General features: G+C 40.7%; 8 protein-coding genes, 4 long non-coding RNA genes and 4 other non-coding genes across 20 annotated transcripts; 9 read left to right on the top strand and 7 right to left on the bottom strand.

Moving 5' to 3' along the window:
- The first annotated feature begins 924 nt into the window (after positions 1-924).
- Positions 925-996, top strand: Trnap-agg. Its single transcript has one exon. It is a non-coding gene; the product is annotated as a tRNA-Pro (tRNA).
- A 1,658-nt stretch (positions 997-2,654) lies between these two features.
- On the top strand, positions 2,655-3,920 carry LOC111064710. Of its 3 annotated transcripts, none has more exons than XM_022352465.2 (4): positions 2,655-3,051; positions 3,111-3,498; positions 3,558-3,700; positions 3,783-3,920. In XM_022352465.2, exons 1-3 carry the CDS (start codon positions 2,681-2,683, stop codon positions 3,696-3,698), a joined length of 900 nt encoding a protein of 299 aa, XP_022208157.1. In that variant the 5' UTR covers positions 2,655-2,680; the 3' UTR covers positions 3,699-3,700; positions 3,783-3,920. The 3 variants fall into 3 exon arrangements, with proteins under 3 accessions (XP_022208157.1, XP_022208158.1, XP_022208156.1); XM_022352466.2 differs by having other exon boundaries at positions 3,755-3,920; XM_022352464.2 differs by lacking the exon at positions 3,783-3,920 and having other exon boundaries at positions 3,558-3,747.
- A 16,594-nt stretch (positions 3,921-20,514) lies between these two features.
- LOC111064709 (aladin-like) lies at positions 20,515-21,910 on the bottom strand. The gene is made up of 2 exons (XM_022352463.2): positions 20,655-21,910; positions 20,515-20,594 (listed from the first exon to the last, which is right to left on the bottom strand). The coding sequence occupies exons 1-2, from the start codon at positions 21,857-21,859 to the stop codon at positions 20,588-20,590; spliced, it is 1,212 nt and encodes a 403-aa protein (XP_022208155.2). The 5' UTR covers positions 21,860-21,910; the 3' UTR covers positions 20,515-20,587.
- Positions 21,911-25,511: 3,601 nt separating this feature from the next.
- LOC111064720 lies at positions 25,512-26,083 on the bottom strand. Its single transcript, XM_022352481.2, has 2 exons — positions 25,933-26,083; positions 25,512-25,868 (listed from the first exon to the last, which is right to left on the bottom strand). The coding sequence occupies exons 1-2, from the start codon at positions 26,011-26,013 to the stop codon at positions 25,524-25,526; spliced, it is 426 nt and encodes a 141-aa protein (XP_022208173.2). The 5' UTR covers positions 26,014-26,083; the 3' UTR covers positions 25,512-25,523.
- Positions 26,084-55,593: 29,510 nt separating this feature from the next.
- On the top strand, positions 55,594-56,574 carry LOC111064725. The gene is made up of 3 exons (XR_002606893.2): positions 55,594-55,703; positions 55,802-56,172; positions 56,230-56,574. It is a non-coding gene; the product is annotated as an uncharacterized LOC111064725 (long non-coding RNA).
- Positions 56,575-75,643: 19,069 nt separating this feature from the next.
- LOC111064711 lies at positions 75,644-76,844 on the bottom strand. The gene is given in 3 exon segments (XM_022352467.2): positions 75,644-75,916; positions 76,004-76,090; positions 76,092-76,844. Coding segments are annotated over 3 exon segments (837 nt in total). The 5' UTR covers positions 76,705-76,844; the 3' UTR covers positions 75,644-75,779.
- Positions 76,845-112,698: 35,854 nt separating this feature from the next.
- On the top strand, positions 112,699-130,931 carry LOC111064721 (male-specific sperm protein Mst84Dd-like). 3 transcript variants are annotated; one of them, XM_022352485.2, is made up of 3 exons: positions 112,699-112,731; positions 130,504-130,578; positions 130,645-130,931. In XM_022352485.2, the coding sequence occupies exons 1-3, from the start codon at positions 112,714-112,716 to the stop codon at positions 130,825-130,827; spliced, it is 276 nt and encodes a 91-aa protein (XP_022208177.2). In that variant the 5' UTR covers positions 112,699-112,713; the 3' UTR covers positions 130,828-130,931. The 3 variants fall into 3 exon arrangements, with proteins under 3 accessions (XP_022208177.2, XP_022208174.2, XP_022208175.2); XM_022352482.2 differs by lacking the exon at positions 112,699-112,731 and adding an exon at positions 129,616-129,698; XM_022352483.2 differs by lacking the exon at positions 112,699-112,731 and adding an exon at positions 130,352-130,424.
- On the bottom strand, positions 129,866-130,670 carry LOC111064724. Its single transcript, XR_002606892.2, has 2 exons — positions 130,243-130,670; positions 129,866-130,171 (listed from the first exon to the last, which is right to left on the bottom strand). It is a non-coding gene; the product is annotated as an uncharacterized LOC111064724 (long non-coding RNA).
- A 1,837-nt stretch (positions 130,932-132,768) lies between the features above and the next one.
- Positions 132,769-133,440, bottom strand: LOC121403950. Its single transcript, XR_005967579.1, has 2 exons — positions 133,122-133,440; positions 132,769-133,055 (listed from the first exon to the last, which is right to left on the bottom strand). It is a non-coding gene; the product is annotated as an uncharacterized LOC121403950 (long non-coding RNA).
- LOC111082910 lies at positions 133,030-133,837 on the top strand. Its single transcript, XR_002608746.2, has 2 exons — positions 133,030-133,457; positions 133,529-133,837. It is a non-coding gene; the product is annotated as an uncharacterized LOC111082910 (long non-coding RNA).
- Positions 133,838-147,627: 13,790 nt separating this feature from the next.
- On the top strand, positions 147,628-147,699 carry Trnap-agg. Its single transcript has one exon. It is a non-coding gene; the product is annotated as a tRNA-Pro (tRNA).
- A 290-nt stretch (positions 147,700-147,989) lies between these two features.
- Positions 147,990-148,061, bottom strand: Trnap-agg. Its single transcript has one exon. It is a non-coding gene; the product is annotated as a tRNA-Pro (tRNA).
- Positions 148,062-148,279: 218 nt separating this feature from the next.
- Trnap-agg lies at positions 148,280-148,351 on the top strand. Its single transcript has one exon. It is a non-coding gene; the product is annotated as a tRNA-Pro (tRNA).
- Positions 148,352-149,394: 1,043 nt separating this feature from the next.
- Positions 149,395-257,232, bottom strand: LOC111081068 (protein outspread). Its single transcript, XM_041592223.1, has 11 exons — positions 256,887-257,232; positions 198,128-198,208; positions 164,125-164,190; positions 162,837-163,416; positions 152,829-155,653; positions 152,610-152,744; positions 152,402-152,541; positions 150,933-151,082; positions 150,737-150,854; positions 150,058-150,520; positions 149,395-149,687 (listed from the first exon to the last, which is right to left on the bottom strand). The coding sequence occupies exons 1-11, from the start codon at positions 257,058-257,060 to the stop codon at positions 149,479-149,481; spliced, it is 4,941 nt and encodes a 1,646-aa protein (XP_041448157.1). The 5' UTR covers positions 257,061-257,232; the 3' UTR covers positions 149,395-149,478.
- LOC111081491 (alcohol dehydrogenase) lies at positions 168,767-170,970 on the top strand. Its single transcript, XM_022377573.2, has 4 exons — positions 168,767-168,867; positions 169,797-169,922; positions 170,012-170,416; positions 170,503-170,970. The coding sequence occupies exons 2-4, from the start codon at positions 169,830-169,832 to the stop codon at positions 170,767-170,769; spliced, it is 765 nt and encodes a 254-aa protein (XP_022233265.2). The 5' UTR covers positions 168,767-168,867; positions 169,797-169,829; the 3' UTR covers positions 170,770-170,970.
- LOC111081067 (alcohol dehydrogenase-related 31 kDa protein) lies at positions 171,064-172,415 on the top strand. The gene is made up of 3 exons (XM_022376995.2): positions 171,064-171,244; positions 171,563-171,967; positions 172,037-172,415. The coding sequence occupies exons 1-3, from the start codon at positions 171,149-171,151 to the stop codon at positions 172,379-172,381; spliced, it is 846 nt and encodes a 281-aa protein (XP_022232687.1). The 5' UTR covers positions 171,064-171,148; the 3' UTR covers positions 172,382-172,415.
- Positions 257,233-288,358: the final 31,126 nt, after the last annotated feature.

Below are 288,358 nucleotides of genomic sequence, written 5' to 3'. Positions count from 1 at the left end.
AACAATCAGTGCTCGCTCTGTGGCAAATGAAGTGCTCTGCCCGCCGTTGCTGCCTGCCAGCGTGCCCCAAGTGCGAAGGGAAGATGTGAAGTCGTTTTGGGGGATTTATATTGAGTGTTATAGTGGAGTTTGGGAAGAGTATTCGATATATGGTTGGTTATGGATATGCCTGGAGTTCAATTTAATACCATAATTATTTTTCGCAGTCATAAAATTTCATTATTCATTCATTCTTCGCGCACTACGTGTCGCTCTCTCTCACAGCGTTGCTTAGCACTAGAAGCTCTCTCCATATCGTTCGCTATTGGGGTTTCTGTATAAATTTATTTAAATTTATTTCCTATTAAATCTTTTAAGGGCATTACAAATTCCTGCTAAATGGTAAAGTTTTTTTTTTGTCGCCCCTCTTGACATTTTGATGATTATTAATAATTTTTTTATTTCCCCCTCCCAATTCCGTTGAAAGATCTGCTTTGTATGGCGCTCTGATTGTCCAACTCTTGTGTGTAGTTTTTTTTTTATATTATTTTGTGGCTGTGGCTCTCTGTTGTTCCAAATTAAATTTATTTACAGGCATCATATTTCTTTGTTTTGCTGTGTGTTTTTTTTCATGTTAAACAATTTGTTTTCGATGTCAACACTGGCACGTCGTCGAGTCTCAGTCCCCTCCCCACCGCCATCCAGAAGCCACAACAACAACAAAAAGTAAAAGCAAAAGCCAGCAGAAACCAAAACCGAATCAACTTTTTCTGTTGTTGTTAAAAATAGGCCACGAAAGAGGGCAAAAGAGAGGCAAAAAGACGATACGATACGAGAGTTTTGGGGCCACACTCCCAACTATACTCCAATGATTTGTTTGGGTCTTTAGAGATCTCGCTGGGGAGTCTGCACTAAAGTTTAGTGATGGCAGGCCCCATGCCAATCGGCTCGTTGGTCTAGGGGTATGATTTCCGCTTAGGGTGCGGGAGGTCCCGGGTTCAAATCCCGGACGAGCCCAAGTAAAGTACAATTTTTTTTGGTCTTTTTTTAACATTTTTTGTGCAATAAAAAGCAATAATCCCCCTATATAAAAAAAGTTTATTAATTCGATTTATGGGTATTATTTGAGCCAGTCATATGGGTTGGCTGGTTGACTCATGATCATTTAATGCCAGGCAATAATCACACTCTTGAAATGTTGTAAATATTAAATATAAGTACGCGTAGTTTTTGGTATATGACTATATTTATATGCCTTGCAATACTTTTATTATGGTAACCTGTGTGACTTTGGGGCTAGTCCCCGCTATAATCTTGGATGTTTTATGGCCTCATCAAAATTAAGTCTAATCATCGGTTGTGATTTTTTTTTTTTATAAAGATTTTCCAATATTATGGTGGATACCTCGTAGTTGTTGTCCAAAGAGTTTTATGCTTGGAGACGATGAAAGACACTTTCCACTTGACAAAAACAACACAAAGATCGCGTGATATCTGGAATTGATATAAAAGCTATGCAGTTTCATTCTTTAAGCTCATATCAATCACAGAAATTGGGTCATAGGCAAAGTTCTTATCAAATAAAACGCAGATGATTTGCAAACAAATATTCCTTACCCAGAAATATTCCGATTTCGTGGCAAGATAAGACGACAGAATATATTTCGACAGCTGATCTAAGATTTAATTTGATTAAATTTTTAATGCTGAATGGCTTCTCTGACATTTTCTTATAAAATTAAAATTCTACAAATTATTTAACCATTAAAAATGATTAGTGGGTACCCAATAATCCAGAGATCCGCCTTTTCCTTTTCACATACTAGTATTTATATATCTTTTCCTACTTTCAATGATTTTTTTCTTTATTTATTTAAGGTTTTTTTTTTTTTGTGCTTCCCCTTATTTATGAGGCACCTTAACATTGACAACTTGTCGTATGGTTATTGCTATATAGTCATAAAAACCAATTTTATTGTCCGTGTCGTATATAGAGATGTTAACGATTAAGCGACGCGAAGAACTTGTCTACAGATTTATGATCCAAATAAAAGGAAATGGAAAAATGTCTGGCATTTAACCTCAAGGTAGAAAAATGAAAGTGTTTTTTTTTCCTTGTCTGGTAGAGCCAACATTCCTCTAAGATATATCTTTGGTGGGGTATTATCTTCAAGTTTCTTGTATGTTGACGTGCCATCCCATGCAGAGGTGCGCTGCTGCACGTACTCTGCCTAAGACCCCGTAGACTGGTAGACTGTTTGGTTTTTTTCCTTTGCTTCGGTCGTCGGGGGCAATCGACCCATAAATAATATTTAGAAATCGGCAACTGAGATTGCATGAAGCTTAATTTGTGGGGGCCCTATATACAACAAAACAGTCGGACAGCTGGGCGCGCGGGTCTCTCGGGTCTCTGTTGTGCCGTGATTTCGCTTGGCGAATTGATATAGCAATGTGGCACTGACAAGTTGACGTTTTAGATTTGATGATTTATTTGCGGACCTGAGACACGATCGATGATTTATGAGGTGTCCGTCCAGAGATTAGCAAGCCAGCAAATGAATGGAATGGCTCTTTGGGGTTATATAAGCTGATAATGCCTCGACTCGACTCGACTCACTCGCTCTGCCCATTAAATAGACATTAACGAAATGTTCTATAAAGGCGGCAAGCAACGACAGAAGTGCAGTTAGTAACAAAAAAAATGATATCTCCACTTGTTGCCCTCTGTCTGATCGTTGGGCTCTCGTCCTCCGGTGCTCGCAAACCAGCAAAGTATACCCTCTGCACCTTCGATTCGGTCAGCTCGGACAAGTGTTTGGCTGTGGTAAAGGCATCCAGGGATGCCAATCGAGCATCTCCATTGCAATGCGTTTCGCGAAGGAGTCGCACTGACTGCCTGCAGACGGTGAAAAACGAAGATAATCATTATGTGGTGCTCGATCAGCATGATTATATGGCAGCGCGTGAGGCGGGTCTTAGTCCGATTATATTTGCACGCGAAGAGCGAGAGAATTTCATTATAGCCGTGACAGCAAGGAATATCAGTCTCATCGAGTACAATGAGGCTACACTGTAACTATTTCAGCTTCTACTTTGTGTTTCTCCTAATATTTTGCATCATTTCCATATAGCAATTTGGACACTAGCGATGAGAGAGCCTTCCATTCCGCGCTGGCATTCAATGCGCTACGCGGACGCAATATCTGCCCGGATAGCCCGTCCATAGCTCAGCGTAGATCCATACGAATTTTGAACTCAGATCAGTATAAACCCTTGAACAGCTCGGAGGATATATTGCTGTGTCCGTTTGCTACCTATGCGGAGACAAATGCCTTTGCCTCGTGCAACTATGATGCGGGTCTACAGAATGCCGTTTTTGTTTACCAGAAGCGAGGATTTAAGCCACGCAAAGTGAAGGAATTGAGACGACAATTGCTTGATTTACTGCACAACTTTAATGGCTATCAGTTTTTCAATTTCTTTGATACATTCCAGAGCGTAAACGATGTGATATTCAAGGTGAGCGTTCGCCATGCCGCTCAATATTCAAGCTGACTTTTCTCTATTTTAATATTCAGAACAACACAATTGGATTTGATCTGCGGCCGAGCTATGTGAATGGCATCGATGAGAGTGTCTTCAGCGAATTGCATTGCAATGAATCTGATCACAAGGACCATCCTGGACAATTGGGTGATGATTTGGAGACCACAAAATGATTGTAATTTATAAATAGAAATTTATTTTCTTGCTGCTGAGCATTCCAAACCTAAAGAGTTTTTCCCTTGCGATCCTCGTAATAGGTGTCGTGAACCGATCCGCTTGTCGCACATAAATTAAACAGAAAAGCATCAGCAGAAGCAACAAAACATCAGCAGCAGCAGCTGACTGATGTCGTCGCAGCTAATTAACAGTTTTGTTATAAATTACACTTAAAGTCATTTCAATTTACGTTTCGTTTCGGGGGGTGCGTCAATCATGCGTGAACCGACAACCTACACACACACACACACACATCCAGTGACATCCAGCGGATACATTTGTATCTTTTAGGTTGTCTACTCTACGAGTGCTTATGTGCGCCTGTCTGTCTGAGTGCGGTGTGTGTGTGTGTGTGTGTGTGTGCCCCCTTGTGTCAGTTGTCAACTCCTTAATAATTTTCCATTTCTCGTGTATTATTTTCTTTTTTTTTTTTCTGTGAATTTTACGCCCCCGCTGTGAGTCCGAGATCCCGGGGTCTCGCCTCCTCCCTCTGCATCCCATCCATCCATCCATCCATTCCATATCCCATGCTGTGTTGTGACATTGTTAATATTTATGGCTTCCTCGTGTCATTTTCATAATGTTGCGTTTGACACTTTCCCTCTGGGCCCCCACCATTACGAACACTCGCGGGGTACACAAGAGCAGCGGCAGGAAGGGGAATGTTTGAATTTCGAAGATCGAAGTTTTGGATACTCTTGTGAGCAACATTTTGGCTGTGGAAGTTACTTTAAAAATAAATCATAATTATAATTTTTATTTTTAATATTTTAAAAATTATTTTTAATTATTTATTTTTTATTTAAAAAAAATGTTTATTATACAAATCATAATCCTTATGATAGCCGCTTTAAAGACTCGTATATATTTAGAGTTCTTCAGACCTATTCTCATAGTCCCAATACCCTCTGGAAGAGTATCCCATGAAATGAAACAAAACACATCCCCATTCACATTCCATGTTATCTTACATTATATGGGCGGTGGTCGGAGCTCGCCCCGCCTTGGTCTTTGCATATTTTTCTTCACTTTTCTCTTCTTTTTTAATTTTTTTTTTTTTCCTTTTTTGAAAATGACATTTGTTGCTGACACAACGACAACTGTCAACAGGCACTCGGTAGCCATTTATTTTCGGTTTATGTTGGTCAAACCAGGGGGGGGGGGGATACGAGCATCTGTAGTATTAGGGAGGAACATGATTCAGGTTAAGAGTTGCCTTGAGATATACACGAATCGCTGGAGTTAGAGGTGTTGAGGGAATCACAATGACGAGGATCTTGGGGGGTTCTCCGTGTGTCTCCACACTTGAGTTCCTCGTTAATTAGTCGAATCTGTATCCTTTTCGTGTCGTGCGGCATGCATCGGCAACCTTGGGTCGGGGTACTGGGATCATGGGAACCCCCACCCTCTCCTGTAGCGTACTCCCTCATAAATTCTACCTTCAAATACCACGAATAAAATAAATAAAATATGAAGAATAAAGCAACAAAAAATCTATATTAAATCGCATTGAGAATTTATGGCCCTGCAAGGCCTTCAGCTGTGGGCCGCCGCGGCATAAATACTTCAGCTGTGATTATTATTGCACCCAGGTAGCCACCCAGTGGTTCCAAAAAAAAAAAAACCAAAAAAAAATGGAACTCCACATGGAGCCCCTGCCCCAACGGAAACAACTGGAAAGCGACCAAACAGAAATACCTTGAGCCGGTGGCACTTCAAAGGCCAGGCCGCCGGCACTAGAGTGTTTTTGTTTTGTTTTGTTTTTTTTTTTGGCGCTAATATATTATTGATAGATAAATCAGTGATATATGTATGTGACAGTGGTCAGTGCGGGGGCCTTTGCTTTCCTCCGCCTCCACCTCCTTTGGATTGTAAATTACCCCACAAACAATGAACATTTCGAAAGGGTGTGCACTTTGCATAGAGAGTGTGGGTTTCCCCTCACAGATAAATCGGGTCACTGAATGGCATCGAAATGTCACCAGCAATCAGGCTACAGATATCGGAAATTGTCGCTGACAGAGCTGTTAATGTATTTCCTGCTTTTGTACTTTTTTTGTATGTTCGCTTTTCATATTTAATTTTTAATTAATAATGTCAAGTTGTCAGATTAAAAATTGTGGCGGGATCGTAGCTCAAGAAGCGACTAGGGAATGCTCTGGAGATGTTTTCAGAGATGTTTACTCGGGGATGTTATATAATTTTCGTTGATTAATGATGATTACATGATTAATTAAAGTAGATATATAAAGTCTATTTATTTATTTATTAATTTTTTGTAAATGTTTCTTATCATTCAATAAGTTTCTTTAAAGAACTTCCTATTTTTATTAGATATTAGTGGAGTTTAAGGAGTACTCTGGTATCTCCATGAAAAACTTATATTCCGAAGATAATAATATAATCTTTAGCAGCACTTCTTAGACTTTCATTCTACCCAATCTATTCCACTTTTCTCTGTCTATAGTTTTCCCTAAATAGCCCCAACATACCCTTTATAAAATGGCAGTGCTCTTATGTATTTAATGCTGAAGTAAACTCTATGGTGAATGCCGCTACAGGGCATAAATATTTCATGCAATGTCAAGATAACCGATAGCTAAAGCCGGGCTGGTCTGGCCTGGCCTGGTCTGGTCTGGCTGGATGTTGAGTGTGATATAGTCAGAAGTTGCTAAATATGGGCTTGACCTGCCGCTGCTGCTTCTGCTGCTGCTGCTGTTGCTGCTGTTTGTGGATGTTTTTGTGGCTGCTTCTGTGGTTCTTTGTGGTTCGTGTTGCTGCTGTGGTTGTCCGATGGCCACATTATTAAGCCAATTCAACGGCAGCAGATAAATAAATAAAATTTGAAACATTGCCGCAACAATAAAAGGCGACAGTACACGATTTATTAAACGAAGCTGTGGAGACCAAATGAAGAGGCGAAACAGCGCCAAAAAAAAAGAAAAAAAAACACCAAGGAAAGAGTGAGAGGCAGGAGCGGACCCGAACAGCAGCTGCCACCGTGCTGTTGCTCACATTACTCTTTTTTTGGCGTGGCCCGAACAGACAGACAGACAGACAGACAGCTACTCGCACAGAAGATACAGATACATTTGCTGTATAGAAAACACACACAATACTTGAGGTTGAGTCCAAAATGACTAATGACCAGCGATTATCAAGCGATAAAAGGCAAAAGAGAGCCCAACAACAGCAGCAGCAGCACCAGCACCAGATAATTTATTATTGTTTTAAACATTTGTGTTTTGCGCTCAAACGAGATACATTTGTCTCCTCTCGAAAACAGAAACCTTTTCTGTGCCTTTTTGTTCATTAAGACAATATAATACTCGTAAAAGTTGAAGAAGGGTCGTGTCGGCCCCCCATACATATTTATATGTGTATATAAATACATTGATGGAGACACACAGACATACATACATATGTATAAATCCATATGTAAATTTTCCCCTTCTGTCTCTCTGGGGGCAACTGCTGCACCTCTGCACCTTTTGTAATTAGTTGGCCTTTTATAACCCTTTTCTGCGGCTACCGAGTGTTGAATTTTTGTTGTTGTTTTTTTTTTTTTTGTCTGCAGAGGCTAGTAGAGCCGACAGCAATAATAAACTTGAAGATTCATGAAAGCGGCAAAAAGGAAAAAAAAATAAAATAAACAGTCAACAGCGACGCGTAAATTTCAGTCTTTCAGTATTTCATTTCTTTTGTTGCCAGCCCCCTAGTCAAAACACGGCAAAAACTATCAAGAAAATACCAACACAAACACAACAAAATACAAACAAAAACTCAAAGAATATGTTAGAGGTAAAGAACTTTTGGTGCCCTATACGGTATTTACATTCGCATATTGATTGCTGCATTTAAAGAATTAATTTGATTTTTAATTTTGATATATATTTAAAAATTTTTTTTCTTTTTTCTTGTTATTATTAGATCATATTTGATTTGATATTATAATCGTTTTCCAACTCTTATTTTTACTGCCCCAACTCCCTCACCCTACCAAAAAAAAAAAAAAAAAAAAATAGCGCATACCCCATTCGAAATGATCGCATCAACACTGAAAGGGGGGGTATCCCAGATGCTTGGGCTGATTGTTGGGCTCTGCTGTAAATGTGAATTGGCCGAAATTAAAAATATATTTATGACTTAAGTGGCAATAAATTATGTTTCTTGTTAAAATTCTATTGTTTCTGTTTCGGTTTCTGTTTCTTCTTTTTTTTTTTTTTTATCTCTCCCTTCATTTTGGCTTTCTTTTTTGTTCCTCTTCTTATTTATTTATTTTGGTTACTGTTTTTGTATTTTTTGTGGTTGTTGGTTTTCAAAATTATTCACATAAATTTCGCCCAAAAATTGTGTGCTTCTGACATTATTTACGACTTGCTAATGAAGTTGGTTGGCTGCTGGATTGCTGGATAGTTTTCAATATGTTTATGTCCCACCCTTGTGGTGGTCGTGTTAAATGAATATTCGTGTATCTTTTATGGTTTGCTGCTCGTTGATTGCAATTACTTGTAAATCTGTCGCACAGTCACATCGGGGGAATGGGAATAACGCGACTGATAAGGCGATCGATCGACCACTTGACTTGTATACCGTCCCCATGCTGCCACTTGAGAACAGATCCCAGTCACATAAATACTACATATTATACACCATAGGCGCTATAGTGCCTAGCATTTCCATTTAATTTGTTGTTATTTCTAGGCTTTTTGTTTATTACTAAATACTTGAGCTGTTGCTGTTTTTTTGTGTTTTTGTTTTGTTCTGTGTCTGGGGGTCAATCTGGGTGATTTGTTATTTATTAAACACTTTTGACACGGGTTTTGTGGGTTTTTTTGTTGTTAACAATTTGATAATTGTGTTGTCTCATGATTGGGGATTTATTCTTACGTAATGTTTAGAGTTGTTTAAATAAGAATTTCAATTGGTTTTAGTTGAGATTTGAATAGAAATAAAATATTTTTAATATTATCAGGAAATGAGTTCTTAAAGAGTTCTTGTTATATGCTATTTCGGAGTCTTTGCAGAGTCTTTTTCAGTCAGTCAATGTACAATAAATATTCATTATATACAAATATTTTATTTTCATAAATTTACCTAAAGCCAGGTGTTCAAAGAGCCAAACGACAGTTGCGCTTCTGCTTATTTCCCTTCATTCTAGCTCTGAAAGTTGTCCAATCGCCAATCTAGTAGATATTTAATGCTCTTTTCCAAACCATCAACTTATAGAGTATTTTCTTCTTCGTATTAGACCCCAAAATCAAAGAGCTCCAAATATGATTGTCACCTATCTATCGGGTAGTTTGTACAGTCGACACTTAAGTCGCGCCACAATCCAAAAAAAAAAAAAACAAAACAATTAAAAACTGACAACTAGAACAAACAATGAATAATATTATTTAGTTTTTGAGCTTTCAGTTTATTTCCGTTGATATTTTTGATGTTTTCTAAGACTCGAAAGTTGAATTGATTTCAAAAACGACACAATTATGGCGATCTAATCTCGAGAGCAATTAAAATGAAAATTTATGGCCCTTATGTGCCACATACTCTCGCAAGAGCACTCGCCAGGGTTCAAGAGCTGTCATCAGCTTATTATATTTTATACAATTTTACGAGTTTGAACAGATTCGAGTGATAATTTCTTCTAGATGGGCAATTAAAAATTTGTTTAACCAACGATTTTCTCTGCTCCAAAAAGGCACTTGAAAATCTAATTTTGTTGTTGTTGTTGTTTGTTAAAAATAACTTGAAGGCGTCTCTACTTTGTGGCATTTTCTAGATAAACATTAGACGGTCCCCGCATTGCCGCTGTCAGCGTGTGGGGCGCTGTGTGTTTTCTTTTAAAACATGACAAAAAAAAAAACCATCCAACAGCTCCGGGGGCAATATTACTGGCATTTAAGCTACTTTACTTGGCTTCCAAAGTCAAAGATAATAAACAGAAATTTGTGATGGAATTTAGTAGAGAAAACGTCGCAGGAAAACAAGATAAAGTCAAAGTCTGTTTTTTTGGGGTCTCGTGTCGTGCAGCAGCACCCGTGACAAGGCCCTGTGTGCTTCTATCTAAATATAGTAGTAGTCATTTGGTTAGTTTAACTCTTGATCTTCAGCCAGCTGTCGTCGCATTTAGATAAGCGGGCGAACTCTGTACCATTTGTGGATTGTGAGAGATTTGTCAGAGATTTTGCAAGATTTGTTGGAGCGGGAGGGACTGCAGCATTATATATCACTGCTCTCGACAGATTATTGTTTGCAGATCTACTCGGGGTTTATCACGAATTATATGACACCCTTAACTGATTGTCTGTTGTGTGTGTGTTTCTTCTTGTGATTTATGGTAATCTCTATACTAGTCTGTGGTCCCAAGTCGAAAGTTTAAGTGCCATAATTGCAGAAAAAAAATACACTGAGAATGCATGGGTTGGATTTTAGCTACTGTGTCATATATATATACATACATATACATATATTTTTTTTTTTAGTGGATTTTTTATGGATATTGGATGGTACGATCAATGAAAAGCCTCTATTGTGGCAGACATGTAGACAGGTAGTACATGCTCTTGGTTGTTGCAAGTTCCCAAAAGTTATCCCAAGTACATTAAATTTCCGTTTCGTTATATCAATGTCAGTGGCATATCAATATCTCATCAAAATACGTAAATTGAATGGCAGCCACCATCAAAATCACTCTCTTGAAACGCTCAAAATAACAGACAAGACAAGACACATGGCCAACACATACTTACACATAAAAGTTGGCATGACAAAGCCTTATAGTTAGGCCCAGACTCGAGACGAGACTTGAGACGAGACGAGACGAGACGAGACTCGAGACCGGAGACTGCAGAGTCGCTCTGCAGCGCTCTCTTCTCAAAAACTGTCAGACATTTAAGCCGCCCACCATTTTGGCCAGCCACCATCTGTATCTGTCCATCGCCCTGACAGTGGCACTCTCTACTCTTGGCCATTTAATCACAGTATTAACTCTTTTTGCTGAGCCGCCTGTCACTCATGTCTCATGGTGAGCGGGTGTGGTGCAGAGGCAGACAGCGGGGTTGTCGATGTTATAAACACTACTGTCTTCCAACTGTCAAGTTGGTCTAAGTTTTTGAGCGCAAAATAAAAGCCAACTTGACAGCTGAACGGTCTCCCTTCCGTCTGTTGGCGGCGTTCAAACTGATGTTATTGTTGTCGTTTCTGCTGCTGCTGCTTGTGCTGATGATGATGATGATTATTATGTATTTTGTATTTTTATTTTTGTTTTTTTTTTTGCCGTTGCCAGACCTCGACTTGGACACATCGGACACACTCGGACTCTTTCGCCCATGGCACATTCGTTTAGGCTTTTAAACGCTTAGGCCCGTCTTATGTGGGACTTAACGCGCTGACCGATGCTGATGCCAAAAGCCAACAGTTGGACAGTCTGAAGACGCCTCGATGGCAACGGCAAACGGCAACAGGCAACCGGCAACGGCGGTGGCGGCAAAACTTGAAATGAATTTCGAACGCGCTTCGGATAATGAAAACGAAACGAGGCGCGCGCGCGCGCTCTCTCTTCGCTTCACAAAACGGTCAGCGGGGGACAGTGGGGGGAAAAGAGGTAACAAAATTAAATAAAAAACCGAAAAACGAAGTCAAGTAAAATCCCAGCCGACACAAAGAATAAAAACGTCAAAAGTGATTTTGCGACAGCCGCAAAGTAAAATGACAAACGAAAAAAATTCCAACGCTGCCGCCGTCAGCACATCCACGGCCCTACTCCCCTATCCACCCCGCCTGAATCGTGCATGGCCAGTGTCCACTGTTAAATGTTTTGTGCAAGCTGAGGAGGTGTATTTTTTTCTTCTTTTTTTTTTTAATAATTTCTTGAGTTTATTTTTTCTGTAAACGTATACTTTATAAGGCAGTGCTGGAATTGGCAGTGTAACCCTTTAGTAAAGAGATTATTCTACGTTTGGTTCCTCTTTTATTATTTAGTTTCTCACTCTAACATTGCTGACCGTTATTCTTGGCATTTTCGTATTCTATTGCTTTGCTCATGAAAAGAGAAACGAATGGATGCAATATAAATGAGAATCATATAGAGTAAAATTCGTAAATACTTTATTCAATACAATTGTTAAGATAAGAATACGCAATAGAATAAGGATGGCACGTTTTATCGCTAATATTGGTAGTGCATAAATCTTCACAGTATGCTTCACAGTAGTCCTCTCTGATATTTTGCAAAAACTTTTCAGCATAAAACGAATTTATTTCCAAGAGTATCAGAAATATCCAAAATATATTCCACGACATTTTTTCGATGCGAACTGTGTCCGAGTTTGATTTGTACCAAATAGGCCATCGAAATATTTTAGAGTTAAGATGCCAAAAATCGGTTATCCGTAGGGAATCCACACAAATAAAAAAACAAAATAAAAAAAATTTAAAATGAGTTTTTTTTTATATTGCTCCCAAGAGAGCTGTTAACAATCCACTCGAATTAAAAGCTGCAGAAAAGAGAGAAAAATGTGAACATTTTTCTCTAGATTATGTTGATAAAATAAAATGCTTTAACACAACGAATTGTTCCACCGATTCAACTGGATCCATTCAAATAAATAAAGAACCAACTGCAATTTTACTACATGGCTATCTGCTAATTAACAAAGAGAAAAGTGGGCTTAATATAATTTTCAGCATGTGCATTTTCTGAATTTTTGTATCATCTTTGATTTATCAGAGAAAAACGCCTAAATATTACAGCTTTTATTTATTTGAACGCGTCCCGAGTGGAATTGCAGGAACCAAATAAAATAATAAAATAGAATATAATAGAAATATAATATAATAATAAATAAAATAAAGGCCATCGAAATATATCTTTTCTTTAAGGACTCCCCCGTTTTGCTTTGAGTCAATTATAATTATCAACTTGCCATCATGACGATAAACGATTGACCACTCGCACACCACACATAATCGATAATTGCCCAACAGCAACAATAACAACGAATTTCACAGCTGAGAAATTTCAATTAGTTTCCCATACAACGAATTCGGGTTAAGGCCTCCATTGTCATTTCCTACACACGCAAAAAAATAAAAACCAAAAAAACACTGCAGACCTTCGACTGTTTCTGCTCTCCCTCTCGTGTAAAGAAGAGAAGAAATATTGTTTATAAATTATTGATTAAATGACAATGCGATGTCAGAATTTGATTTATGGCCTGGCAGAGTGCCGTGCCCGTGCCCCCGCGAGTTGTCGACAACACGCAACGGCGAGTGCATTGAAAAATTATTAAGCAAACAATAAAAGATGGCCGCGTCGTGCCACTACGAACGATTTATGGCAGCAAATTATATATGAAAGGGAGCTCCTTCACAGAGCTCCACGAAGAGAATCAACAGAGTTGCCTTTTTGTTGTTGTTTTTTTGTTTTTTTTTTTTTTGTATTAATTTATCATTGGAGGAACGCGCGAAACAAAAGTGACATCTTGCGTCGTTCAGTAATCAATCACGAAATTACGAAATGACTTAGAGAAAACTTTTGGCAATAAATTAACGATAAAATGGAGCCCAGGTCCCAGTCTACCCCTCATTGCCAGCTGGGGTTTCACTCAATTAACGCCCCATGGGCAGAATAAAACCAACCCCCAAAACGAATGGTCTCAAGAGCCCAAATTGCGACTCTTGACTTGGGTTCTGACTTTAAATCGGTCTCTGTCAAACGAAAAATAAAAAATCTTTCATTTAATTAATCTTTCATTTCCTTTTTAAAGCAAAAAAAATCCGCTCAAAGGCATATGTATCCCCCCATATAGACAATCTTATCTGTTAAGAACTTTTAAGCACTCGCTAAATTGAATTTGTTTCGATAAGAAGAGAGCAGAGCTCTTAATGCTATGGGTATTTGTCCCTGTTTGATGGTGTCCCATCTGAATTGGGGTGGAGGGTGCCGACGAGTATATCCCAAAAGTTTAAATTTTAAGCAGGCCCAAGAGATTGTAAGCGAACGCACTTATACTGTGACACTCCATCAAGCAGCCATAGCCTACATTTATAGCATTAGGTACTTCCCATGGTCTTAATAATATTAAAACAATTTTTTTGTATTCCATTTTCAGGCAAGTGCCTCGTTTATGCCTTGATATACGATCGTAAGTTGAAATTACCAGATCATATATTATAAAATAGATTTACAACATTGCACACATCATCTGTCAACTGTCAACCGTCATCTGGTGTGGTGTGGTGTGGTATTGTATGAAAGGTGTAAATACGGGGGATTATGCTACTGGTTCTGGGCAAGTACATACGACCACGAGCACTCATCATAATCACAGGAAACCACTTGGCCACTTTCGAAACCCCTAACGTAACCCCTTTTTTTTTATTTCTCATCTGCTGAAACAACTGTGCAAATATTTGACGAGCATTCAACGGCTCTTGGTGCGATATGATATGGAGAGTTCAGCTCAGTTCTCTACTCTGCTGCTGCCGCAGCCTTTTTTCCGTGTTTATCAAGTGTAACACGCTATGGCCTTATTTGTTTTCCAATACTCTGTGGGCCCCCAGAGAGAGAACGGGAGGGAGGGCGAATGAGCAGCAAACACAAATATTCATCGTCTCATGAAAGAGATTTACAATCGCTGATGGGTGGTGTTCTGCTTTCTGTTCTCTGTCTTCCTATCTCTTGTAATTTTCAGTTTTCTGGCTTAAATAAATGGAAATAAATCTGCGTTGATTTACACCAAATAATGCGCACGTTTTTTTCCCATGTTTAACAGACATTAAGTCTATTTTATAAGAGAGCACCCAGCACCTCTCTCTGGGTGTTGTCATGCTATAAAAAAAATATATATATATTAAACCAACTGATTTATTGCATTTTGATAACCTCTCACTGGGTCGAAGTCGAAGTCGGAGTCTGCCTTCTGGCCGTCTCTACCATTGAAATGCTCCAGGAACTGGAACTGTCATCGTCGAGCACCGAGAATTGTGTTGCAAAATGAATGCCCAGCAGAGGAGAGGGAGAGACAGCAGGCGCTTTATAATTGCGTTCATAATTTATGATCTGTGCTTGTGCATATGTATTTCCAGATTTATAGATGTTTGCATATATATATACATTGCATATTACGGGCAGACGACACACTGTCTTTAATGATTCTGTTTACAAAACGTATGGGATTTATAAGCTATTTTTTTTCTGCTCTAAAAAATTATGGCAGAGGCGTCGAAAATAAACGATAAAATATGAAAATAAATCACAGAATATTATACTCAAATAAAGATTAACTCAGGTATCTGCAGTGCAATACATTCAAAAGGAATTAATTAATGACGTAAATTTCTACGAAAATTTATGAGAGATTTTTAAACGGCATTTGAATATTTTTTAAAAATATTTCCTCAAGTTCAAAGTTCTCATTAAAAATTGTCATAGAATTTAATTTTGATTTTTCTGTTTTATTTTTTTTTTTCTGTCTCATTTTGTACTGACATTTTTGTGTCAAAATATTTGTCCACACAAGCACATGTTTTTTTTTGTTTTTTTTTTCGTAGAACGATAGATAATCCCCAGTAGTCGGACATTTGACGCAATCTGCAAAGTTTGTTCACGTGTGACAAGGTTAATTTTTATTCATAAACGTACTGATAATGCGCCCTCGTATACAGTGATATGTACATTAAAAATAGTATTCCTTCAGATTGAAAATGATAGACAGACAGGCAGGCAGGCAGGCACGCAGGCAGTCAGACAGTCAGACAGTTGTCAGAGGTAGATTTAGACATGTATTTGATGGGTTGATGGGCTGATATGGAGGGGAAAGAGCTCAACAGAGTTTGACATTGATTTGCGCTAGAAAAAAAAAACAAACTATTTATGAGAGAAGGAAATATAAATGGCTAAAGGGTTTAACAAGTAGTTTGATGAATACTTTATCATCTTCTAGAAGCAGGGATTTTTAGCCCAAGGATTCTGCACAAACGACCGATGGGAGCTGCTGCATGTGCACTTAATTTTCATACAAAATTCAATAATTCTGCTGTGCATTTAAACATTAAATACGTGATAATACCATGTAATAATCTTGTGCAAACCACGCTCTAAAATATGTACCATATCTCGCACTAAAAACCCCTTTCATCATACAAATTCCACACAAAACAAGAAAAAGAAAAAGAAAAAAAAAGAACAAGTAAAACAAGAGGACCCAGGCATCCACCTTCTGTTGGCTTTCAGTCATTAAGTCATTTACATATTTGCCAACAAAATGTCAGCCATAAAATATAAACTAAAGCAACTGTGAGGAGTGGCAGGCACCAGCAACAGCAACAACACCCAGAGCTGAGCTGAGATGAGATGAGAGAAGGAAAAAGAACAGAGAAACAGAGAGTCAAGAAGATAAATGGAGACGCAGCTGCTGCGGCTACATCAACGCTAATTGCTCTGTGCATCTTACAGATACATGAGCAGAGAGGGCAAAGCGAGAGGGACACAAAAACACAGAGTGAGTGAGAGGAAGAGAGTGAGAGAGTGGTCGCTCCAAAGATATATATATATATATATACAGAATCATAATTCATATTTGCCGCGCGTGTGTTGATCCGTGCGATGCGTTGGTTGCGGTGGAGAGGGGAAGAAACCGCTGCGACAGCAGAAATGTCAAAATGCATTAACATTTAATTGAGGCTAATTTAAGGCGAAATATTTCGCCAGCCACTCATACATACATACAAACGTACATACAAACGTACATACATATATGCAAATTTATGCGTCTCATTTCGGTCAACAAAAAAAATATTCTTCACGGTACTTCTGTTCCTCTTTACTGCCGACGACTGCGTATCTCTGTCCTGTGTGCCTGTCAGTCTGTCCGTCCGTCTGTCAGAGAGCTCTCCGCTCCGGATATGTTTGAGAAATGAGTGCATTTTGTAAAAATGTCACATTACATTTAATTTATGCAACGCCAACGCTGAAAGCCATTCGGTATTTGTAGATTTGTATCTGCTGCGTGGTATATCGCTCTGTAGATTTGTATCTGCTGCATGTTGTATCTGTAGATGTATCTGCTGTATGGTGTTTCGCTCTGTAGATGTATCTCTGGCTCTGAAGTGTTGCATGAAATTGTTTTGCTGATGTTAATAATTTTTTTTTTATTTATTTATTTAATTTTTTTTTTTTGTGACATTATTTTTTTTTTTAATGTTTTGTCACGGCTTTTCCCAATGAAAAAATTTGTATTTTAATTAAATCTTAGAGTGAAAGTATCGCAGTATTTATTCTGACTAAATGAAACCATCAATCATTGAATGCAGGGTATTCGCAAACCGACAACAATTGCCGCCAAAAGGTCCTACTGGCCAGTGACAATTTTGACAAGCAGCTTGGCAGGCGGTCTCCAGCACTCCACTTACTCCACTTACTCCACTTACTCCTCACTTACACAGTCATTCAACTGTGAGGAGCAGGACCCCGACCCCGACCCGGACAACGGACCACCAGCTGTTGCCAGGATCGAGCGGCTGGCTGGCTGGCTGGCTGCTGTCAAGCTTTTTAACCCAAAAACGTTGTGGACGAATTGATTTGGCTGCTGCTTCCCAAGACACACAGCAGGATAGAGAGAGAGAGAGAGAGAGAGGGGGGAGGGAGAGAACTGACACTGGCAGGCGGTCCAACCATCCTCCAGCCTCCATCCTTCGACTTGTCACTGATACGAGGCAGCAGGCAGCTCTGGAAGTATCCTACGAATTGCTCTACGCCCAACAGCTAAACAACACAGGGTGTGGTGTGGTGTGGTGTGGTGGGGTGGGGATTGACTTTGTGTGCGGCTCAAGTGGCACAACCGAGTACTCTTCTATGTGTGGCATGGGGCATGCGGCATGAGGCATGCTGTGAAATCTGCAAATTGCCATGTCATTATTTGTTAGCATCAAACCAAAAACCGAAAACCCAACGAACCAACGAGTATGTTGACGCCCCCTTTTTTTTTTTTTTTTGTGCCCAATCTTAACCCCAAATAACGAACCCCCGGAACGCCTTCCCACTGCCAGTGGCCCTGCCACACGGCGTCAAAAAGTGTAATTGGCAAAACCCGCCCGTCCGGGGTCCTTTATCGAATACGAGTATACGAATACGAATATAACCCACTGTCGGCTTACACACTCAAGTCAAGCGTCCAACCGAACTGAAACTTCCACTCCATGGCACTCCACTCCACCACTCTCCTCTCCACTCTCCAGTCATCTCTGCTGAAGCGAACCTGAACCCAAAATCCCAAAGCAAAAGAGAGCACGAACCGAACCGTCAGGCAGAGAGGCAGACAGACAGACAGACACACAGAGAGACAGACAGAGACAGTTGGTAACTGTCAGTGGGCATGTTCGACTTGACAGCATAATATTACAAATCCCTGCCGAAAGCAGACAGTAACGATGACAAGCAGGCGGCTCGGCTCGGCCCAGCCTGGCCCGGCCAGTTCTGTCCCGGGCAAAAGGCAAAAAGGACAACCGCAAAACACAGACACAGAAGGAGAACAGGGAAAAAGAATACACACACACACACACAGGGGAAGCGGGGGAAAAGGGCTACTAAAAAGGCATATTTTATTCTTCAGGTAAAATGTCCAGCAAACAACAAACAAAATTATTTGAGGTTAGCCCAAAAGCATTCAACGCTATGGGTGGGAGTTGGTTTCAATGGGGGTGGGGAGGGGAGGGGACTATGATTGAAATGGAATCCCTACCAAATAAGTAACCTCACTTATTTAGATCCCTTGTGACATTTCAATCAATCAAAAATCAAAGCAAATGGTACGAGATTTTTGTCTAACAAGTTCGCTTAAAGGGGGACAAGTTGGGTCAAATCAGGGTTGGGTATGTCAGAGTTTTGATGTTGTTTAACGGGCGAAACGGACGCCCTTCAGCTTAAACAGAAGGAATTATATAGAGATTGAAGCAATAATAAAAAGAAGGAAGGAATAAAATATAGAATATTATAAAGATAGAAGGAATAATGTAAAGAATAAAGGAATAAAATAAAGATTGAAGGAATAAAATAAAGATTGAAGGAATAAAATAAAGATTGAAGGAATAAAATAAATAATGAAGGAATATTATAGATTTAGAAGGAATAATATAAAGATTGAAGGAATATTATAGATTTAGAAGGAAAATTAAAAAAAAAAAAATAATAATAATAAAAAATAATTTAGATTAAAATAATAAAATAAAGATAGAAGGAATAAAATTAAGATTAAAGGAATAATACAAATTTAAAAAGAATTTTATAAAGATTAAAAAATAATAAATTAAAGAAGGAAGGAATAATATAAAGAAAGAAGGAATAATTTAAACATTAAAAGAATCAAATAAGAATTGAAGGAATCATATAAATATACAAGAAATAATCAAAAGATCAAAGGATTAATATAAAGAATGAAGGACAAATTAAAAAATGTAATTTAAAAAGTGATTTAACAAATCTTCTGGCACCAAGCGGCAGTGCAGTAGTCTTAGACATTAATATTGATCGGCACGATCGGCACTGACTATACCTGATTTTCTCTGGACGGTTGATATGCAGTGACTGCAGCATCAAGTAGCCCATGCGACACCAAGTCGAAGCCTGTTATGCGCGGAGCCCAGGCAGAAACGTCAGCCCTCCTTCCAGCCAACCGACCGTGGGGCGCTGCCGCATGTCGCGTGTAACCGAACTGATCGCGAGCAGGCAGGAAATAAACACAACTAAAAGAGCTAAACATCAAAGATAGCTAAGAAATAATACTAATTAAGGGAAAGGTATGTTAGTAATAAGAAGAAGGGAAGAAGAAGGGAATAAAGGGAATTATAATCCGAACATAAGACCCTAAATGGTTCATGCTAAAAATAATTCGATCTGCAAAGTGTAAGGATACATAGAAAATACTCTACAGCAAAAATAACTGACTGCTTACTTCATAGATAGCCCCACTTGTTGTTGGCTTTAAAGCTAATCAACTTTGAGTTACACTCGAAACTACCAAGACAATCTCGTTGTTCAATTGCAAACACACTTAAGTCGTATATTTTTGGGGCTACCAACCAGTCAACGACTCAATAAACACAAACACAGATAGCCCAAAGACTTGCCGTTTCCTCAATAGCATCCGTGTGGATGGATGCTTATAATCAATTAAAGTTGTTGCAGAGGAAATCACATAAATTTGCGTAACATTAAACGGATCGTCGTAGTCGTCGTCGCGGTCCTATTTCGATATGGTCAACATTTCACAAATTTTACGAGACGCACTTCAAATTGATAGAAACATTTACGAGGCACTCTGCAGGCCGGCTCTGATCTGCGGTCTTTGGTTGGGGTTTTTTCTGTGCCTGGTAGCAAATTGGTAAACAAGTTTATGGCGAGTCTCCCATCGCAACGCCAATTTCCAGCACCGATCTCCGGCAGCGCACATTTTCGCTGTCTCTTGATTCGCCGACATTGCCCGTAAATTTATTGCACTTCCTTTTGCATATAATTTTCAAATTAAGTGTTGCTTCATGTAAATTGATACATTTACTGAATGTGCAACCAGGCCGGCAGGAACAAACGGGTTCATCTCTGTTCATAGCAGAAAAGTTGTGCCATAAAATGTTTTGAATTAATCTGGAATTTGGCATCTATTTTTTTTTTTTTTGTGGGAAGTGTGGAAAATAGATTGAAATGTTGGCGGTGTTTAATGGAAGTTTTATTTGAGAACAGCAAACAGCAACAAGTGTACAATATATATCGTATAATGTGTGTTTTTTTTTTTTTACCTTTTTCTTTTATTTTGATAATGCGCCTTGATAGAGTATTTATTCTCCGCCTTTAGATGCTGAAAAAAAAAAGAATTAATCTATAAATAAGAGTCACTTCTGTGCCTGTGCCTGCTCACCATCGTTTATAGTTGTCCGTCTTAAGCCACTCCACCTGATAGTATCCCGTATTCCAGCCAATTGTCAGGGTGCGTCGTCGACCATTCTCCTTGGCATGGCCAAAGCACATGCATGTGGCATAGGCACATTGGCCACGCGCCTGTTCATCATCGCAGTGTATGTATTCCCATGGTATAATACGCAGTTTTGCATGCTTCTTCATCGACAGTTTGCAGAGCAGCACAAAGGGCTGCCGCTTATAGATGACCGCCAGATAGATGTTCAGCGGATCCACGGCAATGGCCTGGGCCTGGCCGTGATGCTTTTGCTTGCCCAAAACGAATATTTCATGGAGATCTGCCACCAGCTCAAATGTCCAGAAGAGCTGAGGCTTTAGAAAAACGCCCAAGTCTGCATAGCGGGTAATCGAGTACAGATGTGTGTCGTCCTTCTGGACAAACAGCAAATATGTGCTGCCGGCTGTCCAGGCAGCCGTCTGTATGGGTCGCTCCGCCAGGATATGCTCCAGCTGCCAGCACCTGCGCTCCACATAACAGACGTCGGCACCCGCATCGCTGCTGGCGCCGAACAGCAACTGAAAGTCGGGACTGTACAGCAGGAAGCTAATCGAAGCGGAGAGCATACGAATCGTTTGGGCACTGTCCGTATTCCAGACGATGATCTGACGACTACCCATGGCCACACTGACCAAGGTAGTGCCGGGCTGGTTCCACTGCACGGACGTCACATGGATGTGCGCCTTGTGGCTCAGCAGTCGCTTGCCCCACAGCTGACTCGAGACATTCCGCCAGATGTAGATGCCGGCGGCACAGCCCACCGCCAGCTCGCGGTTCGTGCACGGTCGGTAGGCCACACAGTAGAGATCCACTTGTTCCGGCGCCTGCAGCTGTGCCGCAGGATCAACCCAATTGACAAACAGATGGACAATGTCCTCGCTGGTGATCAGTGCCTGGTGTCTGCTGGTCGGATGAATGGCAATGCAACGAATACACGCCTCATCCCAGTTAACCATCTGGCGATAAGTCGCCAGGCTATGGGCCAATGGAGTCGTACGTACATTCTGTAGACTCTGGAGGAGCAGCAGCAGCCAGTGCTTGCCGGCACTAAAACCATTGCAGAGAGTGCTCCAAATGCTGGCAACTGCATCCTCATTCGGACATGGATCACACACGGCTCGTTGAGGCGGCACTTCAGCTTGTTCCATCTTTGAATCTGTTGTAGAACCTTTTTCCTCACTGAAAATGAATGTGACAGGGTGATCTCAGGGCTATATTGATTATATTTTTGTTTTATCTACGATAAATACGACTCGCTTTATACTGCGGCTGTGTCATCTAAAATTCTTGATTGTTTCCATCCATTAGTTTGGACACTTCATCGCTCTACATGCCACATGGGAGGTGGTTGATGCCACAAAAGCGCGACTTGGCGTTCCTTTCATTCGGCTGACAGTCACTTCCTGTCAGTGCATGGGGCCTCACTGCCCACCTTCCCCCCACCCTATCACTCTGGGCACCACTGACGGCTCATTAGCATGTGTGCGTGGCCTCCTCTCTCTCTCTCTCTCTCTCTGTCTCTGTGTCCCTTTCCACTGCTTCCTTCTTCGCCTGTCAGCTGCTTTGGCCTGCCATTAATTTCGCCAACTCCTCTCTGTCTCTCTCCCGTGTTCTCTCCTGCTCCGTCATGGGGTGTACGTATAAAACTAACCTAACCTGCAGTGTAATGCCTTTGTATTGTTCACGCAAAATTTATTTCCGCTGCGTCATGAACATCCTGCTGTCGTCGTCGTCGTCGTCGTCGTCGTCTCTCGCTGTAGTCGTCCTCCCAACCATTCTACTTGGGCCTTTAGTACTCTCCTCCTCATCCTGGTTATACGCTCTCTGAAGGTATTTTGTTTTTCTTTTTGAGTGGTGTAAAGGCTGAAAAAGGGGAAAATTAAGCTTGAATCATTATTACTCATCTAATTTATTTATTATTTATTTATTTAATTTATCATTTAAATAATAATTATATTTACGCTCAAAGATCACACATTTAAATATCTACTTGTTGGCATTTTTTTCTCATAATCAGAATTAATTTAAATTTAATTTAATTTTGGCTCCTTGAACACCTGGTCTTAGTGCCAGAGCAGCGAGCTTTTGCCTGCATGCGCAGATCAAGTATCTTGTGCCTGCTTTTTCTTTTACATTTTGTATAATATTTTGCTAGTGTATCTTTCTTTTCGGTTCTCTGGGCACTTTGCTGCCTTTGCTTGCTGTTAATTTACGTAATAAATACGCTTGAAAATGTTGCACGCACATGCAAAATGAATTACGTTGCCGGGGAAGCAACAGCAGAGGCATCAGCAGCAGCAGTGGCAGTGGCAGCAGCAGCAGCAGCAGCAGAGGCAACATCAACTTAACTGTCACTTGTCACTGGGACGTTTCATGGGCCTTTCTGTCTCTCTCTTTCTGGTTCTCCCCATCTACCCGTCTACCTTTTGGCCCCCTCTCTGTCTCCTTCTCACTCTTTCTTTTGCTGTGCTGGCAGCATGTCCTGGCAGTGCGCTGCCGCCCCGCCTGCCTCATCGTCCGTTGTCGTCGTCTCTCACATGTCAACGGGCGTCGCTTTGCTTGGCATTTTTGTGATGTGAAATGAAGCAACGAGGTGACAGCAGCAACAGCAGTGGCAGTGGCAGCAGGAGCAGGAGGCAGCAGGAGCAGGAGGCAGGAGCAGGCAGGAGCCACCAAGCTCTGTGTGGAGATGTGCCGCCACACCAGCGGCAGCATAAAATGAATTACTCGCGTGAACAACAAAAACTGTCAGAAGGCTGTCAGCTGTGTGTGGGGGCGTGGTGGTGGTACCAGTGGGCGGGACGAAACGGTACCGGTAGGAGGACACCCATGTGTATATGTATGTATGTATGTCTGCTGTTGCCGTTCCTGTGGCTGTTTGCGCTGCGAGGTGTCAGCGCATCGCATTTGAAATGCTTTAAAAAAAAAAAAAAAACACAGTTGACAGTCAACAGTCAGTCCAGCGACAAAGTATTGCTCCTGACACTCAACGACCAGCAGCAACAGTGCCACATGAAGCGTGCAGCAAGAGCAGTGGCAGCAGCAGCGGCAACAGCAGCAGCAGCGGCAGTAACAACAACAGCAACATGTTGCCATTGCTCGTGTCACTGCACCATGTCCCCATGTTTTTTGCACTTGGAAAAACAAATTAAAGTTCCATAAGTACAACCAACATGTTTTAAAAATAAGATTTAATCCTTTGTTTGTTTGTTTGTTTAGGTTTAATCCTTTGTTCGATAGGGACAACTTCGATCATAACATCAGGCCTGAATAATTTATCGGTGCTAGCAACGATTTTTCGATACTCGCTGCTACACTTCTGTGAATTTTATTATTTTCATTTTATTTTTTTGTCTAAACTGAAATATTTTATTATATCTTGTTTTTCATAATTTTTTGAATAGTTTTATGTTTTATCATATAAGGATTATATAAGTTAACAACAATTAAGCTGACCAAGCAGACGGCTGACATACGCCACGCTTGGCTCGAGTCGCAGCCCACAGCTAGCCTACCTTAAGTAAGAACATAATTCTGTATTGTACTTCAGTCTAAAAAGCTTACTAAAAGAAAAAGACCGATAAAAAAATTAAATTTCTCAAAATAACATCTCGAAACTTAATTTATATATATCTGATCTCAATAGCTATATAATTTTTTATATAGTTTCAGCCATATTTTGTTCCTTTTTTTGTTGAGTAAATAAGGAACTGTTTTCATAAGCAAAAAGTTTAGGTATAGCAAAATAATAGAATATGAAAATAATATTCTAAAAATTAAATCATTTTGGATAGGCTAATATAATATAATATAATATAATATAATATAATATAATATAATATAATATAATATAATATAATATAATATAATATAATATAATATAATATAATATAATATAATATAATATAATATAATATAATATAATATAATATAATATAATATAATATAATATGATATATAATTAACTTATATTATAATTATAATATAATTATATTAATTCTTTTTTTGGCGAGTGTGCATTGGAAATGTGAGAGCGCACATTCTTTTGTGGGGTAGCCCCATGATTATCTTACCTCAAATTGCTTGCAGCAATCATGAAAAGAGCTTCCCCACTCTCTTTCTCTCGCTCTCTCTCTCCCACTCTCTCTCGTTTCTTTGGTTTTTGGTTGCAGCAATTTTCATTTTCGCACTCCATTATAAAGTAATTTTTTTGCATTACTTATGCCTGTCAACCCAACGTCTGTGCGCGCTTTCTTCTTCCTGTTTCCGCGGCAACGCCTCTCACTCTCTCTCTCTCGCAAGGTTTTTTTCAGGGTGCACAAGTAGTGGGTGGATTTGGGGAGGGGTCTCCTTCTTCTTGTTGGCAAAGATTAATATGTTGCCGCTGTGCTGTTTCCGGTGTGAGCGCGGAACGGGACTCGGAACGGCATGTGTGACAGTTTGCAAATGTGATTGACAACTGACACTGGCATATAAATTCAAAGCTTTCGCAAACACACACAGACACACACACAGCGAGCCGTTGACAGTCTGCCAGGACAGCAGCCAGCCCTGAAGGCATGACAGACTGAATGAATGAATGAGGGACATGCAGCAGATCTGACTGACTCACTGACTGACTGACTGACTGATGGCCCAGCCCTGACAGCTGGGATGTTGGTCCCAACTTGTGCGTGGGGAATGAATCTTTCTTGGGATTTGCCATTTATTTTGTTTCTTGTGCCAGATCCGCAAGAAGAAATATTTACGGCAGATAAGGAATCGATAGGCAAATATTTTTTTTTTTTTACATTTTTTCGGTTTTTTTAAATTTTATTTTTCTATATTCGATATTTTCCCCACTATAGAATGCAGTTTGTACATCTTGTAGCCTAACTCAACTTTGAGTTGGTTCACAGCTTCGATGGCCTGTCTCAGCGTGTTGTTTTGGCCACAAGAGCCCTTCCCTGCTGTCGACCGTTGGTTGAATTCGTTGAGTGCATCCAGCGCACTCTTCCATTTGATCAGCTCCACATCCTGGTCGCGGACTCTGTCCTTCAGTTTGGCCAGCTGCTTGTCCTTGTTGTGGCATGATCCAACATATCGAAGCAGCGGCTTGACAGTGGGATAGCAAACGGCACCGCATCGTTCTTCCAGCTCGTTTGATATCAGGCAGTGCTACGAAAGAAAAACGAGACTTAAATCCATTCTAAGCCAAGGAAATTAACGTTGACATTCTCACATCTTGCTCAAAGTCTGAAGCGCCCACAATAATTAACGAGAAGTGTAGACAAATCAAGATAAGAATCGGGGTGTTCAACATTTTCTGTGATTTCTGTGCTGAATATTTGTGTAGATTTCGACTGAGACTGAATTGCAACTGAATTATTGGAAAGGTTTTTCGTTTCTGTTGTACATGGCCAATCGCTTTCGGAGTTCAAAGGCGAATCCCACGCTTATCAAATGTAATGGAACGCTCACAGCTGGCAGGCAGATGATAAGAAAATATGCAAATGTACAACCAAAAATTATTATTTTTGTATTATATAAAAAAAAAACGTTTAATTTAATCTAACTGAAAATAATAAACAAATAAATAATTTAAATAATAATTATAAATACTAAAATTAGAATATAATAATATAAATATTAAATTAATAATAAATATATAAAAAATGTATAAATAAAATTTTGAATATTTATTTTATTTATTAAAAGCCAAAAACAGTTTACAACAGTTAAAAAAAAATTAAATCTAATATAAAAAAAAATACAAAAATTAATAAAATCATACAAAATAATTATAATTATATTATATAATTATAATTAAACTATAATATAATAATTATAAAATAAAATTATTATTTACAAGCATTAAAAAAAATTAAAGCCATAAAAATATTATATATATATTATATTTAATATATATTATTATTATTATACTATATATTATTATATATAACTATTGTATTTCACATACAAATCTATGAAAAATATTTTTATATTCTAAAGTTGTGTATGTGAAAAAAAAACCAATGGCGGCAAATGATCTCTAATAAAGTGATTAAAAATGCATTACGAATACCTTTTCAATCCATTTTAGAGAGCGAATAGAAACAACGATTAAACGAACACTCTGACAAGTCATTTCCCCAATGTCCGTAGTCTGCAGCGGCGTTTCCTGTTTCTTTCAATTATTCGGCCAAGAAAGTAATTCCAATTATCATGACAACTTCCGTTCCGCGAGAGCCTAGACTCAAATTACGGTCTAATTGCTATTTAGGGGTTCCTTTAGCCCGGCAGCAGCAACAGCAGCAGCAGCAGCAGGCAACGTTCGGGCCGCGTAATATCCAATTATTCAAACAAGAGAGGCCCATAAATGCTGACACAACGGGGACTGGGGACCGGGGACTGGGCACTGGGAACTGGCTTGATAATAGACTCATCAGACATCGGTGCTCGTCATCATCAGGCAATAGCCAGACCACAGCAGGTAGCCCAGTACAGTACAGTCCAGAGAGCAAAGGAAGCCCGAACCCCTAACCCCGAACCTGTCGCCGCGTGCTCGTGACGACAAAAGTGTCTTCAACGGAAGTGACACAACAAAAATCCAACAAAAAAACAGAAAAACATACTTGATTATAAATGCTGCCTGATGCCGCGAAGAAAATAAAACTAATAAATTGATGTTGATCTGTTGGCGATGCTGCTGGCTGGCTGGGCAAACAAAACCGATGGAGCCCAGGAGACGGCAACAAGCAATGACAATGACAAAATCAACGAAGAGACAGAGCGAGAGAGAGCGACAGAGAGAGCTGACAATGATGACAAAGTGACAGCAACAATGGCGCTGCTGACTGACTGACAGGAGGATGTGCGGCAGTATGGGTTGGTGGTGAGGGGTTATGGGGCACCCAGGACCAGCTGTTCGCTAACTCGACACTCTTGGCGTGACTTGTCAACGGTGGCATCATTCAACAGAAGGTCTCTGAGGTTTAATGGAGCTCCCAGACGCAGGCGATCATTCATGACGATAATGTGGTCCGTCTGTCTGCCTGTCTTTTGTTTATCCAAATTTCAAGGCTACGGAAATATATGCAAACAATAATGAAAGATTTCTAAAATGTGCCTGGATTTTATTCTAATTTATTTAGGTAATATTTGTAAAGATATTTCCCACTGTTACTTGTACCAGAGAGAGTGAGGGAGGGCGAGAGCGCCTTAGGAGAGTCAAATCCATTTAGTGTACAGGAGGCGCAAGACAAGCCATTGACAGACACAGTACCAATGACAGTAGCAGTACCGAGTCCCCCAGTGCCGGAGTCATCGATCCATCAGCCATTCAATCATTCAGTCATTTCGACTGTTGTCACTCACTCACACTCAAGTTGCATGCGGCAGGCAGACAAGGCAGACGAGACGAGGCACCTCCAACCATCCATCCATCCATCCATCCACATGCTGCACGATTCCGTGGTACGCTTCAATGAAAACAAACTGATATTTGCCTGACACTTGAGATTGATTGTCATCCATCAAGTGAGCTGCTGCTGTCGTTGCTGCTGCTGCTGCTGCTGCTGTGTGTTTGTGTGTGTGAGTGAGTGATTGAATGGCACAAGGATGCGCTGTTTGCATTTCGAATTTACATGCCATGCCATGCCATGCCACATCCCTGCCTGCCTTCATTCCTGTTGTCTCAAAACATTTTTTTTTTCGTTTTGGGCGTTGGCCTGAATTTATATTCAATTACGACTCTGAAGCTTTATTTCTTCAAGCTGTCACTCGTCTCGTCTCGTCTCTTCTCGTCCCCTCCTGAAGAGCTTGACCACAGAAGTGCTTGGCTATCCCTTTTGGCTGGCTTTCACACTCCCCACTCCCCAAGTGATGCCTGAATGAGGCAGGCAACACGTCTCCATTACCTTGGCAACACAGACAGCTGTATGACGCTGTAATATGTAGTGGATACTCGCAGTCAGTCCAGAGATCATGTTTGCTTTTGGCATGTGTGTGGTGTTTGCTGCAGAACCGCAGAAGAGCCGAGCCGTCAATTTCGATTTCGATGCTCAAGAGCTGCCCCCCAGAGCCGCAGCAGCAGCAGCAGCAGCTGTTGCGTTGCCATATGCCAAAGAAAAATTACTCGCAATCGAGGCTTAAATCTGTAATATTATATTCTTCTGTTGCCCAGTTGCAGATTGATTTTGTAGGTGAACAAAGTAGACCGCGCAGCTCTCACAATTTTTCTTCCTTTACTTTTCGGAGCGAGCGAGCGTAAGCGCTTCTTGCAGTGCCTTTTTTTGCTCTTTTATTATTTATTAATTATGCAAAATATATTTTATTATTTTTTTTATTTTATTTATTTTATTTTATCTTCCGTTCCTCCCCCTATTTATTAAGATGAGTATTTATATTTTATTTATTTATTTATTTTTATTTATATTTTATTTATATTTATTTTTTATTTAAATAATATATTTTTTTTATTTTATTTTATATTCTTAACTTTATATCGTTCTCCCTTTCTCCCTGCCTGCTGCAACCTTCATTATGTTTTCCATTTCAATCTTGTTGCCATTTATTATGCATATCCTTCTTGGCCCCTACCCTGAAACGGAGAACACCCAACATTCGAGACCCCCAGACACAGAGAAGCGCACAAATACACATTTTTCATTTCGGTCTCTCTCTCTCTGTCTCTCTCTTTGTCTGTCTCTGTGGCAAATCGTCCAAGTAGCGCATAAAGAAATTGAATTCATTAAACATTAGCTTCCTGACACGATCGTCGGTTGTCGGTTGCCGGTTGCCGCAGCAGCCGCCGCCGCCGCCAAGAGCTCTCCGACAGAGAAGAGACCTTAAAACATTTAGTGTCGCAATATGCAAATCCATAAATTTTGTGCCCCAGACAGACACAGGGAGACAGCAATGTGGCTGCCACAGCGATGGAGATGGAGAGGGAGACGGAGACGGGGTGGGGCAGTTGCTCCTCAGCTGCAGGAGAGACAAGACATACACACGCGATAAAGAAATTCGATTAGGCATCAATTTTAAATGAGACGCATTTTCCCCCCAGCCTCCTCCTGCCTCCTCCTGCCTACCACTCACTCTGCTCCTGCTGCTTGGGGCAGTTGATCGGCTTGGCTGCCTGCTGTGTGTGGATGCCACGTAACCTGATATGGTGACACTCGTCCATGTCGTTTACGTCGTCGTCGCGGTTGCAATCTAATTTATGACTTAATTATCGGGCCATATTTAATGTGTCCAATAAACTAGTCTACAAAATTATACCAACACATCGTTGTTTAGGCTTTGCCCACGATCCGCCCAAAGCCACACTGGGGAATATATTTTGTTGCTTTGTTGCGGCTTAAGTTGATATTTTTGTATACTCTGCTTATAATTATGGGCAGGATTTAGGCTGTATTTAGTATTTAATTTATATTTATTCAATTATATTTATTTGTTTTTATTTATTTATTTTCATTTAATTTGTTTACATTTATTTATTAATATTTTATTGTGCCATCTTTTATTTGTATTATTTTATTTATTTAAATTGAAATTTTATTTATTTAATTTAATTTAATTTAATTTTATACCGCATTGGCAAAGAATCTTTTATTTGTATTATTTATTTAATTAAAATTTTATTTATTTATTTTTAACAACTCTTAATTTAATCTTATACCATAGGCAAAGAATTTTTTATTTGTATTATTTAGTTAATTAAATTTGTATTTATTTATTTTTAATAAGTTTTAATTTTATTTCATTTTTCAGATACATTTTTTCTGTTAAGAGCCCAACGTGGGTAGCAAACAATTTTTTTAAGCATACATTTCTCTCAGTGTACTCTCCATTGGGGTAAGCTTTTGGTTTATGCGTGGACCGGGTGGGGGGCAAACTTGAATTTCAGCCACTCGCCAACTGTCCCATGGTGGCCTCCTTTAGTTCTGCGGCCATCAATTTGCTTTTAAATGCAACAATTTGGTTGCCATTGCGGCGCGGCAGCCACCACACCGCACCGCACTGCCAGAGTCGAGTCCACCGCGTCATCGTCACCACAGCATGCAGCATTTTGTTGTTGTTGTTGTTGTTGCTGGTTTTTTGTTTTTTTTTTTGTTTTTGGCGGGCATGGTCGGTCGTCTCTGGCCTGGCTGACTCGCTCAGCAATAAAAATTTCGTGAAGTGGCAATAAAATTCCATTTAAAATGGCAGCGATTATGTCTCAACAGACCATTAAAGTCACTCAAATGACAACTACTACTTAGGCCACAACTCCACACAGCCCCAGCCCCAGCCAGTCAGCCAGCCAGCCAGCCACTCGGCACTATGCCACACCACGCCACACGGACAGTGCAACACTCGGAACCACTTTCAGCAACGCATATATATATATATATATATATATATATAGCTCCTTCTGTCTTGGATCATGGATTGCGCGGATCGCGACATTTGATGACGGGCGCCGGGGTCTTCGGGCATCGAACGAACGTTGTGTGTTGTGTGCTGTGTGTGTGTATGTCGCATGGCACAGTGGGGCACATTTTATTGCCACCGGGTGGTGGTGGTGTTGCCTTGCTTGGAAGTGAGCGAAAGTGTCGCTCCCGCTTGAGTGGGTGTCATCATCAATGTAGCTCAGTGTGCGGGGCTGTGAGTGGCTTTCGAAAGTAAGATCTTCAAATTGATCATTAAATTTGTTAACGGATTTTCGCTGCATTTAAACTGATATTCAGGGAATTCCTTTTACATTTGTTTTTAGTGCTTTTGCTCAGGCATGTGGTGTCATAAATTATACATAGAACACTAGTACCATTAAAGCTTGATATGATTTAGAATTTAAGCTAGTTGCTGGTTGGTATTTTAGTCTCTTGGGATTCTGCATGCAAAGGTGCCTCTCAGTCACTCCAAAAAAAAATATTTCGTTTGGTTCATTATGTCTTTTCTTTATTTTTTCACAATAGCCACTTTTCGATTATTCCTTTAATATTTTGTGTTGTGTTAAAGCATAATTTTTTTAATTAAATCTGATAATTTTTTAATTTAATTTTTTTACCAGAACGAGCTTTATTGAAGCTTGATATGATATAGAATTTAAGCTAGTTGCTGGTTGGTATTTTAGTCTCTTGGGATTCTGTAATTTTATTCAACAGAAAGCAGATTTTTTCATTAGATCCTGTGTGCATAAAAAAACATGCATAAAAAAATATAAAACTCGAAAAAACATTCCTTTTGGTTCCTTATATCTTTTCATTTTTTTCTTCACAATAGTCATGGAAGTAATTATTTTCTTCGATTGTTCTTATAAATATTTTGTGTTGTGTAAAAGCATAATTTTTTATTTTTTTAATTAAATCTGTTAATTTTTAAATTTAATTTTAAACTAGAACTAGTTCCATTGAAGGTTGATATGATTCTGTACTTATATTATTTTTCTTATATCCTGTATGCATAAGGTGCCTCTCAAGTGACTCCAAGAAAAACATTTGGTTTGGTTCTTTATATCTTTTCATTTTTTTTTTTTTTACAATAGTCATGTAAGTAATTATTTTCTTCGATTATTCTTATAAATATTTTGTGTTTTATTGAAGCATAATTTTTTATTTTTTAAATTAAATCTGCTAGTTTTTTAATATTTTTTTTAATATTTTAATCACGCACCACTTTTGTTGCTGCTTTTTGGGTGTTTCTGGGCTATTTCAAAACGTCTTACCTTTAAGCCACTTGCGATAATATGATGCTCATCCTTTATGGGCATTAATTTATGGCTCATATCTTTCTGATTTGTGCGCAACCCCCCAACCCCTCGCAGATATGTCTGTCTGCCCTAGCTCGAAATTCAATTACCCTTAGACGACCCTGTAGCCTCCAAGCCACCAAGCCTCCAAGCCTCATCAAGGGCTCTAAAACCTCTAACCAAATTGCGTTTTTATTTTATATTTTCTTTTGCTGGTTTTCTTATTTTTTTTTTGTTAGCTGTGGAAACTACCCCAGGAATGCGAATTTCCTGCTGAGTTTGCATTTTATTATTTGATGGCAGTCGTCTGATGTCCTACCTCTGGCTGGGCTGGGCTGGCTGGCTGCTCTCGACTGCCACGTTTCGCTCGTTTTGGCAAACGACTTTTGCCTGCTTATGGCCGACTTCCTGACCATTTTTGGCAAACCCAGCAACCCAGCATTGCACTTGGGTGTGTGTGGAGGCCATGACATCGTCGTCGTTGTCGTCTCGTGCATCGTTTAGATAAGAGTGCCACACCACGCCACACCACACACAATGGTTAGCATAATTCCTGATGATGGGCATAAATTCTATAATACGGTTTATGCTTCCTGCCTAATTGCGGGTGCGTCACCGTACAGAGAGAGAGAGAGAGACAAAGTGAGAAATTTAATACAGAAAGGATGTTTGTTGCGCGCGCCCCCCAAAAAGAAAATCGAAATCGAAATTCAATGCCATAATTTGACTTTCAAGTGGCATGAAACAAAAAATGAGCGGGTAGGGGAGTGGAGAGAGAGGTGGAGAGGTGGAGTGTCAACCCCTGGGTGCCCATTTTCAACTCCAGTTGATCCTCATTAGTGGTCACATGTCAGGCTGACGCGCATTTGCTGTATAATTTTGTCATTCATCATTTTTCGCCCATTTCACATTTCGTTGTCAACGTTGCTGCTGCTGCTGCTGCTGCTGCTACATGCCAAAGGACTCGTATTTCACGCTCGCTCTCCTCTCTCTTTCTGTCTCTCCATCGCAGGGCCGTGTCATCTTTTTCTGCGTCGGATGACATGTGACAACAATGTGGAACCGTTGTCATTGTCGCTGGTTCTGTCGCTTGGTAGCCTGCTGCTGTTTTGCTGTGACACATTTCAGTGCCCCTCCAGCCGCAAGAAAAAAACAAAAAAAAAACCAAGAGAGGACTAAAGAGCCGCCCCGACTACGAGGTGTGATTTTCAACGAGTTTGTTCATCTTTCTGCTTCAGTTTTTCCCCATACTTTCTGCTCTCTGCTTTCTGCTTTTTCTTCTGCTTCATGTTTTTCCCAACGCATTCCTTGGAGCGTGAACGAACCCACTCCATGATGATGTATCACCCATTCAGCCCATTCCCATCCCAGTCCGAAATTCAACACAGTAAATGAGTGAGTGATGACTGACCGAATCCGAATACGAATCCAAATGGGTGGCACTAATGAGAGAAATGAACGCTGGTCAGCGCATCAGCAGCTGTCACGTGGGCATGAAAATGTACGAGTACGAGTACGAGGAACTGACACTTTTACCAGTTGGAGGTGTCTTTTGTTCCGTGTGTACTATGGTGACAAAAATGTGTGAGAGTATTTCGAAAAGTATTATTGTGAGGGGTTGATAGAAAGGCATAAAATTGTTGGGAATTTTTGGAATTTTATATGAAAATCGAATTATGGATGTTTGCATAAAGCTGAAATAATAATCAAAAAGGGCTTCCGAAAGAAGCAAATAGAAAGGCAAGACAAAAGAAAGAGACAAAAGGCATGCCAGAAGTGCAAGAGAAGTCGAAGGATGCAAGAGGAGAATTACAGAGAAGACAATAAGATAGGATAGTAGGCCAATGGATCAAATGATCGGTATTTAAATTATTTATTTATTTATTTCTCTTAACTAAAAAATATTCGTAAATATAATGTACGAGCTTGTGATTCCTTTGTGCTGAGCCGATAGAATGAAAAAAATAAACTATAAAGAAATTGCTTACAGTACTATCTGTGACGTAAATTATTGTGTAGCTCTTTCAGAGAATTACTAAATTCAGTATTTAGCCTCCTTACAAAAAAAATGCAAAAGCTGTACATAATGTACATATTTTCAAATTCCTAGAAAACTCTGAACAATAATTCTAGAATAAATTATAAATAAATTTCGTAGAGTAGGGAGGGCCTGAGTTATTGTGTTACTCCATCACATAATTAATAAATTCTTTCTTAAATAATTTAAAAGCAGTACATAATCTGTTTCTAAATTCCAGGAAAGCTCTTTTCAATATGTGTATGAAAATGCTTTAAAATAGTTGATTCCTTTGGAATTATATTCCGTTCAATTCAATAATTTTTAAAACAATTTCTTATAATTTCCGACTATATTTATAACAAATTTTTTATATATTTTTTAAATTTATTTTTTTTATTTTATTATTAAATTCATTTTATTTATTTTTAATTATTATTATTTATTTATTTTTAGTTTCCAAAACCATTTAAACAAAGAAAAAGATATTTTTAAAAACATATAGCACATTTTTTATTTATTATTATTATTATTATTTTGTATATCTTATTTATTAATTTAGTTATCAAAGCCATTTAAACATAGTAAAATATATTTTTTAAAACATATACCACACTCAAAGTAACCCCAAACTGTGAAAATTCGACTACCCTGAGAGAATATTTTTGAGTTGTATATTCTTTCCCCCCTGCCATCAAAATGAACCGAAATTATGAAAGATGAGCCACTTGTGACAGCCGTCTATTAACTTTTGTGCACTCCAAACATCACAACTGAAGCAGGGCCTATTAGCAACCGGAGCTCAACTATTCAGGGGCACAATTCAGAAGAGACCCACAAAAACAAACAAACTTCCCAGGTCCGTGCTTTACTTTTAGGCCAGGAAACCAGGCAAAATGTCCGTAATTAAGGTAACCCGAGCTAATTTTCCACGCACACCAAACCACACCACACCGCAGCGACACAGACAACAATTGTCGCCAGATTTCCAGGGGCCATCCATCCATCCATCCGTCTATCCATTCATTCATTTTTTCATTCTTTACCCTTCTTCCCAAGAGCCAACCCAACCCAAACCAAGCGAACCCCTTGACAGAACCAAGGCAGGATGTCCATCATGAGACGAGGCCAAAGGACAACCCTTTTTTTGTGGGCCCTGACAGGCGTTGAAAAATATCAAATTTCATGCAATTTAATTGTGAAGTGGCAGCAGCGGTTCAGGGTACCTTGAAAAGGAAAGGTTTCGGGAGGGGAGTGGGGAAAATATGACGATGACTGACAGCAGCAGCAGCAGCAGCAGCGGCGGTGGCGGTGTCGTCGGGCAACACCTAATTCAATTTAACAATTCATTTATCATAATCAGGCATCAAGCCGTTGTCACTCACAATTACGATCAGGCCGAGGCAAAAAAAAAAAAGGCCAAACCCAAACTCAAACCCAACAAAAGGATGCGACGACGAAACGTCTTCGGTGTCGCCTGATTGCCTTGCCAGTGCCACTGCCACTGCTACTCGTCTTACTCGTCTTTCATTCTTTTACTCTTCTCCGCATTGTCTCTCGGGGTAGTCGTAGTGCCCGTGTTTCAGTCGCTGTCTCTGTTGCTTCCTGTTGCCTTGTGCCTGGGATTGTCTATCTGTCACTTGGCTGCCAGCGGCTCACAGCACGCAGCCCCGAAGCGGAGTCAGCGGAGAACCAACAGCCAGGCCAGCCAGCCCAGCGACTCATTGTCAGTTAAAATGTGGAGAGCCACTCTCACATTTTAAATGAGACAGCGGCGAAACAGCTGCGAAAAACCTACCGATGATTGCCTCAAGACAAGATCCGCGCAAAAGCCAAATAAGAAGCGCTCAGAATGGTGGCATTTTTATTTTTATTTTTTTATTTATTTATTTATTTTTTATCTACTAATATGAACTATGACTAAAATTAAATGAAAAAAGGATATTTTAGAATTAATTAAAAACTAGAGGAATGTAGGTCTACAGGTATATCTTACTGGCTATAATTTTAAGGGAATTATTCAGGGCATTTGGGTATGATAAATATTATTACAATTAGAGTGATAATTGTGAGCATAATTATTGTTTGATTTGTTGGCATAACAGGCACTACGAGGACTTACTCTATAAGTTAAAATTCCAATTGTATTTTTTCGTTTTATCTTCTGCAAAAAGATTCCTTATATATCTCCCATTCAAGTTGTAACTTATGCTCCTTAGTCCCTGTCTATATGTTAGACTTTCAGCTCTCATCTGTGGCACCTTCAGCCCTCATCTGTGTTGCATTTTCATCTGCTGCCATTCTAGCCCCGACATTTACCCCATTGCCGCCACCCCATTTCTTGGCATGTTTTCAGTTTGTATTACAAACCATTTATGACAGTTGCCAAGATGATAAACTGCATAATCCCCATACATGCAGGGGGGCATGCAGCTGCCAGAGCCAGCAGCCAGGAGCCAGCAGCCAGGAGCCAGCAGCCAGGAGCCAGAGCACAGGACATATGTACTGGGCAAAATGCAAACAATTGATGGCTATAGGTGGCGCCTCTGCGGCAGGCAACAACACTCTGCAGGAATCCCCTCAACGATACATTAGAAAGACAGATGACACAGGGAGTACACAAGACACAGAGGGGTACAGAGAGGGGCACAAAGAGGGGTATACAGAGTGGTGCAGAGAGGGGGCACACAGAGTGGTGCAGAGAGGGGCACAGAGAGCGAAGCGAGCTCAAGGTTCAAGGCAGATGACAACTGGCAGGTCATGTCACACTGCGGAGAGTGACAGCAGAGCAACAGAGTTGCCAAGCGGCGCCCCAAAATGCGAAAATGTCAAATATATGTATATATGTGGATACCCTCTACAAGGAGTGCGAGAAGGGGCATGCACACAGAATGAAGATTTCTACTAGTATATAATACTATAATTATTCCCTGCACAGCAATTCTGATTTAATTCTAATTTAATTCTGATTTAATTATAATTTAATTCTGATTTAATTCTAATTTAATTTAATTGACCAAATACATGCCCTAAAAATACTAAAGCACCTAGAGTAGAGCTCTTTAAACTTGCTACACTGCTGCATATAGCTATTATCTATCACGATACCTGTGCAATCTGTTATACTTTCCACTCCACTTGCTGCTGCTGGGCATCCCTTAGTCGCAACACTTCAGTATATATATTTTCGTGTGGCATTTCTCTTTGCTCAGCTGCCACTTGCCACTGGCCATTAATTTTAAGGCCAACAACAGTCACAGAAAGGAACAGAACAGAACAGAACACAACACCCATATGCATTGCCCAGCCCAGCCCATTACGTTGCGTTACGTTACGTTATTTGCTGGCTATCTCTCTCTCTCTCTCCCACACACTCTTACTATATGCTTTCGCTATTGTCCTTGTCTCTTTCTCTTGCTGGCTGGCTGTCCGTCGTTGTCCCTCTACCCTTTTCGAGCTGTCAGCCAACAATGCTTTCACTGTCAGAAACAGAGCAGAGTTGTAGCTGTTGCTGCTGCTGCTGCTGCTCTTGCTGTGCAATTTGTTATACGTTGCAATCCTCTTCTCTTCTCTGCTCTGCTCTTCTCTTCTTGCTGCCGTTGCTGCCTCTTCTGTGTGGATTTTTATAACAATTTCTGCCATGTTGCTGCAGCATTATAAAGGAGGAGGAGCAGCAGGAGGAGCAACAGCAACAGCAGCAGCAGGAGATGGGTTGGGTTGGGATGTGGGGTTGTGGGGGGGGCGACGGTCACATGTCAGCAACAACGATGCATTCTGACAGCCCAATGACATTTTCTACATTTTCGTAAATTGCTTCGATTTGTTTGGTGTGTTGTCGCTGTCGTCGTCGTCGTCGTCGTCGTTGCTGTCATTGTTGTTGCTGCTGTTGTTGCTGTTGCTGTTGTTGTTGCTGTTGCGGGTGTGTTATATGACCGAAAGGAGAAATGGGTTTTCCCCCATTCCGTTGTGCAATGATTATGCATAGAGGATGAGTATCTGCAGTCCCCCCACAGTATCTGTATCTGTGTGTCTGTGGGGAAGCTCATGCATATTTTTTAAGAGTACGCAGAGTACTTAATAAAAATATGTATATGACATTGTAGGTGGAAAGGTTTTTAAAGACTTGAAGCTTTCAGGCAGTAGATGATTATTTTTATTTTATTTTTATATATAAGCTATCATTAAATAATAATATCACTAAAAGCTGAATAGCATACCGAGTAACGTGACCTTAAACCCATACATATATAAATACAATGATTGATTTATGGCATATATTTGTTTGATACATGAACAGATGCATGTACGGATATAGAATATTGAAGAGATGTCTCTTTAAATTTAAATTATAAATGTAAATTATTGAATTATTTTTTTATTTAAATTATTTAATGTAAATTAAACATTTACAGAATTATCTTCATAAATTTAAAATATATTTACGAATACATTTTTCAATGGCTTTTACATAATGCCTTAATATATGGCTTAAAGGTATACCCTTGGATAAGGGTATTTTGTTATTGGATTAATTACACCAAAAAATTACATTTAATAAATTAAATTTAAATTTTTAATTTTTAAATTATTATTTTTTATTAATATTTTTGTATAATTAATATTTTTTTAAATTATAATTTTTTGGTCTATTCCTATGCCGAGTTGCTACTTTTTTGTCTATCTTTATTAAAAAAAAAAGCATATATGCATAAACCTTTTCTCTGACAGAGTTTCTGTTAGTGACAGAATCCTTAAAATTAGATAAAAACTTTCAGATACTCTGAAAGACGAAAACCCACCGTTCACAATTTAATACCTTAATTTTAAAACTTTTAAAAATAGTTTCCCTTACATGTACATTACTTTTTACTTTTAATTTAAATAGCAAATACTTAAATGATTTTGGTTTATACATAAAAGCATTTAATTGATTTTTATTGCACATTGCAATGTCTGCTGGAAAACAACCCCCCCATTTACTAGTGCGCTCCACACCGCTCCCCTTCCCAACCCACCAATTCGACTCTTTCATCTGCCTTTTAATGTCAACAACTTCCTCTCAATTTAAGTTGTTTTTTTATGACAGCCATAAATATTCATTAAATGTGTACGCGTATATTTTGTGCATTTGCCACACATTTGCTTTCATGTTAATTAGATTTGATGGCTCTATTTCTAATTCTATGTATATATACATACTGTACGAGTAGTAGTATTTTTTTCTCTGTTGATTTTCTATAATTTTCTACACGCGCGCCCCACACATTAACCCCATTCTGCATTCGTTGGTTTCTTGGCCTGTATGTAAAATATGAAGCCAACACGGCACTTAATTCCCAACGAAGCATTCTTTAGCCGCCGCCACCACCACCACCGACAACATGCAACAATGTTGTTGCATGCAATTGTGAACAGCAGTCGAATGTGCATTCGAGATGGAGCTTGTGCCGAATTGAATGGCCCATAAAGCAAAGACACAATAAACGCAAAACGCACGATTAGCCACAGAAAATACTGGGCTGTGGGATGTCCGAGACCGACCAGGGGGGACTGGAAGGGGAACTGTACCTTGACTTGGACATGGGATCCTCAAATCTTGAATCTCTATTTAATAATAATATTTATGCATGGCCCGGCAGTCAGACTAATTGACTCATAAATTAGCCAAAGGACAGGCACAGTGCCTATGCCCCCTTGAAAATGATTTTCTCTTTCATGAAATCTTGACAAATTCACCCGCATGTCTGTGACACTTACTACACATCACGCAGCGTGGCATAAGGCAGGGAGGGGGGGTGCTCGGATTCGGGGTCTCAGAAATCATCGTGATGGGAACTGCGACAGACAGACAGTGACACAAAGTGCATTTGACAAATGACATTTCACAGACTGCCAGACACAGACACACAGATCTGCATGGTGCGGGGTGCAGTACGGCGAGGGGTGTGCGGTGCGGTTTTTGTGGCACAGAAGACACAGAACATTCTCGAGGCCCATCAAAACCAAAGTGTTTTTAAGTGAATTAGTTTCTTTTGATTTTTTTTTCTTTCTTGCTTTTTTTTTTTTTTTGCCAATACACTGTCTTTTGTGTTATGATCAAAATGCTGTGAAAATAAGCTTGCAGTTTTAATATAAATTCCCTTTTCCTTTTGTGGATTCAGAAATAAATCTAGAATTAAACCTCACGCTTTTAATAACTAGAAAATATGACATGCTCACACGCACATTCTTTGCCATCTGCGTTACACAATCTGCACTGAGATTCGCTTGCAGACGTAGCATCGTTAGCGCCCAAAGAGCATTCCGTATTCGTTTGATTATATTTCCTTGCCTTTCCTTATTATTTATGGCTGCTTATAAGTGCCCTGTGTGTGTGCCTTGCCTGTCTGTCTGGTCGTGCCACCCCTCAAATGAATATTTCTCATTTTTATGAAGTTTTGCGTTTGTATTTTATTCGCTTTTCGTCGTTGAGCAGCGGTTCCCCCAGCATTCCCTTCGCCTTACCTCCCCCCCACCAAAAAGAAGATCTCAATTTCCACTTCAATTTGTCTGCTGTCACTGGTAATTGAGTTCAATTTACAATAATATGCTCTGACGTTGGTGCGGCTGAGGCTCAGGGCCCAGTCGACAGCGACAGCGACAACAACAGCAACAGAAACAGCGACAGCGACAGCGCCAGCTGAGAGACATCGTTGGAGTGTAGAGAAGATATCCACACAGTGAATGGGGACAGCGGGGTGCCAAGCGCCCGGGGTGTGGCAAGTGTACAAATGTCTTGCGCTTGCAATTTGTATTCGCCGACTCCCAGAGAGAGTCCAAGAGTCTCTCCCCTTTTGGATTCAGGAATCATCGCTGCAGCAGTATCTGCTGGCATTTTGGGGGTCAGCTGCTGCTGCTGCTGCTGCAGCCATGGGGTTGGTTGCTTGGTGGGTTCAATTGTGGGGGCGTGACTGCCACAGGGCTGTAGTGGGGGCACAGAGGGAAAATTGTAATTGATGTGCCTGGATATTGATGGGTACTAAGTGGATTTGAAGTTTTCCATTCTATAATGCAGTGGGCAGAGGCGAACGATAATGTTTTGGCTGAATGATAGAGGAGATGCTTTCCCTACCCTCATAACTAAAAGAATATTAATCGAAGTAATACCCACTACCCACTTCCCCCTAGAGTAGAAAATATGAAATTCCAGCACTCAAGCAGCAATAAAAAGCCTTTGTTTAAAATAGTTAGTCTGTGCCACTAAGTGAGAATATTTGTGCAAACTTTTCAAATAAAGTTCAAGGGAACAAACGAACATCGGAACATCTCTGAACATCCGGTAGACGGTGGCATGAGCTGAGGGAGGGGAGAGCATAATAAATCTTTTTAACGAAAACAATAAATCGCATTTCACGCATACTATTACGCCCAGGGCTGCACCAAGAGAGAGAGCCAAAAATAATAAAGGCAAGCACAAGAACTAGAGAATAAGTAGGGTTGTGGGGGGTTGGAAAGGCTAACCCTTTTGGAACCCCCCGCCACACCAAGAAAACTCTTGAATTTATGCATTGGCCCAAAAGCGAGCCAAGGAGAGACAGTGGAAAACCCATGGGCCAAGTAATTTCTCAGCGTCTCGTGGAGCTGCTTCCAAAGGCAAAAAAAAAACACTTAGTGCTATTTTTCGTTGCCTTTTTTCTTCAGAGATTCCATGCCATACAACGTGTGTGTGAGTGTGATTACACCTACTTGAAGTCATATATCTTTCACTTTGCGCTTTCAACAGTTTGTGACGTCGTCGTCGTCTTCGTCTACACATTTATCCTCCACTCTACTCGAGGGGGCGGTTAACAAAAGCTCTTTGATATACCGCCAAACGACTCGACTTGACTCGACTTTCAAGACATGCGCTACCAGCACTTGAGCCCTATACTCCTTTCCTCTGAGAGCCCCTGCCCCTGCCACTACCCCTACCACTGGCACTGGCCCTGCTGCCAACGCTTCACCTCATTTGCTTTCGTGCCTTTGGCTGGGCTGGCTTCGCTTCTCTTCTGCCCAAAAAGCACAGAAGTGGGCATGTCAGCGAAAATCACCGTAAATTTTCCGCATTGTTTAAAATTTATTACACTTTCAGATTTACCAAACGAAACGAACAGAACAGCAGAACAGAAACCCCCCCCACCCACCGAACCACGTCTCGTCTGACTCCCAGGGTGTGTCTCGTGAGGTGGGAGGGTGAGGGTTGAGGGTGCTGGTGGTGTTGGTTCGTTGATGAGGAGGAAGTCGTTCAGTGGCACGCCCTTTGTTTGGCCCGCTATCTCTGACATGTTGCTGTCTAATAAGTGTAACCAGTAATTTTCTTATCACTTAACCTGACTCATGTTGTTTTCGCCTCCCCCACCACCACACTTCAAGGGGGCTACTGGAGTTCAAACGGCGGCTTACATTTTGCATACAGGAAAAATGTAGGGAAAATTCTTTTAAGCAGAGAATAAACCTAAAACGTGAAGCGTAAATCCTGCCAGAATTAAATATTTGTAATGGGTTTTATTTAATGATACGTACAGTAAAGCCTATATGGCATGGTTCAGAACTCAGGCATAATTATTATATTAAAGTTCTGAGCCGAAGGCCCAGAATAATATATATTTATATATATTAATATATATATTATTTCATAATGTATTAAGGCTAATCTTAATAAATAATAATAATATTAAAGCTCTAATCTTTTTTCAAATATAAATCAATATAAATAATATTTTTAGATATTTTTTGGTAGTTCGTAAGAAATGTTGAGGTCTACTAAAATATGCCCAGTCTTCTTCCACAGTGTTAAAATATTAAATTAAATGGTATATTTCGATCTACAGCTGTAAAAAAAAACAATAGAGTCAGACGTAGTTCAAAAGGCGCTAGAAATTCTTACTGAGAATAAATGTGCCACGCATGCAGTCTCAGTCTCAGTCGTCGGCTGCTCCGCATGACTTACATACGAGAGAGTGGCCAAGCTGTGAGTGGATTTTGTCATTTTCCTGTACCTATTTCTCAATTAAAAAAATATTAAAATTATAGGTAAATATAATTATATAAATATTATATATATATATTTTATTAATTTATTATTTATTATTATTATATAATATATATAAATATTAAAATTTTAGCCAAACTTAATTGCATAAAAAGAAAATAAGCAAAGACCAAATTTCGCTTCAAAAATAATGACTGACTAAACGAATTTTAAAATATGCATAAAATATTAAAAAATTAAAAAAGAAATGACACAAAATGAATGTTATACCCCTCCAAAAGCCAACAGACAGACGGAGCATAATTTATGCATAATTTTCGCCTAAACCATATTTCATGTTGGCCAACAGCAGTGCCAGTGCCGCTTCCCTGTGGCACTATCAAAAACATCCTGTTTTTGTGTGTGTGTAGAAAAACCATTTATAAATAAATGCATATACATATATAATGGATAGATAGGATGGGATAGAGATAGGGATAGGGATAGCACAGGTCCTCGGATACCTAAAACCAAAAAGGCGCAGCTCTAAGCTCTGACTGCATCCGCTTGTAAATCATATTAAAATATTTATGCTGCCGCTCAATGTTTTTCCCCTCCCCCCACACACACACACCCACACTCCACGCTTCAGTGCTATTTTATTTAGTCTTTTTCGGGCTATGCCGCCGATAAATTCAGAACAAATGGCATTACGCTGCACACACACACATGTGTCCCTGGGTATCTGCTGCTGTATCTGCTGCAGTATCTGCAACTGGGCTGCTCGTGTGTATGTGTGTGTGTGTGTGGTTTATTTAGTGCATTTAGATAAAGCGAGCGAAAATGTCAACTTTTGTGAGTCTTTTTTTTTGTTGTTGTGTTGTGTTGCTTTGTTTTGTTTTGTTGCTGTTGGCGTCCGTTGTTGTTTGTGGCAGACACTGGCTGGCAGTTGGCTGTTGGCAGTGGCTGCAATTATCGTGCAACAAATCATGGCAACATAGTTTATGGCATTAGTTGTGTTAATTTATGTCCCATTTATGAAATATTTACACATTTTTAAGCTATTATTGCAGTAGCAGATTTTTCTTGCCGCCGCCTGCCCCCCCCATGTAAACCTAAACCATTTTTCATACGAATTCAGTTGGGAGATTCGCTGTTCGATTCGGTTTTTCGGGTTATTTATGGGCATTGTGCACCTCCGCCGGATGTTTTGTTGCAGTTTTTAATATTTATTAAAATTATTATGCATACGATTTTGGCATTTAATTTATGTAATGGGCAGCGATAGAGTAAGTAATCTGCAGTAGTGTGGTTGGCAGAGACGGGTAACCAAAATAATTGATGGCATTTTGGCTTAAATTTTAAGTTCTGGTTAATTGTTCAACAAAAGGCAATTATTAAGAGCAAATGGGGCAGTGCACTCAGCTGGTGTTACATTTAAAATTTGTTTTGATCTTTAAGGAAGATTAATCCTCGTGCAAGTGTTGTTCTGAAAGCTTAGATTATTGCAAAGTAATTTTAGTTTAAAACAAATTATGCTTAAGTGCCAAGAAATAAGTTATTGTGGCATTTTTAATAAATAAATAAAAAAATAAAAAAATAAATAAAATAAATAAATGTATACAAATTAAAATGGAAATATTTAAATTTGTTTTTAAGCGAAGTTGCTGCTGATTTATTTCCATACATTTCACTGAATGTTTTACTGCCATTTTATTGCCCATACTTCCAAAACTACAATGATAATTTTTTGACTAGAATTAATTACTTAAATGCATTCTTAACAGCTTCTAAGTTATAAATGCCCACCAAACGACGTATTTAAGCGCGAATGCGATGCCTCACAGTTCCTCCTTTAATATCAGCTCTCATATATAAAAGTCCACGTGTGGTAAAAAAAAGTTCTGTTCATTTTTAGAGACTTAAAATTATTCCAGACTATTTTATTTATGCCTCTTTCTACTCGTCTGCCCGAAGCCCTCTAGATTTATTTTATTTGCAGTTCCCATTTATTCAGTTTATGCTTTTTCTTTTGTAATAAAAATGCCCCGCCCCCCAGAATGCCCCGCCGAATGTCACAACACAATCTTCAATCGATTTCCAGCACACAATTGCAGTTGATTAAGATGCTGCTGTTGCCTCTGCTGCTGCTTCCATGGGGCAGGGGCAGGGGCAGGGGTTGTAGCATGTTGCATGTTGTGTAAATGTTTGTGTTATTGATTAATTACATTTACAACAATCAAAGTTCATTGAGTGATACCAATCACAACAACGCTGGCCGCTGCAGCAATGCAATGAATCTTCTTCGAGTTGAAGTGGGAGCCCGCAGAGCCCGCGGAGCAGTCCCCCCTCCAATGGCAAATGGATGTGAGGCGATCGGAATGACTGGCTGACTGAGTGACGGACTGAGTGAATGAATGAAAGACTGAAGAACATGTCTAATGGCTGATTGCTTGCATGTTTTTCAGGCCTCTGCTCTGCTGTCGCCGCTGCTTGTATGGCATTTGTCTGTTTTGTTGCCTTTGATCTTATTTTCTCTATTTTTTTCTCTCTCTTTCTTTTTTTTTTTTGATCTTCAATCGCTTTGATTGATCAATTAAATTCATTTGTAAGCAACTTGGGGCCTACGATGACGCGGCATTAACAGCAAAGCGACGGGAAAATACATCACGAGTACAGGCAGCCGGGCACAGGGCAGGGACGGCGTCCTCAAAGCGGCTTTCCTCAGATATACACAGAGAGAGCGAGGGAAAGATTTATTTGGTTTTCTATTTTTAGGCGGCGAGTTTTGGGTTAAAACCACACCAACCACAACCCGCTGATAATAATTAACAGATGATAGGGAAGAACATTGGAAATTTTGGATTTGATTAGCGAAAGAAATAGCTGGGTTCTGCATAGATAAAGCGCAAAATTTGGGCTTAGGCTAGCGTAAATATTAGAGAGAATCTAGCAGGATATAGCTGTGTGAGGAAGCCATCACTCAATGTGTAGAGTTTTCTCAAGGATACAAGCAGCTTTAGGCTACTCTTGGAAACTCGCACAGTGGTTCAGGTATTTTCCCAGCTTATAATCTAAACTCTTAATAAATATCTTAATTTAGAATAATTTAGTTTAATTTTCATTCTATTTATATTTGTTCCATTTATTTAGCTTTAAAATTATATTTAAAATCTATAAATATTTGTTCAATTTATTTACGATTTAAATATCATTTCATACTTTATTTAATTTTGCTATGATTATTTATTTTTTTTAATTCTAAATTAAAATTTCTTCAATTTATTTAGCTTTAAAATACTTTGAATTTTCTATTATTTATTTTTCTTTTCTATCATTTCTATTATATATAATATAATTTTAATTTAAATTCTAAATAAATATTTGTTCAATTATTTTATTTAGCTTTAAAATACTTTTACATTTAATTTTCTTTGATTTCTTTATCATTTCTATTTTATATTATATATATAATATAATTATAATTTAAATTATAAATAAATATTTGTTCAATTTATTTAGTTTTAAAATACTTTAATTCTTTATTTAATTTTCTATGATTTATTTATCATTTCTATTATATATTATTTATATAATATAATTTAAAATTTAAATTCTAATTTAATATTTGTTCAATTTATTTAGCTTTAAAATACTTAATTTAATTTTCTATGATTTATTTATCATTTCTATTTTTTATATTTTTTGTTGTACATTTTCGTGCCACTGTGCACCACGGTGCGGCATGTACGAGCACACAGTTTATCGTACATTTTTATAGCTGTCAGTGCGTTGGCTGTCAAGTGTCAAAAACATTTGCAACGCGCACAGCGAGCGCGCACAAAATGCAAAATGCAAATGCACTTACGAACGTCTCTCGCCAAATGCCTGACAATGACAAGCCCCAACAACAAAAGGAACATACTGTACATATATATACATATATATATAAAAGAGAGAGAGGAGAGAGAGAGATAGAGATATATGTATTACACAAGTCAGTGGGGTATTTTTTTGTACAATAGTTTCAAATAAGTGGGAACGGGTATGGGGTACGGACACGGGGGACTATCTGACAGATGGACTGATGGACGAGCAGAGGGCATGACTGAACCGTGTAATGCAATGATTATGTGTATAATGTCTGATGATGCTCTGACATTGTACTGACGCCTTGATTAAACTGTCATTTAACTTCATTTATTTTGACATAAAACTGACACGAGACCCCCAACTCAACCCATGCCCAATCCGAAGCCAAACTAGCCCCCAACTGGCGGGATATATATTCAATTTCAGCGAATAAAAAAATATATATTTGCGAGTGTTTGATTATTTTAAAGTCCCATGAGGTCATTTCTGTATTTCGTATTGAAAGTTCAATTTATAGATCAAAGCACGAATAAAATTATTTATTCAATAGTTTATCTGATTAAGTAACAAATCAATTGCACAAGTCATTCGATACGATACGACTCGATACGAGGAGGCAACACACACTCATTTAATGCTAAATAACAAGTGATTAAAATTCGCCTTGCGCCGCAGCCGATATAAAGCTGTCACTAGACATAAATTACAATATGTCAGGTCTCAAGAACCTTTGACTTTTATTAATGTAAACATGGAAGGCAACACGCATGCAACAGACGAGAGAGACAGCCACAGCCACAGCCACAGCCGCAGCTACAACATGCTGACACTGAAAGCCGAGATAAGTTACCCACAAGAGTCGGGTGCCGAGCCCCAAAAGACTCGAAGACCCAAAGACAGGCTCGAAACTCAGAGTCAGAGCCAGAGTCAGAGTCAGAGCCAGAGTCAGGCCTCAGACCACTTGCGAGGCAGCCAGCGCTGACAGGCAAAGAGACACCGAGAAGAAGATGCAACACTTGAGGTTCGCTGGGGCCCTTGATTATGGTATAATTCTTACTACCCCAGAGCCACAGAGCCGCAGAGCCCCAGCTACAGCCTCAGCCTCAGCCTCATTTCGCATGCTCCACTCTGCCCGCTCTTCGCTCTCCACTCTCCACTCTCTTCTCTCGCTGGTTTGTGTCTGTTTGCGCGCTCACTTAGCGATCATATCATTTTGACATGCTCGTGTGTTTAAGCTGTCAAATTGCCTGCTGTCTACGGATGCTGTGTTCCGTTCCGTTCGGTTCCATTCCTCTAGGAGAGTCTTAACTATCTTTTTTTTCGTACTGCTCTGTAGAGGCCTCTGTAGAGCCCCCCGCGCTTCGGGGGCTTGTCTTGTCTATTTGTATCTGGACAGGCACTTCTCGGCCTCATGCCTCCTTAAGTTGACGTGTTACGCTGTCAGCATGGAGAAAACCTCAATTTCAAACTGTCAGTTTATATGTCAGCTTCAACTGACAGTTCTCCATGTTGGCGCTGTCTCTCTTTTTCTTCGTTTGCCTGGCATGCGCTTTGGCTATGGCTTTAGCTTGACTTTGGCTTGGCTTGGCTTGGCTTGGTTTGGCTTTTCCACAGTTACAAATACACACACACACAAGGATAGATACCTTGTAGAGAGACAGCCAGACAGACAGACAGGGGAGATACTTAGATGGGCATTTGAATAATGCGCACACAACTCTCTGGCTTCGTTTCGTTTCGTTTCACTCTTGGTTATGGTGTGGGTATGGGGGTATGGTAGATACTCGTACTTGCTGTTCATTTGGCCATGATCCTAACTCTATTCATGGTGTGTGCTTCAAACACGGGGGGGAGAAACAACTCATTCGTGGCTGCTGTCTACAAGGTGAATGTGCAAAGAGAGATACGACCAAGAGCCACACCATTACCAGTGCCCCGTATCCAGTATGCGGAATCCGTTGATGATTTCTTTCCAACTGATACTAGATAAAGCCAAACAGGCGACTTTTTTCTGGGAATTGTGTTGTTGCGGGGGCAACAAAACAATGTTAAGTGTTGTAACTGCCACTGGAAATAATTATTGGTATGCACTTTAAGTAGAATTACAATTTACTTGCAACTAAATATATTCCTGGAAATATTATAGTCATTTTTTTCTTATTTCAGGTTAATCATTTCAACCAGAATGATAATATGGTAAGTTTGTCATGATAATTCATTTATTATTCATTCATTATTTATTTTATTTTTATTCCATTTTATTTTATTTCATTTATTTATTATTCATTATTTATTTTATTTTTATTCCATTTTATTTTATTTCATTTATTTATTATTCATTATTTATTTTAATTTTAAATTTACAAAATGTATCATTAATATAAATAAATATAATATTATATAATTTATATAATATAAATAAATAAATAAGAAAGCAGGAAAAGCAGGTCTGGAAGATATCTTAATAATAGATTCTACGATTAGATTTAGATTTCTAGTTCAATGCTATTTTCTTCCCTATAGGGATTGATTCTTTCATTACTATGCGCAGAACTGCTTGCATCACTATGGTTTGATTTACTTGACTGCTTTACCATGTGGATTACGCATTTCATTTAGGAAGGAAGATTTAACAAATTTACTGTTACTGTTACTTAGTTAAAAGGTGGACTTTTTTTTAGTGCTGTTACTTAATTGAAAGAGAAAGGTCTCTAGAAAAATTATGGGTTTTATTTTTTATTATGGAGTGTGGCAGTAACTTGTTCTTTTAAGAGTCTTGCTAAATAAATACTGGTATTTTCAATCAATATTACGAAATTTATTTCTTGACTGTTGCCTTGAATTTCTAGCTAAAAGAATGATTTCTGATTTTTGAAATATTTCAAATTAAATTTCAAAAATTAAAATTAAAAAATTATGAATTTTATTAAATTTTTTATTCAGGAGAGTAGCAGTCACTTGTTCTTTAGAGAGTCTTGCTAAATAAATACTGGTATAACCCTTGCCTCTTCATTGAATTTCTAGCTAAAAGAAGGCATTGATTTTTGAAAGTTAAAAATTAAATTAAAATTAAATTATTAAATTATGTTAATAATTCCTGATTAAGTTGGATGAGCTTTTTGCCATGGAATATACTATTTATAAGAGGGGTTGACATATCCTTTAGTTCTTGGTACTCTCCTGGCATGTTCCATAAGTTCCAAAAGTTAATTTATTTGTCAATTTTTGTGTGTGTGTGTGTTTGATATGTACAGTGTACAGTCTTATGTATCTATCTTATAAATAGTATTTGATTGACAAGCTATAATATATTTAACTTAATTAATTTTACATGTGTTGCCCTTGTGCATATTTTGCTTTTCCAGGTTTCGTTTAGGTTTTTGATTTGTATATTGTGTATATTTCAGATATATTTAATGGTTTGGTTTTAATTGATTTGTGTAATATTTGTGTAATTTTTGTATTTTATAGGAAAAAAATATATATAATATATATCGGATATATGTACTTTTCTCTAGTGCCAAGTGCACCCTGCTCACAGTCACTGCTCCCTGCTCTCAGTCACTGCTCCTGCTCTCAGTCACTGTTCCCTGCTCTCAGTCACTGCTCCCTGCTCTCAGTCACTGTTCCCTGCTCTCAGTCACTGTTCCCTGCTCTCATTTACAGTGCTTCCCAGCCACAAATACTCTGCCACTCATCGCACTTCTTGCGGCAGACAGAGGGACAGACAGACAGACAGACGGACGAGAGTTCCTTTTGGACTGTTCTCAAGCGATAAATAAAGTTGTGAACATTGGCTCGATTTGTTTGGTAGGTGCACGGTGCTCGGTCCAGGGTGCTCGGTTGTACGGGGTGTACGGGGTGTGTGGTTCGGTGGTGCTTTATAACTGCCGCCGCCGCAGCTTGCCGCTGCCGCCTCGCGCACACCGGACAGATCCGATTCGATCCATGGCCTGGTCATGTCGTTCGTTGCACTGCGTCGGACACAAAAGATTTACGATTATGGCGCGACTATTAAAAAGTTTCGCCTCTCGCACACCTCCTCCTCCCCCTGCTGCTGCTCCCAGCCACAGCTACAGCGTGGCCCGCCCCGCCCCTCTCTGCCTCTTCATCTCTCACTCAAGCCCACATTCAAAGTCAAAATATTGTGTAAAAAAAAAAAAAAGAGAAAAAAGAGTCGCCGGGCAAAAGGCTTTTGCAGCCGGCTTCGGCATCGGCATCGGCTTCGGTTTGGCTCTCTGGATCGATTAATTATGTGCGGAATTTGGTTTATTGAGTACGAACCGCCTTTAAATTGTCTAAAAGACCCAGAGAGCTGTCAGGGCATGTTCATTCGTTGGCCCGTTCGCTCCTCCATGGGGTTTGGCGATCGGATCGGCTCGGCTCGTATCGTATCGTATCGGATACAAACGGGTTTCAACGGCTGACTACGGTTTGTTATTTATGAGTTTAACTATAATTTTGAACATTTACGCTGCGCCTGCGTGCGCTTGCAATATGACAATTTTACTCTGAATATACGAGCATAAATACTCTATCCAAAAACGGGGGACACACAGACAGGCAGGACAGACAGGACAGGCAGGGGACAGAGTACTGTACAGAAGGGTGTGCAGCAGCAGCAGGGAGTCCCAAAGAGAGCCAGAGAACAGGTCACCAGACGGGTGGTGGTGGCGAGTGTATTTGGACTTTATGCGGACAGCTGGTCAATTGAGTTGGTCTGGTCCCCAATGTGCCCGTCCCCCGTGCCCGTCCCATTCCGTGCCCGTCCCGTCGTTGTCGTTGTCGGCGGCTTGGACTTGGGCTTGTTGTCGTGTGTGTTGGCGGGGCAACCATTTTGTTGTTTTCGATTAGACTGTTAAGTTGTCAAGTTTGAAATTGATTTGTAGCCACTGCCGCCACACAGCCCCCCAGTTGGGTGCTCCCCCAGGCGGCAGGGCGGCAGGGGGGGGGGACTGGCATTTTAAATTGGTTTAAATTAATGTTACACAAGGTGTTGCTCTCGATGTGGCCATAAACGCTCGCTCGGTCAAGCTCCTCCATCCAAGCTGGATTGCTAATGCCTGATGCCTGATGCCTGATGCTGATCGTAAATCGATCTACGGCTAACCATGTGTTAGCCTCTGTTCACCCTCCCCGCCGTCTCTCTGCCCCAGATGCCAATCCCGGGAGGTGTTATGACTGCTGTTAGATGCCGCGGATTAGCCACAGCTTTTTGTACAAATGTCAAATGGCTTTTAATCGGATCTTATTGGCTGGATTGCGGATCTTTGTTGTGTATTTTGCATTGTGTAAATTATATATTAAATAAATATTGCAGATTTTTATATTGGGGGTGTATCAAACTTTATGAAACCGAGGGACTTGCCTACGGGTTTCTGCTAGGATCAAAGTGAGGTGCAAACAAAGTTTTTCCTTTTTAAATTTCAATCAATTTATTTTTATTTATTTTCTTAAATTTCGCATAGAAAATATCCCTTCAAAGCATTATAAGTGCCACTTAAACAATCAAAAGAAACCAAAATAGGCAAGTTATCCTTTTTCCTTTTTAAATTTAAACCAATTTATTTTTATTTATTTTCTTAATTTTCCCATAGAAAATCTCCTTCAAACCATTCTAAATGCCACTTAAACAAGCGAAAAAAAAAACAAAATAAGCAAAGTTATCATTTTTGAATTTAAACTAATTTATTTTCTTAATTTTCGTATAGAAAATCTCAACCAGTTTAAATACATTTATCTTTTGTAAATTTAAACCTATTTATTTTCTTAGTTTTCCCATAGAAAATCTCCCTTCAAACCATTCTAAATGCCACTTAAACAATCAAAATAGGCCAGTAAAAATACATATTTTATAATTGTTATTATATTATCATTATTATTATTATAATTATACATAATTATTTGCAGTTTAAAAAGTAACAAACGTAAAACTTTATAGATCCAAATAAAGGCAGTAGCAGCAGCAGCAGCCACTGTCTGCCAGTTCCACGTTTTGTTCTAGCCCTAAGACGATGAGCTATAACGTTGCTCCTGCAGCTGCTGCAAGTGTAGACCCAGTCGATAACGATTCAGTGGCGCTGCCTCGTCGTAGCTGCGCGTAGTGATGAAGCTCTCCAATTGTCCTGCCTTTGGCAGTGGAATCCTTTCGGCGGCACTTGTAAAATTCTTAAAGACTTTTCGCAGTGCCAGGCCATAGACGAAGCCAACTATTACGGCCAGCACAAAGAATACTCTCAGCCAATGCATTTTGTTAGCCCAAAAAATGAGACTCTTTTTCTTTCTGCAGCTTTGTGACTTTTTACTTTTATTTTTGTTTGCATATTTTTTTTTGACAGCTAACACTTGGCTGGACTGACACTTGGCTTTAATCATTTCGGACTGCATCAGATCGAACATGAACCAAGTGCTTAATCGCCCTAATGAGCAGCCAGCCATGAGTGGCAGGTGGGGGCATGAGATTTGTGGAGTGAAGTGAAGTGCTGCTCTTAAGCACCGCAAAAGCCCGCTACTAAGTGTCATTGTCTTATCAAATATTTCGATGCGATTCGATTCGATTCGTTTCGGGGGTTTCTATTTCGAGTAATCGCGATTGCGACATTCATCGGACATCCAACTGACTAATCATTTTTCAAAATCCATTCCGATTACACACAAGCACACACACACACACACACATAGACACAGTCCAACGTCATCATCATCGTCTAATCCACTAACATTTCCAGCTCACTGAGCTGCAGATTTGCCACGAAGCAGCAAGGAAAAGGAGCAGGCGGCGGCTGGTATTTGGATGCGTCTCTCCCGCTCTCCCTCTCCTCTCCCTCTGTCTCTTTCTGTCTGTGTGGATTGGCGTTCCAATCGGCGCTTCAAAGGAGCGTGCGACATCTTTGACGGCAACGGATTTGTGCCTGTGCCACACCCCGCTACAAAAACGAAGGGGCACGAAACCAGGGGGTACATGTGTGTGTCGGCCGCGACTATAATCTGACATTTAATTAATAATAAAGTTGACAGTTTGTTTTGAGTGACTGTGACAGTTTTAATTGAGATTTGTATTCGTAATGAATGCCCTGCCCTGCCCTGTCCCTGCCTTGCCCTGCCATGCACCATCAACCAAGTGAAGTGGAGCTTATGGATTTCAGCATGTCTCTTAGGGATCTTTCAGCCTGGCTGTCTGTCTGTCTGTCATTTATCGAAGCTACTGTATGCAGAATGGAAAGATTTTTCTATTGATGTGCCCCCTCCCCTTTGTGGAATTTTGAAGTTTGAAAAGAGTTGAGCTGACAACTAAAGGGGGATGAAGGTAATTTCAGGGAAAAGATATACAAAAATTTAAGAAGGAATTTAAGATATTTCTTTATAAAATTATATCTGAGAAATTTGAAATAAATTAACTGGCAAGCAATTGGAATTCAATGAACCAATGAACCAATTCGGTTGGAACTAGTTCCCCCCATAGAATGTTGAACTATTGAAGAAAGAACTAGTAAGTTTATTATTATTTGTATTAATATTTGTATTATTATTTTTATTATAATTTTTATAATTATTTATATTATTATTTGTATTATTATTTGTATTATTATTTTTATTATTATTTGTATTAAATTTTGTATTCTAATTTGTATTATAATTTGAATTATTATTTGTATAATTATTTATATTATTATTTGTTAAATGTTGAACTATTGAAGAAAGAACTAGGAAGTTTATTATTATTATTATTTGTATTAATATTTGTTTTATTATTTGTATTAATATTTGTATTATTATTTGTATTATTATTTGTATAATTATTTATATTATTGTATTATTTGTGATTATAATTTATTTATTATTATAATAATTTATATTATTTTTATATTATTTGCATTAATTTGTATTATTATTTGTATTATTATTTATATTATTATTTGTTGAATGTTTTATACTATTGTTATTAAGGAGTTATTTTTATTATTATTTGTATAATTATTTATATTATTATTTGTATTAATTTATTATATATTATTATTTGTATTAATAATTTGTATTATAATTTGTATTATTATTTGTATTAATTATTTTATATTATTATTTGTATTATTATTTGTATTATTATTTCGTTATTATTTATTTTATAATTTGTATTATTGTACTGTGTTCTTTGAAACCGATTTTTGGCAGAGAACTAGCAATAGCAACAATTTTTTTTTTTTTTTAGCCTAATAATATTACAGAGAAAAAAAACGAAAACACAACATATGTAGCATGCTGTTACTTAGGGGAAGCAACTTATACTATGTTTGGCACATAGAGTGCTTTTTTTTCTACCTGTCTAGTTCATAACAGGATATTCCTGAGTGTTCACAGTTCGTCGCGCGCTGCCCGAGATACAACACGGAAACAAAATTTCAGGTAAATTAATTAAAAAAAAAAAAATAAATAAAAATTTTAATTTAAATTTCACCACTTTTGCTGGGCGATGTCCCGCAACTCCATCCACTCGAGCGTAGCCGGAGGGAGGCATCTGCTCGAATATGCCGTACAGTCGCCGCTGGCTGATGCACGCGCTCAGTTGGCTCATGTAGCTATTGCGGATCTCTCTGTCGAGCACCGTGTGGCACTGCATAGCGACCATGTTTGTCTAGCCACAGCATGGCCAGGCGGTACTCCTGCGAGCCAGTATCGAAGGCCTCTTCCGGTTGCGGCGAGTCCTCCACTATATTTAAGAAATCTCTGAACAGCATATTCGTCTTATCTTCGGTGCAAGTGCGACTGCGAGATGCTACTCCATATTTGTAAACTATAAAATGTATTCTATTGGCCACACAAAATAGAAAGCAAGTTCCAGCTAGACTCACGTTAATTGGAATCAAAGATATGTGTACGTATAGCTATATTTCTCTGAATTAATTACTAATTTCCCATGAACCCATTTCAGCACAAAAAAAAATAAAAAATCCTGCTCACACTCCCACACGTACATATCTACGTTTCTCAACCACTTGATGCGTGATTCGGTCAGCGATAAATGACCATCGCTAACGCTATACCCCCAGCTTTGATCTTCAAGTGCTCTCACACCCTGGGCTGCCTTTCACAGGCAGAGAGTCAGCCGGCAGGGCATTCAAAATAACTGGAATATCGGAAACGAAATTTCAAGAGAGTCAAAGAGGCAGGAGGGCACCCACCAACACCCACCAGCACGTCAACGACATGCCACTCAAAAAAGTCAAACCACTTAAGTGCCTTCCAGCCGACAAAAATAAAATGAAGTGAAATGAAATGAAATGAGCTTTTCGGGTTGCCCGTTTGAGAGGCGATTAGCGCACAACACACACAGAAGTGTCATGTTTGGATGATCATCCACTGGGGGGGGGGGCTGTTGGGGTCTTATTGCCGGCAATCAAATGTTTGTACAAAGCCAAAGCCGGGGCGGGGGCACTTGCGATAGACACGCGTAAAAACGCTCCGCCAAATGGCATTTCAATTGAGTCATTAAGCTGAGCAGCTACCCAGCTACCCAGCTCTCCAAGCCCCCCACCCGTTACGAATCGCTGATCTGCCGATAATTGAGTTTTATGATTGACACGACAACTTTGCTTTTTAAATTGACATAAATTTCAATGAGAGGCGATTGGGGAAAGGGAAAAACACACAACGCGCGAGTTAAACGAACCAAAATGCGAATTGTCTGGCTGTTGTCTCTTTTCCGACTATCTCTATCTGTGTATCTGTGTATCTCTCTATCTCGCTGTGTCTCTGCATCTGCTGTCCCTGCGATAAATTGTGCAATAAATTTCAATTACAGTTATTTTGCCGGCAAAACTCACATAGAAATTCGCCACATACTCGTACAAGCCCCCCCGACCGGCGACCCCCCAAACACCAAGTCCACATAAACTATTTAAGTGAACAAAAAAAAAACCAGGAAGATTATTTTATAGTATACGAAGTTAAAGATACCCTGGAGGATTTTTGTACGGGGTATTAAATATTTTAGACTGTTTTAATAATGGCTAATGGAATTATGGATATTCCCATGTCTAGCCTAAGGCTTCCTTCCAGTCAGTCAGCCCCTTAGCCACCCTCCTTCACATAAAGGGTATGCAACAGAAATGAATGTTGGCGGGGAGGGGCAAAAAAAAAAACGAAGGCGAAACAAGAAATATGCGCGACACACAAATTGTGATAAATTTTATGTTAAAGTGCATGAAATTATATGGCGACACATTTGGGCACTCATAAATTTTATTTAAACAATTTACAATTGTCATTCGAGAATTGCTTGTCGCAATTGTTGCTGTTGTTGCCCCATTGCCTGCCCCATTGCCGCTGCCGCTGCTGCTGTGGCAGGCAGTCACGGAATGGACTGGACTGGACTGGACTGAACTGCTGGACTCTGACTATGAATAGTGGTTATTGGTGTGGCTTTCTGGCTCTGGTTCTCTGGCTCTCTCTCTGGCCTGCACATTATTTATGTTTTATTGTCAGATGGAGGTTATTATATGGCCATATTGAAGCACGTTAGCACCATAAATATAAAGCTCAATGATATGGAAGCTTGCATCGAATGCAATGAAAAACTACAACAAAACAAATGAATGACTGATATTTTTGATTGAAAATTGAAGGTTGAGGCGGTTAGGCAAATGCAGATGTAGCGTCATTTAGGGAGGGCTGGGCTATACAGGAGTGGCTAGAATTGTTGTAGATTTATTAGAGATGGATTTTTGAAGGTTTTCTGGCGCTGTTGGGCAGGTTGATGACTGCACTAAGTCGAAGATTTTTACGCGCGAATTTCAAGTTGAAATGAAGCCCAGCCCGAGGGCTGCTGCTGCATGATTTATTTAGTGATGATTTAGGGATGGATTTTTGAAGGTTTTCTGGAGCTGTTGGGCAGGTTGATGATATTTTTTTTAGACTGCACTAAGCCGAAGATTTTTACGCGCGAATTTCAAGTAGAAACGAAGCCCAGGCCGAGTGCTGCTGCTGCATGACGCGTGACACGATATTCTATGATTTTTATTTCGAATTTTAACTGATGAGTTATGATTCCATGTTAACATTTTGGGCACACTGAAATATTCTGTGTGTGAATTTTGCAAATTTTATTTTATTTAGCTTTGCCAAAAAAAAAATATAAATATTCAAAAACTAGTTATTTGTGGGAATCCAATTCCATCCATGCTGATTCCAATCTGTAATATGAATAATTGATTTGGCAAACAAAGGCAAACCAAAAACCAAAACCAAAAATTGATTTGATGCAACTGCAAAACAGTTCACATAAAATAACAAAAAATATTCAATAATCAAAAATACAAAATTTTCATCCAGACAAAAACCAAATATCTACCTTTTTGTGCAGTTCACTGTAGGAGCGGTGGGGTGGTGAGTGGAGGGGAGTGGAGTGTGGCCATAACAGAAAAACCTTTCAAATTTTGCAACGCAATATGTCAATTACTTTCAACAAGGCTGCCAACTGTGTCCAGCGCAGACACACACACACACAGCACACACACACAGCAGACACACTTACACACACACAGCACACACACAACACACACTTACAGCACACACACTCACGAGTCTTTCTGTCGGTCTGAAATGAATGAAAAATGAATTTAATTGCCCTATGTTGGGTGTCAACAATTTTTTGAAATGGGTTCTCGGCCCGCTCGCATTTTGTTGTTTGTATCTCGCCGACATGGGGCAAAAGCACAATCCATACCGCCCCCGGGGGGAGAGTCGCTCGTCGTCGGTTGGCAGCCGCTTTTATGACAGTAACAGCAGTAAAAACTTTGACCTCCGCTCCGACCAGACCAGACCCAACATTTGACCCACATCATCATCATCATCGGACGAACGGACGGACGCAGGCTTCATCGAACGAAACGAAACGTAAAGTAAAGTATATATTCGTATGATTTTCGTATGAATGCTCAAATAACATTTCACATTCCTCTTTGTTCGAATCGGTCAATTTCAAAAAAGGCAAACATTCTGCCGCATCGTCTGGTTCTGGCACTGGCACTGGCCCTGGAACTGGGATTCCAAACTCAGAGACGGACTAAAAAGCAACCGCCCCAGCCCACCCCACACCCCATTTGTCCGTTGCAGGCGCAACCGCAAAGAGCAACATAATGAAAAGTGTTTGGTCATTTATTGTTTAAATGTCTGACAGCATGTTGACAGCCAAATGCCAAAGTAAGTTGTCAGTGGCACTGCCAGTACCCATGGCAGCAGCAGCAGCAGCAGGCGATATTCCAGACCACGAGATGGGGCCATGCCATTGCCATGTCTGGCAATGTCAGTTGGACTGGCAGCAGCCAGAGGAGCGAGTAAAAGAGAGAGAGAGAGAGAACTTTGAGTGGGTCTACACTACGTCAAACCATTCCATGCGCTCCACCAACCCACTCCAACTTTTGATTGCAGAAAACTTTCGCAGCAGCAGCAGCAGCGAGTTGCGGGGTTTTCGCCTTCATCTTCTGCTTCTGCGGGGCCCCCAGTGCCAAAGTGCAGGCGACATTTGCTTTGATGTTCTCATTTGATTGACTTGCGGGTCGGCGTCTGCCCCATTTGCCGCTCTGCCCCTTTGCCCGGCTGCAGCGGAGTTTTGAAATGTGAAATGAACGACGGGGCCCCGACGAAGGGTTAATTAAGTTGCCAAATCAAATGCATATTACGAACGCCAGCCAATGGAAAATCATTTTGCAACAAGAGTGGAGCATGCCCCCCCCCCCAATCCCTTAAGTTTTGCTAAAGTTGCTGGAAGATTCTGTTGAAGAAAGTTGAGTGTAGATAAAATATTTAATATTTATTAACAGTTATAAAAGTAGAGCCGCGGCAACTGCAGCGGCTCACAACGTGCCCGCCCGCTCGTTAATGTTTATTTTAATATCTCTTTTGGCCTATGCTTGCCATTAACATTGATCACTTTCCCAGCTATTTGTAGTTGCTTTAATTACCTTTGTTAATTTCTGGCATTTACAACTGCCAAACTAAATGTTTAATTTATGTACAATGTTCCCCGCTCTATTTTAAAAACTTTCCCCCAGAATGGAAAACATTTGGCTTATTGTCTCACTCACCGCATCCATAAATATCTATATCCATGGCATCGCATCGATTTATCGCCCTTGTGGCACTGTCAGTGTCAGTTCCCGTCCTTGGGGCATTAAGTGCGTTTGCGAGGCCCATTAATGGACTCTAAACACGTTGTTGGAATTCTTTTTCTTTCCGAACCGTACAAATTGCTTCACACACATTAAGGAAACATTTTGGAATGGCTTTCTCTTTTTCTCTTTTTCGGGGAAACGAAGATCCATCCCTATGGCACGCCCGCCCTTAGCACACAGTGGACAGGAGAGACGAGACGAGTGTCGCCCACGACTGACTCTGGGGTCCTCTGCCAGGCACCCACTCACCCTCTCCCTCTCTCTCTCTCTCTCTCTGTGTGTGTGTTGCCGGGACTCCTCGTTGGCCATAAATTCTGTTTTATTTATGAGCATTTAATTTTTGTAACATTAATTTAAACATAACTGCCAAAACATAAATTAGCTTCCGTTTCAACTAATTATGCCACTCCGCTCCGGCTTCGGCTTCGGCTCCGCTCCAGCACCGCTCCGGCTCCCTTCCCTTGGTCCCTTCGCTTGGGTATTCGTGGCAATCGCTCAAGCATGAAAATTGTTGACTGCACAAAAGGCAACATCACACAGCCCCCCGCCCACACAGCCACAGGCCCATGGCCCATAAACCGCATAAATTTAAATGTATCCCCGAGTACCTCTCTCTCGCCCTCTCTATTACATTCTCTTTCCCTCTCATTTGTGGGGGGCTTGTGTGAGCGCCACGTTTTATCTTTGCCTTTTCTGGGTGGATGGAGGGAGGGATCGCTGGATAGTTTTGTCCGTTGGTGTGGGGTGCGGGCGGGGAGTTCTTTAAGTGCCGTTACACATGCAGCTCCAGCTCCATATCCATCGCATGCATATAAATTTTGATCTGTTGTGCCGGCTGCCCTTTTGAACTGCCTTCAAATTAGTTGTTCATTCAAGCAATTAACCAAAAAATGGGGAAGCAGCCGCAGACCCCAGGGCTGGCTGGCTGGCTAGCAGGAATGTGCCCAGAAATGTGGCTACAAAATATGTTATCTGTTTTTTATTTATTTCTAAAATCCTTTCAAGTTATTTAAACCATCAGAATTAGAACCACAAAGCACATAAATTAAATCAAACATAAAAACATTAATAAGCCCATAAAAACTTTTGAGTTTGGCCTTTTTTGGCCGAAACTTTTCACCGGTAGCTCTTAACTCTTTTCGAAAGAGTTCCACTCGGCTGCTTCGGTAGCCCTGGTAGCCGCATCGTAAAACAAGAAAACAAGAATAAAGAATTGTGGCAAAAGACACGGCACCGCGGCACGGCACCGGCACCGGCAAGGCACAAAACATAATAATCATAAATATATCAGGCAGCTAACTTTCGGCCTGGCATAATAAAATCCAATTAAAAACCAAAGAAAGCAAATGTTTACGACCTGACACTGGCAAAAGGGGTGACGGGGTTGGCGTGGGGGAGTGGCAGTGGCCGAGGCAGTGGCAGTTTGGGGCAAGCTGAAAAGGGCTGTTGTCCAGCTGTCCGTCTGTCTCTCTGTGTGTCTGTCGACGAACGCATTGAGTTATGCTAATGGGAGGCACTGTGTCTGCGCCCACACACACAAACAGAGGAATCCATGTGGATGTTGTTTTTTTTGTTTGTGCTGCAGGGGAATATCAGTCTGATTTGAGGATCCAAATGAGGATCAAAAATAGGGGCAAGGAAACCAAGGGAATGCGTACTACTAAGTGCTTGTGGCGAAATCATTTAAAAAGGGAAAGACATTCCACAACAGCTGTTCGAGGAAGGTATTCCATAGCATCCACATCAGCTGATGGGCAGGAAGAACTACCCAAAAGCAAATGCTAGACAAATAAAATTATTGAATGGCAAAAGCAGGAAGAACATTCATTATATCCCAGAGTTTCTTGCATAAATAAATACACAAATTCCCTTTCAGCTCTAAAATACCTTCCACATCAGCTGATAATCAGCTGATGGTTCAATCTCCAACGTAAATGCAATCCACAGTGTGGAGTAAAACCATTCTAAACCGAATTACTTTCGACTGTAATGCATTTCACAATCCAACTAACAATAACTGAGAGCTAAAACCCAAACAGAAATCTTATCGCAACTGAAGTTTTACCCTCTCTCCACAGCCCCGTTGCTCCGTAGTCCCCCCTTCTTTCAGCCATATTTAGTCAGAGACAAAACGGTAGTCAACAAGCAATAGCAGCAGCAACAACAATTTCCAACTAACACCACATAATTCACAGAAAATGACAAACAGCTGAGCTCCAGCCGCCGCCCGCTCCACCCACCATAACTTCTTCCAAGCCGACGACTCCCTGCCCCTTGTCAAGTGTCAGCGTAAATCTTAAAATTCGCCGAGCAGAAAGTGTTGCCTTTGTGGAAATTGACTTGGCCCGGACCAAGCAGCAGCAGCAGCAGCAGCCACGTCTGACCAAAGCCTTCAACTGAGGAGTTTCAGTGGGTGGGTTGAGGTGGGTGGTGTGGGGTGGGGCGTTGCTTTGCACTTTATTATTTATGGCTGTCGGTTTGAGTACGAATTCATTTTATTTATGAAGCAAGTCAGGCCAAGCCAAGCGACCAGCCAAAAACAGCGCAAAAGAAGCAAAAATTCAGCCAAAAAGAAAGGCAAACCCAAAACACCAAATGGCCAACGGACCACAGTCGACAGTGGGATATTTTCAGCTAACAAAATACAGAGACAGAATACTAGAGCATAAGTCGCTCCTGGTTTGCTGCTGCAACTGGGGGGTTTTCCGGGGGCTTAAACTGTGGATGGTCAATGGTTCCTGCGATTTACATTTCAATGTTGCGGCTTCGTATATCCTTCTTTTAACTTATTTAAGCATGAAAATAGTTTTAGTTATATTTGACAATTATTTGATCACTCCGTCAGCCAACACAGCCCACTGTCCAACCCCAAAATATGCAACACGATGCCCAAACACTTGCACTTTGGCTCCCTGAAACAAAGATCTCCCCCAATGCCTTTGAGTCTCTCTCTATCTCTCTTCTTCGCCATCAGCTCCAACTCCAACTGTATGTCTGTGTCGCTCTCCCCTTTTGGCCACGTTCTCGTAGCAATTTTCGTGTCGGCTAATTAGCTTTGGGTGTATTGTTTATAAATTTATGACGCATGTTAAATGGGTTTAATTTATTTATGGCACTTTGACCGCACAAGAGAGTTGCAGGGTCCCAGGGTCCGAGAGCAGAACCTCGACTCGAGTCGAGTCGAGTCGAGTCGAGTGCTTAAGCTTTGGGCCAATTGAATTTTCGTTTGTGAATTATGTTTACGAGTCTGTCTCTCCCGCTCTCCAGCTTTTGTTCACTGCTCTGCTCTCTCTCTCTCTCTGTCTCTCTCTCTCTCTCGACGAGTGTGCTTCTGTGGCGCTGGTATGACGGTGGATATTGTGGCAGTGTTCTACATATTTGTGTGGTTAATTAGAGTCCCCTAGTGACAGGGCGCCAAAACAAGAAGAAGAAGAATAACCACCGCACCCTGCCACTGGTTCCCCTGCTGTCGCCAGACAAGAGAGACCCAATTAAAACTTCAAATTGTTGTCAGCTATCAGCCACTCCGCCCGCCCCCGCTGTGCCAGACAGCTCAATTATAACGAAAGTCGTTGGGGAAAGGAAAAGGGAAAGGAAAAGGCAACCAACTCGCGCGATAATGGAAATTAGAATGAAAAATTCGGATGATTATCGTAATGATTATGATGATTATTCAAAATGCACAAAACTCTTCGATATGGTCAAGGCAAAATGACTTAATTGAATATTCTTCTTTGAGCAGTGACAAAATGTTGAGCACATTAGCTAGGGGTTTGCGTTTGCTAGAGCTCGTTATTTCAAATTGTACCAGCGCCCATGGTAGGTTTTATTTCGTTGCTTATTACGTGAGCGAGGCATATGATCTCTGGAAGCTTCTCTCGAACGTACATCACACATATGTATGTATGCATGTAGTCTGGCGTGGGTGTGAAAGGTATAGGAATCGCATGCAGAGCAGCAGATCAGAGAGAGCACAAAAGGGCAGCTTCACTCACAAGCGCGTTTGCATGCTGATGTCATCAGAGCGGCAGAGAGAGGTAAAAACTTCCAAAATTGTGCTTGCATGCAGAGAGTCAGATCAAAGAGATGACAGTTAGGGCTACTCACAACTGTGCTTACATGTGTTAGTGACTGGCTGAAAAGAAAGGTAAAAGCTTCCCAAATTGTGCTTGCATGCAGAGAGTCAGATCAGAGAGTGAGCACAAGAGGGAAGCTCTCTCTCACAAGTGCTTTTGCATAATATTCTTGCATGTGTTAGTAACTACCTGAAAAGAGCTGCGTAGTTGGATTATTCAAGTTTAAAGCGATGACCACGCGGCTGAAGAAAATGTATTCTAAGCGGCAGCCAAAAAGGAAGAAAAATATGTCTCTAAATTTAAGAGTCTTAAATATCACTCAATGGAGCAGTATTGGATAAGTGAGGTATGTGGATTATGTGCTGTTAAATAACCGTAAACTTTGCTAGAAACTTCTTCAAATTTGGATAAAAGTCCATGGAAAACACGAGTTAAATATGCAATTATTATTTTGTCTACATATCCAGGATTTTCTTTGCCCCTTTGTTAGTGTATTCTTCAAGTCGTCATGTGCTCTACCCACTCTTTCGCTCGCACTCTGCCACGAAATTCGGTTGTCACACCCAGGCGCCAAGCCAGAATGATCAATGGCCGCTAATTAGTGTGTCCTCTCTTTTGGAAACTTTACACATGCTCTCCGCTGGTCCGGGCTGTGCCCTGTTGTGTTGTTGCGTTGTTGCACGATGAGTATCTGCTGCTGCTGCTCCCTGCGACCCGAACCCGAGGGGTTTTCAGTTACAAGTGCTGATTACGGCTGCGGGGTGCGGTGCGCGCTTCAGAGCCCTTCTGGCTCTTCGCATGGCTTTCCTTGCCTTGCCTTTGCTTTCCTCTTTCCTCTTCTTTCTTTTGGATTTCCCCGCTGTGACCACAGGTCATTTATTATTTTGCTGCCGTTGGTTTCCCCACGCCGCCCCCCCGCCCTCGTGTCTGTGTGACTCTTGAATTTCAATCATTTTTGTTGTTGGAGGAGCCTGGTGCTTCGATGGTGCCATGCCTGAGCCTTCGATTAGAAATGGCGATAATGTCCGATGGCGACAAAGTTTTCGAGGCGCCCAGTGAGAGAGAGAGAGAGAGAGCGAGCGAGAGAGTGGACAGCCGCCCATGGGCGCCCTGTCTGCAGTTTGTCAACGGCGACGGGCAGCCACCAGCCAGCCAGGCTTATCTGCACTTGTCTGCCACTAAATTATGTTTTATCTGCATCTGTGGGTCATCGTGTTGCGCAGTTACCCTCCCCCCCCCCCTCCCCTGATGTGTACTCCCCCCCCCCAAACTCGTGGTATGTGTATTCCGGGTACTCTGTTGCGGTCAGTTTGATTGATGAGCCCAGAGCGCTAATGAGCAGCAATTAATAAAGTCATGGACTTTGTTGACCGCAGCGAGATATACTCGGTATATACAGTATAGAGAGGGAATAGACATATTTGAGGGGGAGTACTGAAGGGCAGGCAGCGACTTGTCGGTGTCCAGCTGATTAATGCCCCCCCAGCACGATAATGAGGTTCGCATTGGGCCATGTCTGGGCTCTAGAATTGGGGGATGGGGTTTGGAATATGTTTGAAAACGGCCTCTTTGATTGATGCCCCTGTCGAGTGCAAAATATTTAATGTACAGCTAGGGGATAACATCACATAATACATAATACTCCGGAATATATTGATCAAGAGTTGGGATAGAAGAAGAAGCTATCTAGAATTTCTGAGAAATATGCATAATTATTTTTTAAAAAATTCCCTCCAAAATTAAACGTTAAATAAACACCCATTTAATGCATCTCTCTCTCTACTCTCTAAAGCTGACCTCGTACATAATTTATGCTCAAACTTTTGCCAGGAAATATATTTATGTTAGACATCTTTTAGCCCCTTTTCCTTTCTCTGCGCCCGTTGGATAAACGAACGCCCTTGGCCGGAGACAGCTGCAACTATTACCACGAAAAAAAAAATAAAGGAAAAATAAATATGTATATCGCAAGTTATGTAAATGAAATGCGCTTTGCAATTGCTTTCGGCATTCCGCATTCGGCTTTTCGTAGCACCTCCATCCACCTACCCAGCCCAGTAGTGGATGGGATGTGGGGTTGTACACTGCGCAAAATATATGTGTATGTATGTATTTTATTTTTGGCGCAGTAGTTTGAAGGCGAAACGCGTGCAAATATAATTTATGGAGGCCATCAACAACCCTTAGAGCTGAAATGATAGATGGCGTGCCGGAATGTCTGCCATCCCAGAGCCAGAGCCACAGTCAGAGGCAGACTCTCAGACTCAGAGTCAGAGTCAGAAGAGCTCCCATAGTCGTCCAGGGGCCAAAGTCAGAGTCAGAGTCGAAGGCAAAGGCAAAGGCGCAAGTTAACCCAAAATCCAAAATATGCTGCGGGCGCAATATTTCTCGCACTCACTGTCAGCTGGAATGAGAGAGGGTGGAGAGAGAGAGAGAGAGAGAGTGTCGAGCACTTTCTCGAATTGAAATGTCGTTTTGGCTGGCGCTAGAATTTTTCATTGCCAATTTCTGCACGGCGGAGCACGAAGAGAGAGAGAGAGGAGCTGCCAGAGAGCTGCCATAATTCTCGAGGGGGCCCAACACAAATGTCACATCAATCTTATGTCCAGCGTTGCGTAAGAAGTAACGAAAATATTCATTTTGTTTTTTTTTCTTTCTGTTTCTGTTTCAAGGGGCGAAAAAAAATTGAATCAAGTCTTGCGACTTGGCTGCTTGTGAAAATGATTAATGGGGGCCTGCCATGTTGTGCGAATTTTAAATGCAAGACAGCGGCAGGCGTTGAGGAGGCGGGGTAGCGGGGGTGTTGGACAAGCATTTTGATTGAATGAACTTGCCAGAGGCCAGAGGGGGCGCTTGCACCCAACAAGCCACTCGACTGCATGACGATGCTGAATGGTAGTTGGATGGGGGTGCTGGCGGGTCTAGGGGGATTAACTAGGGCTGCAATTTATTTATTTTAGCTTTTTTTTTATTTCTATTTATTTTAGTTTATTTCTATTTATTTTAATTTATATTCTATTTATTTATTATTTATTTATTTATTATTTATTTATTTACTATTTAATTTAGGCCCAAATATAATTTAAAATTGTGTCAAGGATGGGTGAGCTAAGAATTAAGTGCAGCAGGGTTTGGCCTAAAACTGTTTCGATATTTTACCGAATTTAAACATTTCTTGCTTATTATTTAACTGCTAAAATCATGGGGTATCCAACCCTTTTCAAAGTCAAAGAACAATAACAAAAAAAAACCCAAATAAACCGCAGAAATACGAGTGTAAATACAGCTACATATTTTACCATATACAACAATAATCAACTGCTAATCCCTACCATAATCCACAAAAGTTGCACACCCACAAAAAAAGGGATACAAACAAAAAAAAGAAAAAGAATCTCAACAATGCAATTAAACAGGTACTCCCACTCAGCATCCTTTTCTACTCCAGTGTCGTTTTCCTCTCCTCGAACACAACACACAGACAAGTTATCAAGTCATCAAGTGAGGTTAGGACTACACCCCCTAAAGCCCCTTCCCTTACTCGTCCCAAAGGACTCGTCGTCTCACCTCTAACATGGCCGCAACGTCATTTGCGCTGCTTAAAAGTTGATTCGAAAAGTTTTGCACCGCAACTGAAACGAAGAGTGTGAGAGAAGGGGAGACGGAGACTCTGGCAAGCAGGCAGAGGCAGAGAGGGAGAGAAAGAGACGTAGCTAGGAAGCAGTGAGGGTCCTTGAACATGCCGACGTCGACGCCTTCGTTTTTGGCCCTGACATACACACAATTAAGCATAATCACCTACACACACAATTAAGCAGGCACTCCGCACTCGCACTCGCACTCGCATAGATACAAAAACCCACACACACACACACATGGTTGGGGCATGGGGCATAACCTGCTTGCAGCGTCGTCGTCGTCGTCGCCATACAATTTCCGCAAGTCGTAAAAGTCGGTAATTTATACCTTTTGGCCCATATGCTATGGCATGGTAATTTGTTAAGTAGAGTTAAAATAATTGCTCGTATTTATAATTTACACATTTTGGCTGGGAAATTTATCGTCGCGCTGAAAGTGCGCTAGATATCGCCCCAGCACACACACACGTAGAACAGGCCCCAAAGGAGGACTCCTCTTTAGCTGCTCTCTCTCTCCCTCTCTCCTGTTTTATAAAACTGTAAAACCAGAGGCAGGCGGTAGTGGGGCAGGAGGCGGCTTCAGCGGCTGACTTGCCGACGCTTTTGGCCTTTTTGCAATTTTTCGGTGTTGTATTTTTCCCCCCCACTTTGGCACTCGTGCACAAATTTATGGCCACAAGTTGCCCCTTTGCTAAACTGAATGAATGAGTAAGTGGGGCCTGCTCTCCAGCGCCTCTACAGCCTCTGGTCCTGGCTGCTGCTGATGCTCCTGCTGTTGCAGTACCATCCTCCCTCTGGCCAAGTTGAAAGTTTTAGCCGCTATTAATTTCTCTTGGTACACTGTTTTTCGGTGGCGCAGAGCGAGAAAGATACAGCGCAAAAAACCTCTCGCTCTCTGTGGGGGGGAATATGAATTGCAGCTGAAGAGATTTACTTGGGCGAAACAATTTGATTGGAATTGATAAATGTTAAATTCAAATTAAGCGAAAGAAAGCAGCGACAGGCGATAAAGATATCAATGGAAGAGCCCAAAGGAGAGACTGAATAATAAAATAAATAAATAATAAATGTAATTTTAAACCACTTAATAAAACAACAAATATTCAGGATATTGCCATAGTTTCACTCCTTCTACAGGCACTCAATCGATTTATCTATTTTAAAACCAGATGAAATTCACATAAAACTCTTCTCTTAGATGTTGTTTATTTTTCTGAATAATAAAATAAATAAATAAATAAAGAATAAATGTAATTTTAAACCATTTAATAAAACAAGAAATATTCAGGATTTCACTCTTTCTGCAGGCACTCAATCCATTTATCTATTTTAAAACCAGATAAAATTGATATAAAACTCTTCTCTTGGGTGTTGTATATTTTTCCATATACCTTTTCCCCTTTTTTCTTCATTTAATTGTATTAAAAGAAATAAAAACCATTGCCACAAAGACAGACAGACTCTCGTTAATCATATATAGAGATATGGAAGAGCCAAAAGGAGAGAGTGAATTATAAAATAAATAAATGAATAATATATTTAATTTTAAACCAACAAATATTCAGGATATTGCTATAGTTTCACTCCTTCTGCAGGCACTCAATCGATTTATCTATTTTAAAACCAGATGAAATTCACATAAAACTCTTCTCTTAGATTTTTTTTATTTTTCTTTTAACTTTTGCCTTATTCATTTTATTTAATTTAATTAAAAGAAATAGAAACCATTGCCACAAAGACAGACAGACAGACTCTTGTTAATCATAGTAGAGATATGGAAGAACCACAAGGAGAGAATGACTAACAAAATAATTAACTAAAAAATAAATGTAATTTGAAACCAACAAATATTCAGGATATTGCTAAGGTTTCACTCCATCTTCAGGCACTCAATCGGTACATCTATTTTTAAAAACAGATAAAATTCACATACAACTCTTCTCTTAGATGTTGTTTATTTTTCTGAATAATTAAATAAGTAAATGAATAATAAATGTAATTTTAAACCTGTTAATAAAAAAGCAAATATTCAGAATATTGCTATAGTTTCACTCCTTCTGCAGGCACTCAATCCATTTATCTATTTTAAAACCAGATAAAATTCACATACAACTCTTCTCTTGGATGTTGTTTATTTTTAATATAACTTTTCCCCTTTTTTCTTTATTTAATTTAATTAAAAGAAATAAAAACCATTGCCACAAAGACAGACAGACAGACAGAGGCTCGTTAATCATATGTAGCAGAGACTCGACTTGCCCTCTGGTGGGGGAAATATTTAGAGACAAAGTAGCAGTTTATATGGAACCCCAATGGCTGGGCTGGGCTGACTGGGCTACATTCATTTTGCTACCAAATTACCGAGTAACTCCATTTTGCACGAAATTTCAAGAACCATAAAACATTGTGAACGATAAATTTCATTTTAATGGCTCGAGAAACGGTTGGCAATGGAGCAGGAGCCGGAGCAGGAGACGGAGCCGGAGACCAGGGCATGAAACTGGAGCCCCTCCACACCCCCAGCAGTTACTTTGTGTGCTGGAAACATTTTATAAAACATTTATTTGCTTGATTCCTAGCCTCATTTCCGCCAGACATTTCGCACCCATTTCGCTAAAGCCTCCTGCCCCCCCCATACGGCACCTCCTACCCCTCCACGATTCCGGAGAATTGCGGCAAAGATATATTTTGTCTGCTCGGTCCCGGTCTCGGTCCCGGCACCCGCCCCGTATGGCCCATAATGAGGCCATAAAAGGGGTTAAATAAAATGTGCAGCAATTGCTTTGTGAAGCCAACACGACGGGGTAAGAGTACGGACGGGGCTCCACCGCCCCCTCCATTAGATCCGACCACTGACAGCGAAAATTTGCCCGATTTTCGCGCCGTTGCCTTAAGAATTATCGACGTCTTTTTTATTTGGTCGGGTGGAATGTCAGAAGAGGCGTTGGCCCAGCAGCGACGGGAACGGCGGGGTCTGGTTTGGTTGGAAATTACAGCTTGTAGCTACAAATTGCTTCCGTTGCAGGCAGCCAGGCAGGCAGGCAGGCAGGCACTTGGAGGAGGCTCTTTAGAGCTCTAAAGAGGAAGAGAGCACGCGGGAGAGAGTGTTGGGTGGGGTTGGGGGAGTGCAGCCGAAAATAGACACATCAATGAAATTTATTAGTTTGCATGTGCAAGTGCAGCTGGCTGGCTGGCGGTTAGCAGCGGTTGGCAGTGGTCGGGATTTTCCATTTCCCGCCGGACTAAGGTCTAATTCCTTGCTGCCTCGTAAATCCCATAGATTCTCCGTCAGTTGCTCCAACGCCCCCCCACTCTCTCTCCCCCTCTCTCTCTCTCGTTAGCGGATGTAAATTGCCGCTAATTTGCTTGCTACACCGAAATTAATACAAGGAAACTCAAATAAAAGTCAGCCCTAGGGGAAAGGCCCCCTTTTTGATGAATGATGAATACGGAAAGAGTGTGGATTGCATTTTTTAAATTTTCGTAATTTAAAAGGAATGGTAAAAGTGTGCTGGAAAATGCATTACTTAATGGATTACGCTTAATTATAAATATCGATTTATCGATATATTCGATATACATATAAAATTCTTTTTAAAATATTTAAAATAAATACCTGAATTTAAAACGAAATGCAATAGAATTTAACACGAATTTAATGCATTTTATTTGCAATTTTCTTGGTTCAAAAAGTGTCGAACCTTAACGATAACTCTCTCTTCAATCGATAATTAATTTAAGCACTTTCGATAGGCCATTCTATATTTACTACAATCTATTCTGTGGATTCTTTGCTCGTGTTCCTGAGTAGATTTATGTTATGTCATATTCGGCGCTTCCTTTGTAGATCGGCGCAATTTTCCATGAAAACGTAATTCTAATTAATTCCCCATGGAACTACTCATACTCGTGTACTCGTACGCCGTAGCCTTTTCTTGTCGGTCCGTTGATTGCATATGTAAATATAACACATCGTTTCATTCGCTTCAATTTAGCGGAGTATAATGCCCGATGCATACGATTCGCTTTGATGTGCCCCGCTCGCGCCATCCTTTCACACTTTTATGGGTTTATGATGCGCCCCATCTGAGCGACAAATGCAACGAAACGAAACGGAATGGAATGGAACATCAAGTTACGTTTCACGTTTCATTCCTAGGGTATGCGGTAGAGAGAGACCGCCACATGCAGTCTGCAGTTTGTCCGCCGCCCTCTCATTACCTTTTCGGTGCAGTGTGTGTCTCGTCTCGCTTTTACGATGCCTCAAATAGTGTGATAATTAGGTGAACAGACGTCTGCCAACGTGCGTGTCCGTCCGTCGGTGCAACATCAAAGTGAACACACAACACACAAACGACTCGACTCGACTCGACTCCGACCCCTGCCCCATGGTGGCACTGTCCAAAATAATGTGGGCGTGTGCTTCGTGTTTCAGCCTCTGATGGGATGGTGGGATGGTGGGACTCGAGGAAACTACTCGCACAAGTATGACGAATTCCCAGAACTATTTGTTATGTCAGTTTACAATTGTTGGAACATATTCCGCGGAACCATAACAATCTGCTCTCTGCTCGTGTGTTTAGTATTTGACTAGGCGTCGACAACTCGGATGTGTGCACACTGATTGCGTCCGCTCGTCCATGTGTGCACACTAGCGCACAAGTCTACAAATGTTTGATTATTCTGTTTGGATTTATCTTTAATTTCAAGGCGATTCAGACGAAGAAAGCGGTGGATAAAGGTTGCAAGTCCCCCCAGTACCAATCATTCAAAGGGAAAATATTTTCTTATGTTAAATACCAAAAATAAATAATTAAATAGAAAATTAAATTTTAGGGAATGTTTAAATAAAAATAAATAAGAAAATTTGTTTTTAGGGAATTTAAAAACAAAAAATTAACTATAATATTTTGTTATTTAATTTACAATAATATTTATTTTTTAAGGAATGTTTAAATTCAAAATAAATAAGAACATTTATTTTTAGGGAATTTAAAAACTAAAAATAAATAATAATATTAATTACTTTTAGGGAGTACTTAAATTCAAAATAAATAATTAAATTGATTTTTAGGGAAATTTTTATTCGATATTTTTTCTTTTAACTGTGATCTATTTTTATTTATTTTTAATTTATTTTTAGGGAATTTAAAAACTAAAAATAAATAATAATATTTATTTTATATATAATTTTTTTTAATAATATTTATTTTTAGGGAGTGTTTAAATTCAAAATAAATAATAAAATTGATTTTTAGGCAAGTTTATTCAATATATATATTAAATTGTGATCTATATTTTATCCTAGAGACTGTAGACTGTAGACTGTAGACTTCATCCATACCAAATCTCCAAATATCGCTTATCAAAGTTTGGGTAGTTCCATATCCGTTAAGGCCTGTTCTTTATGCATTTTTCCCAGCCAGCACTCAATCTCAACCTCAACCTTAACCATTTACAGACGTATTTAATGTACGATTTTGAATGGGATTTCTCCAGCTAAAGTTCATCCTTCAGCTGAAACCACTTGAGCAGGGAGTAGGTCAAAGAATGAAGAGAAGGTCTGGGGCCATATTTGGTGGGTCTCGACTCCTCCACCTGTTGCTAGTTGCCACCGTTTTGTGCAAAAACCACAAAAAAAAACACACACAAAATGTTGCAGGTCAAAGCGATTCCAAGCGCCAACGGGGTGGGGGAACGGGGGAACGGCGGGGATACGTGACAGCTAATGGCGATGCCCGGCAACAGTTTGCAACTTGTTTGTTTCCCCCTCCCACTGACTGTGCCCCTTGCAACTTGCGATCTCGACGGGATCTCTGTGTGGCGCTGCGGACACATGTTGCATGGGTCGTCCGTCTATGTCTCTGTCTCTGGCTCTGTCTCTGGCTGGTTGCATGCGGCGGCTTGTCGCTGATTAGCATCGGCATCTCGCCATCGTTGCCATCGTTGCCATCGCCACTCGTGTCAGAGCTCTGTGCAGATAAGCTCCTCCACCGGAGATTCGACTTGCCCCCTCGACTCGAATCTCGCATCTCGCATCGATGCCACAAATCATTGCCAAACATGATTTCTTATTATGCCACAACTCGCATCGAATCGAATCGAAGGTGTGGCTGTGGCTGGTGTGGAATGTGTGTTTTTCATTTCGGTATAAACTTGTTATTTCTGATTTAAATGCATGTAATTTTAATTATAATTAATTAGCTATTTATTTATTGTGATTTATTTAGCAGGATGCTTGCTCCATTGCCAGCTGTACTTGCAGTTATTTAGCCAAAAGATTTATGGCATAAAAGTTTAACCAAGAGGTACCAGCAGGTGTCTGTCTGTTAGGAAATGGAAACACCAATATAATTTATATGATTGGCATTAAAATGGCTTTATATTTATATTTATATTATTTATATTATTATTATATATTTTTTATTTATTTTCTTATTTTTTTTTTTATATATTTTTTATTTTTATTGTATTCTTTTATAATGCCGGAAATATTTTATATATCTATTCTTACTTTTTTTCACGCAACATTTATGTAGCTTCTAAATCGAATTCCAAATGTTCAAAAAGCCATTTAAATATCTTTACAAGCAATTAATATTTTTTTTTGTGGGTTATGTGAAAGTTTCTACACAAAAACGAAGATCTTAACAAATCAGAGATCCCCTCAGAGATCTCCTCAGAGATATTTCCCCCCAGACAGACAGACAGACGGAGACACGCACTTAAGTAAATATATCAATTTCGTTGATAAACCCAAAACGAGAGAATAAAAAAGCTTCCTGCTGCGATCTGCCCCCACTAATCCCCTATCTATCTGTGCACCCCTCTGTCCCTGCGCTGCCCCTGTCCTTGTCCCTGCCCCTCTCTGCCCATTTGACCGACAGCGCAGAGGCGTCTCATTAGCTGCTGCATTCGATGAGGCCGAACAAGCCACTTAATTTAAATTTAAATGTTTACTTCTCGCTTTGCGTGTCCGCCAGTTATTTCTGTGTGTGTGTGTGTGTGTGTGTGGGGGCCAAAGTATTTTGTCTTCGTTGCGTTTTTGGTCCCCATACCCCACACTCCTTTCGTATCCCCTCCCCCGCCCAGAACCTGTCTGCTGTGTCACGGAGATGGCAAGAGATTTATTTTCGGTATTTCCATGGGCGACTAAAATGCGCTGTCAGCGCAGCAGTTGCGGCCATACGTTGTGCCACAGCCACAGTCCCAGCCAGCGAGCCAGCCAGCCAGCCAGCCTGCCACACAGAGCCGAGCGACGGCTACATTAGCATCGGGGGCAACAGTGATGGTGGTCTCCTTGGAGACCCACAGCGAGAAAGAGAGAGAGAGACAGGGGTGGGGTGGGGGGGAGAGCAGCACTTGACACCCCAAATTGATGCACAACTTGCCGCCCCGAGACCGTGCCACATTAATTAGGCAAAATATTGACATGCTGATGTGTGGTGTTGGCTATTGATTTATGCATTTGCATCTCTCTGTCTCTGGCTATGGAGAATTTTATTGGATTATTTTCAATGGGATTTTCAATGGGATTTTCAATGGGATTATTTCGTGTGTGTGTGTGTGTGGCATGTGCGGTGGGTAGGGGGCGATCTATGGGTTTGTCTTGAGCAGCATTATGGATGAACTGCTGCTGGCTGATAGCTTTTTGCACTTGCCCCTCTTGCCGCAAGTGTTGAACGGACTCAGGCGCAGCATCATCTGCAGCAGAGCACCCCAACGGGCGCGTCCTAGAAATCAGATAAAGCTTCGGTTTAGGCTACATTAAGAACTGTTCCCCCGACACACAGACGCATGCCCCAATTTTGTATTCTTACCATACTTTTGCTTGCTGCAATTCCTTTGCGTATTTACCACTTCCAAAAGTTGCTCAGCATCAAACTGCGAATCATTGGAGGCGGGTACCTTTAAGGCCGAATCGCTGGACCCCTTTGAGGCCGAATCGCTGGACACCTTTGAGGCCGAATCGCTGGACACCTTTGAAAGCCGAATCATTGAACACCTTGGAAGCCGAATCATTGATCCCCTTTGAGGTCGAATCGCTGGACTCCTTGGAGCTCTGTTTGCTCACCATGGACAGCTTTTCGCACTCGGTTAGATCCGCAGAACTTGCCGTGGACTGCTTCAGACGGAACCACGACTGCTGCAGCACATTGGCCTCTTCGATGAACTTTTCATAGCGCTTGAGCAGTCGCCGCACATCCACATTCATCAGCTCCTCGGGCACCTCGGGCACCTCATGCACACTGCTCAACTGCTGCGATGTGGCGATCTTGCGCAGATCCTCGAAGCGTTGTATTAGCCTTTTGATATTAACGTGGCCCGAATTCGTGCTGGAAGTGCCTTGCCTGGGTGGACCCAGGAAGGCCTCACCCACAGCCGTGGAGCTCATACGGATGAGCATGTCGGCGGTGTGCTCCATGAAGGCGGCCTGACGCTCGCGCAACTCGCGCAGTCGCGTCTTCAGCTCGGCCAGGTACGCCAGCTCGCTGGCTGTTGGCGGCTGCTTGCTAGCCATTTTCTCAGTGTGTGGTGGGTGTTGGTTAAGGGGCAGGGCACCAATCAGCAGCACCTGGTTCCAGCAACATATATAATAGAGAATTTGTTTGGGTTTGGGTTTTTATATTTGTTGAGTTTGAAGGGAAAAGAAAGGCAAACGTTTGCTCACTGACTGGAAGTGCCTTTTGCTGTGAGGGTATCTGCTGTTCGTTGCAAATAATCCGCCTGTCGTTTTTGGCCTATTACTCGTTATTTTTATGAGCCTCAAATTGAGATATCGCATGCGGCTCCAGCGGGTTCCTAACTAAGTTGTAACCCTCCCGCCGCAGCTCTTTGGGTGGGGGGCGCAAACAATGGTTAGGAGAGGGGTACGACGACTTACCCACCTCTATATATATATATATATATATCTTTAGTTTAGCCTTTTATTCGTTTGGGTGTGGGGTGTGTGGAGGGGGGGTTTGGGGGATTTGGTTTGGAATTTCACGAGCTAAAACGTGCCGCTGCCAACGGCTGACGCCTACAATGAGGAAAAGATGGGCGTGACTGCTGTTGATTTCACCTGAAGGGGTACTACAGTACTCCCTCCCTCCCTCCCTCCTCTGCTGCTGCTGCTGCTCCTCCATCAGTTGCAGATCTGCAATCCCACCTCCTTTCGATCCCACCTCCTCCTTCTGGACTCGATGTGTGCAATGCAATTGTTGTTTTCATATTTTTAATGCCTTTTTGAGTTGGTAGGCGTGCTACGACACGATTCTTTGCCCCGATAAGCTGTTATTTTTATGGCCCCGCCGAATCGGATCGACGCGGATCGGCGGAGTGCCTGGCCACTTGGCAGGGGTGTGGTGTGTGTGGGGGGGAGCACCTCGGTGTGGTGTGGGCTGGCTGCCGACTTAAAGAAGTTGAAATTATTACACCGCAATTGTCTTGATCGTTGATTTATGTGCGCTTTTGTTGTCGGGGCTCTTTGGCTGGCTTGGCTGGCTTGGCTGTTTGGCTTTCGGCTCTCGGCACTCTCAGATCTGCTGCATACATATATTTCTTGGTAGTTGAGTTTTGGGCCAAGAGGCAAATTTGTGTGGCTGTTGATATTTATTAGGCACACGGCTCTCGGGCCCCCAGTCCCAGTCCCAGCCCCAGCTCCGGTCCGGTCCGGGAACCACTGGCATCAATTGTGCATGCAATATGGGAAGTTGATTATGCCTCTCATTAGCCACCGCTTTTTTTCAGCCTTTTTTTCCCCAGCTTCGCTTTGTTTTTTTTCGGGATTTTTTGCATAAAAAGTGAAGACGATTCCCATGGGTTTTCTGGGCTGAGGGGAGTGTCGATTTTTTGTTTGGAATAATTAAAAAATAATAAAATATATATAAATAGAAATAATAGAATAAAAAAATTAAAATAAATTTTAAAAATATGTGGCAGATACAGAGAATTGCATACAGATTGTTTATCTTTTTTTAAAATAATTATTTTTATTATTGGAACTAAAATAAATAGAAATAGAAATAATAGAACAAAATAATAAAAATAAATTTTTTAAATATGTGGGAGATAGAGAGATTATATAAGGGGTTTTATTTTTTTTTTTCCTATAATTAGAACTAAAACTAAAATAAATAGAAATAATAGAATAAATTAATAAACATAAAAAAATACAAAAATAAATAAAATAAAATTATTAAATATGTGTCAGATTCAAAAAATTGTGTACAGGTTTTTTCTCTTCTTTTTAATAATTATTTTTATTATTAGAAATAATATTTGAAAGAATTTCATCCTGTCAGTAATTAATGTGCGGTGCAGTAGCAATTATTTGTATTTTGTATTTTATTTCATGCTCTATCCTAACGGTACAAGTAGAGACTTATTTTTATTGCGCTAGTCACTCGGTAGCAATTTTCTATAGAGACATTTCTTAGACTCTTGAATTTAGCTAATACATCAGAAATTTCTTTACTTTTAAATTATTTTCCACTGCTTAAATATTTATCATTATTTTCTCTCCGAATTCCCCCTGCGTTTTGTTGCTAATTGAGTTCTTATTTGCCGGCCTGGGACTTACCGCCTTTCCTCAGTTGTTCAGTGAATGTCATAACAGAGCCAGCCACAGCAAATCTCATCTCACCTCGACCCAACCCCGAAACTCAGACCCAATTCCAATACAAAAATTCGCAGACCATTGTGCGGTGCGGCTTGGACACGATTAAAGGCTGGCACTGGCACTGGCACAGGCACAGGCAAAGGCCTTTTCCGTTTCCCAGCCGATTGCCTGAAAACTTAATGATTTCATCTTTCATTGAATTCAAATTTGTTGCCCCCCCTGCGCACCCTCCCATTTGGGGGGACCCCAAGTGCGAGACTTGCAGCTGTGCAGAGAGCACGATGTTGGATGTTGGTCTGTTGGATTGTTGAATGCTGAATGTGGGCGTGCCTTCATCATACGCCCCTAGAGTTATTGTCGCTGGGGCATGGGAATGGGGCAGACAGAGACAGGGCTGTTGATAGCCAACGCCGCTGCCGCCGCTGCCGCGGAGAGAGACTCTGAATATAACGAATTTATTATTTATTTCACCTGACAGCATGGGCAACAGACTCTATAAATTTCCCTAGCCACTCGATGGCCACTCTGTTGGCTCTGACTGTGGCTCTGACTCTGGCTGTGTGCCTGCCTGCCTGCTCCCTACCCTCCCCCTCCACTGGCTCTGACTCTGGAGTCAGTCCGGGAATCATATTTATGGGGCCCCATCTGTATCTCTCTCTGTCTCTCTCTCTCTCTGGCGCTGCGCATATGAAAATGAAATTATTGATAAGGCAGCTATGAGGCTATACACACCATATATATCCCATACTGTATATCCCATACATATATCCCTTATATTTTATATGTATATTCGCTTTATTTTTTGTTGCAGCTCTGATTGAAATACCGCTTTCGTCTGGCACACGGCCAACAGCTTCATTTCGACAGCAGAGAAAATCCGACGCGATGCAACGCGGCGGCAACAAAGTTTATTGGCAACACACACAGCCAACACACAGCAGAGCCAACACACAGCGAAGGTAAGTGGAAGGTAAAACCTTAACCCAATATCCTGCTTATGGTCATAATTTTTGTGCTGCTTTCAAAGAACAAAAAAAAAAAATGAACAAAAAAGACCGCCTGGGCGCGCAACTTATTGCAGTTGTTGCCTCTGCCACATCCTCAACCATTCTCAGTGCCCAGCTCTACCATGCTCCCATCCTCCATCTCCTGCGAGCGATCCACACAGCCTCGGAGCTCGCAGCTTGCAGCTCGCAGCTCGGAGGAGCGTATTTCATTATGAATTGCTCTTAACGATGTTCCATTTTTCATGTGCGCATTCATAAACCTTTTTGCTTATTTTCGACTTGAAAGCGGATTGCTTGCTGGCTGTTTGTGTGTTTGCATTTTGTTGTTTTCCTTTTTTTCTTGTTGCCTGTTTCTGCGGTGGCCAGCAGAAGATTCTCCGCTGTCTGTCTGCCCCGACGTTCCGGCTTGCAAGTGAATGAATAATTGCACCAAGGTGTTGTAAGGGGAACTCTACTCTCTGCTTGCTGCTAGTCCCCCCTCGCCCACCTAGTTCTGCACACAGTGGACAGCAGGCAATTTCTTATGAATATTTTCAAAATTATTTCTACACTATTAATGCACTAAAAAATGCTAAGAAAATATTGTGCTAAATTTTAGAACACAGAAAATATTATTTAAATCAAATCATAGAATTTATTTAATTTTCTTTAAATTTAAAAACAAATTAATATTTAAATTAATTTCTTGTATTTTTATTTATTTTATGGACAGCAGGCAATATCTTATGAGTATTTTAAAATTATTTCCACACTTTTAATGCAGTACAAAATGCTAAGAAAATGGTGAGTAAAATTCTAGAAATATTTAAAGCACAGAAAATATTATTTAAATCGAATCACAAAAATTATTTAATTTTCTTTACATTTAAAAACAATTTAATATTTTCTATTATGATAAATATTATTTTAGGAAATATTTTTATTTATTTTATGGACAGCAGGCAATTTCTTATGAATATTTTAAAAATTAGTTCTACACTATTAATGCACCAAAAAATGCCAAGAAAATGGTCTGCAAAATTCTAGAAATATTTATAATACAGAAAATATATTTTATAAATCGAATCAGCATTTATTTAATTTTCTTTTCGCTTAAAAACAAATTAATATATTTAAATTAATCTTTCGATGATGATAAATATTATTATGGGAAATATTTTAACTAGTTTTTGGCTAAAGGTAATCTTTTAAATGCCAGTTAGAGGGCCCCTAGGGAGGTGGTCCTTTGCCTTTCCCCGCACCGTTGCAGAGGAAGTAAAAGGGTTTCCTTTTCGGATCGCTTCGGTGGTTCGGTACGGAGTTCGGTGGCTGTCAAAGGCACAGCGGGCCGTCGTAAAATCGCGGCAAACACAATTGAAAAACGGCCAACTACCAGTGTGACAGAGATGGCTATATGTGGCTATGGAAGGAGTAGAAGAGAGTGGTGAGGGTGATGGTGAGGGGCATCGTGAGTGAAGGAGTGCGGCGGCAAACACTCCACACTTGTCAGCAGGCCCCTCTCGTTTTATTCGTTTCGTTTCGTTTCGTTTCGTTTTGGCCATGGCCAAGTGGTGCACCACGTCCTATACGTATTGCTATTGCCCCTCCCCCACCCCTGCCGCTGTAGTGCTCTGGCGACCCCACTGGATGCCCGACTCACGGTCTCTTATGCTCACAAATCATAAATTGCCGCCTTAAAATTTATCTTCAATTTTCGAGACCCCATGTGGTGCTTAGCGAATGGTGTTTTGAAATTTATTGCTGCATTTGCAATAAATATTGTCAGTGGAGAGAGAGGGAGGGAGAGGTACCAGTACACAGCGCAAGAGGTAGAAGAGAGAGAGAGAGAGAGTGAGAGCGAAAGAGAGAGGGAATGGCGCGGCGTTTGCTTGCTTTTTGCATGATTGCCGCTGTAACGCCTCTGCCTACACTTTGGGACTGTCTCTCTCTCTCTCTCTCTCTCTCTCTCTCTGTCTGCCTGCCTTCTCTCGTGGCTCGCCTCTCGTGTCTCTGCCCCTTGGAATCCTGCTCCTGCTCCTCTTCCTGCGCCTCCTTCTTCGCCTTCTTCGATGGTTTATTGTTTTCGTGCATATTAATGTACGTTGATTGCGCGCGGTGGCGGTGCGGGAGGGGGTTGTGTTGCTGCAGGATGATGGCTATACGGATATGGTCGAATATTCCACACCCCCCCCTGCCCACCCAGCCAACCAACGCTTTGGCAGTTAGCAGCTGCCGTGCCGTGTACTCCCTCTTTCTCCAGTCTCCTGTCTTGTGTCTCTTTCCCCACAATGATTGTTAATTTACAGCGCGAGAAATTGATTGCCATTTTGTAGAGTGTAGTGTCGAGGGGGTCGGGTGGGGGGTAGTACTCTTGGTAGAGGTGTTCAACAGGGACAGGAGGGGTGGGCTGTGTGTGGGTGTGTCCTTCAATATTTGCCAGTTAATTGTGGTTTCTTTTGGAACTAAACCAAATTATTTATTGCCTTCGGCTTAGCACTGAATGAGGGTTGGTTGGAGAGAGGGGATGGAGAGGGGAAGGAGATGGGATGGAGAGGGGAAGGAGAGGGAATGGAGACCGCCTCTAATTGGGGTTGGCTGGCTGGCTTTAATGAAATCATCAAGATGAAAAGATTTCCAGCACAGATTTTTAGCTTATTTTGGGGGAATGATTTATAGACACTAGAACTGGGTGGGGAGGGGAGAGACAGGAAATTACATTAAATGTGGAAAAAAAAGGAAATGTATTTTATACACTGCCATTTCAACCCATTCCCCCGCCCTCTGTTGCACTCTGCTACCCTGTAAACACACTCAATGCCAATTCGAAGTAAGCTTAAAATATGCCTCAACCTTAACCACTCGTTGGACGTCAGCGGGCATTGGCAGAGCCATCCATCAATTGCCCGGATCGATCGAACGCCCAGACACTCGAGCGAGCCTCGTAAGCCTCGTAACTTCATTCGAGACCAGGCCAAAAAGAACGTAGCGTAACAACTTTCCCTGGCAGCACACACACACACAGAAAACACTTCCTGTCACCACAATTTGTTTGCACTGCTGTCAGGGCAGCGATACGATAGGCAGGCAGCCAGCAGCCCCCACATTTTTTTTTTGCCGAGTGTAAAAAAGCCTAGACAGAGGCAGAGCCAGAGACAGAGACAGACAGCAAAAGACACGACAGCAGCAACGACAGAGACGACGACGATACCGACACCCATGCACAAAACCCATCGATTCGGTTTGGGGCATGTGACAGGCATCAGGCAGAGAGCTCATCAATCTCCTGTCGGGCCAAACAAAATATGCAATATGTTCACATTGCGGTGCGAGAGACACACACACACACACAAAGAGGGGAAACGAGTGTAACGAGTGGAACGAGGGGAAAAGTGAGATATACGACAACACAAACAAAAAAATTAGAACTCGAATAGAAGCAGAAGAGCAGCAGAGCAGAGGAGCAGCAGAGCAGCAGAGTAGAGGAGCAGCAGAGTAGAGGGTAAAACCCTTCCTCGTACCTCGCACCTAACCACAGTCAGTAAATATATTTTGTACTATGTGCAACATTGAACCAAAAAATTAGAAAATATGTGTTGACAGCAGTCATCAATCAAGTGACACAACTTTTGACATGTCAAATGAACGAGTGCGAGCATAAATTACAACACCACAACAACAACAGCAGCAGAGACACAGCAGAGACACTGACACGCAGGCCATTTATATGGCAACCGATGCGACCCCCAGAGCCCCCAGAGTAAAAGAGATAGCGCGATTGTGTGGTGTGATGTGATGGACTCCCGACAAAAGCCCACAGCAGGGGCAGAGGCAGAGGCAGAGGCAGTGTGGGAAGGAGTGGGAGGTAGAACCCAGCAAGTAGTCGAGGTAAACATGTCACACGGAGGCAGGCGGCGGCAATTGGAAAATCAATTTCATGAGATAGAGCTGCGCTGGACTGGCCTGAGCTGAGGTGTGGTGTGGTGGTGGGAAAACACAGCCAGAAAGCAATGGAGGGTGTGGTGTGGGGTGTGTTATATGGTAGATGCGGCGGCCGTGTTAAATGTCATTACATTCATTGATAAGATTGATAAGAGTAAACGGTTTTGCGTGTTGTTGTGTTGCGGGGCTCTGTCGTGCCCAAATGAGTCATGTGCTACGCATCGCTGCACAACAGAAGCGCCGCAATTTAATCACTACACACAGGCACACACAGACACACATACAGAGACAGACACACACAGAGACACAGACAGTACGTCAGTATGTCAGTTCATCAGTGCATCAGTCAGTCTTCGCTACGCTCAGACAATCTGTCAAACAGTCACGCTGACAGGCATTTCCACTTAAAACAATGCCAAACAGGCAAAACAGGCAACAGCTGCTGCTGCTGCTGCGGAAAAACCTCTTCATTTTGCAGCTCTCCAGCACTCTCCACACTCTCCACCTCTCCACTCTGTAATTTATCCGCGGCTATTCGATTTGTGATTTGTGGGAAAGTTTTTTGAGCGAGTTTCCTGGCACTACTTAAAAGATTTTATTGCACTTGAATTTTCATTTATTTCTGTCATTTATTCCTCACTAATTCCCAACACAAATTTGTTTCAAAATTTCCAAATTCATGTAAAATGTTTTCCAAAAATCTCTTAATAATCTCTTTATATTTTTGGTACTGCCAAAAACAAACAAAATGTTGCCTTAAAGCCACAAAACTTGGACGCATTTTAAAGTTTTGTTTTTCCCATTTTTATTTTTCCATTTTTTTTTGTGAGCTTTTGGCTCTGACAGATTTTCTATATTTTTGTTTTGGCATAGAATGTGTGAGTGTGTATAGCCATAGAACGTGTGTGTGTGTGGTGTGTGTGTGTGCTTGGCAGTGACAAATCCTTTACCGTTATTTGCGCATGTCGACAGTTTGACAGGCGTCGACACATGCGAGAGTCGAGTCGAGTCGCTGCCTCTGCTGCCACTGCTGCCTCTGCTGCCTGTGCTGCTCCACGTACGCAGTCGGACAAAGCCCCTATCATATTTCTTTCGGTCTCAGTGGATTCTCTTTGTTGGTGTCGCTTCCTGCCGCCTGCCAGGCTTGCGGCAAAGTTTTTAATAAATTTTTCTGGTTTTATTTTCGTTTTGTTTCGTGTGTGCAAAAACATTTATTTCAATTTTCGCCTCATGTCAGTCGTCGAGCGAAGGGGAAACGGGAGCGTGCAACATGAGATGGGAAAATTGTTGCTGCCAGTACTTTACAAATTTGTTTCCGTCTCAGGCGAAGCGGCGTGGAGCGCTGACAGCTGTCACTTGAGTTGTGGAGCCAAACAAAAACACACACACAAAAAATTGACAGTTATCGTACGTCAGATGCAAATCAACTTCGGTCACACTGCAAACACACACAAACAGACAGGCAGACAGGCCAGTCGCTTTTGGCTCTGCTTCGATTGTTGTTCAGTGGCAAATACCAAAAATATATGCAAATAAATTGGCAAAACGACAAGGAAAATTCACTTCACTTCGCGGGCCAAGAAAAAAGCAGCCCAGCGAAATGAGAAACAAAAATCCTTTGCAATTAAGAACTGTCAACGGTCTTTTGTACACACAACATTCCTGAGATTTCTGGCAAATTCCTTGGCGCTCATTTGATTTACGATGCCAGCCAGCCATCCATCCCAGCCATCTCCACTGCATAGCATTGTGTTGAAAGTAATTTGGCGCTTGATTTTCACTCTCTATATCCCCTCTCTGGTACCGCTCTGTACATCCAATTCGCCTTGACTGACTGACTGACTGACTGACTGAGTGTCTGGCTGTTTGCCGGCTGGCTGTCTGCTGTCTGCTGTCTGTTGTCTGTTGTCTGACATGTTGGCATCTCTTTGTAATTGATTAGCCAGCGGGGTTATTCACTGACACTGCATGTCAAATCCCAATGAGAACAATCTCCGCCGCCAAAGTGAGCGCACAGCCCCCAAGATCACTTTGTATTGAGTATTTTTTTCAGGGCGTGTGTACGTTCGTTTCTTTGTTGTTGTTGTTGTTGTTGTGTGATTGATGGGATGTATCGCTAAATTCAATTGATCAAGCAGCCACCGAGTCCCCTCAGTTTTTATGAACTCGATGAGATGAGATCATGAATCATACATGTGTACATATATGATGAAAGGCAGGGAGCTCGTGTACTCTGGCAGGAGATTTGAATCTACGTACGTGTATATTCTATGGTAAGTTTTTGCCTTCAAGGGGTTGGCAGTGGGCAGCTCAAGCCCGCTGATTAAGGGGCTTAAGGGATTAAGTGCAGATATTAAGGAGTAAAATGTGGCATTAAGAGAGGAAAATAGCTGTAGAAGAGGGATAATTATTTTTATTTATATTTTTTATTATCTATTTATTTATATTATATTTATTTTTATATATATTTATTTTATATGTTTGTATTTATTCAATAATGATTATATCAGGGGAACTTTATGTTGGGGCACTCGCTTCAGTAATTGTCGTATTTTCATTCTCACCCCCCCTGCCTAAATAAAATCTTGGGGGGGGGGGGGGGCGGGGTCTACCGGGAGATCATGATTTATAGGGGAACCTTTATGATTGGAAGGAACTTTTCGCTGGAAAATAGCTTTTAAAGTTTATTTGTCGCTTTATTTTCATTCTCTAAACTCTGCCCACTGCTACCCTCTAAATAAAATTACTATATGCTGGTCATGTGTGGGGCATTGGGCGGCGGTTGACTTAATATCTTAACATTAAAATCTCTCTCGCCAGTTGAACTGAACAATTGCCTTGTTTATATGGGACTTAGGTGCGCAGACGTGGAACAACCCCCCTGCCCAATGGCATATGTGTGGAAGTATCTGTATCTCTGTATCTCCGGGCGTCTTATCTCGCGCGGCAACTGTTGATTGTTGATGTTAGATTGGTTGCATTTTCGCTCAGCGCCGAATGATCGATGAGCGGCCATAAAGCTGTCAAAGTGTAATTCCAGTAGGCGCCTACATGGCCTAGCAGGGGAGCAGGGTAGGGCAGGGCAGAACCACAATAACTATAAATCCTACGAGAGACGGTAGTTACTGTATATATATATATCTATATATTATATCTTATGGATATTGTGGACAGATAAGCGCTGAGTAAACCCAAAGTGATATACGATGGAATGGGCTGGACTGGAGTGGAGTGGAGTGGAGTGCAGTTCGTTTTGTCATCAATCAAAACCGGAAATGTCAGATCGTCGCCTTAAATTATGATCTCTCATATTCTCTCTCTCTCTCTCTGTCTCTCACTGTGGCACTCAGCTGTCATGCTGCTTTGGGGTGCTCTTCGATCAATAACTCGCCGCTTATCGTGAATGCAATTTATAATACAAAATGGCAGACGAAAGGCAAAAAGGGTTCCTTACCCAACAACTCCACTCGTGGGGCATAATTAATATTTAAGAGGCTGCTCCAGCAGATCCCCGCCCTTCTCCGCCTCTGTTGCTCTCTGGCTCTCTGGCTCTCTCCCCTGTTGCTTCATCAGCGATTCCAATCAGATAACATTAGCACGTCACATCACACAGCGTGCAAAAATTATTATTCATTGAATTTGTGATAAATGTGACAGGCCCAACACAGCACTACGAGGGGTCGTCTCAACAATGCCGACCAGATCCCAGACCCCAGAGCAGAGCAGACTGCCTGCCTGCCTGCCTCCCTCCTGCCTGCCTGCCTGCCTCCCTGCCTGCCTGCCTGCCTTCTGCTGCTCGTGTGGTTGCATCCTCCAACACAGCTACAGGTCGGTTCGGACCCGGTCCACATCCACATCCACATCGAAGCTGTCAAAAATTTGTTGCAAAAAGATATTATCTGGGATGGATGGCAAGCACTGACGATGGCTGCTCTCTGCACACCGCTCTCCCTGTTGCTGTTGCTCTTGCTCTGTGTGTGTGTGCCCTGGGCTCATCAATAATGAGGCGACGAGGATGTGGCCTCAGCACAATGTCCGGGGCTAAGACAGCGGACAGCAAACTGCGGACTGCGGACTGGGTTCTGCCGCTGCCGCTGCTGCTGCTGATGATGATGATGCTGCTGCTGCTGCTGCTGATGACCATGATCGATGATTGACCTGTTTTTGTTTTGCTGTGTGCCCATCTTTAGAGTGACGATTGCTCTGGACGGGACTGGACGGGACTGGACTGAAGACTCTTGACCACACCCAACGACAGACATGTGGCTGCAATCTGCAATTATTTGCAGAGAGCAACAACAACAACAACAACTGACGGACGGGTAGGGAGTGGAGTGGTAGTGCTAGTGCTACTCAAATGGAATTGCCACATTGATTGATGTGCTCAATAAATTGCACGATGCGAGCATGGGCAGGGGCATGGGCAGGGGCATGGGCAGGGGCATGGGCATGGGCATGGGCATTGGGATCGGCTGCACTCGGGGGTACGGGGTATGTGGCAAGTGATAAGGCCACAGCAAGGTGACAAGGCGACAACAGAGCCATGCAATGACTCCAAGGAGACTTCAGAGACACATTGAAGTGCCACAGTGGAAGGGGCACATGAAAGTGGAACGAGCGAGTGTCCTGTTCAGGCTTTGATGTTGATTCTTGGAGTTGGAAAATAATTCCAATAGCAGCTAATAATACGTAGAAGAAATACAAAAAATTCCAATCCCTTCTACGCTCCAAAAAACAAAACCAAAAAATGTGATTCAAATCTGATTAAATTGTAGATATTATTCAGCATTGCCAAAAGGAATTCTTTAGCCCATGAATCACTCTGCCCAGCACTGGCACTGGCACTGGCACTTTGTTCATGCAACATTTTAATTATGGTTTTTAATTTCACGCCCCATATGCCGAGCTGTCAGGTGATTTCCACTGAAATATGCACACACACAGCATAAACATCTATCATGAGCTCCAAGGAGGGGGGCAGCGAGTGTGGTAGAGTGGGGAAGAGTGAGGAAGAGTGAGGAAGAGTGGGGAAGAGTGGGGAAGAGTGAGCAAGAGTGAGGAAGAGTGAGCCAGAGTGAGCAATGAAATATTTCACTCTATTTCTGTTTGTTGTGTTTGAGTTCGTTCAGAATGAAATTAAGTGTTAATCTCATTTGATTTGTCATTTTCACATGATGTGATTTCTTGGCCTTCCCATTCGGGCCACATTCGCCTCATTTGTGGGATCCCCATTCCCGCCTTTTGTGTGCAATGTGAATGTGATGTATGGGAAACAAATGTTTCTCTGACACATTTATTTGTTTAATGAGACGTTGAATAATTAGTTGGATATGGCACACAGGCCCACAGGCCCACAGGCACAAGAAAAACCCCGCAACGGAAAGTGTAGCTCAAATAGATGTAGTTCCTACGATTCCCCCACTCCCCCCCTGCCCAACACACCCTCACATTGGCCGGCACAGCAATTTATAAATTATGATTGACGACTCCTCTCCTCTGTGTGTGTGCGGAATTGTGTGACCCATCGCTGTGCTGCCCTCCCTCCCCCTCTGCCATCCTCGGGGGCTCTATCATGTGAGAGACGAGACCAGCCGCCGCTGACATTTTTCTATATGGTTTTTTTTTTTTTTGCTCTGGCCTCGGTCATTATGGCTGACAGCGCGCCTTCAAAATGATGAGTTTAGATTGATGGCCGCACATCACTCAGCGAGATGGCGAACCAACCAACCAACCAACACACCGAACAGCAAAGAAAATTGCACGCGAGCTGAAAGCGATTTATGGATACTCTTACGCAGAGGTTGCTTAAATTGTGGCTGGAAATATTTTAAAATTAATCGAAAACAGTTCTAAAATTATGTAATAAATGTTCATTAAAAAATATCCACCAGGAGTTTCGGTGAATGTTACTGTGAATAATTTCCAAGAAATATATAATATATAATAATTTCTGTGATCCATACGATAGTTCTAAATATTTATTTTATCCAAAATCAGTTTATTATCAATTTTATAATAATTATTTTTAAATAATTTGTTTCATTAAATATAATATATTTATTTATCATTTATTTATTATTTGTTTATTGCTTATTTATCATTTATTTATTTATTATTTACTTATTATTTCTTCATATATTTATTATATATATTATATTTATTTTATATTATATTTATATATTCTAAATATTTTTTTTCCCTTTATCCAAAATGAGTTTATTATAAATATTATATTATTTTTAAATAATTTATTTAATTAAATATATTTATATATTAAATATTAATATTAAATATAATATATTTATTTATCATATATCTATTATTTTCTTTTTCATTTATTTACTATTTATTTTATTATTTACTTATCATTTATTCATTATTTATTTACTTATTATATTAACGATAATTCTCAATATATTTCTTTATCCACAATCAGTTAAGTATTCTCAATTTTCTGATAATTATATATACGAAATATATATTATTATATTAATAATGCTATAAGCGTAATATAATAAGGGTAATATTGTCCAGATTCTCCCTATCCAATTTCGAAATCAACACAAAACCAACGCAGAAAACATTTTCCTGTGATCTTCTAGGCGTTCATCCATTCTATTTAATCTTATTTGCCTTCCGCCTTTGCTGTCTAAACCCTGACACACTTCTCGTGCAACTCGTAATACCCTCAGCTCTGTTATAGAGTACCCTTCGAGCCCAATGCGTTTTGCAGATTCTCGCTGTGGTTTTAGAGGCTCAAACCCATCCGCCTGCTCTGCCTCTCCTGCCGCTCGTTGCCTGTTGACATGTCACTAATTTCGAGTTCTGTAAGCTGTTTTTGTTGGAAATTTGATTTTCGCCATGGGCTGTGGCACAGCCCTCGTGTTTGTGCCCTTAGCCAAAAACTCCAGCCAACGATGATTGATGTGTTTGGCATATGAAAAGCCCGAAAACAAAAACCCTTTTTCGAAACATATTTTATGTCATTTTGTGTGCCGTAGGAGAAATGTATTAATCATCCAAAGGGGGGGATGAGAGACGTCGACGATGGAGGAATATCCGAGCAAAGCAGAGCCGAAGTGATAAATTAAGTTTGAAGATGATTGGGAAATGTCTGTGGAGTAATTAGTGAACAGAGAGAGAGAGAGAGAGACTGATACCTAGAAGAAGGAGGAGTAGGAGCTGGAGCAGGGAGCAGGCAGGCCTAAGAGAGCAATAATGATGTGCATGACAGAAGAAATGCAAGAGACCGAAATTAAATATGATAAAAGACCGACACAGTCTGTTGCCATAATTAAGTATGACATGCAAAAGTATGAATTATCACTGAAATGTCAAAATGTCACAGCTGCCATCAGACGAAGATACTGACTGGGATTGGGATTTGTTGGAGAAGCCTGGCGGAAGGCATAAATAAAAGGCAGGGGCAGAGGCAGGGGCAGAGGCAGAGGCAGAAGGGGCTGGTGCCGTGGCATGGGGGCAACAACGAACGCCGCCGCGTGTGGGATTAACTGACTTGAAAATTTATGATATGAAAAATTACTTTAGCTCAACGTACAAACAGCAAATGAAAGATGCAGATGCAGACTCTGGACACACAAAACAGATACAAAAATACACAGAGACAGCAGAGACAGCAGAGACAGCAGAAGACAAAGAGAGAGCGTGTGAGAGTGAGAGTGAGAAAGAGAGATATTTATTTTGTATTTTACGAGTATTTGAATGCTCCCAGCCGAGTCGCCGCCGAACAAATTTCCCAAAGAGACAGGGAGAGAGGGGCGGCGAGTCGAGTCGAGTCGCTCGTCCTGTGTTGTGTGTTGAAAAATTAATGTGCACAACTGTCATTGCAGTGACAGAGATGCGAGGCGATGGGATTGTGAATGGGGGTCTGGTCTCGGTCTCGTCTCGTCTCTGCTCGTCTCTCATATTTGTAGCAACGGATTTGGCTGGCATAGGGATTGGGGGGGGAGGCGTGAGGGGTGAGGGTTGCTGTTGTGAAAGCTTTTGATAAATGATTTTGAAATGTGACAAAATGCTTACGAGTGGGATTAAACAGACGACGACGCAACGACAACGATCATGAGGATGATGACGATGGGGTAAAAAAAAGGAGCGAGAACTCGTCCAAGGATTTGTTCAATTGTTTGTTCTGGCTGCGACGAAAGAGTTATTTGCTGTCCGAGGTACCCAAGCAGTTTAGTTTGTTTTGTGCCATCCCAAATTGGATGGGATTATGGGGATTTGCACAAATGAAGTTGTTAGTGGAGTGGAATGCTTGGAGGACTGCAGTGTTGCAGGATGCTTGTGTACATGCCATAAATTGAAATAAAATTATGGAAAATTCTTTATTTATTATTATTATTTATTTATTATTTTATTTATTATTTATTTATATTAATTATTTTTTTTTTTTTCTTTTATTTATTATTTTTTTACTATTACTATTATTTTTATTATTTATTTTATTTATATTTATTTATTATTATTTATAAGTTTTTTATGCAGGATGCTTGTGTACAAGCCATAAATGGAAATAAAATTAAGGAACATTTTTTATTTATTTTTAATATTTATTTATTTATTATGTTATTATTATTTATTTTAATTATTATTTATTTATTTCTTTCTTTTATTTATTATTTTTTTATTATTACTATTATTTTTATTTTATTACTTATTTTATTTTTATTTATTTAGTATTATTTATAATGTTTTTATACGTCCCAAAAAAATCTGTTTCTGATTCGTAATTCTATGGCATACTTTTGGGGGAGAACGAAAGTTTTTAGCTGAAGAAATTGAAAGAAAGTTCCCCCCAGTGCATAGGAATTATCCATCAGTCACACCTTTTTTTTGATGCCCAACGATCATTATTTCCCCGACTTATATATATTTCATATTGGTTTAACCTTTCCAAGGGGCATCCATCAAACGCTGTCGCGACAATCGTTGAATCGTTGGATCGACGCCTTTTGGCATTTCCATTTCATTTCCATTTAATTCCATCAATCTTGCGGTTCGGCTGTGACGCATCTGTAAGTAGCGACAAAAGGCAGGAAGGAAAGCAAAGCCATTCCCCCCACGGAGATCGATGGATTCGAGCCAAAGATATCATCAGTCAAGTGGCGCGACAGCGCGTCCCATGGTCTCGGGGTCAATTCGCTGTGACAGCAGCAGCTCTCTTGTGTGATTTATAAACGCGGCGTGGCGCGGCGCGGCGGGGCACTCGAGAGGGCGCAGAGCAGAGCCCTATAGATAATCGCTGTGGCGCACACGATTTATCATATAATTAAGCATATCGATAATGTTATTACGCTGTCCATGAAACGGCACTCTAGATGGATCGCATCGGATCGGATCGTGGCAGGTGCTGGCTGGCACTGGCTGGCTGACTGGCTGGTGCCACTGACACGTTGGTAAACAAAGATTACGAGACCCCAAAGGGGCACGAGGGCAAATCCCCGAGAGAGTCAGTCGTCCATAGAGATCGGGAATGCCATTGGGGGGTTGGGTTGGTTTGGTTAATTGAAAGTGCGTAAAAGCGCCACTGGGCCACTCCCTAAACTCCACTCTCCTCCACTCTCCTCCACTCACTCGACTCTTCTCGCGACCCCCGCGATATAAATCAATTAATTTAAACTGTCAGGCAGCTGTCAAATTGTGTTGCTACCGGGAGCGTTTTTCTCGTTTCGTTTCGTTTCGTTTCGCTTTGACTCGAGTCGGGTTTCGCTTTCGGTTCTACACGGCAGAGAGCAGGAAGGAGGGACTGGACGGGACAGAACGGAGACTCAGTCTCGACTTTGGGGTACGTACTACGTACTGCGGGGCGACATGTCCAGATTTACCGAGTGATTGACGACTTTATGTGTCATTAAATACCGTTAGCACAGTCGACTCTCCCGGCTGGCGTTTGTTCGTTCGTTCGTGTGCCTTTTGTGTGTGTGTGGGGAGCAGCCTGGACTCGAGTCATTTTTCATGCCACATTGCCCCCGCGCTCAGTGCCCCCCAGTGCCCATTCGGTGTTTAGTGAAAGTCGTTTCGAACCCATATTTGTTGCTCTTTATTGTATGTCTGTGTCTGTGTCAGTGCCTGTATCTTGCGTGTATCTTTGTGTGATTAGCGGCAATTAGACACCCCACTGCGGGGGCGACAATTACTCGCCAAAGTGAATTGGTTTTAGGCCGCGTACAAGCGACCAGGCTGAGAGCTGATGAAGGTGAACAGTAGGATATATTTATTTATTTATTTATTTAGTTAGAGGTAATTGATCAGACGCGTAATTAGTCCCAAGAGTTCATTATTCAAGGCACTGCTTAGCAGCAAAGACAATATAAATATATATTTATAAATATAAATATAATAAATAAATAAAAATAAATAATAAATAATAATAAATAAATAAATATAAAATATTATAAAATAAATCAAAATAGTTAAGACAATTTTAAAAATAGTTCATATAAATATAAAAATAGTTAATAATAAATAATAAAAAAAGTAATAATAAATAAATATTAAAATAATTAATATAAATATAAAAACATAAATAAATCAAAATAAATAATATTGCTTCTAGAATAGCATTTTTTTTTTTACCCATCTGATTAGTTAATGCCTTGCCGCTTTTAGCCCTGGATCTTAAGGCAAATGTTGTTTTCCACTTTAAAAAAATTGTTTAAAAATTAAAGGAATTATAGGAAAAGAATGTTGGGAAATCTTGTGGGTGGATTATTATTTGCCATGTGCATTAAGCTACCCTATGAATCTCTGTGGATTACTTAACTGAATTACCCATCAGATGCTTAGCTAAAAAGTTCATTTAAATTCGTAAATGTCTACTCCTATTTAAGGCTCAGAAAACGTAGCATAGTAAACATATATTCGCCTGCTCTTTTATTTAATTATTATTGTTTTATTTTATTTTATTTTTAACCCCACTTATGCCCGACTTAGCCCATCCCTTCGATTAGTCAAATGATTTCCAAGCAAAGTGCGAATCAAACGTTCAATTCCCATACATTTGCAATTATCCTTGTTCCGATTCCGTTTCGAACTGAATTGAAATAGATTTCCGCAATCAGCAAGCGTTCCCCCAGCCCCGCCCAGCCATCCAGCTTGACAACAATAAAACTGAACACTCCCCACCCCCAGGGGGGACACCAGGACCAATAGTGCAATCCTCGAAATCCGAGGCAAAGCCGGGTTGGAACGTGAACTGGCGATGTTAACTGGCACTCAACTAGCAGCTTATTAGCAAACTTTCCCATTGGATTATATAGTTGAATATTATAATAATCGAGTTAGGTCTCCGTGTAAGTGGGTGCTCTGGCAATGGCTTGTGGGGGGCTGAGGCTGCGGCTGCGGCTGGCAGGCAGCTTTCATGCACAATTTCCGTTTTCATGGCTCTGGGCATGAAAATAAGCCCCCAGTTTACGAGACGAGGCAGCGAGGAGCAAGCAGGACGAGAACCAGGAATGACGAGGAGCAGCAGGAGCAGGAGGAGCAGCAGGAGGAGAGTGGCGGCGTCTCATGTTAGTGTAACAAAAAGTGGGCAACTTTTTAGAGCGACGAGGAAATACTTTGCTAAATTGCCAGGGCGGTGGCAATGGCATTACGAACTGCTGCCCTGTCCCGGCCCCTGAGCCTTGGGACTGGCAACAAAACCAATAACAGGACGTACATTCATGTGAGTGGAGTGCAGAGAGAGAGAGACGGGAACGGGAGGGGGACCGAAGAAGGATTCAACTTTTACAAATCGTTAGCATTTCGCACGTTTATTGAGTTGTTTTTGTATGTAAATTGGTTGCATAACTTTTGCCATGGAAAGTGTCGAGTGGCCGGAATGGCAACACTAACCCAAAACCCCCCCACACACACACACACACACACACTTAACCCTTTCTGGTATTTGGGTATAGAACAAAGGGTATATTGGAGCTACGAGTGGGCATGTGACAGGCAGCTGAAGGAAGCAATTTTGTTGCATTTCTGTAGGTACCACGGAATAAAATAATAAAGAAATATGGTAAATAAATAATAATAAATAAATAAAAAATAAAATAAATAAATAATAATAATAATAAATAAATTTGGAAATAATTCTTTGATTGTAATTTGTTGTTTTTATAACTTATAACAGTAAGGAAAAGAGTTACCCGATCTGTGATTCGGCAACCTACATGACCCTTTATGAAGTTAAAATTTTAAACAGAAATCTATAAGCATTATCTTCCCATAAAAATATACATTACATAGAGCGCTGCTATTTGCTGGTATTATATATATTTATGGTTCAAATAGTTCTTAGAGAGAAAAAAACTGACAGAGAAGGAAATGCCAAATTAAATTAAATTAAATAATAATATAATAATAAATTAAATAATAATAAAATTAAATAAATAATAAATAAATTAAATTAAATCTATAAGCATTATCTTCCCATAAAAATATACAATACATAGAGCGCTGCTATTTGCTGGTATTATATATATTCTATGGTTCAAATAGTTCTTAGAAAGAAAAAAACTGACAGAGAAGAGAAATGCAAATTAAATTAAATATAATATAATATTAAAAAATAAATAAAATTAAATTAGCTCTATGCAGTAATGCTAAATCTTTTTCTCTCCCATAAGAATGAATTCATAAAGAGATAAATATAACTATAAAATATAGGGGTATTTATTTATTTATGCTTATTTAAATTTAAATAAATAAAAATATTTTTATTTTATTTTATTTATTTATTTATTTATTTATATTTATTTCTCTATATTTATTAATTTCAATTTATTTATTTATTTGCATTAATTTATTTATATTTATTTATTTATATATTTTTATTTATTTATTTATATTAATTTATCTATATTTATTTATTATGTTTATTTATCTATATATTTATATATTTTGATTTATTTATTTATATTTAAATTTATATTTATATACCTTTATCTTCCCAGTGGGTATTTATTAGTCTTATTGGCGCCCCTCATATCGATTCTACTGCTGTTTTTTTTTTGTGGCCCCACCACTACACACTGGATTATTGTCTGTAGATTTTCAGATAACCAAAGCGAGTCTCTGTCCCTCTGTCCCTGTGTCCCTCTGTCTCTGTCTCTGCCTCTCTGTGCGTTTGTTTGTGTATTAACTTTGATTCCACTTTGAGTGCGCCAATCTCCCTCCAACGCATTCTAAAAAGTTAAAGCTATTTGCGTATCTCGTAAGCGTTGGGGCCACGGCTCTAGAGGGCTGCACTATGTGGCTGGTTGGGGAGATGTGAGGGGAAGAAGGTCGTTTTGTCTGCGGTTGTTGTTGGTTTTGGCTTTGGGTATGGCTTTGGCTTTGGGTTTGGGTTCGTTTCGTTTCGGTTTGGTGGTGCATATTTGTCGTTTGCGGTTCTCAGCTGCAAATATTATAGCAAATTGAACTGTAAATAGTTTTTATTGGCCTTTAGGCCACAGAGCCCAGTGTCGAAGAGGCAAAGCCAGAGAGCCAGAGCCAGAGAACCAGCCAGAGAGTCGTTGCAAGCAAAACCCCGAGAATATGCCAAGCTGAAGTGCAGGCATAACTCTGTTTTTGTTTTGCAACAATGTGCATTGGGGGGCATGTGGCATGGGGCATGTGGCATGGCATCCCACCACAGTTCGTTCGGCACTCGCCACAAAATGAAGTTGTTGAAATGCACACACAGAGATTAACTCTGAGGAATGTCGTGGTTGGGCACTGGCAAAAGCGTAGGGCAGAGTCGAGTCTCGTCTCTCGGCAAATGTTTTTCTGACTAAATGGCCGAGAGGGCACAGAATTTTAACACTTACGAATATATATATATAAATATTCAACCAATAGAATGAAAGGAAGTTTCGATTAGAGAAGGGCAATTCTGATAGCCTAAGGAAAGAACTGAAAAATGCACAAGCAACACACAGAAAATAAATATTATTTTATTGTTAAAAATATGTGCGAGAAAACTAGCCACAATGTACCCCCCATTTTCGAATAGAAGGAGAATAATAATTATAATATAATAATAATAAAACTGACTATCATCACTAAGCATAGTGCTATCATACCACTTGTACTAGTACTAATTGTACTAGTACTTGTACCCATTCTGAGTCTTATTATTCATTTAAAGCCATGGCCAGTGGAATTTCTATTTATTTATTTGATTTATTTACTAAATTGTAGAATTACTACTACATTGCAATTAATGTTTATAGCCAGAGCAACAAGGCATTGAGGCTGAAAAGTTACTCTATTAAAATGTGTTAAAATGACCAACTAATTTGGAACTGTAGTACTACCACTTGTACTAGAACTTGTACTAGTACTTGTACCCATTATGACTCTTATAATTCATTAAAAGCCATGGCCAGTAGATTCTCTATTTATTTGTAGGAATATTCATTCATGTCTTTGAGGATAGATTTTTCTGAGGATGGATGTCTCTGAGGAGGGATATAATTTCTAGCCATTTCTATTTATTGCGGCTCTGTTTGAAGTCCATCTATGCGAATCTCTTTGTGCCGTCTCCCCCTTTCTTGTTCCACGTTTTCTTGTGGTATATTTTTTCTGGTTATATTTTCATTGGTGTGCCAGTTTGTGCCATTGTTTAAATTATTGAAATTAGGCAGCACAAATTCACTTCAAGTCCACCAGCTGCCGGCCACACCCCAAGCAGCGGGGGCTACCTTTGACACCTACATACCCAAAAAAAAAAAAAAAAAAAAAAAAAAGAAATCAAACAACGTCTGACAACAACGCCCCCAACTTGAATGATTAATGATTGGCAAATTAATATAAAAATTCTGCCTGCCTGCCCGTCATCGTCATCGTCGACATCCTCCTCCAGTCCACAATCCACAAATGTTGCTGCCTCGCCGAACATGAAACTAATAATTTGTGTGCCGTAATTTGCATAGATATATCATTATTATTATTATTATTATATATATATTTTTTCTGCTCTTTCTTTTTCCTCTTCTTCGTCGCTTTTTTGCCGTACACGCCTCGCATTTTCATCAATCAATCGGAGTGCAGGCAGTGTGAGGCAGGAGGTGGCGGAAGGGGCGGGTACATGACATGAAAAATATGTTTGCCAGTCGATGGAAGGAATTATAATTTATAAAAAATTTAAGAGCAACTGCAACGTGCGCCACTCGACATCAATCAAAAAATCTCAGTGGACATTGCAGACCGTCGGGCGGGGTGGCGGGGTGGCAGGGGGCACAGTGGGACAGCGGGATGGATGGACGTCTGTCTCGGATACGACGATTACGACGGTAGCAGTAGCAGTCGCTACTCCGACTCCACTGACCGACCCAAGACCGTTCCACCATTCGTTTGGAATCTACTCTGAATCTGAATCTACTGTGCCTTGGTTGGTGTCACAAATGCTGTCTTACCCTGTACAGAGGGTGTGCTTTTTGTGCCCGAAGTTTGTAATACTCAAGAGCAAGCAAGAAGAAGCATTTAAATATATATCTATTTATTTCTGATAAATATTCTTGATAAATATGAACTGGTTAGTAGATTTGGGCATGCTTTTTCGGTAGTTCTGTTCTATAACAAAAATATTCTCATAGCAAGAAGAGGCCCTTTTAGGCCCAGCTCTTAGTCATCAAACCCTTTCAATTTTCCAAGTTATTGTACTGGCAATATATTATTTTATTTATAAGTATTTTAATTCTCTATTAAATTCATATATTTTAGTAATTTTAAATCTGTTCTTAAATCAGTTGCTGCCTACAATTATTTCCAAATGTCTTTCTATAAATATTATACGAATTTCTAAGGCATATTCTGCCACACATACTCATATCTAATTTCCCTTCAATTTCCCGTCTCTTCCCTGAGGGTTAACTCAGCTTTTTCTAGGGTATTAAACTATTCGCAATGCCAAAGCTTTGGTCTTTCCTTCTTGTTATAAATGACTCGAGTCATGGAACCGACAACAGACGACGACGACGACGACGACGACCATGACGATGCCGCTGCTGATGCCGCTGCCTCTGATGATGATGATGATGATGTTTGGTGGTCCCCTCTCGCTGCCACTACCTCTGCCTCTGCCGCCTTTGCTGCTGTTACGAGTATTGTTGTTGCCCTGCCTGCCTGTCTGCCTGCCTGCCTGCCTGCCTGGACGGATGTTGAAAAATGTGGAAATTGTGAAAAATTCTATAACAATTCATAATAACAAATGCTCCAAAACGGAAATGCCGGAAAAAGCGAAGTTTATTAGATTTGTGCCAGGCAGCGTGAGCCGAGACCGGCTCGCACATCACCCTTCGCTGCTCTGCTCTGGACTCTCTTTCAACTTCAATTTGTTCGCTCTCAAATGAGATTAATGATGGTGCACACACACACACACAGTCAGTCTTGCAATGCGGCATGGCACTGGGCACAGGGCACACATTTGACTCGCATTAAATGCCACCTAATTAATGATGAAAACTGTTGCAAGAGGATATGCCCTGCCACGCCCACATAACGCACGATTTGAGCTGTAGAAAAGTGAGTGACAGGCGGACTGACACATTCACACTCTCTCGCTCTCTCTCTATATGGATGATGATTGCTCTTCTCAGTCACTCAATACACAGAGCCCAGACCCAGAGCCCAAACCCTGAACCCAAACTCAATCCCAATCCCAATTTTACTGTGGTGTGTCCCATGATTAATGTTCTTATTATGTACTCTCTCTCTCTCAGTGCCTCTCCCTCCCCCCTCCCTCTCTCTCTGCTGTAGTTGAAGTCTTTTCTTTTTCGGCACAGGCCTCATTATTCTTCATTGTTCAGTTTGGCATGGTGTGGCAAAAAAAGATTTATTACGATGCCACCAAATGGGCAGGGAAATACAGAGAGAGAGAGATGGGAAGGCAAGGCACGGCAAGGGATGGGAGAGCAGCTTGAAGTTTATTATTTAGCACAACGAATGCTGCAAGTTGCACTCAATCTTTGGGCCAAAAAGGGCATTCATTCGTGTACTACTTCAGGCAGTTGCTTCAATGCGGCTCCTCTTTGGCGCTGACTTGATGAAATCCGCGACAAAAACCAAACTATTTGTGCCACTGCCGCCTCAGCCTGTCATTCCCTTTGCAAGTGGATTAAAATGTTGCACGGCTGCTGAGCTCAGCAATTTGCAACAGCATCAGCAGCAGCAACAGCAACAGCAGCAGCAGCAACAACATCCAGCGGCAAAACAGCAAACGAGCTGCGCGTTGCGTCGCGCGTTGACAGCTGTCAACATGTCGTATGATTAATGTTGGCCAAATGCGGTTGCATTTTTGTGCGTTTCACGCGCTCTAAATGAAATGAAATGAAATGATAAATTGGGTGTGCAAACATTTTGCTACGACCCAACAAAAAAAAGAGCTGACCAATAACGAATTAATAACGAATTGGAATGAAACCAGATCAGAGTCTCTCGCGCAGCCACACAGAGCCACAGAGCCAAAGAAGTTACTCAATTAAATTGCCTTTCACCTGCAGAATGCCATTCAGGAAACTTTTGCTGCATATATCCAACCAGCCAGCCATCCATCCATCCGTTCGTTCGCTGCTTGATTCGTTTCAATGCCAACTTGGAGCTGGAGCTGGAGTTGGAGCTGCAGTTGGAGTACTTGAAGTTGTTTTTGCTGTGATGTAGTGCCACGCCTTTGTTGACACCTTCAGGCACTGCTCTCCCTCGCCTGCTCCCCTGTGTGTGTGTGTGTGTGAAGTGGCATGTCCACATCCGTTTTGGCTCGCGTTTGATTGATTGAAACTGCAGTTGCAACTTGGTGGCAGCAAAGGCGACGACAGGCACTCACAGGTGGTGTTTGCTGGGTCGCTATTTGCTGGTGGGTTGCTGGGTCGCTATTTGCTGCGTTGCTGGGGCATGGGGCACAAATCAACGCCACTAATGTGCGACCTTTTGGCCGCGTGTCAGTGGTGCCCGCGACTCGACACGATGGAAATTTTGTCGACAGGGGAAATCATAGAAATGTTTCAGCGTGATTTGCCCCAAGTGGCAAGCAATCAAATGCCTAGCCGAATCGGTGGCAGGTATCTGTGCTAGAGAGGAAGGGGGATGCACATGCGGGAATGGAAATGGCGGGAGAATTCCTTATGGAAAAATATAAAGAAACATTTATTGGATAGCAAATAATATCGAAATTGTTTTTCGTTTACTTTCAGAATGGACCCTGGAAGCCCTCCACTCTCTACTTAAATATGCTCTGAGGTAAGAATTTAATGCATTGAATTTTATACAAATAAAAACTCAAAGCAGCTACTCACCTTAAGGTAGCCTCCTGTAATGTATTCCCCTCTTGGAATAAGCCTAAATCCAACCCACATTTATTGCCAGATGAATCCTCTCAAATGCCTCCCTCCCTGCCCCTGCAGCAGCTTCAATCTGCCGCCTAAAATTCCAGGCATAAATCTAACATTATTGTGGGCGCTGCCCAACTCCCTCTTAACGTGTACAAATTGGCCATTTATGTACAATCTTTGAATGGGTAAAATAATCAAGCTATCAACCCAAAGGGGGCTGCCCACTTGCCAGCTGCCAGCTGCCAAATGGCAGCTTCAACTTCGTCTTTAACTTCATCTTTAGCTGCATCTTTAGCTCCATCTTTAGCTCCATCTTCAGCGCCAATCTCAATGCCGCTGTGGCTGTGCTCCGTTCCGTACCGTTCGTTTCGTTTCGAGTCAATTTCCTGTTGCGGCTTCAAATGCAAAACTAATAACATGACAAGGCAGCCCAAACGTCTTGACTTGACTGACTCTCGACAAACATTATAAATGCAGCCATAAATGCGTCATAAACCAGGCAGAAACATGGCAAGAGTGGAGCGGGGACTTGCATTACCAGCTGGGAGGGGGGTTGTTGGGCAGGGGGTCTGCTGTGGCTGCAACGAGGAGCCAGCCATGACGACGATGACGATGATGGCAACGTCGCAGAAATATGGCCAAAGGCTGCAAGCGGCAACAACATAATAAATTAATTATATGCAACATCAGCATCGGGGGCCCCCAAGTAAGGCAAGTAAGGTGCCTGCCCCCCACAGCCCCTCCCCCTGCCCCTGCCCCTGCCCCTGCCACAACCCTGTTTTGAATGATGTGTGGCATAAAGTCGTGAGCGTGAGCGTCTATTAGCAGTCAACGTTGACGACGTACAACAGAGCCCGGCAACGATCCCTGATTCTGCACAGTCGCCTCCCCCCGTGCCCCGTGTCCCGTGCTCCCTGCCTAGTGGCTGCCACTCTTGACAAGGCGCACACGAGCGCGAACAAACAAGAGGCGTGCCACGGAGCGACGGCAGAGAGAGAGAGAGAAGGAGAGAGAGAGATAGTTTAGCATGTGTGGCATCGCGGAAAGGCGAGCCAAGAGTCAAGTCAAGTCGCGGGGCGAGTCAAGTCAACTCGTGGTACGGTGGAGGGGGGGGGAGCTACACAGGCCGAGGAGAGCCAGTCAAACAGGCAATCCATCCATCAGCCGCTGGCAGCACCGCACAGCACAGCCCAGCAATTGCAAGTTGCATGTTGTGTGTTGTGTGGCACGTTTGATGTTGCTACCCTAACGGCACCGAGCAAGTTATTACTGCAACAACATGGCTCATGGCTCATGGCTCATGGCTCATGGCTTGTGGCTCATGGCTGGGCTGGACTGGGCTGGAGTGTTCGTGTGTGGTTTGGTACTTCGCTCTGCTCACAGATCTCTAAACATAATGGATGGGTTTCAGATTAGAAGTAGAAAGAGTCTCAGATGGAAATTAGAAATTAAAATGCAGTTGCAGCTTACAGCCTGCCAGCTTCTGATTCAGCTGCGGATGCACCATTCCCAGGGGAGCGACTCGTATGCACAAGCTGCACGAGTACTCAATTATGGTGTGAATTTCTTTTTTTTTCTACATATAAGCGAATAATGATGGAGAAAAATGAGACAGCCACTCAACCATCATTCATAGCTGGAGATCCTTTTTGTGTGTGTTCTGGACCATTTCATCTACTTGTAGGGTTTAATATTCATTCGCGAATGTTTATATTATATTTCTATAATCCCATTACAGATCCTCAGTGTGTTCTGCATCTTTTTTTATAATATTCTCTCCATAATCTTTCTTTATTTGCTGAATTTTCTCTCACCTACTTGTAAGGTTATCCCATCCTTTATCATTTATTTATCTTTCATAATTTATTTATTATTTTTTATTTATTATTCTTATTTATTTATTTATCTATCATTTATCATAATTTATTTATTATTTATTTATTATATTTACTATTATTATTTATTTATTATTATCATTATTTATCTATAATTTATCATAATTTATTTATTCCTTTTTTTAGTATTATTTATTAGATTTTATTTATTATTTTGTATTTATTTATTTATTAAATTTTATTTATTATTTATTTACTATTAATTATTATTATTATTTTTTATTTATTATTATAATTATTTATTTATTATTTTTATTTATTTTTTTTTTTATTATTATTAATTATTATTATTATTATTTATTTATCATAATCTAAACTTCTTAACTTTTCGCTGCCTTTGCATATAGTACATTCCGTATTCGTCTTGGCTTTGGTGACTTTGGTGCACCATAATTCTTGCCATTGTTGTTGCAACGCCACGCAAAAGACGTTGCCACAAATGTTGCTGACGTTGCCGACGTTGCTGACTAGCCAACTTCGGGCAGACGAGACGAGACGCTCACTTTAGATTGCAACGTATGGGGCGGGGGGTCAATGGGGTGGAGTAAGGGATAATGGCTGATGGGAGTGTGATGGGGCGGGGTAGGGGAGGGTAGAGTGTTCTGATTGGAAAATCAAGTGTGTGCATCAGTTGAGCTCTGAACGGAGCCCGTCCCGGGCATGTTTGCCTGCTTTTAATGGGTGTCCGCCCCCCCACCCGACCCCAGCCCGGGGGCTGACTGGGGGGCTGCAGCTCCGCTAATTGCGAATGCTTGACGCATGTTGCAGCCACTCGGGCCAGGGACCGAGACCGAGACCGGGCCAGACATGGACACGGTGTGGATAGATGAGGGGGGGCATGGGTGCATGGGGGCGCCGGGGCAGCGTCAAGTCTTTTGCTTAGACAGCTCAGCCAAGTCGGATCCACTCCTCCATCAAGTTTGCTTGGCGCGCTGCGTGATTTTTAATTAGTTTTCTTAGAAATTAAATTGTTAATTTGATCGACGCATTTTCTGCACTCTACGCTGCTGTCCTACCCTCTCTCCCCGCCTGACTGCCTGCCGTGCCACATCTCTGCCACGTCTATCCATCTGAGCCGCTAAGTGGCCTGTTGCTTTGACTTCATTATGGTCGTTGCAGCAGCAGCAGCAGCAGCAGCAGCAGCAGTTGTTGCATTTTGCTGCCTGGTTGCCTGTTGGCCTGTTCGCCTGTTGGCCTGTTCGCTTGTTTGAGCTCTTTGTCTGCTCATTAATGCCAATTCTGGCGCGCCAGAGTTGACGCCTGTCCCGTAGTATCTTCCCCTCCTGTATGGCCGCTCTTTTTAGTAGACTTCTCCACTTTGGTCACGGCCATCAGCCAAGACAAGTTGCACTCGTGACTGACTGAGGGAGAGAGTGTTGGTTGTTGTTTATGGGTTCCACACATACACCACCAGGAAGGGAGTTGCAGCCAACAAAAAAAACCGAAAGGAACGCAAGGAGTGTGGACTGTCAGAGCAGGGGGGTGAGGTGATTGGTATACGACAACATATGTACGTTTGTGGCAGTTGCAAGGAAATGCCTTCCTGCTGAATTGAATTGCCTGGTGACATGCAACAAGGAATAATTTCTGGAAAAAAATGTAAACATTTGAATCATTTATGGTATTCCATAGAAGCAACAAAACCAACAGGCGAAGCTCAGACATTTATTTCATACGTAAATGGAACAGTGAACACACCTACGGATGAACCCTTGGGACAGCTATGGAAAGCGAGTGGAAATAAACGTCCTGAAAGCTTTGAATATTCAATTGGGATTTTAATTTTTAATTTTAATCTGTTTCCATTCGAAAAATAATCTAATTTTCGGAGAGTTAATAATAGTAATAATAATAATAATAATAATAATAATAATAATAATAATAATATTAATAATAATAATAATAACAATAATATTAATAATAATAATAATATTAATAATATTAATAAAAATAATAATAATAATAATTCTAATAATAATAGCCACAGAATCTACAAAAGTTCAACTTATTTCGATTTGTTATCGATACCAGATAATTGATTGTAGCAACTAGAAGCAGCGTCAGCCAGCACAGATATTGTCTGGCTACTAAATATTTCACTTTGTCTCTCTCCTTGAGGTTTACTCCCATTATTTACATTAATAAACCACAATTTATTTTATTTATTTAATAACTTACTATAAAGTTTAAGCCTTGTAGTAAATGATGATAAACTAGAAATGCTAATAAATTTGTATCGGCGGATTTTATTATCTTAATTTAATTATTTTTTAATTAGTATTAATTTATTTACTACGTGTCTTTGCCGCTGCTTAGTTTCAACTATGCTCCCTTTTCTTTTCGATCTTGTCCTCTACACCAATCGATACCAAAAATACGATGCAACACTGCCATCGATATTATTAATGCTACATTATGTTTAATATTTAAACTAGGGTTATAATAATGTTAACACTAGATTATTCTCATTTTTACACTTTTAATATTGCATACAATAAGTCTAAAAAAAATAAACAAAAATCGAAGGAACTTTCAGCAGTCAGCCCTTGCTGTAATTTCTGCTTGGAGAAGTTTTCCTCTGAATTATTCGTGACACTTTCCCACCCCACCCTTGCCCAACTGACGCAACCCCTTAACGAAAACTGGCCCGGCAATCAAACAACTTTCGCCTGCAATCAGTCGATCAATCAATCAATCAATCAATCAATCAATCAATCACACCAACAACTGACAATTTCAATCTCACTCTCCTTGACTGTGTCTCTGCCTCCTTGCTAGCTGTCACGCCCCTGCCCCTGGTGGTGCTGCACAGTGGTGCAGCGAGCCAGAATGGTGGTGGGTTGGGCAATGCATGTGGTGTAGGGTGCACGTTGCACGGTGCATGGTGCATGCTGCATGATGCATGTGCCACTCAATGGCAATTAAGGCCGAAATAAAATAATACACAAAAATGCCAATTAACCTTTGAATGCCATGCATGACCACGTAGCCAGGAGGAGGAATTGGCACTGGCACTGGCACTGGAGCTGGGATCTGAAGGAGCAGTAGCAGCAGCAGCAGGAGGGGGGAGTGCACGGGCGGGCCGAAAGATAAAATAATTACCCAGACGCATAACTCGAAAGTAAAATATAAATTTAATTTATGCATGCACACAGGCAACGGAACAACAACAAGGAGAGGCCATACCCCTACCCATACCCCTACCCATACCACCCTATTCCCGGATCCGGACCACTGCAGTTTATCTCACGCGGATCGCAGTACGTTGATATATGTATCTATCCCCCCCGCGCACTCCACCACCCCCTCTGTAGAGACCCCTTTCCGGGTAGAGTCCTAAATATGAAATAATTTATGATGCGACATTTTCATCAGCAATTCGTTAAAATTCATGCATGCATGCATTTTTTAGCAGTGCCCCGGCCCCGGCCCCGGCCCCCAACCCCTCCCCGCCCCTTGCCCCTTTTTGCACCAACTGAAACTGCGTCCCTGAAACGTAAGGCCGCCCCTTTTGGCGCTGTTTTTATTATAAATTTATTAAGCCGCATATTGCATTCGAGCGAAATGAAGAAGGGGTAGGGTAGGACCAGGGGCAGAGGCAGAAGCATCGGATTGGGAGCGCTCCTTGCCCCTGAGGCGTGTGTGTGGTGGTGTGGTGGAGTGGCAGGCAGACAAAGCCAGGCGACGACAACACGAATCGCATGTAAAATTCTTATTTTAATCGATGCAAATGCTGATGACGCCGATGGTGGCACCACTGCATGCCCCAGCCACAGTTCCATATGACAGGCGAAAAGGCAGGCAGGCAGGCTGTCAGGCTGAAAAGAGGCAGGGGGACCAGTGTATGGGGAGGCCTGAAAACGAAAACGAAAAAAAATAACGCGGCCATCGTGATAATAAATCAATTTTCACAATAAACAGTTGTGTGTGCCGTGTGGCGGCAGCAGACGTTGACGCAACAGTGGGACAAAATATCAATAGACACGGGCAAGCTGCTCCTTGGAGGATTTTGAACTATAAAATAATTGGACTAATAATTATTTTAATAGCCTTAAATTAATAAATAATATTAAAATTATTGCATTTATTTATTTATTTTATTTATTTAATCTCTTTGAAATTTATTAGGGTGGGGACCCTTTTCCCGATAAAAAAAAATTTTTACTTATATCTTTCACAGCATATTTATTCTGTTTTAATTGCATACAAAAATGTTCTCTAGTTAATATTTCGTTTATAAAATTGTAAAGAATTGAACACATATATTTTCTTATTTCTTTATTATTTATTATTTATATTACCTTATTATTTACATTTATCTTATTTCTTTTCTTTAAATTATTTTCAATATGAAGAGTATGTGTAGGCGGACCTGTAGGATACGCAAAATGTATTCTGAAAGAGTTTGAGAGCTGTTATATGTGAACTATTATTTTTTAGATCTAATGATAATATCTCTGATGCTATTCCAAACACCTCAAATACTCATATTAAAAATGTTAGAATTCCTCGAATATAATGTTTTAATTAAGGCAAATTACAGCTCACATAACTTGCCCCACTGTGTTGCCGAATGCCTTCACGACTTTTAGTCGGTTTGGGTTAACGTTAACGTCGAGGGGTTAACACATCTCGCACCACTCCACACCGCTTCACACCGCTCCAGTTCATGTCTTGGCAGCGACATAATAAATTAACTGCACTGCAATTATTTTCGCATTTTCGCAAAGTGAATAAAAATTATAAAATTATGTGGAAACCATGGAACGAGCCCCACGAATTGAGAACGCCAAGGAGCGTCGTGAGAGCAGGGGGGGGGGGGCGGTACAACATGGTGGCAAGTGTCGTTTCCGTAGCCGCGAAAGTGAGAGCTTATATAAGGGATTAGCTGATGCCTGACGACTGACGCCTGACCCTTGCTCCCTGTTCGCACTCACCTTGAGTTGAGGAGAGGCATTCAGCAGTGGCAGTCCCCGGAGTACCCCCCTTAAACCGGATAGCTGGCAGCAGTACGGACTGCAGTTAATCAAAATATCAAATTAACTGTCGTGTCTGTGGAAAATAAATCAAAATAAAAGCCGGTCCCCGGTACCCCGGTGGTGGGGCAGACAAAACCAGGCAGACCAGGACCAGGCAGACCAGGGACAGGGACGGGTACGTGTACCTCCTCAATCAAGCCAACTGATGACGCTCCCTTATGAAAATTTCATATATGCAGAGGCAGAGCCAGAGTCAGAGACTGCTGCCTGCCTGCCTGCCTGCCTGCCTGCCTGATGAGTGAGAGCTGAATTTATTATAGGCGCAGAAATGTACGCGATTTTATGAATGAGCATCAGCCATGTGATGCCCAAGCAGAGGGGAGAGAGAGAGAGCCCATGTGTGTGTGTCGTCAACGCCTTTGGCGGTGATTATTCAATGTCAAAACTTAATGTCCCCAAATTGCAGTTGTTGTCAGCGGTCAGCCATGAAATTGAATGGCAGATGAGGCTGGGCAACAGCAGCAGAGGCAACACTTTGGTAATGCTGTGGCAGCTGTTGCATAGTTTCAGGCGTAGCATTTCCCCCCCACACCCCATCCCCTTGAATTCAATCCGAATCCAAGCCAGACTTTCCTTGGGGTTATCCCAAAATGCAGCCGGCAATTTGTACAGTCAAAAAAAAAAAAGAAGAGGAATCCCAAAAACTCAACCCCAAAACTCGACTCGGAACTCCACTCATTTGGCCAGCAGCTGCCATGGGGCATGTCCAGTTAGGAGGGGGTGCTGGTAGGGGAGGGGGGGTGCTGCTTGTTACCATAAAATTGGTGTAAACGAATTGCAGTCATCGTCGGCGTCAGCGTCGTCGTCGTGTTGTTGTTGCCGCCGCCGCTCTGTCGACATTGCAACAGTCCAAAATCGTTTGGGGGGCACCCAGAAAGAGAGACCAAGCGACTGACCGACCGACTGGTGGTAGGGGGTAGATGACGGGGTAGACGTTACCCCCATCCCCCCTCACTCGCGTCATTGTGAAATGTCTGTAATTTGGACAATTTGATGAATGGTTATTTGCCACGAGATGGCAAAGTGGTCATTATTCTTTATCTCTCTTCCACTCTTCCACTCTGCGCGCTGCTCGCTGCTCCTCCCCTCTCCTACCCTCTTTCTTACCCTCCTTCTTACCCTTTTATGTGATGCATTTTTGTGCTGCCTTTTTTTTTGTGTGCTGCTTTTTTTTGCAACGTTTTAGTTACTTTTTCATTGCACATTTGGTGCAGGTTTTTAGCCATTTTTTTGGGGTCACTTATGGAGCAGGAGGAGCAGGAGCTATAGCAGTGTCGGCAGGGGAACACCCCGCAAGTGGTGGTTGGGGGCAGTATGCACAGGGGGCATATGTGGCATTGAAAAAGGGTCGTCTCATCAGTGTGTTGGTCATTAGGCTTGATGGTTAGGAAGCCAGCCGAAGGAACTCCGAAAGAGTGCGATGAAAACTTCATCGAATTCGCACTTTGAGTGCACTCCATGAAGAAATCAACCGCGCCTAAAGGTTTATCAGCATATAAAAATAATTAATTATAATATATAATAATAATAAATAATAATAAAAAATATATAAAAATATAGAAAATAATATAGAAAATAAAACAATAAAAAAATAATATTTAAAATAATAAATAATAATAAAATAAATAAAATAAAATAAAATAATATAAAAAATATAAATAAAAAAAATTATATTGAAAATAAATAAATAATACTAAAAATAAAATAATATAAAAAATATAAAATAAAAAAAATCATATTGAAAATAATAATAATAATAAATAATAATAATAAATAAATCAAATAATATAAAAAATATTAAAATATTATATAAACAAATAAACTTAAAAATAATAATAATAAATAATAATAATAAATAAATTAAAATAAATAAAATAATATAAAAGCAAGTTCCAAAGGTTTATTGGTGTTTGCCTTAATGAGAGCAGAGAGCGGAGAGCAGAGCGCAGATTCATGGCTTTAATTTATATTCCCTTTCTCGTATTGCCTTTTACCTACAGGGTATTTCTTAAGCTGCTCATCTCTGCGTACTCTGAGTCCCCCCACCCCTCTTGTTTGTGGCATATTTTAATGACTTGCTTTATGGCCATATAAATAGCCATTGCTGGGCAATGGCCGCGCTGCTCGTTTCATAATTCAATAAATTTGAGAGGCGTTCCACCTGGCGGATCCCCGAGCGTGCTGTAATATTGTCATTATGCCCCCCCTCCCCATCCACAGAGTACGGAAAAGAGAGAGAGGGGCAGAGTGGCGTGGTTTCGTGCGCCGTTATCATTTGGAGACTAAAGATTGCAGTCCACACAATAATTCCACGCGAGTTGGCAGCCTGCCACTTGAACTGGGTACTGGGCGACTGGAGACGGGGAACTGGGTGCTGGAGACTGGGAACTGGGGGACTGGGCACTGGGGGAACTGTGTGTGCGGTCGCGGTCAACTGGAAGCCATCTGTTAGTCCACCCCGCTCCCCAGCCCAGACCACACTGCAAGCAAGCACCCACAGTCGCAGTCGCAGTCGCCGTCGCCGTCGCAGTGCCTCGAGATCGCCTTTGGGCAGGCAGGCCAGGCCAGGCCAGAGAGAATGCGTTCCACATGGCGGCAGGCCTAATTACATTTCTCGGCAAATGGCAAATGGAGAATGGCGTGATTGCACACGCAAATGTTCTCCGCTCTCCGTTCTCCGCCTCTCCACTCATCGCTCTCCCTGCTCTGCACGTTCTCTGCTGCTGCTGCTGCTCGAAGCTGTGCTGTGTGTTGGGTTGTTTATATGCGTAGCAAATAGATTTATGCGCTCGTATTTTACACGCTTAATCCCCTTTAGCAGCAGCAACAGCAGCGGCAGCAGAGCGAGAGCGGCGGCGGCAGCTGAAACACTTGCTGCAGTCGCTCTCCCTCGCCATCGCTCTTTTCTAGCTCTCTTCCTGCTCCGCTGCTGATGCTCTGGGCACTCACTTCCTGTGCAAGTGCAGGGGTCTCCTCTCGCCCTCTCTGTCTCTATCGCTCGGGGCGTACGTGAGACCCGCGCCGACTCGTGCAAGTACTTAAATTACCAAATGAGTTATGCCCTCGCAAATATTTAACAAATGTCCAAAGAAAAAGTGGCAAAGCAGCAACAGAGAAGTGGCGAAACGAAGGAGTCAGCTAAATGGGGGGATATATCTACATATACTCGTATTCGTATGGGTGGAATGTGGTGGGGGGGCATGCAAGATGTGGCAAGTAAATTATATGGAAATCATACGGAATACGGCAGACATTTCAGTTGGTTAAGCGATTGCCCATTTGATTGGATCATCAGCAGTAATTACGAATATGCACATAAATATATATTTAATATTTAACTTTTAATAATTAATAATTATGTAAACCATCGATGATAAATGAACAAAAAAAACTGGGAAGGCTTCCTTTTGCGTACCCACTCAGCGGGAGATTTTTGTTTGCGATTTTTTCTTGTATTTTATTTTAATTGCTTTTAATTGTATGTAAAATTAAGCCCTCAATTAGTTCGTAGGTTTTATGTATATATGTATGTATATTTTGAAACTATTTTTCATAATGAAAATGCATAATAATTGTTGCCGAAATCATAGTTAGGTCTGCCCTAAATATATGCCAATTTTATATATATTTTACATGCCTAAAAACTTTTAATCTATTCCTATATATGTATTTATTGTTTTGCAGCTGCAAGTTCTGGGACTACTACACTTATGGTTAATTTTCTAAGGTTTGGAAGCCAATTTCTAATGGAATGGAGAATGGAGTTCTTGTAAGTATTAAATTGAAATTAAATTCCACTCCCTGCTTTGCTACTCCACACAATTTTCTATTCCATTTATTGTACCCTCTGCATGAGCCTTAAATTATTAAGTAGAATTGCTTTTAGCCCCTTTTTGTTGTAGTCAGAGAGAGATAATTATAAGCGCTTTTCCCCTGCCCCCCTAGTACCATATACTGCTGCTCATATGCAACTGCAATGTCGGGTATGAGACGGTATTATCCTCTCAAATATATTGCATTTCCCTCTCCCAAGTGCCACCCCACTCCCCCCCATCCATCTGTGCACTTGCCCATACTCTATGTTGAATTTTCCAAGAGAACTCTTGGAGTATGAATTTTTGATCTGCTATGGATCTGGGTCTGGGCGTCTGCTGCCACCCCATTGGAAGGAACAGCCCACTCGGTTGAGTGTTTCCCTGCCACACTGCCACTTCTGCCGCTTCTGCCGCTTTGCCGCTCTGCCACACTGCCTCTTCTGCCACTTCTGTCGCTCTGCCGCTTTGCTGTTTAATTTTCAGGCCCGCTCATTAATCAAATGTTGCCTTATTTGCATTTGCTCCATCCACCCATCCACCCATGCGGATTCCCGAGTTTTATAAATGGTCTACGAAATGGCCCAGGCATGCCCCGTGCCCCGCGCCCCGCGTGCCCCGCGTGCCCCTCTTTGGCATGCCACTCTTTGGGTCGCTTAATTTATTTGTAAATATTAACACATAAATTGCTCATGAAGAGCGTTTCGCGTGTTCCGGGGGATTTGTGTGTTGTGCAGCTCTCGGGGGGCATTTATCAATATTTTATTGGCCCCATAAGCGTATTAATTGTCAGGGTTACCTTTCTGTCTGTCTGCATGTGTGTGTGTGTGTGTGTGTGTAGTAGGCAGGGAATTAATTAGTCGGTACTGGGCACTATGTAATTGCATTGTCCCCTCCCCCCGTTCAATCTGTCTCCATGGAGACGTGAAAAAGTCTCCACATGCGAAATGCAAAATTCATACGCAACAACAAAACGGGACCACAAAACCAAACTGAAATGACAATGATGATGGCAGGGAAAGGGAATGGGGCAGGGGGTATGGGGCAGGGGGTACGGGTCAGGCACTGCTCATGACAAGTGCACACGAATGAGTTTCATGAGCTGAAGTCTTCCGGACAGAGTGAAAGAGGGAGACTGACCCGGGCCACATCATCAAAGGGAGTGGACACGGAATTCGGTTTGGAATTTCTTTTGTTGACTTTACAGATGCCCTTCTGCATTAATGCAGGGAAATATGCACACAATAAGTGGCTGAAAAAGATGCCCAAAGAAAGAAGAAAGGCGCTCTGAAAATATATGTATATAGAGAAATATCTCTTCATAGTTTACAGTATATTAAACCAGACTTGAGCTGCTGCCTCTGCCCTGTCCCAGCTTCATCGCCCAGTCAGCCAGTCCACCGAATAGCTGCAATTTCTGCCCGAAAAATGTTAGAGTATTCAAAGCATACTTCTTCCGGGTAGTAGCGTTTGAGTGACAGCTGCTTGCCAGTCGGACATTTGGTGTGTGGTTTTTGAGCTAACCATTCGCTCAGCTTCCCCCAGTCCCAGACCCAGCTCAGAGCCATCCTCCCAGTCCTAGACACATGAAAATGACATGATGCTCTCTCCTGCTGCTGCTGCTGCTACTGCTCCCTGCTCATGCTCCTGCTCCCTGCTCCCTGCTCTGTGTGTGGATCCCACACTGATGATGGCCCTGCAGTCCGGCAGCCAACTCATGCTGAAAAATCCTGTTGACGAGGATAAAATGCAAAAACAGTTTGAGAAGTAGAAGAAGGAGACTGCTGCTCAGTAAAGGGCAGAGACAGGACAGGGGCTGAGCAGAGTCAGGACAGAGCAGTGGCAGGGGCAGAACAGGGGTAGAGAAGAGGCAGAGCAGTGGCAGGACCAGGGGCAGAGAACGCAGGGGAAAGTTAAGTGAAGTGTAGACACACTGTCAGGCTTTGCATCTTGTGGCTGGGGCTGCCGGTCGAGTCGGAATCCGAGAGTCCCGGGATAAGTTTATTGTTGTATGTGCCACACGAATTGTTTTCTGGTCAAATCTGTCACTCGGCCTGTCCAACTGTCACGGGCCAAAAAACGAAACAAAACAAAAGGCAAAGGCAAAGACAGAGACAAAGTTAAGCAACGGAAAGGCAAGGGAAAGGCAAGGAAAGGACATGACAGCAGAGGCCTACCTAGAACCAGTTGAACTTTAACCCAGAACAAAATCCACAGAAGTAGATTGATGATTGTATTGTCTGGAGGGGGGGGAGAGACGAACGGGGAGAGAGAGCAGCGAGCTTTAAATTGAAATTAGTTTGGCGGCAGGGCGTGGGCCACTCAACTCACCTGATGAATGAACGCTGCTGCGGCCGATGAGGGCATTTCTCTTCAACCCCCCACCCCACCCCACCGATGAGGGATTTCTCTTCACCCCCCACCACCCCTTTTTAGGTGTAATCTACACTGCCCTCCGGCCCTGCGCTCTCTTTGTAAATGAAACCACTTGGCTTTGGCTTTGGCTGTGGATTACGTGGCGTAGAAATAAAGCTTACGAGCTGGAGGGTTACGTGATGCGGCTGGATCCCCCACCCCCCACGGGGCCAGTGCTTATGGCCGATTACACACAAAGACATTTCGCCGACGGGCGCTCTACGGGATCGGTTCAACAGCTAACTCTCCATCTCCCTCCTGGCTCTGGATCTGACTCTCTTGCTCTCTGGCTATCCCTCCTGGCTCTCTGGCCTGGCCTGGCCTCATGCTGATTTCAATTTCTCGCAGCGCGCAACATGAAACGCTACAAAATAATGAAATAATGATGACGATTGCGCTGCTTGTGGGCTTAGGCTTGGGCATTACTTTTTCAGTCAAGTATCTTCGGGGCCTTTGCGCATTTTGTTTGATTTCTCAATGGATAGAGGGAGAGAGGAAGACAAAGAGAGAGAGAGTGAGTCTCGGCGGCTTCTTTCTTTCTTTCTTTCTTTTGGGTGGATTTCTTTATTATTGTGCGTTGAGGTACGACTTGCAGTCCAACTGGGACTACGACCGCATGTGGTGGCCAGCTCAAAGTACGAGTATTCCCAGCCCAAGGAAATAAATGAAGGAGAAACAAAAAACGAAAACCAAGCCACACCACACCGAAACCATTCCAATTCCATTCCCATTCCATTCAATTCCGTTCAATTCATTCATGAAAAAGCGTCGACTAATTCAAGTTGAAATGTGTGAACCAACAAGCAAAGCAAAAGAAAAAGCAAAAGCAAGAGGAAGGAAGAGAGTTTCGGCCGCGGCCTCAGCCTCAGCAACGCTAATGATTAATGTATGAGCACACTGAAAAGAGTCGCGCTCTCACTCCTCACGCTCTCACTCTCCTCCTCACGCTCTCACTCCTCTCTCTCTGGCACAGTAGCTTGCAGTGGCCATGCTGCGCTGTCGATCGCACTGAGTGTCATTAAGGTTGACTTGAGCGCAGCTGGAAGCGCCTGAGAGAGAGAGAGAGACTCTCTGCGGGCTTTAGCTGCAGGCTAAAGCTCCCTAACTAGAACTCAACTGCACTCCACGCCACGCCACTCCACTCCACTCAACTGTCGACTGTCAACTGGCAATGTCAAATCGTTTTTAGCGCAAAATGCAATTTGGTGTAACTCAATACGCGGCAAAACAGACACAGACACAGCCACAGACAACAGCATCCACAGCTCCAGTTCCTGCTCCAGTTCCCCCCCTCCAGCTTTAACTTCAGCTCGGGTAATTGCCAGCCAAGTGAGTTCATTTGAACTTACGGTTCATGCATCATGCATCATGCATGATCATCAGCTCAAAACGGGAACGGGAATGGCTATAGGAATGGGCTAGCAGCATGGGTTGCCAGTATGGGGAGCATGGATCATTAGGAGGGGTAGATCTATGCTGACGGGGCGTAAATAAATCCAATTTGTTGCGCGCGTGAGCGGTTTGACTCTTTTTGTTGTGTGTGTGTGTTTTTTTTTTTTTTTTTTTTTTTTTTTTTTTTTATTGTGTTGTGTGTCGATCGATCGATCGATCAGTTGGGTCGTTGTGCCTCTTCTCTATGCCATTCGTTTGCTACCTCGTACTCTCGTATATATCATCGTCTTTTGCTTTCCGGTTGCCACAACATGTCAATCATTGGCTGGCTGGCTCCCCCTGGCATATCAAACGCATTGCAGCTACTTCTATTGTTTCTTTGTTTTTTTCTTTCTTTTCGATCGCGGCTTTTGCTTGGTTTTCGTTTGCCATTTATTTATGATTGTGATCGGCTTCGTTTTGCAGCTTTGGCTCTGATGATTTTATAATGGGATTTGAGTTAATGCTTTCGGTTCGGTTCAGTTCAGTTTTGGTCTGGTTATGACTGGGGCCTGCCTGCCAGGTGTAAGCCAACAAACGAGATGAGATGACTGCCAGATAAAGCGTAACGAAACGCGGATCATGATTGTGATTGTGATTGTTTGCTCTGAAACATTTCTTCGGGGCTAGTACCTGCTCGTAATTTCCCCCTATTAAGATCTCTTGAGACTGCCCATCCCGTTGGCTTTTTCTTTGATCTGGCCACAGATTTAAGCTTAATTTCCCCCTCTCCACTCCAAATAAATTTCTCTTTGTGTGACTTATAGCCTGCAATTAATAAAAAAAAAAATAAATAAAATAATTACTTCCCTAATGAGAATAAAGTAAAGCAACAAATCCAAAAATATAAATACAATATATGGGTAGATCCTTCCCCCCCCCCCTGCCCTGCATATATCATAAATAACCAAAAATTCTGGAAAGCACAGTGCAAAAAGGAAACTGCGAAATGAATGGAAATGGTAGCTGGAAAAATGTCTGGGCATAATAGAAAATTGTACGTTAAACGCCAGACGCAAAGGCAAATGTTTTGGGTGGGCAGGCGTTAGGGCATGGGAGGGGGGATCATTGGGGCGCTATCCACAATGAGAAAATCCAGAGACAGACACCCAACGAGGAGCAACCACTTGTTTTATAGCTGGCTATATTTTTGCATGCAGACATGGCCAAGAACGGGGGGCCGCCACATCCCCCCACAGCCCAGCCCCAGTGGCAGTACTTGGCTGTGGCTGTGGCTGTGGCCGTGCCAGCGCCTGAGAGCGACAAAAAGACGTTAATCACGTTGAGTTATGTGACATTCTTATATCTCTGCGCCACCAAAGTGTCACGTACGCATTTGTTCCAAGCCAACAACTGCTACTCCTCCTCGACAAAAGGGGTGGGGGGGAGTGTAGGGTGAAGAGTGTAGGGTGGAGAGTGCAGGGTGGAGAGTGGAGTGTGCAGAGTGGAGTGTGCAGAGTGGAGTGTGTGTGGGAGTTGGAGCAGCAAAGGGTATGGGCTCCAATGGGTATGGGATTGGGTACTAGCTGTTGCTGTTGCTCTTGCTGTTGCTGCTGTCAGTTGTCCATTGTTATAGTTGTTGCTGGCAGCGAGGGTACTTCGTTTTTCAGGCAGAGCTAGGGAGCAGCTTGGATGCTCTTTGAGCACTGGATAACTCTCTGCTATAGAATATTCATTAGGCTGGGCCCAAATTTGACCAAAAAATTAATTTTTTTATTATTTCAAGGGGACACCCCCCAATTCGATTCTTTGTTGTTCAATAAAATTATACAATTTTTTTTTAATTTTTAGTTTGCTACCACGAAAATAAAATACAAATTTTTGGATAAATATACAATAAAAAAAATTTAATTCGTCGAAAATAAATACAAATTTTGGTATCTGGTAAATATACAATAAAAAAAATTTAATTCGTCGGTTTTTTTAAATATTATTGAAACTTAGAAACTAGTTCATATTGTGATAATAAGGTATTTTTATTTTTTTTTTTTAGTTACTGTTAAAAATTTAACGATTGGTGAAAATCAAGATCAATTCAGCTTAGGTTGATATATTTATATATATTATATATAACAGATAACAAATATATTACATAACAAATATATTATATTTATTTAACTAGTTCGGAAAAACTTGTGCAGGTTTCTTACTGCCAATAACTGATTAAGGACGATATGAATGGTATCAATATATGTATGCAATAGATTTCACCAATTATCCAACTCATTCAGCAAAAAAAATTTTTTTTAATTTTCTTGATTAAAATTTTTTGTAAAATTCGGTAGCAACCTCTAAAAAATAAAAAAAAAATAAAAGTAAAATCATGTAAATAACTATTAAATCCAAGGGAACGAAACTACGGGGGTGTCCCGTTTGAATTTCGAAAAAAATATTTCCTGGCCCAGCCTAATATTCATAGATCATATTTATTATCAAAGCTGCTGTTGGCCATGATCCTTAGAACTTTACTGCCGTAAGGGCATCCCACAGCCTTGAGGTTCGTGCCTGCCTTTGATTTCTTGCACTTTCGTGTCGTTTCTTTTTGCGCCAGTCTGTTTGGGTTTTTATCGCCTGGATACAGCAACAGAATACCCCATACCCCCCAAACCGATACAGAGCCCTGCACCCGCGCGCTGCCTCAACTACTCTTCGGGCGGAGGCTGCTGCCCGGCCCCATCTTCAACTCTTTCAGCCGTGTGGCATATGCCACACACTCCAATGATTCGAGTCGTTCGCAAAGGTTTTTCTGTTCTGTACTGTTTTTCTGCCCTTCCCCTCCCTTCGCCGCCTTTTTATTTGTTTGCAAAGTTTTTCTTGCGTTTCGTGATTTTCTTTTTTATGCTTGCATTAAAAAAAAAACAAAACGCAGCAGCAGCAACACGAAGGAGACAAAAGAGGATTTTTTCTTTGCTTTTGCTTTTGTCATATATGTAAGTACATATGTATATGCATGTGTGTATATACATATGTACACACACATGTGTATTTTTGTGTGAGCTTTCTTTTGTTCTTGCCCTTTATTCTATACGGTTTTTGCCATTGTCAACACTCGGGACACGGCACTCTCTCACTCTCTCTCTCTGGGTCTGTCTCTTACATCTTCCATTCGCAGTATCCAACATTCAACATTCAACATCCTTGTTTGCGGCTGTTTTGGGTGCAAATTGCACTTTTGTTTGGAACAAATGCGAGGCACATCAACAATGCCACAAGGCAACAACATTTTGCCACTCTCTCTCTCTCCCTCCCTGCCACATGTGAAAAGAACCAAAGAAACGTTGGGCAGTGCAGGGAAAACCCAACCCAACCCAACCCCATCCAACCTTGCTTTTCATTTCGCTTAACTTTTCACTTTTTTTCCACTCATTTCGCAGACAACACAACAGAAACTTTCCCCCATCGTCGTCGTCGTTGTCTGTGTCATTTCTGTTGTCTGTTGTCTCTGCCACTGCCGTTGACAGTTTGACTTATGCGACTTATGCAATCCTGAAATTAGTGCTTTATCCGCTGCAGCAGCAGGGACACTTTGTAACCCCCACCACCCCTTTGGTTATGGATGAGCATGTGCCGTGTGACAGTTGGATAATCAACTGATGCAGGCGGTAGAAGGCATCTACTAAGTATGCACAGCGGAAGGTTCTTTGTGGCCTGCTGCCATTCATATTTGCACGAGGGGAAAAAATGCAATGAAAAGTGGAAGAATTTGCAAGATGATTTTAGTTTTGGAAAGCAAACAATGCAATATGATGTTTTATACGAGGGCGGGCAGATAAATGGTGGGCCTAGCAAAGAAAATGATTTTTTTTTTGTGAATTTTTCTTTTTTATCTGTCAGCATAATCTCACGGCCGAATTTACCGTCCCGACGCGATGCTTAATAGATGCGTAACCAAACATACTATACATATATCAAATGAAAGGCTTTGAACTGTAGATCATATATGTATATATTTATTTTCAATAGAGACCTCCCTGGTCAAAAGATATTTGCATTCAATTTTTATTTTTAATTTTATTTTTATTTTTTTTAAATAAAAATCAAAAATAAGTCTTATTTTTAATTTGTATTATAAAAATTGGTAATACAAGTTTATCTTGCTACGAGATTCCTCTTCTTCAAAAAACTTAGCTGTATTTTTTGCACACACCTAGGACACTTTTTTCGACTTTGATTTTTTTAAGCTCATACGTCTTATTTGTGATCCCTGTTTTTTTATAGCATTTCTACAATTTTTGTATGCCCTACAAGAAATAGGATTTGTCAGGGTGCTCAAAATAGGCAAATATTGTGAGATGATATTCAGCATTGGACTCAAATCTCTTGCCACTGAGCCCATCTTGGTTGGAACAAATCAAGGCTGGGTTGGGTGAGGGAGCAATTCGTAATTAATTCTAATTAATTTAATAAACCATCCCTGAAATAACTGAAATACCAGAAATTTCTCAGGCAGCATTTTTGCTGTTTTATTCATACACGAATAAACCAAATGAATGCCTCCAAGAATGTTGTTTTCCAATGCAACGTTCGGAACTATTATGTGCTCGAAAAGTTTTGAATAATTTTCATATAGTATTTCCGGCAGCAGTTTTAACTCGGCAAGTTTTCAATCGCTGTTCAAACTACTTTCAGTGCCAGAGTTCAGAGTTTAATCCGCAGGAGAAGCCGAACTGTCTGATGCCGAGCAGCTCTACTCATTCATGATTATTATTTCCTGTCTCGACGAAAGTTTTGCTGCCTGCCCGCCACCACATCAAAGCGAGCCGAGTGGAGCCGCTCTTATATTTCGTTAATTTTGACAAATTGCGGCTCATCAGCAGCCGGGGGGAACTGTCCCAAATGGTTTAGAAAAATGCTCGAGGGGGGACGAAAAACAAAAATAAATTAATTACGCATTTCAATCATTTTGAAATGTATCTTTTCCGTGGCCCAAATTGGGCGCATCATTTGTCAGAGGCGAGCGCACTCACTCCATGCTGTACTCGTCCCTCTCTCTCTCTCTGCTGCCAAGTGGAAAAGGCGTCAATGGATTGTTGGGAGTGGGAGTGGCAGTGGGCATAGGCTGTGGGGGGAGGTAAACTGAAACCCATCAATTGAAAGACTTTGTCGGCAGCAGCAATAATCAAAAGTTGTAATTATGTATTATTTATTTTGTATTTATTGTGCATTATTCACAGCGAGAGAGCAGAGCTCGGCCATCGGCCATCCTCGTGGTATTGAGGGACGGAGACACGGGACGGGCCAATTCCGCGTCTGATTTATGGTTGATAAATTTATGAAAATCTTTCATGCCGCGAAAGACCCTTTGGGGGACTGCTCTCTACGGTTCTGACTGGCTGCCTGGCTGGCTGACTGCCTGGCTATGGGTTGGTAACTCATCAATATCATTAATCATAAAATTAAGTATCATTTATATTAATTTATTATTGTGCCACAGAAATTTCAACAGAGCATTCGTTGGCCGTTCCCCACTACCCATTCCCCCCTCCGCAACTCCACTGATTTATCATATATAATGCTCATTATCAACATTATATATCTCATGATGATGTTGTGCTCATTTTCGTCTGTCTTTCACGTCTCACGTCTCTCTCTCTTGCGCTGTATCTCTCTCTCTTTCTCTGTCTCATTCACAGCCCATCATTAATCAGCTGCTTCTGCCGCTGCTTCTGCCTGCCTGGGCATCGTTTCTCATCGTTCCTCTCCTCTCTCGCTTGCATTGTCATTAGCTCTCGCTCTCGCTCTCACTCACTCGCTCCATCTCCGCTTCGTGCTCAGCTCGGGGCCGTGTAATTAATTATGCTCTTTTGTATTCTACCGACAATTTTCAGTGCTCTCTGCTCTGCTCTGCTCTCTGTCTCTGTCTCTGCTCTCTTCTGTGCTTATGAAATATCGCATATAAATTGGAAACACTTAATCATTTCGATTTACATTTTAATTAAAATATTGTATATCAAAATGAGTCCCCGATGATCAGTTGGCTGGCTGGCTGGCTCTCTGGCTGGCACTCCATAATAACTGGACGCCGGGGGGCGCTTATCCCAAAAATAAACATGTGGATCGGATTTTTTGTCGGTTTGTTTTGTCGGTTTGGGGAATCCCTAAATATGTGTGGCCCGGCCAGTGGGTGGCCGTCCCCCAAACTCCAATTAGGAGCGGAATAAAGCTGCAGCAAGGCAAGGCAACCTTCTGGTGGAATTTATGGCACTCTTACGGCACTCTATTAAATTCCTCTGACTGGTTCCAGTATGCCATTCATCCGGAATCCATTCATTGGGCGACATTTTAATCTACAGCCATTGGGTGTCACAGTGCATGCCAATGAAAAATAATAATGAAATCCTTTGGCCCCCCCAGCTCGAACAAAGAGCCAAGAGAGAGAGTGAGGGCAGAGGACAGTGGGCAGTGGGCAGGGGAGGGGGAGAGTGGGCAGAGCAGTGAGGAGAGCCAAGAGCCATTCAAACAGGAATCATTATCAAACAAACAATGGACCGGGTCGGGTGGGGTCGTGTCGGGTCGGTTGGGGTCAGAGTAGAAGCCATAACCAGACGTGGAGAATCAGGAAAGGAGTCGCAGTCGCAGTCAGAGCCAGAAACAGAGCCAGAAACAGAAGCAAAGACAGAAACAGAACCAGAACCAGAACCAGAGCCAAAGCCAAAGGCACACAAGCAGCTAAAAAATTAATACTGAATCGAGAGCCCCGGAACCCAGAACCCCGAACCCAAAGGCACACAAATCGAATGGCAAACAGGCAACGTGGAATAAGGAAACACAGCGACGAATGTGCAGAGAAGGTGCAGCAGGCCAGCAAAGAGCTCCAGCTCCTGCTTCAGCTCCTGCTTCAGCTCCTGCTTCAGCTCCTTCTTCAGCTCCTGCTTCAGCTCCACTTCCTTGGCCAATTCACAATTCACAATTTAACAAACTAATAAATATTTTGCTTTCGGTGCCTTGCCTTCCGGTGCTGCTCCGAAACGGACATGGATATGCCCTCCCCACACACCCCGGAAAATAGAGCAATTCCTTTGGCAGCTGCGTGGGAGCGAGCAAGAGAGAGAGAGAGAGAGAGAACGAATGAAAGGCAAGAAAAATATAAATCAAAGGTTGCACTAAACTTTGGCCTGCTCGATGTCGTTGCCAGGATAACAGCAAGAACGATGAGTATTGCCCCTGGAAGGGCGGTTCGGCTGCTCCTAGAGATGGCAGCGTGAGTGAGGCGTGAAAAGGGATTAAAGAAACACTCACGAGTGAGGGAGCAGCTGCCAGAAACACTCACGAGTGAGGGCAAGCTACTGCTGGCCAATGCTGCTGCAACAGCTGGCAGCTTGAGGCGTGGTTAGTGGGTTCAAAAGTGCTCGCGTAGCCTGCCACATGCAACCTACAACGCTCCACCCCCCCAAATTCCCAATTAAACATCCCAAAAGCCACGTGTCACGCTGCCATCTCGCTGGGTATCTGCAGTGGGAAGCCATCTTTTGTCGGCTTGATAACTTGATAGGTGCAGGCTGCATTGTTGTTAGCATAGTTGTTGCTGCTGCTGCTGCTTCTGCTGCTGCCAACAAGGACACTTTGGTGTTGGATTTAAGGAGGACACACAGAGTGGCAGAGAGACGCAGAGAGAGAGAGAGATGATACTGACTGGGGGGATCCGCACATGGCTTGCAACTGCCAGGCTGTCGGATATGCACTGACATAAATTGCTTCAACTGACAACGGCAGAGGGTCGGAGGAGGAGGAGCAGCAGAAGGAGCTGCAGCAGGAGGCAGAAGCAGGAGCAGAAGCAAGAGTACTGGGGATGGATGCTGCAGGACCTTGCCCCATGATTACTGCCTGCGTCTACGTCTCAGCTCTCAGCTCGCAGCTCTCGGATCTCTCTGTGCTCTGCTCTGCTCTGTACTCTGTGCTGGGCTCTGCTCGGCTCTGCTCTACTCTGGATTGTGCCTCTGCCCGGGCAATAACTTTTCTCTGTCCGGGGCCCCGTCTGCTGCTTTGGGGTAAAATTAATATTAAAATGGAAGCATCGCCTTCGTCCAATGTCCGACGTGGCACGACGCATTGCACACTGCACGGAAGGACCTTGCCTGCCCCTGCCCCTACCCCCTGCACCCAGCACACAGTGGAGCGGAGCGGAGCGGAGCTGCTAGGGCTGGGCCATGGGGCATGGGCATGGCAGGACAGGGCAACGCCAGTCAGTGCCAGGGCAAAGGACATTTCCAATTTATTTACGCTCAGAGGCACTTTGTCTGCTCCTTGTAGAGGGACACGACGACGACGACGTCGAGCATGGGGCACGGGGCACGGACTACGGTTTGGGCTCTTGGACCATTTCTTTTTTTAACCTCCCTCCTTCCCCCCCCCCACTGCATATGACAGTATTTGTGTTGCCTGTCAGGGGGGGGGGGCCCAGAGACAGAGAACGAGAGGAGTTTCCACTCTCCCTCTCCCTGCCACTCTCCCTCTCTCTTTCTCTCTCTCCTTGTCCCTTTTTTGCCAGCTTCCTTTCTATTTTTGACAGCAAAATGTTCCTTCTGGTTGTGTTAGCGTGAAAAGTGTTGAAAGGTGTGAAAATGAAAATTTACTACTTGCCGCCAAGATTTATGCTGGCCAATATTTTTGTGCACTCCTCCTCCTTTTCTGTGCTGCCCCAAAAAAAGTGGGCAGAAGTGGGTGGCAGGCGGGCAGGCAGGCAGGAGGAACGAGGTCTCGGGTCAAGGGCCCTGACATGGCCAGGGACTCCGCCACCGACTCTGACGACAAGTTATGCAGCTCTAAATAAAGTGAAAAGGTTTTCTGTGGATCATCTGCTGCTGGCTGATGAATGGCCACGGATGGGATGATGATTATCTGCACTTGTTTTGGGTGATATTTTAGGGAATTTATGCCTAGGATTTCGCTGCAATATTTGGCTGCTTGGCTCGCTCCCAGTATGCTGGGCATTTTCTAGCACTTCTAGCTGCCATTTCTGCCAGCGAAATCATAATTAATTACCAGTTAGATTAGCCAGCAGCCACAGCACTCGAGTATCAATATCCGCTTTCCGCTTGCGGCTGAGATTTGTGTACATAAATGTGCCACTGATTGCCCCACTGATTGCCAACAATCTTGGTTCAATACTTGACGCCTGAGCCTCAGCCTGTCTGCCTGTCTTCCTGCCTGCCTGTCTGCCTCCCTGCCTGTCTGCTTGGCCTGTCCTGTCATGCCCATTGTCATCGATTGGCATCCTAACTTGACATGCGCCCAGCAACAGCAACAACAACAGCAAATCCTGTGTCAAGCATCCCCGACACGCACATGATAAATTATTATCTGCAGACTATGCTGATGAGGGGCCTGGCCAGGAGGAGGAGCAGCAGCAGCAGCAGCATAAGGATGTGCCTCCCTCCCTCTGGCTTTGCTGCACTGCACTCGGTGTGGCCCTCCTCCGTGCACTTTGCACTTTGGCACAATTTATATTTAAAAGGCAGAGGGACAGGAACCGGAACAGATTCTGGATGCAGGATCGAAAGGATTGCCAGCCAGCAAGGGGGGCGGGGTCAAGGCAGTGATAGATGGAGCAGGGGGTTGGGCTATGGGCTATGAGGCTGGGTGTGGGGGCCAGGAAATGTGTCCGGCAGCGCTCCTCTCGAGTGCGACGCGTAAGTGGAGCGGTAAACAAGTGACCCAACCAGCCACGCCCACTACGGGTCCCACCCATATGGCAGAGAAGAGAGGAAACGGAAGATGCAAGATGCCAGGGACAGGGATGGGACTTGTGACTGGAGACTGGAGGATGGAGACTGGAGGATGAGAGCTAAATGTTGGCTGCAGTCGCTCAGCGGGCGGGCGCCATTTACCAAGTGTCAGAAGCAAAGCTAAAGCTATTGTCGACATGACTTTGGACAACAACAACCAGATGACAACCCCCCAACCACCACCCCCTTCCCAACTGAATCGAAAAAGTGAAATGCTTTGTTGGCAATTGCCGAGGAGTTTCCCCAAGAGAGGCTCGAGAACTCGTAGAACCCTGATGCCTGCCCGCCCCCCAGCATGTGTCAACTGTGGAGGGATTTTACGTTGCGGCGGTGGCGGCGGCGACGGCGACGGGTCAGACTCCAAGTCCAAGTGGAAGTCCAACTTCAAGTCCAAGTCCAAGTCATGGCGATGGCAGTAGCGGGAGGGCGGTATGGGCGATAGAAAAGTGGGTGACAAGTAACCGGAAAATGTATTTTATTGTTTGCATCCGGACATTTTCGTTTTTCCGACCTCTGCTCTCCAGAGTTTTCCTCTCCTTCACTCAGCTTCCGACGACGACACCAATACTGCTGCCCTACCCGTGCCACTGCCACTGCCCCTTGTTCCTTGTCCCCTGCTGCTGCTGCTGCCCCTTGTCCCCTGCTGCTACTCCTGCCCCTTGTCCCCTGCTGCTGCTGCTGCCATTGCCATCTTGTGGCACTAAATTTGTCGAGTAATTGATGATATTGCACTTTTTCACCCGAAAATCCATTCGAGCAGCAGCGCTGCAGATGCTCACCAAGCTGTGGGCGTTATTGCGGTAATGTTCCGGCCAACTGGGAGGGGAGAGTGGGAATATCCAAGGAGTAAGCCGAATAAATACTGCCCCTGACAGGCTGAAAATGAACTGAGCAACGCATATCGGAACTAGTTCGTTCTGCAGTAGATAAAAACGGGGCTAAAATAAATCAAAGACTTGTGCTGGGGATATCAATTTTAGGGCTAAATGGTTACAATTTCTGTTTAAAAGATTTACTGCTTTCTCTCTCTCTCTCTCTCTCTCTGTCTCTCCCTCCCTCTCTCTCTCTCTCTCCCCGTGTAGCTTAGCTTTCTTTCGTTAGACATAATCCTTCATATCAACTTAGATACTTATGGCCTATGCTCTACGCCCTTGCAGCTCTACTGCCTAGTCCTGTGACCCCCCCCCCCATTCGAGCCCAGGCCAACTTGATAGATTGCCGAAATGTGCTGCGTATGAATGAATGAATGGAATGAATGAGGGGAATGTGTATCTATGCCTCGGTCCACCCACAGCGTCTGCTCTGGCTCTGCGCTGCCTGATGCGATGCTTCCCCGAGATTGATGGCCAAAATGGCTGTTGAAACAACGTCGAGGCAGGCAGCAAGGCAGCGAGGCACAGACAGCGAGGCACAGGCAGCCCGCTCAATGAAGAAAAATAATCACCAACATCATTTATTTTCCGTTTTGCCTGCCGCCGTACAGCACACATCAATCTTTTGCAACAGCAAAAGCAACAGCCAACTATCGACCATGACCATGCCTGGACTGGACTGGACTCCACTCCACTCCACCACGGACTACGCCTCGAACGCTGGCTGTTGCCTCCAACTGTAGCTGAGAGACTGGGACTGAGACTGAGACTGGGGGGCTGCAACTGGGGGCCTCGTGATGTATACTTTTGTGAGCTTGACAGCTTCTGACATGGACTGGACGGGCGATGTGAATGTGAACGTGGAGCGGAGCTGAAGTCTGTTGCTTGATGCTTCCTGCTTGATGCTTTGGCGCAGCTGACAGACGACTTTTGACGTTTGTCTGCAATTAACGATGCCATTCCCAGTCGCTCAGTGTTGAAAAATGACTGCAGCTGCAGGTGAAAATGGCACAGCAGAGTGTTGGTTAATGACATGACAACAGGCCAGCAGGGGAGTTGCTCAGCTCAGCTCTCACCCAGCCAGCCAGCCATCCAGCCAGCCAGCTTCAAGTCATTTAAATCATTAATTCCAATGACGACGACTACGACGACCCCACACACGCATCCCATCACTCAACCAGAGTGATGTCAAAGATGGACGAGCTACGAGAGGAGATGGATAGATGAGTAGAGGGAGTAGAGGGAGTACTCGACTCCGAGTCAGAGTCAGCGTTGGGTCTCAGCCTCGTTTGCTGGGACTAATTTGTGGCTCTCGACTGAGCGGAGACGCCCACTGTGGGGCATAGATGGATACACTGAGAAAAAGCCCCAAGACTTAAGGCTGGAGCAAGCTTCCGCTCTGAAAAGGTTCTCCGCGCAGTGTAGCCACAGCATTTGATCCTGGCTGAGGCACGTTGTGTGTGTGTGCGTTGTTGCAAGTCACTTGAAAAGTCATTAATCATTTTGTGGGGTGGATTCCGCCTCGTAGTGCTGCAAAAATCCATCACGCGCCGAATGCCAACCACTCACATCGACCAAAAGCAACAACCAACAGCGAACAGGCAACAAAACAGGCAACAGCTAACAGCTAACAGCTAACAGCCAACATCAATGTCAACGTCAGGCAGTGGCAGAGGCAGGACGCGGATGTGAGCGCGGACAAGGCGACGGCAGTGACGGCAGCGACGTCTGACGGGCGGAAGAAAAGCCACCCATCAAGTGGGCAGGGGAGGGAGCCATGCCTTGCTGGCATGGCATGGTATGAGCGAGCCCCAATGAAAGTGCTTTGTGATTAGGAGTCAAAGCATATGCTTTTTAATTTGCATGTCAGTTTTGCGGTGCTGGTTCGGCGGCAGGCCCAATGCCTGCCCGATGGCTGTTCTACGCGTAGTTGGTCCGTTTAGATTAGTGTCTGTCTGTCTGTCTGTCTGTCTGTCTGTAGAGCGCCATGTGATTGCCAAGAGCTGTTCCTCAGTTTGTTATGCGGGGTTACCGGAAGAGTACAGACTTCTTGTATATGCTCGGAATTTTAATTGAATTTTGACAATTGTTTTGAATTAATTAAATAAATATGTATTTTATGACAGCTCAAATGCTAAGCACTGCTGGTAAAAATATTATTTATTGGTTGCATTTCACATTTTTTTTTTTTGTATGCCAGCTAAGATCTTAGATATTTAACTATTAAATGGGCGGCACACTGATTTATCATCCTCGACTTAGTGGTATGACTAGCAGCGCCATCTGTACCAAAAACCAAAGAGACTGCAGTTTAAAATTTATGCCACGCGACACCGTTTGCTTACGGCGTTTATGGCATCTGTTTGCCATAAATTTGCGCTGAGAGCTCATCGATTTTCTCATAGGAGGCGCTCAAAATGTTCACTGGAATTCGAGTACACAGCGGAAAAGATGTTGGACACGAAAAAGATTTAAAAACAAGTATAAATCATTTGTTTCAAACGTAAACAGTTGTCAAAAAATATTTTTCCACGATTTTTCCATCATTCCAATATATCAATATGCGACTTAAGGACCTTCCGTACACCTTTACAACAACTAGCCAAACCCCAATAATACTACCCTGCCCACAATCAGAAAGCTTCGTGTTTGTTTGGCCATTGGTTTTAAGCCATTTTTATTGCCGTCTCAGTCTCAAATTGATGTTAGTGGTTCACGTTCGGTAGATGTTAGTCGCAGATCCTTCGCCTTGGTTAGCACCATCCGCAGGGGCCACAGCAACCTCCGCAGGGGCCGCAGCAGGGGCCACAGGATCCACAGGGACCACAGCAGGGTCCACAGCCGCCACAGGGTCCGCAGCAGGGTCCGCAAGGCCCGCAGCAACCTCCGCAGGGTCCACAGCAAGAGCCACAGGGTCCACAGCAAGGTCCGCACATGTTTGAGCAGTTGAGTTTCTGGAAATATTGCAACCAAAATTTGTTTAATTTTTAAATTTATTTTTGAATTTTGTACGATTTTTTTTTACCTGGAACCGAACAAAAACTGAGAAATTGAGACGAACAAAAATTTGACTACACAAAATATTTGGAGATGTTTCTAGCCGGAATGGTGCTGTGCGAATGAAATAAATGGGAAGGGAGAAATAGAGAATGGATTGGACATCAGCCCAAACACATTTCACAGATGACTTGATGACTTTATTTCTGGGTTACATTTTCCATATTCAGCCCATCACATTAACCAAGCAATACAATTCTTTCATTCCTTTATTCTCTTATATTTTCAGTTATTCCTCACACTCCGCTCCGAGCAGTACAGAACAACAAATTTTTGTTTAGCTTCGAGTTTTGTTTGGTTTCAGGTAACTACTTTCACACTTCTTCTAAATATAATAAACTAATGCTATTTTTCTTTTATTATTTTCCAGTACTTTTACGGATCAAAAATGTGTGGACCCTGTGGATCGTGCTGCAGTCCCTGCTGTGGACCCTGTGGACCTTGCTGCGGGCCGTGCTGTGGACCGTGCTGTGGACCCTGCTATGGACCCAATGTCTACGGACCGTGCTGCGCAACAGGACCCTGCTTCGGGTGCTGCGGTGGCTGTTGCTAAGCACACGACAGGGTTTAAGCCTTCCATCACAAGTCCGGTGAAGCCTGCACAAATCTCGAAGCTATCGTGTAGTCCTTGTGAATAAAATATTTATAAAACATAAATAGTATAATATATAAATAAAATATTTATAAAACATAAATAATATAATATATAAATAAAATATTTATAAAACATAAATATATAATATATAAATAAAATATTTATAAAACATAAATAGTATAATATATAAATAAAATATTTATAAAACATAAATAATATAATATATAAATAAAATATTCATAAAACATAAATACAAATAAATAAAATATTTACAATTAAAACTTTTCACAAATCTTATTCATTGGGTGGTTTTCGGCGGAATGGGAAAAATATCCTTGATCCTTGATCCTTGATAAGGACTCCATAAAATCAAGGACTTTATCCCGATCAATAGAAGGCGTCGCACGCCCAGATCGGATGAGAAATGGCGGAGTTATAGCGGCTAAAAGGCAATATCCTTATTGTCCTTGAGGCCAAACGATGAGGGAAATCCTACGGACTACGAGGACACGGATCACATCCAGATCGGATGAGAAATGGCGAAGAAGAGGACGAATTTATGACTACGGACATTATCCTTGATCCTTCGTCCTTTAAAAGGACTCCATAAAATCGAGAATTTTCTTCCGGTCACGAGGACACAAAGAACGTCCTGATCGGACGAGAACTGACAGAGCTATTGCGATTTCAATATTGCTAAAATGAATTATTAATCCGCAAATTTGAATTTCGCGCCCTCAGTTTTGCATCAGCCAGCTTTTGACATGATGTAAAAAAGAAAAACCAGCTACCTTCTGCTGACTTCTGTTCGCCTGGTACTCGGTCTGAAAATTTTCTGGTTTTCGGCCATTTGAGCCTAACAATTTCAAAAAGTTAGTTCCAGAATTGACCGTCGTTGTCGTGGGGGCGCCAGTGTGCAAAAACGTCGTTTGCACAGTAGCGCCCCCAGCAGCAACGACGGCCAACGTTGGAACTAAAGTATGTTAGTTCAAGAAATCGCCATTCCCATTGGGGGCGCTACTGTGCAAACGACGTTTTTGCACACTGGCGCCCCCACGACAACGACGGTCAATTCTGGAACTAACCTTTTGGAATTGTTAGGCTCAAATGGCCGAAAACCAGAAAATTTTCAGACCGAGTACCAGGCGAACAGAAGTCAGCAGAAGGTAGCTGGTTTTTCTTTTTTACATCATGTCAAAAGCTGGCTGATGCAAAACTGAGGGCGCGAAATTCAAATTTGCGGATTTCGAATAATTCATTTTAGCAATATTGAAATCGCAATAGCTCTGTCAGTTCTCGTCCGATCAGGACGTTCTTTGTGTCCTCGTGACCGGAAGAAAATTCTCGATTTTATGGAGTCCTTTTAAAGGACGAAGGATCAAGGATAATGTCCGTAGTCATAAATTCGTCCTCTTCTTCGCCATTTCTCATCCGATCTGGATGTGATCCGTGTCCTCGTAGTCCGTAGGATTTCCCTCATCGTTTGGCCTCAAGGACAATAAGGATATTGCCTTTTAGCCGCTATAACTCCGCCATTTCTCATCCGATCTGGGCGTGCGACGCCTTCTATTGATCGGGATAAAGTCCTTGATTTTATGGAGTCCTTATCAAGGATCAAGGATCAAGGATATTTTTCCCATTCCGCCGAAAACCACCCAATGAATAAGATTTGTGAAAAGTTTTAATTGTAAATATTTTATTTATTTGTATTTATGTTTTATGAATATTTTATTTATATATTATATTATTTATGTTTTATAAATATTTTATTTATATATTATACTATTTATGTTTTATAAATATTTTATTTATATATTATACTATTTATGTTTTATAAATATTTTATTTATATATTATATTATTTATGTTTTATAAGTATTTTATTTATATATTATACTATTTATGTTTTATAAATATTTTATTCACAAGGACTACACGATAGCTTCGAGATTTGTGCAGGCTTCACCGGACTTGTGATGGAAGGCTTAAACCCTGTCGTGTGCTTAGCAACAGCCACCGCAGCACCCGAAGCAGGGTCCTGTTGCGCAGCACGGTCCGTAGACATTGGGTCCATAGCAGGGTCCACAGCACGGTCCACAGCACGGCCCGCAGCACGGTCCACAGGGAGCACAGCAGGGACTGCAGCACGATCCACAGGGTCCACACATTTTTGATCCGTAAAAGTACTGGAAAATAATAAAAGAAAAATAGCATTAGTTTATTATATTTAGAAGAAGTGTGAAAGTAGTTACCTGAAACCAAACAAAACTCGAAGCTAAACAAAAATTTGTTGTTCTGTACTGCTCGGAGCGGAGTGTGAGGAATAACTGAAAATATAAGAGAATAAAGGAATGAAAGAATTGTATTGCTTGGTTAATGTGATGGGCTGAATATGGAAAATGTAACCCAGAAATAAAGTCATCAAGTCATCTGTGAAATGTGTTTGGGCTGCTGTCCAATCCATTCTCTATTTCTCCCTTCCCATTTATTTCATTCGCACAGCACCATTCCGGCTAGAAACATCTCCAAATATTTTGTGTAGTAAAATTTTTGTTCGTCTCAATTTCTCAGTTTTTGTTCGGTTCCAGGTAAAAAAAAATCGTACAAAATTCGAAAATAAATTTAAAAATTAAACAAATTTTGGTTGCAATATTTCCAGAAACTCAACTGCTCAAACATGTGCGGACCTTGCTGTGGACCCTGTGGCTCTTGCTGTGGACCCTGCGGAGGTTGCTGCGGGCCTTGCGGACCCTGCTGCGGACCCTGTGGCGGCTGTGGACCCTGCTGTGGTCCCTGTGGAGCCTGTGGCCCCTGCTGCGGCCCCTGCGGAGGTTGCTGTGGCCCCTGCGGATGGTGCTAACCAAGGCGAAGGATCTGCGACTAACATCTACCGAACGTGAACCACTAACACCAATTTGAGACTGAGACGGCAATAAATAAAATGGCTTAAGCCCAATAGCCCAACAAATCTGAACATTTCTTTTTGTGGGCAGGGTGTTATTATTGGGGGCAAGCTAGGGACAAAGGAAGACATATTTCCATATTTCCTCTCTTGGAATGTTGAAACGAACAATCGTAGAGCGGAGCAGTATTTTTTGACAGTTTTGACATTGTTGTCGATGAGGCAAGACGAATTCTGGAATGACAACGTGAGCCTTGCCTTACAAATCATTCTCCCCTACCCCTGGTGCCAGCAGCACCATCAACTTGGCTGCTGTCAACTGACACTTGGCCACTGAAGTCGTTGCTTAAAAGCAGACCAATTAATATCGTTCACTCGTCTCCCACCCAGCGGCTTAAAGCGAGCAGGCTAATTAAAACCGCAGTTAAATTAGCCAAGTGGAGCGGGGCGAGCAATTGACAAATTGTCCGGCAGCAGGCTGCAGTCTGAATCGAAGCACGAAACTCGACACATCGATCAGTGGAGACAGAAAACACTTTTGGCTGCTGTCCGCTGTCTGCTATTCAGTGTCCAGTGTCCACTGTCCATTGCCTGCAATGTGGCCAGCTGGTGGACAGTTGGCATTGGCCACTTGCCCATTCCTTTCAGTCGGGCGATCTGCGCCGTAAAATGCCGTTAAATGGACACGCAGCGCGCGCCAGAGCCAAAGCCAAAGCCAACGAGTTCTCTCCGCCAGAGATGCTTCCTGTTTGATAAATTTGAAAATCAATTGAAAATGGCCGAAAGGCCGACGCGTCATGGTGGGAGACAGACGCACACAGCACAGGCACAAGCTCAGGCAGAGGCACAGGTATAGGCGGCACACACCGAGAGAGATTCGCGGAAAAGCAGCTGGAAGCTGTTCCGAGTTGATTCGCCATTGAAAGATTGAGATGCTGCACCGCAGCTGGCAACTGCAGCCACAACTGAAGCAGTGACTTTCCGCAGTGGATGGAAAACAGTGACTGTGTACACTATGCGTATAGGTTTTAATACTTCAAGAATTCCTTTAAGCGAGCAGTTCCTTAAACCAGAGAGAACAACTAAATTTGTGTGTAGAAAATGTTGAATATCGTAGCAGATTTTAAATATTTATATATAAGCTGCGCTTCTGCTTAAATTCCTTATTCCTTTTCCTTTATAGAACTTTAGTTTCTACTCACTTGGAAGTGGCAAACCGTTCCAATTGACGCCTCACCATACCTGGCCCATATATTTGTGGACTCTGCAGCGTCACTTGCAATCATCTTTTCCACCTGTTAACCGATCACTTCACTGCCGCCTTGGGTGCTCTATCATCTCTGGCACTGGCTCGGGCTCTGGCCATAACCTAGAATATTTTATTATTTTTTATTAATATTTTGTAGCCATCTATTTACCTCGGCTGGATCATCTGCCCGATCTGCGTTCAGCGTTCCGCGTCCCGCCGATCGATGCAAATAAATCACCATGGAAAATGCAGTCGATGAAAAAAAAGCGACGCGTAAGTGCCGCCAAATAAATTTCGCAATTTATTTATTGCACAGTCGACGGCTGCAGTTGGCTGCCGTACCGTACCCCCTTCCTATACTTTCCATGAGCTTTAGAGCTGGCTGCTGACTGCTGTCTGCTGGCTGTGCTGTCTGTGTGCTGGCTCTGTGCTGGTGTCCGCGTTGGTGTCCATTCTGGTCAGGTTTTTGGCCTATCGGCACAAACTGTTGCAGCAAAAGGAAGAGAAGTATTTTATTTCATTGCCAGCAAATTGGCAATAAGTGAAATTTGTTGGCCCCGCTCGGCAGGTGTTTGCCAGTGGCCAACTGAAGGAAAAGGAAATTCGAATCGCACGCAGATTCCCTTGCACACAGCCCCCAAACATCGAGATCGAGGAAATTGGGTTAGCAATGCCACAGCCACAGCCACAGAAATCGGTGGAGGTGCAGCCTTTGATTGGGTTTGCTTGTGGGGTTGGGGGCAGAGGTGTGTCCCAGCCTCTTTAGCGGCTACTAAAGACTCACTTAATGCATATATCATTGGGTTATATTGCAATTTGCCCGATAGTGTCGGCGGGGCACCTGCACTGCGTCCCTTTTGTGTGCTACCTGGATCGCTGGAGCTCTGACCCATTTCCCCGCCATTGTTAACATTCACTTTTGTGCTCATAATTTATTGTTATGTCTGCGCCTTCAACTTCAACTGAAGTCGAAGTCGAAGCCGCATTGGCATCATTTTTGCATAAATAAATCAGCTAAAGCGGAGGCCAAGTGCAAATGAATTAGCATTTGTATTCAGTCTCTGTCTCTGTCTCGCTCCCCCTTCTATCCTTTCTCGATTCCCATACGCATCATTAGCCTAAAAGCCAGCATCAAGTGTAATTTAACCGTTAACAAAAGCCTATTGTGAGCTAACAATCCATTGTGTGTGAGTGTGCGAGTGTGTGGGAAAGCCTTTTACCTGCCTCTGGCCTGGCTGCCTTTTGCCTTTTGCCTCTTGCCGCGTTGCGCGAGTGAAAAGAATCCAAAAGCCAGACGCAAATTGATTGAACGCAGCGAAGGAGTCCGTCCGGTCCGCAGCTGGAGTGCCGAGGAGTGCCGAGGAGTGGAGTGGAGTCCGTCTCCAAGCAGAGAACCGAACCTGGCTAATGACCGCAAATTAACACTGGCCAAGGAGCTGCTGCAAGACGAGTGTCATTAACAGAAGAAGTGTTTGGCCAGAGAGTCAGAGTCAGAGTCAGAGCCAGAGAGCCAAGAGCTGTGGGGGATGCGGCTTGCAACTGGCAGACGACTCTCCACCGAGTGGCCGAGTGGCAAGAGCCACTCACTTTGGCGCGGGGCTTTTAGCATATCTTCTAATAGATCGCCAACTTGGCATACTTAACTCACGACGCAGTTTGTGTGTTCCTCCCTAACACCCCCTCTCTGGTTAGTCAGTTGACTTCAATCCACTCCACACTCCACACTCCACGCTCCACGCTAAGTTGGGCCATAAATCGGCAGTTAAGGCCGCCACAAATATCTACATGGCTACCGTCGCCACGGGCATTCATAATTCAAAGATATAAAACGAAGAAAAAAAACATTTACTTCTGGCTGGCTGGCTGGCTGGCTAAAAAAGAAGACTGCAACTGAGGCTGCGGCTGTGTATTCGGAAGTAAAAAAAGAACATAGCCTGGCTCAGTGGCTCAATGGGTGATTTGGGCTTTATTAGCCAACCACCTTTGATGCTCATATTACGCCGGAGAGTGCGCTCAGAGGAGAGTCGTCCTACAGCGCCTTTGCTTCATTTGACTGTCAAGGGATGGCCCTAAATGTGTTAACTCTATTCAGTAATTGAACTGGCAAATGGCATGGCATGGCATGGCACATTCATGGAGCAATAATAATTAAAATAATCATTAGAATTAGCAGATAATCTGCTGGGCCATTTCTTCATTGCTTTTCTGCACTATACTCCATCGATGGATTTTTAAGTGAAAAAGTTTTGACTATCAAATTAAAGGCAGACGAAGAGGAAGGAGTCCATGGCTGCCTGTAAATGATTTTCTCCACAGTAATGCTGCACCAATAACAACACTGTGCGGCAGTCATTTTGTACCTTGCACGAGACAAAAATTGGGGTTGTAGGCCGAGCTAAGTAGATCACTTCCTCATACTTAGAATTTGCCATAAGACCCCAACATTTTTTTTATAAATTCAAAAACCGCACCTTGCTGACTGTTTTGCACTTTCATAATTTTTGCTCAAAACCTTCAGGGATTAAATTGTACAACCTTTCACAGGATTTTGATTCGTGTTGTAAGAATGAATACAACTGAAGATATAGCGCCTCAAAGTTGAAGCTTTCTACCATTTTTAATATAATTAATTAATATTAAAATAATATATTATATTATGAATATAATTAATATTAAATTAAAATATTATTAAAGTAATATTTATATTATAATAATAATTAATAATACTAATATTTTATAATATTTTTAACTTCACACATTCAGCAATAATAATTAAAATAATCATTAGCATTAATAGACCAACTGCTGTGCCATTTCTTCATTGCTTTTCTGCAAAAAACCTTTCAAGCATGCAAATATAAATGGACTTCTCCATAAAGAACTCTATCGCTGGCGAAGTATTTATGGAGTGGAAAAGTGGAATAGTTTGAGTATTAAATGAATGCAGATTTCCCAAAGTTTAAGTGATTTTTTTTGCACATTAATGCAGCACCAATAATAATCATTAACATTAATAGGAAATTCTTTAATTTCTCTCGGCAAAAGCAGTTCAAAGATTGCCAACAACACAGCAATCAATAATCATGCACGTAATGGAGATCGATTTGGTTTAATCAATTCCCCCCTCAGCGCGCTCAGCGGTACAGCTGTTGGCATGTGTGGGAAGGGAAGTATCACCCAAACTAACCCATATCTCGCCCAATTATCTATCGCCCCCTTGCGTACCGCGGCGCTCTCTTCAATTTCCAATTTGTGGAGTCAAAATACACGAAACAAAAATTTCCTTTGCAAATTGCTTGTGTGTAGGTTTTGGACAACTTTTTGTTGTTGTTTGCTGTTGCCATAGACATCTTTCTATTCCTATAATTACCACAGAAATCGCATAACAAGCAGCAAGCAAGCGGCCATTTGGTGGGAGTGCGGTGTGGGGTGTGGAGTGTGGGGTGGGCTGGGATGGTGCGGAAAGTGGGTCAGGTCTGTGGCATTATTGGTTTAGTGGATCAAACCCCGACAACGACTACGCAAAAGGCAATTTGAGTTGCAGGCAAAAAAAAAACGAAACGAAACAAAGCAAACAAAAAGCTAGAAAAAGACTTCCACTGGCAACATTTATTAGATCAATGTCTTGGCAACTGCAACGGCGATGCAGGCAACCCACAAGACTGCTGAATAAATTGCAGAGGCTGCGGCTGCGCTGCGGCCTACTCGGGGAGTAACAGCAAAGAACAAAAAAAAAAAATCAAACGAATGACTAGCATGAGGCCAATATATAATAATGGTTAAACGCCCAGGCAGCAGCAGCAGCAGCAGCAGCATCAGGCACAGGCTGCACCACAGCAAACATCTAATAACAGCAACAGCAACAGCAGCTGCCACAACAAGCAGCAAGAACAACCCAAGCAACAAACAACAATCCAATCCAACAGCCAGCTACAAACTGCCCATTAAGCGAAGCTCCAGAGAATCCAGCTCGATTGGCATTGGCATTGGCGCAACAATTTAAATAGAATTCGCCAACATCAATGAGGAAATCGAATTGAATTTGTTGCTGCCGCTCTTGCTGTTGCTGTTGCTGCTGTTGCTGTTGCTTTTCATGTTCAATTTTGCTGCACCACCCAAAAGGAAAATTCGACGAAAAATAAACATAATCATGAAAAGAAAGTGCCTGGGCCTGAGTATGTGAAATATTGGCATACCCTTGAATCAGAGCAGCCCAAACAGAAATTGGAGACAACCCGCAAGGAGGAAAAATACAGAAATTAACTGCTACATTTGAGTGGATTTCCACAGCTTAAACTTCAACCATATAGTTCCGCATTTGCATGTGCTACACTGATAGAAAAAAGGCAAAGGAAAAATAACTACACTCATATTTGAATTTAGTATGTGATTTTTAAATAAAAACATGGTAAAATTATATGGAATTCAATTTGATTCAAATTTGCACGTATTAAAAAGGCTTTTTTAATGCGGTCAGATTTAAACTAAATACAAAACACTTTAAAGTAACTATAATATATCAAATTTGTAGTTTACATTTACATTTTACTATAAATATGAAAATATTGAAATATAATATATTCTATATTTAAGTTGAATATATTTCATATTTAAATTAAATATGCTTCATATTAAAATTTAATATGTTTCATATTTTAATTTAATATGTGTCATATTTAAATTTAATATCATTATGATTTGATTTGAAAATTATTGTTTTGAAATCAAATGGACAAATTAGATTAAACATAAAATATATTCATTTTAAATATTAAACATATCAAATTTAAATACAAAATATTTTTAAATTAAATATGACACATATTAAATCTAAATATGAAACATATTAAATTTAAATATGAAGCATATTAAATTTAAATATGATTAATATATTTAATTTCAATATTCTCATATTTATATCAAAATTTAAGTAAAAAATTTTCAATTTTAATACAAACACTCTTGGATGAATATCAATGGCATAAATATTAAAATCTAAGTGAAAATATTAAAACTGCAGGGCTTGTTTTCTATGGGTGTATCTATCCATTGATCACTTGAACCTTTTGCTCAGCTAGAGTATCATTAAAGCTCATAAGCTCAGACTTTGATGGGAAACGAACGCATGGGCACACTTGTCGCAAGATTTACGAGCATATCTCGTACTATATGCCATGCCATGCACTTGTATTAGAAAATGTATTTTGTTTTTTTTTTTTGGGCAAGCATGTTGCACATGTTGCACACTGCCAACAGCCAGGTACCGAGCAGTTTCTCCTGCAACATCAATAAACTTGGTCCGGCTTTTAGCTTTAGCTACTGGCCTTGCCTTCCGCCTTCTGCCTTCCCCCCTCCATGACATGGCCCGGCCTGGTAGTCGTAGTCTGTGTTCCGCCTATTGCTGTTTGTTACCTGCCTGCATATTAATTTATGTTTCGACATTTGCCTTGGCTTGAAGAATTTCTTAGCCACACCCAGCCATAATTTGTTGTTTTTTTTTTTGGGCAGTTTTTGCCTGACGGGCGCAGGCAAAGCCTAAAATTCAATTAAAAATATCAAGCCAGAGCCAGTGAGCTCTGGCTTGGGCCCACTTGCTTATTAAAGTTTTGGGCCGACATTTTCTCTATGGCATTTGATTTGGGGGTTCTCCGCTGCCCAGCAGTTTCTGCCATTGGGGGGCTGGAGAACATTTTTGATTAGCGATCTGTGATCGCTGGGCCCTGGGGCCCCCAACTGAAGCTCCAGCCCCAGTCCCAGTTACGTTTGAATGGATTTTGGCTACCGATCAACGATCAGCAATCAGCGAACGATCAGCGATCAGCGATAAAGATATCCCTCAGTGTTTACCCAAGCGAAAACTGCGAATTATCACTGCTCGTAAGAATATACGAGTATTGCTATTGCTATTGTTTGCGAGTTGTTTGCTAATGTTTATAGAGTGAAACAATTGCTAAACTGATTCTTTGTTAGGTTTTTGGTTGGATAGCGTCAATGGTGAAGTGATCTTTGGGTGCTGCGCATATCTAGAGGGCTGAGCTCTGGCACGGGAGAGGATTCTAATGATCCATGAACAACTATCCATGGAGCTATCCAATGATCGTAGGAAGAGAAGACTCAAAAGCTGCCATTCACTGGAACTCCCTACCAGAATCCTGACATAATTAAATAAACAAGTTTCATTCCTAATATTGAACACTTAAATTGTAATATGTAAATATGCAATATGTAAATATGTATATGTAAATATGTACGAAAATTTCCTGTATATATTATTTTCACAGCGTGAAAATTTGTTTCTTTTTTTCCCCCTAAATGTATAACCTGATTAAGCTGCCATAATAGTTAGCCATAAGCTTTGTTTTTCAAAATAAATATCTACACATTTAATAATTAAAAAAAAAAAAAGGAATATTACTATAAATATTGTTATTGTTATATTCTGATCGTAGGAATATTACTGTAGCGCTGGCAATCCTATAACCCGCTATTACTATCGACATTGACAGTCCAGGATAGCTTAAAAGAAAATATCGATAGCAGAGTAAAAGTTTGACTTGGGAAGCGAGAAGACGTGTGTTGGGTGCCTGAAAACGTGTGCCAACTGTACCTTAATTTATGCTATGTATTGCTTATTGCTTAATCAAATAAATATTATAACGAATGGATTTGACGACTTATTTAACGGAGCTTCTGGAGCGGATAAATACTCTCTTGTGGGGAACTCAGCAAAGATTCCTACACTACGATCATTGATTGCTCCTTGGCTAGTGACTGCAACGATCTTTAAGCTGCCAGTGCTACACTGATAGAAAAAAGGCATATGTAGTTAAAATAACTACAATCATATTTCAATTTAAAATGCGATTTTTAAATACAAATATAGTAAAATTTAATAGAATTCACTTTGATTCAAATATAAATGTATTAAAAATGCTTTTTTAATATAGTGTGTATAGTGTTAGATGGTTAACTGATCTTTAAGCACTGCCCATGCCCAAGGCTTTGCTCTTGCACGAGAGAGAGAATCAACGATCCGAGGAGTTATCAATGTAATCGTAAGACTACATATTCATATATGGTTACTGCAACGATCTTTAAGCTTCCATCTTTTGCTTAGAGATCACTTCATGCCAATGTCAATCGCTGGCTAAACTTTAAACTATGCCCAGTCTCTGTCCGAGTCCCATCCTCTGGCAATCCCTTCGCAGCTATTTTCCTTACAGTTTCAGAGACCAGAGGCCAGCGATCGCTGATCTTGACCATGCCACGTCCCTTGGGGCAATTGGCGTGCCCTGTTACGTTAACCCATGCACATACGCATTGTGTGGCTCCGCTCCGCTCCGCTCCGTTAAACCGCAAGAAAACGAGAGAAACGGTCGACAAATTTATGACTTCACAGTTATCCCCCCCGCACTTCCCAGGGGGGTTGGGTACGGGTGTGGGGCTGGGGCTGGTGCTGGGGCTGTTGCTGAGTAGACCTTTTGACTGTGTGCCCAACTACCGCACAATTTACGATCGGTTCATTTAGGTGGCCCATTGTTGGCCCGATGTTCCGTTCCGTTCCATTCGGATCCCCATCCGATTCGGATCCGATCCGATCCGATGTTTATGCAATGTTTTTGTGATTTCATATCAAGGCAGCTGGGAATTTGTACCGGCAACGCCTTCGCCCTCGCCTTTCATTGTGGGCGTTCAATCTGGCTCTCTTCCTCTCTCTCTGTCTACGTTCCATTCTCCATCCTCCACTACCATCTCCTTGTGCTTCTTGTGGCCTTTCTTTCTGCGGGGACTCTCCTTTGGGCGCTGCAATGGGATAAGCGCATCCTAGCCAAATATGTGGCGGCCTGTGCGAGCCAAAAACGTGAGCCGAACAAATTGTTGTTTGCCTTAAATAGTAAACAGATTTTTGTTGCTGTTCGTCGCACAGCCAAAAACGGGGCCTGCGTATTACGGCAGCCCCCAGGAACACGATCGAGCAGTGCCAGAGAGGAGAGTCCACCAGCAGCAGTCATCCCATCCCATTCGATTCGATTCTTCTGCAGCAACTGCAGCAGCAAACCAATTCCCAGAGGGTTGAGCTGGGTCATTCTTTGGTCGGGATCCGGAGGGGTCCCCAGGAGCATTTAAAAATCAATTTGGGCGCATTTATGTTTCACACGATTGCCCAGCGACTGGGAGAGGGAGCCGCTGAGTCTCCGAGCCTCTCAGTTTCTCAGTGTCTCAGTCTGCAGAAGTCTCGTTTGATGATTATCTTTTTTGTTGTGACTTTCGGTTTCCAAGCTCGTGTACGCGACGATGTACGATGTATGTATGTATGTAGATGGTGTGTGCCCAGTGCCAGTGCCAGTGCCAGTGCCGGTGCCAGTGCCTGGAAAATGCATGAAAATGTGTGTCACCGGGTCTCTGTGTCTCCTCCAACTGGCAACTGGCAGCAGCAGCAACTGGCAGCAGCAACTGAAACTGCATCTCCAATTCCAATTCCCCTGGCAATGCCATTGCCATTTCCATTCCCAATTCAAAACAATTACCAATTGTTTATTTGTTCTTACAACTTGTTGTCGACTTCCTCAGCTGTAGTGGCCTCCCTGCCTCGCTGCCTCCCTCCCTACCTACTGCTGCTGGTGGTCCCTCAGCTCCCCACACCTTCGCTATGCTCTCTTGTTTGCTACTCTTCTCGCTCCACTGCTTGCTCCTCTGCTTGCTCCCCTGCTTGCTCCCCTGCTTGCTCCCCTGCTTGCTCCCCTGCTTGCTCCTCTTCTCGCTCCCCTGCTTGCTCTCCTGCTTGCTACTCTTCTCACTCCTCTTCTCGCTCCTCTGCTTGCTCCTTTCCCGAATCCATCAATTGCCACACACTATCTTGATCTGCCACCAGGCAGGCACTAGGCAGCTCTCAAACTCAGCTTCTGCCTCTGCCTCTGAAATGAGCCCAAGCCAAAAACTTTCCTCCGGCCACATTGACAGACGGCACTTTATCTCTGCGCCAAACGCTGGCTTTTAATTTCACTAATGACAATTGATGATCGTACACGTTTATGAAAATGGAAAATCTAATGAAACTGAATCTTAACTGGCCCCCCCCCCACTCGGAGTCGGGGAGTCAGCAGTAAGCAGGCAGCAGTCAGATGCAGTCAGCTGCAGTCAGTTGAAGTTAGGCGAAAATTGTTGTCAATGTTTTGCGATCCATCAGGGGTAAAATGTACAACAGCAGCAACAGGGGGCTGCCACTAGCACAAGCGAATGAATTTCCCCTAAGCGAAAGGACACAAGAGATCGAAGGCAACCCTTGAGGGCTGAGCAGAATCAAATAGAACTGCGCTAAGCCGCTCCAAAGCTCCATTTATTATGGTTGAATATTCAATGCTGCATCTGCAACCCCCCAAGCAACCCTTCGCCGTGACATAATCCCGCCCTACCCATGGATGAGCCCTTCCAATTAACATGCTTACTGAATGAAATGCTCAAACTGCCACAGAATCATTTGGTGAATGCTTTGAGGCATGCGAAGACTTTGCCACTCGTAAATTGCAGTCGGAGAGCCTGGCAGCGACCAGCCCCACAATGCCCACAATGCCCGATGACAGTTCGCTGCAAGGATGAGTGGACTAGGAAAGTATGCCAGGCCACGGCCAGCATGCAGCATGCCTCTGCTGTTGCTGCCTCTGCTGCTGCTGCTGCTGCTGCTCCTCCTGCTGCTGCTGCTGCTCCACAGAAGTTGTCATCGTCAATTAGTTTAAAGGCAGTATAAATTTATGTTAACAGCTACCAAACATAATATCCCCTGAGAGAGTCCCGCGTTGGAGTCGGAGGCAGAGCGAAATCGAATCGAAAGGAAACGAAACAATTTTCCCTTTTCAACACAACATGTTGCCCAGCTGGAAGCTGAAGCTGGCAGAAGCGGGGCAACATCAACGCCAGCTACCGTTTGTGCCACTGCGGCAAGTTGTGGATTGGATGCTGCTGCTGCTGCCACGGTTGCTGCTGCTGTGGCATTGTTTTGGGGCGCGCAATTTCGTGGCCGTTATAACAGGCCCAAAGAATCCGCATCCGAATCCAAACCGAACCGAATCCAAGGCGAACGTTATGCCTCAATGAAGTCAGTGGCCGGTTCTCCGAGTCTGGAGCCAAGTGGGTCGTGGCTCTTGTTGGCTCTGCCTTTGCCTTTGCCATTGGGCCTTTGATGTTGTCGCTGCTTTGTTAGAATCTGTGTTGCAGCAGCAACGGCAGCCACAGGCAGAGGAACACAAGCTAAAGTTGCACATGGCCCAGGCCCAGGCGCCCAGCAGCCGTAGCAGCAGGCAGGCAGCATTATTTAATGTAATCGATCGTGATGGGTTTGTTCTAATTTGCGGTGATTTTGTTTTTGGCGCTTGTTAAGAACCGAACACGTACAGCCACGGCGAGAGAAAGAGCGCCCAGAGAGCCCAGAGAGCGATATCCTTTGAAGTTGGTGAAAGATTTACTGTCGTAGCTTTTATGGTACATATCATAACAATTTACGAGCCGCTGTTTAATTAGTTGCAGCAGGGGGAAAGGGCTCAGAGGGACTGTGCCCCATAAATTGCTTTGCTTTGCTTTGCTTTGCTTTGCCCCCGAGTAAAGTTCAAGTCTGCTAATTGGATTGAACCTGGAACCCCTCTATACAGAAAGGACTATGAGAGCTGGAGCTGGAGCTGTAGCTGAGCTGTAGCTGGAGATCTACAATCTTAAGTACATTTTGAGCACACTATTAACTTGCCTCATCGCAGCAGCAGCAGCAGCAGCAGAAGTAGAGCGGCCAGAACGGAAAATTCATCGTGGATGTGTGTGAGGACTTTAAGTGGGATCTTGAGCATACCCATTAGCATTCGCATTCTAGTTACACGTTGCCCATTTACCCCCCCTTTCTGGCTGCGTATCACAGATGCGGCAATAATCAGAGCTGCAGCATAATACACATATGGGAGAGATGGGATGGTTGGAAAATTGCATGGACAACTAGCTGGTAATTGCAGGTGGTGTGCAGCATGGTAATGATGTCTTTGCTGGGGCCAACATGCAATTGCTGCCTGCCAGTGGATGCCACACAATTGCCGGGGCGGCACAGCAGGCGGACTTCCCATGCACATTATTGATGGACTTGTTATCGATGTTATCGATGAGCAGTGCACACACACACACCCAGGAATCAATCCGAATGACCCACATTCAAAGCTAGAAATCGCTCCCCGATGCTCTCCCTGGCATTCACTTTCAGTGTTCGGTGACCCTTCGGCAATGACATTCACTCACCTGCTGCGCTCAGCCGCCGCTTAACCTCCGCTTGATCTGTTGATCTGTTGATCTGCTGGCACTAACATCGATTTATCCAATCGAGCGAATTAAGTAATTTTCGATACCGTCACGTCACACCAACCGCACCGCAACCGTCGCGCCGCCGGCAGCTGTGGAGATAATCAAATAAAATGGATTGTTAGTTGAAAGCAAAGCGCCACACAGGATTTTATTTGTTTGGCTGCTGTCTGTCTGTCTGTCCGTCCCCCCACAAAGTCGCCAATTCAAGGGCAGTCAGGGACAGGCAGGCAGTCCAAAGAAAGGCTAAGGGAAAACTGCAGCCAAATCGCAAACAGCAAATTGTATCGATTGGCTCTGAAGTGAAAATCGTGATTCAAAAGTCAAACAGCGGCCTGTAATTTTCACTAATTTTAACAATGTTTTCTGTTTGTTGTTTTCTGTTTCGCTTTGGTTTAGTCAACATTTTGTCGAATTGCTTCCCAAGTAGCAAAAACAATTATGCGAATTAAGAGGGGCAGGGGGAAATGGCAGATCCGATTCGATACCCACATTCGTAGCCATTGGGTAAAAGTTCAAATCAATCTGCCACAGAGCGAGGACTCATCCCCAAAGTGACGTCACACACTCGATCAGCAGGGCGTACAAAAAAGGTAATGCATCCCAGAAGGAACTCAACTGAACTGAACACAGCTCCATATGTCGTCGATGGGTTTGGTTTGGTGGCTGCCAAAGCAGGCCAAGATCCCAGCAGTTTCCCAGGAAAAAGTCCATAACAGCAAATGCATTCTGCATTTTAAAATCTCCTGCAAAGGGTCTCTGCTTTGGTCTGATCTCTGCTCTGGCTCTGGTCTGTCTCTGCTCTGGTCTCTGATCTGTCCCTCTCTGGCAGTTCTCGTTCGCAATCGCACGTCCCAAGGGAACGTTAGTCGACATTTATGGAATGGGAATGGTACTTCTGATTTCTAGCTACGTACGCGCATGTTTCTGCTTAGTTGGTTTTGCTTTTTACAGGAATTGTGCTGCAGCGGCAGACTGCCTGGAACCAAACAACCAACCAACCACTCCCCATACGAGACCATAGACTCCACTCCACTGCACTCCACTCCACTACACTCATTTATGCAGTATCTCTTTTTGCTGGCTATGGCAGAAATTACTGGAAATGGCATGTAATGAGTTCGAGACGAGACGACTGACTTCATTGCGCTTTCGTTTTTTGTGTTGTTTTCCCGTATTACTACGATTTTCCTGGAAAGCTTACATCTTCCGCAATCAAAAGCTTGCACATGGAGTGGCTGCCATAAGAAAACTTATATTGATCGGCCAACGTTCAACTGGCTCGTTGGTCTAGGGGTATGATTTCCGCTTAGGGTGCGGGAGGTCCCGGGTTCAAATCCCGGACGAGCCCAAGTCAAATCATTTTTTTTCTTTTTTCTTATTTTTTAAATAATATAAAATAAATAAATAAATACTTAAAGCATAGAGAAGTTGCCCAACAAAGAATATATTTACAGTACCGCAACTAAAATGGAATACTTGAACTGAAGCTATAAATAAAAGCCCCCATGTACAAGACTGCAATTTACTATTAAAATATAGAATGCATATTTATGCAATTAAACAATTTATTTAAAGTTTACTTTTTAAACATGCTATAACTAAAAAATAAAATATACTCAAAAAAGATGAATTACTCTTGGGCTCGTCCGGGATTTGAACCCGGGACCTCCCGCACCCTAAGCGGAAATCATACCCCTAGACCAACGAGCCAGTTGTTTAATACTGAAATCCATCGAATAATAAAACAAATGCAATTTCGATGACTTTTTATATAGTTTTAGTGTGATTTTCAGAGAAATAAAATACAATAAAAGAAACTGGTTTGCTGCATTTTCAAAATCAAAGAGTTTTCGCCTTGGCCATGGAACGTAAACTCGTTTTGTGGCTGTGGTAAGCTAAATAGACTTTTGGGCGAGCGAACGTCAACCGGCTCGTTGGTCTAGGGGTATGATTTCCGCTTAGGGTGCGGGAGGTCCCGGGTTCAAATCCCGGACGAGCCCAAGAGAAATAACTTTTTTGGTTTTTTGTTTTTGTTGTCAAATTATAAACATTGCTTATAGAATTTATTTTTGTTGCACAAATAACGACTTAATGGGTAAATAATATTAACATTTGTTGTTTGCCCCGCTTATTTAGCTAGATTAAAATTGCATTAATGTAGGTGGAATTTAGGTTGGAACCTGAACCTGAAGCCGAGATTCGGCTGCTCCCGGCAAAGCAACTGAAAGGCCAGTGCCTCCTCCCTCTCCAGAAGTGGGAGTAACCAAAGCCGAGCACGAGTGCAGGTTCAGGTATCGCGTCGCACAGTGGCGGAAATACACATCAGAAACAAACAAACCGGAAACAAACAGAACAAGTTGGCGAAAAGCAACTTAGAGCAAAAACTGTTTGTCAAGAAGACCCTAAGAACTACATAATCATAAATAAATGACACATTTTGTGGACATAGAGAATTGGGTAAACGTACAATAGAATAACATACAGATTACAATGGTAATGGTAGAATAGAATAGATAGATGATAAATACATAAATTTGGCCCAAAATTGTGGTTGCTTGATGACGCAGCAGCAGCATCGCATTGCTGCTGCTGCTGCTGCTGCTGCTGCTATGTTGGGGGGGGGGGTAAGTTTTTTTTCTAGTCCATTGCTCGACGTCCCTTCCAGTTTACCTTGGAGGGGGGTGAACAGTCGTGGATGGTTGTGTTAGGGAACTCCATTTGGTAGCTCTCTCCTTCACTCAATTTCAGGGTATGGGGCTGGGCCTGGGGTTACGCTGCAACATCACCAACATCATCATTATGGTTATGATTTTTTATTCTCAACCAGTTTTGCGCTCTGTTAGATATATAGATGTTAATCGCATATGTACATACATCATGATGTTGTGCCGCTTGATTGCTTGATTGCTTGATTTTGATTTGGTTGCTTGGTTATTAAATATATTTTAAATATTTATAATTATTTATTTATTTATTATTAGCACTAATTATTCTTTGGTTGTTCCACTGGTTTTGTTTTTTTTTTGTTGTTTTTTGCTGTTGTTTGCTCTTGGTTATTGCATTTTCTTTTGCATTTTCTGCTGCATTTTCTTCTGCATTTTCTGCTGCATTTTCCTCTGCATTTTGTTCATTGTGCTTTTTCTTCGTGGAGTTGCATGTTAATGACGGCAGCCGTTTTAAACATTTGCTTGTTGTGACTGGGCTTATTTGGATTGGTTGTCGGTGCTGTATGGGTGCTGTATCTTGGTGCTATTAATTCTGATGATGCTGGTGATGTCTGTGCCGTGGATTCCTGTTTACGCAGACTTTTGCCAAACGTGGAGCTGCCTCTTAGACCTGCAATCAAAGCGATAAACAAAACACAGATACCGAGATTAGCTGAGCTGCTGATGAAACACAATCGCATATCGCATATCGCATCTTTGGGTTAGTAGTTAGGAAGCCAAACAAATATATCTGGTTAATGTGCAGGAGGAAGACAGTGTGCAGTGGGAAGAGGAGTGAGTGAATGGGGAATATACATATATATACATATGCACCGGACACAGAAAGAAAGAATGAGAGGTACAGACAGAGAGACAGAGCTTTGTGTAGAGTTTTGTGTGTTGTGTACAGTGAAAGAGGGGAGAGTGCGCGGTGCGCGGGCTGGCCCCGTAGCTCAAAGAGAAGCGTGAAGAGGAGGTAGGAATGCATTTGGCGTTTTTACCTTGGAAGCTCAAACGATTCTGATAGATGGCAAATATATCGAACGGCCGATAGCACGGCTCGTAGCCGTCCTCGAGCTCGGGATATTCGCTCTGAATCGCTCGCATCTGCATCTGATCAGAAGGGTTTGGGTTTTGATTTTTATTCTGATTTTGGTTTGCGGCGGGAGGCATTTGGGAGGGTGGTATCACGAAAAGGCTTTGCTCCACGAAATCATTGGCTGCTGGCGCTGACTCTGGCGCTGACTCTGGCGCTGGCTCTGGCGCTGGCGCTGACTCTGGCGCTGGCTCTGGCGCTGACTCTGGCGCTGACTCTGGCGCTGGGTGTGGGTTCTGGGGGTTCGCTATCGATTCGGTATCGCTGGTGCTGGCTGTTCCCAATGTGGTTGTGGTTGTGGTTGTGGCAGCCACTATTTCTGGTGCACACTGTACAGGTACGGGTACGGTTACGGTTACGGGTACAGGCTGTTGGTTTGGTTGATTCGGTTGTGTTGTTTGTGTTGTGTAATCGGTTTTTGGGATAGTGGGAAGATGGTAACAAAGTGGATTAGTTGTTGGCCTGTTGCCGCTGTCGCTGTCGCTGTCGCTGCAGCGATTAAGTGTTAGTCACAAGTGTGGCACGACTAGTGTTAATTGTTGTTCTATGGGTGTTTCTATGAGCTATGTGGATGTTCTCCTTACCTCGCTATCCTCGCAGTGGGCAGCACCCTCCCTGGAGTGATCCGTGGTCAGGCCCTGGACGAAATGCACATCGTTCGCTGGATCCTCCGATGCCAAATGGGCGCGAAATTGCTTATTTCTGTGGGGCGGGGGAAACGCAAGCTCTGTGTTATATATGCTTGGGCATGGGGCTGATCTGTATGTGGCTCAGCCTTACCTCAGTTCCAGTTGTTGCATTTGCTGAAAGTGCCTCAGTCTGCTGTTGGCCAGATGCAGCTTCTCCTCCAGGGCGGCATTTTCCACACATTTTATGGAGTATTTCTCCGAGAACGATAGAATTTCCAGACGCAGTTCTTCCAGTTCCTCTCTGCATTATTTTTGATGGGGTGGAAAAACAGTTAGATGTCGCCACAAGCAGGCACCACTATAACTTTTTTGGTAAGCTTCACTGTACTCGTACCAGACTCACAATAATTATACACTCGAAAATCTTTTTTGATCGCAGCTGCACAGAAAGTGTGTGCTCACGTTTTGTTTTTCTTTCTTGATTTTTCTAGGTTTTATCTTATCACTTTATTAACACCATATTTACAGATCAAAGTTCTACGAACTATGACATATATGGTTCGTTTAGTGATATAAGAGAGAACACACTTTCAGCAAATGTCATCTGCCTACTCCTCGTACGTGAGTTGAATCACAGTTTGGAATTTATTCAAATTATTGTACAAGGAATATATTTAAAAAAAATACATTGCTGAGCATGGCCTAATCAATATTTTTTCATTGATGAAATATATAAAACAATATACATATATATATGTATATATTTATAAACATATCTTTGAAAGATTTCTATACCTACATTTCTAGGTACATAAACATAAAAAATACATATAAAAATGTATAGTAGGACTTTTGTAGTCCTAATTTCAGTGACTTTTGCACTTGATTATGGGTATGCTATGATTTATTGCTGATACACATATCATATCATATCACATCATACACCATATCATGTATCATGCATAAAATGAATATTCAAATGAAGTTATTCAAAGACTTAGTAGACAGGTTCTACAACCAATCGTTAGCCGATGTAACGATCGAACAGCACTGCCACAAATCAGACCACATATATTTAATCTTTTTGAGCGGAGAATAAATGCTCGAGTCTCAGGCTCAAATGTTTAAATTTGCTGTGAATTGGGTAGCATAAATAAATAGGAAGTAGAGTAAATATATTATGAGGCTTAAATTGTGAGATTCTAGCCAACATTTTAATGGGCAATGCCGTACGTAGGTAGCTGAAGAGGCAGGAAATCAACGCCCTTAGGCCGGTTTAAGCCCTGTTGTCGTATACGCAAAAGCCTTCAAATATATATTCGTTCTTTTATGCCCCAAAAAGTGTTCATCAAAGCTTAGTCCTTGGTCCTAGTGGCAGTTCTTTTACAGCTTACAAAATTTTGAAATTATTTCCAGATTAAGACTCCCTCATAGCTGATCCAACAGATCGCAAAGATTACTGCCATTTTATTGCAGCTAGCTGCCAACGATTCCTCTTATTTTTTTTGGTTCTCTTTTCATAGCGTTCAAAGTGTTTTTTTTTGTTTGCAGTCAAAGGGCAGGGCACACTGAGCGGCTCTGCCATCAAGTTATCAAATACAAAATTCATTCGCTACTCACTCTTTGAGCGTGGTGCCATCCTCCCGCATATGTTCGCCCCGCTGCACCTGTCGCAGAAACTCCTGCTTGAAGCGTGCCACCTCACGTTGCACTTCGCTCTGGTGGGCTTTTCGCATGGCATCCAGAGCGGCGAGTGTTGCCTGCAACAAACGAACAAAAGCCAATCCAAGGTTAGACATTTTCTTAGGCCTGCAATAGGCTTTCCCACCTGAGTTTCCTCGGCCAAGGCGGTCTCCTTTTCGGCCAGCAGTCGCTCGATTTCCAGCTTATGCTGCTGCTCCAGATCGCAGGTGATTCGCCGATGTGTCGTCTCCATGGCACTCAGCCCCTTCTCGCAGAGCGTCTAAGAACCAAAAAGAACCAAAGAGTGTTAGTTATGGATGATACTCTCTCTCTCTCTCCCTCTCTCTGGGGCGCTGTTACTCACCCTCAGCTGTTCGATTTCCAGTTGGTAGCGCTTGCGGAAGCTCTGCTCATCGGCCGCATTCACATGCTCGTTGTGGTACACCTCTCGCAGGCACTCCAGCTGCTTGCCATGCTCCCGCTCGAGCAGCTCCAGTCGCTTCTCCAGGCGCTTGCAGCGCTCCTGCTGCTTGCCCAGCTCGTCGCTCAGTTCGCTGCGCTGTCGCAGCAGCAGCTCCTGTTCCTGCTCCTGGCTGGCGCACTTGTCCAGCGCCTGGGCCAGATCGCTCTCTCGCTGCTCCAGCAGCTGCTCGCTGCGCTGCAGATCCGTTTCCGTCTGCTGCTGCAGTGCCGAGAGCTTCTCCACCCGCTGTCGCAGGTCGCAGCACTTGTGGCAGGCATCCTGGACGCAGGTCAGCTCCATTTGCTCGCTGACCAGCACACAGGTCTCGGCCAGGGCGCGTTCCAGCTGCCGCAGTCCATCTTTGCGGTCGTTCATGGGCGAAACGGAGCGACGAGTACGCTGTCCGGCGCGGATTTGCTGCAGCTGTGAGAGACTCTGCTCGAGGCGCTCCTTGCTGCCCAGCAGCACATGCTCCAGGCTGTGCAGACGCTGCAGCAGATGGGCATTCAGCGGCGATTGGCTCGCCGATTCGCTGCTCGAGGACTCTGCGGCCGGACTGATGCTCTCCACCGCCGACTTGCGTTCGATGGTCTCCCGCTGCAGTTCGCTGAGCTTCAGCTCCAGCTGCTCCTTGCCCTTGAGCGACAGCGATCGTCGTCGCTCGGACTTGGCCAACTTCTGTTTGAGCGCTCGCACCTGTCGCTCCGAGCTGCTGTATTTGAGCGTCAAATCCTGGATGCGTGCGGCCATCAGCTGCAGCTGCGCCCCATCCTCCAGCTGGCAGCGTTCCAGCTTCTGTTGCAGCGCCGCCTGGGCCAGCTCCAAGGCATCGTACTGGTTCTGGGACTGCTTGAGCTCCCGCTTCATGGCCCGAATCTCGTTGACGGCCTTCTCGAAGCGCGACCGCAGCTCGTTGTACTCCTCCGCCAGGGAGTCGCGCTGCAGGCAGTACGGATCGATGTCGCTGATGGTGGTCAGGTCGCTCAGCGAGTCCATGCGCTTCATTTTGTGGCGCTGCAGATTGCTGAGACTGGCCACCTGAGTGCCCTCCGCCTGCAGCTCACGCAGCCGCTTGTACAGGCTCTCGTTCTCCTCGATGCCCTGCGCCAGGCGATCCTCCAGCTGCTTGATCTGGCACTGGCTCTCCGACAGCTGCACACCGAGGCTGTGCATCAGCTCGGCGGCACTCTGCTTGGCCTGGGCCAGCTCTCCGTTCAGCTGCTGCTGCTGCTCCTGCAGGCGGGCCGTCAGCTGCTGCTCCGTCCGCTGCAGCGTGGTCAGCAGCTCGGACATTCGTGCCTCGCGCAGCGTGGCCTCCGCTCGCAGCGTCTCGCACTGCTGCTTGAGCTCGCGATCCGGCTGCAGCAGCTCCTCGGGCACCACCAGCAGCGGCAGCTCGTCGCTGGCCACACTGTCGACGGTGCTGCGCCTGGAGCTGGGCGGCGAGCTGCGGCTGCGCTTGTGCAGAGACGCGAGGCTGCGGTTGCGCAGGCAGCTGCGCAGAACGGGCGGGGATGGCGACAGCGGGGAGCCCCAGTCGAGGCTGTCCCGGCGTCCGCCCTCCGATGCGGTGCGGTACTCCTCGTCGGACGAGAAGTGGGGCGGTCCTGTGCCGGCGGGGGTGCCCGGCGTGGTGGCCGGACTCGCCGCCACAGGCTGCAGCTGCTGCTGCTGCTGTTGCTGCTGCTGCGCCTTGATGAAGTCCTGCTCGATGTCCGTCGGCTTGGTGGCCGCCGCCGTGGGCGTCGTCTCCAGCTGCTGCTGGGGCAGGCCGGCGGCACTGCGCAGCACCGCCAGCCAGCTGTTGCGCGAGCTGGGCGAGAGGCTGGCCAGCAGCAGGCTCTGCTTGTCCCAGGTGATCAGCTGGAAGGCGTGCTGCTTGCTGGCACTCGGCTCGGCCAGCACATTCGTCAGGCTGTTCACATCGAGGACGCCATCGAGCACGCCGCGCTCCTCGCACAGCGGATCCCGGTAGTAGAACAGAGCCGCTCCGCTGAGGGTGAACCAGTGCTTGGACCACTCGCCCGTGCGGTTGTCCTGCTTCATCAGCCAGCCCTTCTTGGCGTTCAGCGACTCCTCCGTGACCGTGGCCTTGGCTGAGGGTTTGCTTGCTACGGAGGAGGCCCTGGAGGAGGAGGATGATGATGACTTGATGCATGATCCTCCCTTGACCGCTCGCAGCTCGTCCGTTTTGGCCATGTAGTTGGCGCACAGCTCGTCCATGTTGCAGCCCCCATCCGGATCGCCGCGCTCGTGCTGGTAGTGCTTCGCTGGCTTCAGCTGCAGCTGCAGCTGTAGCCGTGCCGCTGGCTTCGTCTTGGCGAGGCTCTCCCCCTGCTGCTGGTGCTGCTGTTGCTGCTGCTGCTTCTGTTGCTGGGAGACCATCACCGTGGGTATCTTCTTGACTATGGCCGAGACGATGGCCGGCGTGGAGTTGGACGCCAGTGGCAATGACTTTGGTCTCTCGCTTCCACCGCTGCTCTGGGACTTGTTGCTGCCGCTGACGGCGGATACCTGGAAGTCCGTCTCGTCCCGCGATGTCTGGTACTGGCCATGGGAGTGGTATTGATTGCTGTACTGATTGATGTTCAGCGCATTGTTGACGGCCGTGGACCAGCGTTTGTTCTGCTGTTGACTTAGGTTCGTTATGGTGTTGGCAATGTCCTTGATGGTCTTCTCATCCCTGCGTATGTCCTCGATGAGCAGGCATGTGGTGGGTTGTGAAACTGGCAATGGATAAAGAGAGGGGGAGGGTTTTATATCGATTAGTTTTATTGAAGGAATATTTAAAGGGGGGGAAATTAATTAATAATAATATAAATGCTAATGCTAATTATATCTACAGAATATATATTTGATACGAGACTTCAGACCACAGACTTCATTCTCTTAAGCAGATAATCAAAGCAGAAGAATTGAGCAATCAAAAACTTAACGTGAAGGAACGCTGTGAGTCGCTGCAGTTTCCGCGACTCTACTCTTCGCGTTCTGGCTCTAAAAACTCTTTCTCAATTTATCCACAATCGACTCTTTAGTTTTCCCTTGAATCCAATCAAAAGTAGAGAACATTACTTTTTATTTATTGTAGAAATAAATTAGTAAACATAAAAGAACAGCGATAGAGAGAGAGAAAGAGATGCATAGGGAGAGAGAGAGAGATCGCTTATGGCGGATAATCAGGGCTCTTATGGGAGGGTTCTTCGAGCCATAATAAATTTCACAGAGCCACCAAAACGCACTGCACTGCACTGCCAACGCAGCAATCTCTGCTACGCGCATTCCACCCATCCCCATCCTCATCCCCATCCCACGATTTTCATAATTGGCCCAACGTCTTCATTAAATACTTTGAAATATGAGCATGTTTGAGCATGTTCTCAGAGGTCGGAGTAGAAACCATATCAATGCCATTGACTGAAATTAACTTAGACACAGGGATCTCGCTGCGGTCTACACTCTCTCCCCCGCCCGCCACCCGCCTAACAATATTTATGCCCAGCATAGGGCCATAAAATCGCGTAGCGAGAGCAAAGTTATGTCCGCGCAAATATAATAAAATTATTAAAACGGCGCACCAGAAATTTTGTAAGGGGATCCTCTCGAGGATCGGGTGAAAATCGGAGGATCGCGATAAGCAGCCAAAACGCAGAGAAATCCTCAGAGAGTAAGAGAGAGAGAGAGAGAGAGCGAGCGAGAGAAGCCACAGAGAGTGCCATAATTTTATTAACACCCAAAACGAGTCGAGGACTTGAGAGGAGGACGAACCATCACACAGAACACAGAGAAGAGACCTGGACGTAGGCTTCGCTTCCAAGTTGTCCCATAAAATATATGATTACAAAATATATATTTAGACTTTCGACCTGTTCCCCAGGCCTGTCCGTCTGTCTGTCCGTCTGTCTGTCTGTGGCTGCCACTGGCAACTGTCTGTTGTTGCCTCCTCCGAGAGGCACACATTTAAAGTTTATTATGATTATGATACAAATTTCCGACTGGCCATAAAAAGAAGAGCCAGGCCAGTCAGCCAGTCAGCCAGTGAGACCCGTCTCTGAGTGCGCATCAATTCGGTCAGTCGAACAGGTTGGTTGGTCGCTTTTTGGCTGGTCCGGCGTTTATCTTGATTATTGAGCTGTTGGCCGCATCAACAGCCGCCACAGCCACAGCACCAGAAAGCCACCAACCAAATGGCAAAAAGCGAAAGGAGGCAGCAGCAGCAGCAACAGCCTCTGAACCCCAGCTACAGCTGAAAACCTTTTGGCGTCATCAGCAGACGTCCGCCTTCTCTCTCTCTCCGCTCACTGACAGGGGGAACTGACTCACCGTAGGAGCAGCAAGCAGCAGGTTCAAGGTTACTGTGTTAAATGGAGGGGATGCATGAGCGCTCCGCTCTGTGGCTGAGCGGGAGTTGCGGGCCTGATGGGTATGGGGCATGGGGCATGGGGCATGGGGGTATGCCTTTAATTGGTCGCGACTTGTCGGCAAAAGTGGGGCCCCCAAACGATGCGGCGACTATGTCAGCAATGGAATTTATAATGCTTATGATACAATATTACCCATGAAGAACGGACAGCAGGACGAGAAGGACAAGACCCTGAAGCTACTTTGTAGAGGGTTGAGATTACGCCTGCCCAGCGAGATCCTTTGATATATTATGCATGAGGTTTGTGGTGATATTTCAGAGCAAAGAAGAAAAGAAGTAAAGTATCCCTTAGCCGTGTGGCTTATGGCATATTAGAGAGTGAAAACTGTGCGCTAGTTGGGGGTTTGAAGGGTGATAGATAGCGTAAGAATTATGAGAGTTTTAGAAGGGAAATTTTTTATACAAAAGGGAGAAAAAAGTAAACATATCGTTGAATATTTTTGGGAAATTTAACAGTAGAAAATAAATCTGTAGAAAATACTTCAGGAAAATACTAAACCAACTCCTTGCTTCTTTTTATTTTTGCACCACTCTACAGGTCATCTCCCATTCGATTCTTTGTCCTTTGTGTCCCCTTCCTCCCTGTGAACCCTTTCCACGACTTTAGCTACTTCTGCTTTATTATCTGGGGGGCTCTTTGTTTCGCTGTTTTTCGCTGCTGCCCTTGATGCTGATGTGTTTTGCACCATTTAATATTTATTGTGGCTTTTACTACGCGCTTTCAAGTTCAAGATCAAATCAGAGCATAGCACACAGCCCACAGAACAGAAACAGGGAGAAAAAAAAGAAAAGACGCGTAAGGTGCTAAGTGTAATTAAGTTGATAAAAACTGTGTTCTCTGATATATGGGGATGGCTTGGCGATGGCCATGACGCACGGGTGTAGGGACTCGACTGTAGGCCAGCGAGTGCTGATGGCTGACAGAGAGAGAGAGAAAGAGAGAGAGAGTGCTGGAGAGACCTATAATTATACTTAAGAGTCCCTGCGATCTTCGCATACCCTGATGGATCAGGGAGGGGGGCATCCAGGTGGTTGCAACATTGAGTTGTTTTTTTTTTTTTGTATTTTTTTTTTCATTTCTTTAATTAACAAACATTTGATTAATTATGGCCACAATTAAGCGCACTCAGAACAACCCACTCAATCATGCCTCATGCCCCATGCCCCTCTCCTCGTATGTGTCTTCCTGAAGCCGCCCATTCCGCTTTATATATCCCCTCACCCCAGCCCCCGTCCAACTTCTGCTTGGAGCTAACTCCGCCTCAGACGCAATAAATAATCAAATTGCAAGTTGATTTACCTGCCTGATGCGCCTCCTGCCTTCTTCTCGGCCTTTTGGGCGAACGAAAGCGAAAATTGCCTTTTGCCTCGGGTACCCCTCACACGATGACTTTGAAAAATTTCTAACTGCCCCTCCCCTGGCAGTGCCCCTCTGCTCTGTTGCTGCTGCAGACTGCAGTCACGAGACCCCCATACCCTCATACCCCCACCCATACCCAGGTTGCATAAATTTTGCCTGCAAGTCGTTACACTTATGAATATTGATTGGTTATTGGTGATGGTGGTGACGGTGACTCTGTGGATGCTGCTGCTGCTCCCGCTGCTGGTTCTCGTCCTCTATGTGTGTGTGTGTGTTTGTTGCAAGTCTCGTAAATCGTACAACTTGCATCGTTAGCTGGCCCCAGACGCCTCCTCCTGAGTCGCGCAGCTCCTTGCGCAGCTGTCATTTTGCATTTGCACAGAAGTTGTCTAAGGTGCAGAGGGAACCCACCGCTCTGCTCTTCTCTCTTTCTCTTGCCCTTTTTTTTTTTGTCTGTTTGGGGCATAATAGGTTTCTCAATAGATTGATAATGAACTAATGGAACTCCACACACACACAGAGACACACAAACACACACAGGAGGAGACACACAGACAATGTTGCAGAAAGGGTTGTAATTAAGGATTGATATACTATGAAAAGCCTGTGCCCTGTGCCCATGGGTTAAGTTTAAGTACCCGATAAGAATGGGGGGGAGCCCTTCCTTCCCTCCTTCCTGCTCTAGGGATAAACCCTAACTGATTCATGGCTGAGGCAACATTGTTGCTGCCCCTCATAAGTGCCACAGAGTTGCCCCTTCTGCTGCTGCTGTTGCTGCCTCTGCTGTCTATAATTTGTCTTTTTGTAATACAATCTTGCACTTAATTCCATGCTGCAGCAGGCAACTTCTGTTGCCAGTTGATGCTTTGATTGTTGCCTGTAGAGGGGGCAGATGGGGTCTGGTTGGTTTCTTGCATTTCGTCACCTTTTTTTGCTGTCGAAAAATAAACCAAAGAGAATACTACTACTACCCCCTTTCCTCTAAGCGAGATTTATTTGCACTGTAATTATTCACTTTGCCGTGAAACTTTGCCCATTACACAACTAAGTCTAGGCCCTGCCACAGACACACACACTGAGTCCGGGATAGAGGGATAGATACCCACAGTTGAACGCCACGCCACACATGTCCCGCCGGAGGGGCCTATCTCTCGTTGGTCTCTTGCAAAATATATTTCAACGTGGCCCCCATCCTGACACTGTTCTCTCTCTCCATCTCCAGTGACTGCTGCCCCAACGGCTATTAGGTGTAGACAGTTTATAATCTTTGTCGTTGTGCATTTTAAAAGCTTTAAGGCTCTCCGAACTTGCAACCCCAGCTGCCAGCCCAAGCAGATCTTTTTCATTCAGAAAGTTGTGTGTCTCTTTTGCTTTTGCTGCAAGGGGCAGAGCGGCCAATGAATTGCCTCATTTGGCGCACAATTTTGCTTATTGATGGAATGTAATTAGTCTGTGTCAGCACCACCAACAGAAAGAAGCTGCCCAGCCAACTAGTAACACAAAAAAAATGCCCTAGAGTGTTCTACAGTGGTACCGCGGTAACTGATCTTCGCCTTTCCACGGACACGGACACGGACACAGACTTAGACCTCCTATTACCCGGCAAAAACATTGTATGAGTATCGCCTCTCTCTAATCGAAAAAGAAACGCGCAGTGTTGCTGGTTGGGGCGGGGGAACTGTGTGTAAAGCTTTGCATTAGAGAGTGTGGAGAAGCGCCCAGAAGCGCTAGTAATTGATAGGAATATTCATTGGAAAATTAAAGGAAAAACTAAAGGTTTTTGCTCGCTCAAAGAATGCTGAAGAAGCGTTCAGCTCTGGCATGAAACATATGCATACTGATGGGATTAAACCGTGAAAACTATAGTAAGGCTTTATAAAATAATCCGAAGGAATAATGAAACTGCCATTGAATATTAAAGAATAAGAAGTCACAAAGTGTAAGTCACAAATAAAGCGTTTTCGATTTACGACGCATTTCAAGGTGGAACGATTGAGAAAGAAACGAAATCTGACGAAGAGATTGAGAGCCTTAATGAGAGCGATTTCGTTTGGCGGTGACATTTCCAGCGGGAACAAATGAGAAGGAAACAAAATCGAACGAAGAGAATGAGAGCCTTAATGAGAGCGATTTTGTTTTGGCGGTGACATTTCCAGCGGGAACAAATGAGAACGAAACGACATCGAACGTAGATAGAGAGAGAATGAGAGCGCGCAAGTTTTCTGTTCGCTGCTGTTCGTGTGCTGTTATAAAATATCCACAAACACGCATTATACATAAGTACTATATTCCCTCTCTGAATTTAGTTACCATTAAAAATCAAAGTTCCATGTGTAGCTGCCCAATCAGTGCCTTCTTTTAGTTCTTTTGTCGATGCATGTCCCTTGTGGCCATGTAATCGGCACTTTTCATGTTCTGCCACCTTATGGAAATCTGTGAAGATGGTTAATTTTCGCTTTCCATTTCGCAGGGGGGCAGTGTGCAGTCCAATTCCAACTGGTTCACGCGTATTTAACTGGCCGATTTATCAACAGAATAATGCCATTTGATGTGGGGGGCTGAGCCTTGAATTTGCAGACAGGGACAGCGAGAGAGGGGATAGTGAGGGTGGGTGGGGTTGATCTGTGTACTGCCAAACCATGAAAGGGTCCCAAGCAAGTAGTCCTATGCCAAAGTTCTATGTGTACCCCATTCGTACGAATCTGTGGGGCAGACACACTATAATTTAAGCGTGAATATCATTTTTCCATGAACAAGTATCCTGCAGCAATGTATGTGAGAACATTCACAGTAACTGCAATTACAGGAGAGCAGGCGGCAGGGCAGGCAGGCAGGGCAGGGCAGGCAGGCAGGGCAGGACAGGCAGGCAGCAGGGCAGCATCCAACGAACCCAACGAGAACCCAAAGAGACCTTCTCGGACTTCACTCTACTCTACTCTACTCTCTGTGTGTTTGTGTGTGTCTGGTATGGGATCTAAAGAAAATTTATGAAGCCTACCATTATACGATCTTAAGTAGTGGAGGGGATACGAAGCAGCAGCAGCCGCAGCCCCATCCTCAGCTTCATTCCCCCTTCTATGTGTGTGTGTGTGAATTCAAGGTTAATTTCGTGGCTGTGGCTTTAACTAGCTGCACGCACTGCCCCATGCCCCATGTGCCCCGTCCCTGTCCCAGTACCTGCCCCATTTCTGATGCTGCTGTCCCCCCTAGACAGCCCTGCAATCCTTCAACTGTATGTCCGTCTGTCTGTTCGTCTGTCTGTCTGCGTCTGGGGCATGGTTGATAATTTTGATTGCTGCAAGCCATAAATGATCATAAAAATTATAGCAGCCGATACGAGAGTCTCCTGCGAACAGAGAAACAAAACTGCGGATGGGACTACACAAAAAAAAAAAAAAAACGGGCTGTCAAGGGGAACAAAATACAGAGCAGAACAGAGCAGCGCAGAGCACGCAGATACGGAATTGTAAATAATAAATGCTTTGGCATGAACAAGTATCAGGGGATCCTGGCAAATTGTATTAATTAATCTTTAATTTATTTTGGATTTTAAATTTATTTAAATCATGATGAGATTTAAAGTATTCAATGGTTTGAGTGATTTTAAATAAGAGATTTTCTGAATTGGATTTTGGAACAAAGGGTAGAACATTTACTTCAACTTCAGGGAGAGATTTATTTAGTTTATTTTTTTTTAATTTTAGCATTCGAGTCAATCAATTAAGTCTTTCCAATTGTTAGGAGATCTAGCAGATTTATATGAAAGAAATTTAATTGAATTTTACACTAATTTACACTAACGAAGTGTTGTTTAGTGTGTCAAAAGCTGATTGCTATGAGCGGGTTTGTGCTTTTGCTAAGCATTTAATTTCAATGATTTCATTTGAAAAGCTTTTGAGTTCAGCATTTAGAAATATTTTTTTTACTCTAAAAATTTCTCAAATTTCAACAATCTGTAATTTCAAATTCTTTTCGCCATCAAAAAGTTCCCAATACTATTAAGAATCACTTGCGGATGAATAAATATATTTTTGAAAATTATCTTGTCCCTTTAAATTTGTCATATATCAGCTATTTATTTTGTATATGTATATTTTATTTATATTTCTCAGTCCATTGAATTACTCACCCCGATTTGTGATCTCGTTGCCCGCATTTCGATTGTTCTCATCCTGTCCGATGAGGCAGCTGGTCGCCGCCTTCGTTTTCCTTGGCTGCACATCCTCCTCATCGTCTTCGTCCACATCCTCGCCCGTTTCCACGCCATCGTCCTCCTCATCATCATCCACCACAGTGCCCGGCGTATTGGTCACCGTCGTTGATCCCACCGTGTTCGTAGAGCTGGGACTCAGATCGAGGCTGGTCAACAGATTACCCGCCGACTGGGAGGACGTGAGCGTGTCCTTGTGATACGAGCTATGCCGATTGCCCAGCTTTGTGGACATATCCATGTTGCTCGACTGCCGCAGACTGCCAACCACCTGGCCGCCCGGCAGCGTGGCACTGCGCTTGTGCCGTCCCTTGGATTTGGGAAAGGCTGCCAGTATATTGAGCCACCACTGTGACTCCTCGGAGCTGGTGCCCTTTACGAAGGTGACACGCTCCGGTGCGGTTATGGCTATGGAATTGGGATGACCTGTCACCTCCACGGCACCGGTCACCTCCAGCACTTTGGTCATGTCAATGCAGGCCTGCGGTATGGTTTCGGGCTGTAAAAAAGAGCAAAAGAGCAAAAATATATATAATAAAAATATATTATTTGTGGGTCCCTTTAAAATTAATATTATAATATTATATAATATTAAATAACCATTGTTTGCACACTTTAATGGGTATGAGTAATGTTTATACAGTTTAAGCCATAAAACTAGCCATTCATCGTGCGTGCCTTGTATATTACCAGTGGTCGGTTCTTTATACTACCATTTCCCCCTGGTTTTTTCTAATTTTTTAATCATTTTGCATCGCAAAACACTTCGCCAACTTGTTGAGCTAGTCTGATGTGCCAAAATATATGGCTCTGAGCGATAAGATATGTATGTCCAACATTCATTCGCGTGGAAAGGCCAAGCGCAAGGCCATAATTAGCTAGCACTTGGCTGCACGGTCGTTTGTTTTTAATTAAACGAAATTCACATCTCTCTCTAGGTCTTTCTCTTATCATACAAATATTGCCAAACAATGCCGGGGAGCATTGCTTAATGTATTTAGTACACTTTTTTATTAATATTTCTTATCGCCAAAGAACCACTTTAGGGGGCATTCAAACAAACAACAATTTCTATTAATAATAACCATTGTTTGCACGCTTTAATGGGTCTTCCATGGATTATATATTGCTATATTTGTGCATTCCTAGCGATGTTTGTTTATGTTGCGTAATTTATTCCAATTCGAATTATAACTAAAATACTCACATAATCATCAACCGAATACGTAAGCTCGCCATCGTCGTAAAGCACAAACCATCGTCGCTGCCAGCGCTGAAAATTGAAACAAAATGAAAAATGGAATTAGTATTAAAATCAAAGTAAATATAATTTAAGTTGAGATCAGCTTGATGCCTTTTTTATTGCTGTAAAAAATAATTTTGTATCAAGTAGAACCTTCAGTTGCTCGACTGAAAGCCATTAGAGGTGTCTAAAGACGGCTACGAATAATAACGTTGAATTTTGTGTCTCATGCTAGGTGTTATAACACCTTAAATAATAACCTAAGAGCAGTTTTTCAGCTTATCTAAATATTTTACTTACACTTTTAATAATTATAAACCGATCTATGCAGGTTAGCAATGCATATATCTGCCAAGATCTTTGCCAAACAATCCACTCGAACTCTCTTCACTTTCGATATAAATCTCTGAAGATCTTTTGCTCATATTGTTAATCTCTCAAAGCGCTCTCCCATCTCTCCCTTCTGCCCATGAGAGATCATGTGATCTTCTGAAAACCATATTTGTTCTCCAGCAATCTGTACGTGTAGGTACAGATTGTATGCAAAGATTGTTTGCCTGATCTCGCCTGATCGCCAGTATTTGCATTGTCGCTGCATGAAATAGGAAAGGGGAGGGGGCAGCAAAAAAAAAAAAAAGGGTAAATTATATTCAACGCCCCCGACAGAAATCATAATTCCTTTATAATTCGTTCGTTTCATATACACATATTTTGTGCTGTTGTCATTCCCATTGAAAAGGTAGGTAACCAAGCCCCAAACGCCCTCGCTCTCGTGCTCTACACACATCGCCTGTGGAGTACTCGTATTTTATGCCAGCCACAGATTCCAGATGACGGGGGACTTGCATCTGGATCTGATTCTGATTGTTATTGCTGATTCTGTGCCAGCAGAATCATAGCAGCAATCGGGCAATGCCATGCCAGGCCATGCCATGCCACGCAGCAGCGTAGGACTTGACTTGCAGTGTGTCTGATATTTATGCAAATTGCTAAAAGTCAAAGCAAATTAAGCTCAACCTTCAGCGAAGATGACGTTGAAATGTGTTGCACCACACCACCACACAGCCATCGTCGTTGCAAGTTGCAACTCCCTAAAGTTGATTTCTCTTCAACACCATGGCAACATGCAACACAATCTGCAGAAGTACATGTGTGTGCTGTGTGTGTGTGTGGTGAGGTGTGTCGAGCATTTTATTTATAAGGAGAGAGACCTACACTCGTCTCGTCGTAGCAGCAGAGAAGAGAAAAGAAAAGAACTCCGCCAAACGAATAATCAAGAGTCAGCAGCACCATTTCTCACTTTACGCTCTAGTTCTTTATTTATTTTTCCTTTTTCCTTTTCGTTGGCTACGTTTTTTTTTTTTGCGTTTTCTCGATTGAATTCATAAATATTGAAGCGCGCGAATCTAATGAATTTGATTAGGCGGGGAGGCGCAGAAACAGAATGTAGAAGGGTCTAATGAAGTGAGAGGTTTCATTTTTAAAATTTGCAAGAGCTTAGCTTTCTTCTTTTGGTTGCGCAATCGTTGGAAATTAAACAAAAAAAAATGAAGCGCTTACTTTTTAGATTAAGGAAGTATCTTTCAAGTACCTTTAAATATTTCATAACATTTGTTTTTCATTTAATTCAGGCATTAATCAGGCATTATTCAGGCATTAATCATCTACGAAGTGATCAAAAGTCTTAAAAGTGCCCCAAATTTAATTCGTTTCACCCAATTCCTTAAGAAAACCAAAAGATCTTGGTTTAAAAAAGAACAAAAAGAGCAACAAAAAAAAAAACCCAATTAGCAACATAATTTATCAAACTTTAAAGCAGTTTCCCAGACGCTTCTGAAAGTGTATAAAAGATGATTGATGCTTGGCATTATTGTTGATGCAAAGCCGTCACAGATTTACCCATTAGAAATGCAAATAATATGATGCAACTATTGTGCGGTTTTGATTAGGGAGAGAGAGAGAGAGAGAGACGCGAAACGAGACCCCAAAGCAAAGTCAAGCGTAAAAGGGGAAATCTGATCAGGCCCCCCCACACAGAAATAAATGCATACACATACCCAGGAGAATATGTACCACAAAAAGGCGAGTCAAATGGGTCGTCAGACATGAGTCAAATGGGTCGAATTGTAAATTAGATTATGCTCGCATAAAAAGATGCAAAGATGCAAACGCACGGCACTACTATACCATACCATGGCATCCCATACCATCTTCCCGCCTTTCTCTAGCAGTGGGTACATACATATGTATATAGGTAAGCCGCTTAGCCAGTGCCGTTTAGAAGCCCCAGTTTCGTTTCAATAGGCACACCACATAACACTGCGGGAAGACAATGCCAGTAGTCAGTGGCTTAATTAGCTAGAGGAACGACAGCTACATACGAGTCTACCTACCGACTATGTTTTGTGTACGTACATAAATTGGTTTTGACAGGTACACTGTTGGCGTCATTACCCCCCCAAGAGGTTGAATGTCAGCCCGGCAGCGTAGACCCAGGGGCCATGCCACACTTATGCCCGGACACCACGCGATAAGGCAGGCAGGCGGCACACTGTACTCAATGTCTCAATGGCTGGGTGGGGCTTTTCGTATTGAGATGTTTTGGGCACCGTCCGCCGTCTGCTGATAGGAAAAAAACCCATATCAAATCGATGTCTGGGCGGGCACAGTCATACGATTTTTCGTATATGGAGTATCGTTTAATTTAAGTGGACGAGTTGCCAGTTGCCAGGGAAAAAAGGTAACCCCATTGATTAGTAGGTCAGTGGATAGGGGTATTCTGGCATGGAATATCTTTGTTAAATTACGGAGTTCCCTTAGCATGCATTCTGCACATGCTTCTGGGCACACGCTTCTCTGCGCGATAACCCACTTGGGGGGCCAAAACGATTATGGAATATTATAAAATAATTTTTAGTATTCAAATTTAACAAACGTCAGAGCTGCAGCGACCGATTTGATGCAAAGAATAATTCCAGCTTCCATTGCCATACAAATCGAATCCTATATACATATTCGATTTTAACCCACATCTACGAGTATATACTCGTGAGTATGTATGTATGTATATTCGCAATCCATTTATGTACATAAATTTGTGCATATATTACACATCAATAAACAGGTTCAAGTACGGTTCCTGCACTACTCGTATTTTATATGCAAATTGAAAGCTCATTTCTTCCGCAATGCTTATCTCTCTCTTTCTCTCTCTCGAGATTGCATCACACGTGCCGTACATTTTGCAGCTACCCCACCCCCACCCCATCCATGGACCTCTTTACTACGCTTAACCCACTGATGACGCAATGTGCTCAAGTGGCATTGCAGAACAACAACATATGGAACATTTGGTAAATGGTCAAGTAATAAATAAATATGAAAGAAAAATATAAACAAAATAAATAAAATAGAAAAAAAAAAATTTGGCAATAACAAAAAATGTCTGTGCATTTATGGATATATGTATGTATATTTAATACCTGTTTATAACATATATTTATGATATGATAATTTCTTATGCTTCATATCTACGTTCTGGAACCGCCAACGGGTTAACATTTAACTGTTGCTGTTTTTGTGTTTGCTTATTTACTTACATACTTGTTCAGTATTCAGCTCTCCCTCTCTCTCTTGAGTACACCACACACTCGAAACCGCTATTCCTGCTCGGCGGCTCTGAAGTGGGCTTGGTTTCTGCGCTGACCGACGGACTGACAGACAGACCGGCCGACAAGCGAGCGATTGCTAATGAGCTGCGTTTTAGGGGGCGTGTGTTGTGTGTGTTTTTCTAGACTGATTCTATATGTAGATGCCTCGCGCCTCCGTCTGGCGCAGCACCCCTTCTCCACCGCCCTTCGGCACACACTACTATCTCCTCTCGCTGTCTGAATAATGTAAATTAAGCCGAAGTTCAATTGCCAGCAACAACTATCAAAGCCTGGGTCCACACTACCGCTGCGCAGCCGCTATCACGTTGCTTGACATTCAATGAAGGTTAAAGCTCTTGCTCTCGCTCTCTCGCGCGCTCTCTCTCGCGCTCTCTTCTTCGTTGCTATTGCTCGCTGATGCTGTGGTCTTCTGCTGTCCTCTCCCACTTTATCAATCACCATGCCCCTCTCTGGCTTGTCGTTCCCTTTCTTTTCAATTTACATATTTGTTTGCGCTCTGCACATGGCTGCAGATCATTTGTTATACCCTTTTAATAGGGTATATCTAATTAAAACAATGCTTGAAACTTGTAAACTTATTCTTGATCTATTCCTAGTCCCGGTCCATCCTACTGACTTAATAATCAAGTAAATTTGTTCAATATGGAATCAGTGTACCATGGCTCACTCTTTTTTTCCAGCAGCATAACGCTAACGCTCCCCATTGCTCAGAATAAATATGCCCTCACAATTCTGCCATGGGTGCCATCGTACAGCAAGTGTATTAAACGCTTCGACTAGCATTACTCGTTTTTTGTTTTCTTTATTTTTATTTGCATTTTACATTATTACGAATTATTGCAGCGCGCTGGCGTCGCGTCGCGTCGCGTCGGCGTGTGCGTTTGCGTTTGCGTCGACAGAGGCGTTTAAAGGGGCGCGGCCGTAGTGTATTTAAGGCAGCGCACATGTCGAGGACCACGATTATTGTCTCAGTGCAGTTGTCAGGTGCAGCACAGGCGTGGACCAGCATTTCTTCACATCTAACTCAATCGATCAAGTAAGTAACTGTAATGCATGTACAGTCGGCAAACCTCGCTCCCACTCTGTTACTGTTACCCACACTGTTACTGTCGCGAAGTGAACATGAGAGAGTGAGTGAGAGAGAGAGAGAGATTAAGGGAAGTTCGGTTCAATAAGTTTCGAGTCTGGCTTAGAAAAGTGCAAATTATGTTGTCAAATTTCTGGCAGTATTCTGCCCCCCCCCCAACCGACCACGGACCTTAAAGCTGTTAAAGTGATCAACATTCGTATGACGTATTACGCGTCGCGGCAGTTTATAAAAATAGTTCTCTCTCTCTCTCGGTTTTAAAATTCGGCAGACTCGCGTTTCAGGAAATCGTTTGCGGGAAATCGTTTTGTTGGCTCTGGTCCAAAATAATTTATTTATTTACACTTTTTGTCCAAAGCCAACGCAAACGCAAACGCTCCCCCTTTGCTCAGAATAAATATGCCCTCACAATTCTGTCGTATCAGCGCAGGCATCGCGCGTGTACGCCCGCCCGCCGCCGGCTCGCCGCAGACACGCAGTAGTTTTCCTCAAGAACCTGAACTCTAAACATAGACATAATTTACTATATGTACATGCATACACACATACAGACAAGTATATGGTTAGTATTTCTGATTAGGCACACATACACACATACATACGCGTATTAACATAAATTTACCGGCATAAAACCAAAACAAAGCGAGCCGAAACCGAAGCGTAGACGAAAGTAGACGAAGCGAACAAACGAACAAACGAACGAACGACACGTAATGACAGAGATAAGAAACAAAAAAAAAAAGCTTCACGTGAATGAAGGAAGCTTCCATGTGGAAAAAAGCTTCGCTTGAAATGAAATAAATTCCCTATAAATACGAGGACTGAAACCAGAAGAAATCTAACAAACCGTTGAACCATTTCTGTCGATTCCCCCCCAGGTCAGGAACAACCAAAAAGCTAAAAACTACAGAATGTCACTCACCAACAAGAATGTCATTTTCGTGGCCGGTCTGGGCGGCATTGGCCTGGACACCAGCCGGGAGTTGGTTAAGCGTGATCTGAAGGTAAGGCGATAGAGAGAGAAATCTATTTCCATAGGACTCTACTATGGAATCCTAAAACCCAAAAATCCCGTGTAATCCCCACTCTGTAGAACCTGGTCATCCTGGATCGCATTGACAATCCGGCTGCCATTGCCGAGCTGAAGGCAATCAATCCCAAGGTGACCGTCACCTTCTATCCCTACGATGTGACCGTGCCCATCAGTGAGACGACCAAACTGCTGAAGACCATCTTTGCCCAGCTGAAGACCGTCGATATCCTGATCAACGGTGCCGGCATCCTGGATGATTACCAGATTGAGCGCACCATTGCCGTCAACTACACGGGTCTGGTCAACACCACCACAGCCATTCTGGACTTCTGGGACAAGCGCAAGGGCGGCCCAGGCGGCATCATTTGCAACATTGGCTCCGTCACCGGTTTCAATGCCATCTACCAGGTGCCCGTTTACTCTGGCAGCAAGGCCGCCGTCGTGAACTTCACCAGCTCCCTGGCGGTAAGAAAATATATTTATTACATAATTCCATCAGCCAAACTGAAACTAATTCTTTTGTTTTTTTTTGTTGTTGCAAATCCCTTTAGAAACTTGCACCCATCACTGGTGTGACCGCTTACACTGTCAATCCTGGCATTACCAAGACCACGCTGGTCCACAAATTCAACTCGTGGCTGGATGTGGAGCCCAATGTAGCCGAGAAGCTGCTGGAGCATCCCACCCAGACATCTCAGCAGTGTGCCGAGAACTTTGTGAAGGCCATTGAGCTGAACAAGAATGGTGCCATCTGGAAGCTGGATTTGGGCACTCTGGAGCCGATCACATGGACCCAGCACTGGGATTCGGGCATCTAAACAGGATACCCCCCAGTCCCCACACCCCACACTGCACACCCATGCAATGGGCCATGGCGTTTTAGCTTTTAGCTTCGTTTTTTCCACTCAATTTGTTACGTATATACATATATTATGGCAATAAGGCTGATTTGATTCTCTTTAAATGGAACCCCCCTCCACCCGTTTTGAATATGATAATAAAAAATTATATTTGAGAAATTTATAAAACACAAAAACACAAAAACGATAAGGCGTAGTAGCCTCTCATTTAATTAAAAAATAAATAGATAAATGCCAGTGAGCAGTGGCCAGTGGCCAGTGGCCATCGATATCCAGCACATGAACTGAAGACTGAACTTTAGTAATAGAAAAGAACTTGAGAAAGGCAGCCAAAAGAATGTACGATCTGACGGGTAAGCATGTCTGCTATGTGGCTGACTGCGGTGGCATTGCACTGGAGACCAGCAAGGTTCTCATGACCAAGAATATAGCGGTGAGTGTGGCGAGTGGCGAGTGGAGCCCCGTTTGGGTTCTGGTTCTTGAAACAAGTCTCTAGGCTGCTGCTGCTGCGGCTGCTGCTGCTGCTTAGCTGTCGAAACTAATTAAGTTAATGACTTTTTCATGTTATTTTTGTGCTGAGTTTTTGCTGCTTGCAGCAGCTACAATTAAGTTTATGTTTTAGTGTTTGATATACTTTTGCTACAGGGAAATACTTTCGATTATGGATTAATGGCATATATAAAAAAACGCCTTTCAGTATTGTTATATTCGTAGTAAAATATTCTCCTTTATCGCTTGATTTCTATTCTAGAAATTAGCCATACTACAGAGCGTGGAAAACCAACCGGCCATCGCTCAGTTACAGTCGATTAAGCACAGCACACAGATCTTCTTCTGGACCTTCGATGTGACCATGGCACGCGAGGAAATGAAGAAATACTTCGACGAGGTCATGGTCCAAATGGACTACATCGATGTGCTTATCAATGGGGCCACACTGTGCGATGAGCGGAACATCGATGCCACCATCAATACGAATCTGACCGGCATGATGAACACGGTGGCCACTGTGCTGCCCTATATGGACCGCAAGATGGGCGGTTCGGGTGGTTTGATTGTGAATGTCACCTCTGTCATTGGATTGGACCCTTCGCCAGTGTTTTGTGCGTACAGTGCCTCAAAGTTTGGTGTGATTGGATTCACACGAAGTCTAGCGGTAAGTGTGGGGAGATCTTTACATCTACAAAAACTATTCTCTAATATCTGATATCTATATCCTGCGTAGGATCCTCTGTACTACAACCAGAATGGTGTGGCTGTGATGGCTGTTTGTTGTGGTCCCACCAAAGTGTTTGTCGATCGCGAACTGAATGCCTTTTTGGAGTACGGCCAAACCTTTGCCGATCGGCTGCGTCGTGCGCCCTGCCAATCGACTGCCGTCTGTGGCCAGAATATTGTAAATGCCATTGAAAGATCGCAGAATGGACAGATATGGATTGCCGACAAGGGCGGACTGGAGCTGGTGACCCTGCATTGGTATTGGCATATGGCCGATCAGTTTATCAGCTATATGCAGAGCACGGATGACGAGGATCAGGAATTGTTTGTATCGGCGGGGTATCGGAAATAAAATGCCACTGAATAAACTAATTAAATGTGACACAAAAAGTAGGCAATTTGTATTGCGGGTATGGAAATAGATTTGAAATATTTGTGGGTCATATGAATAATGACATATACAGCAGGCGCCTGAAAGTATGCCCCGGTTTGGATGGGCACTACGAGTGCTAGAAATAAATAGATTATAGATAGTTGAGGGTGGAATGGAAGCTTTTGTGCCATGGAATACCATGGTTACTTTGTCAAGCATACAAATTAATAATAAATAAATAAAATAAAAATAAATAAAATAAAAATAAATAAAATAAAAATATAAAAATAAAATAAATAAATTTCAGTAAAAATATAGAAATTTCTAGTAATCTTTGCCATCTCCTGGGACACTCTCTCTTCACAGACTTTTTATACGTTTCTCCCTTAATAGACTACAGATATTGGGCGGTGCAATGGAAGCTTTTTGTTCTATGAAAATTTGGGTAAATATTTTAATTTCCCAGAGATTATAATGAGTACGAAATCTAGCTGTATAATACCAGTAAATATAGCAACTTCTAGTGATCCTGAGACTCCCTCTCCTTACACTTTTTTTCGTAAATATCTCGCCTTAAACTTCACTTCTCTTCATGGGCCTTCATTTTTCATATGTTGCTGGAAACCTTTGACTTGGTTTCCTTTACCGAAAGTCAAGTCCACAGCCGTTGGAGGGTTTTTCTGGCTGGCTGGCATTCTTGCCACTTCTAGTGCCATCTCAATCTGAAGCTATGCGAAAACGCCGAATCGATGCGAATTTTTCGCCATGGCAATGCCGTGCATTGAACTTTGGCACATTTCCAAACGCCGCCAGACGATTCGAGACTAGACCCCATCGAAACGAACGTTTGCCTGCCTGCCCGAGAATTGAATGTGAAAACAAACAAATCTGCCGACACATTGCACAGGAGGGCAGACCAGTGGTGGGGGTTGGGGGGGAACAGCAACACCGCGAGTATGCCTGCCGCCTTGGCATACTTCCAATTTCAGTGCGTTGTCGTCTTGGTCTTTGGTTTGCTCCTCTTTAGTCGTTGTCGTTGTCGTTGGCGGCGGGGCAAGAGGCACGAAGCACTCACCTCGTAAAAAATCAATAGCCTTGCAACAGACGAGTGCTTGGCTGTTTGCTGCTGCTGCTACAACAATACCACCATCGTACCACCGTACCACCACCATTTGAGGACCCAACGCAACGGAATCATATGCAATATCCAAGGAGGCCTCAGTCGCCGCCACCGCCACTGCAGAGCTCCAGCAGACCATTTCCAAGTGACCATTTTTCCACTCGTCCCGTCCGGTTCGGTCCGCTCCGCTCCGTCTGTCTGTTGTTGTTGTTGTTGTTGTTGCAAGTTGTGCTTTCCTTTCCGCAGCGGCGCAACTTAATTCCAAAAATCGATTAGTCACTGTAAGCGAACCGTGCAATTGTCCAGCATTTTTCATTTATAACTCTTTTTTTTTCCTTCTTTTTCTTTTCTTTTTTTTTTTTTTGTTTTTTTTTTGGCACACGCTTGATTAATTTGCCAGCCAGGCAGCCAGGGCAGCAGGAGGAAGGTGGGCTGCATGCAAGAGACATTTAAAAATGCAGGAAGTAATCGATTGGTCGATTGGCTAGGGCAGGCACACACACACACAATAGGCGCACCACAGAAATGGGAGAGGCCCAGCCCAGAGTCCCGGTCCACCCAACGAATGGCAGTCTCAGGAGTAGGGTGGGGTGGGGTGCATGTGCATTGCTTGAAAGTAAATGATCCATTTATTCTATGATTCTGATTAGAGTATTTGATTCTTGATTACTTTTTAATTTTTTTATTTGATTAAAAAAAAATTTGTTTGCAAAAAGAATTTTTACAAAATTCCCCTCTCAACAACCTCACTTTGAGAGCATCAAAATTTCGTTTAATTTGCAAACAAATTTCCCTTCAAGCTCATTTTCCCAACCAACGTTACACCGCGCTCTGCCGCTCACTCTCTCTCTCTTACTGATCGAACAATAGCATGCAACAGACAGAGCGACACACCGACAGACAGACCGACCCGGTTGCCGGCAGTAGGTGGAGATTAATCATAAAAAAAAAATGAGGCAAAAAAAAAGTCAGAAAATGCTGTTTAAATGGCAATACGTGCCTGGTCACCAGGTATTTCTACTAATTAACCTGACGGATGCACGCCACGCCACGAAGAGGCAGCAACAGCGGTAGCGGCAGCGGCAGCAACGCTGGTGATTATGCAATTGCATGCATCGGCGGGGGAGGAGCTATGCCCCCTGCTCAACCCCCTGCTACGCCGATGGGAACTTCCAGCACAGATACTGATAATGCATCCATTATGGGCATCTATTATTAAAGATGTTGTGAAATATAACCGATAAATAAAGCTATAATCGAGAGGTTATACAATCAATTTTAAAGTTCAATTTGGATCGGAAGGGTGGGGGGCTAGTATCTAATGGGGAAACTCGTTGTGTTCTGCTCTGGTAACTGCTAGAATGGGGAGGGGGTTGGCGGAGTATTCGCTATGATCTATTTGCTCAATGATTGGTGGCCATAATCAGATGATTAGTTTGTTGAACTTTGCATAATTTGGCAGGAATTTACTTGGGTACTAGTGGAGCTACACGGGTTCGGTCTTATTTTATTTTATTTTATTTATTTAGTTTTTATTTTATTTTAATTTATTTATTGATTATTTTATTTTATTATAACTTATTTTTTATTTTATTTTTTATTTATTGATTATTATATTAATATTTATTAATTATTTTATTACTATTTATTTGTTAATTATTTTACTAGTATTATTTATTTATTATTATTTTATTATTATTTATTTATTGACTTTTTTTTTATTATAATTTCGTTATTATTTTTGTTATTATTTATTAATAATTTTGTTCTTTATTTTTTTATTTATTTTATTATAACTTATTTATTTATTATATTACTTTTTTTATTTCTTATTTAATTTATTTATTGATATTTTATTATAACCAGTTACTTATTTCACTATTTTTTGTATTTCTTTTTTTATTATTATTTATTTATTAATTATTTTATACCCTCTCTTAATTCCAATTGATTCCTTTCATTTCTTATTAATACCAAAAACTTTTGTAATTTGCATATTTTGCTGCCATTTTCGGTCTACAATAAATAGTTCTCTACCCCCCGCCTTTGAGCAAAGTTCACGAATATATTGAACTCGTTTCATAGCAGACATTGAGACAGCAGAAAAACACATGGAACACATGTTGCATAGTGAGAGAGACAATCCACAACAGACACACACAAACATACACAAAATCGACGCTTAAAAGCCTCAGAGCCATTTGTATGGCCGCCTCGTAAGAGACTCCACTCCGCACTCCGGGCAGCGCATAAAGATTATCTATGGGGGCTATACACACAGGGCTCTCCAGCTACTCCAGCACACACATACACACACACACATGAGGCGGTCAAACAAGATTATGCGAAATGCGAAGCCAAATAACAAGTGTTACTCAAGCCAGCAAATTAATAGCCAACATTTTTCTAAACTAATCACGACAAGTGCCAGTGCCAGTGCCAGTTCGCCTGCCTTTTGGTTCGGTTTTGGCTTTGGCTGCGACTTGGTAGTTTTCGGTGCTCTGACACAGAAAAAAAACTAAACTGAGGCTCAAAACTTGCAGCTCCAAAAGACAGATAGATCTCCGTGCATGCAGCGTAAATGCCGCACAAAATGCAGTAAGCGCAAAAAAACTAAAAAAAAAAAAATAATAAACATGAAGAAAAATGACAGGCAAAAAAAAACAACAACAACAACAACAAAAATTGCTATGCCGCCTCCGGGGGTCGAACGTTTAAAGTGCTACAAAAGAGTACCCCAGACGGACAGAGAGACAAGAGAATTTGTGAACCGGGAGATGGAGTAGCTGGCAACAGATCTTTGATCCTCAGATCTAAGATTCCAACACGTGCCATCGGCAGCAGAGCATATGACAATAGCCCGACGACGATATTGTGGCATGAACAAACAAACACAACAAAACAAAACAAAACAACAAAAAATCAAATAAAAGCAGAAAAAATAAAAACAGAAATAACATTTTGTAAATTTGCGTACGTTGACACTTTCCGATTTTGTGGGTGTGATATGAATCTCATGTTTCTGACTCTTTTGAGATCATGTCTGGGGGGCGAGGTTTTGGCCCACGCAATGAGATCTCTCCCCTCTGTCTGTCTGTCTGTCTGTCTGTCCATGGAGCAGCTCCTTTCAGCCTTGGAGGCACTAACCACTTTGTATGTACAAGAGAGACGAATGTAGAAAAAGAAGCAATATTCTCAAAAGAGCCAACAGTGGATACAGGAGGATACAGGAGGAGCAAGAGGAGCCAGAGGAGCAGGAGGAGCAGGAGGAGCAAGAGCAGCAGCAGACCGGTCCATGGGTGCATGTAACACAATCAGGAAGTAATTTTTATTCTACTATGTACCCATAGCATGTGTCGCCGTCATCGTCAGATTGTTGTTGCTTGCTGCTTGTGGCTGGTTGGTGGTGGCTCTTGTTGGCTTGTTGCTGTTGTTTCTCTTGTGGCTGCCACAAGCGCGAGTGATCCAAGCCAAGTCACTGGAGACAGTCGTCGCTCAGGCTCAGGCTCAGGCTCAGGAGCTGCTCCAGCCAACCATCCAACCATCCATCCATCCATCCATCCACCCAGAGAGTCTTTTCTCTTGCGTGTTGTCGGGGGAATTGCATTTGATTTCCCTTCCGCCACCCTTTTTTTTTCCAGACTATTGATTGCCACAAGAGAAGACGATGACGATGATGATGTGAGGCAATCGCTGAATCAATCTTGGCCAGTAGTTCAACTGTTTACTGTTATTAGTTGCTGGAACATTGCATTTTCCGATCCTCCTCCATTTTGTTCTCCGCCTCGCTTCTCCACCTCTTCAATCGATGCATCGCTTGGCATATGAGGGTTATGGGAAAGTGGAAGAGCTACTCGGATATATGGGTGTGGATGTGGATGGGGATTTGCTTTGGCATTCGATTGGTTCGGTTGGCAGACTCGCAAGAGTTTTTCTGCTTATCTTTGAACGATTATTGCACTTGGGAGAGGGTTTCTTGTACGATAATAAATTTTAGATAAATGTAAATTTAAATTTTTTTTTTTTTTTTTTGATGGAATTTTATTTTAATTGTATTAAAAAAATTTAATTTTTGATGTATTTTTAATTGTTTTATGAAGTGTAATAGAGTTGCGAAGAGAATGAATAATTTAATATTTTGCCATTTATATTATTTAATTAAACACACACTAAAAAGATTTAAAAATAATTAAATGTTCTTTAAAATAGAATGTAGGAAAAGACTAATTTAATATTTTGCCATATAAATTCTTCAATTAAAAGATAAAAGATTTAAAATTCCTTAAATGTTCTTTAAAATAGATTTTCATGTAGAAAAATTAACTAGAACATAATTCAGGTTCAAAATGCTCATCCATGCTGCATAATTATGTTCCTTTCTTTATGTTTCCTATATTTCTATTTTTATGTTAAATTGCTTTAAATTCTTATTTAAGTTTCGAAAATAAAATGAAAATAATTAAACAAAAAATTAATTACCTTTGTAATGAAGTTCTTTATTTATAAAATTTTATTTTTATTAATTTGTTTTTTTCTTCCTAATTTCTTTATTATTTCACTTTAATTTCTTATTTATTACATTTTAAGCACCACTAAAAAAACTAAATAAAATCATTAATATGAGATCCATCAAATCCATCCTTGTACAATATAATAAAGCAATCAACGCTTATTGTAACCAACTACAAGAAATAGCCGCAATAAAAATCTCTCATAAATGGTTTTTGCTTTCCAAAAAGATCTACCCAGCCAACCCCCCTTGGAAATTATATAATTTTAATAAATATCACAAAATGAAATCGAAATCACTCGGGCGGAACCATTCATCCATCCATCCAACCATCCAACCATTCATTCAGTCATCCATTCAGTCATTCGATTAAATCCTCAGCCAATCAACAACTCCATCGAAATAATAACTATTTCGAATGCAATTTCGAGATGCCTTATAAGACAACAGCAAACAACAAGCAACAAGAGAGACCTGCCTGCCCCAAAAAGTGGGAAAGCCTAACGGAAAAGCGTTTTCGGCGAATTGTGAAATAATTTGGTAATTTCAATTTTTGATGGGCAACAACAGGGTAGAAATCGATTAGCGCCACGCTTCGACGGGCTCAAGCAACGCCCCCCGTATGCCCCCCTACGCCCCCTCTACTACAACAAAATAAAGTTATCGAAAATGCAACAGAAAAACGAATGATCGAAAGGCGAAAAATGTGGCTCGTGCGGAATGCGTTCGTTCTGCCTCCTCTCTCTCTCTCTCTCTCTCTCTCCCCCTCTCTCTAGCTCTCTATTCTCCTTCTTTGTCTTTTCTTTGGGCTGGGCAGAAAACTCATTCAGCCATTAAATGCCGTTATCTGCTGATTACACAATAAAAGCAACCACAAAAGCAGCAACAAAAGCTACTGGCTGGCTGGCTGGCTGGCTGGCTGACTGCCTGATGCTGCGGATGCGGCTGGCGGCTGCTTGCCCCAAAGAGAGACCCAATTCGTGGCGCATCTGTAGAAGAGTTACGGCAACAGCCATGCAACAGCAACAACAGGCTATAATATAACGTAACATTTAGAACGTCTTTGTTGTAGTAGTTGCTGCCCCTGATGACGCCTGCTGCCTCCACTGATGCTGCTGCTGCTGCTGCTGCTGCTGCTGCATCTGCCCCCTGATCTACCCCACACACAAAGAGTGAAAAAAGTTGCCGCAACAATTTCTCGCAACATTTTGCGCTGCCTTGCATCATTTAGAGGCAGTCAGCAATTGCGGTTGCCACCGATCTTCACAGTTGGGGCAGTGCCAGTGGCAGGGGCAGGGGCAGGGGGCAGGGGGAGGGGTCAGTGGATTGGGTAATGGGCAGCAGGCTGCTGGGGGGAGGGAGAACTGAAAGATTTGTTGCGTTCGCCTGTCTGTTTTCGCTGGCAAGGATATGTCAGAACGAACAACTTGCCCCGAAAGAAGGTGAGACGTTGCCACATGGGGACGGGGAATTTTCAGTGGGAAAGATAGATGTTATATGGGGCATGGGGCCTGGCAGCATGGTTTATGGGTGGTAAGCCAAACAAAACAACAAAAAAAAAGAAAAGAAAGAAACAGATTTGGTAGCGGCATTCCCCCTGGGAGCAGCAAGATCCAAGACAGAGAGAGAGAGAGAGAGAGCGAACGAACGAACCTTTCACCACGCATTTTTCCAGCTGTTTCAGCATTTCTCATGGCATAATATAAAACTTTACGATCGCCTCTCGCTGCACACAGAATAGATTCTCTGCCACACACACACAAGGCACAAGGCACAACAAATAGCTCTGTGAGACTTTTGCGGTGGGGCGCTACGGATCGTAGTATTTGGGCATGTGGTAAGAGTATTCTCGGCATTTTTTTTCTTGCTTTTTTTTTTTTGCATGCAACAGTCATGGGGAGCGGGAGAGATGCCAGAGCGGGAGAGATGCCAGAGCGGCAGAGATGCCAGAGCGGGAGAGATGCCAGAGCGGGAGAGCGAGAGAGGGAGATAGCTTTAAGGTCGTTTCGTTTATGTTGTTGTTGTTGTTTGTACACTGGAAAAGGGGTCTAACTATTTGGCGATAGAGTTGGAATTATACAACAGAATATTTCTGGTATCTCTAGATATCGTAGATTTTATGTATTGCAAAGAAGTCAAAAAAGTCCTAGCTCTAGGCAGAAATTATTCCCTTTTACACTCAACATATACCGCTAAATTAAGTCACTTACAGACAGCAGCATTAATGTTGCCCTAGAAGCGATCTTAATACGAGTATTCGCACAAATTTTAAACAAAACTACTTTAATCTATAATATATAATACAATATATTATTTATATATTAAATATAATAATATGTATAATATATAATCTATAGACACAATCGTTTAATGGCCGAAATTAGTTGAGAAAATAAATTAAAATACAGTGGCAGTGGTCAGACACGCCTATCAATGTTTAGAGACTGCGGAAATTATGTATAAAATAAATCTTGTGCTTCAATATACTCATTAAAGCTGACATTCCAGTCTGACTATTGTTTATAAATATAATTTATATCTGTGAATGAATGCGGTTGAGGGTATATCCAAAGACAATATATTGTTGTATTGTCTTTGGTATATCGCTCCAAAGCTTATCAATGGAGTGCAAATATAATCTCTTGATGGGCAATATTCTGCCAATTAATATATGCTAATACGGAATCGTTCATTCAGTTACGAATCATTCCTGAACCAACAAACATCTCAAGCCGATCGTGTAATATCTCCAGGTGCAGTTGCCCCACCAACTAAATCAGAAAGAATTATTCCAACATCTAAGGGCGTTACTCCGAATCTAAAGAAGTTCCTCAACCTCTGATAGATAGATTTTCTCAAATATTAAACGATGTCTGTTAACGAAGCGGTTTGAAAATAAAAGGAAAATATTTTCCAATCAATTGAACCGCCTTCTTGAGCTGCAAAATTTAAATGTGGACTCAGTTAGCCAGTTAAGAATGTTTATTGACACTATAAATGAGTCAATTCACATAATAAAATTAAAGGCACAATTATTCGATGAGGTTGATGTAATCTTTGCACAGATAGTTATCAGAAAATTAAATAAAGAGGCTCTGCAATTATATGAGAGCCATGTTAAGAAAAACAAGGCATTTACAATGTCTTTGATTGGAAAATTCTTGTATTTCATTGGTGCTGCTGCAATTTTCACAAGGTGGAAAAATTTGTAATAAAGTTGGGTTGATGATACTCGCACAGCAAAAAAAAAAAATGTAATATGTAAATAAATAAAAAAAAAATATTGGCCGCTTGTGAATATTTTCCAAAAGGAAATGGTCGAAGCACATGGATACTGAGGATTGCTGTAAAGTGAATTGTGGCTCCAAAGAAATCACATGTTTAACTCAAAAATACAGATTTGTGTCTATCGATTTGCCTGCCATGATTTTCATTTAAATTTAAATGAATGATTTTATTATTCATTAGAAGAGTGTCAGGCGAAAAATTAATTCACAGAGGGAGTGAGTGAGGGGCGCAGCAATTAGTCTGCAATCTACAAACATTTCCGTGAATCCAGCGAATCTTTTACTAACACTGGTTTTCAGAAGGGTCTCTGTATGCCTGCCCCAAAAGCTGTACAAAATCTGAGCAGACACAAATATCAGATGGTAGTTCTGGTTAGGGTATGATGGAAACCTTCGACAGTTCAAAGTCATATTTTCTCTCTTTCTTGTTTGAGAGTTTGGAAAATGCTGTCAGCGATTGCCTGCCTACCTCGGTTGCTGCCTGCCTCCATCGACTGACTCTGACTCTGCCTCAGCGTTGCCTCTGCTTCGGCTTCTGCTTCTGCTCTGCCTTGTACGAGTATCTAGGTGCAAGAAATCGAGTCTCAAATTGCGCCAAAAGCCGCCAACTGGCCAGCTCCACACTCCACTCTTGGCTCCTGGCCGCACTCCGCTCTTGGCCATTAGTTATTAGAGCTTTGGTGCCAGCCAGCCAGCCAGCCAGCCAGCCATCCAGCCAGCATGTGTGTGCGAGTACATTGGTGTGTGGCTGCGCTGTGTGCTGGTGCTGGTGCTGTGGAATTTTCAACAAGTTTTTGGCTAAAATATGATATTACCCAAGCACACAGGTTGCAGTCGTCGCAAAATATGTATATTTTGAAATGGCGCCCCATTCCCGTGGACTTGCCGACTGTCCGTTCCGTTCAATGGGTGAACAAACTACAAAAAAAAAAAAATGGCTAGCGCCTTATGGAAGGGGGCATGCAGCAAGCAATCCCAATCCCTCCTCTCGCCAAAGATCGTAAATCTGTGTTTGCCCATTGATTGACGTTGATTGTTTGTCGTCGTCGTCGTCGTCGTCTGCGTTGCCTTGCCGTTCATTGAACTCATTTTCGTACTCAGATTTCGCTTTTCCATTTCGCAATGAAATAGCAGCAGTGCTATGGCCGATGCAACAACAAAAAATATTGCATCAGTCAATGATCTGACAGCCAGCGGTGGCCCTGGTGGCGTCTGCAAAAGCCAAACACTTGCAACGAGCTGGATGATCGCTCGAACTAAGATAATGTCTCTGGGTATGTGCACGTGGGTCAACCATTCTGCCACTCTGTAGGTTCAGAGTAAAGGCTGAAGGTCGCCGAAGGAGATTTTCTTATGTTTGATTTATAGAAATTGCAAATATATTTTTTCATTGTGTGAGCAAAAAAAATGTCAATGAACGGGCTAGGCGGCAAAGTGTAGAGGAAACTGCGATTTTTAAATTTAATTTAAATGATGGAACTTCGTGGAATACATTGCTATTCTTTGCCTTAAAAATTCAATTTAAATATAATACAGAATATTGTTTATGAAAAATTGACTGAATAAATAAAAAAAAAAATGAATGTGGTTCATGGCCATATCGCTTCACAGGCTATCAGTGTTTACAGACTTTCTTTTCATATCAATAAAGTATTTTATATATATTGTTATTTGATTTTAATAATGTAATCCATCATCAAAATTCAGTTACAATTGAATCGTGCTGGCGTAAAGAAGCATCGCAAAAAGCTCTGCAACCACATTAAAATGTCTTGGATTGTGAAGTTATTCTCTTTCCTCTGGATCCTTTTGACGATTATACAATTGGCAAGGGCTGAAGATGTTGCCACTGGTAATGAATGTCGATATCGTGGTTTGTCTGGGAACTGTATCAGAATCGGCTAAGAATAAATGACAATCTTTGTTCATTTTTATTCTCTGGATTATGAATTCAATTTAAATAATGAAATGTTTTACGTAATTATCTTTTGTGAATCTGGTTTATAAATTTGAATAAATTACAAAATAAATGTAGTTCGGGGCACCCCACTCCACTGGTCATCAATGCTTACAGACTTTCTTTTCATAGCAATCAAATATTTTATATATTTTATTTTATATATAAAATTCAAGCTTTAAATGATGCTGCATGGCACTACGACCTTTATTTCTCATTAATGTGATGCCAGATTTTGGTGGAAGTTGCTCTGAATGTCTGAATGTGTATCAGGGCAATGCTTTATCAGGGGTTACAGGGTTAGAACTTGTATAATCGCTTGATTAAATATAAAACATAACAAATTCCTATAAAAACCTGGCAATCATTTGAATATTATTTTAGTGACAATTAAATCGTGGTGCCGTTCAAAGCAGACAAAGAAAACATCGCTCCGAAACACACATACAAAATGTTTTCGATCCACAAGCTATTAATTTTTCTGTGCATCCTTTTGACGATTCTACAATTGGCAAGGGTTAAAGGAGTTGCCCCTTATCATAGAAGCAAATTTGGAAGTAGATGTCATTGGGTAGATGCCTTTGGAAACTGCATCATAATTGACCAAGAAGAAGAAGACTAAGAAGGAAAAACATTAACATTTGTGGTTGCGAAATATATGTAGAACGAAATTAAAGTTAAGATAACTTGAAATAAATAAATATTTAAGCTCGCTTATCAATGAAGTGCAAAAATAATCTCTTGATGGTCAATATTCTGCCAATAAATATATAATATATATTTAATATAGAATTATTCATTCAGTTACGAATCTCTTGTGTAGCAGCAAACAGAAAAAAATATTAATTAAAAAATTATCCTATCTCTATTTTAATATTTTTCAAAGTAAACTTGGAGGCTTGCTGTAAAGTGAATCTAAAGTGGTAATAACGAATGGAAATCACAAATAATTAACTCAAAAATTAAGATCTGTGCCACGATTTTCATTTTCATTTAAATTTAATTTGTTTTGTTGTAATTTATGGATCATTGCCGTCAGAATTGGTTCCATGTAACGCGCGGGTAACTAGTTCTATTAATAGACACGATTCAATTAGTCAAATGAGGAATGGAATGGGTATGGGTATGGGGGTATGGGGCATGGTAACATTTTGCCAACCAAAGAACTTGTTTTACTGTAAGATCTCGAGCAGTTCGGTTTTGCTGGCTGCAGCAATGTTTTCATAACCCACTTATGGATGTTCAACAAGTGGCTTCAAGCCATTTCTTGGCCCAAAGATTGCGCAAATATCTCCCACAGTTCCAGCAGCAGCAGCAGCACCACCACCACCACCACCAGAGTAATATGTCTGCCTGTGCCACTGTCCCACTGCTGTCCCTCCGTCTCTGTATTATGCCATTATAAATTGATGCAAATGAACTTTTGACTAACGAAGGTCAATTGTCTTTTGTACATAAATGTTTGTGCTGGTTTTTATGGTGTGTTGTCATAGCAAACGAATGTGGAGGGAAGCCTAGCGGTGCCTCGAACTCGACTTTAACTTTTGCGGGGGGGGCTAATTACGCGAGAGCAGCCCTGTGGCCCAGGGGGCCCAGGCAGGGCCCAAATCCAACTAATTGAAACAGAAAAAAATCGAACAAAACGAAAAAAAAAAAAAATGCCATAATGGTTCCACTAATTGCTTCAATTAGACATTGGCATCGACATCGACTTGGACTTGGACCGACAGGCAGCAGCAGCATCGAACGAGCAACAGGTGTGCGAAACGACCGACAAAGTTGTGCAATACCCTAACCCCCACCCCCCCCCAAACCCCTACCTCCGCGTATCTTTAAGATACACAATTGCAGTGCGCATGAGAAGGGGTTGTGTGGGGAGTTCATCTATTGTTTTCGAAAGTTCACGATATTTTTCAGGCTTTTGCGGTCACACCTTTGTGGATTTTTTCAATTAAAAACTAAACGCTTGACCTTGGGGCAATTGAGAACTGAACCTCAACATCGAGTTGGCTTACTCACCTGTGTGCTGGTTTAGATCTCTCTCTTAAAAGTAACACACGTTCTTGATATTCACTCACCTGCAAGAGGACAAGAAAAAAAAAAGAGATATTCATTAATAAATTATTTAGAGGCAAGAATCCAACACTACACTTCACTTCCTTATTGCCCCGCAGGCAGATGCCTAATCTGGCAAGCCATTAAGAAAGAAAGAAAAACCCTCTACTCCTTTAAAAAAAAAAAAAATAGAATAGCAAAGAGATGCCCCAAGAAGAGCTGTTAGCTGTGGCTGTAGCTGTAGCTGTGGCATAATGAATTGTCAATCATTATGCAATCTTCGAGTGAAAAATGATGCAGCAGGTTATGCTCCTCTCTCTCTCTCTTCTCTCTCTCTCTCTGTGTGTCTTTGAGGCACTGAAAATGCGTGGGCCGCACAACATTTAGACAGACACAAGACAGACATGGAACGTTGTGATGTGCAACATGGGTCTTAGATCTTTTGCCGTGGCATGTGGCGCTAGAGAGAGGCGGCGGCGGCCACAGAGCTCGCAACTCGACTTGGACTTGAAGTCGGAGTCGAAGGCAGGCAGGGCAGGGCAGGGCAGGGTAGGGTAGGGAGCCATCATTTATAATACGGACAGCTCTCTCGCGGGTTCCTTACCCTTTTCCCTGTCTTGTGCTGCTTTTTGGCGTTTATTATATGGCATTCTCTCTCTCGTTTGCATATATGTACGCACAGATAGACTTACGCAGAGACGACTGGTGGAGGCCCTTTTAGGAGAGAGAGACAAGAGACAAGACAACGGACTAGACAACGACAAGACAAGTTGCATGATGATGGATGCCACAAGTTTGGATCATAAATTGAGCTTGTTTTCTGGCTGGACTGCAGATGGACTGAACCGAACCGAAAGACAGACAGAAAGACAAACAGATGGCTGGCTGGCTGGCTGGATGGATTGAATGTGGGGGCGTCTATTGGTTAGCCTTGTCAACACACACACACACACACACACACACACAGCCATTCCTCAGCCACAAAAATGGCTATTGAGAAATGTATCTGATGATTGTGAGTGGTGAGTGAGAGGCGCTTGCCAAATAGATTTTAAATTAATCAAAAAAAGTTGCGGAAGAAATGGGAAAATACATATATTGGAAATGAATGTTTATGAATGAAGTGTTGAAAAATCACATCAAACTTTAAGGCAGTTAATTTTTTGGAATAAATCAAATCAATCAAAAAGGGATTGGCCCATAAAAGTAAAAAAAGTGCCTAAATGGAATCTATCCAACTATAAACATTCTTATACATATCTAATAATAATTAATAATTAGAATTAATTAATAATTTGATTATATAATCAATATATTAAGTTTTTTTTTTGGCAGTAGAACAATTTCCCATCAAATAGATGGAATGCCAAATAATTTTATAAATTAAATTAATTAATGAATAATATTAAACTTAAAAAATATATCTATTTATTTATTTACTTCATTTTATTTATTTAATAATTTATTTTATTAATTTAGTAATTAATCTTAATTTTACAAAAATATCATTTATTTCATTTATTTATTCATTTATTTGATTAAATTATCCATTAATTTTTCATTTCATTTCATTGATTTATTCATTTATTTTATTAATTTGGTCATTCATTTATTTTCAGCCATTTTCTATGGTTTTCATAGATTTTATAAATTTTCGTAAACTTTTAATCAATTAATTTTGATTAATTTCTGTAGTTCCCAAGCCTTTTTTAAACTAGTTCCCAGGCAGTGACAGTCCCCATTAAGAAGCTTTAACCCATGCAAAAAAGTGTCAGAAAAGCATTGACAACAATTGACCAACTTAAAACTAATCAATGGCATTAATAATGATCAATTGCGAATGGCAACTCGTACTCATAATCGTAGGTTTGGCAGCCAGCAGCCACCAGCCACCAGCAGCACCGCAGGAAGTCAATTATTGATTCAATCATTACCCCAAACAGCTCTTGGGGTTTTTTCTTTTTTTTTTTTTTTAGTTTTCAATATTCGCATATTGATTATTTTGCTGCCGTTCGCTGCTGTTGGCTGTTGCTGTTGTTCTTGGGGTGAATGCAACTTCCTTTGGGGCAACCAGCACTTCTGATGTTGCTGTTGCTTTTGTTGCTGCTGCTGCTGTTGTTGTCGTCATAAAAAGTTAATAGAGTTAACTATTAACTTGTCAGTGGGCCTCTCAGCGGCTGTTTCGCAAGAGAGGCGCCCATTGGCATTATCCCAGAGTTGCCAAGTCGTCAAGTCACCAGAGTCGTCAATCATTTTCATTTCGTTAAACGTGTCAAATGACGGGCGCGCGAACGGAAATCGTTCACTTGTCTTTTTTTTTTCTTTTTTTTTATGGTGTAACCAGAGAGTGAGAGGTAGAGAGGGGGATAGATAGAGATGGAGAATGGTAGATTGGCTTATTAAAGCGCCTTAATGCGATATGTGTTAAAAGGAGGGGAGAGAGAAATAATTGCCACATCGGGTGGCACCACGCCCACAGTTGCAAACTGCAAACTGCAGGCGTTTTTCCAATGGTTTTTTTTTTGTTTTTTTTTTTGTAATTAGTGTTAAAAAAAATCTCGAAACAAAAAGCAAACAAAAAGGAAAAACGAGCAGGAAAACAATACAAGACGAGTATACCATTCCATAGACCCAAACGACACAAACAAACAAACAAATGGTACAAATATAAAAAAAAAAGTCAGGTAATTACGCGGAAATCAAACATCAAATGTCTCCCTGGTGATTTTGCAGAAACGGCTGCCGCTGCACCGCTGCACCGTTACCGTTATGATGAAAACTTTGGTGTGACTGTACCACTGTCTATCTATCTCTCTCGCTCTGTCATAAGAGTGCATGAGGCGGCGGCGGCACACACGCCGCACAATGCGCGCGCGAACCAGATGACAAAAAAAAAAAAAAAGCACTGGCAGCACCCAGCGGATGCGAAAACAAAACGAAAATCGTAATAAAAAATACGATACGATGCGAAATTGCATAAAAGAGGCAACAGCAGCAGCAGCCAGCTAGAAAATGAAAAAAGTTGAATAATATCTTTTAAAGAGCGGTGGGGGGATGGTGGCAAGGCAAGCGGGTAAAAGTAGGGAAGTTGCACTGCGAAAGATGAGTAGAAAATAGCACTCGAGTTGAGTGACGAATCGGGAAGTACTCATCTAAGATTATGCTGAGCTACTTTATCCTTCCCTCTCTTTTCCCGACGCAATTTGAAGATTGCTTACAAAATCTAATCAAAGTAGCCAGTAATCCATTATCGCTACTCTGTCCACACTTAGTCATACAAAATTTTAAAATTAAGACAAGTAAAATTACAATTAACTAAAAATAATAGAATTAATAAAATTAAATAATTAAATATACAAATTAATAAAAAAAATAAAATATAAAAATTAATAAAACAAATAAAATATAAAAATTAATACAAAATAAAATATAAAAATTAATAAAAAATAAAATATACAAATTAATAAAAAATAAAATATAAAAATTAATAAAAAAAATAAAATATACAAATTAATTAAACAAATAAAATATACAAATTAATAAAACAAATAAAATATAAAAATTAATAAAACAAATAAAATATAAAAATTAAAAAAAAATAAAATATACAAATTAAAAAAATTAAAATATACAAATTAAATTAAAATTATAAAATGAATTTTGCTGACTTTTGCAAATTCCTAGTAACCTCTCCTCCCTCTCCACCTGTTTGTAACCATTCAAAACTAACTAAGGGAATCAATTTGAACCTGTTTAGCAGTCATAATTCCCATCCTAGTCCAAATATCATTCCCTAATCCACCGCAATCTTCCCATATCCCTTATCTCTATCTCATATCTTTTCCAGACCTTATCTATCAATGAAAATAACCTAGCCCAATAGCAGCAGATCATCCAAACTAGAAACTAGGGTATGCGCCGCAGCAAAAAAAAAAATAAAACACTAACCGAACATTTTATTAAGGCTAGCCGCTAGGCTTTGACGGCCACACCACACACCATACACCAGAGATCCCCCCGCCACAGTTCCACAATTTCCACAGTTAGAAATATAGCCTCCGACTCTGCTGCCTTCGTCTGTCCGTCTGACAGTTCGTCAATGCAACCGCTAAGCTCTGTGGCAGCTGCCACCCATCCCAACCCATCCCATGCCATGCCAGGCCAGGCCGCCGCGCTCATCGCACACTCATTCAACGACAATGACGGCGTGGAAATCCAATACGCGATCTCTCCAAGTCAACGTCATCCCCGTTAGACGTTCAGTCTACGTAAGCTTCAGCCTCGCCCCTCACCAGACGCCCTTCCCCCCACCGTAGCCCCTTGCCAATCGTAGTCTCACGTCTCCGCTGTCGCTATTTTATGTAATGGCAAGAAACAAAAAAAAAAAAGCGAGAGACAAAAACAACAAAGTAAGAACGAATGCCTTTGGGTATGCCGGACTAGGGGATATCCTGGTAATTGGATTATTTTATTATGTTTATTTTTTTGATTAGTTTTTGGCAGAATGTTGGATGCTCATTGATAGTATATACTATATATATATATATATATATCTGCCAAAAACTAATCAAAAAAATTAAAGAAAATTAAAATGAACAATACTCAAAAAAATAAATATAATAAAAAAATCCTGTTAACAGGATATCCCCTATCAACTATACCAACTAAAAGATCTATAGCTTTATGGGTTTATTATTTCTGGCAGCGAATAGCAGCGCATCCTGCTGCATGTTCGCCCCAAACCTAATTAAAAGCAACATACCCTTTGTCCACTAGGGGGGGGGAGAGAACTGCGACTGCGACTGAGGCCATATTCCATTGACAATAATACGGTACACAGGGTAAAGCACAGCAAGGTAGTGGAAATGCTCTTAAGAAAAAGGAATAGGGACTGGGATAGGGACAGGGACAGGGACTGTGACTGGTACAGGGACAGCGACGCGGCAACTGGAACCTAACCCAGCCAGCGGACCCAGGTTGTTGTCATTTGTGAAATATGACCACAAAAACAATGTGAAGCAAAGGAATTTGTTGTTCCTTTTTTTTCTAAAATCTCCCAGGAGATGAGTTTTCGTTACCTTAATGTATTTTCTTTTTGTGTCTCCCTCTCATTTTTTTTTTTAAGGTTCCCTCTTTTTTTTTTTGGTTCCCTCTTTTTTTTTTAAGGTTCTCTCTTTTTTTGTGTGTGTGGAATTCTTGTGGCGTTGGTGGTCTTCTCTTGCATCGTTAGGCAATGAACCCAGAGGAGTCGCCTCAAGCAATCAATTAACACACCTTTTTGGTGGTTAGGTGGGTGGGTGGAACGAAAGGAGCAGCTGCTGCAGCAGCAGCAGAGGGTAGATGGAGCAGCAGCTGCAGCAGCAGAGGGAAGAAGATGGAGCAGCAGCTTCAGCAGCAGAGAGAGGATGGAGCAGCAGCCGAGAGGGAAGATGCAGATGCAGATGGAGCTGAAGCTGCAGGCACCCACGTAGCCCCCCATCGTTGACAGGCGACAGTTACAAATGCATCACTCGCAGAGTCGCGGAGTCGTGGGCTAATTTGCGGCTGTGCAGCATGCAGCCGCCACACTAATTAACATATAAATTTAGAGGTGTTGCTGCTGTTGCCTGTTTGTCTGTTTTTTATTTCTATTTTTTGTAATTTATGAATGAAAGATGACGGACGGACGGACGGACGGACTGGCATAGGAGATACCTCTCTACCTCTGGGGGAGCACCGCAACAATCTTATAATATGCATCGACATGCATGCAAGCCAAGGTCGGTTTCAGTTCCGTTCAAAACTGCTGCAAAAAGAGAGACGACTGCCCCGTCAGTTGCAGTTTATGGCCTGGAGGGAGGAGTGGAGTTTTAGCCACAGAGCCAGAATCAAAAGATTTATTGGCATGTTATTCTAATTGCTATTTATTGGTGGTGGGAGACAGCAGCAAGCAGCAACCACAGCCACACAGCCACACAGCCACACAGCTGCCTCGCTGTCTGACGCTCACTTGTTCAGTTAGTCATTCACTCAGTTCATTCATTCATTCCGATTCCATTCCATTCGTTTTCATTCGTCTCTCGGTTCAGCTGTGGCTCTGACTCTGTCAGGCCATCAAATGTGCAAATTAGTTGTTGCTTTTGTCTCTCTGTGTGCATGTGTTTAACCCACTTGCTACACACGGTACGAGTATGTGCCTCGAATTGAACAGCAAAGCAGCAGCAGCAGCTACTACGAATTCTATTTTCTATTATAGTACATGCATATTTGTTAAATGTCAAGAAAAATTATTTATTAGTGTTTTGGAATCGATTGGATATATGCATGAAAAATTATTTAAATACGTTTACGTATGGATGGATAAGTGTCGGAGGGTTGCTTGAGTTATTTGTTAAGAATTTTGTGGAATGTTAATATAATTTTAAATATAATTTTAAATATATAATAATATAATATAATATAATATAATATAATATAATATAATATAATATAATATAATATAATATAATATAATATAATATAATATAATATAATATAATATAATATAATATAATATAATATAATATAATATATATATAATAATTATATAATTAAATATTTTAAATATACATATAAATATGTACATATAATTATATATTTAAATATTTTATAAGAATATATTATATACAAATATATATATTATTTTATAAGAATATAATATAAGAACAGCAATACCAAACTTTATGGAGTGGCGCGTCTTTTAAATAAATATTTTTTATATTGTAATAAAATAATACATCTGTCCAGTATTATTCTACTATTTTTCTACTTTTTGTCTAGTATATGTTTTTTTTTTCTATTTAATTTATGGTATATTTCAAATGTGAATAGAATTTAGAAATGCATTTTTGTATTTAATTCCAATAAATATAAATAATTTATTTAAAATAAAATAAATAAATAAATATTGCAATGAAAATTAATTTTAAGTTTGAATAAATATTGCATTGAAAATATTTTTTTAATTCGAATGAATATTCAAATGAAATCATTTTTTTTACTATTTTTTAAGTTTGCATAAATATTGCACTAAAAATAGTTTTTAAGCCTTAATAAATATTGCATTGATAATATTTCTTTAATTTGACTAAATATTTAAATGAAAACATTTTTTTTTATTTCGAATAAATATTGCATTGAAAATATTCATCAAATACTCTAGAAAAACTCAGTAATTTATTTTAAATATTCTGAAAAAAACTCAGTATTATATATTTCCAATATTCCCAACTCTTTTCTTTCCTAATGAAGAACACCCACTGATGGGAAACCGCCCATCAAAAGTGAATTCAAAAAAAGTGCCATAATGAAGTAATTTCTAGCATATTTCCAACTACATACAATCGTGTGTAAACATTAAGATCCATTTCAATCGCTCATTATCGCAGCGTAGCGTAATGAAGAGAACTCCCACTTGCTGCTTGCAGCTTGCTGCTATCCGCAGACTTAATCGTGATCGATCGATAGCAGTCGTGATCGATTGTTATTTATCTTATGGACCAGACTGAATACTCATTAGTTCTGGATTAATGATCACCCACACTGCACGGTCTGGCATTTCCATTTCCAATCCCGTTTCCATTTCCATTTCCAGTTTCCACTTCCATTCAGGCCTCATTCCGCACCTCATTCCTCTTTCCGCTTCCAACCATCAAGCCCCATCAAACACCCACAGACTTTTTTTTTCCGCGGCAGCTATCTCTCGAGAGAACTCAATCAATTGCGGGGCTAAACCATTTCGATCATCCGTTAATTGCAGCTAATGAATTTGTTTACGGATAAAACCATTTCCAGATTACAGAACAGTTCCACCGATCGTACGTACGTACTGCTGTAATCTGTAGTTCTCACCTCCACCCACCCCGAGCGGCGTTTGTAATTAGTTTCTCCGCCAGTCGAGAGAGGAAATTAATAACGTCTACGCCGACTGGCTGGTGGTGGGCGTTTTCCTAGGCCCAAAAGAAGATCGCTCATAAAATGTTGCATCGCCCCATTTTTATAGCGGATTCTCTCTGCCTCAGGGGGGGCTAGGCCAGCTAGGCCATAAAGCGCTGCATTCAGCGCCATTATACCGCTAGCAAAAAAAAAAAACAAAATTAATATGCAACATTTCGTGTAATTCGCCCACCGAAGCCCCCACCAAAACACTTCCTTAATAAAGCCCAGGGTGATCTCTCTCGCTCTCTCTCTCTCTCTCTGTGCCTGGCTGGCTGCCTCGCGAGTGAGAGGCAGACTAATGCGTGCATAATTTTTAATAAATATTTTTCAAGATCTCCCTGAACGTTGAGGCACCAGCAGCTGCGCAGAGAGACTGCCCGCCCGTGGAGGCAGGCCAGAAAAACGCTTCCTGGTTTAATTAATAAAAAAAAAAGCCGCAGAAAGCACTGTAGGCCCCCAAGGCACCAAACGACGACGACGACGAGGACTCCAACTTGGCCAACTTGTCAATCAACAACATGGCTAAAAACAGGGCTAAAACAAGGCTGGAAAGCTGGATGACTCTGACTCTGATCTGCTGCTCTGTGGCTCTGCTGCTCTGTGGCTCTGCTGCTCTGTGGCTCTGCTGCTCTCATGATGATTGTGATTATCAATTTCATTATCAGGCTCAAACCCTGAGGATAGCCCACAGAGTCAAACACTTCCGTTTTGGCGTTGACTGCTGCTGCCGCTGCCACTTGTTACAGGTACATTGAACCCTCTCCTCTCCTCATCTTCAAGGCCTATCCCTCCACTTCTTGGGAAGAGCAACCAGCAGCAGCAGAAGCAGCAGCAGCATCACTCGCTTATCGGTTTGCTGCTCAGCCAGCGCTTATGTCGCACCCTCCACCACCCCCCCTTCGCCACGTGGTCTCTCTTCAAGCAGGTTTTTCCTTTTTGCTTTTTGCTGCTGAAAATTATGCACTTTGTATGCAGAAAAGTTGGCGAGGCGATAAAAATCTGCATAATTCCAAGCCATAAGTTTATTGCCGTTTTCCTAGGCCCACCAGATACCACAAGACAGCCACAAGAGATACAAGATACAAAGAGTGAGATGTACATACAACAGCAACAACAACAACAACAACAAAAAGGGAGAATGCTGGCTGGTAGAGTCTTTTCCCCACCTGGTTTTTTTTTTAGTTTTTGCCTGTCTGCCCTTTTATAATCGTAATCAATATTAAGTTAAACTCGTATGATAATTTAGCTGCAGGGATGGATGCCCACCAAAAATTGCAGCATTTAACTTGTCAAAGGAAATTATCGCAGCGGAAATTATGCTAAAAAGGGTTTCAGCGCAAAAATGGAACAAAAAATGCTGGAAATTATTTTCGGAAGAGATATCTTTCTCTCTCTCTCTCTCTCTCTGTGAACTTAACTGTCAATTTGTCTCAAGGGTTTAACTCGCGGCAGTGTGATCGAGTGCACAATCAATGGGAGGTTCAACTCCGAGCGAGTTGCCAGCTGGACAGGCAAGAGGCAAGAGCATAAAGTAAAGCAAACTTCTATAGAGATTCTATAGGATTATCAGATTTTGGGTGCAAGATAATTCTTTCATGTTAATTTGATATATTTTATAATTTCAGATTATGTTGCCAGATGATCAGAGGGAAGAGAACCAGAAAAAAAAAATAACAAAATACAAATTCTATTAAAAAGCAATTGTCCTTATGGCAAAATTTCACTATTCAACTGGCGTAGCAAAAATCCCTTCACTCCAAATTGGGGACCGCCCAAAAAGTGCCAACTACACCCACAGAAAACCTAAAACAAAAACTCAAACAGAAATCAAAACTAAATGAAAAAAAAACCTTGCGGCCGTTGTCTCAAGTTCAGGTGCAACAGAGCCAAAACAAATGAAATCCTAATAACTTTGGGGCCACAACAACAGACAACAAAAAGTGCCACAAGTCCAGACAAAGTCGAGACCCCCAGTCATAGCGCCAGGGACAGAGAGAGAGAGAGAGAGAGACAATAAGAAATTGGTTGCACCTGCAGCAGCACCTAAAAACAAAAAGGGGGCAGGAGAGTGTTGGCCAGAGAGCACGTAATTGCCCGAGTGGGGCACACAAATTGTGGGCAGGAAACCTGGCAGCAAAGCACAAGAAAAAGGGAGCAGGCAGCGGCTCTTTTGTGGGTAACCCACAGCCCAGAGCTGTGGATTTGCTGCAAGGTCCAAAAGCAGAAAAAAATAAAGGGGCAACGCGGGAGCAGTTGATGAACGGTTGATGATGGTAGATACTTTCTAGGAAGCATAGGATTACGGATTACAATGTGTGGCAGGAAAAGAGCTGCATAGAATGACAAATGAAATGGGCATCGGAATTTGAGAGAGATTTTTACCTACATTATGGTATTCAACAGATAATTTCACTTTTAATTTGAGACTGGCAAAGTCAGCTATAGAGAAAAACATTTTTGGAGACTTTTTAAATATTAAATAAAAATAAATAAAAATTAAATAAAAATTAAACAAAAATATCTCAATTAATTTTGTATTTACTTTTAAATATATTTTTTCTTAGGTTTCATTTAAAATATTAAGATAAATTACCCTCGAAATATTGTACACATTGAATCGGGATTTGATAATAGTTTCACTTTTAATTTGAGACTGGCAAAGTTATTTATATTTAATTATATTTTTAAATATTATATAAAAATAAATAAAAATCAAATAAAAATAGCTCAATTAATTTTATATTTACTTTTAAATATCTTTTTTTTCTTTAGGTTTCATTTCAAATATTAAGAGAAATATTGTACACATTTTTTGCAATTACGTAAATAATTTCTAAAAATGTTTTTCTGACAATTTCCTGACATCTGATATGACATAAAATATTGTAAAAAATAATCAGTATTTTGGTAAATGATTTCCAACAATATTTCTCTTAAATTTCAAGACAGCTGGTTACTTCAATCCATTAAAAAGTAACCTAAATATTTCCCATATCATAGGCAAAAAATATTTCCCAATTTACATTTTTGTCTGCTCTTAGATTTAATTAGACAAAAAATTAATTTAATTAATTTAAAGAGCAGAAAAAAATGCCAATTGGGAAATATTTGTTTGCCTATGAAATGGGAAATATTTAGGTTACTTTTTAAGTTAATTAAATAAATTTTTTTTTGTCTAATTAAATCTGACAGCAAAAAAAAATCTCTTCAACTGCTGCCAAAAGAAAGTATCTTTTAGATAGTTGCTGAAATTTATTTCCTGCCTCTAACACCGCCTCACAATTAGCCACGCCCTCTCTCTGCCTCTCTCTCTCTCTCTTTTCTATCTATCTGGTGGCTGGCACACAGCACAGGTACGAGTAGCAGCACTCCCGACATCCGGTTAATGCTGGACTTTGTTGCTGTGCTTGCTTGCTGGCAAAACGCAAATGTTAATTAAATACCTGTCCATCTATTAAAAACATACGTAAATTTATGTTGTTAACAAGGAAGTGCGCGCTCTGGTCTGCGCTCATGCGCATGCGCACACTTTTATTATTATCATCATCATCGTCGTCGTCGTTGTCGTCGTTGCCCGTCGCTCAACCACACATCAAGCGTTGGCCAGGTTACCATTTGGCCAGCATTTCTACCTCTTCTCTGCTCCGCCTGCTGCTGCTGTTGCTGCTGCAGAGCTAACTCTTGTAACTGTTTGCAACCATTTGCATATGTCGCCTAGCGTTTGCGGGTTTTTAACGATGCTGCTGCTGCTGCTGCTGCTCGGCACTGGGGGCTGTCGCCACGTCGCTACGTCATTCGCTAATTGGTCGAGATACAAATCGCCACGAGAGAGTGACGACAATGAAGGCTATGCAGCTATGGCTATGGCTGTTGCTGCTGCTGCAGCTATGAGGAAGAGGATGTGGAAGAGGCGTTGCCTGGACGACTACGACTGGCCTGCCTAGTGAGTGCCATACCGGTCATCATTACCCTGGTATCCCATGCCAGCACTGCTTCTACTCCTACTCCTCCTGCACTACACTTCTTTCCTCTGTCTCTCTCTCTCTTGGGGGCACTTTCTTTCGCTGGTGCGTTGTGCCTCTGTCAAATATTTGCTCAAGTGTTTTTTCTGCTGGCCCCCAAAAGCGGACAAGGCGCAAGCAATTTGCTTTATGGGATTTACTTGTACTAGCGCGGATAGACCGGCCAGGCAGCAGGCAGCAGGCAGGCAGTCGGCGCGCGCTTGTGGTGCATTTTTTTGGGAAAGTGGACATCGAAAATTTGGTTAGCCTTAATGCACATTCAAGGTGTGAAAATCTACCCCTGCAGCCCGCTCTGAAAGCTGCAAACTGGTTCGCGGAGATGGCAATGGGAATGGGTACGCATGCGCACAGCTCTCTATGGAGCAGCATCAGCAGCGTCTCTTCTCTAAATAGTTCGATTTCCAAATAGTTAAAATCTCAGTCCATCTGTTTGCCCCATGGCGGTCATTCAAGTTCAGTTTGGATGTGGCTATCTGTGGCTGTAAGTTGTCAATTGTTGCACCAGTTCCTGAGTGTATCTTGTTTTAAATGCTGCAGACTCAAAGATAAGGTTTATCTTGCAGTTAACTGCAACATTTGTTAGCGTAGATTTTTGGTTTTAAATTGGAAACTATTTACACAAATCATGGCAGAGTTTATATGCTGATAAAAAAAAAAAAAACACCTGCTAAAAATGACTCATAGCCACAGGCCACAGAGCTGCCCTGAATTTCTAAAACTACTAAACAAATTCTGGGAATTCATGAAAATACCAATCGATAAGCGATCTATTAAAAGTGTGTCAATAAGATACTGTCAACGAAAAGCCAAGAACTCACCTTTGTTCTGTACAATGGATTGCTAAAGTCCCAGTCGGGTGCCACAAACAGATATCCGCATTTGGAGACCTTTCGCGATGCCTTAAGAAGAGACAGAGAAAATAAAAGATATTAATTAATATTTATGAGAATATTCAGGAGAGAGCAGCGTTGAATAATGCGCTAATGAAGAAATATCAATGCTTATAAATTACATAATTTTTGGGTGGACAGGAAACTATAACAAAATATTATACAAAATACAAATATATTATGTAAACATTTTTGGGCATATTTTGCATGCTCTTTCAAGTCTAATTTATTTATGAAATATTTGCTTTTAATTTGCAAAACAAACTATGCAAAAAAAAAAAAAAGTCACAGTAAATTATCTACAAAAATCGGTTATCAAATATACCGGCTTATCTTTTGACCAGAAAAAACACACACAAAAAATACGGCTTATCTTTTGACCATAGAAAAAAACACAAACAAAAATATTTAAATGGTTTTTTAATTAACAAAAAATACCAAAACAAAATTTTGTTAGCCCACTTTTTATCGGTTGCTTATCGTGGCGACTTCTTTTGTTGTGTGTGTGTGTGGCGCACGTGTCACTAAAAAATACATACATATATGTATCTTTGTATCTGTAACTTTTTTTTTTTTGGGGTTTTTGGCTTGCCCATAACTATCCGTCTAAGCCATGACTAATGTTAATGACGTGCGCCAATTTAACTGCCGGCACAGCGACTGGACTGTGTGGCGGTATTTCTACCTCTAGTTTTTTGTTGCTTTCTTGTTTTTTGTACAAATAAAATAAATTACAAGCAGACCACTTTGGCGGTCTGTGTATATAGCCAACAGATACACATATAGAATAGATATATATATATATATATTGTAGTGGGGGTAGGGGGTCTTGGCCTTTTGCACACCTCTGGAGCCCCCCAAACAATGAGCGACAATTGGGGCTGCTTTTAAAGTGGATTTTGGTCGTTAGTCGCGCCCCACACGCCATTAAGCTGCTGCCTGTCGGGTCCGTTTGGGGTCCGTTGTTTCTGGTCTAGTTTTTCCTTTGTTTTCTTTTGCTCTTTTTTTCTGTTTTGTTTCTTTGACAAAAGCTGCAAATGAGAGTGCCAAGTGGGGGCAAAATGTGGTTACAATTGAACCCTCGAAGACTGAACTGCGGCATTTAATTTGGGAGAGCAGCAGCATCAGGAGGCACTGGTTCGGTCGGGGAAGGTCGCCAATCAGTTTGGCAATTAATGGAAAATGAGAGGGAAAACTAGAGAGAAAACTACAGAAGTAGGGGGAGGAAGTAAAGAGGCTTGGGGGTAAAAATAAATAACCTTTCAATAGTTCATAAAATCCTCACTTTGCTTTACGTTTTACCCAATCTAAGCTCCATTTAAATTGTGTATTTATGAGGAACCCCACCCTCAAAATTGGACCTGCAATTAAGTCAACTTTTTGTCCATCAAAATGTTGGTCCAGGAATTGGTCACAGCCGCTACCAATCTCCTCGCCTTGGACCTCTTGGTCATGGCTTGTAAGCTGACACCATAAAATGTTAACAGCAAACAGAAAATCAGGCAACAGCTAAAGCCCCCGAAAATGAAAACGAAATGTGTAACACGGTAGTTCCCACCAGCTATTCCATTCCATTCCATTCCATGCCACGTCGCTGCACTCCACTCCACTCACTCTCGAACTATGCAACAACTTAACACAGCAAAAACCTCCCACTACCACTGCAACAGACCACCTCCCACTCCTGCTACTCCTCCATGGAGGTCTCTAATCCCAGCTGCTGCTCTGAAAACACCACTCCTACCCCTACTATATGCATACAAAATATACAGCAAAGGTTAAAATAATAGCAACACGAGAAGATATTTTATTTTTACAAGTGGAATTTTACCATAGGAATTTAGACAACTATTGGCCTTTTATTTGAAAGCTATGAAGAAGTTTTGGCATATTTTCTTCTTATTTATTGAAATTAATTGTATAAACACACAAAACTAAGGCATTCGAATAACTCTTTTCGATTGCATGGCTATGGTATCAACTAGATTATCGAAAATAAATTTAAAAAATATATAAATAAAAAAAGTATAAATAAAAAAAAATATATATATGTATATATAATATATTAAAATCAGTGAGATCGTGATCGTATCATTATTTAGAGAAGGGAACGAGTATTCGTGTCAGGCATGTACTAAGAGGCGGCGCAACATCTCTCTCCTTCTCTCTCTCCCAAAGTGGCTTAGCTCCAAAGGGAGTGTTTTGCATTTACAATTAATTTAATTTAATTTCTCTCTCGGATTTAATTTCTCTCTCTTTTTATCTCTCTCTCTTCCAGTGTGGCCCAGCAGTGAACGTTTATTTTTCATATCCGTCCAAGAGAGTGCAAAACCTCTCTGTCTCTCCCCCAAAGTGGCTTAGCACTAAAGAGTGTGTTTTGCATGTAAACGAAATTTAATTCTCACTCTCTCTCCCAGTGTGCCGTAACAAAGAGAGCGCACAGCTAGCTCTCTCCCAGTAAGACTTCAGTGAACTTTTATTTGTGTGTGTTTTTTTTTTCTCTCGAACTGCTATTTTCTTGCACTGCCATTGTATATATATTTTTTGGGGTCTCTGTGGCTGGCTGGCTGGTTGGCCCGGCCTGGCCTGGCTGTCTCGTTTGCAATTACGTCTGGCTAATTTTATTTATCTGTTGTTGTATTTTTTTTTGTTCAGTTTTTGTTTTGTTTTTGTTGTTATTTTTTTTTTTGCATTTTTATGATATTTTGTGTGGTGTTGTTGTTGTTGCTGTTGCGGCGGCGGCGGTGGGTCGTTTAAATGCGCCATTAACATTGATTTATGTGAAAAGTCGCACGTTTGTATTCAAATGGGGGGATCACTGGGATATGCAGCGAGAGAGAGAAAGAGATAGATGGCGAGAGATTGAATGAGTGAGAGACTTGCAAACTGTTGCAAGTTGCACGTTGCAGTTACAGTTGCAAGTTGCAGTAGTCACTGATTTTGTGCAGAATTGCAGTAGCAGTTGCAGTGTGGAACAGCTGGCTGTCAGGCTTTCATCAGGTTCAAGTCAGTCGACACGTTTTCCACATAAATTTCAATGGGTCCGAAAGAGAGAGATGGAGAGAGAGAAGTTAAGTGACAGAAATGGGCCTTAGGTTTTTGTGGTTTAGTGGGCAGGCAGTCAGGCAGTCAGGCCGTCACCTTCTAACGACTCGACTCACACGATCCCCCAATTGCGATCTACTTTTGTCACATTACATTACAAGCGACACAACAAAATTCAGGCTAAAGCCCCGTTTTGGGCTACTTCAGCGCTACCACACGTACTCAGCAGCCTAAGCCCAAGCCCCCGCGCGCTGCTTACAATACTCGTAAATTATCAATGCCAGTTCGTAGTCGTCTGGTTGTTTGCACAAAAAACACCACAAAAAAAACACAAAAACAGAAATAGAAAAATGGTTAACAAAAATCGGTGGTAAAAATCGTGACTAAATGAGTCACAATTGTCTTCCAAATTGTGCGAACTGTGTTTTTCTTTCAGCATATTTTTGTTGGTGTCCCCCAAAAAAAGAATTGATCAAACACGGTGGGTAACGGATCGGGGCTTATATGGCTGCTGGGATACTCTCAGGAAATGGTACACTTCAAAATTCAGCTTGAGAAATTGTTAAATGAATAAATTATGAAATTTATTGGTCTGAAACAAGTGTGGGAAAATTATAAAAGAAGGTTAGGTAAATGTTGATGAAGAATCTATTTATAGCTAAAGATCTTTTTGTGCGCTTAGATATCATCGAACTAAATCTTTCAATCTGTTAAAACCCAATTAAAATTTCATTCCTTACGTTACATTTAACTCCTTTTTTTTTAGGGTATTCTCAAAACAAATCCCAACAAAACACATGCTGGAAATTTATGCATCGCGCATGTCGCTGCTGACACACAAATGGAGGATTTTTCCCAGAGATAGAGCGCGGGGTGGGGGACCCAAAAGAGGGGACCTTGCGCGTGCAGAATTTTTGAATGCGCTGCCCAGGGGCTGGCATGGTGGTGGGCGTGGCCCTGCCCCATGAGGCTAATGAAGCCAAGTGCGGAACGACATGCAGAGAACAAAAAAAAAAAAAAAAAAAAAAAAAAAGCTAAAGCTGATTGATCGGGCCAGATCAGCCAGCAGTGGCAGTGGCGAATGGAATGAGTAACTCAAATACGGAATACGAATACTTTTTACGTTTACGTTTACGAATGCTAATGACAAATGAAAAGGTTGTGACTGTCATTTTTTTGGTTTGGTTTGGTTTGATGCCAAGGTGAAGTTTGGCTTTGATTTTGCTGAAGAATGAAGGGTTTTTGTTTTTTTTTTTTTTTTGTTTTTTTCGGGAACTTCAGGTGGAAAAGCCTGCAAGTGGCATGGACTCCTGTCAAATTAGATTAGTAAAGATATTAATTTAAGCGCACAGAAAATGCTGTAATTGTGCATAGATTTATTTTTAAATTATTAATTATTTTGTTCTTGCTCTTGCTCTTAATTAATAGAAGTCACTAAATAATCATGAACTTTGATATGCAATCAGGTTCATTATCATGGATATATAATCATTATTCATTCAATAGACTATAAAATACTCAGTGGAAAACGATAGAAAGATTAATAAGCAGGTACATAAACTAGTTCAATTTAATTTATGGAATTTAAATAAAGTAAAGCGAAACCAAGTGCATTATTACGAGAGATAATTCAGTCAATATTTAATTAAATCAATGCTGAAAACTTAGATTTATTGTATGGGTTCTTAAGAACTAGCTGGAATATACGCTTACGTTTTATTAAATATTCAGTAAATGAATATGATAAATAAGCAAAATTCGACTTTTAAAATAAACTAATTTTAATGATTTATTGTTACATTAAAAAAAGTTTAAAGAACTGATGACAATATTTATGGATCTACAGGAAGAAAATACCAAAGCAATAAACAAGGCATAAAATATATCGAAATTAAATTTCGTAATGGCAGAGGATATTCTCTATTGAATTATGGAAAAATCAAAAAAATAAATGCACAAAAATAAAACTCAATACTCCAAACATGCAAATGCAATTATGAATGCATGACAGGTCTCTGCAGCTACGACTAGCACAACGAACAACGCAATTATGTGTGTGAATCGCAGCGAATACTCAATATTCTATTGAATACGAATACGTGAATGTACTTACGGGTTCCAGCGTCTAGTATTGCGCAAGCGTGCAAGCGTAAACGGAGAATAGAGAATGTTCATTCAGTTAGTTATAGAATTAATAAAGTAAGAGAGAGGGAGATAGGGGGAGAGAGAGAGGAGCCACCAAATGACTCAATTAAAAGCAGTCGAAAGGGTAGTGGGGTAGGTGGATAGTTGGATGGTTGATGAGACTGCCTGCGGATGATGATGCATTTTGACATTTAGCCACATTCGAGATGACATTCAAGACATTCGAGATGGCAGGCAAGCCTTAGAGCCGCAGCGCAAATGAATTTAAATTGCATGAGAGACGCGACCAACTTGTTTTCGATTTAATTTGATAAGAGAGAAAAAAATATACACACACACACACACGTAGGCAGCGGGGCAGGCAGTGCTGACGGCGCAGCATACTTATGACTGTGAAAATGTCAAATCAAAAGTCACGTTTTTCACTCACTTGCTCGGGCGGGCAGCAGCCGGCAGCAGCAGCGGCTCGTCCGCTGATTTATTGGCCAAAGACTGGGCTATTAACTGAACTGAAATGCTGTTGGCCATAAATCGACCAGAGCCAGAGGAAAATTTCACTTTTGCCTTGGATTGCCGCCCGCCTGGACTAGCTGCCTGCCTGCCTGCCTGATGTTGCTAATAAGCCAAAAACCGATTGACAAATAAACAATTTGTGGCATCCCCTACAACACATACACACACACACCCATACATAGGTAGCTAAGTATCTGTGTATCTATGTATTTATTATGGTACGCACACGTGTTTGGCTGTGGATGTGGATGTGTCGCATGTCTCCGAGAGAGCAGTCAAAGTCGTTGGCAAAACTCGCTTTTGGCTGTCGAGTGGAAAGTTGTTTGCAGCTTCAATCTCTTTGGGGATCTGTTGTTTGAATCTCTTGGGCTTTTAACTCAATTTCAGCCTGCTTCAACTTCAGAGCAGCCAGTCAGCCAGCCAGCCAGCCAGCCAGCCACATACGTCTATGGCTATGGCTGTATTTATTTATTTAAGTTTGTCTATTTACACATGTGTATTTTTCAATCGCGCGCGCTGCTGAGTTTCTAAGTTTTGCGGCTTCCACCAGCAAAGCAGCAACCGGCAGCAGCAAAACCAACAACATCCTCAAACCACAAACCACAAAAAACAACAACAACAGAAGACTAAATCATCATTAGCCACATCCATCCATTCGTCCATCCATCCAACCATCCATCTATCCCTCAATCCATCCATTCAGTGGCTGTGGAATAATGTCTACAGGTTTTCTATTGCCTCTGCAGATTCAACACAATATTTTTGGCTACAAATATTTGCGTGCATATTTACGCATATTTATTTGCTTGTATATATATTTATTATTGAATTAAAAATATTTATAAATATTTATTTGGGAATATCCCCACGGGTATCGTGAATTGAAGCCTTGAAGTGGCAGTTTACGAGGCTATTATTGATTAATGATCCCTTGATGATGGATGTATCAATAGTTTGTAATTTCGGCATACGCTGAATAATAAAACTCTATTTAAAACAATATTGTTAGCTGCATTAATGAATAATAATCAGGTGGATGGATGTTCAAACAAATTAGTTAAAAGTCCTTGATGTATGACTATGGGAGCAGCAGATTTATACCTTCTTCGCATTTAGTAGAAATCTATCAAATGAAATCCTATGTTTCTTTGGCAGACTAATATTTGATTGATGATTAATTAAAAATGAACTAAAATTTATTTTATTTTCCTAACAAATTAGCAATTAAAAAATATTCCAAAATATATTTAATGAATTCTAACTAAAAGATTTATAGTTAATCTGTAGATTCAAGATTTCAACAACCTGCTGGCATTTATTTCATCTTAATTCCATTTAACATGCAAATTGTATACCAAATTCGTTTCCGAATCCAACTTGCTTTGGAATTTCAATGAACATCAGTCGACGGGGGAATTTCATTCATGTCTACAAAACCAACAAAGAGCGAGACGAACTCGCATGTTAATTGGGAATTGTGTACGAGTAGATCCGTAAACATTTTTGCGGTTAAAAACTTCAAAGATTCCCTGGAAAACAATATCAGAATTCGCTGGAAAACAAGCACCAAATTGACTGTAATAAACGCTAAAAATTCCCTTAAAAAAAGACACTGCAAATTCCCTTCAAAAAGACACTGCAAAATTCCCAGCAAAGGAAGCACCAAAAATTCTTCAAAAATGATTTCTGACATTATCAGGATTTCTTTTGCATAACTTCTCCCTCTCTCTCTCTCTCTCTGTCTTATTGGTATTTTCGGCATTTCCTTTGCAGTGAAAATTACAGGCCATCAATTCATGTAATTGAACCATCAGAAATGTAAAGCAAAAGGAAGTCACCATCCTCAGTCCACACAGTGCGCTCCTCTGTAAGTGGGCCAGAGATCAAGAAAAACAAGATTGAGTAAGACAATTGGGTGTACGAGGTCGGGATACTTGACTGATCAATCGATGAATGAATGAAAACCATTTTTACCCAAGAAACTTTGAAGTTTTTTTTTTTTTTGTGTTATAAATGACTGCGATTAATCAATGGGGAGGTCTCTCTCGCTCGCTCTGTCCATAGTCCGTCTGTATATAATTAATGTGTGAGAACAACTTTCTTCGATGACCATGAATCGATCGTCGCAGTCGCGGAACGCGGACTTCTCCACTGAAATAAAAATGAAAGTGGGGAACACAAACGAAAAAAAAAGGGCCGTCAGCGTCACCATTGCCGTTGATCTTAGGCGCGATTAAACCAATGGTAAGGCTAATCTTGGCTCATTCATAAATGTAAGTATACAGCCGCCACGCATGGCATGGCATGGCATGGCATATGGCATATGGCATGGCCAAGTGTCTGTCTCCGACATGAAATATGATTAATAAGTTTCGCACGCTTATTAAGTCCCCACTGCGATCGAAGAAAGTGGTTTGATAAGCCAAGAGACGAGACAGGTTGTGAGTGACTGCCAAAGGGAGGAGGAGGCCTGTGGACTCCGGGTTTAAGGGTAAACAGACAGGCGGACCCTGCCATGGCGATGAGAAGCTGTGCAGACAGACAGTCAGTCAGTCAGTCGGCGTGGGGGGTTTATGAATAAACAGAAAAGATCACTCAGCGCACTCAGAAATGTTCAATGGGAATATATACCCTATACCCTGGTAACCAAAATATACCCTGGATAAGAGAATAAGTTGGAAAGCGATGGGTAAATAGTAGAAAAGATTTCCTTACTTTATTTATATTTAATTATTTAATTATTATTATTTTTTTTTTAATTATTATTATTATTATATTTATTTTTATTATAATTATATTATTTATATTACTATTATTATAATTATTATTATTATTATTTAATTATTATTATTATAATTATATAATTATTATTATTATTATGATTATAATCAAGGCTATATCCATCTGTCGATCTGTGTATCATGTTGCCAAGAAACAAACACCAAAGTTCCTTTCCAAAACTTTCCATAAGCGAAAGGATTCGCTTATCCCCGAAAGGAAATCTATGCCTAAAGCAGTTCTGATCCTTTTTGCATATATTTCTAGCTGCAACTTCAACGCATAATCCATAATACCTTTCACCTAGACCTTTTTTTCAAGGGTATCGAAAATCGAAAGTACAAAAGAAATCGAAAGCGAAAACTGCACAACAGCAAACGAAACGAAGCACAGAGAGAGAGGATAGAGGGAGCGAGAGACACGAACATCAAGTGCAACAAACCGATGAACCGCTGGTTGGTTGGCAGCAGTGGGGCAGGGGTAAGCGCGAGAGAGAGAGAGAGAGTAAGAAAGAGGAGTATGGCGCGGCGAGTGGCAAGTGCATGGCACGGCATGGCATGGCACTGGCACTGGCACTGGGTAGCAAGTGTGACTGACCAGCGGAGGCAGAGGCACTGCGGCACTGCAGCTGAAAATGAAAGCGAATGTCGTCGTCCGTCGTCGAGAGTTGTGGTTGTGTTTCGGCGCTCGACGATCGGTCGGTGGTCGTTGAATCGTCGCCTGCGGTGCGCGGTCGCGCTTCAAGCTCCATTTACGAAAAATATACAAAAAAAGCGGATCGAAGTGAGGGCCAAAACAGAGAGCAGTCAAGAAGAGAGGGTCAGGCGAGAGACACACAAACACAGAGAGAGTGAGATAGGTAGACAGTCTGTCTGTCTGTCTGTCGATCCGGTTAACTCCGGAACTGCGCTGCAAGCGATACACTCCCCCATCCAACCAATCGTATTCGAATCGACTGCGCGACCAGTTCTGCCCCAAGAATTTCGAACCCTTTTTCCTCCTCCTCCTCCTCCTGCTGCTGCTGCTAGAGAGTGAGAAAGTTTCATCATGGCTCTCCCGACAGTTATTAACATAACATAATATTGACTTGGATGGGGCCGGGGCCGCGGCCGTGCCCCATTGTGTAATATTCCGCGACATCAAAAAAATAAACGAATATACACCAAAAAAAAAAAAAATATATTGGAAATATGTTTTTTTGTTTTTTGTTATTTTTCATTTCTTTCTTTCTCTTTTTTTTGTTTCTGTGTGTCTTTTCACTTTCGTTCGATGGGAACCCAGACTGCATGTGCATGTGCATGTGCGCAGCATCTCATATCATGCTGGTTTTTCGGGCATGGCAGCGATGAGATCACCTGCCGCCATCGTGTGACATCGTTTAGGCCACGGTAATTAGTCATCATTATGCACCGGAGAAAGGGCATTTAAAAATACAACAAAAACAATAAAAGAGGAAGGTGCACATGTGGCAGGGGAACGATGGGTAAAAATAAATAAAAATGGAACTGGGCTATTGGGTTATTCGGGAGACAATGAGTGGGAAATTTTCTATAGCTTGCAATCTTGGTATTCTTAATGAACAAGCGAATAAATTAAGGCAGGGGTTTTTCGATGCTATAAGAATAAATAAAAATATCTCCTAAAAAAGATAGAACTTTTATTTACCGAAAATAAAATAAATTTATTTATTATTTAAACTCCAGCCTGAAGGCTTTATTGCTCTGTTAATTGTAATGTAGAATTAATCAAAGGCTACAATTTTCGTAAATTAAAAAAAAATATATATATATTTTTAAACAAAATATAATCTCTTTGGTGAAATCAAACAAACACTTCCGCTTCTCCCGCCACTCTTGTGGAGCCGCACAATTTCCGTTCATTTACAGATCCCCCAAAACATCAATCTCGCTCTCTTTAATCGTGTAATCAATCCAATATGTGTCCTCCCCCTTACGATTTCACTGCCATTATATGCGAGTAAATTAAACCGCAAAATCAAATTACAAACCAAAATTACAAACTCAACAGCCACAACAACAAAAAACGCAACAATTAAGGCATTATTTCGAACAACAAAAAAGAAACCACACAAAACTAATTAAAAACTTTTAGGTACAAATTCATAAAAAGAAATGAAAGAAATTCAACGTCATCTGGGGATCTGGTGAACTGTGAGGCGTTGACCACACACAAAGGCCACAGTCCAGAGCAGAGCAAAGCAGCGCAGACACAGAAAGCTGCAGCAGAGTATTTCTTTTTCATTTTCGAAATTACAATAGAAAAACTCTGTCAGAAATTGATTTTCAAATACGAGGGAAAACAACAGACATACGCAGCAAAAAAAAAAAAGTGGGAAAAAAAATTACAAAACAATAGTTTAGAGACAACAACATTTCACTTTCAATCGAGAGACACAGAGGATCAGAGGTGTTTAGCTTTATCATCTTTCGCATTTTGTGTGAAGACTTCTGCTGCTGCTGGTGCTGCGTGGAGGCTGCTGGCAGCACATGGTAGATGCTGGCGTTGCCTCTTCATTTGAAAGCCCATTCGGCATTTTTGGTATCGACGTCCACCGATGGTTTGCTGGCTGGCTGGTTGGGCTGGCTGGCTGCTTGGCTCGTGGAAAATCGTGCACATGAATTTTGGTTTTTGGTGGAAGTAAAAGTAAAAATCACCTTCAACGTTTTTGGACTGCCTGCCTGGCTGCCTGCCGCATATGTTTGCATTTGATTGTGTTTCTTTTTTTTTTGAGTTTTTTCTTTTTTTTAGTTTTATTTTTATTGCCGCACATGAGTTTGCAAGACTCCCTCCACCAAGGCGACGACTCGACTTTTGGGGCGATAGGCATCGCCACATAGTAGTCGTCGTCGCACACACAGGTCGTGTCTGTCGTCAGACAAAAGTACGCAGAGACAGACAGACAGACAGAGAGACAGTCAAGCAGACAGACAGATAGACAGTCAGCCCCATCGGTATTACAATTCATTTAGAAATGCATTTAAAAATACATAAAATACTTTGACGGCACAGCAGCAGCCACAGCAGCAGCAGCAGCCCACAGCGGAGCGGCAAGGAGAGTTTTCAAGGAAAATGAAAGCGAAAAGAATGCGAAAATGAAATGGAAAGTTGTCCATGTGTGACAGTGTGACCAGAGCTATGCACAAATCATGTGTGTGTGGCGAGGAAAATTAAAAGATTGAAGCTAAAAATTAAAAGAAATTGCAAAGGGAAAGTGTGAACAGGGCCTAACAGTAGTTTTAAAAGTTGTAAATTTAATTCAAAATAAATTATCTACACTAGAAAATTACACATCGATTTTTTAATAATCATTAAAAAAAAAAAATAAATATTAAAAAAATAATAAATATAAAAATAAAAAAAATAAAAAAAAAAATATTAAAAAAAATAAATAAATATTAAAAAAAAATAATAAATATTAAAAAAAAAACTAATAACTTAAAAAACATAAAACTCCAAGACCACTTCCTGCAATCATACACCATTCCCCGCAAACCCTAAAACACTCCTTTGCCCTCACAGTGTGACCAACTTTGCTGCCATTACAGGACACAGTTATCGCTCAAGAGCTGTTGGCCCTCTGGGTTACAATACCAATCAACAGCAATCATCGTTATTTATGAGATTGCACAACACGATGATCGGTTTGAGCGGCCCGAGAAACGACGAAAAACAAGGGGACCCCAGGACCACCTGGATTGATTGTTTTTAAAGGTATCCCTCGAAATTAATCATCTGTCCGAATTTCAAGGAAAAATACAAACAAAGAGGTAGAGAGAAAGATAGAGAGGGATCGAGAGAGAGGAGTAAGGTTGAAAAAGGGTAAAAACAAAAACTACAACGGGTAGATGGATGACCAACAACGAAATGATTCGATGTCGTGCCCTTGTGTGTCAAATTCATCATTAAATGTCAACGCTTCGGGGGACCTCATGCGAAACTCTCTCGCCAGCAAAAACCCCAAACCCCAAAACCGATCGAAAACCGATTCAAAAGCCCAGGCAGGCCCATGCCCACTCCACCACACAAAAACTGGTGAGGGCGAAGGTGCAGCCAAAAAGGTTAACAACTCGATGCCAATTGAGTAACTTAACAAGAGAGGAGCCGCCACAGGGAGCCAGGCTGCTGCACAGAGCTGTGGAAAAACTTTTGGGCAAGGCTGTGAAAATGAACGAGTTTTGCAGGGGCTGCGACTATGTGGTTACCCAGGATAAAGGGCATGCAGGAGGCACACAGGAATATAGTAGAACTTCAATTGAAAGTGCAAATATTCTGCATAATTTCTCCTAAGAAATCTTTCTTCTAATCAAAGTTCTTCTTCTTTATTCTCGCCCGTAGCTCATTGATCATTAATAAAACAAGAAGCCTTTCTTTTCTTTTCTTTTTCCAACACCTCTGACTATTTGCCTAACCTTGACAACATTATTCCGCTGCATTTCCTTGCCACAGCCAACAGTCACTTCCTCTCTGCCACTGCCACTGTCTGCTCCTTTATAGCCAAAAGATATACGAGTATCTGTATAATGCAGAGCCATAACAAGGCGTCTTGCAACGCGAGAAAACTGGCAACAGGAGACAAAATACAAAATACAACAAAAACACACAAAAAAAAAAGGAGAAATAATTGCGAGACTGCATAAATTTTCAAGCAGGCCCAAAGACGAAGGGGAGCCGCCAAAAGACCCAACAGACAGACGCAGACTCACAGCTACTTTCGTTTTTAATTTACAAAAAAAAGAAAAAAAAAAAAAAAAGGGAAAAAGGCAGGAAAAAGGGGGAAAAAAGATACTGCCACTAAAGGAGGAAAAGCGCTTTTGCTGCGGTCTCTCTGTGTGGTGTGTGTGTGTGTGTGAGAGATCGTTGATCGTCGTAGCGATCGGCGTCGTCAAATGGCAACGAACCTTCGACAGCGCAGGGGCCGGCCGGTCGGCCGTCCGCAGAGTCAAGTTTTGCTTTTGCACATAAATTTTCGCCGTTTGCTTGGGATCGATCAGGGTACTACGGTTAAGGGTATACTCAAAGCCAGTCGATTCAACCGATGAAGATCGATGATTGTCATCGTCATCGTCGTCAGAGGCAGTCCCCCCAGCCACAAGCATCAAGCCTCAGCCTCAGCCTGTGGCTCAGCTTGTGGCTCAGCCACTGTTGACACTAAGTGAAAGTGAACTTGATGGAAGCCACACAGCCACGTCATTCATCGATCGCATCGCATCGAATCGAAGTTAGTTTGATCTGAAATTTTCTTCGGGTTTTTCCTAGCGATTTCATCCAATTAGAAATGTTTGACATTTAACATTGTTCCGGGGCCAGAAAAAGGAGCAACAAGGGGGTGGGTTACTTACGCAAAGAAAAAAAATACTCGGGCGGTGGCGGCAGAGATGAAAAACAAAAAAAATACACCGCAAAAGACTTTCCTCAATTTGAATGGAATTTTCACCCATGAGTGCAATTTGCGTTCGATTTTGGTGAAAAGTAAAATATGACAAAAAATCAGGGAGGGGTGTGCAGAAGGGGCAGCTCTATCTGCAGCTGCTGCAAGTCAATTTCTGGTTATATCTACGACTAGAGTATCTCTGTATCTCTCTCTCTCTCTCTGTGTTATGGTTGTATTTTACAATTTGGTTGCGCTTTTTTTTCGGGTTTTTTTTTTCGTTCAGTTTTGATTGCACTTGGGCCGATTAGATAAGCAAATGTTAAGTTATGCGGTCCATAAACCAAACACCAAAATAACCCAAGCTGCGGCTCTGCTGTGTGCGGCACATGTGAAAAGAAAACCATTAAATGAAACGACTATAAAATATAGCAAAGAGATTTAGGCGGGCTTGGAAAATTGTACAGCGAAAGCCACACATTTACACAGCTTAAATTATCCCATTAAGAAGACATTTCTTTTCGGCTGGGCATAATCCACCAGCAACATTCGACATTCGGGGGGTGTGGAGGAGGGTAATCAATGCTGAGAGATTAGCGTTAGAAAATCATCATTACTAAACAGGGTTTTTGGGTCTTTGGATTATATGATAGAACATTGGGCATTGGTAAGATTTTTCATTGTTAGAAAGTCTCAGATAAAATAGATACAAATTGATGACTATTATCTGAAAGTTAGATCTTAAAATATGTGGCACTATCAGTGGGTTTAGCAGCTACAAATAGTTTAAATGTAATTTGAAAAGAGTTTTATATGCAATATAAGCATTTTGCCATTCCCATGTTTAAGTAGTTTCAGTGAAAATGCTAAAAATCCTATTAATTGTGAGATTAATTCTGTAAATAGTACAATAGATATATATCTTGAGGCTACCAATGTTTTTTCTGTTCTACAAATAGTTACAAATAAATCTGAAAAGTGTTTGCTACTCATTTTGCCACTCCCGTGTTTACGCAGGAATTTTGAGGTTACCTCTGTAAATTGTACATCAAATATCTCGCAGCTAAAAATGTTTTTTGTTCTGTTAAAAATTACAAAATCGTGTCATAAAAAGATTAAACTAATCTCCCACACCATTCAACATAGTTTTCAAGTATTGTAACACAAATTGCTCCTATGATTACATGATTTCTTTGCACCCTTTTTGACCAGCAAGTGACCTTAAACATAGTTTAAGTCTTGGCACATTTTACTATCTTTTGTTGAGAGCCTACCACACCCGCATGCTATCTTTAGTTCTTAATTATCTAAAGGCTTATGTATGGGTATATTTTACGGCGTTTTTTGTTGCTTGTATTTTCTTTGACCGACATAGATTAGGGCCTTGAATGGCATTATCATGCGTTGTTGCTGGCTGTTGCCTGTTGAGGTGCTGGTTGTGTTGTGTCTTTCACTTACCTGCAATGAGATAAAGAAAAGCGTTGGTTAGCTGGTTAGTTTATAGTTTACAGTGAATGATAAATGGGAGAGTGCTGTGTGCCACAGTCAATGTTGTTTCATTGAGCAGGAAAAGAAAAAAAAAAGAAAAAAAACTGGCACAAATGACTTTATTTACAAAAAAGGTTGGAAGCGCGCCCGCCTAACGTATAACGTATATGGTTTTGGGGCCGATTCCGGCCGTTGTAATTACAAAATTGGTTCGGTAAAACGGAGAGAGAGAGTTGCAGTGCCCCCCCACCCCACACAACCCACCATAGTGTTTGTGTTTCTGATTTTTATGAATGGGAAAGACAGCACAGCGTCGAACCAGAAACGGTTCAGCGTTTCGTCTATTTATGGCCTGGGCCACTGGTTTCACATTTCATTCACTAGAAAAATCAGTTGCTCAATTAGCGAGAATCGAAAAAGTGGGACACACTCTGCCGCCGCAACGCAGCGCAAGGCAACGGCAACGCGTTGGCGGTGTGTGCAAGCACTTCCTTTTTGCCTCTTTTCACTCATCCACTCATCATCACAGAAGACATTGTCACACACAGCACACACATAGCACACAACAAACCTCAAAAAGAAGACGTTAAAAACGTTTAACAGGCATTGCGCATACGCCACATGGGTCGTCGCATTGGAATCGGAATGGGAGTCGGAGTACGGAGAGTACGAAGTGCGGAAAGAGCTATTTAACATAATTTGGTCATGCCATCATGCAAACGTTATTACGTTTATGGAGTGGAGTGTTTGTCTGGTTCAAAACTATTTTTTGAGTGTGGAAAGGGTACATCAAATGTGGGTTTTGGCATAAAAGATGCACTGGGCCATTTTCTTTCTTAAATGAAGGGTGTTCTAGGGCCACGTTTAAGTGCAGAGAATGAGCATAACATAGAGAATATTTATCATCGAAAAGTAATCTTTTTACTTATTATTTTTATTTTTTCCCCAATATTTTCTTTATTTATTTTTTTATTATTAATATTATTATTTTGTATTTATTTAGTTTATTTTAATATGAATGACATTCCACTAAGGTGGTCAGGAACGAGTAGAAGTCCATTATCTCATCTTTTTACTAATTTTTTTATTTATTCTCATTATTTTATTTATTTATTTTTTTATTATTAATATTATTATTTTATATTTATTTTTTTTACTATTAATATTAATATTATTATTTTATATCTATTATTTTATTATTCGATTATTATATTATATTTATTTTTTATTATTAATATTATTATTTTTTATTTATTTATTTTATTCTAAAATGAATGACATTCCACTTATGTTGGTCAGGCAACGTTAACGCGTGACTGTCATAGCACAAAAAGGGCGTACAATTATGTTGTTTGAGGTTTGTTTATGGCATCCGCTGTAAATGCTGTAAATTTTCCTCTTCATTGGCTAAATGTTGAATTTGAAGTCTGGATTGGCAGCTTAGCAATTAATTCGGTTCCACTCATTTCCTATATACATTCCTTAATTAACTTTGCTCCACTCATTTCCCATATATACTCGTATATATTCCTTAATTGTCTTTCCAAATGAAAAAAAGAGTATTCCATATTCGAACTGTTTGGCACATCCCCCCCACTCGACACTTTTGTGTCGTATTGTCGTCGTATTGTTTTCTATGTCGTATTTTTCTTTATGGCACTTCAGGCCCCAATTCATTCCACAAGTCCACACATAGATGTAGGTAGGAGTACGTCTACGACTACGTCTGTCTGTCTGTCTGTCTGTCTGTCTGTTTGTCTGTCTGTTGGTCTGCTGGCTGCTTCATTGTTGCCGGGGCTCTGTGGCGGTCTGTTAACGGCCAGTTATATATATTTTTTTCGGCAGTTAGTGTGTCAGTGGGACAAGTGTAATGAAACGAAACTGCTGCATTTTTTGGTTACTTTTTTATGGGCCTCCCCTTTTATTTTTTTTTCGGTGCAATAAACCCAAAGACGTCTCGTGTTGTCTCCGGCATTACATAAAGCTTTTGTTATTGTTTTTGTTGTTATTGTTTTTTGTTTTGTTTTTTTGTTTTTTGGGGTGTCAAAGGCATCAGAAAAATCTCTGCAAGACGTGGGCCGTGAGGTCGGTCCCCATACTTTCGCTGTTATTTACGACCACATACTAATTTTCGAATCTTCAGAGCAATAAAGATTAGAGAGAGACCCCAAGAAGTACCGCTAGAATGGGGTTTGCGCGCGCCAAAACAATTCCAGACTGACAGCAACAAAAAACAAAACAAAAAGATCAGAAAGAAAACTAAGGAGGAGAAGCAGCCAAAGCCAAAGGAAGGCCTTTTGCAGCAAAAGTCTGGAAGGCAGGCAGGCTGGCAGGCAGGCCAACAAATTCGCATGACTTCCGTCATTGACATACAACATGACAGTTGATTTCTGTATTTGATATCCCAGTGAATTTACCACAGACTCGACTCAAGTCGACTCGAGTCTCCTGTGTGTGTGTTGCACAGCAGTCTTTTGGCAGCAGCATTCCCGCCAACTGCAACCGAAATAAAAGAAACTCTGGATGGAAAAATGTGTGATGAGTGCCAGACCGTAAGACAGGAGGAGCAGCAGCAGCACACAGCAACCCGAAGTCATCTTCTGTCTTTTTGCAGTTAAAGAACATCTTGCAGCAGCAGCAGCAGCAGCAGCAGCAGCAGCAGCATCTTGCAACTTAGTGGGTTGGGGGGAGAGAGGAAAACTGCAGTTTGGGGAACCGTTAAATGGTACAATATTGAAATTTATTTTTATGCTGATGATGATGATCATCATTTGATGGTCGAGGGGCGGGCAACCGGTTCGGTAAGCAACGTCTGGTTGGAACCTGGCCACAAGAACGTGGCTCTCCTCTCTCTCTCTCTCCATCTCTCTCTTTCCCCACTGTTGCCAATGCCAATTGGCCAAATGTCAAAGCAGCGCAAATTCATCATCAATGCTGTGACAGCCATAGAGGCATGGAATAGAATGAGGAGTCCGAGGCAGCCAGGAGAAAATACTAGGATGAAACTTCAAATATGACTGGAACTTAAGGAATTAAAAGAGTCTGAGAATTGTAGAATGGAACGAGCTGGATAAGCAGAAAATCATAAGGAAATAAATATCAAAAAAATTTTCCAAATGAAAATACAAATTCAAAAGACTTATAAAGTAATTTAAAGAAAATTCTTATTATAAAATAGAACAAATTTAAAATAAATTAGTTTATGGCACAGTTGAATGGAGAGAACATTTCAAGGGAACAGTGTCAAGGACTAATGGATAGAAAAGTAAAATGGAATGGAGTGGTATGTCAATGGAATTTACATGTACGCAAATAAATATCAAACTTTGACGCAAGTAAATTTAATAAAGAAACAGTTGAACAGTTTATACAACTAGTAAATCGTATATAGCTGTTATCTACTGTTCTATTCCATCATTCCCACACACTGCACACAGCACAGAACGACTGAACATGTGCAATGTGGTCCCCAGAGCAACCCGCACAGTGGAAAATAAACATTACCAATAGAGGGAGCTGTTTGGCTATTGCTGCTACTCGTAGTGGATACAAGTATTGCTGCTGCGTGCTACTTATCGTTGGTGTCTCTTGGCCAAGAAGTCTCGGGGAAGCAGGCAAGAAGGCAGTCGAAGACGAAGAAGAGGAATTCAAGTATAAATTACCAAACCAAGCAAAGAACCTGCTACCAAGACTTATGACCGTATTTGATATTGCCTAATGGTTTCGTTGGTTCACTGTTGTAGTTGTTATTGGCTTGGCTTGGCTTGGCTTGGCTTGGCTGTAGTTTTCTTGGCCGACTGGCTGACTGGCTGCCTGTTTGTTGTTTTTGGTTGTTTGGCTGCCACAGGCTGGTTAGTTTTTTCTATTAAATGTTTTTCTCTTTCGACTGTACGAAAAGCAGGTGACGGCAGAGAGAGGAGAAACGGTAAGCACTTGGCTACTTTTCAACTAGAAGTAGGAGTTGTTGTTGACTGGAATTGCTCAATTTGTGTGTGTTCAGCAGTAGCAGCAGCAACGACAACGACAAATACAACAACAACATAAAAACAACAACAATTTATAATTGCAACTAAAATTCCAACCAATAGAACAGATAAAATATTAATCAAAACAGACCAAAAGATTTAATAAAATGGACACCAAGAACAACACCAACACTAAAAAAAACTACACCAACTTTAAGAAAAAGTACACCAACAGCTGTAAAAAAATACACCAGCACTAAGGAAAATTTGACCATTATAAAAAACAACACTAAGAATAATTTAGCAACCCCAAAAAAAAATGCACACTAACTTTTGGAAAATTACACCAATACCATTAAAATTTACACCAACAGAAAGAAAAAGCATTCCAACACCAAAAAAAAACTGCACCAACACATTCACATAAACTATAACAACAACAACAGCTAAAACAACAACAAAAACCTACAAGAAACACCAACAATTACACCAAAAATAAGATTTTCAACACAAAAATAAATCATTTAAAAAAAAATAAAAATAAATAATTTATCTATGATTTATCTATGTTATGCTCCTTCGCTGCATAATAAACACTATCTTAAATGCATAGAACTCTCTCCAAAAGAGTATAGAAAAATAGAGGAGACTGACTGCGATGGTAGGCAGAGCGACAGAGCGACAGCGCCGACTGAATAACAAGCCAACTTTGGATGACGACGATGCTGCGGCTGGCTGCTGACGTACGTTGGGAGTTAGCCTCCATCACCATCTCCCTCCTCCAGCATCGCTCACTCTCTCTCTCTCTCCCTCTGCCGCTCTATCGCTCGCTGTGTCTGTTGTGGTTTCTTGGTGACGGCATTGGCCAACAGCCAACAGTCAACATTGTTGTCCCGAACAACAACAACAACAACAATAACTACACCAAAAGCAGGCAAACACCAACGTAGTAGCGCGTAAAACAGCACCAACAATCAGACGGAGAGCCAGAGCCCCCAGAGCTTGGAAATTGCAAGTTGTATAATTTATTTATTTCTATTTCCCTTTAATGGTTGGGGAATATACACTGGCGGGAGAGTATAGGGAGTATTGCGAGCAGGCGGAAGACATCTAAAGACATTGAAGAAAATACCATAAGTGAAAGGATATTGTCATGCTTTCCTTCCTGATATCCTGATAATCATATTTCTTATCTTTCCCTTCGTAAGATCATCCAACTGTCGTCGTAACTCCTCAGAATTGTAATTAACTTTTCTGTTTGCTGCTGCTGCTGCTGCGGCTGCTGCTATCTATCTTGTATTCCCCACTCGAATCAGTATTTCTTTTTTCGTACGTATTTTTCAATTTATAAAAAACAGCGACTGCTTGGTGGCTGTGGGACTGCTGCTGTTGGTGGTGCTGCTGCTGCAGTTTGCGGTCTGCTGCCGCTGCTGCTGCTGTACTCGTAGATCGATTCAATGAATTTAAAATGCATTTACGATGAAATTTAGGTCAAAAGTTGTTGCTGCTGATCGGAGGCTGCAACTTCCACTGCCGTCCAGTGCCGTATACCCTGCACGTTTCATCAGAGAGTTCTCTGAAAAATATTCTATTGAAAAAAACGAAAAACAACTTGCGGGCATAGAATAGTGTTTGGGGTACTGGTTTTACGATTGCGTAGTGGCCGGAAAGTGCGGGAATGCCCTCCGATTTTCACGATTCTAATTACACTTTTAGCCAGTTCGAAACCAGTTTTTACCACTTGAAATTGTAATTGAAATTGCCAGTGAGATTTGTGGTTTTTGTAAATATTTATGACACAAATTCAACTGGCAAGAGTCATAATTTGCTTGATTTTTGCGCCATTAATTGGATGAAGTTTCAAGTTCTATTTGTCTTGGCCATGGCTTTTAGATTAATACATATATCATGGCTAATTAGTTGGACATCCACTGGATGGCGTTGGCACTGGCGCTGGCTACTACTGACTTGCAGCTGCCACCAACTTTCACACTTTCCATTTTCACACTCTCGGAAATTAATCAAAAGAAAAATTAAGCACAGGCGACGCTTTTTGTTTTGTTTTGTTTTGTTTTTTTGTGGAATGTTTTGAATGCATTTGGAAAACTATAACAAATATTTTTATTGTAAATTGTTTTGGGCCTTAAATGGGGCGAGTGGCAACAACAACTACCACAACAATAATAGTAACAAATACAATGGAGCATTGTGGCATGGAAATGGAAAATAAAACAAAAGCCATTGAAAAATAATGACAAAAACAAAAAGAGAATTGATTTCCTTATGAAAAGAGCACATGAGAGGGATACACTATGGCAAATTAAATTGGGGAATATTCACAAAGAGATTTTTATGTTAAAAATCATATATAAATAATAAATATTAAAAAATAGACTTCTATAAGATCAATATCTTTGTCATTTATTCGTACCTAATACAACTTTTACTTTTCGGATTTATTTTTTTTACGTAGTAGAGTAATTCTTTATTGTTTTTAATACGAATATGACTTAAAAGAGCAGGGAAATTATTTTTAAAATAATAAATAAATAAATACAAAATATAGACCAAAAGACCATTCTTCTGACATTTAATTCTGCCTAAGCAGTAAACATTTTATACTTTTTGAATATATTTTGATTTTAATTTTGTGTAATTTTTTCTATTTTTTTTTTTATTTATTATTAGTATTTATTATTTATTCTTTTTTTTATAGCTTTTATTTTAAATATGCTTTAATTTCTTTATATGTAAATAAAATCTTTTGCTATACCAGAATTTAGGACATTTTTAAGGCTATAGCCGGGAGCATAGATCACTGCACACATGCCTTATTTTTGGTGGATGCTTCTCTACTCTCCACAGAGTCGCCCACCCACTCCTCTCTCTCTCTCACACATCACTGCCCTGTAGTAACTGCGGTTTTTCACCAGAATTCTTTGTTCAATGGCAAACAATGCTTTTGAACTGTTACCAAGAGACCGAAATGGAACTCGTAAATGGGTTGGTTTTCGGGAATGGGGCACACAACATTTCGGGGGCGTTGTCGCTGTCGTGTGGACAAATGTGTTTTGTGTTCGAAATCCCCCCACCTAAAAGTGGGTCACAGTCACACCAAAAACCAAACCAAACCAAACCAAACCAAAAAAAAAGAAACAAAAAGATGTACATAAATGAAAAAGTATTCCAGAAAGAAAGAAAAGAAAAAAAATCTATTACAACAAAGTAAAACTTTCTCGCAAAGACACATCTAATGGGCTTCCTCCTGCCATGTGGCATGTGGCATGCCTCCTTCTTGGACTCATGGAATGTCCAGAGAGCAGGAAGTAAAGCCAGCAGCAGCAACAGCCGCAGCCAGCCAAAGGAATCAAATTGTAGACAAGATCACTTTTCTGGAAGGAAAACGATCGCTGGCTGGCTGGCTGGAAAAACAGACTGCACTGCACTGGACTGAACTGAACTGAAAACCGACTTGTCAATCAAGCGATTGACTTTTGCAACAAAATCCGCAGACAATCTGCGATGGCCAGCCAGCCAGCGAGCGAGGAGCAACAGAACCCAAACAGAACCCAAACAGAACCCAAAACAGAACCACAATGATGATGATGATATCTAAGCAGAGAGCCACGGATCGGTTCGGTTCTGGTTTCGCATCCAAACTAACATTCGCATAAGGAGGAGGACTCCAGAATCCCACAGACTCCCGCCAACTTCTCAAGTCTTTCGCGTAGTTGTGGCATTCTTCTGTCTCTCTCTCTCTCTCTCTGTGTGTGTGTGTGTTGGCCTTAAGCGAACACAAAAATTATTCCTTTGCCTAATTTGGTTTAAATGGAAATTCCGCACACCATATTGTAGGACGCAAGGACTTTAAATGACTCCCCAACGATAGACAACGATTCGTGTCTTGTTCTAAAGTGAACTATTTTTGGTATTTTTTTTTGTTCTGTTGATTTCAGTTCAGGGCCAGTCCCTGCCCTGCCCCTGCCACTGTCCCTGCCACTGCCCTGCATCAAATTGTATCTTTGTATCTTTGGGTTTTTGGTGCGTTTCGTTCGTAGCCAATCACTGGCGAAATGATTTACGATCACGATAAAGAGATTACACAGCGAAGGAGGCAGGAAGGAACTCTGCTTGAAAGAAAATTGTTTCCATTTGAATGGGGGAAAAAAAAACGAAAATAAATGACGATTAGATGGCGGATTTGAATCGAGAATGAAAGCTGTAACGGCAAGACGGCAATGAACTTTGAGATGTGTAGTTAGATGCAGCAGAAAAGGGACTGAATCAGCAGTAGATAAAGCAATAGAATGGAATACTGACAGTCGTTGACTGATGAATGAAAAAGCTGTGAATGTCTGGCAATCAACTCTCTGCAGTTCAGCATTAAGTAATTAAATTAAAACCCTTGCCGCCTATCAATCGCCCTCGTTACATGATCATGCTTATACCCACACACCCAATGCCTTTGGTTGACCACTACCACAGCCCTTACTTCGCTCATTTTTCCCTTTTTTTTTTTTTAATCCTTTCTCTTGCCAATAAATTTGTACAAACAATATGTAGCGAGGGGCATTAAATATTGCAAGTGAAGTCAAAGACCAATAAAAATGCATTTAATCCCCAGCGAACCATATATAATTTATATATGTACATTCGCTCCCCCCCACCAGCCAACAAACAACAGGCAAAAGGCAAACAAAAGTAAAAGTACAGAGAGGTCCCTGCTGCCTGCCTGCCCTGCCTGCTGCTGCAGTGGGGCATGGGGGACAGACAGACAGATTGAGATACCCATTGAATGTATCCGAGTATCTGAGTAGGGAGACGCCGCATGTGTGGTGGCATGGGTCCACATTTGAACTTTAACACACGACCGAGCCAAGCCGAGCCGAGCCGACTCCAAAAACTCTGAAGGTACAATAAAAATTTCAAGTTTGTCCAAAGAGACATATGGTTGGGGCTCTGCCCTGACACCGCCCCGAACCACCACAGCTCTGGCTCTGACTCTGAGCTCTGAGCTCTGACTGTGGCTGTGGCCAAGGGTCAACATTATAAAATCGCAAGCGCGGCAGCCACAGCAACAAAACAAGCAAATAATTTATGAGCAACTTGATGCATGGTGGCCGCTTAAGTTATGGACCTCTCTCTCTCTCGCTCTCTCCCTCCCAAAGCAACAGGGCAGAGCAGTGCAGAGCTGGGTTGGGGGGGGGATCGTAGTGTCAACTGCTCGATCAGCAATTGAAATTTGCCAGAAAGATATAGCATATACGACAGACTCTATATATAGCAGATATATACTCAAAAATACTTTGTACTCGAACTCGTAAAAACCAATGACGCATCGTCTACGTTTGCATTGAATGCACATTTTTTGTTCCTCAATTTCCTCAGACGAGCAGACGTCTTTTCTACTCTTTTTTTTTTTTGCGGCCCGATCTTGACAGGGGCAGACAGAGATAGAGCAGACATTGGAGGTTATAGTTTGGGATTTTTGCGCTTTGTTTTTTCTCGGTTAGTTGTTTTGTGTGCAGAGTGCAGCGGGAGGGGATGAGTGTCAGAGAAGGCGGACAGGCATGAGACTAGTGGGCGTGGGCCCAGACTTTACTTAGACACAAAAAAAGACAGCAAATGGGTGAAAATTTCATAAGACAACAAATGTTTTTTTCTTTGATTTTTTCGAGGTAGCGGAGAAAGATATTACGTTGTAAAGTTGGGCATACAAGATGATTGGTGGTGGAGAGGCCCCTTTGAAGAAAGTTTTTAGCAGGAAAAATAAGGAAAATGCAACGAGATGAAATTTAGGAATGGAAAACAAAGTTAGAGGTATGGAAGAAGTGCGAGTAGAGATGGAAGAGAGAGGGATATATGGAAATAGGAAGGACGTAAGTCTGCACAAAATGAGAAAACTTCCAGGCTAGAGTTAGAAGTGGTACCACAGTAAAAATTTACATGTAATAGCAGTAAAAATTTAATATAAAACAAAGCAAAGAATCAGTAATGACACATTACTCAGCAACAACCAAAATCTTCAGAAAATTCAACCAAAAAATAACCATTTAAATAACAACAACAAAAATCCATGCCAGAAACTTTTTTGATTACATATGAGAATTCATTTCCACAACACAAAAGGCGATGTAAAAATAACAAAACGAATAAAAACGAAAAGTAAAATGATGTGAAAAATCGTTCATGAAGAAAAGTCAGCCACACGGAAAATACTGTGGAAGCAGGAAAATTCCCAAAAACCGATTGCAAAATACTCATACACACTCGTTTTTCTGCAGAGCTTAAATATGATTAATGTTTCAAAAGAAAAAGGGGGATTTTCAAGGGATCTCATCCTCTGCAGATCCCCAGTTCTGATTCTGCCTGATCTGTAGCCTCATTCTGTTGGCGTTAATTCATTTTGCGGTTAATTCGTTAATTAGCATTTCACAGAACCGAAAAAAAAAATATCCCAAAACAGAAACAGAAATCTGTGTCACATCGGCAGATGATGGGGCCGCCAGACAAAAAAAAAAAATATATATATGTCTTTTGCTTAATAAAAATAAACAGCTCGTAAGACTTTCTGTCTGTTCTTTCAGGGGGGCATACAGAAATGCACATTGGATGTTAATTATTTTGGCAGTTGAATGCAACAGCAGCGGCACGGCCCCGCGGCAGCCTGCGAAAAATTTATATATTTTTTTATACAAAATTCTCCTTCTTCTGTGTGAAATGAGCGCAAAATGCATATTAAAATGTCAGGATGGCACCACTTTGGGGCTAAAGAGGGTGCAGACAGCCGGGACCCCGCTTTCGGGTTAAATATAAAATTTAAACTTTACTTTTTGTTGGTGGAAAAATTTGCCAAATTTGGCAGAAAACAAGACGATGAAAGAGCCCCAACAAAAAAAAACCAAATAAATATACAAATTCATTTTGCTGTTGGAAAAAAGTGTCCGCTCAGCGGAAAGATACGATGTACAGCAAAAAAAAAAAAACCAAAACAATTTTTGGATGCCAGATATCATATGGCGGCCGGTAACCTCCTGCTCGAGATGCCTTGCCTGCTGCCGCCAGAGCTCTGCCAATGGACATTGGGGCAGGGGCAGAGGCTGGCGCTGTAGACCCATTGTCGACATTCATCTGTCTCTCGATTGTCGGAACCAATTAACCCTTTGTGACTGGCAGTGGAGGAGATCCTTTTGATTGAATTCTGCTCTTGGGTTTTCTCTTTTCTTTTTGATTAGCTTTCATATGCTCATAAAATGTATGACAAATGATGTGGAACAGGATGATTGATGAGATGAATATAAATTCAGGATTCAATTAAATTCAATATGCATATAAAACAACTATAAAAATGACTTAAAAAATTCAAGAAAATAATACAAATAATATTTGCAAATACTAGAAAATAACTACACGAAATAAGATAGAAATATATTATATAATCTATAATCTATATATATATATCCATAAACAAATACTGGGAGTAAAATTTAAAAAACTACTGGAAAATACTTGACACAAAAAATTCTTTCTTAAACATAAAACAAAAAATTAAAAAAAATTATTAGAAAAATACGCATAAAAATATCATAAACTAAAAACATAAACCGAACAAATACTCGTTAAATTGTTGTATTCTATTTAAAAAATCAATACATCATTTCCTCGTATGATATTTATGCAATAAAATATCAAATTACACACACAGTAAGCTTAGAGAATGTTACGAACCTCAAGAGATCTCCTTTCCTTTACAATTCTTGAAGTTCTTTAAGCCCCCACTGATATCTGATACGCTGCCAAGAAATACAGCCTCAAATACAACCCTCCCTCCCCATCCCTGCCCATTCCCCAGCATTCTGCCAGGTTAAAGCAAGCATTCCATTTGCTCTACAGCATAAAAAAAAAAGACAATCCACAAATGTCGTAACTTGGCGCTAAGTTAAGCGGCTATGAAAGCCAGTTACTCCACCACCAATCTACCTTCTCCTTCTCCTGCTACACCTCCCAACCGATCGGATCATGGAGGCTGGTGGCTGTCGGCAGTTCCAGTTTTTCTACGAGAGTACCCAGAGTATCTTTTCTTCTATTCGATCAGAGAGAGGACAAAGAAGAGAGAGGGAGAGACCATCAATTGACAGGTAACCGCTACGCTCTGGACATTGATATGATTAGTGATTTTTAATTTAACGCTTCCACGAAGCGCGTTAGAGCAGACACAGACACACAGAGACAGAGACTCTCTGGAGGAGACTCTGACTCTTTGGAGAGTCAGGCCCAAAGGCCGGCTGATGGCCCGCCTCTTGGGGCAGGCAAACACACACACAGATCTTTTTGCATTTCCGCAACGATCCATCGAAAGCCACAAAGAGAGTCTCTCTGAGGAGACCTGAATCGTAATTTGTCAGCTTTTGGTAATAACTTTGGACATTTACCGTAAGCGACAGGCAGGCAGGCAGCCGCAGCCCCAGCCACAGCCGCAGCCACAGTCGCAGCGCGATCGCGATAAGTCGCGTTTCAACCTGTAGAGGCGCCCGATCTCTCGGTCAGAGATAGCCACACGATCCATAAGATACTTTTGCGGATGGGGACTGCTGCCGCCGCCTAATTGATTTTCGCATGCGACGTGACGGCGCGATTGCCTTTTTCGGTATCTTTTCGGTTTGTTTTTTTTTTTTTTTTTTTTTTTTATGATATGACATAATTATTGTCATTCATAAATTGTGGGGCTCATTGGTGGAGAGGTCTCTCTCGTTATCTATAAATAAGCGGAGCAGATAAATTTGCAAATGAACTGCCGGCAATGGTTTGGCTCTTGGGGGGAAACTTCTTTGGAAAAACTCCTCCCTGGACACCCAAATGACATTCCTTATGCAGTTGCTCCAACTATTCGCTTTGGGGTAGCAAAGTGGCTCCACCCATTGATATATTTGATAATTGAATAAATTGTCTATCCAAAAAAAAAAATAATAATACAAATCGCCGCCCCCCGCTTTTTGTATCTCTGGAATGGAGTTCGTGCCTTGGAAATTTGCCAAAGCCATAAATTTAGCCGCTAGCTAAAAGGTTTTTTTGTTTCCTTATAATATATAAAAAAGCATTCAGAAAACCAGAATTTGTTGTTAGAAACAATAAGGTTGAAGTCGTGTCGGCAGATACACTAAAAAGTTTGGCAACCACTGCAAATGATCCCACCCATTTCCATACCTCAAATGATATTTGGGCAAAAGGTTTATGGGGTTAATGGGGAAATGTTTTTAGTTTGTTTTTGATTCAAAGATTTTTAGTGTGTTTTTGATTTAAAGTTTGCTGTAACTTTTTCTAGATTTTAATTAGGAGTATTTTTGAGATGCATAAAATAAAGTTTATAGCTTTTTCTCGTGTCGTTGTTGCTCTATTAATATTTATTTATTATTAGTATTTATTATTATTATTTATTATAATTATTTATTATTATTATTTATTATTATTATTTATTATATTTTAAATTAGCAATATTTTATTGCTGTTAATGTGTATAATATTGTTTTATGAGAGTATGATGTTTTACAGATATTCTATGTAGTATATATGTAAAATATATTTTATTCCTGCCTTTTACTTGCTTGTATATTTATTTATATTTTTTTGTAGTTGATATAAAATCTTTAAAGTCCAACAAAATATATAATTACAACAAACAAAGTGTCAAAGTTCATTTTACCTGCATGTAATCCAATCCCCTTTTTGTACTCTCTAGTCAACCTATAATCTTTACCTCACCAATGATTATACCCTTTTTCTACCCGAAAAAAAATCTACGAAAAAAAACCCCTGTTTTAAGTTCCCAATCCCTCCACCAGTTATCGCTGAGAGCTCATCTCCCGATTACACAATTCTCTCGCAAACCAACAGAAAATTGCAATTGCAAGAGACAAAAAAAAAAAACGGCGATCCCCAGACCTCACTCACAGTCTGAGGAACATTTTTGTAAATATTTGCTGTGTTGCTGCTGCTGCTGCCTGCTGCATGTGGCAGCATGTGAGGGGAAGAGCTTTCTTATTTATTGAGTGGGTTAACTGCTGCGGCTGTCTGCTGCCGTTTCAATGGTGAAAAAGAAGTCAAGTGAGGTCGACCAGATCTAGGGGGTATAAAAACATTTAGTTGTTGAGGCTAATAACAACGACAACCTCCACAAAGTGAGAGAGAAAAGAGTGGTGGGGGGATTGTGGGTGCGATTTTGTGGTTTTTTTCCTAAATTTTTGCTTGTTTTTTTGGCTGTTTTTGCATCTTGTAATTGTTGTTATTATACAATTTGCAAAAACAGCAAACAACAGCAGCAGCAGCGGCAGCAGCAATGTAAAACAGCAATAAAATCAACAAAATTGTACAAGCATTACGACTACTTGTAGTCGTATTCGTAGTACTCGCTGTTTGTACTCATTTCAGTGGCAAATGTCTGGGTCGGGTCTCTTTTTTCTGCATATTTGACATTTCACTTGCTGCAGTTTTTTTTTTTTTGCCTCGATATTTTTACTGCATTTTTCTTCTGCGATATTTTAAGTGCAGTTTTTATGATATTTTTTTCGTTGGCAATTTTCATGGCAAAATATTTTCGAGATTAATCTAAGAAAAAGAGCATTACAAAATTGCAAATAAACTAAAACAGCCCTCGGCCCGTTTTTTTTTTTCTTTTGATTTATTGATTTTTCCAAGCAGATAATGTGTGATTTTTCTCATAGAAAAATACAAAAAAAAAAAAACGCCAAATGCAATTGTTTTTGCCTTTTGTTTTTGTTGCCTTTTGGTTTTATTGTCTCTTAATGTGAGAAACTTTTGCTGTGTGTGTCAACAGAGAGCTTTGGCTTTAGCCCATTGTTGCATAACCGTCCCCCCGCCGCCCAGTGCCAGCCCCCTCTCTACTGCTACCCAAACCCTCTCCAACCCAGCCAACGTCAGCGCAATGCGATCTTATATCTTTTATGTGAACCTCGAAAAGGCGGTTGGTTTCTCGGCATGCCTCGAAAAATACTACAGCAAAAAAAAAACAAAAAAAAATAATAATACAGAAAAGAAAAACGTTTTTAAACAGGCTAATATGACAAAATTTTCAGACAGCTTGTCTGCTAACTTGATTTCAGTGCAGGGGGGCTGTTGGGCCCTTGCCACAGAGGTGGGTTTGAGAGGTTTTTGGGTAGTAGCTACGCTCCTGAAGATTTTTTAAAGAGAGATATTTTATTTGGCAAAAATATTGAATTTAAGGGGACTATAGGATCCAGTAGAAGGTATATTTTTCATTAAGAAATTAAATTTAAAATTCAATGAAAGAAATGTATAAAAATCAACCTTTTCTTAGGAAAGAAATGTAATTAAAAATTAAAATACTTTTCTTAGATTTCTCTAGATTTTTGTTTTTAAGAATGTAAATTGTAAAATTTTTTCATTCTTTATTTAAAATTCACTTAAATGTTTTTTGCCTCCGCAAAACTCTGATCCCACCTCTCGCCCAACATTTCAAAGGGGGAGTAATATAAGCTGGTGGAACCTCTCTGGTATCTCTGGGTGCCATGTGCCTGCAGCAGCAGCAGCAGCCAACTAACGTAAGCCGCCTCGAGTTGCCGACGGCCACCATAAAACGCCACCATTTGCATAATTTCTAATTAAAATATTTTCCAAGCAGCGCGAGTGGGGCTGACCGGGAGAGGAGACCCACAGAGAGAAAGAGAGAGGGAGGCTGAGACTCTACCAGAGGAGAGAAGATTGGGTATTGGGAATTGGGATGCAGGGTGCCATTCGGTTTCAGGTTTTTTGTTTTTTTGTTTTTGGAAAAACTCTTTTGGGCGTCTAGATAAAAATTTCAATTAATTTAAATTTGATTTTTATAGGCATTCACCTGTGCAGGGGAGAGACACCGACAGACCGCAGAAGAAACCGAAAAAGGTTCCGAGGCGGCTCTATGAATTCGTAATTAATTAATTCCCCGCAAGAGCTTGAATCGGAATAGCTTTTCGATTTCAAATTAGAGGAGTGGCACGGCGGCAGGGGCGCGGGGCGAGGAACTCAGACGTTTGATAGACTTTTCTTTTTGTCAATTATTTGAACGGTGGAACGTGCGGCGCACCGGCAGTGGCAGTGGCACTGAAGTGAAAGTTGTTTCAATTTCAAATCGAAAAAAAAACACACAAAAAATTAAGTAATTTTTCAGTTAAAAATAGAAAGAAAATAAATACAAAAAAAAGTTAGCTACAAAAAACAAACTTGTTACAGTTTAAGGGACGGGGAAGAGGGGGGAAGAGGCCTGCAAGGAGAAGTAATCACAAAAGAAAGAAAGATAGAAAGAGAGAGAGAGAGAGGGGGGGGTAGAGACGACGCGCTGGAGCATCACTTCACCTGTTTGCGCGTTTTTACTCTTCCTTTTTTTTTACTCATTTTCTTATTTGTTCAATGCTATAATTTTCGATCCCATTGATAATGATCTGGCGGCAGTCACTCATCGTCGAACTTGAATCGTCAGCCGGTTTTCACAGTCACTCATCCCATTCGCTTGTCTGTCTGCCTGTCTGACTGTCAGAGCGTCAGTCTGTCAGGTGTATTAAGGCATTCGAAAATTGTATCGAATTATAGACTCAAATGTGTATTGTAATCAGCGTTCGACTTTGACTGGACCTGAACGCAAAATTTATAACAAAGCAAAATATGATATGTAATGTAGAGAGAAATGTAACGGCGGGTATACGCATAATGTGATACAGTAGGGCAACCACAAACGGGTAATAATAATCCTTGAAGTTAATTATTAATATCAATAAAAATACAAAAAAAAAAAAACTACGCAGCAAAATACAATAAAGTCCAGTTATTCCTTAGATCTCACATGCGTTCAGGGTCCAGGTACCCTTCTGTAAGAATGCGCAGCCGTAGCTTTCATTTAGCAAAGTCCCCACTGATTGCTCCACAATTATTAAGAAGGTTTAATCTCTCGCTCATTTCTCTTCGAAACCTCTTTTTTCTCTCTCTCTCTCTCCCTCCACAAACCTGACCCAATTAGAGTATTTAACCTTCGTCGTTGAAACGTTTTCACGTTTAGCTTGTTTTTTTAATTTTTTTTTGCTGAATGTCTGCTGTATGGCTTTGCCATAATTATAAGCGCCCCCCTTTTTTTTTTTTTTTCAGTGCAATGCTGTCTGTACGCCCTGTACATGTACCCCTCGCTCAATCGCTAAAAAAAAAAAAAAAAACCCTGCTGCTACTGCCTCCGTTTATAAATCATTTCACTGGTGGATCAGCAATTACAAACACATGCCAGATGTTTATGCCAGGGTGCAAAAGGAAACCCTGATTTTGATTACAAATAAAATGGGCAGTGTGCAGTGTAATGGCAGTACCTCTCGATTGCGCTGCACTGCTGACTGCTGACGGCACCAGACATATAATTTAATAGAATTGTTGTAAAAATGTTTGCACAGAGTGATTTTGTGCGGTTTTGAGGTTTTGTTTGCGCCTGCCTTGGGGCATTGAGTCGCTGATAGTTCAGTTTGTTTTTTTTATGCACAGTTTTTATTGCAACTAATGATAATACTAAATAAAGATCGTAGCAGCGATCGTAGCAGAGATCGTAGATCGTAGATCGTACACTGTAAATGTCAGTCTACGCAGTTGTTCCAATCGTTTCATTTCGAAGGTTGGCGGCTGCTGCTGGCTGCTGCTCTGAGAAAAGTCCTACACAAAATTTGCATTTGTCCGAACCAAACCGAATCGAACGGAACGGAACAGACATCCCCAACCAAATATGGTTCCACACAATGGTGAATGTTGCTTTTTATTTTCCACATCCTACGATTATTTATTATTGCCACTTGAGACAATAAACTCAATAATTCAATTGCGAACAACAACACACAACAACAACATACACAAATCATGTGAAAGTGCAGGTAAAAGTGCAGTAAGTTTTTTTGTTTTTGGCGAAACGAAAGGTTTCCGGGGAGAGAGAGAGAGAGCAATCTAATTAGTAATGCATTAGTAGCAGTGCAGGCCCCCAAATATGGTAAATCGGGAAATGTTTACACCCTTCCTCACTTAGCCCACACTTATTACACGCGATTAGTTGCAACTTTGGGGCCACAAAACTTGGTTCGTTTTTCATTGAAAAGTAAAAGCACGAGCTGCGATAAATTCATCGAACTTCAAAAGCTTCAAAAAACAGCCGCCGCCATTCGATCAGTGGGTGTTCCCTCCAACAAATAGGGTCACGGCTATATATCGTATGGAGGGGCCCCCCTTGGATCTGCCCTCTGCCACTCGCCTCGTATTACAGAGATCCGTACAACAATTAGACAACGGGGCATGCCACTCCACTCCTCTCATTACACACACCCGCCGCCACTGACTGACACACTTTTCTCCTTTTTGGTTGCCCCCCAAAAAGATCTCTTGATCATGAAATTGGGAGCACTACGCTTTTGTTTTCGATCAGGAAAAAAAAAACACACAGACTCCAATTGAAAACGAAAATGATTGATTGATTGTCTGAATGAATGAATGATAATTGAAAAAGAGAGTAGAAAGATATACGATCTTTGCTAGCGGATCGGGGGGGAAATTGAGAGTAGATCTTTGGATAGAAAAAGCTGCGCACAAATGATTTTCCAGCCACGGCAATGGGGAAATGGGAAATGGAAAATGGAGCGTAATGAGTTGTAATGAGGCTTTCTCAGATATTCTGAAATTGATCAAGAGCATTTTTGTGGGAAAGGGAAACTTGTCTTTTCTTTATAGAAGAAAATTCTTTGGAAATTGGTAGAAAATTCTATAAAAGTATTGAATTTGTATGCTTTGTGCATTTCTTGAGGTATTGTTTATTTAATGGATATTTAGGCAGTTATTTAAGACAGATATTTCTGCTGCTACAGCTTCTGTTTTTTTTTTTCTTTTTTTTTTCCTTTTTTAAGAATTTTTAGTCCCTGTCCCTTACGTCTATTATAGCACCTTCCAAGCAATAGCCCCATTCTGCCTTTCTGCCAGTCAGCCCTATACCCAAATTGGTTTAAATTCTGATTATTCTAGATTATGTCTTCCATTTCCATTCCCATTCCCACCTCCATGCAACACATTGGAAAAAACATCTCAATCGCATTCAAAGTTGTATGCATAATGACGATTCGATTTCGAATGGGGAGGGATGAATGAACAGAAAAGTAGTTGTGGCAGCAGCTGGAGGAGCACTGAGCACAGAGCACATCGTCATTGGACGCACTCGATGGCTTGGCACACGGCACATGGGGGACAATGCATTTGATTGAATAATGAAGCCCAAGTAATGGCAAAGCCAAACAAAAACATTCACAGCACACAGAAAATAAAGCCCCCCGATTCCGATTCGATTCCGAGTTTGAATCCCAAGGCAAAACGCATTTTGTTGTAATACGAATACGAATACGAATACGAATAGGAAAGGCAAATAAAGATACCGAATAAAGTAGTTACAATTTCGAGGAAATTACATAACATTAGGGAGAGGGAGAGGAAAGCAAAGCAGCGAAGAGGAGGCCTAGGCCCAGCCCAGGCCGATCTCTGTGGAGCATTGGGCAATGCGACGCAGTCGTCGCGCGAATTAATGAAGTGGAAAATAAACAAAATACAACTAAAAATAAAAACAGAAAAATCACATAATCTACAAGGCGTCAGTGAGAGGGGGGTAGCTGCTGCTGCTCGTTTGTCAAGCGGAAAATGAAATTAACTCAAGTGAAGATTTACTCGAGTGAAGAAAAAGAGTAAAACACACAAAGATGATGACAATTTTCCAGCATTACATAATTCAGACAATCCCCGAAAGAAGTTCACGCCCGGCCGCCTCCTACCACCTGCTGCTGCTGCTGCTGCTGCTGCGATGTCATTAGGGGTTTCCACAAAGATTTTCCATTGTTTTTTTTTTTTTCACTGTGGTCACTGGAAGAGGTGTAGTTATGGAGTAGTGAAGGGGGTATGGCTGAATTGTTCTGGCAAATTAGCTAACAAATGGCCAATGTTACACTTGTTAACGCGTTTCGATTTGCTGGGCTAGAAAGTGAAAAAAAAAACAAACTGAAAACAAAGGAAAAGGAAAACAAAGGAAAACAAAAGAAAAACAAAGAAAAACAAAGGAAAACAAAAGAAAACAAAGGAAAAGAAAAGAAAAAAATTTCAAAGACAAAGAGCAGTTTTTTAATCAGTAAGAAAAAGAGTGTAAAATAAATGTAAGGAGTGGAATAGTGCAGGGATTGCCTTGAATATATAGTAGATAATGTTCGATATTTTTTTAATATTATAATTATATTTAATAGGGGGTAACCTGGACTTGAGGGACAGTCCCACATAATAACTGATTCTCCTTGGCAATCGAAGAGTTTTTCAAGCTCTTTTTAGCGTAATTCTATCGAAGCAGCGATGAAATTTGGAATATGTGTTAAATAATGTACGAAAATAGTCTTTTCATTCGCAATTCCCGTCCCTTCCTTCCCTTTAATTTAGCTTGAAATTTGATTTAATTTTGATGGGAAATAATTTGAATATACTAAAAGGCAGCTGAGCGCTGGAGCGTTGGAGAAGAACTCGAACTCTACGCACAGTTAACCCCAAGAGCCCCACCCTCAATGTAATTTCAAAAGAAGTACCTCTTAAGTTCTCAGCTCACAGAGCTCTTTGCGCTTCAGGTCTAACTGTCATAGGCACAGACCGAGAAAACGTTAGAAAAGAGCCAAAAGAAATAGAGAAAAAAAACGAGGCAAGCGAAAAAGAGAGGAATGAATGAATGAATGAAATAAAGAAATAGAAAATAGAGACAGTCAGACAGACAGACAGACGATAGACGAGTGCTATGTGCGTTCTCAATGAGTTTTTACAGTTAAATGGGTTTATTTCTCTCCCTCTCTCCCCCTCTCTCTCTCTCTCTGGAGTTTCCATTATAATATTCCACTCCAAGAATGGGTCAAACTACCGATCTATTTTTGTGGCACACCACGTGTGCAATGGCCCCCTACCCCTGCCCCTGCCCCCTTTCGACACCCGTGTTCCCACCAATCGAACGTGCAAATAAATCATTATTTATTTCTCTTATTTTTTTGTTTTTTTTTTTTTGCAGACAGACAACATCCAATAAATCAAATTGCATTCCGCCGTCAATTGCTGTTAATTTCTTTGGCGTTGGCCTCACAAAAAAATATATTTATTTTCCGCAATATGTTTATGAAAAATGCATAAATTATTTATTGCTAAAAAGCAAAATGTCATAAGTGTCCGTACCAGTCCAGTCGTCTCTCTCTCTCTCTCTGTCTTTGGCATGCGGCGGAAACTGTGGGAACCTTTTCGCTTTTTTGGGGGGTTTGGTTTGGTGGATGGAGGTCCCGGGTCCCTCTGCTGTCTTTTCTGTTGGATTTGTTGTGTTGAAATATTTGGTCGTTTTGTTGTGTCAATTGGTGGGTACCAATCGGACACAGCTGTTCGTAATTCATTAGTCATGAGTGGCTGATGGCCAATGGAGGTCCCGGTGTCCAGGTCCCGGTGTCCAGGGAGCGCGCGCTTGTTGTAAATTTTGATGTATTGATTAGAGTTTTGAACCTCTAAATATTCACCTCTAATGGGGTTTTAAAAGTGTGGACACCCCTCTTATCGTGGCTGCCCAGTGTGGACCCCACTTCTACCGAGGCTGCCCAGTGTGGACCCCCCTTTTATTCAGGCTGGCACCCCTTCTATTGGCACTACAAAGTGTGCAAAATTAATATATTTGAATAACTTTTGGCAATATGAAAATGTGAAACTTTTATTTTATTTTAATTTTATTTTATTGATTTTAAAGTGACATATTGGTGTACCAGGAGGTTTTATTTGGGGTAGCTCAACCAGGCAACAGGAACAGCTGACTTCTTATAGTTTATAGAATTCTAAGCCCGATTCGAATTATTTTCGCTCATTGATCTTTTTTCTAACTTCAAGTTAATTTCAGAGACACACTTTACAGTTCTTATGGAGCACAACCTCCATAAAATTTAGTACATAAAATCATAGATAAAAAACTTTAAGTAGAATCCCCTCCCTTTGTATGCAAAATTTACTGAAGAAAATACTTCAATCTAGTCAGTTCTAATGCATCATGATATCTGATTGAAAAGTGTACAATTTCCCATAAAAAAAAAACTCCACTATTTAAGGTTCTTTCGATAAAAGATCTGTGTGTTCCCAGTTCTTACCCATCAAACCTCCACAAAAGTCTAGCCTGTCTGTCTGTCTGTCTGTCAACTATTATAACATCTCCCCCCTGTCATTCAGTCTACCATTTGATGGCCTTCCTCGCCGCTCCGCTCAACACTTTCTTCCGCAGCGGGGGAACCTCCCAACCATTCTATTCTTAGAGCCAAACTCATTTCGAAATTAATTGCTTCACAATGTACGGGAAAAACCTGTTAGCGCCAGAGCTATCTGGCCGGCTTTCCGAGGGCCCTCCAAACGGCAAAACAAAACAACAAAAAAAAAAGGTCAGCATTTTTTATTGACCCAAAAAACAACGAAAAACGCCAACGCGGAGTGGCAGAGACAGAGCAGAGGCAGAGAGCGTCAAGTATTTCTAGTTTTTATTATGGCAACAAAAAAAAAAAACAGTTGATAATTCTCAGAGGTCATCCCTGATAAGAGCTGTGTGTCGTCGTCGTCGTCGTCGTCAGCGTCTCTGATCGTGAGCCTCTGTCTGGGGGTCTGTCTCCCGCTGATTTTCAATTGAATTAATTTGGATTTTATGGCCGCTATTTCGGAGGCGCTAATTGAAGAGCCCCCACAGATCCCGATAACGGGAGGAGCAAACAGATGTGTGTGTGGCACAAGCAAAAAAAAAAATTGTTTCCGAAGTGATAAGGGCATACAGGGGAAACCATGGGGATTCAATTATTTCCTAACAATTTCCAGAGGAATTTTGAGAGAATCTTCATTAAATATAATAACAGTCTCTTGCTCGACTATATACCCCTAAAAATACCCCAAAATTTACTCTGCTTACAACGAAATTTGCGCTCAAATTTCAATATCTGCTCAAACCCACAATTTGCTGATCGTTAAACAAGTCTTAAAATCTTCCAAATTTCACACTTTTGCGTGCAGATTCCCAAAAAAAAAAAAAAAAAACAATTATGGGGTACAAAAAATGTATACCCCAAAAGAAGAGATGAAAAAGGTTGGGTTGTTCTCTCCAAACAAAAAAAACTCATTTCAGAAAGAACATCATGCAGCATGCAATATTATGCAGGGTGTGGGGAGGAATCGTGTTTTCATGTTTTTCGAGAGTAATTTTATAAGAATTTGGCAGAGAAGTTTGTTAATTTTTGTTTTTTTTTTTTTTGGGTTTGAAAGCTTCCATAAGAAATGTTCTTATGAAACGAAACGAAGAGGCAGGAAGGCCAGGCCAGGCCGGCAATATAAGAGGTTTTTACAGGGAAATGGAACTCCTGAAATAATGTTAAAAATTTGCATAAGAAAAACAAAGACTGCGTGCAATAATAACAGTAAAAATACATACCTTAAAATAATAACAAGCAAAAAACAAAGAGGAGAAAAAGAAGGATGTACATAATTAATATTACGACTATGGGATACCCTAGAAGTAGGTATCCGAAAACGAAAGACTCGCTGGAAATAATAATAAATGTCTATCCGATTGATGATAATCCGATTGGGAGTTTTAGAAATTCAGGAATATTTTTGAATAAGAATGATATCCGATTGTCATGATTTTTTATAGTTTGGTTGACTAAGGCATTTTACATACACATAAGAGTTGCCAATAGAAAATAATATAATAATATAAATATAATATACTATAAATATAATATAACTAATTTTTAAATAATATAAATATAATATAATATAATTATTTATAAATATAAATATAGCTCATACAACTTTTTAACTTTTAAATATAGAAAATATTCCTTCCTGTCTATAACAAACACTTGAATAAAACCAATACAGCCTACAAGTACAGGGTACTGTCGACCAGCCGACTGCCGTGAGTGGAGTACACATAATAATAATATAATTTTCTATAATAGAACTCTATGCATATAGCAGAGGGAGACAGAGAGAGAGAGAGGGAGAGAGCAAACAAACGAGCGCACATCGGCGCAAAGAACCTACTGATTGAGGGAACAACACCGCCGACAACTACAACAACAGCAACAACAGAAGCGCAGAGCGGGAGCAATGCGAACAAGAAGAAGAAGTTCAACAACCTGAAAAAGAGGAAGAAGAAGAAGAACAGCAACAGCAACAACAACAAACAGCAGCAGCAGCACAGACAAAGGAAGAGAGGGGGAGGGCGGCACAGCAGCTCCATTGATAGAGGATGAAGAAAGGGGGGGGGCAGGAGGAGCAAGAGACACAGAAACGATCGACCTGAAGTATGGCCATGCTAAGGCGAGAGAAGGGGAGCAAAGAGATGAGAGAACACAACGGGGCGATTACTTCACTCACACCACACACGACACACACACACACACACACAGACACAGACGTCCCCCCAATCCACAGCCATCGATGTCGATGCAATGTCGATGATGATCAGCAAAAAAGAAAAAGACGAGGCAGAAGAAGTGAATCAAGAACAGCATGATGAGGGGGTAAGGGATGTGGCAAAGGGGGGGGATTGGGTGGATCTGGGCGAAAATTGCCCTGCAAAAGGGCGCCAGGCAACAACAGCCGAACGGTACTTCGGTAGAGATGATAGCGTGCCCGTGTCGGGTGGTGGGTTACTCTCCACGCGAAAAAGAACATGCACGAACATGAACGAACATGCATGGGATCGAAAGAAATGGTAGGTACAACATATAGGTAGGTACCGGTGCCACCAGCATGGTGGGCAATAAAATTATAGAATCAATATAAAAATAACTAACTAAAATGTACTAAATAAATAAATAAATAAAAAAATAATGTAAAGTAAAATTCTAATTATTTATTACCAGATATACCTAAAGAAGTATCCATAAAATGAATATAGAAATATCTAACTAATAAAATATACTAAATAAATAAATACAAAGTAAAACCATAATTATTTATGCCGAGATATACCCACAGAAGTATCCATAAAATGCATATAGAAATAACTAACTAAAATATACTAAATCAATATATAAAGTAAAATCATAATTTTTTATGCCCAGATATACCCAAAGAAGTATATCCATAAAATACATATATAAATAAATAACTAAAATGTACTAAATAAATAAATAAATCTAAGGTAAAATCATAATTATTTATGCCCAGATATACCCAAAGAAGTCCATAAAATGCATATAGAAATAACTAACTAAAATAAACTAAATAAATAAATAAAAAATTATGATTTTATAATTATTTAGGCCCAGATATACCCACACAAGTAAATCCATAAAATCTACCATCGCTATCTGCTGGCAACAAAGTCCGCGAAAAATCGTAAAGAGAGAATCTTGAAAATTTCACAAATCAAATCAAAATAATTTACGCAAACGGTGCGCAAATTGTTTTTTGTCCTCCCCCTTTCAAGCTATACCCACCATTTTATTGATACCCCTACAGATATTGATATTGGATATATGGGAGGGAGAGAGAGAGAGAGAGGCAGAGAAAGGGAGGTAAGGAAAGAGAGGTGGGGAGGCACATCACAATTACTGTGTAAAAACCTTGGGAAAGAAGATTTTTTCGGAACGGAAGTCAGATAGCTGCGGCTCTCTGCTTTTTGTTTGTTCTTTTACCGATTTTGGGCTGTTTCGCGGTACTTTCTTTTTTTTTTTTTTGTTGCTTCCCAAAGTGCGGAAGCACCAGCATACTATCCAGATACAAAAGATACACAGATACAAAGATATGTACCTAGAAAACGGTTCGATTTTGGTTTGCCTTTTGGGTTTTTTTCGTCTGGTCTGTCATTTGCATTTAAGCAAAGAGATTGCGCCATGAACCGAGTGTACACACACTGTACTTGGGTACTCATTCACACTCGTTTCACACTCACTCACTCAACTACACTCCACTCCACTCGAGCCGAGTCGTGGAGTCACACACCACATTTCCAATGTCCAATGTCCAACGGACTGGCGCGTGCAAGAGATCGACACAATATTCAATATTCAAATCAATTGTCCAACCAACTGCTCCAATCTTGAATGACAGCCGTCCCGTGTGGCGTGCTGGCTGCACCTAGACCTTGTCAACGCTTCAAATCGCAAATTCAAGCTAAAATCAAAATCAAAAGCAGAAAAAAAAACTCCTCCACAAAAACAAATGAAATGAGAATTGATTTAATTTTGTTTTTATTTTATTTTTTTTGAAAAGTTCAAATTACGAATGCACACAAAAACTTATTCAATATTCACTAGGTTTGAGTGTAGTGAATACTCTACCTTTTTTTCCCGCTTTGCGGGTAAGATAAAAATTGCATGAGGTTTGAACCGCACTAAAGGGAAACTTTATCTACATTTTATGAATATTCCGTATGAGGGTATTAAACAAATCTAATTTTTAGCATCTTTCATCTCTTCCTACGAGTGTACTACGAGCCCCACAGATCGCACCACTAAACGAATTGAATGGAAATAAAGTGGGGCACACAGATACACTCCTACTACGCCACACACACACATGTGAGAGAGAGACTTGCTGCTGCTGCTGCCACATTTGTCAACTCGAATGAAAATTGAATGAAATGCAATGGAAATCAAATCGAATCGAATAAGCGTGAGCATTCATTCAAGTCAAAGGCCAAGCCCCACAAATGCGGAATTTCCCTAATGATTTTGTCAACCTCAATTTGCAATAATAATAATAATAATAATAATTTCTTTAATTAAATTCAAATTACTTAATTTGTGTGCATAGAATTATGAGTGAATTATAATGTGAATACTGACTCTCTTGACTTTCATTTCACACACACATGAGGTGAGATGAATGATGGTCGTACGGACGAGGAACGGACAAGGGACGGTACGACACGACATTAGCCCAATTCGCTCTGATGATTTATTAGATTTTTTTTTCTAGGTTCTGTAAATTATTTTTGTGCTGCTGCTGTTTTTTTTTTTTTTTTTTACGAAATTTCTTTTCTCTTGTCTTTCTTTTCTTGTGGCGGAAGTGGGTTAATAACTGATAACGCGGCGAAAATGTAAACACGACCCGAAATCCAATGAACGTGCAAATTTGCGGCTCTGAAAAACGGTACGAAAACGGCAAAAAGAAACCAATTTGAAAATCATATTTGGCATGATTTCCTCCGGTTCAAAAAACTGTCTTCTTTTTTTGGGCGTCTGTGGTGGGCGTTGCCGTCGCGTTAATTTAATTAAGTTTGTTTGTTTTAATAAACGAAAAAATGCCTCATATTTCAGATGAAATTTCGAGCCAAAAATTTAAGAAACGAATGGCACATAAGTTTAACAAATTATTGTTGCCCAGAAAGTGGAAAAAATAAAATCCCGAAAGGTTCAAAAAAATTGCCATTTTGCGGCAAATGAAAAGGAGAATTCTTATTGTTAATTTTCTCTTTGAATTCCTAATTAATTACTGCCAGTTTGTCCATATTATTTATGAGTATTTGTTGCCCATTAAAATGTTATTCATTTAAAATTTATTTGCCTTATTTATGGCCCCAAAGGCCTGCCCTCAAATTTCGGGTTTTATATAAAGTTAATGGCGCGGTGCCATAAAATATACTTATAAAATATAAATGCATAAACATTAAATGGAAATGGTGGCTGGAATTTAAATATATTTAAAGGGGGGAAATAAAAAAAAGTTGAATGGCATTTGGATGGACAGGCAAGTAATTTGAGGCGCATTTTCAGCATTTCGAAAACGAGTTGGCAGGCCACACAGTGTGTTTTAAATTACGAAAAAAGAGATAAAAATGTAACGTAACTCATTCGGAAGACATATGTACATTTTTTTGGTTTAAAGTTGAAATGAATTTATAGATTTTTATGCATTTTTTAGCACTAAGAAAAGAAAACAAATTTAAGGCTAGTTTGGCATTTCCAGGAGGCAGCGCTATTGCTAGCGAGTTGGCAGCACCATAATTTAAAGTTTCACTAAAAACTAAAACAAATGCCAGTTAAAAAAATTTTAATGTTTTTTATGCTTTGGAAGACTAAAAAAAATTGGGAGCCCTATAAATTATTTTTTAAGTTTGACTTTATAGGATAAATGTATTTAATTTTGTATCCTTCCATAAGATGTATAATATTTCTATGTTTTTTAACGTTTTCCAAGGGGTTCCAAGTCAACGGCTTTCCATACGCCTTTCTGCAGACTCTCTGCAGTGCTGGAAATCTATTCGTTTTTCCTTCAAGCCACTTCCACCCATTAGTCACACATAAAGTGGATTTCCAAACCCATATCCCCATTCCTAGTCCATAACAAATACGAAATACCTTTAACAGCCTTCAAAGTCCGCGTTAAAGCCCCAGCCAGCCCCTCCTTATGTGATGATCATTCCGCATGGAAAGAGGTAGAACTTCTTTTTTTTATGGTTTTTCGTACATACCTGAAACGAGAACGAGAAAGAACGAAAAGTTAAAAAAAAAAGAGAAAAGAATCAAAACAAATTAGTAAAGAGATGTGAAAAACGCATAGAGCGGCGTACGTGTTCTTAAACGTTCTAAAATCCCCACCACAAGTAGAAAATGAGGAGCGGCAGGCAGGCAGGGGGTATGGCTAATCACCATACATAGCCAGCCACAAAAGACATCATCAGTAGTAGCCCATCATCATAATCATCATCAACTCTTCATCGTCTTTGCCATCTTCATTCTTCCCATCGCCACATCTTTCTATCTCTCTCCATTCTTTGCACTAATCTCTGGAAAGATTCTTCTTATCTTCGAAAAATGATTCATAATTTTTTGCAAAAAAAAATATAAAAAAAACTTTGCCTTTTTGCTTGGCTCGTTTGGCGTTTTGTTTTTTTTTTTCTTGTATTTTTTTTGGGGTTAAATATTTGCTTTCGAAAAAGATTGTTATTTGAAATTTCAACAGTCGACTAATTATGGCCAAGAAAAATGCTGCCTGCCTGCCTGCCTATTTTTGCCGATGATAAATGAAAGACAAATTAGGGCCCCGCCAATTTGCAAGTCAACGTTTGTTGTGTGTGCCTCATGTGGCAAATGCCTCCCCAAATATGGTAAAACGAGAAAAATATACCACATGTATATCTAAAATATCTTTAATTAAAAGTACAAAAGTCGTACAAATTATGCAAGAGACGTGTGTTGTGTGTGTGGTGCTGTGGCTGTGGCTGCACAAATATGGCAAACACCTAAATATTTTTCAAGAATAGTTGATAAATTACACGCATATCGCGACACTCCATACACCATACAGACATTGTTGCACACACATTGTGGCACCCACTCTTGCTCTTGCCTTGCTCTTGCCTTGCTCTTTCCCATTGTCGCCAAAGCGCGGCAGCGGCAGCAGCAGCAGCAGCAGCAGCAGCAATCGGCAATCGACATCGACCCACACGTACGAGGTGCGGTGGGCAGCAGGGGAAGGCGGAAAAACAAATCGAAAACAAAACACAAACATTGCACATTTTTTTATCATGGAGGAGTCCAGGCCGGGGGGGTGGCTGGGCGCACACTTTGTGGTCTCCCACCCACCCACTCCCGTTAAAGTTTCTCGTCACAGCATGCGGAATCGAATGGGCAAAATGTTGCATTAAAAATGCACACAAAAAAGCTGTTGAAAAATGTTGAAAAATTTACCTTTTCGTAGAGGTTTTTCAATGTTTGAATAAAGTTTCAGCGATTGATATTTTTTTATTATAAACATGCCTTGAAGTGAAAGGGCACTATAATTTATGCAATTATAAAGATATATTGATTGGAAGGCGACAACTATTGCTGTCTTGGCTTCCATCAAAGAGAGATAAAATCCTGAGCCAAATGATATTGAAAATGTTACCCAACATTAAAATATTTATCTATTTTATTTATCTTTTATCAATTTGTAGACTAATTCTTAGTTAATCTTGATTTAATCTATGATCAAGTTTGAGCAATTTCTCTGTTAGATTGCAAAGATTTCAATATTTGTATAATTAATACGACATTGTTGATATTTATATTAATTTATTTATTATTTATGATTATTTTTATTTATTTATTATTATTATTATTTATGATTATTTTTATTTATTTATAGAGCCGCAGGAGCTATGATATCATTAGCATACTGTTCCATATGTGATGCAATTTTTTCTGCTACGTTTATACTACGTAATCTATGATAAAGTTTGAGCAATTTCTCTGTTAGATTGCAACGATTTTAATATTTTTATAATTAATACTACATTGATATTTATATTATTTTATTTATTATAATTTATTTATTATTATTATTATTTATTTTTATTTATTATTATTATTATTTTTATTTTTATTTTTATTCTATTATTATTTATTTTTATTTATTTATTTTTATTATTTTTATTATTATTTTTTTATAGAGCCGCAGGAGCTATGATATCATTCGCCTACTATATGTGATGCAATTCTTTCATAATCTGCTACGGTATACCCATAAAATGTGACGTAATTCTATCATATTCTGAACCATTCCTATACCGTACCTCCTCTTGCACATTCCACACTGACTCCTACCACTCTTTTGCACTCAAATTAATTTCCATCTCCCTCGCAACGCCATAGCCATAGAAAATTGCATCGAAATTTGTTTTGCACCCAGTTGGCAGCTCCAATTTTGAACGCCCTGCCAACTACCTTTGCCCCACCCGCACCGCACCGCACAGCCACAGCCACAGCCCCTCCTCCATCATTTATTTGCATTGTAGCCTGCCACAAATTTACAGTAATTGCTGACTGAAATTCGCTTTAGATTTCGCTTTTTTTCTCCCCCTTTTTTTTTGGGATACAAATTTATTTTATTTAAATGAAATTCCCCTGCAGGGCATTGGCGGCGTTATTTTCTGTGTGTGTGTTTTTTTTTTTTTTTGCTTTTAGGGTGCGGCTTTCGAAACTTTGTTTCAAAGATCTATAGGGTGGTGGTAGGGGCCGGAGCCTGGCCTTACAAAAGGGAGGGGGGTCTTTAGGGGTGTCTGCACACACAGCCAAAAGCCTCGAAAATTATCATGTCCACCCACGTAATTTAGCATGTGTTGTGGCGGCGGCGGCAGCCGGAGTTTCTGACTAAATTATTGCTTATAACTAAATTGTTTTTTTTTTTTGCCGAGACACTGCAAGTAATAGCCATAGGCTGGCTCCCCTATGATCCAATCCATAGCCATATCCAGAGACGTTTGTTCCACACATTTTGTCTATTTTTGGCTTTGTAATTGGCAATTTCTTGTCTCTTATTGTTTTTTTTTTTTATTCCCTATAAAGCACTTTGGGGGTTTCTCACTCCCCTCTCGCTCGCTCTCTCGCTTAAGATTGATCTGATCCGGAATGTCGTTTGTGCCAAAAGAGATCTCTCCTCTCCCTTAAAAAAATAAGTTCCATTGTTTTGCGATTCCAAGAACGCAAAAACAAAAAACTACAAAAATTATACGCACAAAAAAAAAATACCAAAAAAATTCTAAACTGCCAAATAAATGGAATGTATTTTAGATGATTTATCTGACAGACAAAACAAGAAAACAAACACAAAACTGTGAGACGACGTAGACGCGCGAAACATAAAATTGAAACTTCTACCTGGAAAGCTACAGCCTCTCTCTGCCCCCTTCTCCTTAGAGAATTATAGGCCGCACCCCGGTTCCATCACCTGCTGACTGCCTGCTGCCTGCCTGCCTGCTGCCTGGTGATTCCTATTGAATCGAAGACTTGACTCGTTTTTGGAGGCGACTCTCACAGCGCGACGCGACTTGGGGCCGCCTCGATCACCTTGACCGCACACCAACAAAACAACACAGAGAGCTACAACGATGAGGAGAGTGAGGTGCACAGATGGAGATACAGCGAGGTGTCGAGGCAGCAAAAGAGAGATACAAGATACAATTTACATATCGCTGGCAAGACGGCACCAACAAAAAAAAAAAAACGTTAGAAAACGAACAATGAAAAAGAGCGAAGATCAGCCAGAAAGACCAAAACAAATTGGCTAGAAAAACTCTGCGCTTTGTTTGCCTTAGGAAAAGCTACGAAAAAATCTATAAAAGAATCAACGCAAGATGATCATAATCATTCAGGATAGGAAAGGCAGCCAATAACCAAAGATTGTGAATGATAATAATCTAAGTATAATGGAATTATGGTGGACAGGTGCTATAAATCAATTTGAGCAAAAATATTTATTTTATTTCAATAAAAAATTGCTAAAAATTATATATTAATCAAAGAAATGACACAAATGTCCTTTAAAAAAATAATATATTAAAAAAAAATAGTTAATTTATATTTAATTTTTAAACTTTTAGTTTTTAACATACAAAATTGTAAAGAATTCTTTATAGATCATTTTTAAACCTTAATTTTTAACATACAAAATTTTTAAATTCCTTAGAATAAGTATAAATATTCGTCAAAGAAATAAATTATTAGAAATATATTATATTAATAAAAAAAATTAAACAAATTTCCTTAAAAAACAAAAAATAAATTAATAAAAAATAAATTAGTTATATTAAATTTAATTTTTGAATTTTTAGTTTTTAACATAAAACATTAAAAACTTTCTTTAGAATAAATATAAATATTCCTCAAAGAAATCAACCATACAAATCCTCCATCACAATCCCCTATCTTTCATAAAATATCCTAATAAATGTATGCCATTCTTTTTCCCCTCTGGCACCTCTTCCGGTTGAGCTGTATCTAAGCATTAATCTCTCTAAAATATCACAAGATACATCACAAGATTTCATGGCTACATTTTGCACAGTTCTCGCTTTTTGACAGGTGATTTTGCTGATTTATATGATTTCTCGTCAAATATTTATTGAACAAACAGCCCAGGCAGGCGCAACATTCCACACGCTTCGCACTGGATCGTAACCCTCAAAAAAACCAGAATTCCCCCTCCAAATGAATATTATGATATTTGTTTGAAAAATATGTTTCTTTATGTTTCTTATACAGGAAATTAGCATTTTATGGTTAATTGCAAAGGCCCCAAAGGGGGGGTTGTTTTTTTTTTAATTTTTTTTCGGTGGAAGCAGTGCTAAAATATGCGCACCAATAAATATTTGGCAAACGAGAAAAATACTCGTATGAGGCAGGAATTATGTGCAGAATTATGGGCTTGCACTCTGGAAGATTACTTTCCAATTAAGCAGCAATTTCCTTGCGGCGAGAGATAGAAAGAAAGAAAGATAATTATCAACTAATTTGAAATCAAGATGCCCTTCCGTCAACACGTCATTATTTTCCGCAAGAGAATGTGCGACGTTCCCTTCTGTGTGCCTCTGGCTGCCTGTGCCTGCCTGCCGCTTCGTATCTGTGGCAAATCTAATGGTGTTTTGTGCCTCACGTCTCTCTCCACATCTGCTCTGTGTGCTGCCCCCAGAGGTGGTGGCAGGTGTAAAGATGCCATAACTCTAAAGATTGTTCCACTGCGCGCGGCATTTGAACTGGAACTTGGCAAAAGGGAATGGAAGGTGGAGTGGGCAGTTGAAGAGGCAAGCAGCAGGCAGGCAGGCAGGCAGGCAGTCAGCCAGATAGCCAGCCAGTGCATTGTATCTCTTGATTGAGCGACGAGTAGAAGAGAATAAGAATTCAATTATGCAGCAAAATGTCACATGGGGGGAAGAACAATGGGGATAACAGAGAGTCATGGACGATTCCATTCCCCTCTCTCTCTCTCTCTCGTAAATCTTCTGCCTGCCCCTTGAGGCAATGGTTGCATGCTACTGCAACTGCTGCTGCCTCCATGGTTGATGGTTGATGTATGAAGTGGCAAAATCGCTGCAGTTCCAGCAGCAAAACAAGTGGATGTTTGCCTCTCGACGTTGAATGCTGAATGTGAGGATGGATTGGATTGGAGGATTGGAGGATGGAGGATGGCTGGTGGAACTACCTTTAGCTACTGAACAGAATTAGCTTTCAATTTGAAGCAGCAGAAGAAACTCTGCAGAGCAGCAGAAGACGCAGACGAAGGAAGCCACCGGGCAAACGAGGGCATGAGCAGATGCATAGATGGTTATATCTTGAATACAGTGGTTAAAAATGCATTGATCTAGGCATTAGAGAGACGATTAACTCCACGAGTATTAAGTTATTATAAATATACTAAAATAATAAATATTTTAGGGGGATATATTTGCAGGATATTAATCGATATGGCCATGAAAAATTCTTTGAGATTTAATTTTAATTGATTTTTATCTTTTAAAATATAATATTTAATAAATAATTCTAAATTATAAATAAATTATTAAATTTATAAAATAAATTATTTAATTTATAAAATAAATTATTTAATTTATAAAATAAATTATTTAATTTATAAAATAAATTATTTAATTTATAAAATAAATTATTTAATTTATAAAATAAATTATAACCCCTTTTTTTAATAATTGCTAATTCTAAGCATATGTATATTTATTAAATTTATTTATTATTAAAAAAAATGTATTTTATAGCTTATCCCATAAAATATTATTCGTTATCAATGACTTACAATCCTGACTCCATATTAAGTTTCTGCCACTTGTTTGAGCTATCGATTTATTTCTTGATTGGTTTCTGCAACAGCATTTTCTTTGCTGTTTTCACAAACTTTGCTGTTGGACTTAATTTAATTGCAATATTCGCCAATTTTAACCCACTGTCTCGTCGTCTGTTTGTCATTCTGTCGTTTGAAAGAACCGACTTAATTAAGGCATAGCGAAAAGATAGAATAGGTAGACAAAACAAAAAAAAAGAGTAGTAGAAAAAAATGAAATGCCGCCACAGCAGCAGCGGCAGCGGCAGCAGCAGCAGCGGAAGATGTCGCCGGGAGTTTATAAACTAAACTCTTGAGAGGCGGGAGATCAAGAAGGCAGGGTCTTAAGGTAGGGGGGTGCCCAGCAGCCCTCTTCTAGATCGTAGTTTTCAGAGATGTTTTGCCGACGACTTCCACTAGTTTTTATTTGTTGTATGAAGAAGAAATCTAATAGCAGCTGCTGCAGAATGAAGCTGTTGGCGTTAAGAAGTTGATTTGGTTTGGGCTTTAACTTTTGCCTTCGATGTTGTTGCTGCTGGAATGATTGATGATTTGTTGTGTTTGTAATGCGATAAGAAGAGAACTTCAAGCAGCAAAGGGAGAGAAGACAGTGAAAGACAGGGGCAGGGGCAGGGGAACACAACTTTCTGGCGGGCATTGTCTTTGGTTTTGAAATTTTGTTCATGCTTTTTTTTTGTTGTTTCTTGTTCTCTTTTGAGTGACAGAGAAGTTCGTGCTGATAATTGTGACACGGCTGCAGCATGCAAAAAAAAAAACAAAAAACAAGAAAAAAAAAATTACAAAAAACAACAACAAAAAATTACAAAAAGAATGAGAAGCAAAGAATCAAAGGAGCAACAATAACAACAACAAAGTGCAGCGATTGGCAAAGTGGCGAAGGAATATGCAGACGATGCAATGCGCGCCTCTTCGGCTTCGGCTGCTAATTGCAGCCACAGACAGAACAACACAAGAGAACTGCTTGCCGTCGATCGAAATGTAAACAAAAGTTAGAGAGAGCGATAAGCCAAAGCAGAGCAGCGAACAGCGTGCAGGAGGGTGTAGGAATGGGAATATCCCCACTATTCACAGGCTTTGGCCTTAGCCGCCGGCTCGATACTCTTCAAACGCGAAGATTCTGCTGCGATTCTTTTTGCACTCTTTTATTGCTTCTTTCATCCTCATTCTTAAATGTTCATTTCTTTCCACTAATTCGTGTTAAATAATATCGATTTAATGTTATGTTATGAACTTAAAATTGATGGCTATTTCTACATTTAAACGATTTTTTAATCTTTTTTTATATATTTTTTATTTTTAATATTTATTATCTAGCGATTTGGAGTCTTTTTTATAATAAAAAAAAAAAAAGGAATTGAAAAAAAAATTAAATAAAAAAATTAAAATTTGTGAAATAAAAAATTAATTTTCGATTTTATTATAAAAACAAAAAACTTTTATTATTAATTTTTATAATTATTTTTATATATTTATTTATTATTAAGTATTTATTATTTTTATTTTTATAATCTTACATTTCTTTTTCGACTTTGTTTTTTGGTAAGCTCATACGTCTTATTTTTATTCCTGCTTTTTATAGATTAATTACTTTTTTTTTAAATGACATTTTATTGGAATTTTATTTTATTTATTTTTATTTTCCAACTGTTTGGTTGTCGCTGAACTTTTATAGAACTTATGAACATAAAATGTATGGCTATTTCTACATTTAAACGATTTTTCAAAATATTATCTAGCTATTTGTTTATATCTTTAAGCAAGGAAATACATCCTAAATGGATTAGACATCGTTCAGACATAACCCTGAAGGTACAAATAGATCTGCCCTAAAAGGATGCACATATTATAGTTTGCAGCGAATGAAGAGAAATTCACAACATAATAAATTCAAAATGTTTTTTCTTCGCATAGGAAGATCTATTCCTCGTTTTTGGGCAGACGAAAACGAGTTGACTTTTCTTATCTATTTTGGCCTTGTGCCTTAGAATGCGCCACAAAGGCAACACAAAGTATCTTCAGCAGACAAGCAGACAGCAGACAGCAGAACAGACTGCTGTTTGCCTTTGCTTTTGCCTTTGCAGGCTAAGCGCATGTATCTATCAGATGGGTCTTTTGTTCTCTGTTGTTTATCGGGAGGGTCTTTAGTTCTTTGTAGTTTCTTTTTATACTTTTCACACTTGCAACAGAATTGTTTGTGCTTGCTCCCCCCCCAAAGGTGTTACCTGCGGGATGTTCAACAGATTTAGATACAGAATGAGATGAACTATGGATAGATGTGTCACAGCTGCTCAAGGGTTCAATGCACTTGACACGCCACTTGACGAGCGACTAATTAACCTACAAAAATGCAAATTTCAAAAGATACTCCGAGACGCTGGACAATTTCTAAGCCAAACAATCAATCAACGTTGAGGCTTTTGGCACTTGAGCACGTCGCAACGAGGCGGAGGCATGCCACAGCAGAGAGCTGCAGAGAGCAGAGAGCGAGCGTGAAGAGGAGAGTAGTGCTGTGTGTGTGTGGGGGCTGGATGGGTGTGCAAAAGTAATATTTATGATGTGTATACTTCTCTGACAAACAACACGAAGAAGAACTTGGCCCAAAGCCAAGGAAAAGAGGCGAGTGGAGTCACAAAGCCAAGGAAAAGAGGGGCAGCAGAGAGGAGTGGTCACAGAGACGAGGAGTAGGGAGTACGGGAGGGAGTACGAGAGGGAGTACGGGAGGGAGTACGGGAGGGAGTACGGGAGACCCCGGGTACCACGAAAGGGCAATAGGCGACCACGCGAGGGGCCAACTGAAGAGAATGAGAATGAGGTTGAGGTCTAGAGAACCTCTTCTCATGGCAGAAACGGCGAAGAAGCGGCAGAGACTTGGGCAGCGCACTCCACTGGAGACCAAAGTCTCGACTGACTCCTCGGCGTCGTCTCTCGTTGCTCGTCTCTTGTGGCATGCTGCCAATAGCTCAATAACACCCCGGGGACCAATTGAGATCTTTTTGGTGGGATAGGCAGGCAGCAGGCACCTCCTAGGATCACACAGCAATGGACAGACGGCAAACAGAGACAGAGAAAAGGAGAAAAAAAGAGAGACAGCGAGAGAAAGAGAGAGAGAAATACAGTCACCCGAAATGACACCCGATTCGGTGGACACAGTGGCATTTATTTATTTATTTTTATTAAATATTTTGTTACTATTATTATTATTAGTTTTAACTTTTAGAAGAATAAATTTATTTATATTTTATTTATTTTCCTACTTTAGTTTTTTTTAATTTTAGGTTGAGGCTATCAACCTAAACGATTCCGGGCTGGTGTTTATTATATTTTTTTTTTTTATTTTATTTTATATTTTTTATATTTGTACATAATTAGGTTCATTGCCTATATTAATTGGTATTTTTTATGTAATGAATGAATTTTCCATTTAAAAGGACATTTTTAATGATGTTGCTGCCATCTTTGACTGCCCTTAAAATGTTCCCCTAAGCGAAAGGACACTTTCTGACTGACAAGGAAAGAAGAAACATTGCCCAAAGAAACATTTGCCACGACTGATCACCGATTTTCATCAATAAAAACGCCAAAAAAAAAATATAAAGGAAATTTAAAAATGTTTTCTTAAAATTTTGCCACATTTTTTCCTTTTGCTTGTTTTGTGCCACTGTGTTGTGCCCCAGCCTGTTGCCTGCCAATTGTTTTGCCAGACAAATAGACGGCCACAAGAGCAACAGCAACAGCAACAGAATCACAATTACTGCCTTTGGGGGTGCCTGCATGGTGGGGGGGCAGGGCACTTGGTGGGGCGTCCAGTCACGCGCCTCAGCCGCCGAGTTGCAAGATGAGATTTTTTCCTCTGCCTGCAAATGTTGCAAGAGCCTTTTGACCCGAACTGTCAACAATGCCACACAGCGCTACAGCTCCAGAGTCGCCCCCAAAATCATAATCTTTTTTTTTATGGGGTCACAGAATGTATCGAAAAAAAAATAAAAAACAATTTCCTTTATATTTTTCCTTGGTAGTATCCTTTCACTTAGGGGTAATTAAACTTATAAAAATTCACATATAATCAACATTGTTCCAGTTCATTGATTAGACAATCGATTTGGACATCCGTTTGGCACCTCCACAGCGCGTTTCTTTCTTTGTTTTTCCCTAGATTTTCTCCCCCCTTGGTCGAACCGCAAAAACTACAAAGGAAAAACTCCAACTAACGACCACCGCGGCGGCGGGCATCAACGGAGAGACTTCGGAGACTGCATCGAAGACAAGGTAATCCGAGAGCCGTGTTAGGGACGCTTTTGCCGGCTTCATTAGCCCTCGTTCTGGGGCAGAGACACAAAGAGACACAGGGACAGAGACAATGGGGCAACACACAATTATGTGCCACAGGAAAAAGTAAGCAGGCAACCTGGAACCTGGAAAGCAAATGCTGCGACATTGCAAAAGACACAAAACAAAAGCAAAAGTGTTGCTAAATTTAGAACGAAAAACTTCAGGAGAAGGCAGGCAGGCACATCACTGGTGGCACATGAGAGGGGCAGCGAGGCACGCCTGTGAGGTCTTTTGCGTTGAGTAACCGCAACAAGAGGGGGGGCATGCTGCTGACGCCTTCTAATTGCCGCATGGGGCCGAGAGCGGAAGACCAGCAGAGAGGGCTTCTATTTTTACATATTAGAGATCTGGCAGGAAACAACAGCAGCAGAGGGTAAGAAATACATCTACAGAAAATGCTGCACTTCGCTCTCTGAAATGTGGAACAAACACAGAAATACAGCGAAAGGAGGGTGATAGGGAGAGAGTGGGGGAAGTGCCTCCCATTTCCAGTGTCTAAATTTGAAATTTAAATGAGAATATGCCCAGTTTATAAGGAAGTTGTCTTTGTGGATGGGTCAAGAAACAAGAATGTAAAAACTGCACAAATATTTTTTTTATTTATTTATTTAGTTTTTTATTTTATTTTATTTTATTTTTTCCATCCAAAAAACACCCACCAATCACTCAAATATTTTTTCCTATAAGAACACCTTGAATCAATAAGATAATATAATATATAATATATTTATTTCATTTATTTATTTTTTTTTTTTTTTTTTTTTCCAGCCAAAAAAAAGCCCACCAATCACTCAAATATTTTTACCTATAAAAACACCTTGCATTAATAATAGTTTCCACTAGTTGGGGGTGTTTAACCTTAGCTCTTTTCCCCCACTTCCTTCCAGCTGTATCCCATCTGTGTGACCCCTAACTGTGCTCTACTTCCGTTCCCTGCTTGCTGACAGCCACTTGCCACAAAACAGACAGTTGTTTTTCTTGTTGTTGTTGTTGACACAGTTGTTCTACCCACTGGAGTAGAATGATTATTGACTCAAATGACTTTCACACCACTCCACACAAAAAATAGTAAACTTTTATTTACATTTTCCAATGTCTGTGTCTGTGGCACTTGACAAGTCCAACGCTTCGATAGGTTAATACTTCGACGTTTATTTATAGCTGGAATTATAGGAAATGCTGCCCCAAGTAGGTTCTCTATCTGGCATTCCAATTTAATGGTTGGAGCTACTGGCCATACTTTATATGGAGAAATGGCATTCGTTTTCGCACTCTTTTCTCTGTTATTTTTCACGGCTGTCCAGTGTTTGTGTTCAGGCCTGAGGGTTGTTCTGTAGACTGCCTCAATAAATGAAATGTTTAACAAATACAATAGATCTCTTTTCTGTGCCAAATTTCATGCGTTGAACACTCCACTGAAGAGGCAACGGCAACTCCACACTCAGCAAACACATTTCAAGCATTTAGAAAACCAACAAAATTCATCTAAAAAAATCAATTTCTATGCGCCACTTAGCCCACAAAAAGCAAGTTTATGCCTGAGGCTTCTAAAATGGTTCACTGGTGATCAATTAAAAAATATCCACTACAAAATAAAATTAAAAAAACGAATTACAACAGAAATTTGCTTTTGACAAACGAATAATTAATTTTTGCATTGCGTTTCGCTACTCAAAAATTACACAAAATAATAATAAAAATAATAAAAAAGTAACTGGCAGGCCTGAACTGCCTGTCAATGGCAATAATAAAAAATTTTTGAATAATAAACCATAAAATTAAGGTAAAAACACACAGAAAATGGGAACGAAAGCCGAATGAGAACACGAATTATTAGGGTCACAAATTGTTTAAAAATAAACCAAAAACAACTAAAAAAAAAAACAGGCACAGAAATTATACAAAATATTAATTAATGATCTGACAGACAGACAGGCAGCAGCAGGAGATGGGCCACAAAACGCATAAAATGCAGCAAAAAAATAAAGCTAAAAATAATGCCTAGGTATGATGCAATATTAAGGCAAGAAATAAGGCAAGAAATAATAAGATTCTATATACGATAATAAATACTTGTAGATATTTTCACAATTAAACTAAAAGTAAAGAAATTAATTTCAAACGTTTTTTCAGGCTGTAAATGAGAACACTCTCTAGCATTATAATCCATCGTAAATTAGTCCTAAAATGGGTTCTAAAATGACGTCTAATATGAGTTCTAAAAGCGAGAAGAGTTTAAAATTTAAATTTACGATTAAGATCTCCTCCAAAACGCATGTTCTGAGATTATACGTTGGATATATCTCGAGGAAACAATGAAACAAAGATAAGACCCCCTTCTTCTATCCGTTTATGGTTTCTAATCTTCATTCTTTATCTGTCTACAAGTTCTCTTCGCTGTCTGTCCATTGTACTATCTCCTCCTCTCTCTATTCATTCTACTCCTCTGTTCTCATTTGCATAGATCTTTCATAGTTTTTTTTTTTCAAAGCCTCCAACTTTCCAAAGACTCGGACTATTTCTCATTTTTCCTCTCAACCACGCATTAGTTTTTTTTTTTTATGTTTTATGGCGACTATTTTTATGTTTATTAAATACAAATTCCACAAAAACTTTACGATTATCATTGCAGGTCCCCAAGAGACCCCAAGAGACCTCTGGACTCCGAATACGATTCTGAATTAAGGGGGCTCTGGGGGTTCAGCGGCTTAGGGTCTTCTGCTCGGTGTTTTCGAGGGGATCTATGGTTCGGAAGGTCTCTATGGGGGCATTGTATTGTCGTTAAATTTTTGGTTTGGTCTCTAAACGATTTTCACTTTCTTTCTGCTTTAGGTTCTCCTCTTTCTCTCTCGCTCCCCCTCTATCTGTCTTTATGTCTCTTAAATTTTTTTGATTGGTTTTTTTGTTATTTTAATTAGTTTTTTCGGTGGCATTTTGTTCCCTCAAATTCTAAGATCAGATTCCAATGAAAAAAAAACACGAGAAAGCGAGAGTTTTCCCTTTGTCGCGCCGCAATTTTTTGTTTGAGTTTGTATTTTTTTTATTCATGTTTTTTCTCGGAACTTCTTCTTTAGGTATATTTTTTTTTTGTAGCTTGATTGAACGAAAGTTTGATAGATTTGAAGATCGAATAGCCTTGGGCCACAAGAAGCCTTCGCATCAAGTTAATGCATTAATCTTAATCAAAAGTTTATGTTTATTTCTTTGAAATTTGTTTGTACAGAAAAAAGTGTGTCAGATCTACAAACTTTACTTAAAGGTGTTAATTAGGATATTAAGTGGTGGATATTTTGATTTTTAGTACATTTGTCATTTAATTAATGTTTCAAAATGAACATAAAATAAAAAAAAAATTACATCAAAAGAAAATATTCCACCGAATTTACACACAATTTACAACATTTCACAGATTCCAAAATTGCCTCCAAAAGAAAGTCTTTCCTCCCACTCAAATAAAAAACCATAATTCTAAAACTAATCTCGAAACATACATAAATCTATCTATAAATTTCCGCCCTGCCATACGCTACCAAAAACTTCTCAAATGTCCCCCCACAAATTATAGAGAGTATGCCGAAATAAATACTGAAGAAACAGAAGAAGAACAGAACATAAATTTCTATCACAAACAAACAAAAAACAAAGAAAAAGACAGACGAGAATTTGAGACTAAATAAAGATTTATCCAGGGAAGCAGTGGAACAGTGGAACCTCTTTTTAGTTAACAAATTAATGGAAAAATGCAACCATAGGAAAATTCATTTTATGGGTCATATTTTCAATAGTTGAAGCTCTATACAAAATTTATGTGAATTCTAAGGTGGCCAAAACTAATTGTCTGACAATGATATTTTTATAGTATTTGGCAATATTTACTTTCTGTTGTTTTATCCTAGTACTCCTAGATTGTACTCTCATTAATTTCAATAAACAATTTTTGTCTATCAAAAATTAGTGTGAAAACAGAAAGATTTATATATTTTGCATCATGTCTGAATTTCTGGAAAATAACAAACGAAGTCGTGAAGTTGACGAGGGTGTGGGGGATACGTCCCTATGCAAACGATTCAGACATCTACACTTGGGCGACGAGGCTGCCATCGAAACGGATAAACCATATAAAGACGCTTCAGTGGATGGATACGATCCAGATCTAAGTCACTCGGAAAATCCCTACTACTGGGATAAGAACAAGATGTTGCACGATCTCCATTTGGAACGTTTAAAGCGGTGCAAGAAGAACCCATAGCACAAGAACAAGAACAAAGGCACCGAAAGAAAACAATAAAATAAAATTAAAAAAAAAAACACTATTTTTTCATTAAACTAAATCAAAGCACGAGTATTGGTATTGGGTGGGTGGACTTTGTTGACTCACCCTATTGCATTCCAAGGCGGCGGCCGAGTGCTCCTCTCTTTGGCGGAAGCAGTGGCTGCATTTGCTTTTATTGAAGATATTCGGTGAGAATTTACGGCAATCGGCAGTGCGGACGCCTCCTCCTCCTCCAGTTGTTGTGGGTGGCGTGGCCACAGTTGTTGTTATTGTTGACATTTTATAGATTGCAGAAATAACAGTATTGAAGTGGTTAGAGCGGGGTATGGGACAGTGGCACGAAGAAGTGGGGGGGTACAGAGAGAGAAATTACGGCGTTTAGACGTGAGCGGGCATTGTGTCGTTGTTGTTGTTGCAGTTTTGCTTGAAATTTATATTTAATTGCCTTCTTTTTTTTTTGTTGATTATTAGAATATATTTTTTTATATTGTTTAGTTATTATTTGATTATAATTTATATTTTGAATATTATATATTAAATATAAATATTTATATTATATATTTATTGTTTTTTTATTGTTTTACGTTTATTTTGCAATCGTTTGTTTATGCGTTTGCGCTGCTTTTGTTTTACTTGGATTTGTTTTTTCGCTCCTTTCTGTTTGGGTTTCTTTCTGTCAAGGATTCCGTTACGTAAGAATTTCTTTGCAGCAGCCGGCAAACAGACGCTCGATTCCCTGCTGTCCCTCTCTCTCCCTCTCTCCCACTATCTGCTGTTCCACGCTTCTAAATATAGCAAAAACTTCTCTGCCGCTTCGCCTGCTCCACGCTAACTGTTGTTTTTGTTGCTTCTCCTCCTCCTCCTCTTTGCTCTGCATTTATTTTTGGTGGCTTTTGCTTTTTGTTATTGCCCCTCTTTTTTTTTCCTTAATCAGCTTCAACTTTACTTTTCGGCTACTTCGCACACGCACATGCACCTCTCCCTCGCACAACACAAATACTTGAAATTATTCAATTTTTGCTTTGCTCTTTTGATTCTTTACTTTGGCACACAAACACACACACACACGCACACACCGTTGCACACGCGGGGGCGCACAGAATGCGCATATCACACACACTCACACACACTCCAAAAACACAGAGATTTTTGTTGTTTCTTAGTTTTCGTCTCGTCTTCGTCGAAACAGAAACGGAAACGCCGACAACAGAAAACACACGCGCGACGCTGCTGCTAGTCGTTCGAACGAAAAAACGGTGAATGCTCAAATTTGCTCATTCTCGGTGCCAAAGTTGGGGCACAATGTTGCTGAAACTTTTCCCATACGAATCAGATGTATCTTACGGGAACGCGTATGGAATGACGCAACAATGAATCTTCATTCCATACGCAAAACATGTTGCTCACACCACGAAAAGTCACCACGAAAGCGCTCTCTTCACCTCGGTAGAGAGAGAACGTTTTGAAAAATGTTGCTCAGGTAGACGTGCACTTGTTGCTGCATGTTGCTAAGCTGAAGAATGTTGGCAAACAGCGAAATGGGTGTTACCAGCGATAAAAATTTCAAATCAAATAAATATTTATTGAATGAGAATTTCAATAAAAATTAAATAATAAAAATAAAAAGTAACCTGTATTTATATAGAGTTTTTAAAATATTGGTTGTTCCTCTGCTGACAGCATGTTGCTGTCTAGCATTAACAGTTGTATGCATGTTAACTACATGAAAGTAACATTATGCTGTTATCTTTTAACAGTTCTGCTCACCGCTCCAATGGATAACTTGCCCATCTGCTGTTAACTGCAGCAACATGCTTGTTCTGGCTGGCAACATGGCTCTCTCTCTGCCTGTTATCAGGTAGTTAACATTTTCGCTTTTTCTGTATTTTCAAAATGTTGCCAGCTGCTGTTCTCTATCTGTTATTGTCTCCCAAACTCTCTGTTATCACAGCCAGCAACAATGTTGCTAAGCACTTCCCGGTGATTGATGGGTTTTTTGACTCTCTTACTCTCTCTCTCTCTCTCTCTGTGTCTCTCCCCATGGAAAATGATTTATGCAGTGCTGGAAAAATCAAATCAAAAGTCCGGCAATCATTTCCCCCTCCCACAAACAAACACAAGAAACCAGCAACAATTTGCTTATAACAACAACAACAGCAGCAGCACGGAAAAGGGTGTAAACGGAGAGAACAATAGAATGGTGTAGGGGGAGAGGGAAAAGCAATAACAATTAACTGCACGCTTCATTAGCAACAACCTTCGACAACAAATTTTCAAGTGCGAAGCCAGCCACAGGAAAGAGAGAGCGAGAGAGAGAGCGGCGCGCGAGTAAAGAGAGCAACTGAAACCCTTTTCACGCATGTTTTTACGTTGCCGCAAAGACGAAGAAGAACAGGAGTGGGAGGCGATAGAAGAGCCAGAACAATAACAAACTGGAGAACGGCGAGAAGGTTGGCTGAAGGCAGGCTGGTGGCCTGCGAAGGTCGAAGCTTTTGATACCCTGGCAGAATTTATTATTATTGCCATGGAAGGTTATTACATATAGAATAAAACTGGATCGGAATACAAAGGAAGACTTGTTTTGCTTGCACAAACATCTTGTCAGTATCATAATACTCTCTTTGCAGGGTAGAACCAGAAATTGATTAATTGAGCTTCACGTAGGGTTCTGACAATTGCTGGAGGGGGGAGCGGGGGGCTGCAGCTGGAGCCGTGGAGGCGCAGGAGCCACCACACTCGATCAAATATTTTGACTGCTTTTCGCTTTTGGGGGGCGTCGGCTGCGGTAGGCAGGGCCAAGAAGGGCAACGTAAAAAAGGAGAAGCTGGGGGGAGAGAAGACAAATGCCTGGCGCTGGGCCTCAAAGGGAAAACAAAACAAAAAGGAAGACAAAGCAGAAGGTACGCCAGGCAACAGGCGGCTGTTGTTGCTGTTCTCCCCATCCTTCTTCTTCTTCTTGTTCTTCTGACCGTTGCATCGCGGGTAGAGCATGAGAGAGGGCATAAGCACTGAGAGAAGCAGTTGGATGGAGGGAATTTTCCTTTATTTGGTATACCCACTAGGCTGGGCCAAACAATTTTTTTTTTGACATTGAATACAATAACGGGATTTTTTTTTTTTTTTTTTTTTTTTTTTTTGGTCCTCTTTTTTTTTTCCCCCCTCCTTCTTACCGGGCCCTCCCACCCCCTTCTTTTTGTTACCTTGAATTTAATAGTAACTTACATGTTTTTATTTATTTTTTATTTTTTTCAACAACAGTAACTAAAAAAAAACTATCAATATGAACTAGTTTCTCAGTTTCAATATTATTTGAAAAAACCGACGAATTCAATTTTTTTTTAATGTATGTATGTATATTATAGTATTAGTATTTTCGTTTCGTTTTAGCAACCAAAAAACACAAACATTAAACTAAAAATTTTGCAAAAAATTGTAAAATTTTATTGAATAACAAAGAACAGCCTGGCCCAGCCCAATACTCACATTATAGAGCATCTTCAAGTCGCCATCAATCAAAGGAATAGCAGCGTTAATGCGTTTTAAATGAAGTCGAATTACATTCCATCTTAACACTCGCCCCATGGAGGGTGCCTGATGGATACCCCCCACCCACCAGCTCTGCAGATCAACGATGGGCATCCCTAGCCGCCACCAGACGAACCCTAATGATGCCCCCGCTCTGTCCCGCCGCTCTGATAAGAAAGTGAAGAAGAACATCTATCAAAGGAGCGACAGAGAGAGAGATACGGAGAGAGATGTGTGAGAGCAGTTCATTGACCGCAGAGTCAGAGTCTGGCATTTACAGTAATTAGCTGATTTTGAATTTGAATTCGATTTCGACCTGCCTCAGCCTCTGCCGTTGCCTGCCGCTTGTGCAATTGCCGAAAAAAAAAAACGTTTCTTACGGTTGCAGCAGCAGCTGCCTTTCTGTGGCGCTGCCTGCCTGCCTGCAACATATTGCATGATAATGGCTTCTTTTTCGGTGGCCCATTGTTGGGGGGGCCTTTTGGCTGTAATACCTGCACATAGCTGAAAAATGCATTACCGCATATTGATTCCATCAAGCGAGGAGTCGCAGGGAGGGGGCTGGCGGTTGGGGGGACACTTTTTTTTTTTTTTGGTTCGCTCGTTTTGCACATTTTCCACTCTCATTCAAATGTCAATCGAGTCACGAGCTGAGTGTCTACCGCGTATTCGGCGTACAGTACACCTCCTCCCTCCCGCAATTCCCCCCTCCCCACACCGCAATCGATACAGTCTCAAAATGAATTCAAAATAATGTGAAAGACAAACAATGAAGAAGAAAAACCCATTTCCCTAAATATTTTTCAATCCTTTTGCAGTTTTCTGATGTGTTTTTTTTTTTTTTTTTTTTTTGTTGGTAGTTAAAATTCTGTGTGCGCCAAATTACCCAAGAGATCAAATCGAATATTTCTTCATCAGGTCAGGTAACTCCAAAAAAATATGGTACGAGCCTGGCATTATGATATCATTTGGGGCTTTGGGGAACCAAAGTGGGAATGCTCTTTGTTTTGGCAATTTTCTGATGACATTTTTGAAAAAAAAGGAAAATCAGGTATACGTTGGGGGTTGGCTATGAATTCCCTAGAAGATTGATCAATTTTTTGAAGCAAATTTGTAGTATGTATTTATTTTAGAACTCCAAAAGCAAAGCTCTTTGGAAAGAAATTTTTCTTCTTCATGGATTCCTTGTGCTGATCAGGAATCAGAAATTCCATAGTCAAAGTCGAGCTATTTATTTTCTTAATAAAAAAAAAGAATGTAGAATCTACAGAGCATATATATATTTATCTGTAGAATTATCCAGATGATATCATTGAGCTGTTTGGGGTAGAAACAGAGTCACCAATGCTCTTTTTTTATCATTTTTCTTGTGAATTTTCAAATAAAATGCTTGAAAAGGGCAGGAAAATTTTCAATATTTTGGTAGTTCAAAATGTACATATTTATGTATTTAGAATAAATAAAATAATAAATTAGAATAAATAAATAAATAAATAAATAAAAATGTCTTAGCAAAGAGCTTTAACTCCACCAAGAAATGAAACCCAAAATAAATACAGTCTACATTTATTTATACCCAAAATAAATGCAGTCTACATTTATTGTATTTATTTTGGGTTTCATTTCTTGCTAGAGTGAAAGCTCTTTGCTAAGACATTTTCTTTGCTCATAGATTTCCTATGCTGATTTCTGGTTTCTGATTCCTTAGTCCAAGTCGAGCTATTTATTTTCTAAATCAACACAAAGGACTGTAGCATCCACAGAGCATCTACACATGCATTTATCTGTAGCATTCAAATACCTTTCATTAGATGAATGCACTTCAAAGCGGATAAAATGGCTCAGATCTACTTTAACGATCTATTAAACCTTAACCGAAGAACAAGTCATTATAAATCAGCTCGATGCTCGTTTCCCAATGAGAAAATCATTAAGAAAAAGGTATGTTTAGTCTCTAGTCTTTAACGAACAAATTCTACAAATTAAAACCTAAGCCAAACCCAAACCCAAACCCAAGCCCTGGCCCATTCCACACAGAAATTCTCACAGGCACAGGCACTGGCCGGAGTAAGTATAGCAAATGTTTTCCCAAACTTAAGTACCATGTATATCCATTAACCGATACACTGGGCAATTAGTCCCATAATGTTTGCCCATCGAGTGGTGTGTGTGTTGGGTTCCCTTTCAACCGGAACGTGCAACAAGTGCCGCAGCAGGCAGCAGCAGCAGTTGCAGCAGCAGTTACAGCAAGGCATAGGAGAGCAAAGCACGCCTTCCTTCCTTCGGGGTGTGTGACCAAAAACATGGATCACGCTTCTTGTTGGATCACTTAGGTTAATAAGTATCTCGTCTAGCCATGCAAATCGTGAACTGAATTGAAAATCGAAGCCTGAACTTGAGGCACAGCCCACACAGCCCCTCTGGGGCCAACCCCCACCCCCTTAATCTTCGCGTGGGCTGGCCACTTTCCATATCGCGAGTCTCGCTTGAATATTTTTCTCAAAGAAAGACCGAAATAAAAAAAATGTACAAAAATTATCCACACTTTGCGCCCTTTTGACAGCAAGTGAAGCCCCTCGATTCATGGCTAATTTAGGTTGGGTCTCTGCAGCGAAGGAAGGGTGGCCGGGGGAGGGCCCTGAGTTGCGGGGGATATGGGCGAGGTCTAAATGCTGCCTGCACATGATGTCAGTTGTTGGTTGTTGCTTGTTGTTGTTGTGCCACGCTGCCCAGTTGTGTGGCAGGCTGGCAGGCTGGCAGGCAGTGTTGCTACATATTAAATGCACTGCAGCTGCAAACACTTTCACTTTTTTCTATGCTAATTTTCCCTCCAGAAAGCGAGCCAATACCATACATAAAATTGCTGGAAAACTGCATTTCGGGGGCTAAAAGTCGAGTCTCAATTTTTATGATTTTCCAAAAAAAAAAACATTATCCTTATGCGGATGTGAATATTCATGGGTGTGAGTGAGGGTTATGATATTTCAATGGAAAGCTTCAAGAATTTTTCAACACTACTTACGCAAGTCGGTCTTTTCAGCATTGCGCTTTACAGCACTGACGCATCAGAATTTCTGCAATAAAAGATAAAGCAGCAGATTAGAATTTAATATGAAACGAACTATTAATAAACCATATAACTTCAAATTAATATACTTAATAATTTGTGCCCGCAATAATTTGATTTTTATTTATGCTTTAACCACACTGAAAATTAAAAGTCCGCAGCCAAACCTGATTGCTTTACATTTCCGCAGCCAAAATAATTATTTTTGATGTAGATCGCTAAAAAAACCTTCAAAGATTATTTTCTTCATAATTTATATGCAATATCTTAGAGCCAGCTCAGCTTAAAAAACTTGAAAAAAGAATCAATTTTATCCTACCCAACACTGCACTAAATATGCCATAAAAGCATGATTAGCTTTAGAGTTTTATTCGTCTTTCGCTTGATTAATTTATTTTTAATTTTAATGCCAAAGACAAAGAGGGGCAGCCAATCAAAATGTTTATTTTTGTGACTCGAAATAGCCCCAAAGCCATGCGGCATTAGAACGTATCGTATTTGATGGCCTGACATTAAGACACGAGAAATTCTATAAATATCCAATGGAAAGACAATGATTTATGCTGAAATTGCCAGCAAATGCTAATCAAAGAGTCACAAACCCAAAAAAAGATAAGTTATGAATGAGTTAGAGAGGAATTAAGAACGGAAATAGCTTTGGAGATTTATGGAAAATTTATGGGAATTATTGCTGTAGATTTTATGACTTTTTTGGGTAGAAAATTAAGGCAGAGTTCTAGGAAAAGGATTATTAATATTTTCCATAAAAAACAACACTGGAAGAGATTTTTAATTTTAATGCAAAAGACAAAGAGGGAAGCGAGTGCTGCCTGCTTTGGAAGGGAATTTAAAAATCATAAAGAATTGTAGGAAGAATTTCTACTGCCCCCCACATTTATCATTTGATTGTCAAACACTTCCTAAAAAGGTTGACAAACTTCCTTCTAAAAATGTAAATATTTCGATATATCTTTTTTTTATAGTTTTCTTGTTAGTTTCGGGGCGTCACATGGAGACGCTGACGACGACAACTCCATAACTGACCAAAGAAAAACCAATATCAAAATACAAGTCCAAAAAAAAAACCAAACCAAACCAAAACCTCAACGAAAGCATTTTGGCTTGTCTGAACGGAAACCACCTGCGAACAATTTTCCAAGGCAAAAAAACAGCAAACGTAAAAGCTGAAGGAAAAATGCCGCAAATCGACGTCTGGTACCAATTTGGCGGCTATTCGCGGACTCACGCCAGGCCCAGGGTGTGGATCGTCAACGGGGAGCAGAGAGGTAGAGAGACAGAGAGAGAGAGAGAGAGAGGAGAGGTGTTTTCGGGGGTATAACCGTCCATAGACCTTTTTGTGAAAGTGAAATTTTTGCGCAAAAGTCTGTTGGCGTCTGTTAAGCGTCGACTGCCACTTTGTTTTCCTGCACTTTTTCGTAAGCGCAGCGGTTTTATTTTTATTTTTTTTTGAAAATCTACGAGTATGATACACTCCCCAAAAAGGGGGGTGATAGACGAGTAGTTGGAGATTTTTGGCTTTGGAAAAATTATGAATATTCATGGGGGATCAAGGATAACACTTAAAAAATATTAAAAATCAAAGATAAATAGGCAAGAAAGTGCATTTAATATTTTAAATAAAGAACAAAGAAGCGTTTGGCCCTTTGCTTTTATTCTGGCAATTCTTTCATCTTGTTTTGTTCTGTTTTATTGGTAAAAAAACAGTCATTAAGCTGTCATAAACCTTTCGAAGTCACTATTTATATCAATAAAAATTATATTAGTTTCCAAATGTCTCAAAAAAAATCCATAAATTCAAAATAAATACTTTATAAATAAATAATAAAATAAATAAATACTGCTGGATTATTGCCCTGAATTTCTACCCCTTTAGTGTACCTTCTACTTCGTTGTGTATTTCCCTGCAGCTATTTCCCGCTGGCCTCTCGTTTTTGGCGGTTTTTGATAATTGACTCTAAGCGCGTGAATAATAACAAGCAACAACGAAAAGCAGCAGCAAACAACAGACGTCAGGCAGTCAGGCAGGCAGGCAGGGACAGGCAGGGGCAGGCCAGTCAGCTAGGAAATCGCGTTTCATTAACATGGAAAAAGGAAAATTGAAAATTGCAAAAAGGGGGGAAAAGACGTCACACAACCATGACATGTGCAGTCGGCAAGGGGGGGAGGGAAAACACTGCAACAACCACTGCAGGCAGACAGGCGAACGTTGCGTATACTTGTTGTCGAGCCGAACCAACCGACTTATCTATTTGATTCAATTTTTTTTTCTCTACTATTTTTCTTCGTATTTTTTACGTATTTTTTTGTTGCATTTTTTATGCGGTTTATTTTCGCTTATTTTATTTTTTCTTACGTTGAATTTTTAGTTATTTTTTTATTTATTTTTCCTTTTGTTATTTTTTTCCATTTTTATTCTCCTCATTTTTTTCTTTAATATTTCTTCGCATTTTCCTCGGTTGTCTGGTTGCTTCCTTCTTGGTTTTCTTTTTTTCATCGTTTTATTATTATTTTTTCTTTTGATATAATACGCTTTTTGGTGTCTTTTCGCTTCTATTTTTTTTTTTTTGGGAAAGTAGAAGGAGAAACACTTTTCCATTAGCTTTTTGGGACTGTTTTTGTTTTTTTTTTTGTGGCGACAACAACATAATTTACCACTAACTCTTCATCAACGCAACTTGTGGCACACGCAAAGTCAAAGTCGTCGTCGTCGTCGCAGTCGTCGCTCGGTCTGTGGGGGGATACGAGTATGTTTGGGGATATTGGGGGGATCTGTGCTCTCGAGGATATTGGCTGCAAGAGGATTTTTCTTGTGGCGCGTTTTCGTTTCATTTTTGGTCGTCGTGTCTTATGATTTATTTGACATGACAGCCAAATGAACAATGATTTATTCAGCAATGTTGCATTTTTAATGAATTTTTGCTATTTTTTTCATTAATTCTTTTTTTTTGTGCGGGGGAATCGAATGCAACAACAGCCCCAGATGCAGCCCCAGAGACGCCAAACACGCAATTTTTGACGCCCAGTCGGAGATACTAAAGCCAACTGAGAGACTTTTGAATCACGTGGGTTTTGCTGCGGCTGCTGTGGCCGCTGTTGCTGCTAGGCTCCAATTTTTGTGCACCTGCTGCTTAGATTGTAAAACAGAAATCAATTATGAATCGTCTGAGGCGAACATTTATTTAGTCAAGCCAAAATGCAGCTGAACGGAATGGCAAAAACAGATGCAGATGCAAATGCAGTTGATAGAATGATTCAGAAGTGATTCAGCTGGAGCAGGAAAACAGCAGAAATACCCTGTACAGTGTACACACCTACCGAAAATTGCATTTGATTTGGTGATTAAATTTAAAATCATTTTCAAATGTGTTCTTTGGGGTTTTAAATATTTAAATGTGGAATAAGTGGCTAAATTTAACATTTGGAAAGCGCCTAAACCATATGCCCATGGTTATTGCTGTCACGCTGGCACTAAATTCTATTTTCTCTACCTTCAGTTAAATATCATTAAACCTACAGCATACCCTAGTATTTGATGTGATCTTCACACACTTTATACCAGCGGCAAGGGCAGGCAAATATTAATTTCACTTTTGACTGCACTTGACCCACTCTCTTTTTAAGTTGAAGCGAAGTGCAGCATCTGCATCTGCCGCCAAGAGACGCAGTTGCAGATAAATCATATAATAAACAGAACACAGCAGGATATCGGTTTGGGTAGGCCGGGGCATCCAGCATCCAGCACCCAGAGCACCCGGCATCGCCAAGCACTTCCCAAAGACCCGAGTGACTCTAGATGACGAGTTTTTTTTTTGTTTTTTTGGTTTTTTTTTTTTCTTTGGAGTTTTTTTCGAGAGGATGAGACTCTTGCTGCGGCTGCTGACTCACGGATGCTAAGAGCAGGAGTTTAAAACAAATTGAAAGCCGCCATAAAATTGCACAAGAAATCGATAAATGCAGCAAAAGGCTGTAAAACAAATTAAATTATGCTACGAAACCGAAAGGCAGCAAGCGGCCAAAGTAAAAGTCTAGGCCATCAAAATGCCATTTGATATGCGTTTTTAATTGAATCTTGGGGATAATTTTTTTTTTCTTTTCTTTTTTTTTTTTTAATTTGGGAAAGCAATCCAAATCCCCTGCTATAATCCCCCCACAGCGAATGCCCTCCGTGACCGATCTTAGCACACAATCCCAGACAATTTTGCCATTTACAAATCTTTCACCCAAAAAAAAATCTACTTCTTTTTTTTGGGGGGGATTTGCATTTGAATACAATTAGCAGTTTATGATTTTCACTTTTTACAACATTTTCTCGTTCAGGTATGAGGTATGAGGCAATCCCCCATCCAGCGTACCGAATAAAGTGCAATGGCCAATGGACAACACGTGTGCTGCTGCTGCTGCTGCCTGTTGCCACTGCTGCCTGTTGCATGGTAATTTCGAGTCGAACAACTCATTTTCGATTGCAAAACAAGTGGCAAAAGGGCACAGACAGCCAGCCATCCAGAAGAAGGGGAACTTAATGGGACAATTGATTGCTTTGGGAGTGTTACAAAATCCAACACAACACACGAACGAAGAAAAAAAAAAACAAAACCCAAAAATGTAACCAATTACTGTGAGGGGAATACTACGGGAAGGCATGAAAATTAGATATACAAATGATGGATGTGTATGCATGAGTATGTGGAAACTCTGCACCTCCTGCTGCTGCTGCTGCTGAGAGGGTCAGACATTCGTTGGGCTGCTGCAAAATTTGTGATGCTGAAATGTTGGGAAATGCACAAGCAGGCAGATAGACATAAAAATACACTCTTCGCTGCTAAGCTGCGCTGTGAGAGAGGGAGAGTGCCTGCGGAAATGATTAGCTATTTAAATGTAACTAATTAAATACACAATTTAATCAAGAATTGTTCTTTAGGCAACTTTTAAATACCAGCAGTGTACACTGTACAGTCTTCTCTATGGTCCCCAATTTGAGGTATTTTCTAGGTTTCTTTGAAGGTCCTTTCTGCAAGTTATTGCAATATGAATAGTGTTTGATGTGCACCTATTTTTATCATAGTGAATATTAGAGTTTATAATATCTGTATACACGGCAGCATGTTGCTGAAAAAATCTGTCTATTGTACGATTAGCTTACGAAGGTTGTAAACACGAAGTCAGTTGTAACCATACCTCGAAATAAATTAAATCGAAGTGTTCTAGATTTGTTAGATTTGGAGGCCCAAATACATAGCATCCACCATTTTTAACATAGAACCCTTCACATTTTATACAATCATCTTTTAAGTACATTTCTACCTATCCTCAAAGCTTTTTTTTGTACGGTATTTTATTTATTGAATCTTCCCTATTAGAAACTGACGACAAGTATGCAAATCTTAACCAAATATATTTATTTAATAGATTAAACCCCAAAGTTGCATAGACAAAAAATAATGCAATAATGCAATTATTGGTAATTCTTGCATGCCATATTATGATGGATAATTCTACCAGAACACCAGAACCTTCCTTTTTTAAAATTTCTAAGCATTATTTTCCACAAATAAATCCTATAATTTTAACCAAACCCCACACAATCCAAAGCCACGTTTACCTATTGAAATTCCTATACCCACAAGTCCCTCCGTGTTAATTAAGTTTTAGATAAACATTTACAGTGGCCGGATAGACCAACTTGAAGGCCTCGCAAAGAATTTCAATGAAACTTGCCCTATCCCCGCCGTTTCCCACTGTAAGCAGAGCCACAGACAGACAGCAGAGACGACAAAAGAGTTTCGTTTCGTTTCCCTTCAAAATGTTGTTGGGGTTGAACTTGAGATGTTTTTGTGGCGCTGCTGCCTGCCAGAGTTGTAGTAGTTCTGTTTGTCATTGTCAGAGTTGTGGTTTCAGCTATTGTTGTTGTTTTTGCTGTTGTTGTTGTTGGGTTCAAGCAGCACGCGATTAAGTCGTAATTTGTAAAGCGTTTTAAAGTGATACTCTCCGACATGATGAGGTGTTTGGGTCAAGTTGATGACGCGGCCGGGTCCCCCTCCCCCGTTTACAGCGGATGAAACAATTTTCAAATACTTGAAAAATCTGTGGGTATGGGTTGTTGCGGTTTTCCTTTTGGTTGGGTTCGAAAGTGCATCGAGAGCGGATAAATCAAAGCAGAGGAGAAAGTACAAAAAGATCAATGAATACAAAGTATCTGTAGAAAAAAATTCCACAACGAAGAACAGATTGGTAGAAGATCTTTAATTGTTGGAGGAGAAACTATGCGAACTATTTCTCCATGTTATAAGGTAACTTTGTGCCTTAGATACCCTACATTTTTGTGCCCAATTAAGCAATGATCTTCGCATTCTCGCTCTGTGACTTGTTTTTTTTTTTCTAACTTTTTCAATGCATTTTTAATTATTCTAATTATCTTTGCAGCTGGCGCTTCATCCGCTGCTGCTGCAGCCTGCTTGCCACTTCCTTCTGCTTGGCATTGATTGATGAAATGAAACTTTTGACTTTGAAAATTGGTTTGAACACCTCCAGAAGTGGCTACTGGCACTGTCGTTATGGCGTGCCACAAATGTCATGGCCAATTGCAAAAAAAAATCTACCAGAGAATACAAATAAAATTAATAGAAAAGAAAAGAGAAAACAGTTTCACAGTTTCACAGTTTTTTGCCAAAGTGTCAGGCAAATGGCAGGAGAACATCGCATGAATATGAATATTCGATTGGTGAATTGTGGCCAATCCACAGCCACTCCTCACCCCACCACCCCCAGTGCCACAACACTCACTGAGGCTCCCTCACTTTTGAACCGAATGAAGACCGAAGACGTGCCAAATGAATGTATGAATGACGGACGAGTTGACTGAATGAGGTGGCAAAAATTATACACTATGTACTCGTATGGATCCCAGCCATACAGTGGGTCGAAGGCTGTGTAAAAGCAGAGATTTTATGTGGGAGAAAACTGCAATATGCAGATGATATCAGTTATCTGTTAAGGTATATTTTAGAGGCAATAATGGAGATTATAATAATAAAATAAAATAAATAATAATAAAATAATTATAATAACGAAGAAATTGTGTTTAGAGAATGGATTTAAATAACATATATGAGGCTTATGATGCTGAAGTAGTGGATGTACCTGCAAGTGTATCTAGAATGAAAATAAAAACCTTATTTAGCAAAGCATTTCATTAACACTGAACTGATTTGAAAGCAACTTTAAATTAGTTTTAGGCATGTTAATCGACACAGATTTGCTTTATTTAAGATGCCTGAAAATACTCTTAAAGTTCTACTTGCACACATGAATAATTATTATATTATTATTATAATAGAACAGAAAATTTAATGGGTAAAGGAAATGGCAACCTTTGCTGCATTTTAAGCGTAGCAGTATTACCCATTATTATAATAATAATAAAATAATAAATAAAATAAATAAATAATAAATATAAAAAAAAAATAATTTTAAGCGGATCAATATTACCCATAATAATAATAATAATAATAATAATAATAAAATAAATAAATAAAAAAGATAAAAAATAATAATAATACAAAAAAAAAATAAGCTTTGCAATATTACCCACAATTAATAATAATAATAAAATAAAATAAAAAAAATATTAAATATAATACATAATAATAATTATTAAAAAAATTAAATGCATAGCAAACTATGTTGAAATAATCACCCTAACCAAACTCTACTTTTATGCTCAACATTTTGCCACTTTCATCGTTTAAATCTCCAATCCAAATATCTCTGATTTGCCCCACTGTGGCTCCATTCATTCGTCGCGAGTAGGAGTCAAGTGGTCATTGGAGTAGTGTTTTTTGTGTTGTGTGAAGAAGTGTAAGTAGCAGTAGCCTCTCCTGTCTCGCACATGTCTCTTCGGTCTCTGGCTGTGGCTTTAGTCTCTGGTTTTATTTTGTTGCCCCTGGTGCTGTGTTGGAATTGTGGCTGCCTGACATACGCCAAAAAATGCGCCCAGCCCCGCCCCCCAATCCGACAAACCCGAAAACGCTTTTTGCTATAATTTAATCAAAAATTGGAATATTTCGCCTTTGGAGAGTTTTTTTTTTTGCTGTCATATTTGCATTCGTTTTCTTTTTGTCGGGGGGCGATTCAATTTTTGACAGTGTAACGGCCGCGACTTGTCATAACATCAGAGTGACGACTGCCCCCAGATGATTGCGGAGAGTGGAATAAACTGTGTGATGGACGGACATTCGGTGGAATGGTTCGGGTGAAACTTTGAGCTGGGTGACGATGACATTCAGACATTTCATGGGCGAGTTAATTAGTTGAGGGAGGGGGAAAAATGCTGGGAAAAACTTTGATTTAGACTGCAACTTGTCAACGCTGAATGGAATGGAAAAAACAGTCCACCCAAATGGAATGGAAAAACAGCTAACAACAAACCGAGATCTGGGGCCCCGTACAATCTCGTTGCCTGTCGACACTTGTCCGTTGCCACACCCCAAAACCAAAACCAAAATCAAAATCAAGCGCAGGCACACTCATAAGTATTCATATTCGTATTCGAACTGCACCCCAAAATGATATTCAATGTTTGTCTATCAAACACTTTATGGATTATGGGTCTGCGGGAATGTTATTCTAATTTGAAGTTTATAGATCTCAAAGATCTGATAATCACACACAAAATGTATGTTAATCTGTCTCATAAAAAGATCTCCACTTATACGAGTATTTATGTATGCCAAGCAACTTAATATTTATCAGATTGTTCAGTTTAGATATACTTGTTTTTTGGGGGAACATTTTGCATATATATTTTGAGTTGATAAACGAAAGTGTTGAGCGAACAATCAGGTGTTGATTGGGAATATCGCTTGATATTTGTATACAGAAATCGTCTTAATCGTAAACTGAACATAAAATGCTTAAAACAGTCGAAACTTGTTGGCTTTAAATTTTTGAAAATTCCTATCAAAATATTTATTATTTTCATACATATTTATTATTATTTAATATTTGAAGATTCTTATAAAAGTATTCATTATTTACATATTTATTATTATTTAATATTTTACAATTCTTGTTATTCTTGTACAGTGGAATCTGAAAAATTGGAACAACTTTATTCCTAGGGTTGTTCTAATTTCTAAAAACTAATAATTTCTGCATATTTTGTTGTTGTAAAGGAAATGATAAAATAAAAACATATAAATTCACAGAAAAACTTGTTAATTTTTAAATTTTTTGTATTTTTTTTTTTTTTTGTATTTTTACCTTTAGTTTAATAAACTTTAATTGTTTTTTTTGTAGTTTTATTTCATATATTTTTTAATTTCACAAATCATTTGGTCAGTTTATTAAGTTAATAAGTTCAATAAACTTAAATTTTTTTTTTTTTACTTTATTTCATATATGGTTAGTTCTAATTTCTGAACATTTCAAATTTTTGATTGTTCGAATCTGCGAGATTCGACTGTATATAAATTATCATACAAAATATCTCCAAGCAAGTATATTGCACATATCCCTAATAAAATGCTCATTCCATAACCATTTCATTACCTATTCAAGTAGTTAATTTTTCCTACAAAAGCAGCAAAGACAGACGACAGTCCCTCAATCATAGATCTAAGGCTCTCAAACCGACATTTATAAAACTCCTTCCGCCGTTTCCCATCCCATTAAGAACTATAAAAATATCCACAATATGCACATACAAATTATTCACATAAACAAATAGAAATCTTAAAACAAAAACAGAAAATTTGAATGCACGTGTGTTAATCATAAATTTTAAACATGTTTCAAATGCAGGCAGGGGGAGGCATAGATAGACAGACAGACTGATGGACAGACCTTTCCTCGAGTCCAACGATGGAAACGATACAAAAGAAAAAAAGCAGCGGCGGTTCCAAAAGCACAAAAAAAAAACAAAAAAAAAAAGAAGCAAAGCGCTGCAGCAGCAGCAGCAGCAGCTATAATAAACGCATGAAAATATGCCCAAGGCGTGCGCCAAGCGATTTCACCTAAAGATATATACAGACAGACATGCGCCTATATAGATATATCCACACGTACATACAGTATATATGTATCTATGTAGCTCTGGTGGAGGTGGGGTGTAGTGGGGGGGACATGTCACTTCTTTTTTTTTTTTTGCATAAACGCACCCAATTTTTGATGCGTATGAGTGAGCGAGGGGGAGAGAGGGAGAGAGTGCGCGAGAGACTTTGGCTACATGCCAGTGCGTACGACTGCCTGCCAGATGGCAGGGGGGCGGGTGGCCTACAAGAGGTGCTGGGGGGGTGGGAGGTTGATGTTTTGGCCGCGCCTGCATACCGTGGGCGCAGTTCGAGAGTCTATTAAAAGAGCTGTAAGAGCTCCATGGCACTATAGAGAGTGCTATGCCTGCCCCCACAACCCCCTCACACCATTTATGCTGCTGCTCTTTTCTGCTGGCTGGCTTAATGCTGTTGTAATGGGACCACAAATTGCCATTGTTGTTGAGGTCTCTGTGGCCTGCCTGCCTGACTGCCTGGGCCTCTTGTATCGATGATCGTGCTGTGAATTGGCAAATCGGATTTGTTTTTAGCCGCCAACAGTGGCAAATGTCACAGAATCCCCACCAACTTCAACTACTATGCGCTGGAAATCATGTAAACTTGATGGATGAATTGATGGAGAGACAACAACAACAACAGCAACATGCCACGAGGTACAATGTGGTTCTGGTAACGAATAAATATTTTGGAGTAGTATGAGTACATGGGAAATACGAGATAGTTGCATAGCAAAGAATGCGGCAAATTCTCGTAGCTAATGGCAAAGGCATTCAAGAAATTAAAATGCTATTAATCGCATGTATGTTAAAACGAGAAGGAACATGTGAGTCGCTTCTGTAGACGCGACTCTACTTTGATACACGTACTCAGTCAGTATATAAATATGTGAGCTTGTGATTTATGTAGAATTTTCAAATATTTTATTTTATATGTTATTTATTTATTTTATTTTATGGGGTCGGAAAAGTTTCATTCTCTGCGTTGCACAGTTCCACTTTTACCACAAATACAATGTACCCCTTAACTCTTTTTGAGTACGGGTATAACTAGTTAGTTACTACTACTACTGCTGCATTCTAGGGTTAGGTATAAAAATATATGTACCTTTCGAGTACCTAAAATGATTTCGATGTGCCATGAAGTGCCTTGATGTGCCTTCTACATTCTATAATTCGTGTAACTATTCCTAGGTCGTAACAAATGTTTCATTTTCTATTTATTTAAACAGAGAACACATTTATTTAGAGTGCTATTATTATCTGAATCCATTATAATGGACATTAATAATTATAATTTATAATCACATTTATAGGAAGAATATTCAAGTATCCCGCAGTATCACCAGCCAAACGAAACAAGTCCATTTCTTTTCGATTCTTGTGGAATAAGTCTCTCAATAAGTCTGTATTTCCCATGAATTAATCATTCCCTACACAGCAGCAATTTCGATTTCTACGTTTTGGGATCATCGCCACAGCAACAGCAGCAGCAGCGCCTTTCCATAGTTTTGATTCCTCTTCAAAGATTTACGATTTGCACTCTTCATTCACGCCAGCAGACATTCACCATTGGTTGCATTTGTTGCTGCTTTCTGCCACACACCAATTATAATTATAAAGCAATTATTTTCGAAGAAAAAAAAAAGCCCTTATAATGACATTTCTGCAAATGCCACAAAGCTCTCCCAGCAGAAGCAGCAGCCTCTCCCTGAGACAATAAAAATTTTCTATCTGGGAACGGGGTGGGGAGGGGTAAAAATATATATGCAATTCGTGTGCAACGGCAAGGCTGTGGCTTTTCCAATGTGAAAATGAAAGTAATTGTTGGTAATTTTTAGTGTTGTTGGACAAAACGATTTTCAACAAGTTTTCTTTATGAGAGATTGCATTGGTTTTTAAGACATTTCCACACTTCAAAGAGGAATCAAAGGAGAGAGAAAAACGAAAACAAAAAAAAAATTGAAATTAATTAAATACATAAATAACACGAAAGCGGCTTTTCCTCCGCTCCTTTTGGACTCCACCTGGAGGCAGCCCCTTCACTCCACTACACTCCACACCACTCTGCCACTCAATCAACTGTGACGCATCGTTCACACACACACGAAAAAAAAATGGTTTGTCAACAAAATTGGAGCGCGACCAAGCCCCCCACAAAAACAACATTTAACAAAAATGCAATTAAAAAATCGAAATGGAAAAACAATAAAATAACGAGAAAAAATAAGTGCTTAAAGCATAAACATGAACAAATCGCAGATACAGCAGAGATCGAGGGAGCACTGCACAGCACAGCACAGAAAAAAAAAAGTGAACAAAATATTTTACAACACTTTCGCTCGTTAGAAGCGGGCCGGGCTTACAACAGTGCTGCACGAAAGTCTATGTACCCGTAGCTCGTATGATGCACTCATTGCCGCTTTAATTGCTCGGTGAAAATGTGCAGCAGCAGCGCTGTAATGCGCTTAGGCCACGGGCTCTCTACTCTAATTACCCCCCCAAACCTCGAATATTGAGAGCGATTGTGGGCTCCTCTCCGATCATCATCTATACGAAATCCCTTGAAAAATGCCGCCGCTGCACTGGGCGCTGTGCAACAAGTGAAATGCTCTAGTGAAATTAATCAAATTTGTTTTCGAATTTAGGCTGTGAGACGGTGGCACTATGATTGGTTAGATGGGCAGGGATTACGATTATTTGGAGTACTTGTAATTACTCTCAGATTACCAGCAGGGGGAAATTGTTCAGCAGGAGAAAACTTTTTGATTTCTGTGATGGCTTGGGAATTGTATACAATATGTGTTGGAAAGTACCTATTAATTGGGTAATTAATGGCTAAACGTTTTGGGTAACGAGAGGAAAGAAGGGAAGTTGTCAAAATAAAATATTGGAAAAACACTAAAAAATACTGGCAAAAATACTATACCAATTTAGTATTTTAGTAATACTGAAAAAAGTAACGAAAAAAATTCGAACCAAATTTAGTACTGGAGAAAATACAAGATAAAAAATGGAAAAAAATAAAAAAAACCCTTTAAAATAGGGAACAAAAACAATCAGTTAGTCGTATAGAATCGACACCGAAAAAAACAAAACAAAAACACACAAAAATATCTTTTAATAACAATTCATCAAAAACAACGCCCATTCGTGGCACAAGTACGAAGCGCCGCTGGCTCTGCAACGCTTCGCTTTGGCCTTTCTTCTGCCGTTTGGAAACTCAATTTCAATTTGCTTCCAGTCTACCCCTCACGCTCCTCTCCCCACCACACGACCAATTGACAGCTTCTTGGCCCAGCACCTTCTGCGACTTGCGACTTGGGTCAATTGGCTGCCATAAATCTTCATAGAACATTGTTGACTGCCGGCGACAGTGCAAAAAAAAAATGATAAAAACTAAAAATTTCATTACAATTTTGTTCTCTCTCCAATTTTTGTTGTTGTTGTTTTTTTTTCGCCATTTCAAATTATAGAAATGTAATAAATCAAATTCTCGTTAACGCAGCGCGACGTTTGAGTTTCGTTTTAGATTAAGAAAGGAAAAAGAGTCAGAAATTATTATAATTAAATGTATTCAGACATTCAGGGAGGGAGAGAGAAATCGTTGTGGAAGACAGAGCAATGGAGTTGCACTTTGCTGAAGTTGTGGGCGAGTTATTTTTGAGCTATGTGCAGAGTAAGTAATTATAATAGAAAATACTTTAAAAAGAAAAAAAATACTGCAAAAATAATGATCTAGAAATAATAATAAAATACTGGGAGAAGTACCAGAAAATATACTAGAAAATAGAAAATAATAATTCCAAAATAAGTGGGGAAATAACTCTAAAATTGTAGTAAAATAATTCGAGTAAAATAATGGGAAAATAAAGGAAAAATAATAACTAAGGAAATAATTACTAGAAAATAATTTTAGAAAATACTGATAAAACCATAAAAAGAACTAAAAAAGTACTAGAAAAAATACTAGACTGGCCAGGTGTTCTTAGAGTTAATTTTTGTTCAATGGGGGGAGCAAAAAGAATCAGACTCTCCCTCCCACAATTTGGTGGCGATAGAGGGAAGTAGAGCCATGGCATCTATAGCCGCCCCGTCTCAGCGGTTCCACTGATTAATGCCCCGTCGAACAAGATAATGACAAGACAACACCCAAAACACAACAAAACAAAACAACAGCCACCCAATGCCGTGGTTGTGGGGCGATGGATATGCGAATCTCGATCATCTTCAGCTGGTTTGCTGCTGCCGCTGCTGCTGCTGCTGCTCACTCGTGTGTGCCACAGCAACGGGGCAGAATCTGCAACTGCAACATGTTCCCGTTGTCGTGGCAGCACTGCAGTGGCTGTGCAGTGGCAGTGTTGCATGCAACCGATGATTAAAACGGGGCAAGCTCCAAACTCTTAATTCTTAGGCATTTTCACTGAAATTGTAAAATATAATTTCCAAAGAAATTCTTTCATCTTGCTTGACTCTGGCAATTACTACGTTTCTCTTGTTAATTTATATACCCTTTTTTTGTAGCGCGGGGTATGATGATTTTTTAAGTGGGGTTTGGCCATAAGGGGAAGCACATATTGATGCTAGAGTTAGTTTATATTATGACTGTATTACTTGGTAATTTAGCTGTCAAAATATATATGCCTGAGTCTGATTCTTATTGCGATCAGATTGCTGTCATGATAAAAATCTAATTATTCTATACATAGAGCTATCCCAATAGATCTTTCAGGGCATCCAGCGCCTCGTTGCTCCATTTTTCTGCTCGCCATGTGTACATTTTTTTTTTCTCAACTATATTTACTTTTTGCTTGCATTATGCCTGCACTTTTCATGCGCGACTTCATTTAACTGTGGTTTTTGCATGATTATTGCTCCAGTTACCATCGCTGCTGCTGCTGCAGCATCAAACATGAGCAACAACAACAGCAACAACTTCTGGTACCAGGCGGCCAGGTAGAAATTATGTTGAACAAACTGCAACAACTTACAAATATGGGCATTGGTCTAGGCCAAAACCAAAAGAAGGTGCAGCAATGCAGATCGTCTCGCTGTGTAGCACGAGCAGAAGATACTATACATATTTCTCATTGTATATATTTAATAGAGAAAGGGTATTCCTGCTCGAAAGTTGTTTCACTTTACTCCTTTAATATATCACCTTTTTTTTGGCGTGGCAGAACCCCTAACAACAGAGCTATTATCAGGCTTCATACAGCCCTTAAGCAAACGACTAGCAATCCGAAAATAAATAATAAAATATAATAATAAATATAATAATAAAAAAAAATATATAAAAATAAAATAAATAAATAAAATCTCCTTTTATCTACAAGTAAACCCTTCCCAAAAATATTCCTCATGCTCGTAAATCTTTTGTACGCTCTGAGAGAGCGAGACATTTCCTTGGTCATTTATTTTCCAAAAATTGCCAATGCATATGTCTGGGGTCTTGGCGTCTGCACTTTTGAATAACGTAGACCCCCAAGCTCTTAATTAAACGTACAAATGCTGCAAACGCAACTTAAAAGGAGCGAGGCGACTCTTACTGATTTTACATTTTGTCGTTTTCCTTTCTGTGTGTCTATTTCTTTTTTTTTTATATTTTATTTTATATTTTTTCATGGTTTGAGGGAAACTCGCTCGCTCGCTTGCTCGATCGCTCGGGCCTCACCTGCTGCTCGTTATCTGCAGTATTTATGTCATCGTTAAATTTGGCTTCCAGCTGCTTTTACTTGGACTCGAAACAAGTGCATGAGCGCAGCGCAGCGGATCGTTCTATTGCCACTCCACTACAGGCATAGGTGACATAGGTGTGGCCACAAAATATTTAAACACAGCATAAAAATTAAAAACTAGTCTAATCACAGCAGCCAAGCGCACAAGCCAGTTCCACATATGTGGGCAAGGCATCAGGCCAGATCATTTACTATAAGCCAGAGAGCAGGTGATGTGTTAGATATCTAAAAGGTAGCAGATAAATTCAAAGTTTATTGAGAGAACTGAAAGCGATAAAAGGAGGCCCAAACTCTCTCGCAAAACGGGTTTCTGCCAGAACCTTTGTATACAATGTTCTTTTCATCTTGGGCTATCATTAGGGTTCTACTCAAATGAGTTTTTAGTTGAATGCTGATTGTTGGTTTATATTAATTTTACAGGCTCTGCTCTGGGTTTGCCAGCTCTTTAGAACCTTATTTGTTTAGAGCTTTAGTTGATTCTAGTAACTATTTGAATTTATTTTTAAATTGGTTTAAGGAAAGTTTTAGCTAAGAAAATTCTTGTAGGAAACGGACTTTTTTATATTTTAAAGAAATATTTCGCTATAATTTTTAAAATATGTTTTTTTTTTTAATTTTTCTTATTTATTTATTTTTTATTATTTTCTTCCCAAAAATGCAGGTTAAGTTTGATTGAGAAATTCCCCCTGCCGACCATGCTTTAGTTGATTCTAGTAACTATTTTAATTTATTTTTTAATTTAGTTTAGTTTTGGTTTTTTCTTTTTGGGTGCAGAATTTATGTAACTTTATTCTTAGCTAGGAAAATTCTTGGGAGAAACGAAGAACTGAATGTTTTTACTTTAAAGAAATATTTCGCTATATTTTTAAATATATATATTATTTTTTATTTATTTATTTTCGGTATTATTTTAAATATATACAATATTAATTTTTATTTACTTATTTTCGGTATTATTTTAAATATATATATTATTTTTTATTTATTTATTTTTCTATTTATTATTTTCTTCCCAAAATTCAGGTTAAGTTTGATTGAGAAATTCCCCGTGCCGCGTCCTCCTGCCATCAAACGTCAAACCATCGCAAACGCTTGACATCCCCCTATGCCAGAGAGAAATGTGTGGAAAATAGACCATGTCCCATTTACGTTAGGAGAATCCCCTCCTTTCGAAAGCCTCATGGAAAAACTCATTTCCCCCTAAATGAATGCTAATCCCTGCTGCAGGAAAAGCCTTCTCTCCATGCTTAACTCTTGAAATCTTGTGACGGCAACAGGTGTAAATGATTTTTGTTGTGGCCTGCCACATGACGCGGTGGTGGTGGTGGTGGTGCTGGCCGGTCAATGGCGTCCGCTGCATTGCGTTCTGAGCAATTTCAAGAAGGAAACTGGTTGGTTGGTTGGCTGCCTCGTTGCCTCGTGTACGTCTTAGTACGTCGTATTAAGTTTAATTTGCATGGCAAAAACTAAAACTAAAAAAAAAAACATAAAAAAAAATCTAAAGAGAAAAAAATGAAATACTTTGAAAAGTGCCCAAGGCGCCAAGCAAGACTTGACACATTTCTAGCGGGGCCATGAGAATGAACTTCGCTTGCCAAAAGAAAAATATACTTTTCCAATAGTTGACCCAATTGAACACAGAAACAGAGATAGAATGAGAGATAGATAGGGGGGCTAGAGAGAGAGTGACTGCAAGTTAAGGGCGACATCAATCATTGCATTATGAGACATTATTCTTAGCGTCATCCTCGGCTTGAATGTCTCAGAAATGACTTGACAGCTTTTCCACCACAAATGCAGGCAGCAGAACCTTTCCTATACGATCGATTGGTTGTTGGAAAAACGACAACAACAGCAAAAAAAAAAGAAAATCTCTGGGCCTAAATGACAATCGATTAAGGTCAACTTTTGCTGGGCCTCGCTCAGCTGCTGCTGCTGCTGTGTTGCGAAAGTTGCAACGCCCAGCAGCAGCAACGGCAGCAGCAGCAGCAGCAGCAAGTGGCGCCCCAAAGTACAACCTCGAATGGTAGCCAAGCGTAGAGCTCCAATGATCATGATCATGGTTGAGTAGTGCAAGAAGGAGTAACCAGCATGCAGCATGGAGCATGGTCAAGTGGCGCAACGGCGTCTTTGCAAACGACAAAGATTTGCATGACCAGTCGAATGGGTGCGTGAGGGGCGATCCTCAAATCGGAATATAGTCAGTCCATCGATCCACACAGAAGAGGAAGACCAAAATTGGAGCATTTCACAACACAGACACAGACACAGCCACAGACCTGCAACAGGCCGTGCCGCCGCAATTACTTCTTCAGTTCCAACTTCTCTGCTTCATCTCATCTCAGTTTCTTCTCTCAGTCATGCAAGCGATTTTTCCCCGGTGCATCCATCCACTGAGAAGAGTTAACTGGCAAGGGGTGGTGTGGTTTGGACATGGGTCTTGCTTTGGGTTTGGGTTTGGGTGTAACTCCCATGCCATCCCAATGGCTGAGTGGCTGGCTGGCACAGTGAACCATTTGATCATTTGACCATGGAATTTGCATACAACCAATACTATATCTGAGAGAATTGGGTGTGCATTTGTTGTGGTTTTTCCATTGGCTTTGCTGATTACTCAAATGGAAATGGGAGTTGCGGCTGGGACTGGGTTTGAGGGGAAAGAACGGAAATGAGTGTGTCTGTTCTGTTCTGTTCTCTTCCAGATGTTTGTGCATAACTAAATTAGCTATAAAGCAGCACAGGAAATATATAAAATCTTTAGAAATAAAAATCCAAAATATTAAAAATATTCAACTATATTTTTGAGAATTTCGTAACCCAAAATACAAAAATAAAAAGTAAATAAAAAATATATATCAAATTAAATTCCTTTTTGTATTATGATTTCTGAATTTCTCTTTTGGAATTACCACTTTTAGTTGTATTTATAAACAACAAAAATGCATTAAATATTTAATTTAAGTGTAAGTAAAACTTCCTTAATATTAAATAAAATTTGAATAAAATTTTTTTTAATTTCAATAAAAATGCATCAAATATTTAAATTAAGTGTAAATAAAATTTCCTTAATATTTAATAAAATGTAAGTAAATTAAAATAAAATAAAATTTAATTAAATTTAAATAAAGTTTCTTTTAATTACATTAAATTTCTTCATATTAAAATCAATTTTCGTAAAATTTAAATTTCCTAATTTCATATTAGCGCCATCTACCAGGCCATAGCAGCAGCTGTGAAGGCGATTAATTTTTACCAGCGTCCTCTATTGGTCACCTTAAAAGCTTTTAGACGGAGACGTAGTTACAAAAAACAGACACAGCTGGCGCCATTAATGTCGAATTAAAATACAGACAGAATACAGACGAAATAACCAAAAAAAATGCCAAACGTTTTTTTTTTTTTTTTATGGTGTACTTTTTTTTTGCAGTATTTTTTTTCTGTTTTTCAAGTAAAATTTTTGTAATTTTCATATGGAATTTTTTCAACATTTAATAGGGGAAAAAACAACAAAAATTAATAGCTCTTCTTAAATTTTTAACAGTTAAATAATTAATTAATGCCAGCTAAATTTAAAAAAAAATCAAAACAATTTTAAAATGATATTTTTACTGTAAAACTGTGGAAAAAAAGATTTGTTTAAGAAAAAAAAAGAAAGTCCGTGCACGCTTCGAACCGAGGACCCCCGGACAGCTTAAGCTGTATAGCTATAGCTTCTATAAGCTAGCATTCGTTGTTTGTTCAAAATTTATTTAACAAATGGATTCAACATTCAAATCATTATTTAATATTTGCTATGGAATATATTGTACCCGCAAAGGGTATATTTTATAAGCGAAATAGAAGCATCAAAAGCATAACATAAACCTATTTAATGCTGATAAGCATCAATATCTAAGTCGATATACAAAGATAGATACACAAAAACCCACAAAAACGCTTCAAATTGTTCAAAAAAAATCACAAAGAAAATCTTACAAACCCACTAAATTAAATATAAATATTAAATATATAAAAATAAAACATTTTAACAGCCAGAATATAAAAAATAAGTTCCTAGACGAGGTATATTACACTCTGTGAAATTTGTGGGCTAACAAATATACCAACTAGCTTTAAATATTTCCCATTTACGCCCAAAATTATTATGACTAAAAGTTGAAATTAAAGATTGCTCATTTAAAAAGATACATACGAGATACGAGTTGCATAAACATATCAAAAACAAACGCCCCTATTTGTTGGGGTAAGTGAGGCGCATAATTCGTGTCAATATCAAAACTCATTTACTTGTGGTTGCCCCCTGGAACCCCGACCACCACCCCACCGGAACCTCAAGACCCACTAAGCAGCACAAGTAGATCAAAAAGCAGTACATAGGAATGAGGCGGAGAGCACACAAAATGTCATTCAAATTGAGAAGAAAGTAAAGCAAAGGAAGGGAAAGGGAAATGGGAATGGGGAATGGGAAAATGCGTTCGAGTGTAATGCCGTTTATAAGCCATCACATCGTTGACAACGCTCAAGCTGGGGCCACCTGGTAACCGACCGTTGCAGGAGTTGTTTCCAAATCATTTTCATTTATTTTGAATGTTTTTTTTTGTTTTGGTTTTTTTTTTTCTAATTTGGTTTGAAATATGGAAAACTTTTCCGTTCAACTAACAAGACCGGGGATTTTAATTACTTTTCCACCAGTCATTCCATTCATTTCCACTTGTTGCCCATCAGTTAAAAGTCAGAGATGGCAGCCAAGGACTTTTCCTGGCCTGGCCTGGTATTTTCCATTTCCATTTTTGGACATTTCACGGCTGAAAGGATTCTCTCGCGCCCGATGTCTATCACAATTTTGTGCCCATTACAACTTATTGCTGCTACGTACTGCGGCTACTTTTAATATACTAAATTAACTTTTATCCCCTTCGCCACCCCGCCCCCAGTGGGGGAAGGACGCAAGGACGCGTATTTTATCTGCCGTTTATCTCTTGCCTTTTGTTGATTAATAGCTTTGCGGTAATTAATTTGGCCATGAATGAAGTGCATTTCTATGGGGAAAGAGGGAAACGATAGAGAGAGAGAGAGAGAGGGAGAGGGAGAGATATGGCAAATGGAATGCTGTCTGTGCTGTATCGGAGGGGCATTAGGTATGGGGTGTAGCCAGCCAGCCCTCTTTAGATCTGATAAAAGTTATATGATGTGTTAATTAGCTTGAAAAGTGTGTTAGAAAAGGCTTACTAGGGGGTGCTTAGGCATAAATTATGACAAATGAAAAGCCAAAGATATTTTATTGAAATATTTTACGCTTATAGCAGGACAAATCATTGCAGGAGAAAGAGTTTTCGGCATGAAGTACTTCATTCTGGCACATATAACACACTCTCGTTCTTCGCTCTCTTATATTCAAATAAAAGGCCGCAGCAGAGTATTTGCATAACCAACACACACACACACACACACAGAGAAATTATCTAATCTTTGAGCAGAGTCTTGAGTATTTTTGCATCTTCCCGCTGGATCATAAAAGACAGTGGGGGGAGGCGGGCAGCATCCGCTGCCCAAAATCGAGTTAACCTGCTGTAACACCTAACTAAGTATTCGTTTTTGTGCTGCTTAAACTTTTCTCATTATAGTACTCGTATCTCCTGCCACAACCCCACACACACACACACACACATTTCCACATCAAAAGGCAGACAAACAGTAGGAGAGAAGAAACTTCTGTAGGGGCTGGGCTGTGCTGGGCTGGGCTAGCCCTGGGAATCGGCGTTTGCCAATGACTTCCGTCATCCCCCGACATACAGTCGACGTGTAAATTTGCATTTGCTTCTAATTACAAGAGAGACAGAAGGCAGTTTTGGAGCTGAAGCTACGGGTGGGCGGCAGCCCACACCTGAGCAAGAGGCACGGCCCGCATCTTAGGTGAAAACTTTGGTAACCGTGGCATCTGCATTTGCATCTTGCAGCACAGTTCTCCACAGCCTGGAAGCTTTGGAAGAGCACTTGCGGCAATTGCAATTTAGAATTTTCAATTATATTTATATTTTTTTTTTCGCTTTCTTATGAGGCCCGCACAGCACACACACATAGCACACACACACACGGGGGAAACACTAGAGAGAACTACAAATCAAGTGCCACGCACGCAAATTTCCTTTAATTAAAACTAAACTTTTAAGAGCCCTCTGCTGCTGCCTGCTGCCTCCTGCCTCCTGCTGCAGGTTGCATCCGGCATCTACCACACCAACGGGGCCAAGGCGACATCATCTTCGAGCGCAAAAGGAGGCGGCGGTGGCGAGACCCAAAGTGCGGGTGGGCGTGCGGGCGGTCGACTACTAGGTGATGATTAACTCGGGAGTTTGTTCAGCTGAAGTACAACAATTATAGAGGCGGAAATTCAACGTGAGTGGATATGATTGGGGGAAATAATTAGAAATTATGAGAGTAAAGAGAGTCCGAAAAGAAGCAGAATGCAAAGAGAATAATTCAATGGATTAATCAGCAGACAAATCTGCTTGTGATTCAACAATTAACAGAAAAAAACGTAGCATTTAAATACGCATGTATCGGGGAAAAATGTTTGTCACCAGTTTTTAGAAGATTATTCTCTGCCATTGGAATAGATGGACGAGCGTAGCGAGTTATTTAAATAGGGAGCGCAATTCAAAGATATTCCCTTAAATTAATTATTTTCCGACACATGTATATTCGAATTTTAATATATTTGAACATATTTGAAAAAAAAAATGTTTCCATATTAATTTCAATCAATAAATAATAACTATTTCGGATTAATTACTTTTAAGACTTTTAAATGATTCATAAATTATTTTAAATCAAAATATCAAAATATGCCTCGATACGAAGATACTGCCGGTATTTGGTTTCGATTCCCAATAAAAACCCATAAATCCATTAAAAAAAAACAAATTAAGTCTCTCATTAGTGGAAAACTTTTGCCAAATTAAACGAATGGAGTAAAATATCCTACACTAAAAAAATTACAAAAAGAGAGGGGAAAATCTTCAGCTGAAAATATTCCCCGTAACAAACACAAAACAAATAAAGAAAAATATTTCGCGCAAACAAACGAAAAAAAAGACTGGAAATTATTCCCCGTAACAAACCCAAAAAATATAAGAATATCATTCCATGAAACAAAACACAACAAAACACAACAACAACAAAAACACAGGTAAATCTTCCCCCGTAAAAACCACAAATAAAATGAGTTGGAAAATCTTCCCCCGTAAAATCCACTAATAAAAAGAGTGTCAAAATCTTCCCCTGAAACAAACACACAAAAAAAAAGAGTGCCAAAATCCTGTGTTATGTCTAAACTCAGGGGAAATCCATTCCACGAATAGAGAGGTTAATAAAACTAACTTTCAAAAACTTGCAAATATCTGGCAAATCTCTCTGCATTTTCGTCTGAGTTTCAAAATAGTTCCCGGAAAAACATCTATCAAAAAAGTGGAAGTGCACTTGACAAAAAATACAGACAAAAAAAAAATAGAGTGTGGAAGCAAGAAGAAGAAGAAACTTGCTTCACACCGAAAGACTGACATGGCGGGTGGGTGGATGGAGGCAGTGAAAAAGTTTTCCTAACCCATATTAAAACATATTTGCGCAAAAATATGCAGATGCCAGTAGGAAGTCAGAAGAAGTGCATGGAAGTTGCCCCCCAAAAATATATACTATATAGAAAGTTGGGGTAGCAGCAGCAGCAGCAGGGGGAGTTTGGCAGTCAATTGCTCATTGACTTGGCTCAAAAATTGTTGGAGAGAGTTCCAAGTCTCTAAGCTTCTGTCAAAATTGCAGCTGTGACGACGACAACGACGACCATGTGGGTAGGGGAGGAGTACACTGATATGAAGACGATTTAAGGGTGGTGGGTGTAGGTGAAGCAGAAGGCTCAGCTCAGTCAGAAGCAAAGTTCACAGCACTAGATAGTATACCCAGCAGCCAGCATAGCTACTTCTTCCTTACTTCATTCTTCTTTGGGATTTGAAAATACCTGGTAATTGTGTTAGAAAAGGGGCATGTTGTTTATGGGGTTAATAAAAAAATAAAATAAAAAATAAAATAATAAAATAAGTAAATAAATAATATAATAATATATTATTAATATATTATTTATAATTATTTATATATATTTATATATTTATTTAGAATTAATAATATATTTATTTATAATTAATAACATATTATTAATTAAATTTTATTATATTTATAATTATATTATATATATAATTATATTATATATATAATTTTTTATTAATAATACTATTAAGTATTATTAATATATTAATAAATAATATATGTTTTTTTATTTTGAATAAGCATTAAAAGTCATTTTTTAAATATTAAACTTGGTTTAAAAGTAGCATTTTAGCTGTCTAATTTTTTACCTGATGGCACTCCATAGAAAGATTTATTTTATTTCCACTTCTATTTCTATATTTTCCAAGGTATCTTCTAGTCGTTGTCTCCCACACCCTTTTCTTATGGATTTCGGTGTGTTTTTTTTTCTTGTGGGTTTTAGTTTCTAGTTAAGTTTACGTGGAGCGTGGATTTCAAGCTGTGCGCGCACATAAGTTTGCGGCTTAAGCATGTGAAATTCATATGGATGGGAAGACAGACACACACACATATATCCCTCCTCCCCCCATTCGAACCCCTTTTTACCTGGCTAAGAGTAGCATAAAATACAGCTACGGCTAATGCATTGCCTTTTCTAGTAGGAACCCTAATAACCTCAGACATCGCATCGACGGGGGAACGAAAGTCAACGAAAAACTCTTACACTGACGCCAAAAAGTTTAAAATTAAACGTAGTGGGATTTTCTCTAGATGCCATGAGAGAGAGTCGTCGCTGAAATTACTCTAGTCTATGTGTTGTTTAGAGGGTATGCTGCGATCTTAAATGCTGTCAGGTGATAAAAGCAGAAGCCAACGAAAACAAAGAACAAAAGAATGCCCGAACTGCGTAGAGGCAGCTATGATCGCTTCTCATTTCCAAGAATCCAATAATAAAATAACACCAAATGCTAATACAAATATTTCCCAGCACCTAAGAGTATTCAATAGACCTACAAGCAGCAGATTTACATATAAATATGCCTGAATCTTGCTGCCATTTGCCTTTGGCTCTGACTTATCTGCCACACAAAAGTTTCAATTAGAAATTAGA

This window comes from Drosophila obscura, unplaced genomic scaffold (assembly GCF_018151105.1).
Source record: "Drosophila obscura isolate BZ-5 IFL unplaced genomic scaffold, ASM1815110v1 contig_179, whole genome shotgun sequence".
Taxonomy (NCBI): domain Eukaryota; kingdom Metazoa; phylum Arthropoda; class Insecta; order Diptera; family Drosophilidae; genus Drosophila; species Drosophila obscura.
This window is presented reverse-complemented; position numbering and strand designations above follow the sequence as displayed.

Coding starts and splice junctions, on each gene's coding strand:
- LOC111081068 (XM_041592223.1), bottom strand. CDS start 257,060: ATGTCAACAATAACAACAACTGTGGCCACGCCACCCACAACAACTGGA. Junction 164,191..198,127: donor ATCCATTGTACAGAACAAAG/GTGAGTTCTTGG, acceptor TTCAATTTTCAG/CGCTGGCAGCGACGATGGTT. Junction 163,417..164,124: donor CGTATTCGGTTGATGATTAT/GTGAGTATTTTA, acceptor TCTTTTTTACAG/CCCGAAACCATACCGCAGGC.
- LOC111081491 (XM_022377573.2), top strand. CDS start 169,830: ATGTCACTCACCAACAAGAATGTCATTTTCGTGGCCGGTCTGGGCGGC. Junction 169,923..170,011: donor TGGTTAAGCGTGATCTGAAG/GTAAGGCGATAG, acceptor CCCACTCTGTAG/AACCTGGTCATCCTGGATCG. Junction 170,417..170,502: donor ACTTCACCAGCTCCCTGGCG/GTAAGAAAATAT, acceptor AAATCCCTTTAG/AAACTTGCACCCATCACTGG.
- LOC111064720 (XM_022352481.2), bottom strand. CDS start 26,013: ATGTTGAACACCCCGATTCTTATCTTGATTTGTCTACACTTCTCGTTA. Junction 25,869..25,932: donor CTTCAGACTTTGAGCAAGAT/GTGAGAATGTCA, acceptor TTTCTTTCGTAG/CACTGCCTGATATCAAACGA.
- LOC111064710 (XM_022352465.2), top strand. CDS start 2,681: ATGATATCTCCACTTGTTGCCCTCTGTCTGATCGTTGGGCTCTCGTCC. Junction 3,052..3,110: donor GAGTACAATGAGGCTACACT/GTAACTATTTCA, acceptor ATTTCCATATAG/CAATTTGGACACTAGCGATG. Junction 3,499..3,557: donor TAAACGATGTGATATTCAAG/GTGAGCGTTCGC, acceptor TTTAATATTCAG/AACAACACAATTGGATTTGA.
- LOC111064709 (XM_022352463.2), bottom strand. CDS start 21,859: ATGGAACAAGCTGAAGTGCCGCCTCAACGAGCCGTGTGTGATCCATGT.
- LOC111081067 (XM_022376995.2), top strand. CDS start 171,149: ATGTACGATCTGACGGGTAAGCATGTCTGCTATGTGGCTGACTGCGGT. Junction 171,245..171,562: donor TCATGACCAAGAATATAGCG/GTGAGTGTGGCG, acceptor TTTCTATTCTAG/AAATTAGCCATACTACAGAG. Junction 171,968..172,036: donor GATTCACACGAAGTCTAGCG/GTAAGTGTGGGG, acceptor TATCCTGCGTAG/GATCCTCTGTACTACAACCA.
- LOC111064721 (XM_022352482.2), top strand. CDS start 129,635: ATGTTCACTGGAATTCGAGTACACAGCGGAAAAGATGTTGGACACGAA. Junction 129,699..130,503: donor CGAAAAAGATTTAAAAACAA/GTATAAATCATT, acceptor TTATATTTTCAG/TTATTCCTCACACTCCGCTC. Junction 130,579..130,644: donor CGAGTTTTGTTTGGTTTCAG/GTAACTACTTTC, acceptor ATTATTTTCCAG/TACTTTTACGGATCAAAAAT.